General features: G+C 41.8%; 3 protein-coding genes and 2 non-coding genes across 19 annotated transcripts; 4 read left to right on the plus strand and 1 right to left on the minus strand.

Annotated features, from left to right (window-relative positions):
- Positions 1-57,248: 57,248 nt before the first annotated feature.
- On the plus strand, positions 57,249-73,140 carry scn2b (sodium channel, voltage-gated, type II, beta). 2 transcript variants are annotated; one of them, XM_018681151.2, is made up of 6 exons: positions 57,249-57,529; positions 66,045-66,205; positions 66,304-66,520; positions 67,532-67,724; positions 68,381-68,426; positions 68,927-73,140. In XM_018681151.2, exons 1-5 carry the CDS (start codon positions 57,454-57,456, stop codon positions 68,388-68,390), a joined length of 657 nt encoding a protein of 218 aa, XP_018536667.1. In that variant the 5' UTR covers positions 57,249-57,453; the 3' UTR covers positions 68,391-68,426; positions 68,927-73,140. The 2 variants fall into 2 exon arrangements, with proteins under 2 accessions (XP_018536667.1, XP_050921515.1); XM_051065558.1 differs by lacking the exons at positions 68,381-68,426; positions 68,927-73,140 and having other exon boundaries at positions 67,532-67,728.
- On the plus strand, positions 60,019-60,092 carry trnat-agu (transfer RNA threonine (anticodon AGU)). Its single transcript has one exon. It is a non-coding gene; the product is annotated as a tRNA-Thr (tRNA).
- A 5,427-nt stretch (positions 73,141-78,567) lies between the features above and the next one.
- On the plus strand, positions 78,568-95,988 carry scn4ba (sodium channel, voltage-gated, type IV, beta a). Its single transcript, XM_018681149.2, has 5 exons — positions 78,568-79,456; positions 87,165-87,328; positions 87,476-87,695; positions 87,903-88,032; positions 89,234-95,988. Exons 1-5 carry the CDS (start codon positions 79,363-79,365, stop codon positions 89,325-89,327), a joined length of 702 nt encoding a protein of 233 aa, XP_018536665.1. The 5' UTR covers positions 78,568-79,362; the 3' UTR covers positions 89,328-95,988.
- A 931-nt stretch (positions 95,989-96,919) lies between these two features.
- Positions 96,920-96,992, minus strand: trnav-aac (transfer RNA valine (anticodon AAC)). The gene has a single exon. It is a non-coding gene; the product is annotated as a tRNA-Val (tRNA).
- Positions 96,993-103,320: 6,328 nt separating this feature from the next.
- mecom (MDS1 and EVI1 complex locus) lies at positions 103,321-232,978 on the plus strand. 14 transcript variants are annotated; one of them, XM_018681136.2, is made up of 18 exons: positions 103,321-103,802; positions 144,172-144,518; positions 206,306-206,440; positions 213,314-213,416; positions 213,534-213,647; positions 214,193-214,304; positions 214,450-214,597; positions 214,737-214,914; positions 217,970-219,365; positions 219,576-219,666; positions 221,116-221,142; positions 224,988-225,154; positions 225,368-225,445; positions 227,120-227,289; positions 228,333-228,477; positions 230,381-230,626; positions 230,740-230,926; positions 231,031-232,978. In XM_018681136.2, exons 1-18 carry the CDS (start codon positions 103,766-103,768, stop codon positions 231,163-231,165), a joined length of 3,816 nt encoding a protein of 1,271 aa, XP_018536652.1. In that variant the 5' UTR covers positions 103,321-103,765; the 3' UTR covers positions 231,166-232,978. The 14 variants fall into 14 exon arrangements, with proteins under 14 accessions (XP_018536652.1, XP_018536657.1, XP_018536650.1 ...); XM_018681134.2 differs by having other exon boundaries at positions 103,322-103,802; positions 214,734-214,914; XM_018681139.2 differs by having other exon boundaries at positions 103,322-103,802; positions 214,737-214,890.
- The last annotated feature ends 4,745 nt before the right edge of the window (positions 232,979-237,723 follow it).

Below are 237,723 nucleotides of genomic sequence, written 5' to 3' on the forward strand. Positions count from 1 at the left end.
ATTGATCTACAAGGTTTGCTTCTCACACGATGCAACTCCATGGCACATCCTGTACATTTCATTCAAAATATGACCAGTGTGTTTTGTAAGGACGCTTCATTGGTTGCATGAACTTCATCCCAGGGATGTCTCAGTGACCACCAGGCCACACTGCAACTTCTAATTATAAAACTCTCCTGCTGCGCTGCCTTGTGTATAATGACTCACTGCATGAATCCAGCACCGCTGCATTGAAAGCTGAAGCTGGAGTTAAAGCAAGGCCAGCAATAAGTTGTCTCATATCTTAGCTTCCTGTCCCGAGATGCCCTCTGTCTACTTCACTCCCTTATTTTATTTTTCAGAGGCTGTCATCTTTCTCTGCCTCCTCCAAGCTCTTTTCTGTTTAACTCATTTTGCGATGAGCACCAAAGCCCTTCAGTGTGACAAACAACGAGCGTATGCTTACCCGTACTGTATGGAGCGTATTGTGAGTGAACACATGTCCATGCTCTCTCACCGGGGCATGAACAATTCTTCATATTATTGCACCGTGTGCAAAAGCTCCTGCATCTGTGAGCAATCGTGGCCACAAAGCAATCAGTCAGAATAAAGCAGACTCAGTTACTGCTTCCTTTAACAACTTGTCATCTTTATTTTATCCACTTCTTGCTTTAATATTCACAACAGAAACATTATATCCATGTCTCTTCGTTGGCTGAAAAAGATTTGTTTGTGTCTAGTGAGTGCATAGCTCAGTGATTCATCCATTCAGCTGTGCTGAGAATAGAACATCATGCACCGTAATGGTATGGATCTTTGTGTTTTGGATCGCTTTCTTCTGGTCTGTGTTGAGTTCACACAAGGTAATATGACACAACATGGGATAATCTACCTAGGAAAATGTAACAACAATAAAGAGGATGTTTTGACAACAAAAATAACATAAATTGATTAATGGACAATGTCAATGGACACGCTGGCTCTTACTCTTGAGGTTCATCCTGGTTTGACTTGGCATATGTGAACACTTAAGCCTTTTTCCGTCCTCTGCTGATCCTCTCCTCTGCTGCTTTTTCTCACTTCTATCACGGTTCTCTCACTATCTCCCTCCCTAGCCCAAAATTATGTCTCTTCCCCTCTGGATAGTGTTCATTAGTATGATAAATCTCTCAGGCCCTCCTAAATATTCTACTCAGTTTCTAATGAGACACACACAGGCAGGCACACACACCAAAACAAATCTTGGGGCAATGGTGTAAAGATCAAACCTAGTTTGGGAATGGGTAGATAATGCATTCTTTCAAAGTTTCCACAAGGCAGGGCCCCACAGATTTTGTATACAAAACCATATCAGCTCTCATTCTGTAAATGAGACAAGAGTGATGTCAATACAGTGCAAAAACAACAGCAGAGGTCACCTTCAATGCAACTACATAAGACAAAGGACTGTATTCTGTAATATACACACTACAGAACTACAATATAAACATGCATGTCTCAAAGTCCTCAAGACTTTTCTGTTCTGAGTTGTACTCCTCCTCCCAGCGCACTCATTCTGAATGACTGTCAAAGCCCTGCGTGGTGCTGATATGCTTTTCACACAGGTTATAGTAACATCTCCCCTGTGTGTCCCTTCAACAGATTAGCCGATGTCAGACCATACGTCTCCACACAAATTCTCCCACAGCTCCAACATTGCTAAAAGCTCAGGCCAATGAGTCATGTAGGGTTTGTCATCCTGTCATAACCAACTCCTCTTTGTGATGTACAATACCAACTATGCCCCAGTTACATTAAAGTGAATCCAACTCTCATACAAACTGTGTAGCAGCATAAGGCCAGGGCCGTGTTAGTATGAGGAAAGCTGTAGAGGCAAGCCTTGGATCGAGGGTCCTCAGTCTAACATGCAGATGACTAACCTATCTATTTATTTGTCTTCAGTTTACCACCATATGAGTCACTGCACTCAAAAAAAAATCTACTTCAAGCAAGAGGAAAAAAGGACAGGTTTTATCCTCCGAGGGGCACCTGGTCTCATGTATGGTTATATGCAGCCTCTAAGTGACCCTGAGTATTGCAGTTATCTGAGAATACCATAGGTAGGCGCAGGTAATGCTTGTCAGTGTGTGAGTTTCTTCTTCAGTTCCTCCTGCAGTTCTTCAGGGTCACCTCCTAATAAATGACTGAGGCAGAATATCTGTTTCTGTCTCTTCTCCCTCGCTACCTCCCTCTTGCCATCCACCAATACTGGGACTGCACAGGGAGGATGACCCTTACCTGCCACACACGTTCGCACAAAATCTTATAGGTACTCACTCGGTCGCACACATGCCTGTACACACACAATGCCGTTTCTCCTGACACACCCAGAGCTGTCCAGGGACAGATTAGCTGTGACACACTGTTGCCCTGCCACCTCCGACCTTCCAGAAAGTTCTAAGAGAGCAGACCCCTGGCTCACCACTGAAATCCAATTACCCAACCAAGCAGGGAGGCAAGAGAGGGGAGAAGGAGGGGATGGTAGCAAGGGAGGATGGGTAGAGAAATATTAAACTGAAAGTTTGCCATACTGTGGCTCTCCATCAAGCTTGACCCATTTTGATCCTTCTCTCCCCTGTCCTTTACTCACATTTGTTGCACGGCTTTGTTTCCGTGACCATCATTTACACCCCATCTACCTCACCCTACCATTATGTTATTTTTTTAGACTGTATTTGTTTCATGATGCCTGCAGTAAAGGACAAGACACAAAGGAGAAAAAGATGCAGCAGCATGGCTGGGTGCAGTGAGCGCAGCAGAGCAAGCTAATCAGCTTTATATTATTAGATTCAAGCCACTGAAAGTTTCAAGGTAATCTGTGATTGCTAATGGTTTGCACTGAACAAGGGAAGAAAGGGAAAAACACTGTCAAGTTCATGTAAGCTTTAAAAACTTTATATTAGCATTGCATATTAATTAGTATAGTGATTGCTTCTGCAATCTCTGAAATCAGCCTTCTGAAGGTTACAAAAATCTTTTATTTATCTTATCTTCGCACATCTGTATCAATCAATGAATCAGAGTTCAGGTAGCTTTTATCAAAGGTGTGCAGCAAGACTTTGATATAAGCCTTGATGCCAGGGCCCACATATTCCTCCCAAAGGCTCCAGAGAAGCCAAATAATCAGCATTATCAGCAGGAAGATCACTTCGCCTGGGATACAATATCACCTCCAATCCCGCTTATGCTGATGAAGGATCTACTGGTCCTACTTTTAAATTCATGTGCAGCAGTTTAGCAAGTTAACGGATATGGATGTTAAAGCAGGTGGAAAATGAATGGGCCACAGGGTGTGCTTTACTGATAATGGACATGTGTGTGGTTGTGCACACATTTGGAGGTCTGATTCCTCAGGCTAAAGAGCAGAAAGATTCCCTCCATCCCCCTCACCCCCACCACCACCCCCTTTTCATTAAATGAAATGAAATGAAATTTTTTTGTCTTCCACACAGTAAAATCCACTTGGGTGTTTATCGAAGTTGGCATTAGCATCATTAGACTGGAGCTTACCTACCTACTTTGTGGTGCAGTGTAATGACCTGATCAAAACAATAATATCAAGGACCCCAAAATGAAAATGAATAATTTATTTTCTAAGTGTGGTAAAAATAAAGACTCGGAACTTGAGTAATTTTGACATATTATACACCACTGTGTTATTAAAATACCTCTTCCTCTCTGTGTATGTGTGGGTTATGCAAAAAAAAATTTAAGCAACATTTGTTCAATTGTTTTGTGTTGAAGAAGAAAAACCAAGAGTTAAGACAGGAAAATCTATCAGGACAATGAGAGAATACTGACTTGTTCACTCAGCTTCATACATTATGAGGTACCATCCAAGGCAAACTGTAACAAACTCAACCTTGCCATCATTTAACACCATTCATGCTATATTACAATAAAACCATGCAACGGTGATTAGATAAGCATGTAAGACAAAGCTCTCTGGGTTTCCTGACATTTACTTAGTCCACTAAAGATTGATTTAATTTTCCTACCTATTCTGAGTGTGACATTGACAAAATGTGTGATGAAAAACACACATTTAGCTTAGTATTAGGTGAGGTCAAGGCTTCCTCGATTCTATAGAGTTTCAAAATTAATCAAAGTTAAATTATTGTTAATTCAGCCAAACATTTTATTTCCCTTGAAAATTTTTCACCTGAACAATTTTCTTTCTTTTTCTTGTAAACTCATCTTGTAAACTAATCCATCGTTCTGCTACCTGCCTGTTGGTATTTGTCCACATGCTCGTGCACATGCACGTAAGCAGACACAGGTCAGAAAACCTAGACAGGTTTTGTATCCTGAGGACATTATCTGACTTTAATTCCAATCACTTGCATGACTAGCCACATCGACGTGATTCCCTTCAGGACACACACACAAAAGCGCACTCGCGCACACTCACAAACACAACCTAAAGATCAATTAATTAAACTATTAAAGTTTTGAGTGCCTTTTTCCATTTTCTCCGGTAGGTATATGTTTTTTTATTTGCTTCTATTGTTACTTATTCCTTTGTGTGTGTGTGTGTGTGTGTGTGTGTGTGTGTGTGTGTTTTGTCTTCATTCAATCAATATGAATATTGGAGCTTAAATGTGTCCTAACTGCTTTTCATGGCTAGCAGAGACGTGATGAACTGATAAAGTGAGCATGAAATCAGAGGACTTAAGGACAATGGCAGTTGTAAGTAACAAAAGTAAGGCTAGGTGTAAGACTACAGACTTAGAATATGAATATCACGCATCCCAAGCACTATTGTCAAGCATATAGATAAGATTTGAAGATAATTAATTTTCGCTTTTCAAAGACACAATGGCTGAGATGAGAGGAGATCAAAAACAAAAAGAAGAAAGTGTCAACTTCGTAATTAAATCTCTGGAATAAACTCAATATGCACGAAGGAGATGAAATGTGTAAATGAACCAGGATTCAGAGATTTGGCTGTGAAGCTGAGTTTGTTGTAGAATACCACATGACATTTATCATTCTCAGAATAAATATAAAAAAAAGATTTACAAAACTATATCAACATATGTCATGAATACAAAAGCTGCCACTCAAACATCTGGCACCCAAGACAGCATTTTAAATGAGATTAAACTCATCATAATCTAAATAATATGGTAAAAGAGGAACAAAGCCTGTCCTATTTGCTCATGTGTATAATTAGAGACTTGGGAGACACACCGGAAGACAGACCATTTCCTCTCTCTCTCTGTAGAGGCTGAGTGATGAGATTGAGATGTGAGGTATGGGATTGCTTGTGACATCTCCTCGAAACAACACCTGCTACCTCGCTAACACGTTTAGCATAAAGTAATCAAACTTTTCTCATTATCTCAGCAATGCAAGCCAATTAGACATGATACATCAACAACTCTGCAATTATCTACAATTACAACTCATTAGGCTCTGATTTACTTATGTTTTAATTAGCTGGCGCCGCAATTTGCGTCGCAGACAATGTCCTGGTGTTGTTGGTTGCTGTTGTCGCTAATGCGGCTGATGTTGTTTGTTGGATTGTTGCACTTGGCTGAGCATGGTGTTCTCGAGAGGCCATCAATCTCCTCTTCATTGCCTCACTGTTGACTCTCAAACCTCCAGTACACTCACTCATCCACCCGCCTGACTTTTGAATGGGCTGGGCAAGTTGAGTATCTGTTGGTAAGCTTTTATTGATGATACTTTAGAGCGCAGCATTTCTCCAACAAGTTCTTGAGATTTTGAATTGTATAGAAAGTACTGCAGACAACAGAGGTGACTGATCTGTTAGTAAATAAATGTGGGATATATTATCATCCCAAGCAGATTCACTGACATTTACTTCTGAAAATGTAAAATAAATCCACAAAGAGAAATATAGCTTATTTTAGTATATGTGGTGTGTCTAATGGAGTAAGTAGAGCACAGCATATCCCTACATCAGTGGTCAGCGTGTCTCGGAAGCAAACCCATTATGTGGTGGCTTTCCCTTTTCTGGGCCTTTAGCGTCTTTGCATGAATAAGGATGTGACAGAAAGAGTTGAAGGCAGAAAGGAGGGGAGAGAGGTGGACTTAGAAAAGCTCTGAATTTGTTGGAGGGAGGGAATGGACTGGAGGAAGAGGCAAGAAAAGAGAATGGGACTGACGCCACAGATTACCCATTCACTGTTCCCCCATAGTGGTCTGCGAACAAGTAATTTAGTTATTTCACTTTAAGCTCCTTTCATTTCTCCCCAGCAACATTTTAACCATTTTTAGTATCAATTGTCTCTTGCCTTCATGACAGAAACAAACCAAACCAGTTTTCTCCCTCTTGTTTTTGAAGAGGCAATCAGCAAAGTGTCCTTGGTTTGATTAGATTCCAAGCTGCTGTCTTCCTTTCCTCCATTTACACACTTCTTTCTTCTGTTGTCTGAAAGTGCAATAAGGCTTCTCCTTAAACTCTGTGGAGATTACATGAAGTTGAGAATCCTCCAAGAATGCTTGACCCAAATAGTCTACTCTATCTCTTATCACATGTTCGTCTTCACTCCACCATGAACCATTTACCTTCCATCCTGCTTCTCTTTCAGAAATCAAATTATGATCAATTTACCATCCCTGCTTTTGTGTCCATTTGCAGGTGACTGCAGTACTCCCTTAAAAGCTGCATCCTGGTGCTGCACTGTGTGGGACTCCCACTCTAGCACAGGAGGCTGTGGCATAAATCTTGCTCCTCCCTTCTACCAGAATCCATTTTAAAAACCTTTATTTGCTCCTGTTTCTCCACTTTCTTTTGTCATTTAGTCTATTCTCTGCCTCTCTCCTTAAGTCACCTTGATCAGGATTTGAGAACAGCCACATCCAGTACAAAAAACCCCAGTACAGAGACAAGAAGGCAGTAGGCACTCATCTACTCATGCTCTTGCTCATCTACAGGTACTTCAACTTTTACTTTATGTACGACAGAATTTGAAAGTGAATATTTTTCTTTGAAATCTTTCTCTCTAATTGCTGTCTTAAAGCTATATGTCCTTTCAGTACAGAACAATTTTGATCATTGCATTTATTCCCAAAAATCCAGATCATGTCGACTTAAGATAGTTGATGCCATTTACCTTCATCTTCATCTTTGTATGATCAGTCACGATTCTGCTGTACCCCATGTACATCACAGCCAACTTCTATGCATATGTCCCAAGGATATCACTGTCAAACACCAACCCTAAATATAACCAGTTTACTAAAAAAAAGTGGTGAATCTCAACATATGTAGTGCATCACCTGTTTAGGATGATGATGATATTCTAATTGAATTTTTTTCTCACTCTTTGTGTGTGTGGTTGTTTGTAGAACCAGTGTACTCTCCATATTCGTGGACAAATATGCATTCACTATAGCAGCTGCTTTAAGATCAAACCTTTGTGATTTTAACAAAGTTTAACAGTGTTTGCATAGGAATAGGAAAATCTACTGCTCCCATAAAACTGCATCCATATCCATTAAACCCAACACAAACACTTAAACACACACACTAAAATAAAATTTACTTTCTACCTGTTGTCTCTGCTTGTCGCAAAATGTCTGCACTATTCAGTCCTCTATGTCCTGCTGTTATTACAGATATGTTTGAACTAACCGTGACCTCTTGAGTTCCAAAATCTGGCTTCTCTTCAGCTCTTTAGTCCATGCATATGTTTACGTATATATGTGTGAGAGAGAAAGAGAGTTTTGTGCGGTCAGCTCCATCTCTGTGCATTTCAAGGTTAATCTTATTAACTGCCATGGGATAAGAGCATAGACTGCAGAGAGTCATTAAACAAAATTATGAAGAGAGCTTGATTGGAAAGAATATGTGTGCGTGAGAGAGAGAGGGGGAGAGAAAGAGAAACATGAACTGCTTAATTACCGCATCCACGTTATTGTATTATTGTCCTACTTTTATCTGTCTCACCTTGATAATTTTTTCTTTCCTTCTCCTCCTCCCTTTATTGTCTCTCCCATTCTTTCCCCCTACAAATGAGGCAGAGCAGTTAGAGTGACAAGAGGGACAGAGGGAAAGGGAGGAACCAAGGATAAATGTAAACTACAAAGCTAGAATTGACAGGGAGATGCACAACAATTTCCAGTGAAGGAGCCCAACACATGGAGAATAGAAAAAGTAGCCTGCAATAAGACACCAAAGACAGAGACTTGGAGGCCAAAGAAAGCTGATGATCTAAATTAATTGGCAGCGGTACCCCTGCGGATATTCTAAAATGGCAAAAATAAGATTATCCTCAATTTATTCTCACGAAGGCTGGGGAAAAAAAGTCAAACATCTCATCTGTCGGCTCAGTGGGGGAGTGGTGAAAAGCACAATGAAAAAATTACTTCTTATTAGGAATTAATAAAGCAGAGGAGAGCTGAAGATGGCAGCGAGTGACCCTGGACACTCCTGGTTTAAATAATTAGTCAAACACTCTACTCACACTAGAGAGGTATTCTCAAATATTCACTTTGTGTGAGCTCTTGAGTAAGTCGGTATGGTAGTTTAATACTTACTATGTGTATGTGGATGAAGAGGTTAAGCATGTGTGCGTGTGAGTCTGTCAGTTGGGTGTATATTCAGTATATGTGCAATCCAGATTTATTCACGTGTTCAAAGCAGATGTGCTCAGTCTGTTTTCATTTTGTGTGTGTGTGTCTTTGTGTGCACAACCAACGCAAATCTGAAATTGGCAGCAGAATATGCTGTACGAATTAATTAGGCGTGGAGGCGCTAGCATCCTAAAGTGAATAATCAGTAAGGAGGATGAATGGAAGAGACAAACAGGCCTGACGAGCGAGAACAGCCACCGATCCACAGCAGAGGGAACGAAGAGGAAGATTCGTTGGGCGTGTGTTTGATGGATTTAATTCCTACTGATGGACTCCTTAGAAAATTGCTCGATTCAGAAATTAGCATAATGAAGTCAAACTGTCTATGCCAGTTATTTTTTTTTTTTATTTGAGGTCAGTGAAAGACTTACTGTGACTGTTTGTGTTCAAAAGTTCATTACTTTCTGCAGGGGAGATGTTTGCTCCAAAGTCAAACTGCCCGATTTCTTTTCGGTCTGTCCTTATGAATAAGTCATTGTTTCTCTTTCTCCTGCTTCAGATTTTTGCACCACAAAAGCAAGAACTGAACAGGTGAGTACTGCAAGGTGCTGCACTTTCAGAAGGCAGGTGCTCTGTATGTGAGGGGAGTTTCAACAGAATGTGGATATATTTCGTTCTCTAATGGTCAGTTATATGGCCAACGTCACAGTCGTTGAGGAGAAACAGAATCCCTAACAGCAGTGCAGCATCAAGGCCTGTGACTAATGATGAATGTCCTGTCAGGGTGAATTAGAGCCACAGACAGCACCACATACAATCTGCTTGGAAGACTGCCCAGTGTGAGAGAGTGAGTGAGACAGAGGAAGGTGGAGAGAAGAGGAGAAAGGAGAGAGGTGGGAAAGCTACAGTGGAGGGAAGGTTAAAAATACGGAATGAGAGATTTGGGGCTAAAGAGAAAGGCTCAGGTAAGAAAACACCATCAGGAGTGTAGAAGTATCTAAAAGAAAAAGAAACAGTGAGTGATTCAAGAATAATTCACTGATTGTACTAAATTAAACCAAGTAAAAAAAATGCGAAGTAAATGCGAAAAAAATCAATGAAATTACTCTGCAAACAAAAGTTACAGATCATTACAGAGAAACAGCCAATTATGTTATTAACTACATTACTTAAACTAAAGAAAATCAGCTCATTATAAAATACAAAATAAATGATCTTCCTGAAATTACAGAGATACAGGGCGATATAGACAGGCGTATTAATCATCAGTGCTTTCTGAACCACATTAATGAGATTAACTTTCTTTTAAATCTACCATTGATAATTTGCAGCTGATTGCACTTCACTTTAACACATTATAATGTAGATGTAAGCAGATATAAGTGTTTGTTAATGTATTTGTCAACAGCTGTAACTTCCCCACATCTCCAACTACTGGTGAATGGAAATACTGTAAAACACAGTTGTAATGATATAGAATTGAAATATAACTTAAATATCATGCACAGTGCTTATAAAAATTTAAACTGCTATTGGCTACATTTTATTCAGTCCTTTAAATGATGAAACAAAGAGAGGGAGACTAATAGAAGAGGGGGCAAAAAAAGAAAAAGAAAAAAAACAGAATGCACAAGCAGGGGACCTATCATTTTAGAAGCTCTTCACTACCACCTTTACTGTCACTCTCTTCTACGGCAACCAAGGGATGAGTTTCACAGTTTGTGACGCATTTTGTAGAGTGTGACTGATTTATTACCCCAAATGTGCCTGCACTTCTGTCAACATCGCAACAGATCAATACACAAATATACACACACTGGGCTAAGATACTGTACAGTTTATTCATATGGACACATACTGCATGCATATCTATGGGCACTCATTTGTATGGGGTTCGGTTGTGCTAGTTAAACTGTAGTTTATGTGTATTATTTGAAGCATATGTGCACAGATCATGTGTCCACTAAGCATCAGTCACATAAACCTGTTTGCTGTTGATAAACCATTGAGTTACGAAGGCTGTAAATATTTTTACTTTAAGCTTTTACTGCCCAGTGTGGTAACAAAACACCAGAACAGATATACTGTATGACAGATTCAAGACTCTGAGACAGCCTTTCATCAATAGGATATAAAACACACAAAGGCCACCTATTCCCTCTCTCTCTCTCTCTCTCTCTCTCTCTCTCTCTCTGTGTGTGTGCGTGCGTGCGTGTTAAAGAATGAGAGTGAATTAATGCTGTCTGAACTCAACAAATGCAACATCTTGGACCTGTCTGTATCCAGTATCTGCTTATCTACCTGCTTAAATTCAGAGAGAAGAGTTACACAAGAGATCAAATATTTAAATATATTAATAATTTATTGCAGTAATAGAGATTTGTTTGGTTTGTAAATGTAAAATAGAACAAAACATACTGATGACTGTGTTTACACATCCATAAATCACTGTTTAAAGTATCAGGAGCTCCAGTTCTTGAGTTAACAGTTTTTGACTGTGTGTTGTCATCTTGGGTAAGCAAGTTGAGCTGGGATTACTTTACTCTTAAAACATAACTTCATTGTGTGTTTGGAAAAACTGTCAAATCTGTAATATGTCATTGTTTGCTTCCATAACTTCAAAGTTGAGGTATAGCACAAAAAAACAGCATCAATACATCATCCAGATTGCCTCTGGATATATATTTAATCCCCAATTATTTTTTCTGGCTGAGCTTTTCAGTTTTACAGCTTTACTTATGTGAAGCATTTATTACATTTAAGTTCGGTAGCCTAATGATCCTGCAGCATCCTACTAATAACACTCTTGCTTCCATTGGTAAAACATCAATGCTAATTCATTCATTTTTCACAGTTTTCCTCTTGAAACAGTAATTGAATTGACACTCATAGGATTACTTTAGAGAATAATATATTATACCTTAGTTTAATGACATTTTTTCTTCAAGCATATTATCCATTAACTGCATTCAAAGCTTACAAAGAAAGTCCCTCAGAAAATGGTGGAGACATCATGATCACACTCAGAAAATGTCAATGTTAATTGTGCATGATTTTTAAACTTTGCAAGTTTGGTTAAAAATACTGACACTAAGGGCTGAATAAATGTGTGCTTCAAGAATATAAGTGTGACTCAGTACTATTAAGTAATTAACTACTATTTAAATATTGCAGTCAATTTTATCCTTATGCTATAATGTCTCCTAAAGTATTTTAGTTTACAAGTGAGTGAGTCTAGCCGCTGAATGACTCACTGTTCTGCAGTAGACAGCACAGGTAGCTGCAGTGATGCTAGGTGAGCAGGATTAGAGAGAATGGCTCTGGTCAAACAGAGTTTGGAAATGCTGGCTAGATTGACTGAGGTGAGTCAGACTGTGTATTACTGCAGAGCAGAGTGACATGGACACCTCACAATATACATCTTTGACCATGGTGACCATACATAAAAATGGCAGTGGGTGTAGCCTGAAAATGCTTAGAGTAAACTGCCAGCATCCTACATGACAGATATGATGATCCAGCACTGCTTCAAAATGCAGTGTGAAAGAATGAGAACAGGAAGCTGCAGATCACAGTGTATTAAACATATTTTCTGCAATTGAATAAACAATGAATAGAAATAGCATCAGCTCATATGTGAAAAAATACCACAAAAATGCATCAATACATACAGTAGAGACCCAGTACACTTTTTCAGTACGTCTTTCTAAAACTTAAAGGCTTTTTTTCATAAGCATTAGTTGGTATTGACAAGCCTCCTGGATTTAGGAATGAAGACATGGAGGACAGCTATAATATTCTCGCCTTGTGTGCATATTTATGCGCGTGTGTGTATCTGTGTCTGTGTGTGATGAGCTCAGCAGTTGTTGATTCAGCTAAATGTTTGATCCAAAGAACTCTCTCCTCAGACTCGATCATTAATGAGGTATGTGCACACAGACACACGCTCACTTGTGATGTACGAGCTGCTGTGGTATCAGATGGGAAATTGCTCCCTACTTTCCTGCCTGTCAATCATACCACAGAAACAGTAACACCATCTTTAATAGAACAATCTGACGAGATGCCCTCATGCACGTACACACACAAATAATACACACACACACACACACACACACACACACACACACACACACTCCACTCTCATGAAAGCCTCTTACAATATAAAATAAAAGGTCAGGGCTATCATAGTTCAACAGACAGCCCTCTTGTTTCTAACAGGACCTTGTTAGCTTCCTGCCACTTGACTCACCTCACAGCCAGTGCTTCACTGTGAGTGGCCCACTATCGCTCACTTCCTACAGCTAACTCAGCAGGATACATAACAGCAGAGAAAGTTGAAGTTGGGCTTGATACAAAGTAGCATTGACTTATAAGTAACAGAGAGTGTTTGCTTAGAAAAGTTGAACCATTTCACCCTACAACAGATGATTGACTTAGACTGTGGCATGATTGTTGATGCCAGACAGGCTGGTTTGAGTATTTCTGAAACTGCTGATCTCCTGGGATTTTTGTGCGCAACAGTCTCCAGAGTTCACGCACTTGTGAGCAAAACCCTGAGATACTTGAACTCCTGCACTTGGGGCAGCAGCTCCCCGCCAACCCAGAGGGACTTGGAGATGCTAGCTCTCTTTACACTCGGACTGCAAACCGCTGTGGTGCATGCTGAAGGTCACGATGTGATGAAGCCAAACCACATCACAGACACATCATCTACAAAGAGCAGAGAAGCAATTCTGAGGTCCACGAACTGGACACTCTCCTCCTCCCAGCAGTGCCTTGAGATCCTGTACATGAAAATTGCAAACAGAATCTCTAAGGAAGGACAACTCTGACGGAGACCAACACCTACTGGAAACGTGTTTAACTTCCTGCTGAAAATACAGACACAGCTCTCAGCCTGGTTATGTAAGGACCAGACCATAATCAATGTCAGAGTACAATCAATGCAAAGAGAGTTGAATTAAATTCTTTGCATCTGAAAACATAATCATAATTCTTGTTCATTATATGTGTAACTTGTAACTTAATAAAATAGAAAAATAATTCCATTATGTTTCAAGAAAAAATAAAGAGAGGAATACAGAGAGCTGATGGAGCAATAACATCTTTTCTCTCTCAGAAGCCCATAGGTTCCTACTCAACTCTTTTTGTTGAAGAGTTTTTCCAAGCTGCACTGCAACGAAAATTAAAGCTCCGCAGAGGCAATGTAGAAGATAGAGAGGGGTGAGGGAGAGCAGTAGCACGTCTGCTGTAGAGCAGACTCAGACTATGATTATCGGAAATTACAATGTGCCGGAAATTATCGAAAATTATCTGCCGTACAGTACAGTGAACGCATCTCGGTTTTTCTACATGTGCAATGAAAGCATCTGGCCCCTGGATGGCAGTGTTTCAATATCAGCCATTTCCTACAGCGGGTTTTAGTCAGTGATGGAATTGGGGGGGGGAGTAAATAGTTCAAGAAAAAAAGTTGATGCAGAGGGAAGGCAGTTTAATGAAAGATCGGAAAGCGAATACCTGTTTTACATAATGGAGACAAGCCGGTATGTCGTCTTTGCCACGAGGCAGTGGCAGTATCCAAGGAGTGCAATTTACGTCAGCACACGGAGCTAAGTATGCTAACCTTAGCCACCGAGAAAAGAAAGTCCAAGAATTAAAAAGCAATCTACAGTCTCAGCAGTTTGCATGTTTGCAAAAGACGCAGCAAAAAATGATGCAGCGGTGAAAGCCTGTTTTATTGTGGCTGAAGAAATCGCCCGAGCCTCAACGTGTTTTTCAGAAAGTGCATTTTTAAAGCAGTGTATGCTGAAGGTGTGTGAGCAGGTGTGCCCTGTCCAGAGGAAGGATTTTAGCAACGTTAGCTTGTCAAGAAACACTATCACAGACAGAGTCCGGGAAGTAGCAAAACTGGTGACACAGCTGGCTGAAGAAGCGCGCAGTTATCTGGCTTTTTCATCAGCCGCTGATGAAAGCACTGACAATACTGGTACAGCACATCTAGCCATTTTTAAGAGGCCTGAAGGCAGACTTGTCTATCAGCGAGGAGCTCTTGGATGTGGCCGCCATGCACGGGACGACAAAGGAAAGGGACATCTTCAGTGACGTGGAGTAGTCTGTAAGTAAAATGAAATTAACCTGGGAGAAGTTGGTGGGTCTTATTATCGATGGTGTGCCTGCCATGTGTGGTAGAAAATGCAAAAAGCAACTGCCACTTACCTTTCAAAGCTAGTTATTGATTAAGGTATTATGAAAACTAATATTAATTGAATGCAAAGGCATTTGTGTAATATGAGAGAGTAGATATATTTATATAGTCTTACAACTGGCCCTTTGAGGTCAACCACAATGCTGATGTAGCCCAGGATCAAATTGAGTTTGGGAAAAAGAGCAGCAAATAAACGCACATACTTACACTGTTACACATGCACAAACACATACAAAATCCTATTGACACACACTTACAATACATACCCTACCAACAATACTATTTGCTTCCAGAGACAGGCCGCAGTTTCCCTCTCACTACTGCAGCATTAGTAGTGACATGTTGAGGTTTGTACAAAGTTTTGCTGATGAAAAATGGGAACATTTTTTTCACAAGGATTATTATAACTGTATGCTTCATAGTTGCAATGAAAACATGTATAAATATCAGAAACCAATTTCTAGTGTTTCATACAGTTGGCCTAACTGTGGGTGGGATCAATTATATTTTCGATTTAATTAGTTTACAACAGCAATACATCAGGTTGTAATACATTCCTGTGCATGATATTGTAAATTTGATTAATGTACTATTACTAACAATGGTTTAAAAATTCTTTAGAAAGTAGGAAGAGGGGGCAATTTGTGAGTTAATAAGATAAAAAGGAAGTGAAGCAATTAGACGTGTACAATAAAGTGTGTCAGCTTGAAGTACTGTGTAATTGAAGACTTTCACTCGAACAGGAGATAACCACAATAGGAAATGTGAAACCTGTTCTGACAAAATAATTGCTAAACATAAAACCCAAAACAAATTACCCATTATTTTAGGCAGTTATCCGTAACTATTGAATAGCACAGAGGTGATGAGCTATCAGGAGCCTTTTTCTCAGAGGAAAATAACTGCATCATCTGTGTTTGATTTGTCGGCCATCACTGGATGTTTCATTTATTTATTTTAGATGTAAATTGCAAACGTAATCAAGGGTAAATAGTACCTTACCTGATGATGTAGAGGCCTGATACTTACTGTCAATATAACAGCTGCCAGAAAGTGCTTTAAGTCTTTCTCCCTGCATCTGTGCTAGTGTACCTTGCTTGTTTGTACACCAAGGTTTGCTAGGGCTCCTGTGTTTTTGCTGATGAGGATCTTTTTTCTTTTTTTTTCCTCTTAGTAAAGTCAGATGGATCTCATATTCACTACAGGTGAATTCTGCTCTTTTTGTAAGTGCAAAGTGACTATCAGTCTAACTTTAGTAGCAACTATTTGATCTTCTATCTTTGCATTGATTAATTGTGTGCTTGTGTGTCTGTGCTTGCATGCACATTTTTGTGGGTATATATATCTGGCAGAAATGCATCTGTCATGTAATGTGTCAGCAATATTGGATTCACTGTAATTTCATCATTGCCTACAGCACATTATTGTATTCTCCACAATTCTCACATTCTCGTACAATCAACAAAAACAGGATAAAAAGGTTAAACGCACATAAAAAAATAAAAGCAAGACACAAGGTCACATTCAAATGAATCCATCAGTCCAGCCATCCAGGCTCATGAGGGGCAGAAATCTATCCCAGCATGTAACGCGTGAAACCCTTCAGAGCTCACAGGGCTAATGACAGGCAGGCAGACGATACATTCACACCTACATGTAATTTAGAGTTTCCATGTAATCATATCTACATGTTGAACAGAGGGCATACAAAGAGGCACATGGAAACTCTACAAGTAAAGATCCCTGCCAGCTGGCTTTTGTTCAGATACAAGACCTTCCTGCTGTGATGCAATCCACCATGTCATCCAGATTCAGATAAAATGCTACTAGCTATGCATCATCAAACATGCTAGGAGACTGTGCATGGGCTATACTAACTTTTTCCTACTTTTCTGCCCTCAAATGCCTCTACAGAGACTTCTTTGCAGCAGTGTGTGGGTCCCTTTTGTCCTCTGATATGAATATCAGCTCATAACATTCTGTCAAAGTCATCTCTCCACACACACTGCTGTTCATATTCACTCTATAGTCTATATCAAAGAACTAATGGAATTACATAAGGACAGTGGAAAGCCAACACTCCATTTAAGGGAGATAGAAAAACCATTCTCCAGTCAAAGATTATTCATTATTTCTTGTGTGCCATTCAGTCTCTAGTCTGCCAGAAAAGAATACTTTCCCCATAAAAAGAGCGTCCTAGGTCGGAGAACACACAAGGAAATGAAAGAAACAAAGAGGGAAATTTTTTGTGCCAGAGGTTTTGACAGTGCAATTTAATTGTGACTCTGGTGGCACTCAAGGGGAATATAAATGTGATTTTCAAGAAGTCTTTATCATTTTTCTTACTTACTTCAATCTGCACAACTTTTGTCATCTCAAATGTGTCTCTTTATGGTACAACCATACAATGATACCTTCACATCTTAATCTCTCAATTTTTCTTTTTCTTAGTGCCCATTGTTTCTCTCCTAGTGATAATAATAGTAATAGTTCTTTCCTAATACGTGCATTTGTATGTGTGTGTTTGTGTGTCTGAGTGTGTGTAACCAGGCCTGTTTTATGATACATTACTTGACATCATAGTATGTTCCTATCACTTAGATTTCGATTAAAGTGTAAGACTAAATTTAACCAAATTTCAATAGAACCTGAAAATGAAAATGCAATGCAATTTTCCACTACCATCGTGTGTTAATAGCAGGTTCATTTGTTGCACAAATTATCCAGTCAGGTGCCCTTAAACCATTTCAGAACAAGAAGACGCAATGAGATAATGTAATTAAAGTTCCAGTCAAACCTAGAATGGTAGAAAATGTAGAAAACATGGTGGAAATGTGCCAATTCTCTTTATATGTCATTGCTCCATACAGATCTGATGATGATGTCAGTGGACGTTTAAGTCACATGCTTCATGTACATCACACTTCATTTGCCAAGTCTGTTTCTATTTCTTTTTGCTGCACTTTGCTTTTATTGTTACAACAACCTTTCCACCTCATCTAAGTGAAAATGTTTTTGCAAGGTTTGCTTTCTTTTCCTTTTAATTTTCTGTGTTTCCACTCAGGTTCTTTTTGGTGCACAAATTGAAAATGCACATAAAAAAGACGCCTGGATATACACTCATGTCCAGTGATAAGATCAGGGGCAGTGGCACTCACTTCAAACAGTTCCTCCTCCACATTTATACACAAATATTTCAATGAAAGAAGCATGGATACACACTTGAACACACATGTAGTACCTTTGTTTCTTGTCAGCTCTTTTTTCATTTAGTAAAAAAGACCTCTCACCCAGCTGTCACTGACAGACACACATAAGCTACATTCACACACTCTAGTGGCTGTAGTATTTATGAGCAGAGGAAGAAGTTCAGGAAAGCCACAAAGTCTGCATTAGGAAGAGGTTATATACACACAGGAAAGATCACTGTTGTTTGGCCTTGGCTGCAACCTTGGTTGCATGTTTATAAGTGTAACCACACACTATATGTACATTCATCCTAGACACTGAATTCTCTGGAATCAGACTAAGCAAAAAAATTGGAATCAATGAGGTACATTGCTTATACCTGTGTCATTTCCATCCCTTCCATTTTTATCCTCATATTTTCGATCATCAGCATAATCAGCTGATGTCATTAGTATCACCGTTGCCAACTCTGTCACCATGGTAACTTCTAGTTGCCAAGAGGTAGAGATTCAGGGTGCCAGGCATCATGAGATGTTTTTTCACTCACTTCATGATGTCTCTATTAAACATAAGAAGTTGTTTTCTACTAACTCACTAATCTTTATAGCCCATAAACAATGCAATGCAGCTTAGAGCAACACTTACAATTTGTAACATTTGCGATGCAATTACCTATGATACTTTTTCTGATTGTTTAGTTAATTAATATTGTTAAGGTTCTGTGCTTGGTGTGTTAAGAGTTTCAGTCTGGGAACCAGTAAGCAACTTTACTTCTAAATAGTGAAAAAGCTTTTATTAAATGGTGGACACCCCTGTTATCTAACCCAATGCTGTGTCTGCATCCTTAATTTTTTGTAAACAGGAAATTGTGTATTTGAAAGGATGGTCCAAAAAAGCACTTAAATGAATATAGAAGTATTGGGTCAGTGTTGGGTTAATGCTGGGTTTGGCTGAGATTAGAATGTCAGTGAATAACCCCATAACTACAAATGTGTGTCCATGCATCAGGTCATTAGGCTGTATTGGTGTGCAGAAACAGAATATTCAGTGTATGTGTATGTGTTTGAAAATGTGTATGTTCACGTTTGCTAAGAGAAACAAAAGCTAAACAGCTTTTTGAGCTGTCAAGGTTGGAAGCAATGAGCTAAAAACCATGACAAACTCCTAACAGGCATTTCGATAGCAGAGCAATCAATATGGCTGGTTCAAACAGAGAGAACAGGAGTATGACAGTTATATGTTTGTGTGTATGTGCGTCCACAGTGAGACTCAACTGGACTATGGATTTGTCATAGTTATTGCTTCAGTTCACTCCAAGAGCAGCAAGAAACTGAGTAGTGGAATCATTATTTTGACAGTTACAAACACTCCTCGCGTACATGCTCTCGCACACACACACAAACACAAAACCCAGAATATACACAAACAAAGTAACATAAAACACTCTTCAAAATATGCCCCACATGCCTCGTGCATTCCTCACAGTCAAGTTGACATGAGATGAATTCTTTCCTGTGGAGTAAGTATACATCCTACATACAGACACGCACACAAACAAGTGCATACCACGCAATCAACAGTTGAGTTCATCACATACACACACACATACACACACACACCCCAGAGGCCAGAGTTCCTAACCTCGTCACAGTCTGCTAGAGCAGCACATCGATCACTGTCCCCCATGAAGACAATGACAATGAAAGAGGGGGAAAGGAGGACAGGAGAATAAGAAAGGGAGGACAGAGAGGTATACAAACAACGATACAAGATCCTGATATAAATGATGAAATAGATAATAGAAACTAGCTCCAGCTTCTTCAGAATGTTTTGAACATCCCATTTCTATCCTATCAAATGAAGTACAGTAATTTTTTTAGGCATACTGTACTGTAGCACTGACCTACATTTGACAATAATCTCCCTCCCTGGTCATCATGGCATTATTGGGTATTTGATCAAAACTGCACATTGGGGGCGAAAGAAAGAATGGGGTGGCAGGCATGGAAACAAACTTTTTGAGAGGCTCCGCTAAGTGACAAAAAGGAAGAAGGATGAATAGTGGAGAAAAACATAACAGTGTGAGAAAAGACTGGTAAGAGCGAAAAACAGCAAAAGCAGAGGAAGAAAAGGGGGAAATGTGGATGAAAATAGACCTGAGAGAGAAAAAAATAAAAAAAACAGGTTTCCTGGGAGTTATGTCCCAGAGCTGGAGTATTTAAGAAGAGGGCAAAAAGGAAAATGAACAGAGAGTGAAGGCGGAAGAACGCATGGCCTTTGAAAGTGTAGGTGTTCCTAAACCTAAAATTTGGGGACAACTGAGCTACCACCTATTTCCTTTAAATGGTGTTAAAACACCTGCTAGTGCTCAGATGGTTGCTAGTTTCCAGACAGAGTGTACAAAAAGACCTATTTGTTAAAGTTTTGTGACACAGAAATTGGACTTTGAAGTGGTCAGTGGGTATTGAGAAAATGGGAGAGAGCAAAGAGTGTGTGAAGAAGGGAGGGTTAAATAAGTAGAGTGAAAATAGCGGAAACAGGAGTAGAGTAAGGAAAAGAAATCAAGTGGGTTCACAAGGTTCATTCACCAATAGTTGGAGAAAAGTATAAGAGCTCATGTGGAACAGGAGAATGAATCAAGCGGTGAAAGAGAACAGATTGGTCGTAAATGTGGAGACGTAAACTGGATAAAGAAAAGTCAAGTTGGGTGCTTTAAAGGAGAATAAGTTATGAGAGAAAACAAAACGGGGATAGATGCAAATGTGAGGAGCGGTAGTTCAAACTGCTGCAAGCGTGGCAAGAGAAAGAGGAGTCAAAGAAGAGGAGGCAAGAGAAAGAACATGTCCTTGCAGTCACAGATGAATGCATCATCAAATTAGATTATCATTATCACACTCATTAAACTGTCATTATTAGCATCACGAACACAGATGCCACTTTATTTGTCTCCCTTCCGGTTCTACTACATTGTCTCCTGATCACATTATTTCTTTAGGGAACTCAAGTAGATGACCCCCTAGAAGTTAAAGTTCTTGAAGCTTTGAAGCTATTAGTGGCAAATTGTCTTTTTGTAAACTTCTCATCAATAGCTGCTGCAATAACTTGTGACAATGTGACAATGACTTGCAGAAGATTTACCCAAACACAAGGAAGAGTTAAGTGGGAGTTATTTAGGAGTTTTATGAAGTTTAAGGTAACATAGGTAATGTAGGATGTCTGATCCAGAGGTACTGGATGCTGGACAAGATGAATTCCAGTTCTCAGAGCAGAGAAGTAGAAAATAAGCTAGACACAGCTCTTGACCAAAACCCAAGCCTGAGAGCCTGCCTGAGCACTGAACTGAGAGTAACAGGCTTGGGTGAAGAGCTGAGACTAACAGACTCAAGCAGACAATAGAGAGAAATACCCAAGGGTGGAAAACTCAGGTACACATTCTTGAGTAAAGGCTCAGGAGAGAGATAAAGAAGGCTGGGTCACAGGGAACTGCAATGCTAAACCAGTGGTTGCTAGATTGTACTGTTTATTGTACTTAATTTTAAATTCTAGTAGATTTTGCAAAGTTTTCAGTGATAATAAATCTGGTTAGGCTGAATTGTGAGTGTGATGACCCTCTTGCCCTCTGTGGCTGGTTTCTTTGCAGGCACCAGAGGTGGGCATGGCAGAAGGACATTAGCACCTGGGCTCACTAGCAACCGAGGCACACCACAGCCCCTTAAAAACCTTCTCAGAGCTCAGTTCTGGTACTCTACTGATTTTACTGATTACACATGCCACTGTTAAGTTTTCCTCTTGGGTTTATTTTTTAATAAAATTGGATAATTGGCTTTGCTGTGCATGTCTCCCTCTTGTCATGGCAGTGTGACCTGGTTTATGGAAAGTGGGGATTAATTCGTCCAAATTTCATTTGCTTGTGGACATTGTTTGGTGTCCTTATTGATACGGAGTCTGATTTGCAAGTGCATGGTTTTGGCTTACGTGTGTGGTCATGGATATAATTGTAGCAATTTGTTTGGCTTTGTTGTATGTATCTACCTCTTTTGGCCTGGCCATGCAGCCTGGTTTGTGACATGGGAAATATGTATAAAATGAGGCACAATACGGTAATTGGCAATTTTATTGTATTCAGGTGACCATAAGCATTCATAGTCGTAATGTAAAGAAAGCTCAGCACTTTAGAATTTGACACAGTACATTTGTGTGTGCCTTTCATAGGATTTTATGCGAACAACAATACAAAGGCAGTAGATTGGACAGACACGTTAGGTAATAAAACAGCATTCAGCACTGTCCTAGATTTGCAGGCTCTTGGTATTCAAGAAGTTGCTAAGTCTATCCAATATGTTAAGTGAAGTGGGAAGACATTGGACAGAGGAAAACAATCAGGGACTCCATCTGTCAGAATGAGGATCTTCTCCACCTCCACTTACTGTTCTCCAACAGTAGCAAACATGCTAAGTGATCATGGCAGCACTTATGCCCAGAAGGAATGTGTTTCCTTGTTCCGCTGCTTTGACTGTGTTGTAGATGAGGAGTTTGAGTCACTTCAGATTTTCAGGAAGGAGTCCAAGGGGAGCGGCAGCTATAAAATGATCCTGTTCTCCCCACCGGCAGTGGAAGATTAGTTCCTACCCCCTGCCTGAGCAATGGGCCCAGGTTTAGCTCACTCTGCTATTCTAAATCAATTATACTACCTGCTAAATCAGGCTCTTACGCAACAACACACAGGTTTGTCTCTCTCTCTCACAGTCTTTCTAGCTTTATTCCTCCCCTTGTACCCTCTCTCTGTGTGTTCCATGTCAGTGTTGCCATCATTTTGCTTCTTCCCTTCCTTCTCTGCAGTTGCCCTCCTTTTTCTCTCTGGCTGCTAAACAAAAGGCCAAGGTGTAGAGGTGTGGTGCTAGTGCCATCTTTTGACTAAACAGAGGCTGTGATAGTGCCAGTGAGACAAGAGTGTTCTCCACATCTCAAGAGCAGACAAGAGGCTTCAAGAGGCTGCCTGCAACTGTGTCATTTTTTCCACTTTTTTTTCCTTCTTAGATTTACTAATCTTCAGAGAAAAACTTTTCACCCTGGTTTTGGTTTTGTTCTACCGAAAACCAAAAGGATTAAATGACTCAAGAGGATGGGTGTCCATCCTTTTCTTCTGTGTGTGTGCTCTTTCCTTTTATTTCTTTCTCTCCTCTCTTCCTCGTGCTTGCTTTCGCTTCTGCCCCACGCCCCCACCCCCCACCCCACTCCTCCTGGGTTGTTGTGTGCTATGAACTAAAATCTTGTCGTCTTTTGTTGTGCTTTGACATTGAATTTCTCCTCAGAAGATTCAGTGGTCTGCACAGCTGCACATCAGGGGAGACAAAGATACTTTTTCCCCTCACAGCAAATCTCATTGTAAATCAACCTTGATGCAAGCAAAGCAGAATGTTCCACAAACTTTTAACCATAAACATCCACGCAAAACAAACAAACAAAAAAAAAAACACATGCACACACACACACACGTACTGTATAAACAGAGGAGCAGTGACGGTGGTGATAGTAATAGTAATAGTGCATTAAAAATGTTTGCATAAATTCTCCATTCATATTATGCCCACTAGTGCGGGTAATTGAGATTGTGTTGCAACGTATGAGGTGGAATACAACCACTGTTGTCCCTGTTTAGCTCAGTGATCTATATTCATAGAAAATGCTTAGATAACACTCATTTGCTTTAACAAATGCACACAAGGAAGCTCACACACACACACAAACAAACACACCTAAACAAACAAAATTTGTTTTACTTTGCTTGCAGGGGTTTTTCATCCATCTAGAGTAACTCCCAAACCTTAACCTTCACTAACATTTTAAATAGAGATAGACCAATATGGTTTTTTCAGGACCGATACCGATTATTAGTAGTCAAGGAGGCCGATACAATATTTGGAGCAGATATTCATTTGCAGTAAAAGTGAAAATATTGGCGTCAACATTTTGAATAATACAAACTCCAACACTTAACTTTGTTTAAATGCCTTTAAGCATATGTTTATTAAACAGCTTTTCAGATTTTCAACATGTTAAAGGTTTTTTAACATGAGACAATATGACAATAGACATCTTTGTTTTAAAATGCCAACAAAAATTGCAGGGAGCTTCCAGGCTCAGCAGCATGTCTTATAAAGTTAAATGAAAAATTAAACAAATAAATAGCTCCCTGAAGTTTTCTACAGTAAATAAAGTTTTCCAAAATTTCAGTGTAAGTGAATAATTATTTTATCTTTCACTTATCTTAAAGTTCAAACTTTTTTTCCTCTCCCCCATGTGTGAGCACTGTGCATGCACAGCTTTCACTGCTGATTGGCTGTTACCCGTGCCGTGGCTCTCCGTGTAACCAATTAGATGGTGCTGTGGGTGGGACAATGCTGGAGACAGAGTAGTGACTGCAGACAGAGAGGCGCGGCTGCATCAGAGCCAAAATAACCAAGTTTTAAATTGATCTCTTATCGGCTGTCGGATTTTAATGCCGATAATCAGCCTGGCCGATAATCGGTCTATCCCTAATTTTAAACATACAGACAGGCGTAACTACAATATACAGTAGTGATCACACAAGTTACTCTGAATTAATAGCAGTATTATAGATAAAGTATCCATGTCAGTTTATTGATCTGTATTTTTGGTTGTTGGGTTGATTGATGACTACTGATGGCAATGGTTATACAGTTTGTAATCACGTTGCCACTGTACCCATGTCCTTCTTAAGCTTGTTGGCAGGGGCCAAACCTGGAGGAAGTTTCTGGAGCAGTATTGCTTGACTTCGTTTCATTTTCATGTGTCCTTCAGTGTTTCCAGCGTGTTAGAAGAAGCCTGAAATAGATGACACTGGCTGATTACAATTGCAAGAACAATAGAATTCAAGGATAATTTCAAGGATGATAAATGAGGATTGGTGCAGTCATATTCCACTGTTTTGCTCAAAGACACACACAAATGCACTACACACATACACGCATACCCATATGGTTGCACCTAAGTTCTTTTGCATACACATACTTGTAGTTTAGTTTGCATGCAGTTTCATGATTCAGATAGTGTCAGTGTATCCAAAAAAAACTGCAGGCAAACTACATGCAGGTATTGAAGGTGAATACATTAATATATGTATATAACATGTACATACACAAGTAGAGATTCTAGATTGATTGATGGGTTGATAGGTAGATTGCAGGTTGCTGCTGCACTACTGATTTACAGTTTTCACTATGCAACCTGTGTAGACATTGTTAGTGGCTCTGTAAGACTGTCCTAAGGCACATTGGTATTTTGAGCTAAATACTAGTGTCAGCATGCAAACCTGCTTGTATGTTAAATTAAATTAATTAAACATTAAACTGGCCAGTTTTTAAATGCATTACATTAATTCATCATTTCATTAACTAACCTGAAAGAATGCATGGTTACTTTCAAGTGAGCATTCATGTATTATTAATTTACCACATATTTAGAATCAATCACTTATGATAAAGTAAGACAGATTTTATCTCATAGCCACCAAGCACATATGGCTGTCAGATGTTGTACACCTCCAGAACAAATAAATCCTCACTTAAGTCACAATTTATTTCTTAGATTCAAAATAAGACACGAAGACACATTCCTACGGAAATGAAACGCATTCATTCACATCCAGGTTCTTAATTCACTTTTCATGTTGTAGAGAATCATTTAAAGTTAATGAAAAGCAGCATAGGACTATAGTCAAAGTTACTGAGTATATTTGGATGTGTATGCATATAGGGTAGTTAAGACTACTTAGCTTGGTTGTTTGCATAGAACTTTGTTAACATTGTAGCTAAGATGCCCTTCCAAAGCACTCAAAGTGTTTGATTACAGTACGGTCTAAAGTTCAGACCATCAAAGAGGATAATCATCCCTTTCTCTCTGTCCACTTCTCTCCATTTATATATATTATAATGTGGGGACCCATGCTGAAGAGAAAGCTTTAACATTAACTTTTTACATTTAGGCTTTAAGTTTGCACTGAATATAAACCAAATATAACATCAAGGGCCTTAAAAACTCATAAAAGTTTTTTGGCTTATTAAGGGTTATGTAAATCATGATAAGGTCATCTGCAAGAAGTGTAGCCACTTAGAGACTTTCTTTACTGTCTCTTAAATATAAATAGCTCAAGCTTCAAGTCCATATGATAGCCAAGGTAGTTTTCTGAGGATAGTATTGTATCTTCTTTGTTCTTGCTAATGCATCTAGTCTCTTTGACGCCTGAGCCATAGATGTGTCCTCCGGGGTATTAGAAAGAGGGATTGTTTATGCCAGTCCCACATCATATTTATATTCACTGTCCAGTGTATCCTTGAACACTACGTCCTTTAGGTGGTCGTGTGCAGAAAAAACAAATGGGAGGAAACCGTACCTCCTTGGGGCTAACCTGATGCTGCATCAATCCAAGAGCTGCTTATGCCATCGTGATCACCCTTTGTCTCCTCAGTGTGATAAAGCTAGCTCTGTGGTCAGTCAGGGCACAGTTCACTGTCCAGGATATGCTGCATCAATTTAGCATGATCCACTCAATCGAAGACCTTGGACATGTCCACCAGAAGAAAAAAAAAAGTTACCTTTGTTATCTGTGATTCAGTCTCACTAAGCCAGGTATGGATTGCCCTGACCAGGGCTGCTGTCATGCTGTCCAGAGGTAAATAGGCGTACAGATTTTTACTCTGATTGAGGGCACTGGGAATGAGCCTCATCATTATAAATCTCTCCTGAATTTTTCCAAAACAAGAAGTTAGAGAGATGGAACGCCATTCATTTACTGAACCAGGATTCAGAACTTTTGGTGACACGTTCTTCCATTTCTGGTTTTTAGGTGTAGCAAGTAATATTTATTAGATGTGCTATGATAAGAACAATGTCCTCTGCATACTTTGTCTGTGCACAGGCTGAAATGTCCACTTGTTTTTTTTGTGTGTGTGTTTGCTTTAGAATCCAGACATTCAGTAAAATGGGCAGAGTAGAGAAAAATGCTCAATCTCTTCCTTTATTCTTTCTTTGGCAGACTTTTTCTCCTAATCAGTGACTTGTCTGACTAAGCACACAGTTATGAAATATTTCAACTCTAGAATTTGTGTCTTTATTTACAGCAGACTGGTCAGTAATGGCCTGATATGTACCAAAAGAGCCTTCTTTGTTTCATGGGTCACTAAGCAACTGTTTTTGCTTTTTGTGTTTTCACTGTCAGACTCAAAAGTCTACCACTTGGATTTAAAAACAGACACTTAGACACAAGGAAGAGCTGGGGTGGTTGTAGTGGCATAAAAGTCTCAAATATTTGTCAGGATTATGTCCATAACAGCCTATCGTCAGTCTTAGAGTATTTGTCAGATGTCAGGGTGTCCATGGTAGATGAAGAGTCCCTGTCAGTTTTAGAAATAATGGAAACTGTCCTTTTTTTGCTGCGTCTTTGATTTTTTTTTTCCCACTACAACGTAGTATTTCTTTACTGTTTTTATATGGGGCATACTTGCTTTGTGTCATCATTTGTCATATGTTTGGTTCTGAGAATAGCTCACAAAGCCCTCCTATTAACACAAGCACAATCACTGCAGCCATGATGCTGGCTAAGAAGTAAAGGCCAATTATGCTGTTTTTGAACTTGGGTTGAACTTGATTGATAGGAATAAAAACTTTTGGAATCAGCACAGTTTTGAGCAAGAATGGTGTACCCCTCAATCACAAACTGCTGCTGCAATGTAATAATGGGCAATTGTTCATGTTAAAGTACATCCACCTAAGTGCTTGTTTTTGCCATGGACAGGCTCAGATTGTTACAAGAAGTATCCGACATAATTATGGACTGGCTTTCTACAGAAACAGACCTTATCATAGAGGTCAGGTCCTTTTTGTTTGGCCAGTAACATCAGTACATATTGCTACCAGACTCTACTGAAAAAAACTGTTATTTTACAGAGCAGTAGCAGCAGTTGGTTAGTTTGCTATATTGTGTGCTCCTTTTACTTATGTAAGGGATCTAGATGGTTCTTTCACCACTGAAAGTCACACAATAACAATAATAACATAAGGACTATGATACCACAGTGCAATTTCAAAGTCAGTATTTTCAGTGCAGTCACAGTCACAGTTTCTAGTTTGTTAGAGAAAAACTGCACAACCCTGAGTTTTGTTAAACTGGGAGTAAGTGACATTGTTAAGATTCATATTATATTTCTGCAGATTTGAAGCACCAAGTTATTGTGCTATCCCGAGTGATTGACTTGGGTTCCTTAATGGGCCGTCTAACCCTGAAAACACACACACATACACACTCCACGCTACACACGAACAAAAGCAGAGATTAACCGTGTGTTGAGAGCAGCAATCGATCTGTAGACTCTGCCACCTCCCCATTCAGGTCCTCTTCAGACCTCATGGTCAGGGGAGACAATAAACACTTGTATGCACAGACAGGCTCCCTACACATACTGTCACACACAGGTAAACATGTACACCTAAACGATATAAACAGTACCCACACTTAAATAAACAGGTAAATACGCACACCCACTCTGACACTTAGTCAGACATACATGACTGGGTTCCTAGTGGCAGTTGGATTGCTGGGAAGGCTGTGGGTGTGTGAATCAATTACAGCTCTGTCAGAGTTGAGGTAACTGATTAAACTGTTTTTGCTTTAGTTGACTGAAAAACTGCAGACAGGCCAGATAAAATGACTGTCCCGAGGTATATACAGTACATGTACTTGTGCATGTCAGTGCTCAAATCACTGTGCATAATTTCTCCTCTGCATCCATTCTATTGTTCCTCGTTTTACTTTTATATATATATATATATATATATATATATATTTTTTTTTTTTTTTTTTTTTTTTTTTGGGGGGGGCAAACAACTGCTCATTCAGTCCCCAGCTGGTTACAGCACTGACCAGCTGGACAGAAATGGGCAGCAGGCATCAGCATTAGCTTAAATCCTATTTCACCTTGGTTGGCAGCAAAATATGTGGAGGCAGTTCATGATGTGTTGTGCCTTGAAATGTCTGTTTGTATGGCCTTTTTTGCTACTCTTCAATGTTGTCTAGGCTGATGGCTGCCTAAAAGATCTCCAATTACAGGACTGGTGCCCTCCGTGAATGCCTAGCTACTGATACCATTAAATGGTGATGGTAAGCTGTGACTTTTGGCTTATTCAGACAGGATTTTTATTCCACCCCACATCTGACATCCGTCTTTCTGTCAGTGCATGAAGGTGGACTGGTTTCCAAATAGAAAACTGGCTTTTGCTGACAATAATGATAATTTAAAAACAAACATAACATCACGTTGTCATTAGTGCCACTGTTTCCATAGCTGCAGCAAACACATCACCATTATTGTCGTCAATGTGGTCTTTATTTTACTGACTACACTGTGTGGTCATACTCACAGTTGCGTCAGCCATAGTCATCATTACCCTCTCTCTGCCTAAACATTGTTAACTTCACCAGTTTTGTTGTTGTCATTACATCATATTTGCTATGTTTTACATAACCATGATGACTAAGTTTGTGGGTGTGTGTCCTCAAACTTGTCTCCTCTTAAAAGTTCTGCCTCTTTTCTGCCAATGTTTTTTACAGAAACAAGACTGTGATACACACATGTTCCTACATCAGACACAATCCAAACTGAGGCTAAATCTGGCATAAATGAAATCAAAAAAGATTTTGCTTAGATTTTTTAAAAATACTTTTTTTAATGTTATGCAATCAACAAACTCCCTAAAACACATTACAGTGGGAAAAAAATCTACAAGGATTTGTTTCCTGCAGTCAAACAGCAGCTAGCCAGTTTATGTTGTTACATGCAAAAAAGGCCCCTAGTTGACCCATATGTTGTAGGGAAGCCAAGCCCTGATTTTTCTGTGCAGGAGTACATCTGGAAAACAGAATTATTTTTTACACATTTTACAATAATTTTTTTATACTTTCACATGGTCTGCAGAATACAGTGCATAAGATCAAATGAGTGACTGAGGGACACAGATCTGGACCTGTGGCATGAGAAGACTGAGGTGTATTCATTTAAGAGCAACCCTTTAGATTCAGTGGTTCTCTTTACCTGTCATGACCTATGGTTGGCTTTCAGTACTTCAACCTATTTGAGGTTAAAGTGTTAGAGGTTGCACCGCCTTGGCTGCATTTGATGTCATGTTAACCCACAGATTCCTTGTCTTCAGCGTCACTGTTTGGTCATTTACTGGCTGCTGCAGGACTCTTGAATTTGCCTGGAGGATTTCTTGCTGTTGTTTCTCTGTTTTCTTTCTTCAAACTATTTCTGTTTTCACCTTTCCATTTTGAAATGCATAGTTCACAAGCACGTACAGTATACAGTGTATGCTCACAAACACAAGTGCACACGCGCTGATGAGCAAACTGGGACCATGGAATTGGAGCAGTTCCGGTGGGGGCAAAGTTCCCCATCTCCAAGTGTCGACAAAACAAAAACAACACAGACCCAGAGAAAAACAGAACAAGCAGACATGAAAATAGCACTCCGACAACAAATAGGATCGGTTTCATCTGTGTCACCCAGTCAACAGGACAAGTTGGTAAAAAAATACCCCTAGCAGGCTGAGAGCTTAAGGATCTAGGCAGTGAGATGCAACCACAGATAAAGTGTGCCACTTAATTGAGAGGAAGAGCAATGTATCCTCTTTTGGCCTCTTTCTGTTTCTTTTTTCTCCATTTCTCCATCTTTCGTTATCACTCTCACTTGTGGGGGTGTATGTACAGACACAGATGCTCTGTCATGCTCATTCTCTGCATCTACCTTGTCTCTCCGTGTTTGCCTTTGTTTGTCTGCTTTTTGTCTCTCTCTTTCTGCCTCTGTTTCTTTCTCTCTCCCAGTCATGAACTCCAAAGCAGAGGCAAAGCTTTCACAACCAATATCTCAAACAAAAACACATCTTTCTTTTTTCCCCATGCTCTCCTCTCACAGAGTCATGAACCTTTGGAAAGTTTTGTGGGGTTTTTTTCATACTGGGCTGGATCTTGTCACTGTTTGCCTTTTAGTGTAGGTGAGGTTGAAGCACATCAGACTCAACTCGCCATCACTCATATCATGTCTGCACATGAAGGTGAACAAGTGGAGGAGGCTGAGGGTGAGCTACAAAGATAGCAAGAGAGAGGTAGTGTTTGAGTCACAGGGATGTAAAACACAAAGAGAAAGATAGATGAAAGAAAGTGTGTATATATCTGTTTGAGTGTCTTGTTTATTAACTTGAATTTTCCAGCCTCTTCCTCATTCAGTGTCAGTCCTGGGGCTCAACAGTGAGTGATGTGCCCTTCCCACTACTCTCTCTCTCACTCACTCACACACTCACACTGCTGCCTGCGCCTGATTCCATTAGTGCTCTTGGACCCCAGTCATTGTCCCTCCGCTGTCCTCTGAGGCGGCAGCCAAAATCACTGGAGGAAAGCAGCCGCCGCACAACATGTCTCAGACAGATTGTTAATCAGGCAGTGCTGCATGATATTCTGTAGCCGGTTACGTTGTGCTCCCTCGGCAAGTAATCACCTACCTGTGTTATGCTGATGTTGCACAGGGTCAGATGGAAAGAGAGCTGTTTGTCTCTGCGAAAGAGACAGAGACAGTAGAAAGCGAGCTAGAGAGTACAAAGCAAATGAGGGGAAGGAAAGGAAAGGAAACTCAGGGAAAAAGGAGAAGTTCAAGAGAGGGGAGATGAGATGAAGATAAGAGTAGAATGATATCATGTGTATAACAAGCTGTGGCCACATGTATCGCTCCTTATTAAGTGTTCCAATGTCACTGAATCATACTGCCCGTACTTACTTTACAGAGGGCTCAGTTACTCATCTCTGCCTTTAACAAATTTGCAGACAAACACATGCGTATACACACACATTGCATATTGACATGCTCTGTTGCTTTTAGTGCACTGGGCCTTGAGAGACGAGGCAGTGGCAATTAACACCTTACTGACATTTGCTTCTCCAGCTGTGGTGGAGGGAATAAGGGAAATGGGAGGAAAAGAAATGATTGCAATCCATCCATGATCCCCACACCAAACTCATTTCATCAGTGTATTTATCTTACATTCTGAGTATGTTTGTGTGTGTGTCTGTGTGTCTGCGTCTTAATTTTTCTCTAAGCTCTAAATGATCTTTCATGTTTTGTCTGTGCGTTACAAAAGTACTGTGCTTAGCAGAAGTGATTTAAAGACAGTTTGAAAGAGGAAAATAACAGGATTCTGTCTCTCGCACATTCACACTCACAGCAGTCTGTGCAAATAAAGATGCGCATTGTTCCGTGAAGTGCAGCTGATAAATCAATCCTTATGAATTGTCGCACTGAATTTAGACTGTCAATATGGTGCCTGTTAGTGGGCGAGCAGAGAGGCCAAGCCAGGCTGCCCAGGCATCTGCTGCTCTGTCTGTGCTGGAGCCTTCTCTAGCCTGTAAATAACACTTGAGATACACATTCAGTCATACACAAACACACATTTTCTCATGAAGTCCACTGAAGGGTGGTTCACTAATGTGACAACCACTCACCCAGCTACCTCAAATGTGGCGTCCGCTGTCTCGTACGTCAGCCTGATTTCTTGCAAATTCTTGTTCTCTTCTTTGCTGATGCAGGGGGAAAAAATCAATGGAGATTATTGTTGTTTGAGTTGGAAATACGTTTAGTTATTGCTTTCATTAAAAGAATGGTTTTGCTGCCATTCTGTTGCTGTGAAAACAATTCCTCCTTTAACCTAACGAAATGTGTGCATGGCTGGATTCAATCAGCATTAAATAGACAAACAGACTCTGCTGCTTTGTTTAAGATGCACAACTATGATAGAACATTAAGAACCAACCTCAGGGGACAGAATTGCTTTTTTAAAGCACCATGTATAGAATTTTTATGTGATTCTGGCATACTTTATTTTAATTTATTTGAAAAAAATATGTATGCTTGTAGGCAATCGTCCAATACTGAAGTATATAAAAATAAATAATAGATAGTGCAATTCTGTGCATATTCCACATCATCTCCACAGAGAAATCACAATATAATATTCATAAGTCAAATAAGCATATTAAATGTTTTGTTGATGTGCAGGTACGGCAACATAAGTATGAGATATAGAAGCAAAAGGTGTGTATGAGTTGCACTGGATAAAATAACACTGTTGACACCAGCAGAGTTAAAATGGGTCCACTGGACATTAGGGGTTACATAACTACACATACATTAATGAGGATAAGATACAGAAAGAGTTTGAGGTTAAGCAAAAGAAGCAGAAACGTGGGAGTTGTTATCGCAGACTGCACTGAGAATAATAAGAGGACGCAGCTCTGGGCTAATGGACTGGTGCTTATTCCTCTGAGAGCGAGCGAGAAATAAAATATAGGGATGACAGACGCAGAGAGAGAGGAAAAAGAGAGAGATAGGGATGGAATGAGGGGGTCACAGAGAGAGGAAGGCTGACAGACTATACCAGACAGATAGAGGGGGAAAGAGACTGGAGAGGAACTAATAGTGGTTTACTTGGCTATACTACACATCTCACCATGTCACCTCCACTCAATGTCATGGCCTTCTCCGTCTGAGATGCTAATGCACATGTCAACAGATAGACATTTCCACCTCGACCCCGCCGAGCAACCGCTTTAAGCACTCCTCTGTCTGTCATTTCCATCTCTCTGTCACCATGTCCCCAATCTCTCTCCTCCCTTCTTCAGCTGCTTCCAACATACTTATCTGTTCCTCGCTCTAATCTTACTCTATCTCTCTGTCACTCACTGTACTTATAAAGTCTGTCTCTCTTTCTCTCTCTCTCTCCATCTTCTCTCTTTTCTTCCCACCCCTCGCCTGTCTTTCCTGCTAGTTAAGCTGAACTGTGTCTCAGGTCAGCACATGTCGTATATCTCTCCATCATCAAGTCTCGCACATACACTCGTAGAGTTGGTAGTCACCAGTTGACTGAAACAAAATGACAGAAAGGCTGTTATACTTTCATTTATTTATCTCTTTAAAACCTTATGCACTCTGTCTACAGGGTCACACTGTCACTGTTCATAGGCCACGCTCACACACACACACACACACACACACACACACACACACATACATATATACATATGTGCACACAAACAAGAACAAACTTCACATTCTGACTCTCCCTCAGTCCATTCAGTCATGTGCATTTAGCCACATGCAATCTTATTCCCCTTTTCAATTTCTTGTCACTTCACCGCTTAAATCCTCTTTAGCTATTAAGCCACAGATAGCATGCCACATAGACACTATCCCAGTGTAAGGAATTGCATTCATATTGGATAATTCTGCAGTACATGATTCATGTCAAATGCCAGTGTTCAGTGTTTGTGCGGGAACTGGTGAAAGATATTGCAATCTCAGCAACAAACTTAATTCCTTTACTCGCTAATGTTAAATCTTGCTCTGCTTCTATTTCTATCATTTCTTTCTTCCACTTAAGTCGATATTCTAACCAGCTAACCCTGGCCTGGCAGGCCCATCTTGTCACTTTCCAATAGTGAGTGGCTGTGGGATCCATTGTGCCCTGAAGATGTAGCACTGTTCAGAGGGTGTATTATAACCTCTTGTATAGACTTGCATATAGCCCCTTTAATGAGAAATGACATTAGATAACATTAGAATCATGTTCTAATAGCTGCAGAGAAACAAAGCATGTTTTTTGAAGAGAGTTTGGATGCCCATAAGGTGATTTAATGTGAGAAGGATTCCTTTGTTTGTGTTTTTGTTGTTGTTCTTACAACAAAGAACAACGTACTGATCCTATAAATACTAATACTCAAATCAAGACTAGGTATCGGCGGCATTGATACTTTTGGAATTGGTCCACCCATAGAGGATGGGCCTGCGAACCAGTTCAGTCATCCGCTCACATGGGAACCTCTTTTCACTGTAACATATATCCAGTGCACCCTGATTCTGGCAGTGTACTGAAGCGCTCCTCCTTCTTTTGCCTCACACCACTCACCTGGAAGCTACGCTGTCATTTGCTGCTGCCACTGAGCAGATAACATTTCCCAAACCCCACCTCCACCCCATCACCCACCTGTAAGCTCTGATTCTACAGTCCCATAGGGAGTGAGTGATTATCATCACAACCCACTCCCTGCAGTGCTGACCTCAGTTCTTCCTTGTGGGGAATATTGAGGTCAGAGCCTAGACACCCAACGTCAAAGCTAAAGTCCTTAACTTCAGTTAAAGTTTGCACACAAATATTGTTGTAATACTTGTAAATCATGTTTAAATATGTTGGCGCTGAATGTTTGGAAAAGTTGTTTTGGAAAATTATCCAATATCAACATATTGCATGGTGCTAGGAGAAGCTCATTCACACACACAATCAACTTGCATGCCAAATCCACACTCGTACTTAAACACTGAAAGCTCATCGCCCAACACGCATCACAATAGCAAAAATAGACATTCACACAAACACAGACAAGCTCACACTTGGACACCACCTCACTATATGCACAAGATCTACCTTCTCAACATTTCAAGATTTGTGGATTATGACCTTTAAGCAGTGAAGCTAAAAGTCACACACACTGACTATTGTATCAGCCCTGAACACTGCACCCACCTACTGCCTCACACGTCTGACCACTGTCGTAGTGCAACAGGGACCTCTACAGGTCACATGTGGAACAGAGCTTCTCAGCTGACATTGACATTAGATTGAAAGCTGAATTCTTAAAGGCATTCCACTCAGTCACTGTCACTCTCTTCGTCTGTCAGGCAGCCTTTCACTGCCTTATGGCCTCCCGCAGACCCCCAATCAAAAACATCCACATGTATTACACTGAGACACATGCACACACACCTCTCATTTGTAAACATACATTTACAATACAATATATAGATGCAGGAGTGGGTGTGGGGTCAGACAAGAGTTGACATAGTAAATATCAATGGTCAAACCTTGCAGAGAAGGGAAATCAATCTAGGATTGTTGTGTTTAGACAGTTTAGTGAGTTGGCTTTTTTCCTGTTTCACACCCAAGATCAATCAATGACCTATTAATTTGAAACAGAACAGACATACTTCCACACCAAAGTCAAAGTACTTGAAAACCCCCCACTGGGCCACATAATGATCTGTAGCACTTATGTCGATATTAGGGAACTTGTTTTCTCTCACAGCAGTGGAATAAATGGGCAAAAAACATGCATTTTTCATCTGTCAGTATTTGACAGTTGTATGTGCTTTTGCCTCTAGAAAGCAGTTGTTCCCATCCTGGGGGTTAAGACACTCTCAGAGGTTGCAAGATAATTTTGAAGGGTGGTAAAATGATTAATGGAATGGGACGATAAAAAAACATATTCCTACTTCACAAAATACTGTTTATTTTCCTGGCTTTTGTTTTACAGGGTAATTTGTCTCTTGAGGCCTTTAAATATTATTCAAATAACACAATCTTAGAAGGGAAATTACTATTTGGTTGAGCTTCTCACAATCAACCTGTGACAAGTTGACACAAGTTACTTTTTTTAAGGAGTCACAAGCAAAAGAGGTTGGAAAGCCACTGCCGTAATGGATGCAATTAGAATGTACTTGAACTCAGCTGGTTTTGACAAATTATGGTGAATAAAAAGAGACTACATTACTACATGAATAACTCTGCATCAGAAAAAAAGATGCAGTGTCTCCTGACTTTTAAATGAAAACTGTGTGATAATACTCATTTTTCTGTGCCATTAATGTGAAAGTGCTTAGGCTCAGAAATAGAAAAGAAGGCATTCTAATAAGGTACAAAAAAATCCCAGTTTATATTTGTTTGCTTCATCCAACGCTCGCTCTATTGTGGGGTGTGACAAATAAGCCCATGTTCCACAAACACAGCTTTTACCTTTTTGTTATGTGCAAATGTTCAAGAACAACACAAGTAAAGTTTTCAGGCTCGCCCCAACTTTTCAGAGGAGCAACTTATTCATGAGAGGTGTTTGATTAGACTGCACTTGAATAAAAAGACAGGGAAAAGGGCACGATTGTGCTTTTTTTTAATGAAAAGCTCACTTTGATGTTAGAGGCATATGTTGATAACATAATTAGAGCATGGTATTTGGATATCTTTGTGGAGTTTATTACACCGCATCTCCTGCTTGAGTAGATTTTCCTAGACTGCGCGTGACATTTGCCTTCATGGTTCCTTCTCCCCCGTTTTGATCGTTTCACCTCATGAAGAGATATCTTAATTGGAGCTTTTAGTAAACAGACAACACCCACAGTCTGACTTTTTCGCCTTAGTTTGGTGTTGTTGCATCTGAACGTTGGAATATATCAGTTATTTTATACACACTATACAGCATGACATGAACAACCTCTTCTTTTATGTAACTTCTGGACGCTTAAAAGAGATTTGATGATGATTTACATGGTTTAAAAGATTTTTCCAGCTAAGTTACATGGCAAATTGAATGCTTGAATCCTTGTTTCCAAAACGCTCTCCCCCGAAAAATGTGTGCTACTTTAAGAGCAATTAGGAAAGCAGAGAGGCAGTAAGGCTTGCTTTGAGATGGTTACTGTTCAAAATGACAGAAAAAACAGTTCCACCTACATCCTTCAAGGTATTTTTGTTCTTGTTATGAGACATAGAAACACATGGATATAGTTATTACATCAGGGGAAAAGTGTTGGGCTCTGAACCACACATTCAGACACAGTGGCTGAAACTGATTTACCCACTAAATGACGTGGAGCCTCAAGGGGGCAAGTCTGCTGACACAGAGACCTGAGCACCTGCCAACACACATTTTGTCATCAATTACTATTGGCATCTGTGTAGAATGGGGGAAGAACCGATAAGGCAGTGTGGCATGTTGTGCAGTTAGATGCATTGGACTGATATTGATATGTGTCACTGGCCTGGGCAAAGCTGAAGATTTCTGTAGACATGTCCTTCTATGTTTTTTAAGTTTGATGTTTTGCTAAAGATATGGGCATAAATAAGTAATTCATGTGTATGGGGTTGTATGCATGTCTATGTATGTGTGTGTGCCCACGTTACAAGGCCTTGCATCAGTTTTGCGCCTTTGCAGTACTACAAAACAGACTGCTTGAATTTGACTCTCACTCCTATATTTTTCCTGCCTTAAAAATATCTTTCTTTTAGCTTGTGTAGCCCCTACTGCTCTCTGTCTAAAGCACTTTCTCTTACTCTTTTTTTCTCATCTCCCCCAGTCCCACACGTCTCTGCTTCAGTCCTTTCAAAACTTGCTTGTTCCACTGTTCTTGCTTTACTAGTTTGATAAACTGACTCAAAACATCATAATGCCTGAGCTCAGCTATGTGATTCTGTTAAAACAGGCACAAATCTTGAAGAAGCCATTCACAGTCGCCACAGATGTGGCTTGCGCTCAGTTTCAAACACACAACTCCTGTGTGTGACAGATTTTTGTTCTGCTTTAGTGCTTCCAGTTTTTGGTTGGCAAAACTGAGTGACTGACGTACTGCAGATTATATTTATAATCTGAGAAATAATGATCCCTTGTATTCAAGAGTAGTTTAATTTGACAAATGATATCCACACAGAAGTGGCTCAGCTCCAATGATTGGGCAAAAACAAAAAGTACAGATACATAGATACATTTAAGCATGTAATTTATTATATTACACATGCAATTTATGGGTGAAGATCTGGTAAAATGAGTCACACTCTGAATGCAAGGCATGTAATTGTGGAAGACCCAAAGAACAATATAGAAGCATAGGGGGAACACCTATTTGCAGTTAGAGGCACAGATGGGAGAGTCTGAGTTCAAATGAGGGATACCACCACAGCTGAATTTGTTCTTTAGCAGCTGGAAATGTTGCATCAGAATTGCGATAAGAGATAAAAAAAAAATTAATAATAATCCAGTGGAAGGCTGGGCATCCACTGCCTCTTTGTCTTTTTGCCAAAGTTGAGTAGACTCCAAATATGCCTTGTCATTTAGCCATAGTCACGAGATGGCCAATGGCTGTGGCAACACTCTTGTTAAGGTCATCCATCTGGTCATACTGACACAATGATGGGTTTTCAGACCTCACTGGCCCATGGAACTATGAACACTGGCTTCTTTCAGTGCCCTATCTCTGGTTCACATAAAAACAGACTCCACCACTTAAACACCACAGCTCAGTGCCCAGTCCCCGAACTGGGCATGCTCGTATAAAACACATTAAAGAGCAGTAACCAGTAACCAGAAACAAAGTTCTGTTTTGTGCACATCGATTCACCCTTATAATTCAATGGAGATCACCAAAGTTAGATAGTGGAGAACAGTGTGTCATTGCCTCAGCCAAATCAAAAATCAAAGCTTTCTTTCCCAATCCTTTTTCTGATTTTGTTGGTAGCAGTGACTGTGCATTGGAGCTCTCTTCACAATAGAGTCCTCAGAGCAGAAAATGAGATTTGTGTGAAATGCATTCATACTGGCCTGAGAATACAAAAGTTTCAGTCTTTCATTCTTATTTTCATTCTTCCACTGGACAAACCCTGAGACAGCACAATACTGAAAGCGTGAGGTCACTGTGAAAGAACCTGAACTTTTATTACAGACTGTGGTACATTTGCTGTGATTGTATAAAATGCACATGCATATGTGTGCCTGTGGAGGAAAACAAGAATGTGAGTAGTAAGCAATTATGAGGCAGTAACCTCAGCTCCCCGTCTTCAGCGGTCCCAACACAGCAGCAGTGCTTTTATTACCTATCAATATTTCACAGAATCATTTAAAGCCACTCCTGCTCCATTATGCAGTCCTATCTAAGTGTTCAGGTTTCACTCCACTTAGCATGATCAGGTATGTTCTCAATCAGTGACTGAGGTTGCACATGCAGAACAGGAGGATCGGGGAGTCTGGGGTTTCCGGTTATAACGTCATCTTTCTTTCTGGGGAATCCAGTTCTGCTCTCATCTTGCCAGCAGCATGCATTATAGATCAATATGCAATACAGCATAGCCCACAACTGGCTTAGGAAGTACTGTGCTGTCATTACTGTTATCTGTCAGCAGAGTGGATGCCTGTTGAGACTGTAACCAACCAGGTCTATATAGTAAAGGTCCACATTTGTTTTAATTATTGCACAGTTGGTAAAAGACAGCATCATTTACTGACCTTAAGAAACATTTACTCAATTTCAAATGATTCAACAAGAAAAGTATTGAACTGAGTATTCAGTAATGCTTAATACATCTTGGTCAATGGACAAAAGTGTCAGCATGTGCAGGAGGTTCCTTTACATATTACCCTGTTGAGCTTGTGAGCAGGTTTGTGCATGTCTTTGTGAGTCCAGGAAGACAGCAGAGTAGTATAAATCCTGGACATAAAGCAGGGGCCAATCAATGAACCAGCGACACTTATCCCAGTATTTCTTCTCTTTTTCCTCCTCTTTGCAGCTAACATGCTTCCTAAAAGTGTATTTGTTTTGCTTAGACTCTCATCCAGACCATTGCATCATTTGTCTTTCTGCTCCATCTTACTCTTCTTCTGGAAATGTTCTTTCATGGATACCTTCTGTCTGTCGTGACCCTGCTGAGCTTATCCTTCTCTTTCTTCTGCCCACCACTTATCTTCCATCGCCTGTCAGTCCTCCTCACATGACCACCGGCCCCTGCAGTCTTCCTTGATTGCTATCACGTTGTTTTCCAGATGCGGCTCTGATCTTGTCGCTGTCCTCTTTCCAGGCAGCTCCAAGCAGAGTCTTTTATCTCCTCCTGAGCAAGAAGAGTTTCCCTTGGGGAGGAGATTTCCTTTTACCTGTCTTCATTTATCTCCTCCTTTTACCTGTGTTTGATGTTAAATTCATCTTGTTTGCATTCTTTGTTCTCCAAAGCCTTTTTTTTTGACATTTTGTTTAACCAGTCACTGAAGACTCTTACTTTCACTCCTCCTTTTGTTCTTCCTCCCAGTCTCCACCTTCAGAGCTTCATTTTAGGAGACCCAATGTCTTGTCTTAGTCTTAGTTAGGAAGCCTGCTGCTGAGTGTGATTAACAATATAGCCCCATCATAACACTGGATACAATTTTTTTCTGCTGTACATTCACTCAGAATGTTAAATCTAAGATGGCTTTTTATACCTGCTGTCAAAGGGGTGGTCAGCATTCCTCAACACTGACCAACATGTTATGGCCATTTACTCAGTTTCATACCAGGTAGAATACCTACCACACAATTGTGGCACTTTTGAACCTGCACAGCTACACCTTAACAATTTATTACTCTTGTAAGTCTTTACTAATAACACTGCTGTCTGTCAACCATCTGATGTACTTGTCAAAGTGCATTATAGACTTTTTCATGACCATGACTTTCATGACTTTTTCTAGTTTTACTTTATTCCCACGATTGTTTTGTACTGGAAAAACATTTCTTTGCATGAAACACAAGTTGCAAATTTTGTGGAGGCCAGGCTTAAAAGAGAGAGATGCAGAAAGAGAGAGAGAGAGAGAGAGGAATCAATACTTAACCTGGAGGCTGAACAGAAGGCTAGCCTGTTCCTCTTCTAAGTGAGCAGCGCAGCTCATGATGTTACACTCACATCAAACTGTCAAGGAGAGTTTTGAGCTGATGTGCATGTGTGTGTGCGTGTGCGCGCAAAGCGGTGTAATGCTCCTGGTGGATGGACCAGGTGGCCATCCAGGTGTGTGGGAGGAAGTAAGCCTTGGCAGACAGATACGATGGGCACAGTTTTCAAAGAGGACACACAGATACACAAACACACTTACAGTACATGCACACAATATCGGAGCTTATTAATGAGGAGTGCGACCTTTCTAACTACTGTCAGTTTATCAGCAGAGTCTTTAAAGGGTCATCTGGACTACACAACAGTTGTAGTCTTATTCATGTGACCAAGGAACCGGAAACCTTTTGAGGATGAAAAAGAGAGGGAGCATTGCCATAAGGAGCTATCTCAGTAGGCCTACCAGCTGTGTGAAAACAGGAACTTTCAAAAACATATGATGCATGTACTTGGTGTTGGTATGCGTTTTGTGCAGATGCAGTTTATTTTGTAGGTAAAGCATTTTGCTTTACTATTAGTTGAACTTTTAAGCTGACTTTTGGCTTGTCCTGCAACACAACAAGAGTTCCTTAATGGATTACTCTGGTACTTTTGGCCTTATATTCCCATATTTTTGGGTGCAAATGATTGATAGGGACAAGCATTTTTGGAATCAGTGCAGTATTGAGCAAGAATGGTATTCCCAGCCACTGCAAACAGCTATTGTAGTGTAATCCAATGGGCAATAGTCTATGTCAAAGTTTGTCCACTAAAGTGCTTGTTTTTACCACTGACAAGCTGAAATTGTCATTATAAGTGTCTGACATTATGGATAGGATCCCTACAGAGATACACCTTTTTATTAAGGAGGAAGTTTAACCAGAAACATTGCTATATACCGCTACAACACTGACAAAAACAAGAGTTGCAGGAATACCGCTGCCTCGATCATTTAGTTTGTTTGTGTTATTGTGCGACTTTCAGTGGTGTTAGAGACACATTGCTGTCTCATACAGTGCAGTGTTCTCCTTTGAAATGAATGTTTCTGTCAGAAAGCAATGCAGTTATTGTTCAGTGAACACACACACATTTCATGATCTGATGATTTGATAAATAAGCATAATTTGATAAGTTAAAAATAAAGATTTGCCAACTGTGGCTTCCAGCACTCACAAACAAAGGTATATACAAATACACACATACAGACTTACAGTACATGTATGTTTTAAGACAAATGAAAACACGTACAGCACAGAAGGATCATACAACTTGCTCAGAGCAATGAAAGTACACAAAACACTTTCCCTCTGTATCTCTCTCTCTCATGCACTCAACTGAAAATATCTGCAGGGCTTCCTCTTCCACTATCAAACAGTTGTTTGTTCTCATTATCATAACTCATTAATCCTGATCAGACTCAATCCCAGTATCTTTTTCTCTCTCTATTACCCCCCCTCTCTTTCTCATTCTTTCACACACACAAATGCACACACACAGTTACACACATACATTTGTTTGTTCCTCTATTCATAATTCATAGGTTTTGATCAGACAGAATGTTTGATAAGGTTTACAGTCTGGGCTTGCCCAGGCAGAGAGGGAGACAACAAAAATAAACATCATAAATACAGTATATACATGGTAATACCCACTGGATGATGTAGGAGGCAAAGTTAATGTATTGATGCTGCTGAAGAGAGAGAGACTGAATTGTGAGTGAGATGCAGTTGGACCATGGATTGTGATTTTGAAAGAAGGAAAAAATGTGATGTAGGAATACCTCAAAAGGGTTATATAGTCTTTCAAAAAATAACAAAAATTATCAACAGAATGTGGAGACATGACAGCTTTGATGTTATACACTTTATGGATAGGATTCCTACAGAGATAGACCTTTTTATTAAGGAGGAAGTTTAATCAGAAACCAGTATTGTGTTGCAGATATCAGCTGAAGTTAGCATGCCAATCAGCTAGCCTACCCAATCTCGAAATAGCACTTCGTACCTCAAGCTCAAGAGGAAAGTGTCCTGTCTGGCCTCAGTCTAACAGGAGAGGATGAAGAAGTAGTAACTGTGAGTAGGCTGTAAACCTTTGTTTCAGCCATCCTCTCTTAGCGACATCCCTCCACTCTTTCCTCAATACCGCTGCTTTGGCTGCTTTCCCTCGTATTCCTCATCCCTCTCATCCACCTCTCAACTTCTACTCCTGCCACCAGTGCATCTTCCCTGTCTCCCTGACTTTACAGATGAACATTAATTCCTAGTTCATGTGGGTCTGGCAACATATCAACAACTTCCCAATGATGAAGTTAGATTTAACCCTCAATGTGAGGGTGAGGGTTAAAACTTGGCTGTGAGCGGTCAGTTAGCCCTGTCCTAGAGCACACACACAGCGGAGTCTTACATGCACCTGGAACGACAGGTACACAAAATAAAAACGTGTAACATGTATGTCACGACAGTCCACAGGCCCACCAAGGTGGCAGCCTAAGTTTCTGGTAATATGCTGCCCCCTATTTGTTTGGAGTATGAATTTAACAGTAGGTTTATTCTTAGACATAGCCCCTTTAATAATGCCTAAAACAAAGATCAGGCTAAATGTACCATTAAACAACTGACTAACATCAGTAAGAAAGACAGATGACAAAGTAACCCCATAAAACAGAGATTCCTGAAGGTTCTTGTCTGACACACACACACACATACACACACATGCATAAATGCACAGGGAAGGAGTAGCTTTATCTCAATGTCAACTGCTTGCAAATAATTGTTCCTACTAAAAATATGAGACCAGAAGAGGAAAACACATGCTGAGAGAGTGAGAGAGAAGTGCATGTGTGTGAGACAGAGCAAGACAGAGATTGATAGGAAAAGTAAATCTATTCCAAAAATAAAGAGTAATCCAAACTGAGTCTGATGGATAAGTTGGTAAATTGAGTAAACAAACTCATCCCTCTCTTCATAATGAGGTGCTGGGAAATATCTTGTCATACAAAATGGAATCCAAAACAAGTCAGTTTGGTTCAAATGGGGATAATGTTGGATAAATTTGAGCTACAGAGAGAAGGAGCAAGGAAAGGCAGGGGGAAAAAAACAGAATGACAAGAAATCAACCCATTAAATGATGATCCCAACTCAATTTGACAGACTTGTAGACACTGTGGCAAAAAAACAAACCTTTTCTACTCTAGATAATGTACTAGAGAGAGTAATACAGAGACATGAAGAAAAGAAGAATAAAATAAAGGAATAATTAAAAGAAGCAACAAAGGGCAATAGAAAGAGGGAAGACAGTCATAAGGCATTAATTATCTTAGGAGAAATGTGTTATCATAAGTCTTTATTTGGTGAAAGAAGAGATTGGAGAACAGTGGGCCCTTTCTCAGAACAAGAAACTGAGGCAGCTGAATGGAATTCTGCCATCATTATTTTACTTACCTTTTCCTGCTTTTTGTACTGTGACATGTCAGAATGTATTCAGGGGAAAAGGCCTGTGGTGGATGTTGTGTGTTGTCACAAGGATGAATTGTTTGATTTGTTGTTTGGTCTGTCTTTTGTTTTTGTTTTTTTTTTGGTATTTTTCCTACGTTGTGTGTAGGAAGTGTATGTCACCAAATCAAAGAGTAAATAAATAGGGGTAGCAGGCACATTACAGTATACTTTATCATACTGTATGTATACATGTGTATTCTCTCACCACTTTAATAACCAGTTGTGGATGGAAATAAGCATAGACACACCATCTGACACTATTAGGTTGATGAAAGTTGATTGTGTGTAATAAAGTTTCCCCTTTAAAAATAGGAAAAACAGAAATTCACTATTTCTGTCACACACACACAAACTCACTTCCATCAAAAAAAGAAAACAGACAAAAGCAAGGAAAAACAAGTAAATGAGGAAGATAGGCAACGTTTTAATATGCTTTTTTTAAAAATTGTTTTACTTTTTTCACTTATTTTTTGTATGATTTGCCCCTCTCCATCTTCTATTGCCTCCTTCTATTTAACACTAACACACACGCACACTGACACAATTTTAGACTTATACTTGATCCAGTATACAAACAGCAGAAAAAGTTTCATCCCTTCAGTATAAGTAAGGATCGTGATATATGCCAAAGATCATCTGTCATATGGAAATCCATTCCTTGAGAAAATATAGTATAAATGCAAAACAGGGTGCTTTTACTGTGTGGGAAAAAAAAGAATGGTGATGTTTCTTATTATTTATTTATTTCAAGACTGTTCTTTACTGTACTGGCTTTTGAACACAGAAATGCATTACCAGCAGAAAGCTGAGGAAAAATCTGATTTACCCTCATTTACACTGACTGAGTCCCTTTAAGGCGGAGCTGAAAGGGAAGGAGACATGTGGCTGTGGCAGAGAAGAACATATGGCATCTGCTCTAGTGGAAAACCTTAATACGGGGTAGAGTATTGGCACCTGTCGCCTCACTAGCATTAACATGCTGTCAGAGTTGTTCTGGCAGAACAAAAAGTAGAGCACACTCGCCCAGCACTGTTCCCAAGAGTGTTGCAGTGTGTCCCTTCCCACTTGCCATCCATCCTGGACCATGTTATCAGTGCTGTTATAGAAAGGCGAGAACACAAACATGCTGAAGGAGCTCTGTTTATCAGATCCCCAGCCAAAGATCCAGTCATAAGCACTGCTCTTGTTAACTTGGTGAGAAAAAAAGACAGAAAAAAATAGAAAGCTAACTGACTGTGAGGTACCAGAAATGTGGTATAAGTGGAAACATGCTAATATATAACTATTTGTTAAGATTACATACATTTTTTGCATCTGCCCTCTTCATGAAAGGCTGGAATGATACATCACATTCAAAAATACTCATTATGATATCTTTAGTAATAATGCCATAATTCATATCAAGGCACTGTGAGTGTTTTGTTATTAGCTGCTTCTGTGTGTCTAAGATTCTGTCCTTTGTGCCAATTTGTGAAAAATATTGTAATCATTTGGTCACATAGACATTGTATACTGAGTTAACTTATGCAGGCATGCTCAAAATTAATGCATCAAATCATTACAGACTGCTTTTGGCTAATTCAAGACCCAAATTTAGCATATTAAAACAGAGAAAATGCAGTAACCATTTTTTTCTGTTGTGACACTTTAAACTGGTCCTGTCATAGGACGTAAGATTTGAACAGAAATATTTTACATGCCTTGGTTTTTGGACTGATTCATGATATAGACAAACAATAAAATGAACAAAATCTGAGACTGTGCTGCAACTATTTTCTTGCCTGATTTGACTTGGAATGACTGAGAATAATTCTCCCTGAGCAGTTTGACCAGAGTTCTGACCAGAGCAGTAGTGAGGATGTGAGTTTGATTCTTATAAGTTTTTGAAAATTTACAAAGGAAAGACTGTAAAGTGTTAAGATAGAGAGTCAGCTGTCTAACCACATAGTTTAAGCTGTTAGAAAACTGACTGGTAGTAGTGAGGATGCGAGTTTGATTCTTAAGAGACTCTAATTCTTGTTTAACAAAATTTCTTGGGCAAAAGACATTCTGTCTGTTGATGTGCAAAGGAAAGAGTACCGAATATGCCCCAGCCCCACCCCTCCAAAGTACCCTTCACATTAGGCAGTACCCTTCACAGTTGTTCTTCAGTCTTCACATTTGGTATTGGACTTCAAAAGTTCATTGGGTCTTGTAAGAATCAAACTCACAACCTCACATTTGCCAGTAACTCTAACAGCTTAAGCTATTTGGTTAGGCAGTCAAGTTGTCTTTCTTGATGCTTTTCAGTCTTTCCTCCTCACACCAACCTTCAAAAGCTAATTGAATCAGAGAGTGGATTCAAACCCACAATCTCTAGGACCAATGCAACCTCACAGCTGAAAAAAAAAAAAAAATCCTCACGCCATCAACTACCCTTCAAATTAGGAGTGTCTCTCAGATTGCTTTTCAGTCTTGACTCTGGGTGTTGGACAATCACTGACTCTCATAAGAGTTGAACTCACAACCTCTCATCCACCAGTCAGTCTTATAACAGCTTAAGCTATTTGGCTAGACAATCAAGCTGTCTTTCTCCTTTAAAATAGAGGCAAAGTGGGACAGGTGACATAAGCAAATCTGAGACAGATCAAAATATATGAAATGGCACACAAAATAAACAAAAAACAAGGTATGATAAACATCATGTGTCATTGTAATAAGATAAAAGATCATTTGGTGCAAAAGCTAAAAAAAAAATCTATGTGGGTAAAACACAGCAGTAGCATAAACAGAAGAGACCATGCATCCCCTCTAGCTAAGCATTTCCTACAGTGTGGACATTTGGTCACAGAATTAAAATTCTGGTCCATACAGATTATCAGTACCCCGCCATCAGAGGTGGAGAACACAACCTGTTCTGTTTAAAGCAAAAACTAAATTAATTTTTGATCTGGTTACTATGACTCCAGAAGGACTTAAAGAGGAATGTCATCTGTTTCCATGTAAACTGTTATTTATGTTTCTCACATCACTGCTGACATGATCTTTCTCATAATAGTGTCTAGATGGGATTTTTTTTAACATTTGAGTGAAAATAAAAAAATATTAAGAATGACAAAAACTTGCTTCTGAGCATGTTCACCTGGTGAGAAAAAGACAGAAAATGAAAAGAAGAATGTGGAACAATGAGCACCGGTGAGAGGCATTTTTAGGTGAAATTTCGAAGTGTGATGAAGGCTGATAAGGTATTTCACTATTAAATATACATTAATTATCCTTTTTTTAAATATACTTTTGTATTAAAATACAAAAGACAAGTGAAGGCTAGACTCCTGCTTTTTGCTTCTCATTATGCACTTCTCAGGGTTGTAAGCGTGAAACCGAGCATCTCCAAGAGCAGTGCACTTTTTTTAATTACCGTCTGACCCATGCTGGCATGTTGTGTGCATACGTTTTGTTGGATCATTTGTGTGTACATCTGCCTGTATGTTTGTACACCTAAAATGTGTTTATATGCAAGAACACACATCTTTCAAAATTCATCAGGCTTGACTTTAGGCTGTAATTAACAAAGTTATTCAGCCAAAGTAAACCAAAGTCATCATTATCCAGATGATTAAGCCTTCTACTTCTACTTTCATGTTAGGGGAGGAAAGCAATGGAAGGACATCAGCAAGAGAAAGTTTACTCCAAAAACTATATTGTAACAGATGTTGCCCATTCCAGGGCTGCATTCACACCCCTATTTACTGAAGCTTTGCAGTGCATTGTATATTTCTTTGGCTCATTTTGACAAGCCATGCAAATAACAGACATTGTCATCCTTTGGAGCACAGTAGTTCCTGTCACACTATCACCTCCTCATGGCTGCAAAGTTCCACTAGGATTATATCTAACCAGTAGCTAGCAATGAGCTAGCTCAGCAGCAGAATGGCTGCTTAGGTGTTGTGTTGGCTGAAGGCAGTGACAAAGATACAGAAGACCTGATGGCTCATTTAGAAGCACATTTTCTGAATATGGGCAGTGTGAATTTCTCAGTATTTATATAGCAACTAGACCTGCATTAAAAAAAAAAAAAAAAGACTTGGAACTCTCTCTTTCTACTTCATGGGACCCTGAAGGAAAGCCAGATTTTAGCAGTCAATAGCAGTGTGAATGACGGACAGGTGCAGGAGTAAATTGGGAGACATCCAAAGCAGAGATAAGTGATATTATTTGAGTTTTAAATTTATGGTGATGTCAGTGTGATTGGCTGTAAACATAAAATGCTTTAACAGTTTGCTGATGTTGCTTTGCCGTGGACCTTTCAACCCCCCCCAGCAACGGATGAATGACGCTGCTCCCTAGGAGACAAATTGCATCTCTGCTTGTCATTATCACATTAACTCTGCATCAGCTGTCAACAAAGGGCCAGAGTATATGCACACTTGTTCACACACAGACACACACTCATCATTTTTCTTCTCTTTGACTAATCTCCAAACAAAGCTGTGAATGTTAGCCTGTAAAATCCTTTCACTTTGAATTTTGTTGAAAAAAAATCCCTGGAGAAGAATAAAGAAGGACGATGCGGGCAAAGAAAGAGATGAAGAGACGAGCGCTGGCCAGCTCCTGCTGAGACCTCTTTGATAGATGCACAGTTTTTTGAAAAAGGAGTTTGGTTCATTTGCAAATCTCTCCGCACGGGCTGTGGGCATTTTGCGTGTCTTTGTATGCAACTGTATGTGTGTGAATCTGTTTTTTCAGTCATTGTGTATATACTGTATGCGTACAGTACAGGCACACTGACATCCAAAGGCCAGTGCAGAGCTTTCATTGTATCCTGCCTGCATTTTTGTAAGAGATAACAGTTCTTGCTTATTTTGGGTAGTCCTCATTATCTGAATGCTGGAGTCCTCATTGTGTAATCTGTCTTGTATCCTTTAAAGAGTCATTAGATTACCTTGATGTTTTACAATACTCCAAATTAGGCTTACTGGAATCCCAACACTAATAAGATTAAGGCTTCCTTTTCGCTGTTAAAAAAAAGTGCAGAAAATGTGAGATTGTACAGTTCCTCCGCTAAACTGACAAAGCTCAGGGAGTCCTGGTTTTACCCGCTCTGCAAGAGAAAGAAGTAATTAGATCCCTCTTCTTTGGTGCCAGATTTAAACGACTGGAGCAAAAAGGGTGACCTGCATATTTCATCAGAGCTGCTATGCCCTGCTCTACCCAGTATCGAAGAGAAGAGAGGGAGAAGAGAACCAACAGTGTTAATAAGAGAAAGAAAAATAGCCATAAGAGGAGTTATGAAGTTGGAAACAGAAGAATGAAAGAAGCTACTGGGGTTTCACGTGAGCTTTTAGATACTTGTTCTGCCACTTTTGGTCACCTGGTTTGGTGTAAGGATGAAGTATTTGCATGGCTTCATATTTTCAATGGTGTGGGAAAATATTATCATCCCTCAACTTTGATGCCACAAATGTTTGGGATCTGATGTACCTACAGTAGCCTCAGTATAATCTGTAGTTCTTTCCTTGCATATTTTCATGTAATTGTTTTCACTGATTTGTCGCTAAATCAATATGTAAATCTAAGGCAGACTACCGTAGCCTAGCTGGGGGAAAGCCTCCTATTACTGACTTTAAAATATCAAACACATATGCAATTCACATTTCTTAAAAGTTAGGTATTACTTCTTAGGTATTACCTTAGCCTTGTGTAAAGCCAATTAGAACACTTCAAGTCCAATGTGACCAAACACTAGATGCAAATACTCACATTAAATTACAGTACATAAATTACAGGCTTTTCTGTCGAGTTACCCTGTTGCCACAACAAATCCCACTTGTTTAACAAGGTTTAGTTCTATAAATCTGTCACAGGCTGAAAGTCACCCACATTTAAGCCTAGTGATGTCTTGGCACATAACACAGACCTGATATGAATAAACAGCTGGGATTATCTAGGCTTACTGTAAAGACATAGGCTACATAAAATCTAAGTGGTGTGACAGGCCAAGGTTTGATCACAAGGACAAAAAGCACTTAAATAAAGCTGACAAGACACAAGAAAGTCATGGTGGATTCAAAACATACAATAAAAAGATGTAAAAATCATGCAAATAAGAATGATTTGAATTCAGTGTAATAGTTTGTGGATAGTCGTTTACTAATTGTTGCATCGAGACTTGAATGACTAAAAAGTTACTCTTCTGGTATTTACTTATGTGTAAGACAGAACGATCTTTCTCTCTCTCTCTTAGCTCACTCTGTGGCTTTACTGATGTCTGAGCAGACTGCCATAGATGTGTGTGTGTGTGCATGCTTACCACTATGCTATGTTGTTGTAGTTATATTGTGTCTTCTTTGTCTTGAATTTATAGCTGTGTGTTATGTTATAGTCAGGGCTATGAAGTTGCTGTGTTACTACAGACCATCTACACAGACAGAAAAATCACTATAAACAGGTCCCACTAGGCCCATGAATAAATTAAGAATTTGTGATGATGTTTTATTTCACTTAAAAAGCCTCTCCAACCTCACCCAGGTAGGACGGTGCCACAGCTCAGCTGTTAACCGCAATTTGAACTCAGGAAGACACAAAGTCAATAAATCAGCCGCATCTCCTGTGAAGGAGAGTGGCAGCTGTACTTCTTGTCACCTTGACAGATGAATGACACGTCTCCTTGTTATCCCATTGAAGATCTATACTTTTATCATTTCTCTACCTCTGTCTTATCCCCTTTACCTCTGTTCTCATTTGTCTTTATTTCTGTCTCTTGCACCGTGTCTCACTTGTAGACTTTATCTGGCTCTAATGAGTTCTTTCTTCTTGTACTTTTTGGAACTTTTTTTCCCAACTGTCTTTTCTTTCAATTTCCTTCCCCTCCATTCTTCTTTCTCTCTTGCTTTTCTTCTTTGTTTTTTTTTTTTTCCCCTCACAATCTTTTGGTTATTTGAGGACATGGCACAGCATCATGTCTCTGGCCACTGGAGGACTTTTAGAAGTCAACAAGAGAGTGACTGTTGTGGTCTCCTGGGTTCCTACACACACACACAAACACACACTCACAAATTCATTCACACACTAGTGTTAAGTTCTCAAATTCCCCTCAAAGAGCTTCTCTCCCACAAGGCAAGATGCCACAGAGAGAAAAACAAAGAGATGTTTTCTCTTTTTACCCCCCCCCCCTTCCTTCACTTTCTCTCCTCCTCTCACTGTAGTCTTCAGTAGTTCTCTGCAGTGGAGTACAAACATGAATGATCAAAGAGTCTGGGGTGTCAGAGGCGAGGGACAAGACGGACGTGTGTGGAAGACACGATGAGAAAGGGAGGCAGGAAAACAGAGCTGTCAATCAAACATTCTATCAAACTCAGTGGGGCTTGTATTCCAGTGGAACATCAGTGGGCTTACCTGAAGGGCCATCAGTGTACTATGATACCTCTTAATTTGTTGTCATTCCTGGGTTTACTTATGTCTATATTTGGGGGTCTGACAGATTTTCTTTTTTTTTTTTTTTTTCTTTTTTTTGGAGAAGTTATCATGATTAGTGTGAGATGTTCACCTCTGTTCTTTGTATAGGGAATACAAAGTATTAGGAATACTGTAATTTTCTCCATTCTCACTGAACAACAGGATGGACAGGCACATTAAAGGTGCTATATTTCAGTTTTTGCTGCTTAGCTAGTGTTAGCATCAACAGCTTTTTACTTAACAAGAGCTTCAGCCAGTGTTGTGTTTACAAGACAAGAGATTAGGCTACACCCTCTCTACAGTGCTATATCATCTCATGTTGGACTGAGGGCAGACTGGACACTACAGTGACTCATTATCGCAAGTAGTATTATGACACAGGACAGGGCTAGCTAGATGGCATGCTAACTTCAGTAGAAGAAAAGAAGCGATAGAAACAAAAGCAAGAGTTAACAGTGGTGTTTTCCACCACTGGTGACAGCTCTTAGTATACATAGGAATGAATTGACAGCTGTTAAAGTAAATGTCTGCTTGGTCACAGTGGCAAAATCTTACATATGACACCTTTAACACTAAAACTATGATTTGCTCTAGGTCTGTAAATAGCCCACAGTTGACATGCCACATCTCGTTGTGTGTGTTATCACAAGAAAATGTCTTTAAGTCTCCTCTAATGTGACCAATTTAAAGTGAAATGAAAAATACATTCATTAGGGAAAACTACCCCAGACAAAATTTAATTCCACCATTAACTAACTCACTCTGTAAAAAGGAGCATTTTATCTCTGGCTTGAATGCTGATGCTGATGCTTAATAAGCTGAGGAAAAAAGTAAGTTTGTTCTGAAAAAAGTCAAATTAATAATGTTTAAATAATGAGAGTTTTATTCCACATCATTGCTGTGTGAACCATGGAGTCACAACACCCTCTTCTGGATCAAGTGAGAAATACAATCACAGTTGGGCTTTTAAGGCTATGTTCTCTGTGTTCTCTGCATTTGTGGATATTCATCTACATAATATAAAAAACATTTGAAGGAACATCTTATTTACCTTTACGGAGGATTATGTGTATTTTAATCACTATGTTCAGATCTTTAAATAGTTACAACCAGCTAAAACTATCATAGCCTGTTTTACTTGTACAGGGTACAAGGTACAAAATAAATAACACTACTTAATTGTTATTATCCATTTCATGCTAATCTATTATGTAATATAGTCAACTAACTATCACTGGCTTTCTCACTCTTCAGCATCGCTCTTAGTTCTTCTTTCTCAACCTTGCCGAGAGGAAGGCTCTGTGTGGTCAGCATGAAATCTCAATATCTGTGAGTGACCAGTCCCAAAATTTATCTGCCCTGATTCAGGGTGTAACTGAACAGGAAACCCTTCAGCATGACAAGAGCACGTGACTGTGTACAGTCCCACAGACACTGGCTGCTCTACATTGACAGAAAAAAATTATTATATTGAATTAAATTATTGTTAGAAAACAATATGACGATGATAGCTTGTCAATACTGAAGGATTGTGTCTGCATGAAGGACAGGGGTAAAGGGCAAAAGCAGTGGCAGTCATTGCCATCTATACACAATGTCAGCAAATAATTGTGTTTAAATTTAATACAATAAAAAGAGTGGCACAAAAATTCAAGGTGCCTTTACAGAGCAGTGGGTTTTGAATTCAGAGACTACAGTAAAGAGTGTATTGTGGCTTACCTCATATACTTTTTCCAACATCAGGACTGCCTGAAGAATATCATCAAATCAAAGATTTCCAGGTTTAAGATTTGTTCAAACAACCAACAAATTCCAAATAATACCGGTGATAAATTAAGGCAAGTTTTGTGACACTTTTATTTATACAAGTTGTGATATTTCAAAAAGACATGATAGGGTACTGACAATTAGAGTTCAAGGTTAACATTAAATATACCCATATGTTTTTTATCTGTACAGCTCTGCATGTCCAGGCAGACTGCTAACAGAAGCAAACAGTGGAGGTTGTGTCTGGCTTCCATTACTTATACCTTCCCTTTTTTCCAGTGTAGTTTGAGTTATACATTTACTATTGAGTGAACAGGTGGGCAATTTTTTTTCCAGATTTTTTGAATCGTTATTATAAACTAGCAATCAATATAAGATACCATTGGCTGCAAACAATACACATGGTGGTGTTCTTCAAAATCTGGTTAAATTTGTTAATCATTGGCCTTACCTGATTGGAAATGGTTGATTGGCTTGGATGGAATCCTGGTTGGAATATTCCTGGCTTACCTTGGCACATACATAGTTTAGTGTGTGTTAATCTCTAATGGTCTGGAGATGCCCCTTTAACCTCATTCAACCCAACTTTAACTCATTCTGTGCTGTCACTTCACCCAAATCATAAAAATATGTATTCTTTCCACATACCAAAAAACAACTCAAACCACTACATTGAAAAAATAATCTGCTGGTAGGTCAAAATAATCTGTGAATCCTAAAAAGCGGACAAACCATTAGTATGCCAAATTAAACCAATCAGCAAAATAAAACACATCTCTGAAATTTCAGTGTGCTTCTTAATGAAGAATTCAATTAGAAGTTTTTCTGAAGGATTTTAAATTGTGCTGCTTTTTACAGGCAGATACCATTTACCCCACCACCATATCAGAGACCTTATGAGTCTATTACCTTAACAAACCTCTTACCTCTGATTGTCTGTATAAAATCAGCAACAGTCAGTGGGATACACTCTTGTACAATATCCCTGCTGCCTAGCAACAAAGGAGCACTCTTTATAGCAACAGTTCTTCTTTCTGCAGAAAGACAGGGGAGAGAGACAGGAACAGAAATGAACAGAACAGAACAATTGTTGTGTTACTGTATTAATCTGCTTTACTCCAATAAGTGTTGTATTTAAAGTTGTATTTTTATTTCAAATGTTGGTGGTTCAGTTTAATTTTCACTGGTTAGGTTGGTTTTGTAAAGTACAATTGGTGACAAAGGCGCTCACCAGTGAGTGGTGAAATTCAGCACCACGGAGAGTGACACAGTTCTAAGAGACATTCATCACCATGGACAGTGACATACAGTGCAGCCCAACATTACACCACTACTTGTACCATAAACTCTCTACTTACAGTACATTTTAATACTGACTTAAAATAGCAAGATTGGTGTGAGATTTATGCTGATATGCATGGCATTATGAATGCTTTACGTTGTTGCATTCCTCAGCCACATATGGTAACTTTAAACATTACAACAATGCTTGTTATGCTTGTCCGTATGGGAGAGTTGCCTTGTGCAGTATGTTGATACAACAACTGAATATAAAATTGTATATATGAACAAACTGAACATTTTTGTGGAAGGTATCACTATAGATACAGAGGTTGATAAATACAACAGTCTAATCTTATACAGCATCTAAAAAGCAAATCTATAAACTGAATGTTGTAGTTTTTGTACTATTTGTTGGGGGATTATTTGATTGTCCATCCTCTGTCCATATGAACATACTACATACATGTTTAAGCTACTGTATGACCTAGCCTACAGGCCTGCTAATAGATGGTCTACACTGCTGTGACAGTAAATTTAAAAGCTCTCTCCCTGTGGTCAGCAGTGTTGTTATGCTAACCACAGATTGGCAACCAGCCCATCCTCTTCCTCTCCCTCCTCTCTGCTCTGAAAGGCTTAATGTCATCAAACCACTCCCCTAGGTCCCTCTTACTATCCCTACTTTTCCTGCCTTGGCATTTTCTCTAATTCTCTTCTCATCTTTCTCCTGTCCTGACATTGCCTATTTCTCTGAAAGCTTAGATCATCAGTCTGCTCAGAGGAATTATTGAGTCTTCTCCTCTGCCTCTTTCCGGTACTCTGTCTCTCTCTCTAGCCTGTGTCTTTACCTCTAATTTTTCACCAAACGTACGGCACACTTGTTTGGTAGCATCTCCTCTGTGCCTCCAATAAGTCACAGGAGAAAAGAGGGATAGAAAAGGAAGGTTGTGCTTCAATTACCATTTAGTATTTGCCTCCTTTATTTCCCAGTATCCTCTCCTCTTGCCTCCCACCCAGGAAGGATGGATGCAGGAATGGATTAAAGGAGGGAGTTTGGGATGGTCTCTGCTTAATTTCTTGTTTGTCTGCACGGCAGCCTGGTTCCTCTCAGTAGGGTCCCCTCACCCATTCACATATAATATTTTCCAAATGTTGCTTATAGCACAAATGCTCTTTGAAATTTATTCTACAAGGCTCTGGAGCTCCGGTGGATAGAAGGAGGAACACTTGGTTCCCTCATTTTGTGCTTTGATGATAGTAGGGGCGAATGCTATGTGACACATCTCTCCAAAATCCCTCAGAGATATTTTGTGCCTGTGATGGTTTCGGCACATAGAGCTACACTGATAAATCAGCCATTGCAATGTATCTGCCACTTTTAGCTTACTGTAGATATCAGTATCAGTGTACACCATTCAGATGGTGTATATATTTACTGATAGAGAAAAAGAAATTACAGTAACTGCCAAATTAAGCTTTAAGTAATTTAGAAACACAATTACATCCACCAGAGCCTCATGATCCTCCTAACTTGTATGGAAGAAATCTGCAGTACGTTTGTTGTGTTTTTCAACACATTAGTTCAGCTTTCTTACTTTGTCAATTTGTCAATCTGTCCTGATTTTTATCTGTTCCAATTTTTAGCTTAGTTGTTGTTCTTTAGTATATTTATCATTTATTCCGAGTCATTTGTTTAAAACCTCTCTGTGAAGGAGATAGCCTCTTATTTTGGTCTTCCCCGTGCTGCCCTCCCTCCCCACCCGCCAACAGACTGACAACCACGAGACCAACCGTCATAAGGCTAAAGACACTGCCAGCCATGTCCTGCCTCTAAAACAAAAATACAGTTTTTAGCATTTTAACGCACACACCAGGAGCAGACTTGCTGCTCTGTTTCTACGAACTAATTTTTTCTAGTGATATAAGCGTCGGTTTGTTTTTTTGTTTTTTGTTTTTTAACAAGAAGGAGAGAAAATGTCTTCCCCCGCGCAGGAGAGGAGCTCTGGCGTTCAGCTTTTGAGCGCGGCGTTGCTGCTGCTCTCGCTCTCCGGTAAGAAACGAAAACAGTCAAAACCGATCGATGCTCTGTTACATTGATACGCGGATCAACAGTTCGATAGCATTATAGCTCGTCGCACACTACTCTTCCAATAGGCCCTTTTCCCTCATTTCTGAGTGTATGTGTGTGAGAGAGAGTGTGTGTGTGTGTGTGTGTGCTAGCGACGAGGAGAGAGGGGGGCGATAATGGGTGTAATGTGAGATGATGTCGGTTAATTGTTACAGCAGCATTTCGCCCAGCACATCCATTAAAACAAGACTTATTGAGTTTTTCCACTAAGACCTCTAGCTGGACTGGTGTGTGATCAGTTGTGTTAATTCAGGAAGGACTTATTTTCCTCATACGTCTCTATTTAGCTGCTGTTGACAGCTAAATGAGTGCCCAGCTGTATCACAGCCTTTAAACAGGATTATGATGCACTATATAAAAATAAATATTGGATTGGTTTGCACACGGAATGACTGTGTACAGTAGGGCTCTGTGACTCAGTAGGCCTGTAATAAGGTGCTAACAATCTGCTATTGATATTCATAGGCCTTGAATTCAGTAGCAGACTTATAAACCTTCATATGTGGCTATCAGTAATAGGTCTGTGACTATATACACACAAATGCATAAAACAGAGAGCAGATGTGTACAGGATGATATTCAGCCCAGACTGGTCCATGGTAATTCACAGATTACAACAAAAAAAAAAAAAGAAAAAAGATCAAAACTCATTTCCACACTGTGTGACCCACATCCATTCAAACTCACTGCATTATTACACAAGTTCAGAATAATCAAATAGGCCTTAATATACAGCAAGTGTTCTCCAGCAGATCTACTAACAAAAGGCCAATTTAATCATGCATTATACACACCAGTGTTGTGTTGAGCTTGCATAACATACTCCCTTCCTGTTGTAGTTAAATTTTTAAATGCTACAGTAAAGCCATTTCGTGTCAGTTACAAAACTGCAGTATGTATGTGTAACACTAGTAAAACTCAACAAAAAATCTTACCAGCTCTTTAATAAGGGAACTCGGTGAGTGATCATGTCATTTGCCGAAACTGACACCACAACTTTATGCCAACTTACTGAGGAAATAACCAGTATAGGAAACAGAGTTTTACCAAGGTAAATATTCTTTTCAAAGAATGTCCCTCTTCACTGGGACTTGTATCCAAGCCAAGGTGAGGTTAACAGGCAGTTTACACATTGAGGCAGTCACTCAATATTGTGTTTTTGCAGATATAAAAGTAGAAAATAAAATATACATATTTTTTGGAAAATTTCAAATTCATCCAATTTCATTGTCACTTTAAAACCATACTCAAGGAGAATAGTTGTAGTTGTCAGTTTGCTACCATACAAACTAATGAAGTTGGAAAAATGGAGTAGAAGTTTGTCTCCAAATAGTCCTTTTGTCTTCTTGATTCATCAAATGTTGCAGTTCAGAGGTTTGAAAATTACATTGGAGGGCCCACACCAGTGTATTTTTAGATGTTGTCAGCACCTATGCCAACTGAAAATAGATCCCCAAAAGTTTACTGTTGCTGGGGAGCTTGTTGCACAGAGATGATATTAAGCTACAGTTGTCCTTTTATTTCTTCTTTCAACAGGATGTAGCCTGTGATAAAGAAAAATTACAACATTCCTTTCATTCTTATCTATATGTAAGCTGTTTAATTGACCAAATTAAAGAATATTACATAAAATACATCTTACAGAGGCCTATCACTTTGAGATACCCCGCCAAATCAAAAATAAATACTTGTTACGTTCTCAATATCTGCACCCATCAGCTGACTCTTTAATTTTAGATGTCCATATGTCAATATGTTTCCACAATTACAACAGATGTGGTGCCACACCCTAGGCTCCCTCATGAAAACAACGAGGTAACGCTGCACACATGGGGGAATATTATATCAACTGTTTTCCCATAAACACACACAATGGCACTCCTTTCTGAACATTTAATTCAGATGAGAAAGGACTCAGTAATGCAGTTAAAAGTAATACAGTAATGTATTTTCATTTGTTGTGTGCTGGCCTTCAGAACACCACCAACTGTGGTCTAGGTTAACAGCAAAGTCTGGTGTAGTGTAGTATTCTTATAGACTTGTCTATAGACATGTCTGCTGCAGTTTCCTACCAATATTCCTTCTGCCCATTAGTGTTATTACTTTATTCAGCAGCCTTACAGCTACAGTTACTAGAGAAAGACACTGGAGGGCAGCAGCACACCAAGAAGAAAAGGCATGTATGAAATGGACTTCAAACAGACCAAAGTGCAACCCTGCATGGCATTAAAAAGTACAGCAGCACCAAACTACAACAGTTCAGTCAAAACTATAATGTACCAACCTTTATTTTGTTTTCTGAGAGAAAACAAAATTCAAAACTGTTCCTACATTGTAACTGCCATAAATAGTAAGCATATGACTCTGTCCAACAGGGGGGGGGTATTTCTGTTAGGGTGTTTGTAGCTACTGGCGCTGTGGCTTAGTTGGTTAAAGCGCCTGTCTAGTAAACAGGAGATCCTGGGTTCGAATCCCAGCAGTGCCTTTTCTTTTCTTCCCATATTATTTTTGCATAAAATATCTCAACACATCTTTGTTGCAGTCGTTATCATTTGAATTAAAACATGTCATTCAGAAAAATTGAAATTATATCTTGAAAACATTAATCCTCACCTACAGTTTTTTATTCCTGTGGACAGTAACATTCTTAAGATACCCTCCCCAACAGTAGGGCAAGTGGCATCGAAAGAAATACTGGTAAAAAAACAAACAAACAAAAAAAATAAAATAAATTTAACATAATTTTAAAATATTTATACTACCTGACAATAAACCCTTTCAATTAGACTTTCTTTTATCCTCCTGTATCATAGTATACCCCCCTTTCTAAGACAAAATTATAAGCTAAGGTAATTTTTAGCAAATTTGAAAGTGTAGGAGAGCTGCTGATGGAACTGGTGTTTCTCCTCAGATTCCTGTCCAAAAGATGGAGACCCAAGTGAAAGTGTTTGGCAAACAATGAATTGAAACTTAACTGATCTATCACACTGCCACTGGGATTGCTTATAATGTTTAACACTACCACCATCCAAAACTAGAGACCTTACTGGACCCTTATATGCATCTGCTGTATGTTCCGCTCAAACCCTGTAAGTGCTATTTTAACATTTAAAAGGCACTGTATGTTAAAGCAGCCAGACTTTGTGACTCTACTATAAGTAGACACAATTGTCAATAATGCATGCAAGAGTGAAAGACTAGAGGGGAGAGGAGGACAAGGAACAGAAAGTACCTTTCAACTATAACTGAGTCTGGTCAATATTTTCCCTGTGGTTTGGTATTTTCAGTATTGATCATAAATGAGATTTTAAAAGGGGTATGGGCTTATACCATTATTATGCCTACAGAACTGGAGTGAAATAAGGTCAGTATACTAGATAATGCATCCCTGTCCGCACTACTGTGTTTTTTGATGCTGCAGGCTCTGTTAACTTCATCCCTATACTGGTCTAGTCATGACATAATCAGAGAAAAGCTTTTCCATCCCATAGAATTCCTGCAACTCCTCCACGAATCCCTGACAGATGTCATATTTTTGTAGTGAGCTGTATTGACTTCTGACTGCCTCCACTTCTGGCACCTGAGGGTAGAGTGCTGCAGTGTGCAAAATGCAGTGTGACTTTCTCCAAAGCAGGGGGCACTAGAGCTAAGCCCCAAAGAACAAAACTGAATCACAACTAAACAATGTTATACATACAGGAATATGAAGGCATCATGCAGTGGTCAACATAGCATCCACAAAAAAAAAAAAAAAATGTGTGGTAAAGTTAAATATAATTAATGGTTTACCGTAGTGCCACTGTCCTCCTGGTGTTGGGAAGCAAAAGCAAGAACAATGATACACCTGACACAGAAACATCTCTGTGCAGCTTGAGCAATACCGCTTGTCTCCCTTCTTCCCACTTGTAGTCAGATTTGTGGCGACTCATGAAAATACTGAATGGACAATTGTAACACTTGTTTAGGGCATATATGGTGACACAATCAAGTATTCAGATGCCAAGCAGCAGCTGCAGAGGTGGAATCTAAGTGAATAACAAGTAATTGATTGTTCCACCCTTATGGAGGACCACAAGTGCCACAGAAATGGTAATAAAGCATTTCATTACCTAATAATACATTTTGCAGTAGAAATAGGGATTACTACATTTGAAACAAATTAATTTATGAATCTATAAATAAACAGACTAAATTACAAAGTAATTCATTATTTGTTATTTTAATGGGCTATGAAAAGCAATTCTATAAAGAATTTACAAATGAAATATTAAGTTTAATTAAAAAGAGATTTACAAAAACAACATAAAACAGTAAGTGCATCATTTAAAAATACATGGAGAAATTTATAATTAATGATAAACTGTAAAAATCTGTTTGAAAATTGAGTTCAAGGAGAGAAATAAATAACTGGATTCACAAATTAAGAGTCCATATTTCAATCAGGCATTTACATTTTTTTTCCCATTCACATCTCCATTTCCCCACTTTTTTTCCCTCTTCCTGTTAGCTGTTTGATTTGCTTAGTCATTTAGCTTCTCATCAGACCTTCTCCATTTAGCCTTTCTGTGATACTTTGGTCCTTGTGCTGTTAAAATGAGGTAAAATCAGCCATGTAACAAGCTCTCTGATTAGTTAGAGAGTAGCATCAGCCTCATACCCTATCCTTTCCAACACTGCTTAGGTGCCAAGAAAATTCTTTAGCAGCATAAATATATATTCTTATGCCATCCCATGGCTAATTTGCATTGTTTCACCTTCATTTTACAAGCGCAAAGCCCAGAGTGTCATGGAAAGGTTAAATAAAGAGGCTAAATAAGCAAATTGAACAGTTAAAAGGAAATGGAATAGCAAGCCTAAATGCCTGATTAAAATATGAATTCTTAATTGAATTTGTCAATCTAGTTACTTATTTATGAATTCTTGAATATATTTTTAAATGAAGCACTTATGGATTGTTTTATTGTTTTTTTTTTTTGTCAATCCCTTTTTGATTTGAGCTATTTATTAATTAATGAATATTTCATTTGTAAATTCTCTTTATAATTGCTTTTTATTGCCTATTAAAATATCAAACAATGAATTACTGATTATTATTGATAATTTGTTAACAAGATTATCAATGGCTACAATTAGTTATAAATTAATGAAATATATATATAGAATTTACAAGTGCTCCCAGTCAAAGTGGGTTGTACTGTAGAGGCTTTGACAGTCGGACTCTGAAGGATATAAAGGTCAGAGCCCAGAGTCAAAAAATAAAAGTAAAAAAAAAACATCAGGTCTCTCTCTGAAGCAGCAGCCACTGGCTTTAACTAAAGGTGGACATGGAAGGACACTATACAGTGATGCTCAGCACTCTATAGATAATTGTCTCCTTTAAAAACTATTAAGGAGGAGGGTGTCCAGTTGATAACCCTGAAGTGCCAGCCCACTCAAGACCAGCGTTTACATCATCAAGCCACATAGGACCTGCACCTTTTAAACTTTAAATCTAGTCAAAACCATCTTTGAAACCAAAACAACTGAGTAGTGGTACTTTAGGGATTGTACTGCTCAGTCCTAGTAAATGATCATTTTGGAACATCCTCTAAATACTCAGCTGCAGTCTTTTGTGCCCTTAAAGCAGCTTTAAGTCCCTTTTAGGGGAGACCTTCAAAGAATGTTGTGTGTGGGTTTGTCAAGTTGGTCTTCAGTGGATTCTTACTCTCAAAAGCTTTGCCCATGCCAGCCCACAGATGCCTGATTGGATTGGGATCCGGGAGTGGGAGAGCTTAGCTAAGGGCTCCTGTAAAAATGTTAATCATATTTATTGAAACTTTCTTTTACCCATCAGTGAGGCAGGCAGACAGGCTTTATCCTCTTTACACCAGTAACCTTCTTGTAAATTAAAAGTGATATTTTTTTTTACCAATGTACACCTCTACTGTGTCTAGGATTACGTGCACATGTAAAACCTAATGAAAAGGTGGTCACACAGAGTTGGAAAAGAGTAATGGGGAGGGCTGGGAAAGGTGATGTAACAGACCTACCTACGTTTTACCTTTTTTTCCTGCATTGACCTTGTGAGAGGAGGGAACAATGAAGGGAAACAGAAGAGAGAAATGCATGGAGTGCTGGAAAGTGCAGATGGGGAGAATCAAAAAAAAAACATAATTTTGAGGGTAGTAGAAGGGTTGTACAGATGAGGTACTAGCAAAGAGGCGTGAGAGGTGGCAATGGAGGTGAACAAAGATGGGAGAGGAAAGAGGGAGGGGCAGAGAGAGGGAGGAGTCGCATGAAGCTGCTTCACTGCAGTATTTCATGTGTTAGCAAGTCTCTGTCTCTCTCCGTCTCTGCATCTGCCTCTCTTTCTCACTATCGACAGGACTGCTGAGTCAGCAGGTGAAGGAGCCTGTATCAAACTGTTTCTCACACTGTATATCTGTATATGACTTATAGTAGCAAAGGCACATATGTGTGTGTGTCTGCGTGTGTGCGGCAGGGACAGCCATGTCTGCTTGAATGTGTCCATGCTAGCTGTGTGTACAGATAGGTCAGTAAGCAGGGATGACATTGACATAGCTAGCATGCTTAGCTCACGGCTGACAATATACACCTCATGGGAGCATGTGTATGCATTTGTTTGTGTTTATTAAGTAGATAGAGAGCAAAAAGCAGGTGCTGTGCTGCATCATAAGATACCTGACTATGGTGAACTGTGTGCATGGAAAATGGTGTGCTTGTATGTGTGTGTGTAAATTATACATATGGGCGGTGGGTGGGGATGTAGCAAGTGCATGGGCATATGTGTGTGTGTGTGTGTGTGTGTGTGTGGTGCAGAGAGAGGCAGGCCTGTGGAGTGGTGCAGCAGCAGTGGGAAGGGAGCCAGAAACACCCGACTGCAGAGGAGAGAATGGTGCAGAGTCCCATCACACACACACACAGAGGCAGAGATTCTGTCTGGGGAGTGTAAGCCCATGCTGAGATATAATGTTAGAGGGGAGGAGGAAACTTGAAGCAATTAAACAATACTTAAATTTCATTTCAAGTTAAATTTTTTTAACTTTAATTTTGCAATGTTAATATCCATACTAAAGTGACTTAGTGGAGCAGTCTATGCAGCTATCTAACATAGTTTCTAGCTACTACTGCGCAGGTAAGATTTTGTTGGCAAAATGTATCATGATCATGAGATTCTCTTTCAGTTTTCCTGCCACACCTTCTGATGACTAACTGCAGAGATTGTAATTACTCTGAATACACTTGACACAATGAATTAAACATACTCCCATTATCAAGAGAAACATACTCATACTCAAAAACATATCCCCACAATACATAAGTGACATTGCTCTAATTCAGCTGTTCATTCATCTGTTCTATTTGACTGTTTTTAGGACACAATTTGAAGATTATTTAAGCGATACATAAATGCACATACAGTATGAAAATACAGTATCATTATTTAATCCTCGACAGAGTTAAACCTGCTTATAATGAGGGAGCTGGCCTCCACAACACTGATAATCTGTATTATTTCATACATAATTTGGTGCCATTACAACATAACCTTATTCAAGGTGAAAAATATGATTCACTGAAAATCTGTTTCCACAAGGATGTTACCTTCTGAAGTAGCAATAGATAACTGAAATGATGCTTAAGGTCTCAGCAAAAATAGTGCCAATCTTGTGGAAACTTGTGTGTAAGCCTGTAAACATATGCAAATCCATCTATGACATATCGGCTCATGCTGTAGATTCAAACGGACTAAACAAACATGCAGTGAAACACATTTTGTGTGCTTCCCTGGAAACTATATAGCAGGCATATTGCTTGATCTACACTGACTTTTGTAGGACTTCTCCACATTTAAATCTGTTCTGTGAGTTGAGGAATTCACATCAAATGACTCAGCCTGAAAGACAGCATGCTCCAGATGGAGTGCAGAAGAAGAGTCAGCAGTTACATGGAGAAACACTATGTATTGGCAAGTTGAAACTGAGTGGAACTGCACTTTTTGGTTCTCCTCTTTAGGTTGTTTTGCAGTATGTTCAGTTAAACACAAAGCCCTAACATGTGCTAGCTTAGGGTGTGTACGTAATCACAAACCTGTAGATGAGGCTCCCTGAGGTGCTACACTGCACTGTACATGATTTTGACTCGATGTCTTTTAACAAACCCAAGAAAGACCACATTGACTGTTATACCTTTGTCTTGTTATTTTACATAGATGCTAACATTTTGACATGAGCTCTCTTCCCCACCTAAACGTGAAATAAATTTCCTTTTCATTATTTAAATGTACCCTCCTTTTAGATCTCTTTAACAAATATATTTATAAACACAATATACAGATATCGATCATTTCAAATGTGTTTCAACCCTGACTGTACAGACATTTTATTGTTGTTTGTTCTGGCTGTTGTTTGTAATCCATTGTTATTTTTACTTGTAGGCTGTTCAAGCATGGATGTGCTCGTGGCTAATTACATTAATGCACTGAATGGAACAACTGTCAAAATCCCCTGCACATTCACTTCCTGCTACAAGATGGATATTACCAAGTTTTCCATGAACTGGACCTACCAAGAAACACTCAATGATACAGAGGAGATGGTAAAATAGCTAGTTTTTACATGCTTAACAACACCTTAAAACTTGGGGTATCCACATCCTAAATATCTCTCCCTCCCTCTCTTTCTCTCTTTCCATAGTTTATGACTTACTACAAGAAAAAAGGAATGGTGCCTTTGCGTCCAGAGAGGTTTGGAGACAGGGTCACGTTTGCTGGGAACCTGGATAAGAATGATCTGTCGATCACCCTATCAGATGTTCAGGTGTACGATGTGGGGATTTACAATTGCTATGTGAAAAACCCCCCAGACCGTATCCAGGGACATGGTGTCATACAGCTTAATGTCGTCACTGAACGTAAGATACTAACCCTACCTTCTGAAGATACAATGTCATGTAATTGGTCTATGAATCATAACCCTTGCCTTAAAGATACAGTCTCGGTGTTAGTGTAGGGTTTGCACATGCAACTTAATTCAAAACCACAATCCAGAAGTGCCTTTCTGAGGGAGAGTGCTACAGAGAAAAACATAGTACTGGGCGTCTAGTCTTGGGTGAATTTTGCTGTTAAGAGAGATTACTCAGAACTGTAGGAGTGGAACAGTGGGCTTCACTGTTTCACTACTTTTATTTACTATTTCACAGACTTTAGTTATGTGATGACATAACACCATTTGAGTAGACCATTCAATGGCTTTGATTTATCTTGTTCTCTCCATTCTGGGTCTAAATCAGACATGTATACCATTTGCCTTTTTTTTCTGTCAAGCGATAGCAGTTGTTGCTCATGAATAATTTCCATAGTTGCACCAAAATATGTCTGAAATGCTGCATTTTAGGGTTTGCACAACTAACTGTTGATGCTGCTGTTGATAATCACATCGACAGATACAAGCTACAAATAGATTAAATGTATTTGGCTACATTCTGGCAAAAAGAATAGTGTGTAAGTTTGAAAAACTGCAGCAAAAAGAATCCATAATATGGACTTATTAAAAGTGGTGAGGAAGCTAAAACATTTGCTTGTATTTTGGAGAGCACTGATCTCTCTCAACCACCGTACTTTTAGGATAAATACCACTCAGTAATCAAATATAACATACTCTGTTTGACTGTGTGAGTTTCCCAAAGCGTGAGGACCTACTGGTGCTGAGTCAGCTTTTTACTTATTAATGACGAACAAGAGGTTGAACTTAGTCCGTCAGCATCTCTCTCCAACTCACACACACACTCACATATGACACAGGCTAACTCAGCAGCACTTTCTTTCTTTCCACTCTGTTTAATCAGCCCAGTAGAGCTTTTAGCCAGCACTGCACTTGTCTCCATCCTTTGTCTACAAAATATTTAACCCTCTCCTCTCCTCAGTTCCCCCTCCGAGGGATTCAACCATTGCAGTTGCGATTGGGGCGTCAGTGGGCGGAGCATTGGCTCTGCTGATCCTTTCCATGGTAGTAGTGAAATGTCTTCGTCGACACCGGAAACAGGAACTGATTTCGGAGGAGAAGATGGAGGAGGAGGGAAAACTGGAGGCTGAGGGTGTCGCAGAGGAGGGAACCAAGTAAGAAATCTCACCATAACGTCCTTAATCGTCAATCAGAAACTACCACCAGGACCATGATCAAAAAGCAAGTGATATGCCACTCTTGTTGACGTGGCATATGCAAATTATTAATGGTACACCTTTTAGTATGCAGCTGCTGTTCTACTGACTATACAAATATGCAAATCTTACTATGTCACTGCTGTATTAGTGTTATGCCTAGCTCAAACAACATGTCACTGATGCTCCACTGACAGATACTACTTCTTACTTTAAACACTTTAAGGGGGAAAAATGCTATAATCTAGCAAGTAGTTACTTATAGACTACCAACTTTGGAAAAAGTCGATAACAGTATTGTATGGCCTTGTTGTTCAAACTCTGTGAAAGTTCAGCAGTCTATGCTTGCTATGCTAGCTGTAGAGGGCTGTAGAGGTTCCCATGCTAGTTCAGCTACCACAAATGTGTAAATCCTGGTATATCCCAACAGTTTCTGTCCAAAATATAATTTGCATAAAAGAAAAACCAGACAGCTCAGACATAACTGTGTCTATGGCTACACCTCCCATAACTCCCTCTCTCCTTTAATTAGATTACAAACCTCAATCCTTCTCCCTCTATTGACTGAAAGCTAACCTATCATTTTGTTTGTCACCTCTTCTTTTACATTATAGACAACCATAGCTGGGTCATCTGAGTGAACCCCCAGCGCCTCCTCTGGTAAGTACCTGCTCATGTCAACCAATCTGGACTGTTGGTACAGACTGTCATGATCACCTTATCTATTATAGAACTTAGCTTGACCTGGACAGTATGAAAAAAGTCAGGACAAGACAGGACATTGCTATAGTTGCATGTTGCATGGTACATTAAGAATTGCATTTAGCCACAGTAATTAAAATGATGCTGTAGCAAACAGAAGCAGAACCTGGATGTTGTAATCAATAGACTAAAATTGAAATCCTCTGTTTGACAAAAAGGGACTATGGATGTGCAGTGTCCTCAAAAGTGGTTTTAAAAAAAAACTGTGTATGCTAAATGTGTGTGCATGAGTACAAATGTACATGTTGTTCTGTGTGTGTTGTGCCCCAGATCTTTCTACCTGCTGGCTTTATCTCTAGAGAGCTTTATTTTTGGGGGCATCTACCAAGCATTCTACTAGTTTAGGTCAAAATATTGTTTATCTTTCTCTCTTTCTCTCTTTCTCTCTTTTCTTTTAGACACGTGCACCCCCCCCCTCCTGAAGATTTATAGTAACCACTGCTTGAATCATTGTTCACTGATACTTCCACTCCCTCTGCATGTGTGTGTGTGCGCGTATGTTATTGCACCCAAGTGTGCTTCTCTCTCTGTGTGTGTGTGTGTGTGTGTGTGTGTGTAGTGTAGTGTGTGTACTGAATGCATCTATGTGGGTGTGCATTATTCTGTACATCTGTGTGAGATGTGTCTTTTTCCTTGAAATAAGCCAGGGAACACTCTTTCTGGAACATAACCACTAAGCACATATTACTTTATTCATAGCTACAAGTCAATATCAATAGCATTACAAGTCTCATGATGAGCAATGGCATTTTCATAGCACACTATTCAACAGGCTAGGGCTGGGCGGTATGACCTTAAATTTATACCAAGGTACATTTTGAACATGGAATGATAACAATATTGCAGCATCGCACTGTCTAATTTTTGCTCTCATAATTTAACAGAATGTAATTTAAAATTCAGTCCAGGGCTTTTGGACAATTACTATTTATTGCCTGAAGAACTTCATTAATAAACTATTAATAAACTCAACAGTGGTTGTGGAGACAGAGCTTCGTACTTGATGGAACTTAAAAGCCTTTCACACTGCAGAGCAGATGTTGTGTGTGTTATCTGTTGTGTGATGGGAAATTGTGCCATTTGCTCCACTGTCTCACAACAGCTGCAGTCCAACTTTGGGATTTTGTTTTGGGTAAAAAGTTTTGGTTTAACATACTGTGAATCCATTGCCTTAAAGCCACGTCTCTCAACTGTGTGTAGGGGCACCATGCCTTATAGATAGATGCAGATATTGTGTGTGTTATGTCCTTCCACAGCTGGCTTTTGCCAGTTAATGTCTACATGTCTCAGTGGTGTCACTTTGTGTCTGAGCTGGAAAGCAGTCTCTAACATTCCTCAAGTATGCAGAAGTTTTTCTAGCAAAAACAGTTTGTTCTGCATAGTGACTTGTCATAATAGAAAAAGTACAGGTACAGCTAATCACATTAACCCCTGCTCTGTTCTATTCACGTGTCCCAGTAAGTCATGACATTAGCTGTGTTCAAAATTGCTCCCTACTCACTACACAGTGCACTTTATTTACACTTAAACGTTTTCTTTGAGTGTCTGAATTTTGAGTGTATAAAAAAATCCCACAGTGGAACAAAAAAGTAGTGACCATGGCATGCACACTGCTTTCTTCTAACAATCCAGCGATACATTGTGTCTCCATCGGGATTAAATGAAAATTACAGTTACGCAGCATTAGCTCTGTCAGTGGCAACTTTTTATTTACAAGTGTCTTTTTATTTACAGTGAGCCAATATGCACAATTGCAGGGCCCTGACCCCGAAGCAGCTAAATGAAACATTATTAATTTTGCTATTTACACTTGTGCTTTTTCTATTGTGACATGTCATAATGTCTTCTGTGAAAGGGGCAGGTGAAGCAACATGTTTTCCAATAATCTCTTGGTTCTATGTATTTTGTTTGTTGTTATTCACTCATTCTTGCCAACATGCAAAAGTGTTCTTTAAGTGTAAATCGAAATGAACAGCCACACTGGTTAATGTGGTGAGTTACAGTGATGCTTTCAGACCACTTAATGTGTCTTTACATTTAAAATGAATTCTATACTAATGCAAACAGCAAAGCCAAATCTTTACATTTCTACAGTTTGTCATGACAGGTTATACCGTCCACCCCTATGATGGGCACTTGTCCATCCAGCCTGGCCGTGTATAAGAGTAAGACATGTTAGTGCACCTGATTACAGAGGTTGCAATGACAGGCCCAGATTTCAGTTCAGTCCTGCAAGGGTTAAAATTAGTCTCCCTATTAGAGCATACAATACTTACAACATGTGTGACTGCAGTACATTGTACGACCATTTGCATACACTTCATAGGAAAAACAGTGACAGCATTGAGCTTTCCTTCCCTATAGTACAAATAAAGCAGGGATGAGAGGAGTATGTGGCTCAAGATAAAGTGAACTATTGTTGACTACAGAGGTCAAAAACATATCAAAGACAATTTAAAGTGAAAAACTTATATTGCACCCACAATCATGTCATGTATGTGTCAACCTTTATTAATATTTACTGTAGAATTGGATAAAGGTTGCCTAAACAAAGACCTACACACAGATAAGACAGTTATATAATAACCATTTCCATGATCCATATCACACACAGATAAGAGGCCCACTAAAGACAGTAATTTAGCAATACCAAATAATCCTAAATAAAACATAAGATGTTTATATTCATTACTGACAGAGAACAGCTGACTGACAAACATTTGGTTTGGTTAGCGTCTAACTACTAATCGTAGTTATCCACCTTAACAGGTAGAATTTGTTTCTTTGGCAAATGAAGCATGTACAATGTTCTATACTGCTGTGAACGCATGTCAAACAGTGCATATCAAAAACAAAAATGTAATATAATATAGCAAGAAACTTAATTCTGTTCTGTTTGGTTTCCCAGAAAACCACAATAATGTGAGTCAGTCAGAGCATGTTTAAGCTTCCACTCAGACAGGCATCAATATTATAGAATACCTGATTTTTCATTTAGATTTCATTTTGATACACGCATATATATTTGACTTGCATATATAATTTATAGACTATCAGAGGTATTTGGTTGCACTTTGATAAGATTCAACTACTTCCTGTTAAATATAATATAAAACAGGTTTCCATAGAGACTAATCTAAATCTTTTTTTACCCTAATTCCAACTAGAGTCCAGCTGGAAACAGTTTTAGAGATTTTAAAACATTTAAAACATTTTAAACTCACCCATTGCACCTCAATACAACACATTTTTAGCGTCTATTTTAAAGCAGATTAACATATTTAAAAAGTTCTAAAAGATTTAAAATTTATATCCTAGCTCTGTTTCCAAAGTAATGCCTTTACCTCAACAGTGGTGTTTAAAACTGTAGATATTGTTTTGCACATTAACACATTAACACCTATTCGAATATGATCATAATGGAGAGCATGTGAACATAAAGGAAATGAGGAATAAATACAAAGCTTACGACCTGACCTCATCATGATGGTATATTGGAATGTGTGGCTGTTATAATAGAAATCTGGCATGGGGATTGTATAGTTAAAGGGGTAATGTATCAGTTGTGTACTTATTTGATCATTTATTTGGTTGGAGCACATTGAATGTTAAAATATATACATATATATTCTCTTAAAAAGATACTGGATCACTATTTAATGTCAATTTTACATGTTTTAGCATGTGAGCTTTGTTAATCTCTGAATGTCCTATGATGTTGTAAGTATAACAGGCCAGGTATGTCACAAATTATGATGTCTCTGTGCTACCTGTAATTTTTCAAGCTGTTGTGATTAGTGCTTCCAAATCTGGTGGCTGGGACATTTTTACATTGTTTTTTTTTTTTTTTTTTTTTTTTTTTTTTTTTTTTACAAAAAAAAAAACTGTGTACAGGTCTATGTTTAGGCCTAATTTGTCTTTTTATGTTTTTTATCATTTATGATTTTGTAATCTCTGTTTTCCAAAATTACATGTGATGTATTGTGTGATTTCCTGAAATATCAAAAGCACATCTTTGGCCTTCAAAATAATATGATATTCACAAAATTTACGTTAAAGTTAAGCTGAAATGGCCATTTAATACAATCATGCTGTGAAGAACAACAATAAAGTGGTGATTTATCGACATTTTAAAATAGCTGAGAAAATTATTTTAACCACAGAGCTGTTTAGTTGGGAGAGCTCTAATTCTGTCACATTTCCTGGGACACTGCTGTCTGTGTGTGATCATGCATGTTTAAGTTGCAGGATTTGTGTGATTGACCCATAAGGTGATGCCACATTAACATTTGGGGCAAATTTGGTGCAGTTTTTACCAGGAAGATTTTGTTGGCAATAGGAGGTCATATACATTACTGTATATAGTATCAACTCTATTATTCCATCTGAAGCAATTAAACAAAGAAAAACATTAATATCATACACTAGACAGATTTATTATTGTATAATCACTGTTTCCAACCTCTGGCTATGAATTTGCCCTGAATAGTTGCTCTTGTATCACTTTAAATGTTAGTGGACACCAAACTAATGCTTGCACTGTGCTGCCTTTGGAAAAAGCAGCTGTCATTACATTATGTATTTTAAATAAAGATGATTTAGGAAAATGTTTTACAGGATTTCTGTACCTTCTTTTTTATCCAACCATCCATTATCTGTTGTATATCTGCTTATCCTGTTTGCCAGGGTTGGAGCCTATCCCAGTTCGGATCGGTAAAGAAGCAGGGAACACCATTGCATACCACCAGTCTATCACAGGACTGATAACCTCTGCACTGGCAATTTAGAGTTCTCACCTCACCTAACTTAATGTCTTTGCACTGCAGGAGGAAACTGACAAACAGATCGGGAAACATGCAAACTCCACACAGTGGGGCCCCGGCAATATCCTAGCAGGGCCCCCAGCCAGCATGACTCACACCGCTCTTGCCCCACCACTGTACCCCCTTACTTTATTATAAGCTCCTCATATCTTTTGCCTGCCTTACTGTTTCATTTAGTTTAACAATACATCCTCTGTTGCATCATGTGAGCCCAACCTTTGTTTCTTGACAGTGGCAATACCATATATTTTTTTACTTTAGTTTTACTGTAACCGTACGACATACACTGTAAGTATCAGAGTTTTGACTGCACATCGGCTTTATCTTTGATACTACGACAACTCATGTATTGTATCTATGTGAGCATTAACCAGTCTCAAAGTCATTAAGCCAAGCTGTACTCTGATCTCATCAGGGAGGACAACCTGGAGCTGCTCCACCGAGAATCAGTCAGAGATGATTTTGTGAATGTGAAGTATGTATTATCATCTTTTGTGTCTGAACAGGGTTCCAGTTAATTCTGAACTATACACCAGGCCAAGAACAGCCCTGCATTAAAACAATGCAGCAGCTGTGTTGGTGGGGGTGAATTGTTTTAAAACCAATGAGACAATGAAATACAACCCAGAAGGGTCAGTTTGAGTAATTAATCTGAGTCTGAAGCCAAACAGTGTGAGGTAGTTCATTCTATTTAAGAGGATTTTACAACCCTACAAGTCATAGAGGTGAAAATCATTTTATCTTTTATTGCAACCCTTGCAATGTGCAGTATGTTGCAGTAACAGTTGAGCTTGGTTTAAATTTTTGCCAGATGACCATTCATTTATTTTGCCACAGCTCTCTGCCTTTGCACCCTCACTGCGTCAGCCCAGTGGCCTCATTCAAATGAATGAGGGGCCCTGCGTTATTTTACGCAGTGGTGTTGTTTAAATACAGCCTAAGAAATGTTTCATCCATAATCATTCAGCTCACAGACAATTTATTTTGCATAAAACAACATAGATGCTACAGTAAAACAGGCCACTATACAGAATGTCAATTTGAGGCACAGAGTGATAAGATAAATGTTATCCATCTATTTTGAATTATTTAAGTAGTTAGCATAAGTATTTTAAAATTCAATATACTACCCGTAGATTCAGTAGTTTTCATACCATATTCAAGAAACAATCATGGAAGTAATTCTTTAACATTTGCTTTCAAAAATCATGACAAAAAAAGTGTATGAAGTCATTGAAACAATAAATAGTAATAGGATACTTAGAAGACAAAAAGGAAAAAGAATAAGAAGATAGAGAAGAAAATAAGAAGAGATACCAAGCAGTTACAGTTCTAATGCGTGCGCACACACAAATGCACAGCCCACAGACTTTGCAATCTTTTTTAACATGTTCGTAGTTAAACTTTTTCTGCACCTAGCCAACGTCTTCCTAAAGTTATGCCAATGTCATGCAAATCATCACCAGTTTCAAAACACCCAGTGCACAACAACACATAATATGAGGCTGCAAGCCTCCAACACAAAATTTCCAAATTTCCAGTTTTATGTCCCACACGGGTTTCATTACAAATCAGGACTGAAGTCTGGTACTTACAGCTCTAACTTCCAAAGCATACATGAATGTGTGTGTGTGTGTGTGTGTGTGTGTGTGTGTGTGTGTGTGTGTAGATGCATGTCCGTGAATCAGTATGTACTGCAGACCAGCTCTTAACTTTAGACAGGACTCACCTTTTGATGGTCCCTGTTCCCCACTGACAGATGGATGGATGGACGGACAGACATAAAAACAACAGGAGCACAAACCGCGGGGACAAAACAGACAGGAAAAAGAGAGGGAAGGGACGCAAAGACAAGAACAGAGAGTTACAAGCACGCGACAACATTTACAAAGAAAAAAGGTAAAACGAGAGTTATTGTTGGAGAAACGAATAAAGACAGATTGACCGGCTCAGAAGAAGAAAAAGAGGAAGGACAGATGTAAAGGAGAGGTAGAGAGAGGCCCACCCCACTTGTCCTCCTCCACTCAGGATGCTTTCTGAAATCTGCTCACTCACCGGCTGGTGCAAAGAGAGAGAGAGAGAGAGAGAGAGAGAGAGAGAGGAGGGAAAGGAAGGGGGAGGGGGGATAGAACAGGTCGAAGTGTAGGGTGAGAGGAAGGTTAATCAGAGTGGGAGGTGAAAGTGGTGGGTGGGAGAAGATAGAGGTATGAGGAGAGAGGAGGAAGGGGCTGAGAGCTCAGAGTCTCTAAGTAGCTGTGTTCGGACCGGCTCAGCTGTGTGGCTTCACTGCAGCATTTCACTGCCTTAGCCGTCCCAGAAACAGATCCTCCACTCACTCCCTCCCTCCGCCTCTCATCTCACCTCCCTCCTTTGCCTCCTGTCATTTCTCCTTTTCTTGTCCGCCCCCCTCTCAACTGCCCCCCCTCTCATCCCCACCTTCTCCACTTCTCCCCTGTCCACTCTTGCCTCCTTTACAAATCCTTTCTTCTCCTTAAACTTCTCTTTTCTCTCACCCTTCCTGATCCCTAACATTCTCCTCTCCTCTCATCAGTGTAATGTCCTCTTTTGCTCCGCCTTCATTCTATACACAGCATCCAAGGTCACCCTGTCCAGAGGCAGGTGTGTGTGTGTGTGCGTGTGCATGTGCTCACATAGGACTAGGTATTGCTGTGCATATGTAAAGATGCATGTATGTACATATCCGTATATGTTTGCATCTCATTCTCCCCCTCTGTCATATACATATGTGTATTTACCTCTAGTATCTATCTTCTTTATCTCTATGTAGCTTGCTGCATTAAGGTACAGCATGTATCTCACTATCTATCACCACCCCCCACACATACTTGAACTTGGAAATGACACCAAATGCCAAGAGACAGATCACCTGACAACATGTGGATGTATGTGTGTGTATGATTCACGGAGGTCAATCATCCATCATGTCAGTATGGATAGTTACAGAGGGAAAAAGAAAAAAAATGCAGGAAATTATAGTTCATACATCAAATGCATTCTGTTATTATAAGAATAGATTATACTGTTCATTGAGAAAACACAATAATAACTGTATGGCTGTGAGATAACCACAGAATAAGCTACAACCCACAATGTGCCAAAACTCCAGGGAGCGTAAAGTGATGCCAAAACATCACACGTATCTGTGGTGCCAAGTCATCACAGAAATCACAAAAAACGTGTTGTGAGATGCCAAGTCATCACAGAAATGTGTAGTGTCAGTTTAGAAAGGCAATCACTGTAGGTGTTGTAGCAAAAAGAAACACTGGAATACATGCCAAAGTAGCATTTATACATTTTTTTCTTTCACTGAATAGGATGGAATAGAATAAAATAGAATAGAGCCATACATATATAGCCACGCAAGAGAAATAAAAAAAACAAAATAAGACAGAATAAAAACTTTATAGCAGGAAGGTACAGCAGGGCCGAATTTATGTATAGTTGTTAACCCAGGAGAGGATTCAAGTGGTCCAGTACTTGTTGGTGTTTGTACCAGCAACACAAAAAACATTTTTAAACACGCTCTAGCATCTCATTGCTCTGTGCCTGCAGCCAGACAAGCAGGACAAAGTGGCAATGTAGTGGGTGGGCTGAATCTGAAATGATTGTGGTGACTTCGTGTAGGACTACTCTGATGCATGAATACATTTCTGTGAGATGTGGACAGGCCAAGAGTTTAGGTTCAATTATATTCCACAGTATAGTAGGTGGTGGTGAGACTGCACTTGGAGTGTTATCGGTTCACAGATGATGAGGAGTCCCATTTTCTGAGCCTGTGTATGTCTAATGTTGATCAAAAGTAAGGTTATCTACCAATGTCCAACAAGGTATCTGAACTCTTTCATCTATTTAACAGTAACCTCACTGAAGGTTATCAGGGAACATAGAGGCTGGTACACCTTGAAATGAAGTGCACGCAAAAATCCCTTGCTTTTTATATTAAGTTTTACTTGTGCTTTCAACACTGAGTGGAATGGGAAGTTATATTGGGTATACAGAAATGGGATTCTGGTGTGACCCTGTGTGGCTAAGGTATTGGTGATGACACTCTTAACGAGTTGGTCGATTGGTGAGGAAGTCATGAATCCTGTGAACGAGGTCAGGCTGCACATTCAGGCTGTGGACTTTGGTTATCCTTCACTGCCACAGAGCTGTGTTGAAGGTTGAGCTGAGATTGATGACAGGTGTGCTATGATTGTGTAATGTCCCGACAGTGCTATGTTTTGTAACGCAGCGTGAAGGACAAATTACTGCTCCTATGTGACTTGCAGGCAAACTGTAAGGCATTTAAACTAGAGCCAATTTCTTAAGGGGAATCTAAGTCACAGGTCAGCACATTGTATAGATTCTATGAAAAGATGATGTAGGACAGGCTGAGCTTCAATTGTCTGGGCCCTGTGCCCTGTTTGGCTTGCACCTACGGAGCTTCAGAGAGAACTCATGCTCTAAGAAGGAACACAGGGTAGCAAAGTCTGTAGTATCAAAATGGAATCAAGTTGTGAGACAATATATGAAAGTAACAGCTGGTTGCTAGAAACTTAAGCTGCAGCCACAGTTGCTGGGTTTTAGTCAGTTGTACCATGCAAATCATGCTGACATTCCAATTGTTCTACAAAAGGTCTTATGCCAAACACAATGTAAAAATTTGGCCAAAGCCCTATATACATGCATACTACAGACACAGCAGTTTACAAAAGTGCTTACTAAACAATTCAGATGAAAATAAAATAAGCCCTGTGTAAGGTTAACACAAGGATTAGTATTACAGTAGCATTTTCTATAACTCGACAGTGTATCCTTTAATTAAAATAAGCTCCTTCAAACACATGGTTCTACTGCACAACTGAAGAGGGAAAAAGGAAAGAGCTAAGACACAAGTCAATTGATTGATAACTTTACAGTGGACAAGATCAGATCTTGCAAATGCATGAGCCTACCAACACAGAGGTATGGTAGAAGCATGATATGGGAGCAGCAAGAAAGTGGAGCCAGGAGTAAAGGATGCAGTAAAGACAGGGGCATGTGGTATGGGTGAAGCACCCAGCCCATGTCCGACTCGGAGACCCTCTCGAGTAAGGCTGACTCAGCCTTACTGCGCTGGATGCATATGTGTGTGAGTGTGCGTGCGTGTGTCAGCAGTTATCACCCCCCCTTCCCCTCCCCTCCCCTCTCCCACTCCACTCTATCCCCTCCTCTCTCCCACTCTCTCTTCACCTCTACCTCTGCAGTCCCTCTCTCGCTCATTCCACCCTGTGCCGGCTGGGGAGACACGCGCTTTCTGCTTTTCTGCCTGGCTGCTGGCTCTGCTCCAGCATCTCTCTGTGCCTCTTGTGTGCTCTTCTCCCTCCCTTCAGCCTATGTCTCCCCCTGTGGGGCTTGTTGGCCAGCCTGCTTCCCTGGCTGTTGCTGCTGCTGCTGGAGCAGTGGAGCCGTTTGACACTACGCTGCTACGCCGCTATTGCTCTGCCTCACTTCTCCTCTCTGCCTTTCGCCTCACACTCTGCTTTGCTGGATAATCACCACTGAGTCTACCAGAGACAGCGACAGAGAACAGGAAGGGAGGGAGGCAGAGAGAGAGACAGCCTGCACTCTTCATTCAACTGCTGCATTCTTCAGTCTGTCTTTTCCTCTGCTTTCCTGGGCTGCTGGAGTGTAGTGCTGGGAACAACTGGACGGAAGAGAGCTCCCTGAAGGAATTTATCCTCCTCTCTTTGCGCTTCCTCCCTCTGTTCATTCCTGGGACAGAGTGCAGAAGAGGAGAGAAGAGGGAGGGACTGGGAGCAGGACTTCAGACTGCCTCCTTCAGCTGCACGGCTCAGTGTCCCACCTTGTTTCAGAGACACATGAGAGAAACACACACAGACACAGGAATATTTGCATAGATTAGACACAACTTAGGCTAACCAGACTAGCAGACAGGGGGGACAGATTGATAAACACACACACACACACAGACAAGACTACAGACAGACAGACAGACAGGGGGTGTCATGGCGTCAGTGGACAGCGCTGGTTCGAGTGTCTCTGGTAGGCTGAGATCGGGGGATCTACTTCATGCTGGTCTGGCAGTTGCACTGCTGCTCGGTGAGTTATACTTCTCTCTATACCTTTGGCTGTCCTGTTATTCCTCACTCTCCCACTATATCTCTACATTACACAGAACATTGTACTTCTATTCCTTTGTAAAATGCTCCATGCCCGTGGTTGAGTTAATCCCTCTAATTGTCTAAACTTGTTTCTACGCCCTCTTCACCTTCCTCTCCTTTTTCTCCCTTTGTTTTCTGTGTTTTTAATGCCAGTGTGGGTGGGTGGTCCACAGCTGTCACAGTAAATCCATACCTTTTTTCGTAACTCTACACAAACATCTGCTTCAGCTCTCCTGCCTCATCATTCTCTTTCTACACCTGAAGGCTAAAATGTATGTTGATGTCACAACTGATGTTTACTTGTTGCTGTAAAAAGGGCATCAAGGTCAATATCATCCAACCCTCAGCCAATCTGAACTTGGACATGTTAAATATCTGTTTGCTTAGCTAGAGGAGTGACTCTTTATGGACGTGCGTACTTAATCAGGTGCCAGTTGCAAGAGAAAGACAAGTAAAAGGGAAAGAATCAAATACAAACAAACTTTTGGTTCAAGGGTGCATAAAAACATATTTGCTATAGCTACAGTCCATATATGTGTTTGTGCGTATGTGTGGTTGTAGTATTACTGGTAGTGACGTAGTGGTGCAGTGGTGATCTGTGCTTTTGCTCACACACTCCCTGATTTTGTTGTAGTGCCCAATAGTGCCCCCACAAATTTCCTCCTTGGGCTCAGCTGTTTTGAAACTCAACACAGTCACAAAAAAAGATCAATGGGTGCATGTGGGAACCTTGATTTCAGTGCCATCCTTAGGTGAACTATATGGCATTATAATATTTTGGTGATAGTTTAACCTGAAATTAAACAAAATAGGTTTTAGCTCTTTCATTTCTTTTTCTCCTCACCACAAACATGTTGCTGTTACCAGTAAAATTCACAGTTACATTGTCCAACCAAGGCATTAAGGAAAAGGTCATACTCCACATCAAAGCAAATGACTTTAGCTGGATAAATCTCTTAGTATTGCACTTTGGTCAAGGTAATGCCTGAATAAAAGACCACTAAGCTTTTTCAAGACTAACTCCCACCACAGCATTATTTGTCACAATGGCCTCTGTAAGACAAATCTGGCCACAGCTTATCACACACTAAATGCTTGTACATACAACTGTCATGATGAAAAACCTGTTTGCTTTTTAAGGATTGAATGTTAACTTTACAGTAAAACATTTATTCAACAAAGACAGAAAAACATATAAAATGTAGGCATCAGGTCAGGTTTCAAGTGTTGAAAAAGAGCAAAATCCAACACCCTCTCGTCATTTTCCATGTCATTTTACTGGTAACATTTTGACATAATGCTTTATTAAGGATGGGTAAAAATCACTGTGCTGAAATGTCAGTTGAGTTCAGTTGATCATGTTGTGAGATTGGCTACTGAGTGCAACTTTAGACCATGCTGACCTCATATTATAAGCAGTATAAGCTGTCTTTAATGGAAAACTATTAAGGAGGTATGCATCCAAGAAGATGTATGAGAAATTCAAAGGTCAAATGGCCAGTTCAGAATATTAACTCTGATCAACACAAGACCAAATTGACAGTAGGAATAAATAATCTAAATCCCCCAGAATGAAAATGAGTTCCCTCTATCCAATAATGCCTCATTTCTGCATTGAACATTTGACTGTTACTGTTGCTACAAGGTCTGGTAAATTCTGATGCATTTGATCCAGCTTAGGCAAGTTAATGCAATCTCATTTCAGAGGTAAAATGACCATCAAGCCATATAGTAACATGGGCTAAATTTAATTTTAAGCCGTACTGGCCAAATGAGGGCTTGTAGGACCAATGTAGAGCTTTAGATCTGAAACTTTTGATCTAAAAACAATTCAGGCCTCAGTGTTAGTAATTGTGATCCCTGTCTCACTGTTAATCAGTTATCATCACTCGCTCATTTTTCATCTTCTAAAGACCTTTGACTGAACAATTGCTGAGGGCCATGAAAAACTCTATGGCAGCCATCTTGGGGTGTCAGCCAGTTTATCCCTGCTGTCAATCCCCATCTCATTTGTGGCAACACTATCAGTCTCCACTCCCCAACATCATAGTGCTTAACATCAGTCTGCTTTTCATCTGTATTCTGCAATGTTCTATATTCTGTTTGACGGCATATGGTTATTTATCTGGATATACACCTTAAACATCTGTTGAAATTTTATGCCTGCATAGAAACACACAGCTGTTTCTCTTCTTGAATTTTTATTCTTATTCTGTTTTCCCTAGACACCGATAATCTTTGCCAAAACACTGCAGCAATCTCTCTCAACAGACCCTTTGGCAACAGAAATGAAGCCAGGGAAAACATGAGTGAAACAAAGCCCCACTGGAAGCCAGATGTGGAATGAAAGGAAAATACACAGGAAATGGGAGGATACTTATTTATTACTAGATCTTTCGCCTTTTAAACTACTCAACAATAAACTCCTCATTCTAATAATTTATCAGAGATATGATACATGTATGTGAAACATGACAGTAACTTGCTGTCAGGTCCACCTCATCCAAAGAACAACCTTGGAACTATATTATTTATCCTCCAAGGGTCAGTCCTTACTTGCATTAGACATGTAGAGATGTCATTGATATTACAAGCCCTCATTATAACAGATCCTCCACTGAAAACAAAAGATCTGAGATATGCAAACACACAGAACTGTCACTTCAACCCTGACATTACACTACTTTAGTCTTCTCCACTTTCACAAGCCTCAATCTATGGTACCATATGTTAACAGCAGACAAAGTAGGAGTTGTGGTGCAACAAGCAATGAGACAAACAGATGCAGAGCGTAATTTGTTATAACTCAGTAGTTACTAGTAATATTTTGTCAGTAGTTGGCATGTAAATGTGGTAATTATACCACATGCTGCCATGCTTGTTTGTGTGGCTATCGTATTATGTAAGCCTCTATCCGTATGTGTAGGTGCAGTGTAAATGTGACCCCACCCTCTTCACCAACACCATCAGCTCTGTTGATTGAGTTACTTAGCTGCTGTTGTAATTCTCTGCCCTATACTGTCAAACATTCACCTCGGAGAGGACATCTCACTTCCCTTACCTCTCTCTATCCCTCCCTCTGTTCTTCCCTAGTGAGCCCCCTCCATCACTTCCCACACACTGTACCTCCTCCATTACCCCTGCTCCCCCATTCATCTCTCTTCTATTCTCCTCCCCCCTTCTCCTACACCCTTCCCATCACCCCTCCTTCTCTCTCTCTCTCTCTCGCTCTCTCTCTCACTCTCACTCTGTCTTTTTTTCTCTTGTAGAGGTAATAGTGTCCTCGGTCAGTTCTCTATGGGTTCAACTCAGAAATACATTAACCCTTCAATCTCTGGCCTACTTAAAGAAACAACTCACCTTGACAGTCAGCCAAGGACACACACACACACACACACAAACACACACACACACACACACACACACACACACACATTTGCCTTTCCTCCCATCAGTGATTCAGATATTGATGTTTCCCAAATGGGACAAAGAGATATTTGATAGTGGTGCTAAAAATATTGGACATTCCAGCGTATTACTCATGTACACACACAAACACATACAAGTGTACGAGTAGTACAGGCATACAATATATACTGCATGAACAGTTCACACGCACATAACCACACAGATACAAAGACAATCATGCCTATATAACTAGCATAACACTTTACTAGCGTATGTGAATCTGTCTGTTTTGTCAGGATAATCCGTAAAGATTGAAGAAGACTGGAGAAGAGGAAGGGGGCGAAGAGAAAAAAGATAGTAGAGAGGTGTGAAATGAGGGAGGTGTGAAATCTATTTTGGGGGGGGGGGCTCTTCTCAGATATGTAAAAGATCATCATGCTTCCCAGCATGCGTAAGCCATTTAGAAGGGAGATTCTCCCTTCTAAATGGCACTTCCAAACCTTGCTCACTGGCATTCTGCCAGTAATTATGGATAGAGGGCAAAAGATAATTCATTATTGTACTTAGCTCAGAGTTTAAAAGGCAGTCAGAGGATTCCAACCAGCAGCCAGTGACAGGAAACATTTCAACCCCCTGAGCTGTCATTGATTCCTCCACTGCCCACACACACACACACACACACACACACACACACACAAAAACACAAACATACACAGACACGCTCCTAACATCTCTCCTTATTTAGTCGTAGGGTCCCTGAGGAACAAGTTCTGAGAGCAAGTATAAGACAGAAAGATTGAGAAAAAAGGAGGAAGAGAGCGAAAAGTGCCCAGTGCTGCAAAAAAAAGAATAGTGAGAGCCCATTAAAACAGAGTAAAACCAGACACAGAAAAGAAAGAACAAGCAGAACCCAAAAGGCCTGAGCTGCTACTGAAAGTAGAGGAGACAAGTCAAGATGACTACAGAGGCGAGGTAAAAATATCAGACTTTAGAAGACAAGAGGAAGGGTTGAGACTGAGAAGATGTGTGAGCAAATTCAGAAAACTGAAGAAAGAAAAAGTACAGCCAAACACACTGATACACCCTTACTCTTCACACAGCATTCAGAGATTTAACGCTTTACTGCCACATCAACTTGACAGTTACTAGAAAACAGCTTTATGTTTTATGCACACGTTTTTTCTTAGACTATGATACTTCACAGAGCCTTTCGGTTATTTAGAAATGTGAATAGAATCCACGCACAAGTGTTTTCTCTGTTAATCACCACATCATCAACTGGTGAATCAGCAGTGAGTTTGGTGAACAAGCCAGGACTGCATTCACATATTTGGATTTACAGATTTGCATTTGAAATGAAGGAGAAAGGAAGAGGGAGCAACAGTAATGATACAAGTTCTCTACCATTTGCTTGTTAACAATCACACCATATTTATCGTCATCACCCCATGATCGATCAAGACTTTTATGTTGATAGAACAGCGCGCTAAGTTTTTAAACTAGCTCAGTGGGCTCAGTGTCACTCCAAGACATGGGCTCCATGGTTTAGGTCCCAACTCGCAACCATTTTAATTTTTATATATGCATTTTTATTATCCACATTTGCCCTTGGTAATGAGCAATATAACCTCAATTTGCCTATTTTAGACTATCAAATAAAATGGCCAAAAAGAAACCCATGTTCAAATTGAATAACCCTAGCTGATTACAGTGTGTCACCTAATTTGCAACAGTAAACAGTGATTTAATCCAAACTGACCAGATGGATTCCACTGTGTCAGTGTTTTGCTAATACTGATATCTTCACAGAACCAGAAAGCAGGTGGTACAAAATTCTGATATAGATGTAAGTCCTTCTCAAACACATAGGCATACATGCACTCTAACGCTGTTTGCACCATGTCCAAGTGCAATGTGATCCTGAGCAGGTCAGTGTGGAGGAGCACATTTATAAATAGGCCCCAAGTGTGTGTGAGACACCAGAGCAACAATCTGGGAATTACAGCAGCTGTCACTGCAAAACTAACATAACTCACCCAGCAAGACCAAATACCAATACAAGATGAGCTGTCTGTTTTGGAAATGAAAGACGTACTAAGTGTTTTCTGCTTTGCATAACAATATCACAGGACGGTAATAATAATAATAAACTAGATTTATGTTTTGTTTTGATTTAAGAGCATTTCTGTCTTGCTGTCCATGGGCAACTTTCATTTAAAATGGATTAGTTAGTGTTGGCTTGTTTGTCATTCTCAGTCAGTCATCAGTTACCCAAGTCTTATACACAGTCTCATCACCTTGCTCAGTGTGCAGAAAGGAATAGTGAATGCACTCACATAGATCAATAAATAGCAAAGATTTACCAGAGGTGTGGGAGTGAAACCAAGTCAAATGACTCAGAAATTTGATGACTTCAGAAAATAAATAAATAAATAAAGCAAGCGTCCACTATCTCTCTCAAGTTGTTCAAGTTGTGACCAGTAGAGGGCAGAAACTCATGTTTCTAGCATTGAGTGTATAATATTTACAGTTGGTGATTACCCCCCACCCCCACACACAAAATCCAGTGACATCGTGTCCTCAGCAAAGTTTTCCACATTTTCCCTCTGCTTGACCAGTCTTCGACAATCACTGGCAGTGTGCACAGTACAAAAGGGCATGAGCTGGCAGGGGGAAGTGAACTAGTCTAATAGGACTGTTGTTTGGCTCTGAATGAGATACTTGGTTTCCTGGAAGCACAATAAAAAATGAGGTCATCATATTTTGCATAAGTAGAGAGGCTCTGTGCTCTCCCCAAAACCCACAGAAGAAGAAACTTAACTGGTGCCAGCAGCATCAGAGTCAGAGTAGGAAACAACCTGTTTTGCTGCATGAAGTGGAGATTTTAAAAGGAAGAACCATCAACTGTCAGCTTGAGCTTCTTAATTTTAGTGGCACTGGATTTGTTTTGTCATGAAAACAGCATACATTTGATTTTATTGACTCTTTATAACTCTCAGCTTTTGTTTTGTACTTATACTCAACTGCCTCTGGGCTATCTGCAGTATGTATAACTATGAAACAAGTCTGGAAAAGTAATAAATACAGCTTCAGTAGAGTATTCATGGTTTACGTAAATTCAATGTATACTGTTGAGATTTTGAAATTGCATTCAATTTTAGATTCTATTTGATATTTTCTCTTCAGGGGGGGGGGGAAGTTTGATATGGGCCACTTTTACCTGCAGTCTGAGAGCAGCCTCACAGTAATAAGAGATAAGTGGGCAGCAGAATAAACATTTCTGACCATGACAGAAGAATGAGACATTCCTAGCTTTTCTCTTTTGTTATAATGCTGCAAATATGCCGACGCCATTGATCAGATGAATGTGTTTCATTATTCAGAGGCCACAGCAAATCACACTATTGTGTACATAGCCAAAAAACATGGTCTGGTATAAAATACATTTTTGCTTAATTATTCATTATATAAGCTTTGGAGAAAAGGGACAGTCAATTTTCAAAACGCATAGAAATCTTGCAAAGACGGCAACATCATCAGCCATGAAATGAGTTTGTTTCAACTCAAGAAATTCAAACATCAATGTCATTTTGAAAATCCAAAACAACTGATGACATCATGTCTTATTTAGTTAATATCATACAGTACTTGAAATTATATCATGCAGTTGTATTGACCCCTCTCCACAATCACTGGTGCTGTGTAATTACTGTGACACTGTACAAAAGCACACAAGTTAGGGGGAAGTGAACTATTCTAACAGAAGTGTTGTTTGACTTAGAATGAGAGGCTGGGTTTCCTGTTAGCAGAGTAAAACCTTTCCCCGACCTCAAACTAGAAGAAACTTAACTTGTGCCAGCAGCATCAGAGTCAGAGTATGAAACAACCTGTTACGTTGCATCGAGTGGAGATTTTAAATAAATTCTGTAACATTTGATTTGTTTTTAAAACAGCATACATTTGATTTCATGCAACACTGATGGCAACAAAATCATCCGTTAATGGCAACTCTGTCACTTACCAAGACTTCAGTGTCTCTAACTTTTAAAAACAGATACAAATATGGTAAAGATGGCTACATCATCGGCCATAAACTGAATTTGAACACTGAAGTCATTAAGGAAATCCAAAAAACTGATACCATCATCTCTTATTTAGTTTAAATTATATTTTTAAATAAATGGATATATAGCTGAGGTGTTTATTGTGTTCACCATTTCCTTTCTTTATTGGTTCAGGTGTATGGAGTGTTGGTGGACTAGAGGTTTCAACAGGTAAAGTGTCTTCAATTGAAGCAATGAATGGCTCCACAGTTCTGCTGCCCTGCACCTACTCCTCCTGTATCGGCATCAAAAATCTCTACTTCAACTGGCACTATAATGACAATGGGACCATGTTTAAGGTATGCACATGTACACACATGCTCTCTCTCACACACACACACACACACACACTTAATAAACAATGTGGATGAACTTTGAATTCATTTTAGCACTGAAATAATTAGTCCTAACAACCTGTCCCTGTATGTACAAATGTGTGCCTGTAGTTATGTGAAGCGGCGATCCCTATGGAGGGTGTGGAGCCCAGAGTCAATGTGTACCATGAACGTGTGGAGTTTGTCGGCTCCTCAAAGAGCAACAACATCTCCATCCTGCTGTGGAACATCACCTTTGAAGATCAAGGAGACTATATCTGTTTCGCCAGAAACCCAAAAGAGAAGAACCGCAACCACAGTGCTACCTTCACTCTTATAGTGGTGGACCAAAGTATGTGACAAACACACACACCTATATACACTGGCACACAAAATGACAACTTTATCTATCTCAAGATTATGATGGTGCTTATGCCCTTAGACAGACAAAGAAGCTTGTTGTTTCTACTGCTAGTGTCTTATCTCACTTTTCTTAACTCTGTCTCTGCATTGTTTACATCACCTCCCTGTCCATCTTTCCGTCTCTTCCTCTTTTCAGTGAAGGAGGTTGACAATACTTTGACAGTCATCATTGTTTCAGTGCTGGGTGGAGTCATTGGCTTAGTTATCATTGTCATGGTGATAAAGGCCTTGGTTGTCCACTTCCTGCTGAAGGATGACGAAAAGAAGTGAGTAAATCACTTACTATGGTAATAAGGACATCAAGGGTAAATTAAGAAAAGTATTGAATATACTTGATTATAGATGGTAACAGGCTACTGGCTTCCTGTATATGGTAATCCATTACTTTATTGTTTTTTTCATTTCGGAAATGGTGATAATTTAATGTCTTTACCTGTGTTTCTATGTAGACTAACTGAACTGATGACAGTAATTAAGTTAGACTGACACTAGACAGTGTGGACTGCAATAATGCCACTATTAAACTATAATATGACTATTATAGAAAACAATCGTTTTTAAAGCTGTATGCATGGGTTGGTTATAAAATAAGTACACTCATGGTTGCACTTATATTCTATGAAGCATTGCTCAAATAATGACTAAAATAGGACCCTTCACATTTTGTTACATCGGTTCCCTTCCTGTTTTAAACCTCAAACTCTTCTGTCTGTCACATTGTGACATTGACTATTAACGTATACAGAAACTCTGTGCCTTAAGCTGTTATTTTATGAGATTGTGTGCATAAACTCAGACATTGTCAAGCAGTTGCTACAAGTACTGCAAGTGCTATGAAAACTCTCAATGCAAAACAGATCAATGAAGAGTTTAAAATGATCATCAATAATGTGACAAGAAACAGAATAATCTAAATGTCTTGATTTGTCTTGATGGGTATTTCAGATTTAAAATGACAACTTAATTGGGTTAATATGAGACTGTTGTTTTAAAAAAGGGGCATTAGCCACTACTTAACAATAAATGTGACAAGTAGTAACTCACATAGCTGCAGGCCAATCAATGAAATAATGTTGAGCTAAAATAGACAGAAAAAAGAGAAATGGTAGTACTGTTGAGTTGCAAAGCATAAACTACATCTAATAATTAAATATTATACATATCTATTATAGGATACATTTACACAAAATGTTATTAATAATGGTGAGAATTGCAAGAAGCATCAAGTTCTCAGGCTTTACATGAGTTTTGGGCTTTCAGTTAACTTCTTTGACATGTTTTTCAATAAAACCTTAATTACATATTTCCAATTTGTGTCCAACACAAGATTATTATTTGGGGCTATGAGGGTTAAGCTATGTAAAATCCCTGTAGCATATAGCCATAGCTATATATAGCCCTTATCACTCTTATGTTCCTCCTACTCAAGGTGTACATCTTAACCTTTGGTTTCTCTGTCCCCTGTAGTAAAGAGTGCCTGGTGAGCTCCTCAGGGAATGACAATACAGAAAATGGACTTTCAGGAGCCAAAGCTGACAACAAAGGGACACCAAAGGCATGAGCAAAATGCAAAGTATGTCTGTATGTTTGTATATATGTTAGACAAATGTACACGCTCAGAGAAAATGCTGTTATCAGTGGACTGTTTTATCTTACTAGTGGCTAACTAATACAACATGTAAATGTCTCTTTTAAATCATGCTTGAGATTTGGGAAGTGTGAAATGTGCATAGGCCTGGATCACTCCCTCACTTACATGGCAGCCCATTTGTTACACAGTGTATAGCCTCTGTTATCAAATTCTGCTCTGTATCTTACTGAACCTCACACTTTCTCCACACATCAGCCTCAAGTAGATTTGACATATAACTATTACATTATGTTAGAGGAAGTTATTTTTTTAATGGAACGACTTTGAGGGTTCAACTGCCACTCCAAAATACAATTACCAGTCTCAGTTCACAAGCTACAGTATGTTTGATTCTCCATTTAGAAGTCATGGGGCTAGTGTAATCCACAACTCTGAGTCAAACTTGGACCCAAACACACCTGACCAGTGGGAACACACACACTTTGATATCACAATGAATTGCCATAATCTATAAACTGCCATAATGTCAACTGGAGAACAGCACAAAACTGCTGAAATGCTTTTTTCTAACCCTCACACAACACACATATCCACCAGTAAACACAAACCAGAGGACCATTCATCAAGAAAATCTATTCATTACTTTTTACAGTGTTTACCAGCAGTGTTTGGTCATAACCAAATAAAATACTATAATAGATATAACATAATTAATATACATTTACCTACTTTCTTACTATTCTTGTGATTAACTAGCAGACCATATGCTGGTTTTCTAGAGGTCTTTAAAGCTATTTTTCCTGACCATTTTGTCCTGATCTAACCATTGACCCTAATCTCTGCCATGCCAGCCTGAACTTTAACGTTCATGTTTACTGCTGGGCCCAGGTTTGACACACTGTTGGGGTGTGCCTGGTTCATTAATACGGACAGCACATTTTGATCAGCTGCTGGCTAGCTGAGTCTGACAACTGGGCTTTCTTTAGTGACTTGAGGATCCAGTTCTGCACAGGTTTTATTGTTTTGCTTTAGACGAAACACAGGTGCCTGTTCTGCTTCTGCTCCCCCTGCTGGTGGGAGGATAAAAACACAGAAAATGTATTTAAAAAAAAAAAACAACCAACCCTCACCCTCACCCTCATCAAAGACAATCCCCAGACTATCCAGCTCCCTATAGAAAGGAATGAACTTAATCATGCTGCTTCTGACTAATAACCAATGCATTTTTAGCATGTGCGCATTTTATATAATGTCATATAAGTATATGTTGTCTAGTATCACAGTACAGGAACATTTCTGTGTGTCTCTGTATGGTCCCATTTAACCCTTCACATCAACCTCAACTGACTGAAGCTCTGTCAATGCCCAATAAGCACCTCCAAAAACACTGCTACAACTACTCTTACCCCTTTAACCAGGTCAGGGTGATTGAACGGTGACTTCTTTTAGAATAATGGCCCACAGGTATTTGTGGCGAAGTGTCTCTAAATTTTAGTTATAAAAATGAAACACTGCTAAAAAAAGTTTGAGATGTTGGCATTATCCTCAATGGCACGTCAGTGGGATATAGTGTAAGTGGGGAGAGCAACATACGTATGCAGTTCTCCAGATACCAATTTACTTTCCACACATATAGGCAGACTCTTAACTGACCACCCTCCAAAGCAAACTCGCTCAGTTAACTGTTATAAAACACTTTAACAATACAGTACACATCTTTAATTATGCTGAAGAGTCCAAACAAGTTTATTGATACAGCCTCAGTAATACAGGTAGCACAGCATTGGAACAGATCACTGAAAAAGAATGTAAAGACTCTGTCAGGGAATATCTGTTAAATATATATGTTGTCCAAAAAGAATATTTTAGTTCATTGCAAAAAGAATATCCAGTGTTTAGTGTTATTATAAAATGAATGTGTGAATATCCCAGTAGGCCAGTAGTTCATTTTTCTGTAATTTTATAACCAGCCAATACTTTCAGTGTTTCACTCAGTTCAGAGTTCAGATTAGCCAACTATTATTTGCTATGACTATATATAAAAATGTAGGGAAATGAAGATTATCAGATGTTTGTTGTGAGATTTTAATAGTACTGGTGTCTTAGTACTTAAAGAATGTTCAAGAGTTTGGTGGGAACTGAGAGTTGTTGGGAGTAAATTAACACAATGAAAATATATATATATATATGTATATATATATACAAATACAAACATATACTAATTTAATTGAATATGCTTAAACATTTTAATTAACATTTAATAAGTAATCACTTTCTGTTTTAGAAAAACAGAAAAAGTCAACAAAGTCTTACTTCTCTACTTCACCCTATGATAAGTCAACAGAGATTAACTCAGTGCTAAGATGCCCGTTGGAAACTAGAGCCCCTCTACGCGACTGAGTATGAGAGGTCACTTCTGTCAAGCTGGCAGTCATGACCTGCCACACCCGCGTACATAGCTTGAATAGCTATGACAGCTGAAAGCTGCTCACACACACACACACACATGCACATACATCACACGCCTACAAATGTACTCACATACTAAGAGCCACTTTGATACCAGAGAGTAGTACACTGGCCTTGCATACAAACAATACAGCACTTTACCACTGTTCAGAGTGGCTGCACAAAACAGGAAATCATGGGAAAGACTTCACAGTCATTGTTCTTTTTTTAATATACAGTATTACAAGATTTAACAAAAAACGTTTCATTTTTCACATTGTGATTGTCATGTTTGATTGAGCACTCTGACAACTGCATTGTGTAAAAATGTTTTTTAGCACTGTCTGACTACATGTTGTCTCACGGGAACAGAGCTCTATGGCAAGATTTATCTTATTTTTCTAGTCGTTCACTTCTGTCAGCCTGCTGCTCTCTAATACTAGAGTGCATTTCCCTTCTTGCTTTCAATGGAAGCAATAAGACAGACATCAGATTATGCAATAAACCGTTAAAAGGCACTTTATAGATGTGTCTGGACTGGCTGTAATGGCAACTCTGTCTGTCCAAGGCACTGTTCATTGTACAGATGAATCTACACTGTACTAGTGTATCTCAGTTGGACTAATGTATTGGCATGAGGTTCATATATCTACATTAGACAGATTTAACTGCATTGGATCAATCTATATTAGATCCCTTTTACACTTGGCATAAAATTCCCTGAGCAAATGGAAGATAGATCAAGAACAGCTACATCATAAAACGCCTATGACCTCTGCCTTTTTTGACGTAAAACCCATGTCTGCAATGGAATGTTCATACATCCTAATATGAAAATACCTGAGTTTTGTGACCAGAGATTTTTTTTTTTAATCTAACACAAATTATCTGGGAAGTTTATGAAAACACAACAGTCCTAATGTTCTTATGTACATATTGGCTAATATACACCAAGTTGTTTCATGAAACTTGTATTTAGACTGAATTATGTTATAGCATGGTTTAACCATACCACATCACAGCACAGTAAATACAGTGTGATTGCCACCTAGTGGTAAATCCTGCCTATATCAAATTGTCTAAAAAGATCTACAACACATACATGCAGTTACTACACTTTGATTCAGACTATAAAGGCTGCATAATGGAAACACAGTATCAATTACAGCTAAAGCTAATAATAATTTTATGTAACTTAGTGTTACACATCTATATTTAATAGTTTGATAGGTTCCAAAGACCCTGACTGAAATGTGACTTCTATTCACCACCTATAAAATGTCATGCAAAGGAACCAATGCCATGTTTAGTATAACAGAGACAATTGTTGCAACCATGCTAAACATAATTATGTTCTCAACACATTTGTTATTTTCTTCTTTGGATTGGGTCATGGGTGGCAATCTAATGCGATGGACTGAGTGGGACTTTTGGTTGTCACAAATAGACGAGAGACGAGAGATATATGAAACATGGAAGAATGCAGTTTAAATTGGAATGCTGCTTAATGGACAATTGAAATACTGTATTTTAATTGGAATTTTATTGCTGAGTATAAATGGGATCAAGGCTGATCTATGTTCATAGAATTGAGGTAGTGACTGATTTGTAATGTACTAGTGTGAGTACTGTAATAGCTGCTAACATTGTAACTGTAACTGTGCAGTGTTAGAAGTGATACGGTATCCTTGTTGTGTTGTAAAACTGTGAATGTTATGGATATAAGGAAGCACTACACACACACACACACACATATTTGCTTCCTCATATAACCAGTCATGTGCAATTCCCTCTGTAAGAGGGTATATATGCACATCCAAAGTCTTCCTGTAGGGAAAAGCAATACTGTGGAGGTGATCTGTCTGTTGTGTGTACTTTTCTTCCCCCATACCTTTAACCCAGACAAAGCATAACAAGTAGGTGGTTTCATGTAGGGATTGTGATGCATAACATGTATATCTGTGGCCACAGTTCACATTGTTTGGTCCCCCCTTTTATTTCTGTGATCCCTGATTTTTATGTTTCCTGGAGTGAAGCCCATTACCCTGCCTTACAGTTCCTGGAGATTCTTTCTTATCCCTGACTTATCTCTTTGGATTTATTGTACAAGTAAAACTACTGACATAGGGAAAAACCTCCATATCAAAATCCCCCCAGCAAACCAGACACAGGCACATGAGGAGGGTGTAAGGGTGATGTTCTGTTTTAATGAAGGCCAGGTACAGTACGTGTGTGATAAATAAGATATAATGTTACCTGATTTAATGTATGACTGCGGTCTAGATCTAGTTGTGGAACAGCTGCCTTCATAACCCCATCACATTGCACTACGTTATGAAATCAACAAATGCATTGGCTGTTTTAACATTTCAAAACATGATTTTCGTTTTCTCCTTGGTACATTCTGACCTGCATGACTTTCTACAAGAAATATATGCCCTGATCCTTACATGAGTCTTGATGTCAACCGACTGCTTGCAGTGATTGTTGCGGTACTGAGTCTGCGTTGTACAGTGTGGGATGCTCCTCTGCAGTGGTGCAATACACAGCACAGTAAATACGGTATGACTGCCACCTAGTGGTGAATGCCTAACACATCAAATTATCTTCTCTCTGGCAGAAGTTGATAAGACATGAAAGAAAACATGTGCTTATTGCATTTTGATTCAGACTATAAGCATAATGAAAAAACTGTGTCAGTCACAAATAATGCTAAATTTATAATTTTATTTAACTGAGGGATAAAATCATTGCAACAGTTTTCACAGTTGAAAAAATGTATGATCATAAATATCACTGAAACTGTTGCCAATCGCTTTACATAGCGCTACTACTTAGATTGTTTATAAATACGTAACTTAATCCCTGTGCCCATTTGGCATTTTGTCTGCATTTAATAATGGGTGAGTTGTAATGTATAAGTTTACACAAAATCTCTTAGGAAAAGGATACATGAAACAATTTGTACAAACATGAATCCATCAAATTGCTCCCAGTTGACAGCTATAATGAGCATTTAATAGTTACAGCTAGTCTTAGTGTTAGTATCACATTATTCATGAAAATAGCAAAGTGTTGGGAGTTCTGATTAACCACTATGATTCCTTATAGAGTTAGTATTGCTCTTACTGCCAGAGCGGCTGAAACTCATACTGCCAATCCAAGAGTCTCATGTCTGCTGTTGTTACAACACTATTACAGTGACACAAAACTCACTTTGTATACTTACACTATATAAACATACTGTATTACTGTCTTCCGCTGTATTAATGGCATTTCAGTACTGAATTGTATATGATATTGCTCTACACTACTTATTTGTTTCTAGTGGTTGAAACTCACACTGCCAAGCCAAGAGTCTGACGTCTGTTCTCTGCTTCCCACATTCCACACAGATCAAAATATCAACCACTGATCTAATGTCGGTCTAGTTCAGCAAAAAAAAAAAGAAAAAAAAGTTTTACTAAAATCCTGATCATAGGGGATGATAAATAAATGAGATGAAATACGAGCAATATGTTCTTATTTTGGCACAAAAACGACTTTTTCCATTTTAAGAATTTTGAGTGAACAAAATGAATAGAAATGATTGTTAGCAATCCCAAACTATGATGCATATTGTGATATATTTACAAGCCTGGCAAACTGCCTCCTATAACTCTTGAAACAGATTATCTTATAGACCAAGGCTAGCTAGCTAGAGATTTGAATTATAAGCACAGGCTGACACTGACCTCTCCACATTTCCTCACTGCAGTCATGCATTTTGAACAATTTCAGCAACATTTTTTACACATCCAGCTACTGCAAATGTAATTCTATCTTAATCCAAATAACAAACTCATATCTACACATCTTTATCTTAAGCTATCTAACTCCACTAATGGTTCACAGATGATAGTACTTCATAACAAGTCGAAATCTTGCAGCAACTTCCTATATTTTGCTTACATCAGCACAGTTCATTCAACATACACACACACACACACACACACACACACACCCACACAAAGCAAATCTGTAATCCCAGGATTCCTGGGATCAAACTTTTCTCTGAATGTTCAGCTGTTTGTCTGTGTTTGTGACCATGTTGCTCATGCTCCCTTCATGACTATGCACCTCAAACTTTTGACTTGTTAAAAAAATACATATAGAAAATAAAATGTTGATTGAAATTCCCAGAGTGCTGTTGAGTCTCATTGTGTCTTTATCTAACTTTAGAGAATGTTCCTTCATCGATCCACTTTCAAAGGTGGTATAAAGAATTCAGTCACTTGTGTGAACTGTCAGATATAATTCTCTTTTTGTGTGTGTTATGATGTACATTATGATGTATTGGTAAATACATTCAGCATATTACTGTAAGAAATAAGCTACAGAAACAGGCAAAGAAGGATAGGAATTGGTTCATGTCACTACTATATTGAGTATTAATGAATACTTGTACCATAATGGGACAATAAAGCAAAAATACGATTGTTTTTTTTTTCTTCACACATAGCTTTTAAAGTGAAGTGAGTGAAGTTAGTCTGGTATATTACTTGAATGTTTTTTAATTCCTGAAAAAAAATATTCATTGTAGTAGCTTATAGCAGTGCAAATGTCAGAATTGTCAACTGTTGTTGACAATGTTGTTCCAACACTGTATTCACTCACCACTTACATCAAGCAAGATCAACACATTTCTTTCCACCTAGAACTATATGGTTGAATCTGTTCTTCCAGAGACCACATCCAAACATCCAAATGCTCAAGAACACTTTGTTCTCCGTTGCCTCCAAGTATGTCTGTTAAGTGCCAGAGAAGATGTTACAACTGCACAAACTACAAACCAGAAAGTGTTTCTGTTGTGAGCAAAAGCTGCAAGGCCCTGTCAGTCTCATTCGAAAGATCACTGTGGTATAGGCCTAAATTAAGGACCCCGTGTTTTTTACATTAGTGTTAGCTTGCTCGACACTGCCATCTTGTGGAGATTTAACAAAAGTGTGCCATGTTGATATCTGCCAATGGAGTCTGTTCACTATGGACAGCAGTGCAGACGATATACAGTGATTTCAGTCTGCACATGGCTTACACATTTAACGCGGCATTCTCTAACAAAAAACGAAAATGGCTGTTCCCGCCCGGTTTCGAACCGAGGACCTTTCGCGTGTTAGGCGAACGTGATAACCACTACACTACGGGAACTGGCTGCCCCTCTCTGTTCATGTATACAGATTTTCAAATTTTCAATTTTTTCGAATTGTAACAGGTTTCCTGATATCTGTGTTACATTTTCGGATTGCGTTCTGCAGTTGGTAGCACTAACACGAGCCACTTTTATGTTATGAATTGAAGGGCAACTCAACAATGTTAGAAATGTATTGTTACCGTATACTTAAATGTCTGCAGTACAGTATAATTGCTGTTGACGTCAAGCACAAACCATGCCTCAAACATAACTTTAATAAACACATGTGCACTGGTCATGTTTTTGAACGTTCACCCCGTTGTAATTAACATACTACATGAGGCGTGGTTACATTTAGAGAAACAACTCGTCATAAAGTCACAGTTGTTACAGGGGTTCGCCGCTGGCATGGGGCGGTACTCGAACCCGTGCTTACGGTGTCTTAAAGGCTACTGTATAAACAGCAATTTACAATATGGTAGCTCTTGGATCTTAGCTCTCTAATTTCTCCTCAGGGACTTTCCCACAAATTCCTGATGTCTTGTTTTACAAGACGGAAGTAGAAAAGTAAAGAGTGACCTCAAATATCCTACCTGCAGACTCGTTACTCCACACTCTTGCTATGAATGGTTCTTTGCCTTATTCCGGTTTAGTCCTGATTTAGTCCCAGATATACTTCTAGTTTTGGTTTAGTCCCAGCTATCTCAGATAGTCTCAGATCTATCATATTAATGACAGCCTTTCATTCTTCACCGCTTTTAACTCGTGAGTTGTTAACTTGAGTAACTGGATGCTAGCAAATGCAGATTAGACTAATTTTACAACTATTTCAAATTGACTGATCTGTCACAAACACAGTAGCCTATGGAGATTAAGAAATGCGCCACATCTACAAAAAAGTGACGCCCCCTGTAGGTCAAGTGGGGTGGCGTTAGGGCATCTAGTGGAGGAGGTCGTGGCCTCTGTGACGTTGGTCCATAGTCGTTTGTGATTGGAGGAATTGAACCCAAACCCGTTAACGTAAGACAGGTGCGCCAGCTTTACTGAAGAATTCTGGTAGCCGAGCTGTAACAGCAAAATGGCGCATTTCACCGAGTGCATAGTTGATAGAGTAAAAAAAGAAAAACTCGTATCAGTCCTCAGATTTAAGCTAGCTAGAAAAAATATCCTGCGCCCAAATGTGTTGTCTGGAGGTAAAGACGTTGTGTCCCGCTGCCAAGAAAACTGTAACTACCATACCTGTTCCGGGGTATGTATGTGTTTGATGAGGCTATTTATGCGTAGATTAGGCTGTATACAAATAATTGAAAATGATAAGTAAGTAATCGGTGACAGACAAAGACCTACCTAAAGGTGTTTGGTAGTTTGTGTCTGAAGCTTAGCTTACAGAGTGTTTTCAAATGTAGTCAGTGACCCACATTAGCTAAGTAGGCTACTCGGTCCTGTCCTATGCTTGTTCTTTTGCTTAGAGGCCTGTTCATGAATCCCACTAGACATACTTTTTTGACAATGAAACTTAACCAATGTGGTACACCTCATATGTTGGCTTTTGGTATTGATGATTTTACTCTGTGCCTACATTTATACAAATATAGTGTCACTCGTCTCTGGAGAATATGGCGTTCTCTGCTGCATTCCCTCCCGATGACACTTTGATTCTTCCGCTGTCCTGTCGAGGTTTCTACAAATAGGTAAGTAAAACAAGTTACCAACCCAGTTGATTGCAGATATCTCTGAGGGCTTCAGTGGCAGAGACTGTAAACAGTCAGCTGCAGGCACTGCCGTAGGTTATTGACCAGTTTTCTCTCTAAGCATCCCATCCATCTGTATGTTCTTTTAATTGCCCTGCAACCGGGAACCTGACAAGGATCCCACTGTCTGCTGTTACTGGAAACAGATATAAATAAACTTGATTGACTGTCCCATTGATTACTTGTCACATCTCTCTGTTGACGATACCGGTGCAAAAGGGGAACATCAGTTGAAATTGATGGGGATGAGTTTCTATCTTGAGTTGTGTGTGTATGTCTGTGGGTAAGACCCTCTCATCAAGCAGTCCTCAGAGATAAATACGTCTGTGGCCAACACCAGCCCTATCAATACTACTTCCACAAATTGTCTCCAGGGCGCATCGTAATCTGTCTCCCATGCTGGATACTGAGTCCAGAAGCGGTTGTTAAAATGCACTTTACTTCAGTACAAGCCAGGCCAGCTCATTAATCTATCACGTTACCCTCTGCTTTTGAATGGATTCACTTGATCCACACCAAGCCTTCAAATGATAAAACCCACAATTACTTAAATATATTTTTCCAATATTGCACATAATGTCGTGACATGGGGCTATACAGTGTGGCTGCAGGATTTCCAAGAATATTTATCAAATGTTTTGTTTTGATAGGGTCACAAGAGCAGATATTTGGTTATTGCATGACTACATGCTCACTAGTCATTCAACCATTTCCTCACAGTATTTGTCAAACATTTCTAGATGGTGTCCGCTAGAGGGCGGAATAGTATAAGGATTTTCAACAACAAGGCAGGCCGTCTTCTCATATTGACTCTGCCTCATGCAATAAGTAGAATAAGCATTAATACAGGACCATATCGCAGTTTGTGGTCGGGGTGATTCATGTTTGTGGATGTTAATAATTTTGATTATTTTGAAACATGCAACCAAAATTAAGTTTAAATAGTTTTGTGACTTTAATTTGGTAAATTATAGGCATTTTACGTTCTGTTATTCAGTCGACTACAAATAACAGAAAATATATCCTGTCAGGATAGTCCACATAGCCAGTATTTTGGGTAGAATACAGTGATCCTTTTTAAAATTCTCTTACATTAATCCTGATATTGTACGACCACATTTCTGTTCAACAACTGCATCGGTAAATTTTGAAAAAAATATGTGTTCCTCAAAAAAATTAGTGTAACATCGTTCTTATGTGACAGCATAGAAATATAAGCCCTCGTAGAATTGTGTTCGCCTAGAGTAAATATAGGATAACAGCACGCAAAATTATACCAAAACTTTTTAAATAACAGGAGATTTCATCAGCCATGTAGGCTGGACCTGATTCGCACGTTGTGTCAAGCTTTTATATGTGCATGGTCGAAATCTTGTGTAGCCTATATTAAATCAATCTGTTTTGTTATACCAACGTCTTTTTTCGGTTTGTTTTTTGAGCAGGCATTTAAAGCAGGATTTTATCCAATATGTCGTTGATTTCGCCCTCATTTTTTGATTCACGTGCTGTCAAAAACGCAACACAAACGCAAATCTAACGACATTACATTTGGATGTTGAATCAAATTGGTTGTCATAAACACCTCCTCTTTTAATCTTGCAGTCGCATATTGTCTGCTTTAAAATTATTATTATTTTAACTGGGAATATTATCAACTCTTTGCCCAGTTAAGACAAATTATTTTTTCCATCAGAGTATTTTTTATTGTATTATTCATTGGAAGCTACTGCGTTTGATTGGGTCGATAATTCTCCACACAGGGGCAGCATGCACTGGGCCAGATAAATCTTTGCTGGTTCTCACACGACACACTGTAACAAAAAATTAACAAAGCAGGAAACCTTTGCAGTATCATATTTTCCAGATCGGACTGATCATTGGTAGTAAGAAAAAAGCATTGACTGAACACATGTTCTTAACATTTGTCTAAAATGCTGGAGGCCCATGATATGTTGGAAAACAGTGATGGCCTCCAGTTTTGAAATTTGTCATTCAGTAAATTTATATTAGTCTGTTTTTGCCTATCCAAATGTTATTATTATTTATGTTAATATTTTATTATTCTTATTATTATTATTATTGCTAGTAATAAGACAATAATGATAAGAAAATGTGTATGCTCATAATAATTTAGTATTATTATTATTGTTATGTAGGCCTACTACCTTTATGAGATTTTTTAATTAAATATACCTGAGTTTATGTCTGTTGTTTTTAATAACCAAGTTAATATCCTGGAATATCAATATCCAATTTTACATCTTTTATTTTGTTTCCAGGCGCAGGTTTGGTGGGACAAAGCAGTGATAAATATCCCTGTTGATCACTTGATTGATTACCTTGCTCAAAGGTCACGCGGGCGCTGGTAATTTCCTTGCGCCGGAGGCTCCCTTTTCACTTTAGGTCTGCCTCGACAGCCCCGATACAGATCATGTTATTCTTTTAACCCCTTAACTGCTGAATACGCTACTACTGTAATACAGTAACATCTAAACCTTTTTTCTTAGAGTGAAGATTCCCCACGTTAGATATAGATACAATAGCTACAGAATGAGACTCGTTTGTTAACTGCTGTTTGTTTGTGAATTCAACGCCAAGTGCAAAAGTGGGGCAGTCTTTTAGTTTATACTTGCAACTGTGGGGGTCTCGAACCCAATTAATTTCTAATAATTACAACCCACGGGGCTGTGGGAATCCGTGCGCCGCTCCGCCCTGCCACCGGGTTCAGCGTATCATAATAAAATATGTATTGAGAAAGTGCTTCAGAAAGGAGAAGAGACGAGGGAAGAGAAGAGTGAGTTATTGCGGTGAATGAAAACTGTTTCCATTTAGGCTAATTGAGCGCGCCGCCTGGAGCCCTCTCTCTCTCCCTCTCTCCCTCCCTCTCACTCTCACTCACTCACTCTCCGTGTGTGTTTATGCGTGCGCGCGGCGCGCCATCCTCTCAGGCACGGTGTATAGGCGCAACTCACTTAATAGCACCATTTATGTCATTACAGTAGAGGTAGAGTGAGGTACAACCACAATAAAGTATCAGTATTAACCCCTCTTACCTCGGCCGTTTAAACAAGGAACAGAGGTCCAAGGATGTCCCACTAAAGTTTAGTTTAGTCGAGTTCTTGGACACAAAAATCAACATTTGATAAGAAAATGTGAATAAGTCGAACGAAATACTTTTTGGGGCTGCAGTTTGCCCAGTTGTGTATAGATCACATATATTTTTTATTTACCACTTTGCACTGAAACTTTCTTTTCTCTCAGAGGTGGTTGAAATCATGCAGTAATACACTTCAGATCAGTGTGGTCTGTATGGTTTCCTAATTGCTCACAGTGCACAGAGACGGGGAGAGAGTTAATCCGCATTGAAACTGGCTTTGCCACATTACCGTATGGCATGGTTTGGTTTTGGTCAGCCCTTATAGTTGATCTTTTTCCCCGCGTGACATTGCATGATGTCAGGACTTCAATCAGTTTCTACACACTTTAGAATCGATAACTCGAGTTCACAACCCATTTAAGAGTTCATCTGCAAGGTCAGGATGATCTCATGCGGATCTAATTAATTGCCAGTTACTTTAATTATACGCTGTCTTTATTTAGGGACATATAGGCCTTTATGATATCATTGCGTGGACTTATGTGTGGATACAATTTTACTCTTTCTTTTTTCATAACTTTCAGCAATAAAACGAATGGTAACAAATCATGTTTTGCTGTTTTTGTATCTGACTGGTACTCTATTTTGCTGATATGTGACTCAGTATCTAAATATGCCTCTATAAAATATTTATGTGATAACAGCGGACATGCAGTGATTTTATTGACTTTTAGTGCCTGGATGGCATGCATTTATGAGTGTGGCCTTTTTCCTTAAAATCCAGAGCGAAAAAAAGTTGATTCAAACATTATTCCACCCGCTGAGATGAAGGTTTGGACAAAAGTCCATTTTCTTTTTTTTTCTTGATAGAGCCTTTCTCCTTTCCAAGTTAAATCAAGTAAAAACATCCTTTTCGAGCCTTAAGCAATTACCAAGTGATGAAATTTACGCACTGCTACAGAGACGTCTCAAACAGGCATTAATACTGAGCACTTAACATATTAATAATTGTCAGCACAAAGACAGAGAGAGAAAAAAAACCCCGGGCACTCTCATATTAGAGCTGTCAGTCGGGTGCCCAAGCGCAAGAGGGGGTGGGGGTGGGGGTGGGGGTTTCATTCATTTTCCGGTGCTCGGTATAATGGTCAAAACACAATTAAAATATATAAAATCTTTAATGACCACATTCAGCATTGGTAATTTAAGTGAACATTGATTAATGTGACCTCATTTAAAGAGAAAAGGTGCGCAGCTAGGATTGAGAATAAGGATCGTTATAATTAATGTCCTCGGTACTCTGTAGATCCGGGGTGCTGACTGCGCTGCAAAAAATATTCATCCTGACAAAGCATTGCATTTAGTGCTCAGTCTCAGAAACTTTTTATCTCCTTCTTTAAAACTGATACCTGCTGCTTAAGGAAGTTAAACTTGGTAAAAGATTTTTCTTCGGGCGGACTGTTTTTGTTGCCTTATTTTAAGTTACGTAGGCTTTTGTTTCATGATAAGCTGAAACAAGTCAAAACTGCACTGGAGGCATCTCAATTACCAAGTTTTCTCACGTGTTAAACAAACAAGAACACACGACTGAATCTGAGGCTGCAACAGCAACGTTTGGACATTTTTTGCAGTGTGCCCCCGCTTCTCCCACTCAAGTGATCCTTTTGAAAAGTTGACACACGGAGGGAGATGTCCGCGATTCCCCCATCTTAACCAGATCAGGTTCATATCAAAGTGATAAATCGTCCCAAACTTTTTTCTGGCACTTGCTGCCGGCAGATTTTTCGGGGCTGTGCGCATGTGCGAAGGTGTCCAGACTGACAATGCTGGAGAGATAGCGCGTTTGGATTGAGAAACCCAGAGAAAAAGGACAGAGAAAAAACAAAAAGGAGGAAAAAAGATCCAAGAAAAAATCCAAACAAACCCACGCCGAGAGACTGGCACCATGAGGTCCAAAGGCAGGGCACGGAAACTGGCCACGAGTAGGTGCAACATCCCTTTCTTTTTCCTTTTGAAACATGCCATCTTATACCTATATACTGTCGCTGTTATCACTGCGTCTACTAATAGTTTCTGTGTAACGATTTCATTTCCGACAGAAAAACATAATCCTCACTTTCACCTGTTAAGAGTGGCAAAATGAAGATATTGCCGCGAGGAAGAAAAAAATTAAACGCTGTCACGAGAGGAGTGTAAACTTTAAAGTTGAGGGAAGCGATGGAGGAACTTTTCTGTCTTCGTCCGCTCCACTATATTGGAATTGCTCGTTGCATGTAGTGGGCGCTGTAGTGTAATGTGGTGTATTGGAGGTTAAAATCCCATGTCCTGTGTATCGGCAGTTGTATTGCAATTTGCTGCACAATGCTGCTGCTGCTGCTGCTGCTGCGGGCTGCTGGTCTCTTCAGTTTTTTGCGGGGAACAACTTGGGGGTAAAACAAAACAGGTTGATGGAGAAAACGAGGATTTAGGCAGGCTTGGTAAATGTTTCAGTGAGAGGGGATCTTGTTTGTTACTCTGTTTGTTTATGTGAGTCGTGCAGTTCATTCCGAGCTCTTATTAATGCATAATGTGTGATGATTGTATAGGAACGGGAAAAAAACTAATTCAGACATTGATGTTTTAATTCTTTTCATGCTCGACGAGTTTATACACTTTAGACTTTAACTGTTATTTGTTTATTGCAGGACGCAGCTTCTCACTCACTCTCACTTAGCAAAATTCACTTAGGATAAAATAATAACAGAAAATATTCAGGCAGTTTGATTAAATTAAGCATAATATCGAAACACTTGTCATTAAATCGATTTAATTACTTGGACGCAATCAACTGTACGAATTAATGCAAGGAGATGATTGATAAAGCTATTCATCCATTGATTTGCTACAATAAATTATCAAGAATTATATTCTTTTTTCCTACATCTGTTTCAATCAAGTTCTAGTCCGCATGTTGTGGTTATATTTTTCATTAGTGCTGTGATTTCATTACTGTGTTGTGTTGCTTTTCATTCAGTTTTGACCCTATAACGCTGATTTTTAACTGTAGAGGTCCTAACTGTAAAATGCATTCCATTAAGCTGCAGTTATATCGCAGGATCTTTTTTTTTCTTCAAGGAGAAATTAGGTAGAGAGGTCAAAAGCAGAAAGGCAACAGGCCTGTAATATTTTAGTGTTTGCAGAGATGTTATTTAAAGAACGTTATGGTTTTCATAGAGTTTCAGTCAGTTCAGTGATCAGTGTAGACCTGTATTTTTGCTTCAAAATAAAGCTTAATAGACTTAACAAAACAATGTGTTGTAATAGCTGCAGCATGTCTAAAATGACATGAGCAGTTGATCGCAGTAAGCAGCAGGTTATGGAGAAGTTGTTACAGGAGGTCAGTTAAAAGCAAGTTATTAATTACGTCACAGAAATATAGCAGCTATAATACAGACATCCTGATGACGTTTAATAATTATGTCAATATATGAATGTATAAACACTTTATTGTGATTCTATTGGTTGCGTAGAAAATATTGTGGCATGGAATAAGGAAATAGTTGCACACGCAAATACGCACACACACACACACACTGTCGTCATCGTCATCATCAACAACAGGAAAGAAAACACTTGTTTTTCTTTGCGGCGGCCCTCCAGGTCTCTCTTTACTGTGAAACACAAAACTTTATTTCAGAGGAGCGTTTTTATTACCGTGTATAGAAACACACACAGAGGAGAACAAGCAACAACTGCAACAACTTTTATTTGCAAACCATTAAAGTCATTCTTAGAATATAGGACGGATTATTCATCCTGTATTTAAGGATGATTATTCTCGAGATGGAAGACGAAGATTTCTGCCTCTTAAGTCAGAATAGGGGAATGTTCTGCATGGGTCCCCGGAGGAGCGGGCCCGGGCTCTGGCCCCCAGCCAGGTCTGCACAGTGTCAACAGTGAATATTTAAATTCCCAGACCCCTCATAAGGGCTCTGCTGGTAAATGCGTTCAGTGTGTGCCTCCCGCCTGTCCGGAGAAGTCGTGTTAAAACGGGCATGTACGGGGGCCTCCTTGCAGAACAGTCGTGTGATTTAAAAAAAAAAAAAAAAAAAAAGTGGGGGTGTATGTAATAGAGGAGGTGATGGAGAGGTGGTAAACGTAAGAGTGATTGATGGAGGCTAACTGATTAGTCCGCACGTCCAGATGTAATGCGGTGCGCCACAAAACTGGCTTTTGCTTCCCAACTAAGTATAGCCAAGGCGTGCAGGCCGCACCCCGTGGTGAATTGTGGGCTCCGGAAAGATGGAGGAGGGGGGCTTTGATGATCCAAACTATAGCTTGGCGTAGGCCTAATTAAAGATCCACTTAGCATATTTGCGTCCCAATAAAAACCCTTTTTGATTATAATGTGTTTAGAGGGTTTTGATAATTTGTTAGGAATAATTTCAATAACGATTAATCTCCCACGACCCACTTAGAGTAACACTGATTTACAGACCTCTAGCATCTTAATTTTGGGAAAATGTAGACTTAAAGGAAAAGTTCCACGAAAAATATTTGGAAGCTTAACAAGTGGCAATGGAGCATTCAAATCCAGTTTGTGTCCCAAGGCACACACTCGTGCATTAGATAATCGTTTTTCACATTTACCACAATATTTTGTCAGTCATCACTCACTGATCCGCCTGTCTCCACACGTGGAGTTCTAGGCTATCACCTTTTAGACGTGTTATCTTTCTAATTGACTCCCCTGATTGATGCGCGAGAAGTTGTGCGTGCGTGAGTGAGTGAGTGGGTGCGTGCGTGCGTGTGAGTGAAAATGTGTGAGAGAACGAGGGAGAGGAAGAGAGAGGCCTCGCTCGCGCCTCGGTGTCTTGCAGTCTGTCAGCGCCTCTCCTCTCCGGAGCTGAGAAGTGCGTCGTCCTCCCCACATTGTGTAATGGACCATGCATCTCGCGTTTGTCTGGCGGAGCTCATTAAAACGGTTAATAGATCGGCCCATTTAAAAGGTGAGAAGGAGCGGGCCGGCGCGAGGAAAGTGAAATAGAGACCCCATTAAACAGCCCTTGTTGTCCCGGAGTGGAGCTCTTTGCCTGCGCTCCGCTTGATGCCAAGCTCCGTATACGAATGCCCCATATCTCCCTCAGTAATGGACTGGGTCAGGAATCATTGGGGCCCACGACAGAGGTTACTCCTCTCTGTTCTCTTGGCTCATGTTAATGGTCTGATGCAAATGAATAACAACACAGCCAGTTAATCTAATGTTTTTTTTCTTGCATCAAGTGACAGTCAAATATTCACAAACAAGTCTAAAAATGAGTTGGTTTGAATTTGAAACAATGGGAATTACTTCACATCTCTGGCAACGTAACCATTTTAAAGATTTTTCTTATTTATTTTTAAGGCTTCAGTGCAAGATTCAATAACTTGCTCCTGACTTTTTTGAGTTTATGTGTTGATTTAGAAGAAAGGTTGAGGGTGAAATGCTCACTTTAACTGGCACTTGTACTGTAGGACACACAATGCTTGTTGTGTGAATAGGTGTAAAAGGTTTCTGTCAGTACCTTTAGAGCAGTTACATTTTTCTATTTCACTGTCATGGCTGTGTAACAATTATGTGATCTGTCTGCAGAAGGGTAAACATGAACAAGCATATTTATAAACATGCAGTTATTGTAGCTTATAATAGCAAGGTTGCTGAATGCTTGTCAAACCAGGTGTAAAGCATATCACAGACACATGCTCAAAGACGCACATGCAGCCTTTGTGGGTGTATTAGCTACGATCTGAGGTACATCCACGTGTGTGTGTGTGTGTGTCAGTGGGTTTCAGGGTGGCGGGGGCAGGTTCACTATGACCCAGGCCCTCTCATCTATCAACGCCCCCATCTGTCTGACATGTTGTCCACTTTCCTCTTCTCTTACTATGGGAGAAGGGTCTCTCTCTCTCTCTCCTTCCCAGAAAATGGCTCTTTTGGAAGGTCTCTGATGTTAATGAGTCGTCCAGGACTCTGTCTCATGGCTGTAAACACAGAGCTGACGAGGTTAGTGGTTTGTTTATGCACTGTTGTCACCCGCTTGAAGGATGGCCCCTGTCCCAAGCAACTAGGGAGCTTCCAGACCCTGTCATGGGTCCCCTCTCAGGCCCTGACACGGCGGCCCTGCCCCATGGGGCTTCTCTCCCCCGTCTCTACTCCCTCTTTTCCAACTGCGCTCCCTGCTCTCTCAATCTCAGTTCAGTATGTATGTGAGGAATTTCATAATGCAAAAAAGCACACAGACAAGCATTAGATTTTAAATGCTACTCTGGTGGCAGGTGAAAAAAATGAGTGTGTAGTTGTGCTGTTATTGCGCTGTTGCACTTATGGGTGAGGCAGTGGTGTTTGTATGTTGATGGTGGTGTGTGTATGTGTGTGTGTTGTTGTTGCGGGGGCGTGGGGGTGGGGGGTGGTATGGTGCAGCGATCCAGACAGGGCAGTGTGGGAACACCGAGGGATGGAGGGAGGGAGGGAGGGTGCTAGGCGGGAGTGTGCAGCAACATGTCAAGCCTGGGAACCGCTGTGTGTTTACCACAGGGAAACCGTACCAACACAGAACAATGAGAGAGCCTTACCCCTTCTAAATAATAAAAAAAGGCATTTCTGCTTTCTTCTCCCCCCCTAAAGGTCATGGAGTTAGAGATAGGGAGTCCACACAAAAGCCTCCAGTCTGTCGGCAGTCTGGTCTGGCCCAGTACGGTGCCAAGGCTGAGGTCATTATCAACAGAGCAGTCCCAAGCTAAGCATATTTTTATAGATTGTGCTTGTGTGTCTGTGTGTGTATGTGTGCGTGTTTGCTAGAAAGGGAGGTGATTGCGTGGATGTGCTTATTTGGTCTGATTGTGTGTACGTGCGTGCTTTAGTGCATATACACAAAACAAAGGCGCTCTGCAGAGTATACGGCGCAGTTGTCAGATGAGTGACACGCCGCCATTTTCTCATCACAGATTGGTCTGAAATAAATGGCATTTTGCTGAGTTGAAAAGTTTACCCAGACATCAAACTGATTTGTGTGTCGTTATGATGTCTGCAGAGTTATAATGTCAACAGATTGCTGATGGTGCGGTTCGCTGGGGCTATTAATGAGGCAGTGTGAAGTTAGCACTCCTTGGCATGCTTTAAGGGGAGATGTCTGTTAGCTAATTAAAGAAACTCAATCATTTTATACTCCAATCAATTACCTGGAGCAGGTGGTAGAAACAGGGCCCGACACTCTGGCCTCATGTCTCACATCAGCTAAGTCACTTTACTACATTGTTGAGTGCTTTTATGGGGAGGAAGACTAAACAAGAGGCTTAATGTGACTTTATGCTGGCTGCCAATCTTTGTGTGCTACACTTTACTCTAGACTGCAGACATGATGTTATTTCTGAATGTTAGTTTACAGGCTGCAGTATGATCATTTAACTTTTCAAATATCTCACCCCCAGTAACCCCACAATAAGTGGGGTTAAGTGGGTAAAGTGAATGGATTTATCAATTCCATCCCAGTTGCCTGTATTTTAATGAGCCTTTTAACTCAATTTGGATATCAACAAAGTTCTTTTGACTTGATGATAAATATCTTTGTACTGGTAGGTATGATAAAGTCGCATGTGTGGACATTGCTTTTTAATCACTCTCCTGGAGGGTTGACGGCGAGAACAGTTAGTATTTTTTCACTCTTACACACTGGAGTGAGCACATAGTTATAAACAGGAATTACCCAACAATCGCTTTGTGAACGTGGTGATAACAGTGTGTTCCAGCACTGCTTGGGGATCTCCCTGGGTGGAGCAGGCTGGCCCACAAGGGATGGAAGGAGGGAGGGAGGGAGGCACAGCCATTTCTGATCTAACAGGGACAAAACGGGGCATCAGGTAATGCCGTTGTAGCTGCGGAAGCAGGACAAGACAGAACAGGGTGGATATAGTCAGGGTACATTTATGTTTTATGTGCTATGTGTTTTCCTGTCACCTTTTATCTCTGCTACAATAGCCCCACCCCCCTCCACTCTCCACCCGAAGCTCATTAAGTGGTGACCTCTCACCCCCACAGATAGGGAGAGATGAGGGGAGGAGATGTGATCAAAACTCGGGCCTTCCTGATGAAGTCTGCACTGCACCACATTCACCTGATTGGATGTGATAGCAGCAGTCTTACCTGGGTTGCAGTTTTTAGTGGGAGACAAAAGTCATGACGAGCTGTGAATTCAGGCAAGATACTCATAGTCACAGTAAAGATGAACTTTTGAGACTCAAAAAAATCTATACACTGCAGTTTTTTGGGTGGTAGTTGTCACAGCATTCCCTTTTTTGTTAATCCTTTTTGCACCAAAGACTCTCTAATTAAAAAAGTATTTAATTAATATTTTTATGCATTGTGAACCACATTTTCTTATTGTATTGTCTCTCACAGCTCTGAGAGAGACAGTGAGTTCTATGGACCCAATTTTTGGGAGGTGGATCATCTTTCCACCATTAGTGAGGCATGCACCATCAATGTTCACCTCACTGTTCCACTCCCAATCCCATGTTTGAGAAAAGGAAACACCACGTCCCTGTCCTCAGAGAACTGTCTTGATGACTTCCCCCCGCGTATGTGTGTCTGTATAAGCCGTGCACTTTCTGCGTGCACACGTGTGTTGTTGGTCAGCCAGGGTCGCAGCAGAGGAAAGAATGTGGCCGTGGAAAGGAATGCTGGGCTGATTAGCACTGCTTACCTGTAAGTGAACTGGACGTGCCGGCGCGTGATGAGACCGAGGAAACAAGGGAACAATAGGACAGTAGAGATTCCTTTCCACGCTGCATTCCAGCGATCCTGCAGCCGGGGCCCCCCGCTCAGAGCTTTGATGAACCCTTCTCGTGGCTTCCTGGGATTGTCGCTCCTCCACAAACACAAAAACATAAAGCGGCCGGTGAGCGGGGCCAGGGAAGAGAGAGCACGGCCCTCCTCAGGATGTCCTGTTTTGATTAGCGTTAGCATCCTAAAAGCTCCGTAGAAATATTATTCTAACACGGAGAAGAGCTTAGTGGTGACACATCCACTTCTTTCCACTCTGTGACCTCCAGGGTCAGATACACTACAATGAGCCAGGAATCAAAGAGGTGCTCCTCACCCAGTGATATGACTGAGGAAACCATGTGAGGAAAACAAGGCGATAAAACGATAGGGAGAGATTTCAGGGCCTGTCAACAGGTGGATGTTTGTCAAGCCAGTGCTTTTCTATGTGGATGACAAGAGGGTAGTTCCCAGTAATGGGCAGATATTCCTCCTCAAATTTCACCAATTTTGCTTTCTCTAAGAATTTTAAGAGCCAAAAATATCAAAGTAGGCGAACACTAATATGTTTGTGATTATAAGTTGGAACACCTTAGTAACTACAAACAACTAACAGCCTCTACTGTCTGTTAACTTAAGCCGTTATTCACAAGTCATTCCTTTATGAGACACAGGGTTAGAGAATAACTGTTTAAAACAATTACGTAAAAGAGCCCAACAGACTAAAATAGCTTTTATTCTCCTACCACTACCTACCATTATTTCAGTTGGCTGATATTCCAGATTAACTGACAATATTTTCCTTTGAATAAATACTGTAGTTCAGTATTTTGAGCCCCAGCTCTAACACACAGTGTCCTCTCTCAGCAGCCCACACTACATCTCTCCTGTCTCCTGTGGAATCAGAGAGCAGTGAAGCATTGCCTCATGGTTTGTTGTTCTGCTGTTGCTTGAGGGCTTTAGTTTGACAGGAGGGCACCACTTTGTTCACCTCAGTGTCCAGAAGGGACCCCTAGGGGCCTCTGGGCCTGGACGGCTCTGTCAGGGCTGTGGCAGGACTGGGGCAATGGGGGGCCCCGCTGCTCAATGGGTCAGTGGACAAGCTAATCGATTTTATCTCCGTTTCACACACCACGCCAAACCCCTATTGGCCTGATATTCACATGTTCACTGTTCAGAGGATTATGCTCCTTCCATCTTCTGTCTGTCTTTTTTTTTCCTTCAGTTTCTTTTTCTTTCTCTCCCACCACATTTCTTGTGTTTCTCATTTGTCTTTCTTCTATAGTGTTTCGTCTACCATCTCTCTTGTGCCTTATCTCTCTCCCTCTCTCCTTCCCTCACCCCATGTCTCCTTCTACCCCCTGTTTTTGGAGGGAGCATTTTAAATTTAGCCTCCATGCCCGTCTCCATGTTGGCGCTCCCCTTGAGGGAGGCCGGTGGGCAGGCGGAGGAGCCCTTGTTTTCTCGGCCATTCCTCTGGATGAAGCGTTGGAACAAGGGAATGAAAGCTTTGGGAAAGGTCTGGAAACTTCCCATTCATCAGTGTAAGGAGATACTGCGCTGACAGTTAGCAGACGGCCAGCCAAGTACAACACGGGACAGCCGCGTGGGCCTGCAGCGCTCGGCTCAACAGACAGACAGAGCGAGAGCAGACCATACACCCCACTCATCTCTGTTTGAGGAACTAACATATGTTAGCATTTTAGGCATTTTTTCAGATTCTTCTGCACAAAGTGACTCAAGTGCGAACAGTAGAGTAAGTGAATGATTACGGGTGCAATCATAACTAATATAGTAATAAAGAAGAGCAGGGGGCAACAAAGTTATAGCACTGCAGACAAATGATGATCACATGCTGTCACTTAAGTAGTGGAGCAAACTGTGGTTAGGCAGTTATTTTCTGATTAGACAGAATTGACAACTTTTTTTTTTAACTTAAGTGCGTTTAAAGTTTTATATTTGACCTCTTTATACTTTCTTCTGTCCCTCTGACGCACCCTCTCACTTCCCATCAGCCACTGCAGCAGGGCAGTATGCATGCACACCCTTAGAGCAGTAATTCATGAAAGTAAAGATTTATATGCAACATGAATACATATACTTTTGAATATTTATCCATCCTTGCGACAAATTTTGACACAACATAATCAGATACAAGTGCAGACTTGCAGCTGTATAGTGAGCTAAGATGGGACAGAGGATTGGCAGGGCAGTGCAGGGTGGGACGTTGCAGGTGTGAGCCTGTGTCTCTCTGTCCAGCCATTAATCGCTGCCATCTGACAGTTCAATCTACGAGGGGCTGAGCAGAGCAGCCGGCTGGTTACCAGGGCAGGTCATTACTGAGCACGGAGGCAGCCAGTCGCATCAGCGATCAATGACAAAGGCAGTAGAGGAGCAGAGAGCAAAAAAGTGAGAGAGAAGTGGAGGAAGGTAGGGTTGAGGGAGATAGGGGGTGAGAGAGGCAATGGAGATGTAAGGATGAAGGGAGAGGTATGGCAGGATAAAGGCAGTTATGCTGCTGAAGGTCAGTTTCTTGGTTGTGGAGTGGATGACAAACAGGCTGTCAGCCACCAAGAAATGGAGATATTCATCCGATGCTGCACAACTAAAAATATGGCCTCTTGCACGTGCACGCACATAAATGTGCACAGACACAGTCATTGCCATAGCAGCTTGATTGAGAATGCAGCAGGGGAATTTAGTGTGAGCCATTGTTTTATGAATTCCATATACAAGGTGTTGGCAGTCTGCGCCGCCCTTTTAGTGGTCAGTTCGGGCTGCGCTGTAGTAAAAGTAATGACTGGCTGTGAATTTAAAAAAAAAAAAAAAATCAGTTCATGAAAACGCCACAACTCCCCTGTGGCTCCGCCTCTGCTGCCCACCACGTTACCACGGGAACAGCTGCCATGGCAAGGTCCGTCCAGTGGTGTTTACCCAGCCCCAAGAAGTCAAACACAGTCTCCCTCTAACAGAATGAATTCCATACACTTTACGACATTTATCATACTTCATAACCCAGCGAATGTCATTTCACCCCCTCATTCGTGTTTTTCCCCAGACTTTTTTTGTTGTTGTTTTTAATGTTGATGAGGGGATTAATTGACATTGTGGGGGACAGTATTTGGCCAGGGCTCTGATAAAACAACCGGGAGATCTCTCTTTCTCCCCAGAGGCCTAGAATAGCAGAACTGATCGTTTATCCTGCACTATCTCTCAGCAGATCCACTGGCCTTCTCTCCCAGTTACAGATTCTCACACACACATACACGCAGACACACACACAGACCATCCCAGTGTGGACACCACTGAGTGATGATGAGTCATTATAGAGAGGGTGCCCTTTGACCTCCTCCAGTCTTTATGGATCACTCTCTGGCAGAATCATATTCCCTAGTGCCAAGTTCCTGTCCATCTGCCTGCCTGTCTGTCAGACAGTCAGGCCCCTTAGTCTCTCTCTTTCTCTCTCTCCCATACTCTTTCATTTTCTCTCTCCCCTGAGTTTCACACACCAGTTCATCCCAGACATCTCCGTCTCTGTTTATTTTAATAACAAACAGGAAAAATATCTCCTTTTCCCATTACCAAATGTTTAAATCTGATAGTTTTCGTGTATTCCACAGTGAGAATAATGGACCTAAGTGTTGATTTGTTCAAAGATCATTTTTAGATGAACTTGAGAAAGGCTTCAAAAGTTGTCTGTTATCCAGTCGTGTGGTAGTTTAGGAGATTAATTGCATCTATTCATCCTAGCCTACCATGTACTTCAGTGTTGAGATTGGCATGCAGCATCACTTCAGTTGAATCCACAGTAATCCAATACATCTCTTTGCATGTAAGTGTTTTCCCCACATCTATTTCCTCACTTGCATGCGATCATGGTAATTTGTGCACAGAGGAGCAGAGCAGCAAGGGAAAGCAGAGGAAAGGAGTCAGTTTGGATTTCTACACATCCTCTTCTCTTATTCGATGTTACTTTGTTAATCCAATACTGCCACTATGCCAAGGGTATTCTGTGTGGATCAGGCTGCTAATATGTTTGTTGTGGGCGCTAGCATTTGATCCCTCTCCCGACAAATGCAATTTGTTTGGCTTGATTTGATCAGTTGCAGCAGCATATTTCCGTGCAGGCGGGTGCATGTAAACCTTCCATACAAAAGGAGTTAAAATGTTTTTGTGTCTGCGAGAGAGAGGGGGAAACTCTATTACAGGTGTCCTGGACCACGGGGCCCTGCTGTCTCTGATGAAATGCTCTTTGGGTGTTAATGTAATTCTGATTTCGCCCAGCCTGGAGACTAGCCACCTCTGGGGTTTTAAAACTGGCTCTGAAAGGCAGAAAACAAAGTCTGGATATAAACCGTACAATTACAATGGTGGAAACTTTGAAGGGCACTTCCTGATGTAACGTAGTAATCTCCCTTGGGATACCAGAGAATGATGCTGTATAATTTTGGTAATGTTTTTGTGGAATAAGCAATGTTGTATGTATGCACAGTGCATGCAACTAAAGTAGTGCTGTACACAGACAATGATATATTGTGCATTGTATGCCCTTGACATTAAATATACTGTATAACATAACAGCAGGCAGACATAAGCATTTGTAAGATGACAGCCAATGAAAAAAGGAATACATGGTTGTTTGACTGAGGTATAAGGCTTTCTGCTAAAAGTAGAGTCAGAGATCCGTAAGGCCAGCAGGCTTCTGTTCCTTTATGGCAATAACATGCCTGATTTGACAACTACTAGAAACTGTTACAGTGGATGGTGCCAAAATCCACCACAGACAAAGCCAGGCCTTCATCCCACAGAGTAGCAGCAATAACATAAGAAAGAAAACGCCTTGCTTACAAGTAAAGTTGATCCAATTACCAACCATCTATACTTTCTGTGATTAACTGCCACTGTATTGCATAAACTTGGTTTGTGGTTTGATAGTTCGAACTCACATTAAAGGCAAAATTTATACGTCACTGAAAATACGACTGCCCTGCCAAACAAGTGATCCATTTCAGCCCCTTAAGAGCTCAGAGACATAGGGTACATGCTAGCTGTCACATCGTCAGCTAGCCCAGGGCCCCACGGATCAAATACAGGTATGATTTATGTCTGCTGTCTTAGCCTTCACACCGCATGTTCTCCTGCATTGGAGATGTTGGTCAAACCCAACTGCAGTAGTAATTTGTCTCCTTACATGTGTAGGAGGTGAGGGGCGAAGGTCAGTGAAATGAAAATGACCAGACCTGACTTAATTGTTGTATCTATTTGCAGTTTGAGACAGGATGTCTGTCTGAACGTCTATCTGTCTATTTGTCCATTTGTCTCGCTTCTGTCTTGGCGCCATGTTTTGTGTCAGTGGGTCGAGACCCTCTGGCTGCAGTCAGCCATTATAGGCACTGATCTGATTCAGCAGGATCACAAGAGTTCACTGAGATCTCTTTGGGTCAGATAGCATCATTATCACAACACACTGTCTGATGGGCAAGTTTTCTCTGGTTTCTTCAGCTCTTTAATGGTCCTCCTGCCTACCCATACAAAAAACCCCTAGAAAATCGATTTGTTTTAGCATTAATTATTATCAAGTTTTAGCTGTGTTCTCTTCCAAATATACTTTTTCATATATTATGTTTCAACACTCCAATTTTCTTGACAGCTTGGCACATCTGACAGGGTTAAGCCAGTAAATTGTGGAGAGAAATGCTTCCTGTGCGTAATTACATTTATCATGTATAATTAGGAAGTTCTGCTCTGTCTACACATGATGACCCTTGACCTTGAGTGTGACAGTTGTAGGCTGGTGTTGCCAGACACCCAAATGTGCTGTCCAGGTCGAGCTACTCCACAAAGTCTGGTTTCTGTTGCCAGATTGAGTACCTGGGATTGGCTTTCTTTCTACACCTTTTGATTTGAGAAACTTCTGTGTGATTCCTTTTTTCTCAGAGAAGATGTGTCATTTGTAGGAGGATGTGAAGATAAACGGGCGACACTAAAATAGCATTTTATTCAGATGTAGAGCAGTCCTTTGCAGAATTTGTTTTACTTGGCATAGTTATGAAAGAGTCATGTTTGACCATTCACACTTGATTGGTGGACTGCAGCTATAGTTTAACACACCATTGTCAGGCCATGCCATACATACAGGGCTGAGTATAATTCTGTGTTTATAGGGTTATTGCTTTAGAGGCAGCTGCTATGCTCATTTTACATTGGAGATAAATGTGAGATGGTGAGAATAAAATGGATTTGATTATAGCAGCAATTTCCAAACATCTTTACAATGGAAACTACTAAAGGGAATATATGTCTGCACCAGTATCCAGTATTTACTACAGTAGATTTACTACCGTAAATGAGTCTAGTTAACTTGGGTACGCTCTTTCATACCAAAGCAAAGCAGTGTCAGGAGTGAAAAACCCTTGCTCTCTAAACAAGTATTTCTCTATTATTTGTTGATTCTGTGTGAAACACAACTATACAGCTATACTTTGCTAATTATTTAAGCCCCTCTCTAGATCTCTGGCTTTCTTTTTCCCTTTGTTTCCTTCCCTTTATCTTCCTCTCCTCCTGTCCATTGCTCTGTCATTTGTTCTTCCTTTTCCTTTGCGCTTGTACCCTTTTTGTGTTATAATTCCCACCTATTATTTCTGTCCCGGGCCCTCATTAGTCATGTCGCTGTCAGCCGCCAGCTGCAGACACATACACACACACATACACACAACCGCACGTATTCTTGCACATGCACAGGTATGGAAGTCATCAAGGCAAGGTCAAAGGTCTGCCTCATTACCCAGCTCCAGTGAAAACTTTTGGTGTGTTTTATGCACTGGTATCAAAAAGCAGGAGGAGGGAAATGAGGGGAGGAAGAATGGGGAACACATAGAGCATTCATTTCTGTGTAGAAACGGCAAAAGGCAAGATAATGAAGAGGACTGATGTGATTTTTAAGAAGACATAAGAGAAGATAGAATGAGGAGAGAAAACTCTTCTTTATCTGTGTATAAGTTGCCATCCACTCCTTTCCATACCTGTAAACCAGATCAATGTGTCCCAGTTACAAGATGGGAAATTGTGGTTAGGTGGAGGGTTTAGGGGGGTTTAACTGAGTCCTGAGGATGAAGGCCTGCTAGTCTCACACTGCCATCGGCACTGATGCTGCTGGCGGCATACATGACTGGTGTTTCCTGACGTTAAACACAACATCTCTAAATAAAGTCATTAGGGGCAGTCCAACAGAAGCCCATTCATTCGTTCATTCATCCTCTTCGGTTCACACACACACACACACACACACACACACACACACACATACACCCTCTCACTCTTTCTCTCTCTCAAACACAAGCACACTCTCATATACAGTACAGAGACTTCAAGCCTGCATGGGACATGATATGCTGACATGTGACAGAAAGCAAAGCAGGAATGTATGTGCATGTTCAAGTTCAGCCTGGGAGGTCAGAAAGGTGTCTGTGTGTTTGTGTGTGGGTGTGTGCCCGTGTGTGTGTGTGTGTGTGTGTGCTGGGGGCGTCAGCTGGGAGCAGTCAGGGGGACACTGGTGATGCAGACTGACGGGGGACATAAACACTCAATAGTATGCTGAAGGGGCCCATTGTCTCAATGGCCGCCATGCCAGGCTCTCTGTGTAATGGAACGATCTGTCTCTGTATGTTTGTCTAATTGCCCAATCTGTCTCTCTGACCGTCTGTCTGTCTTCTGATATGTCTATCTCACTATTTGGCTTTGCCTCTCTTGCCCTCTTTGACGTTGCTCCCTTTCTTGTCTATATTTACACTTAACATTTTAGGCACGAAGCAGATCTTCTAATCCCAAATGTCTGCTAGATGATCTGCCAATTCCCAAATAGCCGTGTCTGTTTCTTGTATGTGCGTGCTGTTAACATGTGTTTCTCCATATCTCCTTGTCAAGTCATGTAAGTATTTAGGATGCGCAGTCACACATCGGATGTCTCAACACACCTTACATTAGAAGAGAATTATATACAATATGTGCATATAATAAGCAGACACACAAAAAGGAAATACAACAGTTTGCATAAATGAGAAGACTTGTTGTCTTTGTGTCTCAAAAAGAACAAAACTTTGGATTTTTGGTTACAAGAAGTCCCATAGTTAGTGGCAGGTGAAACTGTTAACAAGCCCAGTGGTGCAGAACATGCATGGGAGTTATTAGTTGTGGGATTTCAGAGCTGTGGCTGAGCCCAGAAAGGAGGTAAAGGTGTGTGGAGGATATGAGATCTTTGGGGTTGAGGTGCCGGTACTGTGATGAGGTGTGTGAGATTAATGGGAGTAAAGTTTTAGGAGGGGGGGCAAGTAAGGGTGAGGTGCTGAGGATATGCTGAAGGGCTGTTAAAGATTTGTGTCTGTGTTTCTGTGCAGATGTAGTTTTGCGTTTCTGTACGTGAGCAAAAGCCTGCACACACATTTGCACTGGCTCGCTGCTGATTGGAATAGTCGTAATTCAAATTTTTAGCGATGTTCTCACCTGAATTCAGGCTTGAGATCCTTAACCCGACGCCCCATAACATCAACTAAAAACCCCACCGTGTAATATGAAAAATGTATGGTTGTCAAATCTAAAACTAAGCTGTTTTATTCATTCCGCAGTCAGATTTCATTCAATAGCAGAAACATGTGTGTATAAAAGAGAGAGACGGAGAGACAGAAAGTATTAGAACATCTGAATTGAGGGGTTTACAGGGAAGTATGGAGGTGTTTAAAGAAGGCCAAAGTTCATCCATGTCTCTGGGCTGTTTTATGTGTTTGCTGCCACTCTCCATCTCAACACTGAGCTGCTAGAGCACCTTCTGTATTTTACTAGTTAAATACTTTTAAAATAGAAATTCAGCTTACCACACATTAATATCTAATATCAAATATTTAAAGCATGTGCAGTATTTATAATTTACATTTTTAGACAATTAAATCATTTAAAAAGTGACCACAACCTAAATTAAATAGCGCAGTTTGTGTTTTATATACTAAAAAATACTTCCAGGTGCTGTTTCAGCAACTTATACACTTTGACTAAGACTCGTTTTTCTTTCTCTTTTCATTTTTTTCCTCACACAGTTACCAGCTAGAGTTACTGGCACTGCCATGTTTAGAAACAGAGAGGTATACAGAGGGCTAAACTGTAGTAATAATCCAATTAGAATAATAAGTAGCCCAGTGATTGACACTTCAGTCAAACACTGAAAGGGTTTTACGGCCATGTCTCTTGCAAGGACGTGTCTCCGTACGTTGGCCTCCTATTCTCTCACACACACACACACACACACACACACACACACACATACATACAGATGTCTACTTGAGTGGCTTGAGCTTAGCTTCCCTCTCTCAGTAGTACGCAGTGTCTGTTTATTGTAGATGAGGTGTCGATGTTTATATTCTCCACGGAGCAAAACAAACCAGTCTGAAGTGTGAGGTGGTTCTAAAATAATCCTCCCAGTTCTTTGGCACATTGACACCCATGTCGTCCCTGCCTGTATTATTTGTTCATTTTGGCCCTGGAAATTTACCTCTTTACTTCTACTACTACTTCTACTCTTTATTCTAAAGGCCTAAAAACAGCTTTTCTGGATAGCTGACTGGATAATAATATTAGTACCTTACAGTATCATGTTGTATCTCTAAATACTCTTGTTATCTGACAATTGATTTTTTTTCTCCTGTTGAAATATGTGTAACAAATTTAAAGTCAGTATAGAAGATATACAGTAAAGAGTGTGACAACTGCACTACCACAACATCTATATCTTTAAAAACAATCATAAGGAAAGCTGACACATTGCTGATATATTGCACACTATGTGTAAAAGTTGTGAGATTAAAAAAACACTTTATTATAAACCTCTTGTTGTTTTGAACTATATTTTCTGATATTCCAGTTGTGTTCTCTGGTAAGGCAGTAGCTGCTGACGTGCATCACACTACCTAGCCATTCAATTATCCTGGTAAATCAAATTTATCTAGGAATCACCATCCGCTGTATCAATTTCATAGAAGGTTGACATCAATTATATGATGCTTTGCGTCATTAAAGCACATCAGGGCCCAGAAGGTCACAGAGGCTACAATGTATCATGAAATCAAAACAAATGATTTCGTGTGGATATCTTTTCACACTGTCTAGCTTCTTTTTCCTCAGTTGCCCGTGCATTAGCGTTTGTATAAATACATCATAGAAACACACACAATGGCCGAGGAGGGATGGATGTCAGTGGTCAGGGCAGATAAGAATGACAAAGCTCTACACTAAGCCACGTCACCACCGGGCCTCTCACCTGCCTGTCTGTCACACAGAGGCACTCAACCATCACCGAGTGATTGTTTGTGCCCGTGTGTGTGTGTGTGTGTGTGTGTGTGTGTGTGTGTGTGTGTGTGTGTGTGTGTGTGTGTGTGTGCCCGTGTGTGTGTGTGTGTGTGATTGATGCGCTTTGCCTTCCGTCAACTTTGCCCCCCCCTCCATCCCTCCCACCTCACTCCCCTCTTGTCACACCTCAGTCTGGACTGTCAAGGAAACACGAGGCCTTGGGAGATAGCAGCGCGCTCTCCTGGCCCGGCCCTCGGCCCGCTCTGTCTCTTTTTCTCTTCCTTGTGCCAGTCACCTACTGCTGTGGGAAAAGCAGAGGAGATGAGGCCTTAAAAAACAGATCATTGTCCGCCTTCTAGATTAAAGCCAGAGAATGTGAGCATTGTCCACTGAATGGCTAAACCTTCCTGCTGTCACTCAAATGCTGCTCTGAGCGCTACTTCATGTCTAAGAGGCTTATCTGCACTGAAAGGCCCCTAGCTGCTCTGGGGAGAGAGGACGTAATGAAGCGTATTTTTTTTTTTTTTTTTTTCCTCTGTAGGGAGAAACCTGCTGCTGGGGGGCGGTGGTGGTGGTGGTGGTGGTGGGTAGTCAGGGGATTCAGGGGGTGGACGTGGCCAGTAGGACAGCTGCAACACCAGACCCCTCTACCCCACCCCTCGCCCCAACCGCTCCCACTCCTTCTAACTGCCCCTCTCAAGAGAATTGTCATTTATCTAGTCCCACATGAGAGGGAGCGCCGTATATGCGGCATACGGGCCTGAACCCAGTGCGAGCAGGATTTGACGGGGGGGGGCATTATGTGGGGACGTGCCCGAGGACCTGCCTGTTGTCCGCGTTCAGCCGTCTGTAGGGATGATCAGCAGGCCACTGATGTGGTCCTCTCTTTGTGTTCCCCTGTTTGAAAAGGGGAAAGTTTAAGTGCTGCTCGCATTCAGGGCTGAGGGCCGGCCAGGCTGAGAGGGTTAGCTAAGCTCTGAGGCCTCTGTCTGTGTGTGTGTGTGTGTGTGTGTGTGTGTGTGTGTGTGTGTGTGTGCGTGTGCGCGCACGTGTGCCTGCATGCGTGTGCGTGTGTGCCCATTATATCATAGTTTGTATAAGACAACCTGTACATTTCTTTGTCAGGATCATATCTGTAATATGTGTAGGTTTATGTTTCTACTGTGCTAATATCCTCACCTTTTTAAATTTTGTAACATCTTACAGTATTTTGTGAGATCTATGATGATTTCTAACAAGTGTATCCAAAATGCAAAACTTTTAACTTAAGTTATTTATTTTTAACAAGAAGGTCTGTTTTGTTTTATCTTAAGTTACTGTTCAACAGCATAAAGAAGTGGCATTTGTTTACTGGAATGCTCTTTGTTTAGATGATTCAATCTGCTCAATCTGGTGCTGAACCCTCAGCCTTGTCAGTTGTAGTGCCATACCCCACTTGTTGAGTTATGTTATCTGACATGATCTCTGCCACTGCTGTGGCATGGCACGCGTGGGTTTCCCCCAGTGGTTCCACATACTATTTTGTGGATGATTTACAGAGGCCATCAGACCCTGAGCCCTGCTGTCCTGCGGCTGTGCTAGTCTGTGTCACGACGGACACACCTGCATCCTCAGCAGCCTCCTCTGAGCCATAAGCTCTGTCTACTTCCTGTCTGCAGAAGCACTACTTCATTGACACAGGCCCTGTAACATACGGGTACAGTGCTGGGCTTCTGACATACACAGTATGTAAAAATGTGTTTGAATTGAAAGTGTTTTGAAAACTGAAATCTGTTGAATTTTTTTCTGCATATGTAACCTCCAAAACTGAGTTATCTTCTTCTTCTTCTTCTTCTTCTTCTTCTTCTTCTTCTTCTTCTTCTTCTTTCTCAACTGTGCAAATTTGACTTTTTTCTCTAGTGTTGACTAGGTTAGAGAAGGGATGACAGAATGATTCACTTTACAAGCACAGGGATGATGTTAGCTCTCTATTCTCCCATCACACCACGAGCCATGCATGCACTCTCTTAATGCGACCTCTGACCTGGGTATCTTGTGGGGTTAGGGCTGCTTGCGTCTATTCTGCACTGTGTCGGGAGGTCGAGTGGGCTGGAAAAACTCGGAGCAGACCAGAGGGGCTGGAAGGGGATGGGAGGGGGATGTTAAGTGGTGTGGCCCAGCTGTGATGGGTGGCCCAATGGTCCATTTAGAGCTCCAACTCCATGCTGGGAGATGGTACATCCCAACAAGCTGAGGGGACTCCATGGTACCAGTGTGCTCTTGGCTCTGTCAAAATAGTCAAAATATGAATGTCAAATTGTAGGAACATCATTTCTGCAGCATGTTAAAATGGAAGCTGCAGGTGTCCTGTGGTGTCATTTATTTGTGGCTTCAATAGCTTCAGAGTATGGACTAAAGGAGAGGCACAACAACTGTGTGACTGAGGTTTAAATTTAAAGAGCAGTTTCATTTTGACTACTCTGATGACCATGCTGCAGATATCCTTTAGTAAATAAAATGCGATCTGTGGCGCAACAAAGTAACAGTATTCAAATAATGTCCTTTATCTCACAAAATGTTTTGTCTGTCTCAAGAGGATGAAAATCGGATTCCTGAGAATTTGAATGTTAAATAGAAAATGATTCATGGGAATGATCGCTACATATCAATGATTCACATAATACAATGTGTCCATGCACCCAAGAGTGATAGGTGCCACATTGTGCAGGAGATGGAGAGTGGATTTGAAGGTTCTTTTTCAGTAAACATTTAAAAGAGTGGAGAAGTGAACAAAAGCGTTAAGAAGGAGCTGTTTTGTTGCCCCTTTTTTCACCTAAATAGGCGGTCTGTCCGACCGAGGCCTTGGCTTCAAAGTATTATCCCACACATGCAATTACCATTTCTATCAACTGGGGAGAAAGATTATGCTTTTTGGGTGTTCTTCTGCGTTTCTTCCAGTGGATTCACTTGGTGAATGTGACACGTTTTGTGTCTCCCACCCCCTATTGAATTTAAAAGTTCTCTATTCTCTGAGTGAGCTGAGGAGAGTCCTACACGCGGGCTGAATAGACACTAAATCTTTCAAGGTTAGGACTTAACCTTCTCCCACTCTAATTCATCTTCAAACTTTAGTCTGAAACCAATCAATATCAGATGATTGGTAAACAATGTGCAGTGTCTGATAGGCAGGTACCAAGGGCCCTCAATGGGATTGCAAATGCTTTGTGCGTCCCGAGTCGCTTTTGCTCTAAAGCACTGTCACAAAAAGTGAAATTACCATTCGCTTGGAATGATGCCATTCATCTTTGTCAGAGCGCCAAGCTCAGCACGCAAGCCGCTCCCCTCAAATTAATTCCTTGTTTTGCATCAGCTGAATTTGCCCAAATCCAGGAGGATGGCTCCGGCTACACCTCGGCTGCATTCTTTAATGTGGCAATTCCAGCTGATTTTACTATGCACAGGGCCCCATGGCTTTATTTACTGCCTAATTCACAAAGAAAAGGAAATAGATATGAAAATAAGTTGGGGAAAATAAGATAAATCTGGTTGTGAAATTTCAGAGGCTGTGCATGTTCCAACCAGGAGAGTTAGAGTAACGTAATATGCATAGCTAGTTCCTAAGAGCCCAGTGTGATACTATTGTCGATTTGTCATTTCATGTTGCAAGAGCTCCTGTACAAAGGTAATGTCTTCCCAGAGGCTCTTACCCACGTAATATAAAGGGAAAACATTGCGGAATGAATGTCTGAGGGATTCATTTGTTATCCTGCATAAGATATTCAACAATATGTCAGGACAGTTAAAGTATAATTTAGAAAGAAAACATTGTAAACAAAACAGAGTCATTTATTTTCCTTTTTTGTCAACATTTTGATGTGTAGCCCTCAAGTAAAATGTGCATCGCTGCAAATCACTCTACATTTCATGAAAGAATATCCCTAGTTGTCCCCACTAACACATTTAACATACAATTATTTGATAAGATAAGTCTCTTAAAAGAGTGGAATTCAATTTTTGTAATGTGCAGGGAAGAGAACTAGTTGAGACATTTCCACTAGGGGGCTGTGACTTGGTTTGTTTGTTCTTTCCCTCTCTTCTGTGCTTCACTGAAGTCACTCCTGCTTGCCGGGTAACCCAGCCCTGCCATCATGGGCCCGCCAGCATTTTCGTGGTCACATCTTTGTTGTTCCCTCTCTCCAGCTCATGTCGATGTTATCCCAGTGTTGTTTCATGGTGCGGAGCCCACAGTGACAGCAGTGATGAGATTTTAAAGAGCGGGTTGTCCTCTCCTTTCACCGTCCTCTCCCTGTCGGACTTAAATGCTAAAAATGGTTCCGAGGCTAATTTATGGTTGTGGTGACTGTGGCCGCTGATTTGTGATCCCCTATGTTTGTGTTTATGGAACATGGGCTTATTTTCTTCATCTTATCTGCCGGCAGATGGACAGCATGGTTTGACAGGGTTTATTTAGATGTTTGCTTTTTCCGGCACAAAGTATGATGGAGTGCAATTACCAGGAATGTCTACTGAAGCCCGGGGGTCAAAGGCCTTTTCCTGTCTCCCTCCCTGGCATGAGTGGACCAATGTCTCTGTACCCAATTCCATATATATATACGTTACACAGACATCTGTGTAATTTCTAAGCACAGCAAAGTGAGGTGCCCATTTCATATGTACATTTTAAGAATCTGAAGGAGCTCATGTTTGGAGGAATGATCAGGGATGGTAACATAGGAAGAGGAGAGAAGAGAAGCTGCTAGAGATAAGTGGGTCAGGCCTGAGAGACTGTTCTTCACCTCAGACACCTGCACCCCTCCACAGAGCCCTCATCAAGGACTCACTTTGTCCCCAGGCTACACCATTGTCAGCTGAAGGGCACTCCAGACTTTGCTCTGAATACCTCCCTGTGCTACTCCAAGTGGACTCAGCCCAGCTCTCCCCAAGAGACGGACAAAACAGCAGATTCCAAAGCGCTGGCCCCTTGGCATTCCCCTGCCTTTGGGAGATAAAGAGGGAACTTCAGCCTGATTCACTCCTCCGCTCTTCATCCCTCTCCATGGTCCCACAAAAACTAGGAGATGAGGAGGAGGAGAAGAGGAGACTTGCAGAGGGGTGGTCTCAGGGTCACAGAGTTATTAGTGAGGAGCAGGAGTGGTGCTCCTTTCCCCCTTTGGTCCTCCTCCTCTGTGGTCACTGAGAAATGACTTCCATTGGGCTTAGTGGGGAGTGTGGGTGGAGAGGGAAGTGGAGGAATTATTCCCTTCTGTCTGTCTGTCTGGACTATATTTAACCTGCCTGACAAGATGGATGTTTCCAAGGGAGTTCTCCCCTCAGCATAAATGAAGCCATTATACTCTCCTCTCTTGTCCTCTCCTAAGCTTTTCATTAGAAACTGAGGGTTTATGATGAAATGTCAGGAGGACATTCAGAGTCATGCTGAAATAAAACCTGAGCACAAATGCAGACATGCTGGGTCACCGCAGGCTCTGGTATGAATGTGTACATTAATACTGCTAATTTTACTGCTTATTTTACATGAGACAAGTTTATATCCGCACACTCACACACCCAGTCCTATAGTGGATGTCAGTGGGCCTCAGAGTTTTTTTATGCAGCCCAACAAACACACTCACTTAGCACACACATGTACAGCCGGGCTCACACACTGGCATTTATACATGCGCACAGATGCAGACTCCCGCTGTAGTTCTGGTGTGGCCAGCCGGTGCAGGCCGTACGTAGGACTGGCGTGGAGGAGTTGGAAGTGATTAGGGAGAAATATGCCTGTCTCCCTGTAATGTCAGTAATAGGCAGCAGCACATCAAAGTCCAGGCCTGTCAGAATGATCCGGATCAAACCGGCCCCCATCTGGAAGCCATAACAGACTTTTCACTCATTTAAACACTCTTAAAACACACTGAACAGACATGGAGCTCCCGTCTCTGCTCACCACTCACCGCCACTCATATCAGCACCCTCTGCCCTTTGCATCTGTGTGTGTGTGTGTGTATATGTGTGTGTGTGTGTCATTACTCTCTCACTCCCTGCATATTGTCCGCCTCTGAATGTATTTTCACATTTAATGTTAAGCCCATATGTTTCACATTTGTGTATTAGGCTACTAATTTGGGATGATGAATGTTTTCAGTCACACTTTAAGCCTTGTTTCTGTAGAACTGAGAAGAAATAACATCTACGGTGTGCCTGCGATTCTGACAGTTAAAGTGATATCTATACATTGGCTAATGTGCAGGCAGATAGTTTTAAAGCAGCATAAACATCTGCTAACCATGAAATCAGAGATAATATTATTCTTTCTGCAGGGGTTAAAAATTGGAATCAAACACAGGCCTGTTTTTCTGCTTTGGCTTTAAGTCCAGATAAGTATCTTGTCTGCGCGATAATGACGCTGTGCATTCTGAGACAATGATACAGAGTGCTTCCCTGTTGCCTGCTTGCTCACACCGTGTTGACTGGACTCCTGGACATATATTATCTTTCCAAACACAAGTCGGACACGGCTCTAAGTGTATTTTAATTGGCTTTGAGCCGCCTTCCTAAAGCAAACAGCTCGTGGTGTAGTTGGTGGTGCGGTGCGCTTGGTGACTGACGGGTGGCCTGCAGTCAGGGTGGGGTGGAGTCCGATTGCCTGTCTGTCCACTCTGCCGACAATCAGCGCAATAGAGGACTCCATTGTGATTTTGTGTGTGTGTGTGTGTGTGTGTGTGTGTGTGTGTGTGTGTGTGTTTGTGTGTGCACGTGCACGCAAGTGTTTGTTTAATCTGACTGCATGCATGTCTGCGCATATGAACACATCTCACTTTCTGTGTGTGAGTGAGGCTTACAGTGAATGTCACTCTAGGGTGTTTCACATTAAAGCTGCGCACACTCGCTACTGTTAAAAATCTTAACGCCTGGCAGATAGTATCTTGAGTTAAAGTGCAAGTGATTTAATACTAACAATTAAAGTAGGCATGTCAGCGGGCAGCCCAGGCTCCTGCTGCGGCCGGACAGGGAGTGGGCCCTCTCTCATATCTCCACCAGACAGGGAGACAGGGGGGCCTCAGGCTCTACAAACCACTGATGCTGCTAATGCACGCTACTTTTCGTTCCCAACTTTTGGAGACATAGTCTTTTGCTTTCTTTCATTTCCTTTTTTTTCTTTGTAAAAATACATCATCCATGTATCAGAAGTTCCAGTTCCCACTGACAAAAGATGCAATGTTTCTTTTGTCTTCTTTTCTTTTTAAACACATATTTTATTATTTCCTTGTGCTTTGACTGGTTCGAAAGATTGACACAGGGGTTGACACTGTTATGTCTGTTGTTGATGTTGGCTATAAAGTCCAAAACAAGACTTCTGTTGGATTCATGAACTGGGGGCCAGTAGAAAATGGAGCAGAGTGGTTTGGAGAAAAGAGAGACGGGATGGCAAGCTAAAGAAAAAAATTTTCAGAGTCTGAGCTCAGCATATGGAAAAAAGCCCTAAAAAACGATTCATTTTACAAGAACCAAGGATCTCACTCCTAACATAGCCAACTCTTCTCTCATAAAATCTATAGACATCCATTATAAAACACCCAGGCCCTTATGAGCTGCTTTGCCCGAACCCAGCAACGGGGCTGTCTGCCTCCAAATCCCCTCTGGAAGTGTTTGAAAAACAAAGCGAGGCTTCACTTCAACCTCATTAACTAGTTATAATAAACAAAACAATGTGTTTTTAATGGATGGCGAGTCCCGTCTCCCCCTTCCCCTTTTCCAGCTCTGGTCCAGAGTGACTGGCCAGTGGTGGGTTTCCCATGACTGCAGCTTGTGGTGTCACGATGATGGATGGGCAAGGTTGGTGGGGGCTGCCTCTTACCCTTCTCCTCTGGGACGTCCCATGGACTGACAGGCACATTGTGGCATACGACCCGTACTGACACACTGCTCTGCCCGCTGGCACAGCCACAGAGAGCCCCAGAAAATGCCCTCTTTCCCACTTTCACATTCAGCATGTTTCACCTCGCACACATGTAGACACAGAGAAATGCATGCAGAAGTGTACACACGAAGACACAGTTTAGTAGTGCAGATTTTGTAGCTTTTGGGTTAGTGTGTGGAGCATCCACCTGAGTACCTGAGGACCCCTGCTGGCTCTCAGTAGGGGAGACATTTGCTTCCTGATGAGTAAACAGCAACAGAAGCTCACCAGCCACAACACACGCTCCCTAATGCTGTTACAAAAGCTTAGGAGTGCCTCTCTCTCTCTCTCTCTCTCTCTCCTCTCCTCTCTCCTCTCTCTCTCTCTCTCTCTGTGTGTGTGACTCAGTCACACACACGCCACACCACACAGAGCGCCCCTGGAATAAAATTCTTCTGGCTAGTGTAAAACAATCCAATAACAGCCAGCACCTCTCAAAATAAAACAATAGCTCAGCTCATGCTGGTGTTGTAAAACAGCTCAGCCTATTACATGCACCTATGTGTAACTATACTGTAAATTTGCCCTTTGGGTAATAGCACATTTTTCCTTCATTTGGTGATTTTGGGATTATAATAATAGTGATCGCTGTGTGCGTGAATCTGGCGAAGTTAGTTCAGGCGTGTGCGCTAGCATTTTCCACGCTTAATCTTACACTGCGGTTTATGCACGTACATGCCTCTGGTTCAGGTTGTGCTGCCAGAGTGCTAGTGTTGCCAAGTGAGCTACATCCTTTCTGAGTATTCATATTTTTTTTTCCCAGGGGTAGTCAGGTTGAATGTTTCATTGGGCCAAAGGTCATTTGAATAGAAGGATAAGGCATAAGACTCAGACAGACAGAGTGTGAGGGTGTGAGTGACCGTGACCCCTGCGACACTGCTCGACGTGTTTGTAAACAGGATGTCATTAACACTGGGAACCGGCCAGGCTCACAATGACTTTTGTCTCCCTCAGTGTGTGTGTGTGTGTGTGTTTCTAGAGATGGGGGAGGAGTGAGGGCGGAGGCCAGAGAGAGAGAGAAAGAGAGGGAGAGAAAAAGAGAGGGTGGGTTGTGGAGGGGTGAAGTTGATAAAATTTCAAATAAAACACTTCACATACTTCCACTGATAAATCAGCACCCTCACAGTTTTCTCAGAACTGCCCTTGTACTTTTCTGTCTAAACAACATCCAGGTTAACTTTGTCACATCAGATAAGCACTGGCTAATGTGATGAAATTTATGGCTTGGCGTGGCTGCTGTACTAATACAGCGGTGGATTGTGTGAAGCCGTACTAAGTGCACTCAACTGTCAGCTCTTATTGTGGTGTCAGTCCTTCCTTCTAATTAGTGTCCTCAGCAGGCAGGAAGTGGGCCTGGGCTGGACTAATCTGTCAGTGAGGCCAGACCATCCTCGCCCCAGCAACTGTTTCCTTAGATAAACCCAGAGCCCTTTATCTAAAAGAGTTGCGACACTCAGGGGGTCTGGGAAGCCCCTAGTGATTCTGTTATTACTTCTTGGATCTAAATTTTACATATTTAATCCAAAACTGGATTAAATCTAATGTATAGCATATTTCACTTTTTTTCTAAGAAGCAATAACAGTGAGTAGGGATTTGTGTGAAATGTGCAACCACTTCTTCAGACAGTGTGTTCATATCACGGTACTGATCGCTGCGGTGACAGGTGTTGATTGAGCATGAGAGGGAGGAAATGTAGCGAAGGACACTTCCTGGCAGACAGTTTTATCAGTAAGGGAGCGAAGGGGTCAGAGAAAGGGTGGATGAGGTTATCACACTCTGGTAGTCATGTACTGTATGCGACTGATGCAGCGAGAGCTTTTGTAGGCCTGGCAGCAGCCCAGAGTTGCTGACCAAGGTAACTGTCTCTTTCATATAAACATCGTGTGAGTTATAGCCACATGTTGGGACTATCAAGTGCAGAAGCTGTTTTTTTTTCCTACTTGGTTTATACTCTGCTGCTGTGGTTCAACAGGTCATGAAATAGGTGGAAGGGCTCTCTCCAGTATGTCCAAAAGGACCTGAGGTTGTTTGTGTATTGTCTAAGGGCGCTGACACATCCTGGAGAGATATCTCATGCTTGTACAGATTGCAAGGCTGTCGTTCAGTGACTAATGTGTGAAGAAAACAGCAGGCTCGAGAAGCAAGGCATATAATTTAAGGATTTTTCTGGCTCATCATCACACTAGTCACGAAACAAAGTTGAGTAACAGGCTCAGGCAGGAAAAGAGAAAGTGGGAGAAGAGGAAAGGAAGAGTGATGGGGTTGCTTTTCCTTCCCCACTCCCTCATTTATACCCTCCTTCCCTCCCTTTCTCCATCCTTCTCTCCCTCCTTTCCTCTTTTCCTTCTCTCACCACCAGCGGGGTCCAATTCCTCCACTTGAGCGCTCAGGGCCAGCAGTGGGCTGATTAGACCCGCACCCCCAGCCGCGCTTTGCTGAGGACTCTGCAGCGGGACGACTTCAAATGCACCTCGCTCCTGCCACCCCAAATAAAACCTGACTGGTCCTAATGGACACGTTTTAATCTCCCTGGGTTATTTGAAGATTTCTCCAGCCCGCTGCTGGCCACAGCAGAAACAAATTCCTCTGGCTTTGTTGATTAAACCGCAGCCTCTCCACCATTGCTTATCGTCCAGCAACGAGCCGCTCTTTTTAATTAAAAGTGAGACACCACAAGTGTGCAATTAACAGCTGGTAATTATAGAGCTCTTCAGAAGTGCAACACTCCACCTTCATTTCAATTATATAATGGACAAGTGGCTTTTTGATCTCCAAATTAGTGAACTCTTGTAATATTTGTTTTGTGGCAGATTTGGAGGGTTAATAGTGGCCTGTGGTGGCCTCCCTCTTCCATGATTGATGTAAGAGCAGAAAAAGGGATATTAAAAACTGGAACAGTCCATCAGGAAATGCAAATCACACCTTCATGTTAATGAGCAGGCAATGGGCCGGGCTGGCCAGCCGTGGCGTTTCATGTGGGAAAAACAAGCGCCCACTCTGCCGCAAACTGATTAGTACATTTGAATTTGAAAGTTTAATTAAGTGCTTCTAATACAGATCGTTTTGGAGAGTGACACATAACATTAAATTGTTTGATACTTAATTTAGCCGCCTTTTGATTGCAAAGCAAGCACAGGGAAATTTGCAGCGCAAGTGTGGAGGCATTGAGCGCTATCCCAAAGGAGGCAGAAGCTATGGACTTCATTTAAAACCTTTAACTGATAACTGATGAAAATGTATTTAATGACCAATGCACTCTTTGAGTGTATAAAGCGGAACACTTGTTCAGTTTTAATTACAATTGATTTCCATCTATGTACATGGCTTTGGCATTGTTAGTTTAGAGTTAGCATTCTTTCACTTTACACAGTCCATCAGTATGAAAAAAAGTGGACCTTGATTGATTTTTGGCTGCACGAGTGCATGCGGCAGGTTAAAATGAGGCGATTATTAATTGGCTGCAACACTTTAAAGTCTGTGGGGGATGCTTTCCATTCTGGCCCTTTTTACTGGATTGTCAATGTATCAAGAGGCTCAAAAGAAGTTTAATCTTTCTGCCGTTGTGATTTGTAATTGCTTTATTTCCCTAGTCAATACAGTTCTTATAGAAATGTTTTTCTTTTACAGTGGAGGTATAAATACACCTGCATTGCAGTTAGTCATGTGCCTGTTGCCTAGATTTAATGGTAAGTTTTTGAAATGTATTCACTGTGTTTCTGCAGTTTTATAGACCATCATTCTGAAATTAACTCAGCATTTCTTTTACATAAATCCATTAAGATGTGAAACATAATTCTACATAATTAATCAGTCAGTCAGTGAAACTGTCAAATATAGAGAAATAGAGTGTCAGAAATATGAGAACCATATTTTGGTGAATTTAAGTCCAGCATACCAAGGATTAGAACCCACTTGTAGATACAATACCATATCAAATGCATTAGTCTATGAGATCTCCTGATAATCTGTTTTACTTTATGCTTAACATGTTCATGTTCAGGCAATCTGTCATTAATTCCACAGTTATGCCACTCCAAATATGTACAAAACAGGAAAACCAGAGAGAAAGAAAAAGCATGAAGTCAACAGTCTCAAGTCACTCAAGCACTTTGGAATTCTGCATTGGTGAATATTGGCAGCTCATTGCGAAATAAACACCAAGTATTTAAATTCAAACCAGGTCATTATGGATGGTTCTTAAACAAAATGTCAGTCATTAGGGGAAGCCATGTGGCTCTGCTTAGAGTCCCTGTTTGTTTGAATTAGGAAGAAGAAATGGGGGGATTTCTGTGATCCTTCTCATCTGTCTGAATGACACACTGAGCACTCGTTACAGGGCTGCATTTCCCATCTGCCCCACTGAGCGCGGAGTAGAATTGGTGATGTGTGTGTGTGTGTGTGTGTGTGTGTGTGTGTGTGTGTCTGCCTGCATGCTTGTGTGTGTGATCTCAGCCTAATCTGAGTTGCTGTTACTGTCATGTTCCTCTCTGTCCCTGATTGTCCTTCTGTATTCCCACCTCAATCTCACTGTTATTTGGCAGCTGTCACTCTCCATTTATGTCCAACCCGTGCCCTCCTCCACACACACAGACACACACACAATAACAGTCACTCACATTCTCTTACAGGCATAAAATGCAAGTAAGAATAAAACAGCTGGCTGGTTAAAATTATGTTAAAATATTACAACATTGAAGTGGTAGGTTTCTCTGCAGTTCAGCTGAATGCCCCTCTCAGTCTTGACAATGACCCACACTGTTTACGTTCTGACTCCCATGTAGAGTTGTGCAGTGTTTTACACAAAGAGACAACAATCCCCCATACAACAGCGCAATCCCACTGTATTGTCCAGTTAAATCACCTCCTAAATAGAGGGAAATTGACATCCATAACAAATAACATAAACAGCTTCAGTGCTCCAAGGGGGATTTTGTTGCTTGGGGCGCAGGGCTGAATGTTAGCCTTCCAACAATCATTAAACAAACATCCTCTCCAGGACCTTTCCATGCCCGGGTCTGTTCCACATGTCGCACTGTGGTTTGGAAAGACTCTGTAGCTGCGGACATTATTGTATGTAACAAGTTCTGTAACAAAGTTAAGGTGGAATTGGCCTGCTGCTGTGGTAGTGCTCGAGGCAAGCAGACCCTGAGAGTGGAAAAGCAACCCTCAGACAAAATCCATTCATATCTGAAAATATTAAATGGAAGATGTCAGGTTGGTAGTAGGTGGTCAGCTTGTCACATTAAAAATACCCCCGCTTTCCAATAGTTAGTTTTTCTTTCTTTGCCATACACAGACCTTTCTCCTGATTGAATTCAGCTTTTCAAATGAGTATCAGGCCTGCTGTCTTGAATCTGCATCAGACATTATTTTTCAGAGTTTGTATTTGCTCATGCATCCGAATACTTCTGGAGGGGGGGGTTTGAATTCATGTGGCCCATTGTGCATGTGAAACAATGCCTGTATTGATAACCTTTGACTTGCCACCGTAGTGCCACGACAGCAAAACAGTTTCGAGAGGCTGCCAGAGGTGAGAGAAAAGATTCATTAAATGGAGCTGGCTTTTTAGAGGCCTAGAGGTTCATCCACAAAAAGAAGCTTGTTAAAGGAGATGGAGAAGCTATGCAGGCTTAGTAGTGCCATGATTACAAACTAGATATTTAAGTTATCACATGCAGAGATGACATATATTGTCATGGAAGTATACATTCCTCTGTTGCTTTAGTATCTGTGTGTTTGTGTTGTGCCTGTGTGTGTTGTCACCCGTGTGTGTGTGTGTGTGTGTGTGTGTGTGTGTGTGTGTGAGGTGTCCAAGTGATGAGTATGAGTTTGTCAGATACCTCAGCCCCAAGTTGAGGGCCATTTGTCATTGGTGGGATTCATTATACATGTCCCTAACCCCCCTCAGCTGTGCAGTGTGATCACCACTGACCCCCTGTGACAACCACAGCACCTTCATTATGTCACCGCGGCCACCCTGTCACTACAGCAACTCTCTAACTGTCTGGGTGACACCCCTGGGTGGGACTCCAATCTCTCATCTAGAGGCCTGCCTGTCTCTGAGCTTGTCACCGGACGTGTGTGTGTGTGTGTGTGTGTGTGTGTGTGTGTGTTTAGACATTGGTTTGTGTTTTCTATTGTATTTTTATTATATTATTTCTCAATAACTTTCTCAGTAACTCAGTGTGTAATTTCAAACACTTAGATGGCTTTGTTGGTCAGTTCAGGTTAGTTTTCTGTGACTAACACATTTTCTGGCTGAATTATCCTAATCTATTCACCCACCTGGTTCCCTAACTAGGTACAAACAACATTTTTCTATTCCAGCTTTTACACCATCTCATCTATTATCCCTTAACAATAATTTCAGGCACATAAACTGACCCTTAAATTAATGAACTCATTTCCCAGTAGGTGTTAGGTGTAGTAGATTTATATTTTTTGTAATCCATTCCTGTGCCATATTATCATATTCTTCTTCCCAATGGGATCATTTCAGATAACACGCTGGACACTGTTTTACTATTACCTCTCCCCCTATTTTCTAATCAGCAATTATTCAATTATGTCCCATTACTTGGAGGGTGTTGCCAATGTCGCTGCCCTGGGCGTTTAGCCCCTGCTCTCTGTCAGGGGTAGACCCCGAGGGCCCTGCAGAACGCCTGTGATTAGTGTTGCGTCTGCAGAGAGGTGACAGAATCCCTCTTCAAATATTTTGTCTTCATTTTACGGCTCTGAGATGCAATTATGGAGCAGCAGTTCATTACGGCAGCACGCGGCGCTTCATGTTTTATGCATGCTGCCTCATTTAGGGCCTTTATTAACGAGCCAGGTCTGACCAGACTGCTTTACTGCAGGCTGTGCTATGACCACCACCACTTGTGTTTGTGTAGGTGTGTGTGTGTGTGCTTGGCAATATGAGTAAGCAAGAGTGAGGGAGTGAGTAAGAATGAAGGCTAGATGAAAAATAAAAAAAAAGAGAAAAATGTGATTGAGAGAAAACTGAAGCAGAGAGTGTGTGTGGTCAGTGTAGTGGTCACTTCACCACCGTGCCCTCTTTATCCCGGCAGCCGGCCTCATAACGTGGCTCTATAGTGTTGAGACGGGCGCAGGCTGGCTTGGCTTTAAGGCAGTAGATTGAAGAGGTGGGGGCAGCAGGGGTGACTAACTGCACCTCCCTCAGCAGAAGAAACTCCATCTGCATCCAACATTGAGACAGATGAGGCCAATTTGGCTCCTTAAATTTCTGGGCTGTGATGGATGTGGGGTGGCTGTGCACACTGAGAGGTTTGTAGAAGGGTGCGAAGGGAACGGGGGAGAGATGGGGAGACAGGTGAGGAAAGGGAGAGAGAGTGAGATATCCCATGTAAGAAAGAAAGAGAGAACGAGGGTGAAGGAGACTCACCTCTGAGCATGAGCGGTTTGAATTTATTACTTAAACTGATTTATTTATTGGCATTGCTGCTTTACCTTTTAATGTACAAAACAGATAGAGAAAGTTGGGAAAGAGATCATGACATGGTAGAAAAGTTTAAAGCTTAATGTTAATACTGTATGATAACTTGAGAGTGCATTGAACAGACATGAGTTATGTAGGTCATATGAGGTAGATATTGTAAAGTATCCTATGTGATCCAATCGCCTGACTGGACAAATTAAGCCACAGGTCTAACAACAAACAGCAGTATATATTTTTGCCTGATGCCAATATACACTATGTGTTGACACTGGTTTTCCAGGTTTCAACTGAGGCAGAGCTAAAGCTAATGTGCCGTAGCCGGAAATCTGTGTAGCCAAAAATTGTCTTTGATGGAAAATTTTCAGTTGGGAGGGTGGCCAACGGCATAACGCACTCAATGCCCACCAGGCTTTTTCTTTTCTGTAGCATTCAGTGTTTGCATAGTGCACAATGCAAACATGGGTTACTGATTCATTGATATACAGTACGGCTTCATGCGTTTGATTTCAATCAGGTGTGCCTGATTATTCATGTCAAACACTTGAATGTGCTCAAGCTCGGTTGCATGACTCACAAAATAACATTTTTTATGTTACAAATACAAATTTCAAGTAGTCAGGTTGTATTTGCCTACAGTTTTGCCCAGCTTTAAGTGACTGATGGCCTTCTCACTGCAGACCAGAGCTCCCATCTGCACTGCAGATCCGCCCCCTTTGATAAGAACTACCATCCTCGGGCCTACATAAATATTTTATCAAGTATAATGGAAATTGTCAAATCAATCTAATTGTGTAATACATTATGAAGACATCAAACTTAAACAAAGCACATATGCTATCATTTCTTTTAACGACTGGGCCAGTCTGGGCCGGGGTTGAGCTGGCGGTTTGGTACCCAGGGGGCCCTCCACAGGGCTGTGTGGAGGGAGGGGGAGCTGGCAGCAACCACTCTGGATATACGTCTCTCCCCGCTCTGCCCAGACCTGCCTTGCTCACATTTCATCAAAGGAATCAATTTCTCAAATGTGCACAACTGTGAGCCATAATTATATTAGGGCTCAATGGCAGTTAGCCATGACATGAAAGAGGGAGAGAGAAAAGAGAGGGAGAGAGAATGCTCATCTATGAATGTTTGCGCTGACATGTTTTGTTACTAGTATAACTTTGTGATAAAACATTTGGTTTTACTTTTAACTTTAAAAGCAGCTTTCCACACAGTGTCTTTTTTTAATGATTGTCAAATTTATATTCCAGATTGATGTGTTGCCTTTCAGTGGTACTCTGTATTGAGTCGCTGTTTTTGTTTTTTTCTTTGGCGCGGGAGAGGGATATTGCTGTTGCTGCTGTCTGGAAAGATAGAGGGATGGGGGTGGAGGAACATGGAGATAGATGAAAGGAATGGCACAGGTAACCAGAACAAACAAATCAAAAGCTTAGGATGTGTGACATGTTGCGGGGGTGCTGGGTTGGGATTGAATCAGAGGCGAAGACAGAAGGGATGATGGGACTAATGACCTTTGTCAACACATGTCACAGTCATGTCAAAGAAGGAAACAGCTAAATCCGTAGTTTGAAAGGCAGGTGTATATGCAGATGATACACACTGACTCAAGTCAGTGATAAGCACATGTAAGAACTAAGATTTTTCTGCTCAAAGCACAAACTTACTTATAGAATACCTCTTTTCCCTAATTATCAATAGTAAAGTTGCTATATTGTTTCTTATGGTACCAACTTGATTTCACACTCTTGAAGTATTGTCCTAGCTTATCAGCTTTCCCCTCCTCTCCCTCCTCCTCTTGCCTCTCTCATCTTCTATTCCCCCGTCATTCTGTTTTTTCTCCCACACTTTCCTCTCATCTTCTCTATCGTGGGGTCAGCATGTGATTCAGAGGGCCCTCCCTCTAAGCCCCCCAGGCTGATGTATGGCTTGTGGAAACAATGTGAGTGCCGGGTTGTTATTCTGTTTGCTTTACATTTGACAGGCCTGAGTTAGCGTCCGACTGGGATCCTATCTCATTAGGCCAAATGCGGGGCTAAAACTATCATAAAAATCATTTGGCAACTGGCATCTCACTTAGGAACACCTGTCAACATACAGGCGGGAGATAAACTCTGCAAATTAGAGTCAGGACTGAGATTGAATCAGGGAGGGGGGCAGAGATGGAGGGAGGAGGGGTGAGAGAAAGACATGCCCATATGCTCCATGTTGTTAGAGACTTAATGATATAAAGTGGTTGGGTTGATGTGGAGGCTTCCTCGCTGATGATATTGATTGTGGTTTTAGGACGTAAACTGTGTGTGTACGTTTGTGTGTTGCACATCCATCTCTGTGTTCATCAGGACTTTATTCATTTGCATTTCATTAAAAATAAATGTGGTTTGTTAATCCTTCATATTGATTAGCCCAAACAACTGCAGTAGTGGAGTCAAAGCAGTCTGTCTTTTAATACAAATGTATCACATAAAGACAAATTTTTCAGTAATGTACTGAAGTGTGTGTGTGTTTGTGTGTGTGTGTGTTACTCAATGGCTTACAATTGAATCAGAGCAAGTCTCTGCTCACACTAACATACTTATTTTTCTTCCTCTATGCAAACACATATTCTCTCTCCCTCTCTCTCCCTCGCACACCCATCTCTCTTTCCCCCGTATCTTCCCCTCCTCACCCTGTCCAAACATACATCTTTATCAAGCGGCTGTTGTCAGACAACATTAGATAATTAATAGGCCATTTGTCAGGCCTGTGAGAAACATGTTAAAATCCCCGAGCAGCTCCCCAGATAAATCCTGCCGCGCACACAGACGCCTTTGTTGTGTCAGCCTGCCATCGGAGCTGCAGATTTACCATTAAAGGACCCTCATTATTAATCACAACTAATGCTAATTAATTAGGTGTCTATGTGTGTGTATGTGTACGTGTGAGTGTGTATGTGTGCACACAGAGGGACCAGCTCTAAGTTTCAGTTTGTTGCGCAATGTTAATTGGTAACTCTGCCCAGGGCCCTTAATGGAGTGTTTTCCATTTGGAGCGGGGAGTAGTTGACTAACACAAGGGCGAAAAAACATAGACAATGCTCTCATTAATTAAGACTCTGTTAAGAGCTCTGCTCATGTTACTCTGTGGTTTGTGTGTGTGCTTAAACAGTGTGCAATCTGGCTGTCTGTTTCTAAGCGTACGCATGTGGGGATTGGTGAACTTGTATTACTTGTTCTCGCTCTTAATTCTAAGGGTAGTTAGTGCAGTTTCTGAGCGCTGCACAATTTCATTAAAGGATGAAGTGCAAGATTTTCTAGGCCTAAATAAGCAACAGACAGATACTAACATGAAAGTAGATTAAAACCTTCTATAACTACTTTTATCTTTTAAAAACAGTGTTAATTTAGGTAGCAAGGGTCATTCATCCATAACCTTTGCTGTTCTATGAAGATAATCTTTTGCTCTAATTGAGTATGTCTGCTTTAACAGATGTTTTATAGTTCGAAAATGGGAAGACAACAACACTCACAAACGTCCAATTTATTTGGAAATTTCACTTTACAATTCTTTTTCATTCAAGAAAAACATATTGAACAATAAATTATGGACAATTGGCCAAAATTTTATGTATAGACCTACCTAAGGCTATGAATGTTTGTGGCTTGTATCAGTCAGTTCCACAGTCACCCCAATGGACCCGCGCACCAAAAGACTCCCCAAAAGCGGCGCTAAGGCCTCCATTAAGCACAAAGACAGAGTTAATTAGGAAGCTTATTGCCTCTCCTGAGGGCATGGGGCTCCAAACACTCTCCTATACACCCTGCTGAGGGAATCTAGGCACAAACTGATGCACTGTAATTAACAGTGCTTAACAAATCAACAGCAGCCATTTTCTGATTGGCAGTAGCTGTGTAAAATTAACCAAATGAAAGATAATTATTTTTATTTTCTTTTGAATTGAGTCACAATGAGTTGTCTCCCCCCAGATGTCTATGCCTACATCTCCCTGAGGATACCCTCATTTTTCAGGCAACTGGCTCAATATACAATAACAGCAATCATGCCATGGTCCCCTCTCTCAACCTCTCCCACATATTCTGAATTCTCCAAACAATACCTAAGTTTGTTTCGCAATCATGCAGTGACACAGTGATAAAAGTTATACTTCTACTTATGGTTCCTGTATTTTCAGTGGATATCTACTGCTAGGTTTTACATTTGTCACGGAGTCATTTCTCTCTATGTTCTCTGCTTTGAGACTGGGACAGCACAAACACATATTCATGAGTTTCCTGGTGTAGAGATGGAAGTAGAAAGCAGAGGAATGATGAAGAGTGCAGTTTCAGAATTTGGATGATGACTAATGGAGGGGATCATGTGTGATTATGTTTGACCTGCAGTACAAGGGTAAGCCCCCCCCCGTGCCATTTGTCTGTTATCACAGGCAACAAATGATGTCTAGAGATAAGCATGAGGGCTGGTCCTCATAAGGTTAGGAGTTCATTTCCATATTTCATGATCTGAGACCTCATCAGTCAACTGTTAGACCGCTCGATCTGGCTAGATGAAGTGATCTGTGAATTGGGTCTTGGCTAAGTAGATGAATAATGCTCTCACCTTACACCTCACAGTATTACAGCCTGTCTAGCATTATGCACTATAAGCAGAGATACTGTAGTGGAACATAAACATAAATAAATCTGAAATTCTGTTTACCAAACTTATTGCTTATGAAATAGTACCTTTATTTTTTGCTTTTTGCGAGCATGCCAATTTCTGTATTTTTACCATTCATGACTACATTGCAAATGATTTTAAATATTTTCTTTTATTTTAGATTTTAAATTATTAAAATATTAATATCACTTAAAACTAGCAGGATATAGAAGTAGAGTTTATCTGATTTCTGTCATAAACAATTATAGGAAGAGGACAAAGAATAAAATGAGGAAAATGTATCAAAAGATAGCGATGGAGTGAGAGCAAGGAAGACAGCGGTACAGACAAAAATGAGAGGGGAGGGGTTGACTGTGTCTACAGGTAGGTTATTTCTCTCTGTAAACATATGTATCCATTTGTCCCGTGGGTGCGTCCCCTTGGCGTCCCGTTGGCAGTGGCTGGGTCACACCTCCATTAGGGGCTTTGTCACAGTGATTAATAGCTCTTTCTATCATCTTTAATTCACTCCCTGATGATGGCGGCCCTGCTCGCTGCTCGGGGTAATCGTGTGATGTATGAGTTCACCCAACACCTCGTGGCAGAGGTGAAAATCATTCCACCCATGCAGATAGCAGGCCTGGGAACAAATGTTTTCCCTCCTAATAAAAATTAATGAATTTGGCGTTAAGCGCAAGCATTTGAATTCATGGGATATAAGCATGCGTGTGTGTCTTGTGTCATAGTGTGTTTTTCTATGTTAATAGCTGATTTTGATGGGCAGATAATATTGTTTTCCTTATTATTTTGCACTAAATCTTGTGTGTTGTCTTTTAGATACATTAGCATGAAAGTTTTGTGCTTTTTTTTTTTTAGACACTTGCTTCCTTGCACTATCGCATTGTACCATCTATGTTATTAATGTCGTTAAAGTCTTGATGCTGCTCCCAGCTGGAGTTCCCCTTCTCAACCCAGAATTCTTTCAGAGCTCCCTCTTTGATGAAGGGCGTCAGCTTGCAATGATGAAGTAATGTCCATCGCTGAACAAACAAACAGGACTGTTTAAGTAGGAAGAGACACACTAAAATGCACACACACAAACATTCCATCTGATCATCTGTGTGCAGTGTCCCCTCTGCCCTACACGTCTAAGCAGAGCTATGGTCTTTGACTCATCAATCATCTGCACATGAAACCACAATTTTTAAAACTCTGAACATAGCATATTTGCTTTCAGCTAACGTTTACCTTACAGAAACATATATGTTTATGAGCTGAAATGCTCTCGTTGAGTCCAGTGGACCGGGGGAATTTCTGGTCTAAATCAAATATAAACTTGGAGACCAGTGTGTGTGGGGGGGGGGGGGGTGTCAGAGGGGAAACAGCAATGGAGGGATATGGTTACCTTTAAAAGCTCTTGTCCCTCGACCATATGGCAAGCTTCACATCCAGGACCGTAACCGCGTTACACAGCCCCTGTGCTGAAAATCATTACATTGACTCCCACAGCCACATTGGGTTTCATGCCCGACCCGGCCCAGCAGAGTTTTTAAAAGATTTTCCCCTCAAACACGCTGGGCCCACACAGTGTGCGTGTCAAACACAATAGATGCGCAGACACTATGATCAGGTATTGCTGCAAGGAATGACTATGAGAAATATTTAAGTTGTAGATCTGGTTCAACAAATACACACACACTGGGCTGCATAACACAGAAAACACAGCCATGTATCTGTAAAAGACAGCTCATACACTGTGTGTTCCTGCATATATTTCTTTCCCCACAGCAAACACACATTTTGACGGGAATTATGATTCTCAACTGGCAGAGGAAAACAGCTCATGTGCTACTTATGCAGTAGTTGACAGTTTTGCATTCCTTTTCACCAGACATTGTGTCTCGACCTTGCCAAAGTGGAAGCTGCACATTTAAGGATATTTACATATAATGCACTCGGCTTATCTTGTGCTTTAGGTGACATGTCAAAATTTTGTAGCAGCTTTAAAGGAGAGAGCACATGAAACAAAATGATTTTGTCCACATCTTTAGTTAATCTTTCAAGTTAGTTTATGACCACCTGTGGCCAATCACGGTGACCCGTTCAGTCAATCAGAAGTACGGTTACTTCATGGCCAGTGAACAAGAAGTGTGTGTGTGTATCTTTGTGGATCAAAGGTTCCACGGCTGACAGCGCAGCGGTACAGTGTCACACAGGCAGCCCTTCAGGAATGTTCCTCAGCCCAGGGATGGGTTGTGGAGCCTCATTAGCAGAGCCCCCTCTCCCCTCAGCCTGTCAGCCTGTGTTAGGCACAGCCCACCACAGATGCACGCTGGGGGAGCGGTAGCTTCCTGTGGATCATATCCGGCTTTTAGTGTCTATTTGTCTCACCGTGTGACACCTGGCTGGTAGTCTGTCATTCTAGCTAGCATCTTCATTAGCTTGTTGTGACCTGTGTGCTTGTCTGTATGTGAGCCTGTCTTTGCATGTAAAAGTATCTGTTTTTCTGGTTTCTATGCTTCTGTGCCTTTTAGAGACAAACATTTTAAACTCTTGAAACCTCAATGCTTTGCTCTACCTGCACACTGTGTCAACACTGCAAATGAGTCAATCTCTCTTCCACCATTAAGCTCCACCAGCCACGTGTGCCACTCTGAAGAAGCCCAGTGTGGGTTCAAGGGTCGTACCTCTATGTCCTGTTTCACTCTATTCACAATTAACCCCAATGTGCTTCCCTCTGTTTTCACTGTACAGTGGAGAAAGAGTTCAGGAAAAGGAAATATAAAACAGTCAGAGCAGTACAATGCTGAGCAGACCCTACTTACCCACCTTGGCATCAGCTCAACCAAATGGCAAACATGCCATTTTGCTGCTGTAAGGTTTCAAAGCCTGTTTTTAACATTAACATTTTATTTTGAATTATGATTTGAATTTAAATGTGTCTATGTGTCTCTCAGTCAAAACAGAATCAAGATTTTTTTACATGATACTCCCAAATTTGTTGTTTATTTTAATTGATCAAGTCACTAAATGTACACTTTGTGTGTTTTACTCATTTGTTCTTCATGGATGAAGACAGGAGGCATCTTCTGAGTTTTTGTCAGTGTGATTATTTTCCTGACCAGAAACATAACCAGTTGCTTGTGTTAATTTGTGGCCATCAAACAATCACCCTCACGTAGAGACTCTTTCTGTTTCTTTCACAGGTGACGGTGATGATGAGTTTGCTCTTTACTCTTCCGACATCTTGGATGACGTGTGCGGCTCCGATGGTGATCCCACACCTTCTTCGGCTCTGGCAGAGGATCCGGCGTCCCCACTGCTCTCCGATGACGAGGCTTCACCCCGGGACCCGTTGTCATTCCAACATCCAAGCATGTTTTTATCCCAAGAAGATTTGACCGTTCCCCTGGACTTTGAACTGCGACAGTCAGCAGTTCCAGGCGGAGGCCTGGGCATCTGGAGCCGCAGGAAGGTAAACATCGGGGAGCGTTTTGGACCATATGAAGGAGAGCACAGGCCTTGTCTCCGAGACCCCGCTCAAGGCTGGGAGGTAGGAACATAATATAGAAGTTCATGTTCATGGTGTTAACATGTTCTGAAATTATTGCTTTGCAGAGTCAGTACCTTCACACACATAGATGCTGACAGATGTTAATGTTTCCTTAAGTGTGCTGCAGTTGAGTATCAAGAATTCAGAAAAGAGTTCATTCGCACAGTGGCCACCATATTTTTCAATGGTTTGGGGATATATTTCATGGCAGCTAGGGTAAAGAAATTTGTAACAGAGCAGCTCACGCTTTCGTTCAATTATAAACATCAACATTGCAGTCACAAGGTTTTCCTGCACCAGTAGTAGCACACTTTCTGACAAGGGGGGTTTTCCTTGGCCAATATACACTGTAGCATTCACATCAGTCCTCTTTTTATTTCCTCCCATGTCGTCATGTTCACATTTAGCCCAGTGACCACAAAGCTGTTGTTGTCGTTTGTTGCCCAGTGATGTAATGTTAGCTCAGTGCCACTGAAAGAAAAGGGAGTCGAGGTTGTGCTCTTAACTCAATTAAAACGAAAAGCCATAAATCCCTTCTTCATCCTGGTTAGGGACCCAGTGCGGCCATTGGCAAATCACATATTGGTCAGCCGGCACAAAAAATCGAAGACAGGGTCACAGGACAAGGTCAAAGGTTAGATGTGGTCTCTGTCAGTGTCAGGCTAGTTGGGTTTTATAGAGCAGGAGGAAGGGACTGGCAGAGTATCAGCCTCATTTAGTCTCCCAAAATAGATCCTCTCTAATTTGGATGTGAGGATTTAGTCCTTCATATTCAGGCCTTTGTCCCTTTGTAGAACAGAACCAAGCTCATTAAGAATCGCTGACCATGGAGTTCATAAAGTGAAAAGTCACAGGTTTAAATGTGTTCATGTTTAAATAAAAAGGCGATTCAATACAGCATTCATTCTCTTACCAGAGTCTCCCTAACCCCAAGTCCATTTTAATGCTGCACTTTAAAGCTGACTGAGAACGTGTTGGTAAAGTATCAACATTTGGCTCATATAAATAGTTTTGGATTTGGACTGGTGCTTGTTGGGTTTGCATCATAGAGCATTACTCTAGCCCATCAGCTCTGACTCCGTGGTTTTGGCTCAGACCAAACCAAAATAAATTTCTTCTTTTTTTTCACTCTGGACTACATTTCTCCAGGAAACAACTTCTCCCTCATTATCAACTGCCGGGTGAGACGCAATATATAAATGTTCCTTAAATTGAAGTGAGAGGAAAAACTCTTCATTTTTGACCATTTTCATAACACAGTATCTAAATAGAAAGTCTCTGTCCCTCTCAAAGAGATTTACAGCTGGTTGAACAAGCTCTCTTGGTTATTCTTTTTTCCCAGGGAAGGAAATAAAGGAAAAAGAGGTTTCATGAATTTTAATCCAGTGGTAATTTATGGGGAGCTTGAATAATAATATGTATTTAAAAAGCTGAGGAGCTGGGATGTGAGTGTGTATGTGTGTGTGTCTGGGGGCAGGCAGTGCGGGGGGGTTGAGGGGAAAGATGGGATCCTGGCGAGGCAGCACTGTATCACAATGTTTAATTACCACCCTGACAGCAAGCCATAACTCTTTCCATTAAGTAAATAAGTTGTAAAGAATTTATGATGAAATGCCACATTATTCAGAATGGATATTCAGTGATGACATCCCTCTGCATTAAATATGGTAAACGCCATTAAGCCCTCCTGACCCCCCCCCTCCCATGCCCACCCGTTTACCATCCCTCACCCCTCCCACTACAACCCCCCAAACCCCCACCCACCCCCGCCTGCAAACCGTCAATATGCCAATAAGCCCGCGGAGGGTCTGTAAAAATAAAATTGATTTGGTAAATGTGAGTTAAGATAGATATGTTTGCTTTCATCATCAATTCCGTGCGGCGCGGCGAGGTGATGTCACCGACCGGGGAACGATAAAGTGGCGCTCCCATCTGGAGAATTTGATGGAGGGCCCTGAGCGGCTCAGGCCAGTGGTGACAGACTGGGGGAAGTTTGTCACCAGGGAGGCCACCGCTCCTCAGCGCCATCACCATAAATTTGGGGGCTTTATTCATAAAGGGGAAGAGTGAGTTACAGCGTCCATGATGCTTTATGAATACAGGAATGGTGACTTATGGGAAAGATAGCTTCGGTAAATAAGGGGTAGAAAGGCAGCAGTGAGGGGTCTGTCAGGCTGCGACGCTCACCTACACTGTCGTATGCAGAACTGAAGTGCTGACTGTGCCAGCAGTCATGTGCCCACTGTGTGTATCTGTGTGTATATCTGAGTATTTGTGGACATGTATTTGTATGCAGTCCAGTAAGTTTATAATTTATATGTGAGGGAACCGTTTTTCTTCGTGAATGTAATTATTTAAGTCCGATGTGTCAGTATAAAATACTTACATCAGTCATCAGAGTTCTGCCTTATCTAAAGAAGGGCTTTCTGCAGAGATTTACTTTGATTTCAAGAAAAATCAAGTGAAGTAAGTGAAAGTAAGTTTAAACTAGATTTGATTTATTAACATTAGGGAATTTATGTCATCTCGTGTATTTAACATAGAAGATCGATTGATATCTAATAAAAAGAGAACAAGAGTTTCAACTGAATCCAACTGGTTTGAAATGTATATGGAAATTGAATGGGTTGGTGAGGACTCCCAAGTCTCATTGGGATCCACCAGAACAAAGCTGATGACGCATTTTATTACCAAAGATAAGTACATGGTTTTGACTTAAGTTACTGTAACAGCTTAGAAGAGTTTTGAATAAGACAGGGTTAAGAACTCAATTTGTTTCCCCAAAATTTATTCAGCAATTTCAATGTAATAAAATGGAAAAACCACAAAATATTGCATTCTATTTTTCATGTGACAGAGTAAGGATGAGGTGGCCTGCACTTGCCCACAGTATTTACATGTATTTCTCCATGGCTTTGCTTGAAAATACTCGTAATGCCTGGATGCCCTCCAGTCCATATTCTGCTGTCTCTCTCTCTGAGTCGCTGGGCACATTGAAATTCAAACTCCATTTGTGTCTGTCCTCTTCTCAGCAGCAGCAACAATAAGACAGAGAGTTAGAGTCCGGGAGAGAGTTATCCAGCACTCAATGAGCCTTTGGGCTCACCCAAACTCGCAGCCCCACGGGATTATGGGTCCTGGGCTTAGAAAACCGGGTGCCTCCTGCTGTAGCAGCGATGGGCGGAGCAGGTTAGGGGTGCGAGAAGGGGTGGGATGGTGAGTGGGGCGGGACAGGGGTGCTTAGGGCTTTTGTGCACCTCTTGAGTGAGAGGCGGAGGTGGAGGCGATAGTGGTGGTGGTGGCAGTGGAGGTGGCGGGGTGGTGGTGAAGGAGATTAGCAGTGATGGTGAATGGGAATAGAGGATTAGGTGGCTGGGCAGGGCCTTTCCTGGCTCTGCCTGTCTCCTGAACCTCCTGGTCATGAGAGGATGGGAGGATGGGAGGATGGAGGGAGGAGAGGCAGATGCCCGATCAGGAGGAGCCCCATCCTTTTAACTGTTGTCAACTGAAAATGTTGCATTTCAATGAGAAATAAATAAAGTGATGTTTTTTTTATTAGTGTTGGATAAAAAATGTTCGATTTCAGATTCCAGAAGACATTTTATGATTAAACATTAGCCTGTAGAGCCTGTGGTTATGGTGCAAGCACATGATGGCTCATATTTACTAAACAGTGGAAACAGCAAAAAAATCAGGGCAAGTTTTCAGGTCATTTTTCAAGTGTAGTTGGTTGGTGCTCTTGTAGTTTGCACAGACAGTATGAACTCTACGAAAGGTCAATTCTGGAATCAGGGTTTTGTGTGTCTGTGTGTCACATGTGTATCCACATACGCTCTTGTGTATGTGCATGCGTGCATGTGTGCATAAGACCGAGTGTGAGAGTGTGGACGGAGGGCGTTTCGAGAGGGCGTATTTTTTTGTGCACGGATAAGCCGCTGTCCTGAATGAATGCAGATGTCTCTGGCTGGCTGTCCGCCTGTCCCCTGTGCACTGACGGCCTGTCACCTCTCTCTGTCACAGGGAGAAAGAGCCACTCTCAGTCCCGGCTAAAAGCCCCTTAATCCCCGAGCCCCTGCCACATCCCATCCACTGTCAGTGGAGATGGCCCTGCCCACAGCAGCGCTTAGAAAGGCAGGCGCTGGGGATGAACCTCTCTGTCACTCACGCACCTCTCAATGGACACACATCTTCACATTTTCACACACATACATACACACATATAGTTTTTAGAAATCCAAAGTGAAAAAGTCCTGCGGCTGTGAGGGCGATGTGAATGGCGGTTGTCAATGCATTGTGCTGCATGAACACAACGGCTGCACTGACATCATTGTGGGACCTGTTCTCTCTCTTGAGAAGAGCACTAACTGGCTGCTGAGACACTGTGTGTAATAATGAAGGAGCAGTTCACAGCATACACTTGGGTCTCGTTGGCACTTAATGAATTGTAAATGAAGACAATAAAGACCACTAAAATCTGTTGTGTGAGACCGGATAGTGTGAGGAGGGAAATGTGTCACCGTGTAGACAGAGTGTTCTGAACAAGTGACTTGTTTTTGTGTCTTATGAGAGCTGTGCTGCTGAGGAAACACCTATCCTTTAATTATACCCTCTTTGATTGTAATTACAGCTACGCTCCCGTGTGTAAGACCAGTAGTTGAGACAAATAGTTGATAGACCTCAGGGTAAGATAAGTGCTGGGGGTTGAGGGGATGAAAATAAATATGGAGGTGGGGAGAATGGTTGTGCTGGATTTGAGCTAAGACCATGGCTTAGTATATGATCTCATTCCTCCTCTTAGTGTAGTTTTTTAACCATCATCATTATCTTCTCCTGTTAACCAAATATTTTAGTAGCCCAATTTATTTGTCACATCAACATAGTCATCCTAAATTGCAAAAATACAGCTGAACTTCCTCATGAAATTAAATATATTGTTACCTCTTTATATCATATTATGTTATTAAGTATGTGTGCATTTCTAAGACCCAAGCCCATCAGCTATTTTTGATTGACAGTAATGCTCTATTTTTATAGTCATGTTTAACAGTTTAAAACTTAACTTAGTTTTCTAACAATTTAATCAAGTCACCCATTGAATTGAATTGGCACCAATCCTGGTGAGTAAACATCATGTGCATTTAACCTGCAGACTTACCAAAACACCCCTGGCCTCTCACTTGCTTCACATGGCACTGTGTGTGTGCAGCCTCCCCTCTGTTAAGACAGCCTCAGTTATGTCTTCAGCCGTGTGTGTCTGTGTCTGCTTTTGTCTCTGCTGGTGTCTGTGAGGGAGATGAGCTCCCCAGCCAGTGTAACTGGAGCTTGATTGTCTTGGACGGGAGTGATGTCCATTCAAAACCTCCCAAGACAAAACAAGCTGGGGGTCCATCTCCCTGCCTCTCAGTTGATTGGTAATCCCTTTCTTTGGGTTAATCTGTCGTTTGTTGGTACTGGTTGAGGCTAGTGTGTGTGTGTGTGTGTGTGTGTGTGTGTGTGTGTTTGGGGGGGTGTTATTGACGTTCTAATCTCATGTGAGAAGAGCTAGGAGATGAGGCACATTCAAGAGTGTAAAATAGAGAAAGTGTGAGAGGATTCTCATACATGAGTGCAGGGTCAGTCAAATCCCTCACTTTGTGTAGAAGCTACTCCTCTCCCCCAGTTTAAGAGGATGAAAAAAAAGTATACAAATTTCTGATTTCCCTCTCATTCCCTAGCACTGACAACCCCCCCACCACCACCTCCTCCTCCTCCTCCCTTTTTCTCTGTCTGAGTTCCCAGCAGGGAGGGGAAGCTAGGTTAACTAACTGAACAAAGTCAGAGTGAATTGCAGGAGGACAAAGGCAGGCGTGAGTGGGGGCTATGCCAGTCGGAAGGTGTAGCCAGCAGCACAATACCAGGTGAAGGAGGCTCTCATTAGGGGTCCATCCAAGCAGGGCAAAGGTCATGGGCCTTATTAGATCTGAAGTGAATGGAAGGACTTATTTGATTGAAGAAGGGGGTTGGGAAAATAGAGGGATGAGGAAGGAGTTCACCTGTTTGAAAAGCTCAGGGGGGGGGCATGTTTGGCCCTCCATTATATGCGACCTGTCGGGATGCAGACAAAAATCTGACTAGCTGATTGTGGGAGTCACAACACACACGTAACACACCCTGAGCAGAAGAAAGGGAAGCTGATTTGTTCGAGAACACGCAGGGTGAACCCAGTAACACAATGACAAACGTCTAGACAGCCACAGATATAATAGAATTTATATGTAGGTGCATTGACTCATCGGCGCGATATAAATGCGACTGCCTTGTAACACACATTTACACCATCTATCTTCAGCTGTTATGGCAGTCTGAATGCTCTGAGGTAGACGTACACTGCAAGACTTTGGGAGCAAGGAAACTGCAAAGTCGCTGTCAAAGCCATTATTTCTAAGACATTTCTGTTATTGAATGATTTTACAGAGGAAAGTAAAAGGACAAATGAGAAGAGAGGATGACATGAAGCAAAGTTTACTAGCTTGAATTAAATTCTCCACAAGAATGAGATATTTATGTGGTCTACCAAACATCTGCCTATTAATTGACAACTCTATAAGCAATAAATGTGGTAAAAGCAGTGAAGTAACATTAGGAAAGGAGTGAGGGAATGTACAAGAGCTATTGACTCCACCCAGGTTAGGCATTCAAATCAAACGCACCTCGTCAACTGTCTACACAGCTCCCCAAGGCAAAAAAAAAAAAGTACTATTATTCACTCACACACACACTACTTAGCTATAGCTGCATACTCACAGTTACCCACAAATCTACACCAACACAGTAAACCCCCTAGATTTACACACACACACACACACACACACACACACACACACACACACACAAAATGTGCCCCCTGCACTCTGCACAGATAGAAGTGAAAATGAGGGGACCCCTAAACAGCGTTCAGGAAACCGAGGTGATGAATTCCGTGTGCGGGGCCACAGAGCCAGGCTCATAGATACCTTATCTAGGGGGATTGATAGGGGAAGGGCCTTCCTTTAAAACACACAACTGATTGTTTCCAAATGTCTTCCCAATGGGGAGGGTGAGAGAGAGGGAGAGACAGCGACTCCGGGGCAGAGCTTGCAAGCTTTTTATTGGTCCAGTCCGGGGAAACAGAGAGGGGAACAGCACCTCTGTCCTGGCTTTCCTGCCCCAAGTTGCCGCTAGTGCTTAACTACCAGTCAGATCACATTACCCAGGCAGTAAATCTAAGTACCGGTTAACGCAAATAATCAAAAGCTAATACTGCTCTACGAAACCACTTTCTCTGTGTCTGTGGTCAGAGCTATGCAAACAGGCACAAGCCAAGGCCCTTGGTCCTCATAGCCTCTGCCAGACTCTACCTCACTCTCTCACGGCTATTATAACCTACACACAGTCACAATCTCCATATACTTATGTATCCATGTCTGTGTCCATGAGTGTGTGTGTCGTGTGTTCAGTCACATGTTTAAATCGCTCTTCTGTCTCTGTGCTGCAGTTCAAAGGGTAATGGGACAGTGCGGTCTAGACTGAGAGCTTATTACTGGGTTAAGTGCTAAAAAACGCAGGCCGGGCCATATTCAGCACGGTAACACCGTAGCCCTCTTCCAATTACTCCATATTGCTGCTCCAATTAGAGTGGAGCAGGTCCAAAACCAGAACTGAGAGCTGCCAGGTTCACAGAGAGAGAAAGCAGAGGCCCCGGGTGGCAGTAATGAGGTCTTAACCCCGACTTTGCTCTATTATGTCATAATGCTTTAATTCGAGCCATATGATAGGCTGCTGTGCACTCTTATGTTATTGGAAAGTCAATATTTGTGAGCTGGCCCTGTCTGTTCACCTCAGATGTGGCCTGGGAGTAAGTGCAAAAAGCCAAAGATTTCTGAGGAGCAAATCATTGACAGAAGAGAAGACCACATCAGGTTGCTCAGGGTGGGAGTATGTTGCGTACACTGCTCGCTAACACCAACTATTAAAAGATAAGAGAAATAAAAATGTGGTGTCTATCTTGGCTGATATAAAGCACTGTAATAGTTTTAGCAATAGTCTGTGGAAAGGTGATAAACCTAGCACTCCCTTAGTACTACCAGTATAAGCAGTATTGCAATGCACTTTAGTCACACAGCATCTGTGATATCCGCTTTACCAATGTAGAAAGCAAGATAGTGTATTTTCTTTAGTACTATCCTTAAATACAATTCAGAGGCATTTGTAATTTACTTGCACGTTTTATTTTTATGTTTCTTTAAATTTCTACTCATGCACACAGTCAGATTAATATTTCACATTTAAACTTATGATCAGTTTATAAAATATAATGCATTGTTTTGAATAAAGCTAAACTACCCATTGGAGGTGGATAAATTTAGCTCCACCTCAAATCCTGCTCATACTTTAACATTTCAATAATCATAATCAATAATCATTTAATATATAAAAATATAATGCCCTTAAAGGGGCTTTATCTTTTTACATTGTGGTATAACTATATTTGCATAAGTTCTGAATATGTCTCCTCCTCCCTTGCAGTTTACATTGTTCTATGTCCTTGCCCATACACCTGAGACCAGCTGCTCATGACACCATCACTTTGCAATCAAAAGCAGTTTTTTTTTTCTTTTTTTTTTGGGGGGGGGGGGCTACTGTTGCACCAAGCACCAATTAAGTAACAGTGTATTTGTTAATAGTTTGTACAGTGCTTGAAGGTCACATTTTAAATTAGTGTGGGTCTTGTATTTAATGGGGTTAATTACCATGGTAATAACCCAGGACCACATCCTGGTCAATAATTGTTTTGTAATTGGTTTCAGGTTGCATAATAATGATACAGTCCATCAATTTGTGTCATTGCATAATTACAATAGGGGGTGTTTAATCATATTCAGAATAAACATGCATTCCTTTTAAATAATGAGAACTATGTGGTAGATGCTGTCTTTGCTCTACCTGCTTGTACAACCACAGAGTAACAAGATCAGAATAATATGTAACTTTAATGAAAGGAGTTGAGTAATGGTACATATTGGCTACAAAATATTATAACTACTCCTCTACAAATGTTCTTTCAGTGTGTCTTGATACTGCACTATAGGCTACATATGCTGCAAATCAGGCTTCATTTGTGTTCTGCAGAGTTACATTTCTTGTTTACACTCAGAGTGACTCCAGGAATGTTATTCTAACTACATTACAGCAGCTTTTGCAGGGTATCTTTTTCATACCCAGCATTGTTCATTGTTTGAAGACGTAAATTGAGCAATAAAAAGGGAATGCTTATTGGATATATTGGATTAGACATCGAGCGTACTGTATGCGCATGTGTTTTGTATTATGTTTTTCTAAACTTGAGCATGGGGCAGGGGATTGAGCTCTACACATAGCAGTCACCCTTAAATCCACAGATAAATGCAGCTCACTCATCCGAAGATGGTGGGGAACAGATAGTGTTTCTCTCCTTGGTGAGAGGGGTGACTGGGATGAAAAAAAGAGAGTTAAAACGTGGTTATGCATAGCGACCGAGGGGGTAGTCTGTGAGCAGATAGGATAGGCAAAACTAGACAACTAGACAGGGTGAAAACAAGAGTGATAGATGAGGCAGAGGAAAAAGAAAGACAGATAAAGGGGAGAGAAGAGTACAACAGAGAGAGAAAATCAGTCAGAGTGAATGAAAGAGAGGCAGAATGAGCTGAGGAGGTGGAGAGAGAACTCGATGTCCTGTCTCTGGTACGTGCCGAGGGAGACAGATTTCCCGGTGGAGTGTTCCCAAGTGTCCCCCTGCAGTCTGTAATAGGATTTTCCAGGCTACAGCAGGTAGTCTGTGAGGGAACTTTGTTCGTGGGCGCTCACAGATAAGGGTTAATGCAGCCCAAAGGTTCCTCCACTAAACAGGGCGCTCTGGGAGCCTGTCGCTCCCTCCTCGTCGGCTTGCGTTGTCAGCACCAATCCGTCACAAAGGATTTCTTCCTGCAAAACTCAGTGGCCATTTCTGACATCTCCAACAAACTAATTGTTGTCTCCAGTCCTGGCAAGCCCTGTGAAGTCCTAACGAGTTAGCGTCTTCTGCACAGATGAGAAAAAGTCTTGCAAAATCAAATTCTCAGCCGAATTACGCTTTGTCATCAGCCCAGGAGAGGAGAGGAGAGGAGAGGAGAGGATGCCAAGACAGACTAGGCCAGAGTCTCTTAAAACAGGGTTTGTGTCATCCGTATTCTCTCCTCCAATTGTTCTCTTTCCCCAGGCTGTTTTATGACTGCTTCCCTTCCCTCCAAGCCACTTTATGACAGGCATTGTAATGTCTTTAGAGTTCTGGGCAGCCTCTGATTGGGCCATGCAGTGCTTCTCTCTGGCCCTGAGTGACAGTGGGACTGGGTCCAACCGCCACCCAGGACACAGAGCCATAAATCATCCTGCTGGCACGGGGCTCTACTTCCTGAACAGCTACCAGTTCCTGCAGGGGACAAAAAAGCCTTTGTGGGCTTTAGGCAGCAAGAACTTCTCTCTTTGAGGATTCTGAGGTTTACGAGCGATGCTGAGAAAGATTGTGGGGGGAAAGAGAGAGAGAGAGAGTTTACACACATACTCTTTCTCTCTCTCTTATTAAGTAAGTTTAATAAGGCTATGACTAAGCTACGGCTAATAGCTACTGAATGTGAACACCTGTTGAACAGCAGGCCTTGATCAGATCAGCCACTGTTTGTTTATGCCCGTCACCATGGAAACTTCCCATTGACGTTACTTCACTAAGATACAGTCATCAGCCTTCAGTTTCTGCAGGAGCCCAACTTGGCGATTTCATCACTGTTAATGGGAAGAATCAGACTGCCAGAGCTGCAGCGGCCCTCGCCAAAGGTGGCCTCCCTCCATCCCTCCCCTCCCTCCTTTACATTCCTCATTTCCACCAGTCTCCGTCCTCCCTGTGTGTTTGGATGGCTCCACCTCACTGTCAGGCTGTGAGGGACGGCTGTTTTCCTTGCAGGCCAGATCAAGACAGGAGATTGGCCCCAGGGGGCCCGAGGATGTGAAGCTTCTGACACGTCCCGTAAATCTATGGTGTCCCATCTCCACTGCTCGATCTGCACACAGCAATGAGAACACCAATGAGGCGTGAGGATGAACATTCCTCAGGCCGTTCTCACACACAATAATACTTTGCTGCCCCTCTGAGCTGTCCACCTCAGCAAAAAATCTGTCTTTCCATCCCCTTGGCGAAAAAAGTCTACAAACCCAACACTTTTAAACATAAAAGTTTTCACAGGAGGGCTGCTTGCTTCATGTATAGCTTTGTATTTTTGTTAAATGATGAATATGAAACAGTGTGTTATTCTAGTGTCTACGAGAGGCAGTTATAAACTGTCTTTGTTGATATACTTAATTCCCATAATCCTCTGCCATGTCTGTCTCAATCCAACAGCATGGTGCTGGCAGAGCTCTGCAAACATAAGCAGACTAACTCATACACACACTCATATCCTTACACATCCTTACACACATCTAGACAACATATTACTCCCATGTGTGAAGCTGTGTGTGTTTGTGTTGGGGGGTTATTCATTTTAAGCCTTTTTAACTCTTCTTGTATAAATGTAAAATTTTACTAAGAAAACAACTTTTTCTAGGACCACTAAATCAGAGTACTTCAAATGAGAATTCCTCCTAACACAAGTATCTGCTGTGAAATCATTTATTATCTGTTTTATGTTTCATCTTGTTAAATGCTTTCATGTGTGTGTTCTGATGCAATTTGAGGAACCCAGACAGACAGACAGTCATACAAATACATTAAGAGAAGGGTTCACTGACCAACCAGTGAGCAAACAGCAGACAGACTGGGCCCCGGCCAGCCCATGTGGCCCCTTTTCTCCTCACCCAGCCAGCCACGTTAGCCACGTTAGCCAGATTTTTCACCCAAATGGAAATGCAGCCTGTCACTTCCACGCAGCCTCCAACCGCTCTGTCTGTCCAATCCGTCACAGCGCGCCGGCGGCCGCGCAAATAGGCCTGCCACTCTCACTGTCATCCGAGTAACGGATGTCCCATCGTTACCACAGGGTGGGACCAGGCAGCACTCAGGTCCACTTCCACTCCTCCTTATTTTTCCTCCATCCTCCTCCTCCTCCTTTTCCTCTCACCACCTCATCCCAGTGATGAGCCTTTTGGACCTCTCTCGGAGTTCATGGTGTATGTGTGTCTGTGGGCGCTCTGTGAGCACAGGCATGTGTGTATTTTTTTCTGTGTGCGATGAATGCTTCCCCCCAATCTCCCACCCCATGCCCCAGTCTCCCATCAAGACTCAAAAGCAGTGGTATAATAGGAGCAGGGGTGGGGTGAAATAAATTGTGTCCTGGACTGGTAACCTAACAGCCATCATAAATAATGTAGACCTATTTGAAGGGGAAGATGGGGCATTAGAAGCTATTTACACTGCAGGAGCCATGCTATCGATCAGCATGGGACGTCCCATAGATAAGAATGGGATGATGTCATGGTTATTTATGGTGATTCCCGATGGTAAGGCTACAAAAGGGATTTCGGGTCGACAGCATCATCAGTTTTTTTGGGGTGCTGGGGGAGGTGTGGGAGGGTATGATGCATTCTATCATCAGTGGAACAATCAGCAGGGTGGTTGTGGGAGGTGAGGTGCAGCGGGCGCATGCCTCTAACACACATATACCAACACACACATTCAAGCATGGACCCACACATATAGACATACATGGACATATGGACATAGGCAATTTTATCTGCACACACAAATATTAAACATACATACAAACACCCACACAATGCAAAGATAAATGCCACCGGTGTGATTAGGGTCTATAAAGAGTGGTGAGAGGAGATGGCTCAGAGGAGATACAGTACATCTCTGTCTCCCTGCCCCACATTCAGCAGCGTAACATATATAGAGAGCGCAATAAAACACTGGGTCTCCACTGGTGTGCTGTGAAGTGAGCCAAAGGCCATATTCAATACGAGTCTGAGACAGAATTACCATTCAGGGATCACCGGTCGGGTCACATAAGTACATGAACCTCAGTTGTGTTAGATGAGAATTTAGGAACTGTGAGATATGGAGACTGGCTAAGGTGCACCTTGGGATTTGACTAGATGTCATACATACTGTAGAGGGAGAAGAAATAATGGGAGGACATCTTGAAAAAGAACTCTGAGGTACCTTAATTACAAATCCAGCCGTTGGTCAGCCATCACAGAGGCCCGGCGGTCAGCACTGTGGCATGTGAATATTTGAAGCAACATGAGACGGCTCATAGAGCTGCACTGACGCCAAATCATCAGCTCAAACTACTCAATTTTAAAACTATTTCATTATTTAAAGTGACAAAACATAATGGCTCTAATGGCACCTTATGCTAAAGTCAAACTTCAACAGTGAAGAGGAATAGTGGTCAAATCTACTGTAAACATGTAGGTGTATGAGGCACTGAGCTTTATGTTTGAATGGAAATTTTCCAAATTTTTAAATGTATTTATTCTTGTTGGTATGCCTTGTGTTTATTTATTATGTCATACAGGCTTAATACTAAATAGAATTTAAAGTTCTGCATGTATTTTTCTATACAACAATAAAGTATAAAACATGTTTGTTAGACTGCAGAAATTTATATATTTTCCAATGTGCAGTATAATGAGAAATATTCTTGATACTTCTATATAAGATATGATTTAAAAATAACTGTTGCCATTTCAGTTATTAATAACAAAAATCCTACAGTTTACACTGACCACATAGAAACACAAGTGGACTAGCAATTGTGTGCATACTTTTGCTTTTAATGGTGCTGTGATACCAATGTTGTGATGCAGCAAACACACACACAGTACATCAACAAGCACACTTCACTCTGCCATAAGCTTTAAAAAATGGTTAAAAAGAGGGAGAGCGAGAAGGGTAGAACTACAGAAAGAGAGACTCCCAGAGCTGAGGGAGGTGTGGTGGGGCAATGGAAAGAGGAGAACAGGAGGGGAGTAAAAGCTGGCACGACTCCACAGTGTTTTCTGTCGCTGGCCCCTCAGAGCAGGAACATTATTGTGAATATTAGTTCAGAACTTCTGGCACCCATCCAGACACCGGCCTCTGCCTGTGCAGGAGGGGGGTTAGCAGCAGGGTTCGAGCTCCATCATACACACACACACCAATACTGCCATTAACCACCACCACCCCACCACCCCCATCTCCTCAGCACACTCAAGACTAGAAAGGCTCCACAACAACAAGATGTGTGGAGCCTAAAGTCCTGCCCAGCCCTGATAACAAGTCCCAGCTTTTTAAAAATAAGCAAACACATGTGGCTGTTTGATGTCCCCCTTATCTCTGGTAACTTTAAATTCTCAGAGAGTTTCTCCAGTGAGATCAAATTCAGTAATTAATCTGTGAGCTTTTTTATGAATTATTATTGAGCAAAACTTTTGCTCAAACTCAAAAGCTCACTGCTGTGTCTGTGCACCAATGGAGTTTTCTGGCACACTTCTTTCATGCTGCTAATGAGAAAGTGGCAGTGAACCCTTGAAAAGTCTGCTGAGCTCCGTAAGGACTTGTTTTGTTTAGAAACATTCAAGTTGTGTGGTTATTCTTGGATAACGGTGAGGACGTATATGGTGATTTGTGTGTGTTGTAATAGAGCTCAAAGCTATTCGCAGTTGTCTTCTTGCTTCTTGGGCTTGAGGGCCAGAACAGACAAAGAAAAAAAAAGTCTGTCCGTCATTTGAGTATCATCAATGGGGTGAAGACCTTGAGCTTCGGAGGGAGGGAAAATGATGGAGACACAAAATGACAGATACTAAGAGGCATAATTATAACCAGGATGATTCTTCAGGAGATGCCGTTGAACAGGCATATAGCAGGCTGGCACAGAGTTGAAATAACAGAGAAAACACAAAGAGAGAAAAAAAAAGTAGGAGTTGGGTGCAGTGGAAAGAACACCTCCCATCCAGGGGAGGAGGAGGGTGCAGGATCTATTCAAGGGGAACAAGGAGATACAATGCAACAGGGTCAATGCTGGGTCAGCAAAGTCCATGAACTGCAGGGTACAAGTGGTGGCAGGCAGGAGTGAGACCGCAGAGGACCGACAGGTGAGCTGTTAGCATTAGCCATTAGCATTTTTAATGCCAGAGGAATGTGATGCAAAAAGGTGCTCATTCAAGGGTGCCAACATATATGAGTATAACTGCACTTAACAAAACCAATACAAAGTGTATTTGTGCGTGTATGTGCTTGCACACACTTGTGTACTTAAGGGAGTGAGTTTTTGGGGTGAAGACATTCAAAGGTATTGTTAAGAGCTTTTTGACAAAGCCATCACAGAGGGCATGTATCTATAAGTATCTCTTTGACCTTTCACCCATGACCTCCCCAGCCAGCCAGGACAACAAAGGGATCACAGAGGCATTACCACGGAAACAATACCAGTGGGTCAGTGAGGGGACAGATGGTATATACATAGTGTATGTGTTGCAGTATTTTTACACTTAAATAATCATGTGAATGTGCACACAAACCTGCATGCATAAATGAGTGTTTTCAGGTATAGACTGCATGCTTTTACTCCATTAACCATTACTCCAGTGTCTAGTTGTTGCCCTTAGCAGTGCATTCATTATGAGAGGGCACATTGAGGTCCCAACTGCAGTTTTACCCTATAAAAAAAACAAGCACCCCCCCTCATCACCAAACAAGCCCAATGAGGATGAGTCGACGGGCTCCCTAGGTCTCTATCCCAGCCTGCCTTGGGGGGAGGAAGGGGAGGAGGGAAGTCAGGGTTTTGTCTCTCACCCCCCTTTTGTTAGAGCACCCCACCACCACCCCCCATAATAAATCTGGATCTGGTAAATAGCCCATGAATAAAGGGAGATTTTATCCTCAGTGGCACAGGGAAGATTTAGTGGGCAGAGGCAGCGTCGCCTCTCTTCTGAACAACTACAAAGTGGTCACTCAGCGAGCCTTAAGAGGCATAAAAAGCCCGCGGTAGTTCATTAAATCTCCAGCATGAAGATGGGACTGCTGTGGCTGTGATTTACGGCAGTCAGGTGCATATATCGGGCGGTGGCACTCAGCCCCACCTCTCATTCTCTGTCTGTCCCAATGAGGAAATAACTAAGCATGCTGCGCTATTTATTGGCCGCATAGTTGGAGAGACACAGAGAGAGACAGGGACACTGGGAGGAAAGAGAAAGGGTTGGAACTAGAGAAAGGGAGGGAGACAAGAATGGTGTGTTCCCAATCCTTGTTCCTCTTTGTCATGCTCTGAATAGGAGCAAGAAATGATACCTGCGTCTTTCACAATGATCATGGGCCATTTTTAGTGTGGTTCCAGGTGGATGTGTTTGATTTCATCAAGAATCAATGGAGGGTACCAAGGGTAAAGGAGAGCCGGAGGTCAGTTCATGACAGTTAAGCTAGTAACCCTAACTGGCTGTTCAGTTCAGGGGAGACGTGGAAAAGTGTTTCTGATTACTTGTGCTACTTTCACTGTCATGATTTTAAATAGTTTTTAACAATTTATTTTAATGACTTTTGGTATTAAATATTTCTTGTAATAAAATACATTAACACCATGAAGGATTTTTACTATGTAATCACCCTTTGAATATGGACTAAACACTTCCTGGAAACATTTTCGCCCTAACTTATCACCATTACAATAATATCCGACACTGCATGTTATACACATCTCTAATCTTTGCCTCCTTCACTGACTTCACTCTGACCTTGCTGTAATCACTTCACCTCATTATTTTCCAGATTAAATAACAAGTCGTACTCTGTCACCTTGAGGCATTTGCTGCTGAGCCACTTAAGATGGGGAACATTAAATATTTGTTTCCAGATTCTTCTGTGCTTTCAGCCAGTGATAGGGCCTTCACTTACTCAGCATTGCGTTTGTCCTGTTCAAACATTCACACTCAGATACAGAGTGCAGTGTGTATCATCATAATCTAAGTCACAAAAGTTTTTTTGTGCAGGCTGGGCACTGACAGTGCTTTCAGTCTCGCCCTGGAGATCACAATAAAATGCCATCTTATCATCTCCAAAAATTCTCTTTCATAGTTTTTCCACATAGTTTTCATGACAGCATATTTACTTCTACCAAGCAAACTTTTACTGTTTACATTCTCGCCCTTCTCTCATTCTTGCATTTGATTCAGAAGGTCATGTTCTTGTGGACAATCTGCAAAGCAAATCTGTTAATCTCTTCACTGAAGGACAGCATAAGGGCAGATAAATGCCATTTACCACGGGAGTACCGCAGTATGACTCCCCAAATAGGATGATTTAGACTTGTATTAATCAAATTCAGAAATGTCAAGTTTCCCTTCCCTTTATGGAGTTCCTCTCTTTTTCTCTGTCATTCCTCTTCTCCTCTCCTCCTCTCTTTACCCTTCATCCACCTCTTTCCCTCTCTGATGTCGGTATAAAGATGTAGGGCCCGATCAGTGGAAGCTGATGTCCTAATAGAGAAGTAATGAGAATAGATCTGCTGGCTGCCTGGCTGTCTGCGTGCCCCAGCGTGCCGCTGTGTTCAACCACTTATGAAAGACACGAGGGGGAGAGTGCGATGTGCCCTGGCCCTTAGCGCAAAGATAATATTCACTGTTTTATCCACCTCTGCCTGACAAATGACTGTCATTAATCAGCAGCCAGAAAGTCCGCCCTGTGTGTGTGTGTGTGTGTGTGTGTGTGTGTGTGTGTGTGTGTGTGTGTGTGTGTGTGTGTGTGTGTGTGTGTGTGTGGTGTGTGTGTGTGTGTGTGTGTGTGTTGGGGGGGGGTGTTAAAGAAAAGGAGGATAGAGGTGAATACAGAGCATGTGCCTCTCTTGATATTTGTGCAAGGAAGAAATGCAAACATGCACACACTGACACATACACACCTTAAAGATCTCGCTACAGATAAAGATAAAGGACATTCTCTTATTGGTCCCTGGGTTTGTTGCCTCCTAGAAAGATTTAGTTCACCTTCAAGCTGGGTATTGTGATGTGTGTACTACAATAGAATAGAACTGAATCAGAGAGAAAGAATTCAGAGGGAAAAAAAGAAAAATTGAGCATTTAGAGGGATCTAGAGAAAGTGAAAGAGGGACAAGTGGAAGGATAAATAAATGTGGAGGTTAACAGGCACAAAGGGCCGGTGTGAGGGCCAGTTGTTGGCCCTCTCAGTAGATGAGGTGGCAAAGAGAGAGAGAGAGAGAGGGCCCGAGGAGGGCCTTTGTGTGAATGAATACGTCTCACCCTCCAGTGTTATGATGGTGAGTCATTAATCACAATCCTGACAAAATACACAGTGACCAAGAATCACACACTTGGCAGCCAAGCGTACACACACGCATACACACAAAAGTGCACACAAGCACATTCTACACAAGGACGTACAAGCCCCGGCCCTAACTCATACAAAATGTGTGTGTCTGTGCACATGCTTGTGTGTGAGTTTGTATTGCTCTCTAATTCACCTGTCCTGCTTAGAGACATACTTCACATCTCCTGTGGACCACAGCAGTGATTGCCAGATAACAACTAGTACAAACATGAGGCAGAGTAAATACAAAGAGCTGCTAGAAAAGGCCCAAACTCTAGCTTAGAGGAAATGTGCTCATTCTGATTTATTTTCCATTTATTTTTACCAAAATGGCAAAGACTTCTTTATGTTACTGCTATGAAACATCTCACCTATACAGAGTAACAAGCTACATAAAATTCTTTACTGAATCAAATTGCTGTAAGGGAGGTCTAAGTAGCTTGCTATGATAGGACTTGGCAGCCAAGAGCTGAGAGCTATTGGCCTACAGCACTGGTATCCTACACAGAGGCTCCACTCTCTGAGTTGGCTCCTGGCCCTGGTCCTTCCCTCTGGCCTCAGTCTGGCCTCGGTCTGGGCCTGCTTGTCCCCGGCCCTGCCAAACCTCCACCACATCCCCTAGGAGCATCACTGCATCTCTGATCTGCGCCACTCTGCTCCACTTTGCCAAGTACACACTCCAGCTGCCCAACCAAATCCAGGCATGACCTGACAGGCACACTGCCCTGACTGTGAGCAGAGCCACCTCGCTAACACCAAACACAACCTTACCTCCCCCTGTGACCTTCTTTTTCTTCTTACATTTCAAGGCCTGATGCTCATATTTTTATTCATCTGTATCTAGCGCTCTTTTCTGTTTGACTGTGCTGCACACACATACATTTAATCCAGAGTCATTTGACACTGGCAGCCCTCTCATGTGCGCTGATGCCAATAACAGAACAAATGACTTTATGTTGTGTTGCATGTTGTCATAGTGAACTCTCTTACACTCCTCATTTACAACTCTCTCAGACTCTTTTTTTTCTTAGTGTCCCAGTAAGTGAAGAGAGCTCTTTCATTTGCTTGTTTCCCAGCTGAGGCAGAGGTCCCACCTTTCCCATATTTCGTTTTCCTTTTTTTCTTCCTTCCCTCCAGAAACAAAATTATATCTGAATGAATGGTGCTAAATATTTTTTTGTCCCTCTTGTTTTAAATGAATCTTTTCTCATTGCTATTGTGGGCCTTTATCCTAGTTAAACCATTCTTCAGTTGTCATACAACTCACTTATGCCATCATAGAGTCCGTGTGATTTTTTTTCAGCTATTTGTGACTTATTCTAGGCTTGTTTAGTTTGTCTGCTGTACAGAGAATTCAGTCCTTTACTATTTTAGGATGTTTTCAGAACTTGCAGATGATGTTATGTATGAGACAGTCATAATTGTCTGTCATCTTAGTTTTGTTGGCCATAAATCAAACCCTGCATCTCAGTTAGGCTCTAGCAAATTGAACCACTCCAGCCAGTTAAGTTGTTTTTGAAGCACCTCCCTCCACATCTTTCTTTCTCCCTCTTTCCTGTCATCCTTTGAGATCACAGTAAGCCTGGAGTGGGTAAGCCCCGACAGGGATATGCCCACCAGGGAGCAGCCTGCTGTTGGAGCAGTGCCGTGGCAGCTAAGCTGTTTAGCTTTAGGAGACCGCTAAGTTACTGTGGTCACTCACAGGAGGGATCCCGGTCCCTGCTCATAGTGAAGCAGCATATAGAAGAGGCCATTCAAAGTGAGAGAGGAAGAAAGAGAGGGCAAATAGAGGTGGAAAAAGGGGAACATCAGCGATAAGTGGGAGCAGAATTTGAGAGGGATACTGCTCTATACACCAGCAGTTTACTGTTGTCTATGAGCAGTGTGAACCGATGTGTAATTCATCCTATGCTGACCCATACCTGGTGGTTTCCAGTGACCTGCCACTGTATGTGACTTTACGTCTGACTCTGCCTGCTGCTTCTCTAACCCCTCCACATCTCTGTTTGCGGGCTGACTGTCTACCTCTCACCTCTTGTTTTGTGAGTGCCATGTTTGTGTCCGTCTGTCAGCCAGTGTCCTGAGAAGAATGCGCGGCCTCCACATATGAGAGCGTTTAACAAGGCTGTAGCCGTCGTGTTTAATAGTTCTGGTGATGATAATTGTGGGCTGCGTGATGGCTCGTTAAAGCCACTGCAGTAAGAGTGGATTTCAGGGCTGTAATTGCAGCTCGTTAGAATAATGCCAATCAGGAGCTTTGGCCCGGCTCAACGCCCATGTGGATTCACTGTGGCCCCGAGTTCCTGAGGGCCTTCATGCAGGCCCTCTGTTGTACAGCAGCAGCAGCATCTTCTATTAAACAAAACCATACACTAGACACATTTTATGCAGCATGATGTTTTGATTTTATTCTCTCATATGGACTTCATAAGAACCTTTTTTTTGAGGTTTTAGTAATATTTAGTATTATTTTCACTTGCTGTTTTTATTTCCCAGTTGTCAGGAGATTCTCAGAATTTTGCTTCATTCGCCCACTTAGCAAAATACCTCAATTTCTATTAACTCTTAAACAGTCAAAGAGGAGACTTTATATATTTGTTTGATTTACTCTCAGTTTGCTTTACTTAACAGTTTCAACTAAATGAAAAGCATGTATTCCTTTCATTCTGAGACAAACAGACCACATTCTTTGATAGATTTAAATATCTTCTGCTCTAAAAAATGATGAAAATTGCTTCCTCGTTTATTGTCAAATAAAATTTGCATTTGGGCTGGCATTGTTTTGCCCAGTGTGTCATGCTTTAGAGTTTGAGTCAGAGCCAGGTTTAGCCAGGCCTGGAAGTGGAGGCTCTGATGTGGCCTCTGTCCCTGCGCGGGGGTGCACATAGCTGCACATGGCTAGTGTATAATTTAAGATTTCTGGTGAGCTAAATAGCACTCTAGCTCAATAGCCATCAATATGGCCGCTTGTAAAAATGTGTCTGGGACCAGTTGGAGGCTGGCTGGCTTGTTAGGTGCTGGGAATGTTTGAGGCAGGTGGTGGAGGGCCAAGGCCAAGGTCCATATGGATCTGATCACAGAACAGTAGTGGCAGCTTATGGGGTTTTCTTGCTTTATTCCAGCACATGGTGTCTCTCTAGTTCCGTCAGTCAGTAGCCCTGTTCCTGTGCATGTCTTGATGTGTCTTTTTGTCTGTCTTTTGTGTTATGTCTCACTGTGTGTGTGTGTGTGTGTGTGTGTGTGTGTGTATGTGTCTGTCTGTCTGTCTGTCTGTTCTCTCCATGTTCTCATCACATAACTTTAAACTTTCTTTTTAGATACTTAACTTTCAGGTTTACTTTCTATTTAATGTCCATATCAAACTGTCATTTTGTCAGTTTCATTTGCGTTACACAACTTTAATAAGTTGTTTTCAGACTTGTGTTTAATGTTGAGGAGTACATCTGCAGCTTCATGGAGAAGCATCTAAAGTAAAGAATGAGATTGTCTTGCTTTCCAGACCGCCTGACTTTTAATCACAATGTCATGTTTTCAAATGAACTAAATGAATCCCTTCTCCCCTCTTTGTCTCTAACCTCAAATATTTACTGTTGGCGTTGTCTGTTGGCGGCGGGTGAGGGAGGGTTGGAGGAGCGCAGAACTCTGCAGTGTGCCTTGGCCAGAGAGGCAAAATGTGGGCCTAGCTCAACCCAGCCCTGAGGCCCCGAGTGTGTAGCCGAGCTGCTTAATTGAGATCTCAACGTGACATTGAGCGCTTGTAAATTACAATGTGCTAGCCAGACAAGCTAGAGGAGCCTTCATCTCAGCAGCAGCCCCACAAACATATGGTATGTGTGTTTGTGCGTGTGTCTGTGTGCGTCTTCCCGCTTGTCTGTCTGTGTAGTTGGCTGGTCTTGCTCTTGTAAGTGCTGTTTTTGCGTCATTATTACCTCTGTATTCCTTGATATGGATATAAAAAAGTTACTTAAATATCAGAACTAGTTTGAGTTATTGCAGTCATTTCAGGTTCCGCCCTCTTTCTTAAACAACCAATCCACTCTTTTTTGCTACACCCTCAGCAACGTCATCAAATCACTCCACCTTTTTTCTGGTGTGGCTCCTCCCCTTTACAGGCCTTTGTTAACACCCACTAGATGATTTCATATTAGCATGGCTTTGCAACTTTAATTAACTGGGCAGGCTTGTATCACATGTTTGAAGTGCATATCTGCGTTTAACTTCCAAAGACTTGCAGAGATCACCAGGTGCAATCTTTGTAATATTTATTGCCCTATTAACCGTTACAATAATATAGCAGAATTAAGTCATTAATTGAGTTATTAATGGAAGAAAATAACCCAAAAATAAATAAACAAGGTAATCACAGACAGATTGAGGGTGGTAATTATGAGTAGTCTTTAAGTTACTGTGTTTTTGCATTGTACCTAGTACAAAAACACACACACACACACACACACACACACTTTGACAGACTTACCTGGTTGCAGGAGTAGTGCGCGCACACACACACACTCACACACACAGGCACACATGCATGCATACAGACTTGTCAGTCAAGGAGTGTGACTGTTTATATTTAGAAGTTGTAATGAGTGTGATGTCATTTCTCCACGCTCTTGAGAACAATCTGGCAATCTGGATACTGTCAATCACTCTGTGCCTGCGGGCGTTAGCAGACTGAGGTGAGTGCTTGTGCATGTGTGTGTCTGTAGAGAAAGAGGGGGGTAAGTTTGGAGAATGTGTGTGTGTGTGTGTTAGTTTAGTTTGGAGGTTTTGATGAGCAACTCTTTAACAAAGACCCAACATATGAGCTGCACATGGTGCCTTATTTGAGGAATGGGCTTCATCATTCTCACCTCATCACCGTAGCGACTGTGCTGTCGCACACGCCTTAACACACACCCACATGTACCCACTCTCAAACACGCACACCCTCACACGTCCACACTGCACACATGTATATAGGTCTGCCCTGTCATTCATACACACAGCTGCTGCACACTCACAACACAGACACACTGGCTTACCCGCAAACACCCGCAGTGCCCCTCTCCCTCAACGACCGCTGGAAAAGATGGAAATTTGTTTACTTTTTACATTTTTCCCATGCTGTAGCAGACAGGAAATGTGTGAAGGAGTCTTAATGTGTCCTAATGACAATGACCCACTGTATGCGTGAAAATGGTGTGATTTTTCTCTTTGTCTGAGAATTATTAAGTAACTCAGCACGGTAGGGAAAAGGGGGAAATTGGAGACACTATTCATTTTGTCTGGCAATGATAAACTTTGCACGTGTGCATCTTTTGTTTGAAACACTCTCAAAGAACAGTGTCCCATTTAGTCTCAACCCATGCCCATTAGCATAATATAACAGTAATTACTGATGACTTTCCTAGAAGTTGCTTTGTGGAGCTCGGGGTAGGACAGAGGGAGGAAGACTGTTGGTGGGGCAGGCAAAGCCAGCAAGACAAGCAGGAGACTACAAAGTGACCAGCCAAGCGACCGCCACTGTGTCTGCGTCCTTGCTCTTTTTGTCAAGTGCATGTTAATGTATTAATGAAATGCAAAAGAGGAGGGGGGGGGGCATCCATATAAACGGCTAATTAAAATAATGAGGAAGGAAAAAGCATGTAGTGCAGTGTCACTATTGATTAATTCATTCATAAAGAACGGGCGGGCACAGCGGGCGTAGCCCCCTGACAGCCCCTCCACTTCACAGTGTTCCCAGAACTGCTCAAAGAAAAGGAGGCTGGCGGGAAACAGAGGCAGACAGACAGGTACATTGTACAGTACTCAACTGTCAATAAAGTGCTTTATTCACCTACCCAGTGAGGCCAAGAAACTAACAATGGATTTTAAACCTAATAGGTCAAAGATGTTGCAGGCATAGGTACCCAGATGATATGAGTCTGAAGTCAAATTGAAATAAGCACCAACAAACAAAAGCACAACTTTTGGAAATATCTGTGTCTGATTACAATGGACCTAATATTTTTCAGGCATTTGTAGTTTAGTCCTACAAACCTAGAATCAGGATCAGTATCATACGCCCGAGCAACATCCTTGAAACGCAAGCAAATTTTAGCGATTTTTTGCCTTTTCTTTTTCACTTGCTGCCTGGTGGGTGCACGTATGTGCAGGTATGTGCACTTATTTAACGTTCAAGCATTTCCATTACTGCCTTCCTCTTAAGGTGACTTTGAATGTCGAGCGTCTGTTTGAGTGATTTTTATCAGGTCATTTGTATGTATCCTCGTTCTTTGAGTTCTCTTGCAGACAGATTAGATTCTGATTGCTCTCTGCGTTCCCTGCGTCATGTCCCTGCTCTGAACAATGTCGCATCTTACTTCCTTATTTGACTCTCAAACATGTGAACGGCGCTAATGTTCTCTGCCCGTATCGGTTCACTTTGTTGTTATTTAATGCCTTTTCTCATGCTTCTCCAATAACAGTTTGTTGTGTATGGTTGTGCAGTGCATTTGGCATCACGCATGATGTCTTCCTATGTATTCATAAACTTTGTAAAGACACAGGAAACAGGTCTGTAGTCAGAAATCACTGTATATTTGAACACATATGGACACAAGTCTACTTTTTTAGATTTGCAGTCTGAAATATTTCATATTTCCATTTCCTTCTCTGCACGTCTCATTCCCTGAATCTTTCTTTGTGTGTCAGTCTGTGTGTAGGCAGCAGCAGGGCAGCTTGAGTGCAGACAGACGTTCCCTGCTCCCTGCAGAATCAAGGCCCATCAATCATGTTAACATGTTAATTAGTGGGATTTATTTTATTCAGCAGAAATAACAGTGAGGATCCCATTACAGAGACTGGCCTGAGGGCAAACTGTGTGTGTGTGTGTTAATGTGTGTGTCCGCATGTGTATATGTGAAGGTGTGAATGTATGAGTCAGGGGGAGGTCCTCTGGGAAAGACCCCCTTCTCTTCTTGTGTAACACCCAACCTCTCTCAATGGTTCACTGTGAGAAATAACGATAAAGCTGTGATCAATCAAAAAAATTAAGTCAATCAATTTTTTAGAAAATCAAACATCATGTATTGTGATTTGTGTGGTCATTACACAACATACTACAGTACATTTCCAATACGTCAAGCTCACTGATCCACTGATAAAAAGCTGAACGGAAATGCAAATCACAGACTCCATTTTATTGAGTGAAGTGTTAGCAGCAACATTCGTATGTGTGAAGTGGAGGCCTGCCCAGATACAACTAAAGATTTACACTCCACTGCTCACTTTCAGAGTCCAAATAAGATTAGGAAATAATACCTGGCGTTCGAGTTACTCCACCTGACAGTCTATGATAGGTTTCGTGTTGCATGAATAGCAGAGGCAGGGACTGTATTACAGCCTGACTGAGATGCATAAACTGGCTGTGCATTTGCTTGAGCTTGTTCTCTGTGTCTATACAGGGGTGAAGGTGATGCCAGTAAATGTCATATTATGTTGATAGAAGGATAAGTACCTGTAGACATAGACATGCAGGCTGTCTGTGTGTGTGTGTTTTATAGTCATGGATAATCAACTAGGAGAGCTCATCGTCTTGTTTTTTCTCACCTGTGTGCTACTCATCTGTTCACTGAATTGACAAAAGTACTGAGTAAATATACTGTAGATTAAACCTCTTAGCACTGATTTTACAATGGGGCAATTTAGATAAGGAGAAGCAGGTGACTCATAGAGGCACAGTTAAGGTGTGAGACACTCTAGATATACATTATACGAAAGGTGCTGCAGCTCCCTCATAGTTTTTATTTTCAATGTTCTTCTCTTCCTCGATCAGCATTCTGACAAATTAAAGACACACCCACAACTCAGATAGTGTACAAAATAAAATAGTTTTGCATGTAAGCACATGTAGGTTTTTTTTTTTTTTTTTTAATATTTATGCATCACACTTAATTCTGATTGCCCAAAGCTGATTTTCAAAGTGCTCTGTTACATAAAGTCTTTTGACTGACTGGGTTTAATGTAATAATGAGGTTAGAAATATATTTTGAAGCAAATAGCAAGTGACTGTTAACTGTTACTCCAGGGATAAATTAGTTTTAGTTTGTTTCTGCTTTAGCAGATAAGACAGATAAACAGGAAAGCTGAGAGTAAGAGGCCAGTCACAATGTGTTAAAACATGTTACACAGCTGTTGAAGACACCAGGATACCTCTTAACAGCCTTTTTCCCTTCATTTAGATATATGACTATGCGCTTTTTTTCAATCAGTGCTCCATCAGTGAGGCAGGGCGTGTGCCACTGACACATAAAAAGGAAGGTGAGAGGCAGGAGAGGGAAACAGGAGCTGGGAATCTGATCCACCTTGTCTTTATCTGGCTCAGTAAAACAACACCACGCTCCATAGCAATTCAGCCGGCTGCGGACTTGCACGTGTGTGCTTCTGTGTGTTCCTTATAGTGAGAGCATGTACGAGCGTAAAAGTGTTTCCCCATATGTATATTTCCATACTCGCCTGTGTTCATTTATGGGCATGAAAGTGTGGCTATATAAACAGTTCTGCTTGTTGCCATTTTTGTTTTCATGCCTAAGTATTTTTGTGTGAGCGTGTTTGTGTGTGCCTTTGTGTGTGTATATGTGTGTGAGAGGCTGTTTGATTGTTTCACCACCTGTGCCCGCCATGTCCACAGATTAGTGCCTCCCACCCTGACACTCAAATCAAACACAGCTCAAGTTTCTCAGCTGTCTTTTGTGTCGAGCGTGTTAAGCGATTTTTAAAGTGGCCCTATCCGGTTTCTCCTCCGGGCTGAGGGGGCAAACTCTCACTCCCTCTCTCTATCACTAACTTTCTCCCAGAATTTTTTTTTTCCTTTCCTTTGGTCAATTCCAGCTTTTCTTTCCCTTTTTCTCTAAATGTGAAGAATTTAAATTGGGAAATAGTGAAGAAAAAAACAGAGATTGTGACCAATTTACAGAGATTTGTCCAAAATTTAAGAATGAATTCCAATTAAAAGTGGCTTTATCGAGAGCTTCAAAGGGCCCAAGGCGATACATTTGCCTGTCTGTCTTCTGTCCTGTTCATTCCACAGATGAGTGGAGAGCTCATATCTCACTCCTCATTCAGCATTTTACTGGCATCCTATTTGCATAGCTGAGAACGGTGGACGGGGACGGGGGGATGTGTATGGGGTGGCTAACGAAGTGGCCTGGAGAGTGCATGGATGGATACTTGCCAAGCAACCCCCCCCAAGCACCCACCGCTTACTCCCAGCCACCACCACCCCCAACCCACAGCACATCGATGAGTGCACCCACTCTAAAAGCTCACAAATTTTGCTCCCTGCGACAATGGTTAGGTCAGCCTAGATAAAGAACGTCCATTAGAGGCAATCGAGCCGGGGGACAGAGAGACAGAGACAGACAGGAGGGCAGAAAAGGAGGGGAAGGAGTGGGAGGGCTTTGACAAATACCAAAGGTGACCATAACTCTGCTTGTCTTCCTGAGAAATTTTTGCTTTGTTTTTTTTCCTCAGAACCCGTTAAGTGTGTTTGAGTCAAATGGGTTTTAATTAGCAGTTCCTAAGTGGCGACGCTCATTAGGAAGCTCATTAGCATATTGTCCGGGTGTTTTCATGGGGATGACGGTGCCGCTCTCTGGGGCTCGCTCTGTCTTTTTTACCACAGCGGTAGGGTGGGTGTTTATGTAGGAGAGAGTAAATAAAAAATAAGAGATGGAGAGAAAGATAGACAAATCAAGAGAGAAAAAAATCTGCCACTTCTTCAAACCGCATTACACTTACAACTCATGTCTACCTTTTTATTCCTGTCCCCCATGTTTGTTCTGTCACAATCCTTTCTCCTCTTCTTTTTTTTCTTCTATCTCTGCCATCCCTCCTTCCTTCATCCCCAGTTTCCCTCTCTCCCTCACTTTAAGTGGTTAGCTTGTGGTTATGTGGTGATGGAAGTTGATGGCTGGCGGTCGGTGGCTGTTCTGTAGGGGTTCTGGAGGAATCCATCTGTGACCGAGTGCTCGTGGTTTGGTCTGACGGTGCAGGCCGGCCTGCTGCAGTGGCATTAAGGGAGCAGAGCTCAGGAGGGACGGGGGGACGGGGTCATCATAAGACATCAGCCCAGGTCCTCATGGCTACTGTAATTTTGTTGTAACACCATGTGCAGAAGAATTTGCCTGGAAATTATGTGGTATCAATTTTCTGATATCAATGATGACCAAAAAGGAAACAAAGTTCACGGTCAAAAGTTATAAAAATTAGTTTAATTCTGCACACTCACCCAGAATTCACCAAAGAAGAAAATATATTTTGCATACACTTTTTCATTCCTTCATTTCTTAGCTGCTTCATTTTGTTTTGTTGATAGTATACAAGAGAGCATAGGTTTTTCAGTGGATTTTTCTCAACACATGCCTTACATTTTGCATATCATTTCAAGTTAAAATAGAATAGTAAAATTAAATATCTTAGAAGAAGAATAAAAGGAAAACTTGGGATGCTTTTCTTGGTTGTAATTTAGTGTCCATGTATTGATGGAGTTTCCTGTGGTTCCCTAGTGGTCATGTTTTCATTAAATGAGCTGTGAGGTCAGTGACCTCGCCTTGACAAAAGCTTTGACCTCATTCTCAGGGCTAATGACCAATAGTATCGACAGATGTATCAGCACATGTCGATACGTTTAACAGAAACATTACAGTTTGGACATAAAGATATACACCAACGCTGAGAGGAGACTCTCAGCACAATCCCACTGTCAAATGTAAGTGCTCACACATCCTGTGGACATTTTTCGCTTCACACTACATTCATGCACAAACACACCTGCCCAACCTCTCTCTGACTCACTTCTGCACACACATAAATACACAAACATACACTGAGTAAGATAAGTAGTACCAGAGGAATATATTTGTTGTGATTTGAATTGCGTATGTGAGTACTGTGAGAGATCAATAGCTCTATATAGAATGGCGGGGTATGTCAATGCCATAGCGACGAGGACTGAGTAATGAGAAAGGGGTCTAATGGCAAAGGGGCGGGGGGGGGCACAGTGTGTTCCCCTTCCTATCACCCATACCTTATCCCCTGCCTCCTTCGTTTCTTCCTAAGAAATCTCTTTTAACCACTCAATCCCTCAATCCTTACTTCCTACTGTCCTGGCCATCCTCCTCTTCTCCCTTCCTTGTACCTTGCATCCCTTTCCTCCCCTTCTTCTGTCCCTCCCTTCATACTGACATCACTCCTCTCCCTGTGTGGTAATGTGTAATGTTCTAAAGTTGGCCCGGTCCGCGGCAGACTGCTGCCGATACAGACTGATTAGCTATAAATCTGGCTGCAGTGACCAGTTACCTCATAGGGGTCAGACAGACAGAAAGACAGACATGAGAGGAGATTGAGTGAGCAAGTGTATTTGTGTTAGCCATGTGTGTGGATATACCGCAGAGGTAGAACCGTCTGACTTACCAAGCCTTATTAATACAGCGATGACTGATAACGCTCACTTTCAATCCATCTAGCTCCCAGTTTAAATATTAAGCCATAACCAAAAGCCAGGGCGGTGACCCGAGCTTTTCCAAGGATCTGTTGTCAAGCCTGTTTGAATGGGAAACACTTGATGAAACGCTCATAGTCCTTTTGACTAATCCCACAGGAATGTGTGTTTGTATGTGTGTGGGTGTGCATGTTTTCCCCTGCTCCTTTGTCACCTGCTTCCGCAGAATAAGATCTCTCAACATTGTTAACTCAAGCATATTGTTTTTTAGGTCAAACCAACATTACCGTACCAATTAATGTGAATCTAATCTGTAAGATAGTCAGGTGATATGCAGTTCATAATTAAACTTTTACATTACTGTATGACAGGATCACAAGAATATGGAAATGATGAATGAATTCTTAAATGTGTTGGCTGCTATCTCTTGATAAATTTAATTGTTAAAACTCAAATTGAATGGCATTATAAAGTAGATACCTTTGTTTGGACTCCTGTTTAAAAAATGTCAGGCTCTGGTAGCTCGCCACTGGTGTTTGTTTTAATGACACAAGATAGGTTAAGTGATATATCAATCAACCAAGGCATATTGGCTGGATTAATCAATAATCCTGTCCTCTGAACCGTTCCTCATATTCATTACAATTTGCAATTTTAAAATATCTCTTGATTGACACATCTTTGGACTGTGGGAGGAAAGTGGAGCACCCGGAGGAAAACCCCTGTGAAAGTGGGGAGAGCGTCCAAACTCCACACAGAGAGGGCCAGCATTCAAATTATGTGCAATTGTGGATTGACCCATATGGAAGATTTCCCTAAGCAGCTCTGCAAATTCACAAGAAGGTGCAGATACGTGCAAAACGCGCAACATATTTCAGCAACTTGTTGACAGTGGTGCTCATTATATTTGGCTCCCGGCTCTTCATTTCAAAACGTTATAGATTTGCTTTTTGTTGACAGAAGGGAGGTGGTGATGAGGACTATGAGCAGACAGTTTGACCTTGGCACTCTGACTCTGGATTTGCTCCGGTGAGCCCAGAGAATGGCCCGAAGCTGCTCCCACAAAGTGTTCACCACATGTCAGTTAGACGGCCCAGGATTCTGCATTAATCTGTGCTTTTATCAGATCTTCATTTATATTCAACAATCCTCCTGCTTATTCTGCTAATATTTGGTGTGTGGGCACTTGTCTGCACAAGTGTTTTCATGTGTGTATATTGCTCTACATTCAGGGTTAGAGGATCGATGCCAGGATTGTGCATGGAGGCTCTGAGAAGGGGTGGAAGAAGATGGCGCTATACTCTTAAACCTTAAACCTTCATTGCCAAATCTTACAACTTCCTGTTAACTCACACCTTCAAACATTGTTATTAGGTGGTGATTAATTGTCTCACAGTGTTCATAAACTTGACCCATTTTTTTTACGTTAAAGTTGAGTCACTTTCAATGTAAGACACTTTTCAAATTCAGTAAAAAGGGTGCAGAGCAGTACAGCTACAGCTGTTGCAAAAAAAGAACGGTGTGTGTGATTCTGGCCTACAATAGCTACTAAAGAATATCATATTTCATTACATTGTAAGCAAATGCAACAGTAAGGCCAGACCAATGCAAAATCATAGCCTGTGTATTAATAACAGTTTGAAACCTTGCGGTAAAGTGACAATGCATGAGGAGCGCCTGTCTCAGGGAATGCAGTCTTGCACGAGACTTGCGGGTTGGAAGCATGTCTGGACTGTGAGAGCATGCTGTTCCACTCAGCACAGACAAGCCCCTCTTCACCCAGTGTGTCTCCATGTCTGTTTCTTTTTCAAATTGCATTAATATTAACACATGATAATCAAGGTCCAGAGACAGACAGAGAGGCCTTTTCTCTCTCTCTCTCTCTCACTCACACTCACTCTTTCCCTCTGTATGTCTCTGTCTCTCTCTTCCTGTGACAATCTAAACCAGATGCCACGGGTCACGGAGTTAAGGAAGAGGGTGATGGTGGTAGTGATGTGTGTACGTGTATGTGTCAGTGTGTCAGTGTCCAGATATGTGTGTCTGTGCATGTGTGATTTGGAGGGGATCAAAAGTCAGGACAGGGGGGGAAGGAGGGAGAGAGGAGAGGAGGGGAGTGAGGGTAGGGACGTGCCAAGCCAGGAGTCAATCGTCGGGGGTTGGAGTTGGAGGGGGGGCACGGGTCATTAATTTGCTGTCCTTTGTTTTGTCAGTTTGTTTTCATGAGGCCCTGGTCAGGCCGAAAGTAAAAGCAGTCAGCCTGAAAATTGTCTGCCTGCTCTGCAGCATGTTCTCCCCTCAGGGCTGACCAAGCCACCCCTGGGATGAGGAGAGGGGGGGTGCTGGGACAAGGAAGAAGGTGGAGAGGGTGGGAAAGGGAGGGGTGGGGGGTGGGGGGTACAGGGGTCGACCCCACTTCCCTCTCACACCAGCCACTTCAGCCAAGATTGATCACAGATTACAGATAGCAATCCTGCCCACTCCAGCGACTCCTCCGTCTTTCACTTTGCCGCTCATGTCTCTGCTTTACTTTGCCTTTAGACAGGCGATTGGCCTGAGATAAGACCTCAACCCACCAATTAATATCAGGAAATGAGTGCAAGCAGTAAAGCACTAATCAATGCACACTCATGAACACACAAAGTTCTTTAGCTCACTCAGCCAAGGAAACAGTGCTTTTAGCTGTCTTTGTACTGCAAAGTCATCTCATAGATTTTTTAGGGCTTGAGAAAACATGTTGTTGCTTTTTATGATGCATTTCGGACACTAATTACCTCAATATAGGTAATATATGTTTTCTTACATCAGCTAATACGTTAAACTACCACCTCCTGATTATATAATTTCTAGATTTGCAGCTCACACAACTAATTAATTGTGCTGCTGAAAAATTACTTCTCTTCATATAAAAGTTGGCACCCATAGTAGTCATAATCATTGACCCCATGAATAGGTGAATTTCTCCAATATCAGTAATGCATGTGCACCTTTATTGTAGTAGGATAATACAGTTTTATCTCATTCATTTGATCTTAGACTCACTTTGTCAGTTTTTGATACATAAATTTATCTTTGTACACTACATTAGTTTTGCATGTTTGAAATCGAATGTACATGAAAGCAACAATTTCCATCAACATTATCTCAAACATTTCCCTTCATATTGGCTCAAACAGACTGGAGATCAGATTAGCACCCTGGTACCTCTGTAGCAGCAGCAGTACCTACAAACCACATATTGCACCATACAGTATAATGCATTATTAAAACCAACGACATAATCACTGCATTTGTGAAAACATATGTGAAAAGAAATACCACATGCACTTAAGTATCCCAGTCTTGATGAAGAAAGAAAGAAAGTTCAGTTCTGCCACTTGCATTGATGCAAATATACAGTTTTTGACAAAGCTGCAGTGTTGAAGTGCTTAATTTGTTTGTTACAGTAATTTAAAATCAAATGCAGGCTCTTTGTGTGTGCGCTTTTCGGTGTGTGTATGTGTGAGAGTGAGTGAGTGACTGGCCCACTGCACGCTGAACCAATAAAACTGAAAATCTGTGGAGTAAAACACTTTCCTTCTCTGGTTACACCCCCCATGGTTTTCTGCTGCGTGCTGGAATGCCCACCTCTGCACCCCAGGGTCCACCTAGGTTTCCCACAATGCACTGCTCGGTGGGGCCAATTCCCCCGACACTCCGTCAGGGTAAAAGAGAGAGAGGGAGAAGTTGAAAGGAGAGAGGAGAGAAGAGGTCAGGAGTAAAAGAGGGAGCGAAGGAGGCGAGACAGAAGCAGAAAGAATGAGATGTAGAGATTTAGAAGGTGTTGGCACTGCTCACGTTCTGCCAAAGTGGGACTGAAGGTCGCGGGGCAGGTACACTCAACTGGGTAGTAAGTGTGTGGATGATGTGGATGGAGGAGGGGAGCCAGGGTCGGTCGACGAAAGTTTGGGCAAATGTGACTCCCAGTCACCTTTCCAACCACACACACACACAACTAGTACAACCGCAAACCCACATTAGTCTGAAAGTGAGTCAGTGACTACAGAACTATGAAGTGTGTGTAGAAGAGCAGCATGCGCACATGCGTGTACTGTACGTGTGTGGTAAGTGTGTATGAAACGCCTCAAGGCTCAGGTTTGAAGGCCTTGTTTAATGCAGCCTCATGGCTACAGAAGCTACTCTGTGTGTGTGTGTGTGTGTGTGTGTGTGTGTGTGTGTGCGTGCATGGGTGTTGTGGGGGGGGTTAGCAGATTGTGGATGGAGGATATTAAGAGAAAGAGGGGCGGGTGCAGAGGGGCATATTTCACTGCGGCACCCCTGCTGAGTGCTGTGTACCCACATTGTTATGAGTGCACAGATCTTTTAGGCCTGTAAAAATACCAGTGCTCCACTCAGCAGCAGCGTACAAAGGAGAGCCCTCGCGCTTTGTTACCTTCTCTTAAAAATGCCAAGTGACATCAGCCTCCCTTCCTTCTTTCTCTCCTCACTCTCTCTTCGGTTTCCCCCTCCCCACACTTCTCCTTCCCACTCTCACCTCTCTCTCTCTCTTTCTCTCTCTCGGTTTCTATCTCTTTTAAAGTGTGTGTAATGGTGTTGTAATTTCTCTGTCTGTCTGTGCTCCGGGAGGCCCAGTGCAGCCAGATGACTATGAGCCGACTAAAGTTTCACAACATGTAATTAGGGCCTAAGTAGCGAGGTCAGTGCTGCTTGGCCCTGCAGCCGGCCCTCTCACCCCTCCTGCCCTGTCCTGCTGCAGCTATCTCTCTCTTTCTCTCTCTCTCTCTCCCTCTCTCCCTCTCTCTCTTTCACTCCCTCTCTTTCCCTCCCCTCTCAATCTTTCTTTCCATTCACTTTTTAATTATGCCTCCTTTTTTCTTCCCTGCTCCTTCTTGTCCTCCTCTCCATGCTTCTTTCTGTCAGATCATTTTCTCCTTCCTTCCCCTTTTCCCTCCTTCTTCCTCCCCTCAAATGAGGCACCCCACTCCAGCTGTTTCACATATCCACACCATCTCATTTAGATAAAGCCTGCCATCTTCCAAAAAAGAATGGAAATGATGTGACAGCCTCTTTATAGAAACTTTTAATTTAATTGTAGTTTCTTCTCTTATAAATGGTTAATTGAAATGCCGGAGGGTTGCCTGGCTTGAAAGTCAATAAAAAGTCCTCAGAATAGAAGTTTATAGGAGTTGTCTATGTACATAATTAAACCCTTCAGGCGCTTTAGAAAAAAAATCTGTAAAATAAATGGTTATGCAAGACCAGCCTGCTGAGAGAGGGGATCGAGAGAGACGGAGGGAGACAGATAAAGAGAGAACAAGAGACAGAGGCTATTAGGACAGTGGAGCACACAAATCAGTGGCCCTACCGACACCTCAGGGATGCCTTCACGGTGGCTGACAAGAGCAATACTCCACAGCGCTCTGCCTCCCCGAAAAAACAACAAGGGAGGAAGGAGAAAGCACCCATTGACATTTTTTAAGCAAAGGATGAAAAAAAAACTTGAGGAGGGGGCCTTTTTTTTGAGAAGCTGCTTTTGAATTCTAGTTAGAGTTGTTGGCTTTATTTGGTGAGTTAGTTCATATTTTAATAAGTCAGAATGTAATATATAAGAATGTACACTAAGTGCAAAAAAATGCTCCTCAGCATGCTGTCACTTGTTGCTGAAAGTGTGGATCTCCAAGGTTAATTGGTTAAAACAGTGTACACTACCAAGGCAGTGGGGTACAGAGAGTGGTTTAGGGTTATACACACACATGTACACATCTAAAAACACAACTTATAGTTTTATGGTTACAGCATACTTCAGGGAACAAGGGAACCCGTTAAGACACTGCTGGGCTGTTGGGCAGACACAGGGAGGTCCTGACGATCACAACTTTGTTTGCGTGTGCTCACAAGCCTATATTTCATTCCACATGGGTTTTATGACTTCTTTGTGTGTCTCTTTTAATGACACACATATATCCACCACATGTATTTTATACCCACACATCTGTCTGTTTTTTATGCTACCGTCGACCATGTGTATTTTTGCACACATGCAATATGCAAATGTATCATTTTTGGATATGCATGTGCGTATGGGGGAAGGGGGGTAGTGGTTGCACATCTGTATGTGTGTTCTACTTACACATCTGTTTGTGTGTGTGTGTGAGTCTTGTGTCGGCTGCACTGGCCAGAGAGGTGGCCCGGCTTTTCCTGACTGATGATAAATGACAGCGCCAGGAGCAGATAACCCTCCAGGAGTTTTCGCTCTGGAGAACAGCGGTGGAGAACATTCTGAAACTCCCCGCTGACCTGACACACACTGCAGCCTCTGTCCTGTTTGTTTTCTCTGCCTGGCGCTCTCTCTCTCTCCCTCTCCTTCTCTCTTTCTAACATCTCCGCAATTGCTCCCTCTCCCTCTCCCCCTCTCTCTGCTCTGGTCAGTGATAGAGGAAGGGCCCAGAGCGACCTGCTCACTGTGGGCAGCACACCGTTCTTGGCGCCAGCCAGTCGCAGGAGCCCCCCTCGCTAGAGATTTGGGGCGGGGGGGCTGCTTCTGCTGCCTCTCTTTCGCCACTGTCTTGTACAGAGGGGAGAGGAAAAACCTAAAAAGAGGGGCTGATCTGTTATCAGGTTGAGGTGGCGTGGGTCGTGCCAGAGCTCCTGTCGTCCAGCTGTACATTGGGGTCTTTGTTCAGAGATGTGCCATTTGGGTGTGTGTGTATGGTTACAGCAGATTGGTGTTTTTTTTTTTTTATTGGAAGATGTGGGTGGATGAGTGGATGCATGCACAGTAGCCTGAAGCTGGAGACCAACAACGATCCCATCGCTTGTTAAATCAAATGCTTAAATACATCTATTGGGGAATGAGGAGGAGTGTGGAGGGCTGCAGGCCGGGTCATAAAGGAGGGTTGAAGAGTGGGAGATGGATGAGAGGAGGGGGAAGAAGAGGAGGAAGAGGAGGGGAGGTGGGCTGCTTTTACAGCCGGGCAGCAGCAGCAGGCTCTGTTTAATATGAAGTAAAGAACAGATCCAACTGCGTCATTAACTCTCAATTACAGCCATGAGGCTAGCAGGCCGGGCTGAGCCGAGCTGGGCACTGTGTAATGTGTGTGTGTGTGTGTGTGTGAGTGTGTGCAGGGACAGTTAGAAGCACACAAGTGCATTGTGATGGAGAACATACTGCCTGGATTGGTGTTAAATCTGAATACACACAGACATAGCAAGTATATAAAATTCTGCTTTATGTGTGTTTGTGCACAGTAAATATGTGCCATGTTTGTGTGTATAAATGCTTTTAAATATATGACGCCATATTTTTTAATGTTCTCTTGATGTTACAGCTGTGGTTGGTTATATAAATTATCAAGCAGGAGAGGCAAGTTCTTCATAAAGCATTCTGCACTACTTTAAAATCTCAGAAATCTCATGTTTAACTCAGTACAATACAATATTTCCAGAGGCAAATTAGATGCACTACAGCTAACACCTCTATCAGAATTAATTGGAAAATTTAAGGGTTACATTTCAGACTTTTAAAATTGCCATTAAGCTCTGCAACTGTCAGCCGGGCTACTGGCAGAAGACAGAAGTCATAGGAAGTGCTGAGTGGATGAGGAGACAATTGTAAAATCTATAAATCTGAGACAGCCTGAATAAAGTGGAAATGGATTTCCCACACGCAATAAAGGCAAATGCGAGAGGGGAGAAACACAGCTGTAACCTGTTAGGATCATTTTGCTTAATTAAATGTTTCTATTAAAACAAAAAGCAGATTATGTTTCCTCAGAAAGGCTGTCATTTAAAAAGCTGAAGCAGAAACGCTCACACTTAACTACTCATTTCTCTCTCTCTCTATCTCTGTGTCTCTCTCTCCCCCTCTTTCCTTCCTCTGCCTTCCCTTTCTTGTAGATGAGTAAATGTTATAAAACTAGCTGATCCAGATGAGGCCCATTGCCCACATGGGACTGAGATATGTGTCTGTGTGTGTGTCTGTGTGTGTGTTTGGTTTTATATAAAGACTTTTCCACTTTGCAATAAACTCAGTGACAGCATGTCCAGATCTACAGACGCAAACAGCCACCAGTGAGAGTTACTTTCTCATTTATTAGAGGAGCACAGAAGGGGCCTCATCTTGGCTTCTGATTAAATGCTTTTTCAGGTTTTTGTTGTTTTTGAAAGCTGCGTGCTGATAGACAGGTACATGGACAGACAGACAGCTGGTCAGATAAGCAGATACACAAATAGACAAAATGACAGGAAAGACATTTACAGAACAGATAAACAAGATAAATACACAGACAGACCAAATTTGTTGGGATTTCAAAACAGTTGCTCATCAAGGGTATTTTTGGATTATCTTTGCATGTACTGTAAACCATCTAATTCAGCCAAGGATAGATGTATACACTACAAAGTGGATTTTAAAAGTCTTTCCTGAATTGTCTGGTCTTTGGGATGCCACAATGACAGTCTTGTTTTATTGGTTTTCTTTGAGGACATTCACATTCGGACTGGCTCTCTGTCAGTGTTTTGGGTTACACGGAGTTCTTCTTGGCACCCAAAAGAGAGGTTGGACCTGACTCACATTATGCTCTCCTCTGGCGTGCCAGGAAGGGTTACAACGCGGGCAGTTTTTGGCTTGGCAGAGCGCAGCTTGGCTTGGCGCTGCTCAGATTGGCGTTTCCATCAATACTGAATTTTAATGAATGGCAGCTACATGAGCAGTGCTCATCAGTGGCTACAGTGATGATGATCTTTGAGCAGATGAAAAAGTCCACAGGAAAAACTGCTCATAGTTTGATACTGAGTCAGAGACGGAGAGGGAGAAGAAGAAAAAGAACGCAAAAAAATGTGGTGCATGAATAAAAGTCTCTTTGATGAATACAGCACACCAGTTATTAAAGGTGCATCCCACAAACCTGCTGAATCCAAGTACAGCAGCTGCCATGACCATTATCAGTTAGTGACAACGGACGCTCTCTCAGTACAATGACTGAAGTATTCGGTGTCTCATGTTTTCCCATTTTCACGCTGTCCTTCAGAGCTTCCCTCTATTCCCTCTATTGTAGTGCTCCCCTGTCTCATCCTCCTCTCTCATCCTCCCACTGTGTTTGTGTGAAGAAGCTTGTTCCCCCGCTGGGCCAGGGTGTGCGGATGCCAGGCTGAAAGGCCCCAGGGGAGAGCGCTTTTTGAACCCCTCTTGTCCCCCTGGTTTGATGCAGTAGATCTCTCTGTTGTTGGGTGTCTTTGTCAGGCACCCCAGGAGGTCCATTACTTCAGACCCCTCCAACGACAATCTTAGAGCCTCCCGCCCTCCTTAAAATCCCCCCATCCTCTGAGTGCTGTTATCCTGTCCTCCAGCACTAAGTGTCCCCAAGTATCTTCTGTTTGTGATCAGAGAGAACTGTCATGCATTCTTATACTCAGCCATATCAGAGCAAATACCTGGGAAGCATGAACCAGTCACTGAAAAAGAACAGTTAGAGTGAGTATCTTATTTAAGACGTTAGAGTAACTGAAGTAGAGAGATCATAAAAAAAAAAAAAATCCCCTAAATCATCAGAACAAATGGATCTCAGATCTCTGCCTCAACTCTTTCACTTTCGTTCTTAAAGGAACCGAGCTGTAACATGGACAGAATGCACAAAGAGAAAAAATAAACAGGCTAGGCATTACTTTGTAATTCGCCACTCTAGCATTTCAAAATGATAGCATCCACTTTTATTCCAAACAGGGCAGCTATTCCAAGAGCAGCGTGTATGCCCGAGGCCATGTGTGTGTGTGGAGGTTTCAGAGGGACCACGCAGGCCTGAGACCCGGGGCGGCAGTGGAGTGGTGTGGTGTGCTGTGCAGGGCTGCTCCCTCAGTATTTACTGGGGGATCTGACTGTTTGGTTTGGTGATTTAGGATGTTCTCTGGGTCACAGGGCATAATTATACACAGAGGCCAGGGTCAGCTATGGATTGCCTTTCTGCCAGCACTTCTCAGTTTACCCATGACGCCAGGCCCCGAGCCCTACCCCCTCAGTCACACCTCCCACAGTATCACTGACCATCCTGATGATCTGATCCGACCATTGTTAATATCTCCATCTCATTTTAAGGAAATTTACTCATAAACATCACAAATTAACATTTTCATAATATATTTAGTAGTAGTTTTAATTTTAGGTTTAGTTGTCTAACTTCTTGTTTAGCAATATACACAATAACTGACTAATAATATAAAATCAGAAGGCATGGGCCACAAATGACAGAAGACAATATAATCAAAGTGTGCCACTGGTCATAACAGTTCACAGGATTACCCATTCCTCCTCCACATCCCTATCAACATCTGCACTGATGTCTCTTGGATTAGAAATACATAAGCATTGTGTGATGATGGTGATGATTGAGATAATGTTGGAGGACAGAAATCAGTATAAATAAAATTCAGTATAAATAAAAGTGGACATTAAACACGGTTGAGAGTAAGGTCTCTTGACATCTTGAAATCTCTGCACTGTGGATGACATTTCTTTCCTGGGCAATCCAGTGTAAGACCATTTAAAATTATTATAGGAAAACATGGAGTTCTGTTGAACTGTATTTCTATTTCTTGAATTAATTTACACTTTGCACGCAATGCAAGTTGTTACAGTGTATCACAACAGGAATGACCTGATGAAGAATTTACCACCCTCTGCCTCTAAATTTCAGTCATGCACCATGGCTCTTTTTTCATGCCATTCCTCAGGAGTTGTGGGTCTTCCCCTGCGTGACCACTGACAGGCCTTTACGGTAAAGAGCTGGAGAAGCTGAAAGGCCGTGTGTGTGCGAGAACACCCTGACTCCCCTGCTCTCCTCGTGTGAATACATTAATTCATTTACCACTTCGAGGTCGCCAAACCCAAATATTTGCCTCTGCACATATTTAATATTTATGATGACGAAAGCAAATATTGCCCGGTGGATTGAGTGACACGGAGAGGTCAAGCTCTGGGCTTGGCCGAAGGGGGCAGGAGGGAATGTTATTGGTGTATGTGTGTCTGCTTGTGTGTCTGTATATGTACTCTCCTGAGAGAGCCAGTCCACATCATAGGAGCAGTGCATGCTGCTCTGTTTGTCCTTAAACACACATGCAAATATGACACGGTTCAGCAAACAATTTACATGAATTTGTGTATTATGAATTCATGAGCTTAAATCTCAACTTGTCTTCTAAGAAGGACAGCTGTGTTGATGAAAGGGTGTTAAAATGCAAGTGTGGGTTTAGACGAACGGGAAGTATGTGGCCTTTGGTTATGTGCCTGTTCCTAGGTTTACATGTTTTTACATATACATCTGTGCGAGTGTGAGTCTACATCTTTGCATGCATGTACGTGCTACGCTTTTGTGAGTGTGCTCCGGTGGGGTGATCCATTAGGGGGGACAGTTTTACGAGCTGGTCTCAGATCTGGATCTGCTCAGATGAGATCCTGTTTCCTTTGGACTGATCTCCTTCACCACTGATTCCGGCTCAAGAGCTGCATGACTAAATGGTGCATACCTAATCTCTTTTGAACTGCAACCCAATAGAAGCAGCTTTAAATTGTAATATCAAGTTTGCTGACAAGCTCTACTTTCAGATTAAGTTGCATGTAGCTTTTGTACATTTATAGCCCTTTGCCTCAGAGAGTCTACGAGTTAAACAGGATGGTGAGAAATAAAGACATCAGGTGGCTCTTACATGTTTGTCTGTCCACAAAGGGCTCTCATTTCCTAAAAATGACCACACATGCATCTGTATGTGTAAAAGTGTGTGATGTTAAATCGACATCAACACACACACCAAGTCTGTTGATCTGCATCCCACCCACCATTCAAGCAACCTCGCCATGACCTCTGAGACTGAGAGGGTTTGAGGAAGCAAAGAGATCTCTTATACACACAGATCACCTCTTCACCTCCCTGCCCCTATCTCCCCACATTTCTGCCTTTTATCCTTTCTTTCGAATGAGCTATCTCTCTTTTTGCCCTTCCTCCTTTCACCTCTGATAAGTTATTGTGCAAGTTTGTGGAATGTACACAGGCCAGGGATCTCGATGAAGTGTCATTGTTCTGTTTGTTGAAAGGCACGTCGCTCTCTTTCTTCTTCTCCTTCGGATATGAGCATGGGAAGAAAAGGCCTTCATGGCAGAGTGATAAAGAGTCTCTCAATGAAAGAGACACGAAAAAATGAGGAAAGAAAGGGAGAAAATCCTGAGACAATATTTGACAGTGATTCACCTACAGTTCACACCACCAAGGAGAGATACGGACTTAGTGACCTAGTCAGGGGGAAAGCAGGTGTGAGATCCCTTGCCAAAATTATGTCTGTGCATGTGTATACAGTATGTGTGTGTGAAAGAGATAGCGAGATCTCATACATTTTTAAATATTTAGTCAGTCAGTGATAATTCCAATTCACTTACCTCACTTGCCTCACATGTGCAATTTGAGCGCAAATGTAAAAGACTTACATGACAAAAGCAGAGGAAAAAAAGGAAAACAACGGCACACTTTCCACACGCCACTGACAGTAAGTTATTCACAAGGAGGAAAAGTCATCCCAACCAGCCAATTATAGTCTCTCTGCAGCCACTGTGACAACCCAGGGGACCAATAGCTAAGAGTGATGGAGAAAGAGACAGCGAATGACAGAGTCCAGCTGAGACTCCAAGGACTCATCATATCAAAGCCTTCTTCATGTTGGTGAAAATGGATGGACAGATGAACAAGTGGGTGGGTGGATGGGTTGATGGATGGACGCCAAGGAAACGGCAGGCAGAAAGCAAAGGAGGAGCAGGACAGTGTTAGAGAGTGTTGCCAAACTTGGTTACAGGTACAAGAAATATGAAATACCTAAATAGGTACTGTGTTATTTTAGGTATATTCCTTTTACTTACTGAATTTGCACAAACAAAAAGAAGAAACATTTTCCCATATCACAAACACTTTTCTCATAAATAAATAACCTGAAACTTCTTTTAAAAATCTATTATATTAATCAAATCTATAACAGAGTCTTTTCCTCTGGAACCAAAATGGTAAGAATAGAAAATATTTTTACTATGAAGAATGCTTAGCCCCTTGCATCCTGTTTATTTCCATTCAAAGTGTACTAAGAAAAAATATAATCATTGAATTCAGTCAAGAGAATTTGGGACTTTCCAATGCTCAGCTAACAGTTTTTTGGCAGTAATCTAACCAGCAGGTACGTTGTTGTTGAGCTGATAATGTCCAAAAAAGTAAATTAAGAGAAAATGCCAGGACAGTCCTGGAACAGACATTACAAAGTACATATGTGGACATTGGAATACAAATGGATAGATGGATAGGAAGAAATTTCAATAAGGAATTTTTTTCTGGTAGTTGATTAAACTCTATGTAAAGTCAAGATTTTAGACATATTGTTTAAGTTGTTACAGATGGTTTGCCAGTCACTATTTCTGTTAGCAAAATTAAGATTGCCAGTCACTGTCTGGTGAATAGGCTGTTATAAGGTCCAGTGGTTGATTTTAAGTACAGTAAGAGCATATTGCTGGTATTTTTATTGTTAAAGAATTTAGCAAACTGGTTGTAACACCAGGCTGCCAGTTTTGGTGGGAACAGAAGATACTTGCTGTACCCCAGAGTACATTTAGAAGGCACCAAACCCCACGGTGCTTCTCAGGATGAAGGCTGATGAAAAGCATGTCTTTGGACGTGTCTAGTGGGCAATTGTAAAAAGACAAGTGGAGTTACTTTGTGTAAATTAGTAGAATAAAGTAATTGTTGTGAAAGGGAGAGGGTCAAGGCCATGTTCATGGTGGTGTGGTGAAAGCAAGAGCCTGTGTGGGAATGACCTCACTGGGGCAGCTGGCAGCACTCCCTCTCTTCTTTTGTCAACTCCAAGCATTTGATGCCATTGAAACAGAGCGAGGCAGAGAGATTGAGAGAGCAAAGGCGAGTGCTAGTGTGAAGGTGCAGAGCAGCGTGATGCAATGTGAGATAGCAGCTGAGTGAGCGCTCTCTGTATGTAAGTGTGTGTGTGTACTTGTGCATGCATGCAGTGTTTAGAGAAACGACTGAATTTCCTCTAATCGCACCAGCCGGTCTATTATACCTCTCTCTCTCCATTATTAGCTCTCACTCATCCCTCATCCTCCTCATCATCTGTCCATCCTTCTAGCTCTTTCTTTCTGTTTGCCAGAAAGCAGAGGAGGGGGGGGTGGCAGTGGTGGTGGCATGGGGCGGGGGACTAAGGTGATGTTTTGAAGGCTTTTGCAAGTTCCACACCTGTGAGTGTAAGGACAGTTTGTAACCTTATCTCCTTTGCTTTGTGTGACTCCCTTTTCTTTGGCACTGGATATGAACAAATTGAGCATTGTGTTTAGGCAGGGGCCAGGAGGATTTCGAAGGAAGGAAGCCAGCGAGTCCAGGCTCTGCACAGCAGTAGCCTGAGACGGGAGATCAGGAGTGATTCCATGTGTAAGATTCCTTCCTTCTCACGGACAGTGCTAATGAAGTGTGTGCACCCTTTGTTAGACAGGCTCCTCACGCAGGGCCCAGCGCTCTTACAGACACTCCAGACATTACTGCATTCTCACAAACATCTTTGCAATGTATTTTTAGTGTCCTTAGGGTTACAGCAAGCAGTTACTGCACTGAAAGTATGCCAGCAAGTTTCAGAGTTTGTTGAAATATGTGATCTAGCATTCTCATAGGTTTTACAGTAAAAAAAAAGATGAATCATCATCATTATTAAATACAATGCTACCCTCTCTATTAAAATTTACTTTAAAATGTCCTTTAAAGGCATTATTGTAGATTTTGTTGATAGAAGTTACACAGAGACAGAAAAGAGACATAGAAGGAACCACAGCACAGGGAATGAATCACATTTGATGCTGTGACATGGTAGGGAGTACACTGGTGGCTTTTTTAGCCCACAAACAACCAGTTTACCTCTTACAACTACAAGTTTTCAAGGACAATTTTACATGTCTCTCTCGGTTATCACGGAATTCCTGAATTTACGCTATACAAATGTGAGTACAGTCCTCAGTGTGCGTACATCAGAGGGGTTCGTCTTCATGGAGCTATCGGAGTCCATATCCGTTGTCACGCTCTCTCGTCTCCGCTCTGTTGAATGCAGATGAGGGGGGAAATTAGCCAGTGTGGGAATATCAGACAAGACAGATACCCGTGTCACCATGCATCGTAATAGAAAGACTCCTGTTTCCAATTATAGCCAGCTGTAATGATAACACGATGTGAGCAGCAAGACAATAGTACAACTGCCTGTCTGCTGAGTCCCGGTCTGGTGCCTGAGAGGGGGAGAGAGGAGGGAGAAAAGACGGGAGGACGTGATGAGCTGAGTAGTGAAAGAGGAGGCATGAGGAGGGGCAGAGATAAACTGTAGGAGTAAAGCAGTAAATGAAGACAGTTAACAGGAGGGAAGGAATTTTGTGGGTATTTTTAGGATTCATCTTTTCCAAGGATGTTCACACACTGTCATGTGGGAAGATGTAGGGGCGCAAACCACGAAAAAATAAACACATGGGTCCAAATGATAGCTTAAAGTATTTATAATGTACTGTTGCTATATCTTGCTAGACAGAACTTGGACAGATCACGTCGATAAATCAGGCACTCCAGCTGTTGCTTTTTGTTTTCTTATTTCAAATGTACTCTGTTAACCTCTACTTCTATTATTACCGCTGCCAAAGTCTTCATCATGGTGCTCCTTGGGGCTGGAGAAGCTACCGAGAAACTTCCAGGACCACAACTTGTGCTCCCTCAACCTATTTTACTCCCACTCCACACTCTATCTGTCTTGCTCACCCTAGCGTGACCCAAACATGCGGCCAGTGAATGCAGTGTGTTTTCTATGGACATACAGGGAAGGTATGGAGGCTCCAAACCAAACCTCAACCATGCCAGGCCTATGAGGGAAGGAGGGGCCCCTTTTTGAGGAAGTCATCACAGAGTCCAAATAACAGGGCCGTCCCCGCCTGGGGCCTGCTGTCAGGCCAATGATCGATGGTCTAAGTCTCAGATGCCTGCCCCAACTGGCCAGTGGTGAACAAAGAGGGGCAAATATAGAGACAGAGAAGGGGTCATCCCTGCCATGGAGGGAATGACACTCAGCCAGGGAGAAGGATGGAGGGAGGAAGAAAGCGAAGGAGGGAGGGAGGTAGTGTAAACCCCAGCATGTTGATTGCTAGTCTCTTCTTTGATTCAAAAAACAGACATGTCGTGCTGTTTTATTTCGTTTGTAACGTGTCCAGAAATCGTCGGCATTGAGACAGCGCTACATTTTAGTGATTGCAGCTCCCGCAGCTGTGGCCACAGGAATGCAGCCTGCCTTCTTTGCCCTCTTCCTCTCCTCTCCGTCTCCCCGTCTATCTCTCATTCAAGTCTTCTCTCGTTTCCTCACCTCTGTGCCTACTCCTCGTTCTCTCTCTCACTCTGCCCCAAGGCGATGAGTCCAGCTCTTCTGGGAAATCTCTGATTAACACTGAGCCCTTTTTTTTTCTTTCGAAGAAGTCTGTCTCTTTTTCCTCCTTTTCCTCTTCTCTCCTCTTTCTAGCATTCAACACACTCCTGAGGTTTAGCCAGCATCAGTCAGACCTCAGGAGGGGGCTCTACTTGGCTCAAGAGGAGGACCCAAGACAGACCCTCTGTTGTACCAAAAATGGGTGGTGATGACACACATTATCCACCTTCAGCAAGTTTCGATTAAATAGATTCTGGCCACAAACTTTCAGTGTGAGACTAATTACAGTGTGATTTTCCTGATTTTTCTTTTTAATACTTAACAGACTAAAAGATCCAGCAAGGGGTTTTTACCTGAGCTTTCTCATTGGCCAGTTCTCTGACAAATAAATCTCAATGGCCAAGATCCCCCTTGAACAATACTCTATCTGTGAATGGGAGAAAAAAAAAACAGTCCTGACTGTTAGCCAATCATCTATCCTAAGCAACCAAGCTGAGCTGAAAGCAGACAGCTTATTTTTAAGAGCTTTCACAATAGCCACTTTCCCACAACTGCGCCAAGTGGGGCTTACAAGAAGTAGGGCCAACTCCAGATGTTTATAATAGGAAATAGACAGTGTTATTTGGCTATTTGAATCATTTGACCAGCTTATAAATTGTTCTTCTAGCAGACAAATCATGAAGAGCATCAGTGAAATGTCGTTAAGGGAGAAATTGGGATGATGTTTGTAACTGGGTTCAGGACGGGCCGTGCTTGGTCCTGGAGTGGGAAGGAGGCCATTGTGAGAGCAGAAGAGCTGTGCTGCCTTCGAGGCCCTGACACACAAGCACTTATTGTTGTCTCCCCTCTCCATATAAGTCAAACTAAGCTGACTGAATGTACTTGACCCTTCACCCACTCCCTCTTTTCTCTCACACTCCTCCACTCTTCCTCTTCTCCACTTCTCTCCTCCTCTGCGTGTGGTCTTGCTTTAACCACCTGTCTCCATTTCTGTTGGATTGTCCCATATCTAGACTAATATATAATTGAATTTGGTTTCATGTACTTGAGCCAACTCAAGTGTGTTTCTCTCCAAGACTCCAGAATTAATTTAGCTGTTGTTTAGGCCTGTGAGATAGTTACCAGCCTCTTGACACCCCTCATCTGATCATGAATGCAACCCCCTTTTCCCATCACCTGTTATGGGTCTTTACTCTACTATACTGGCCCAGACTAACTCATCCTTATAGAGTTGTGAGTATAGGTGAGGAAGGGCTGTAAAGAACTAAACCAGGCAGGGTTTGGTCTGGGAAACCAGATGCTGGAGGACAGGACAAAATACATAGCTATAGCTTCACATAGTTACTGTAGTAAAAAAAAAAAGGACTTATAAAACTTTGACAGGACTCTGAATTATAGAAGGCATTTCAAAGAGTATACACTGTGCTAAAATAGTGGACAAGCTAAAACATTTCATATAATTTATTTGGACTTCTGCTGTTCATTTCAGTTCAGCTTTATTCAGTGTCATTAAATTAAATTGAATCAATTTAATACATTCAAATCAATCCTAAATTACTCTGTTCTCCTCAGCTGAATTCAACCAAACTAAGCTCAGGTCATATTTTAATTGAGTTCTTGCCAGCAGGGATTAAAAACATACAACAAATCAACATGTTATAGAAAAACTACCCATGCAGTCAAGCATCAAGAAAATGGCATTTGATAAGCCCAAAGAGGGAGTCGGCTGAAAAAACAAATCACTCATCAGTGTAAAGTACATAATGATAAATGAATCAATCACTGGTTCTTTTACTCTTCAGTTTAGACACTCTGAAGTGGCACCTTAATGACTTTAGCTTTAATTGTTCTCTGGAGGGGTGACCAGGGCAGCCAATAATGGCAGCTGCTTTCCTCACCATGTGCCTGACAAAGATTTCAATCAGCTGTGCCCTGCTCATGCCAGTAACCATACAGATTATTTTCACTGTGTTTTACTTGCTATTTTTACATACAGTAAGTTGCCAAGTCAGGCTGCATTACAATAACTACAAAATGGACGGATCCAGTAAAACTTGAAAAAAAATGTAGTTGTAATTTTGCCAGATAACAGATACCTCAGCTCACACAGCACTGTTTCACACATGATGAGTGACACAGTGTGTGTGTGTGTGTGTGTGTGTGTGTGTGTGTGTGTGTGTGTGTGCGTGCGTGCGTGCACACGCTCTGGGCAAGTGTGCGTGGGTAACTCTGTTCAAACCTGTCATGGTGTCTGTATGTGGAGTATGACTATTTTGTTTTAGTGGGTCATCTTCTTTCTCTCAGAGGTCCAGACAGAGCTAATTAGCAGGGAGGAAATGAGTCAAGTCCCTGCTGTAGTGTGGATGATGTTTAAGGAAATGACCATAGATGTCCAATTGAAGAAGAGGAATGACTGAATCTGGGAGCATACGTGTGTGTGTGTGATCCATGTATGGTTAAATGGAAACTTCCATTCCCCGCACAGAATTATGATATAATTTCAACAGAGTTGACTGTTGTCATGAGTCAGTCTGAACTTAGGTTTGAAGTGAGTCAGTGAAATATGTGATGCCCACAAGAACCAACAGGACAACTGAGAAAAATGTGATGTGTGGCTGCGGGGGATGATAGACCACACCTGCAATTTGTACTGTACTGCACCACTGAGACTGTACATTGTAAGAAAAGACAGTTCTTTTCTACTATTGAAGCAGTTCCTCCACCTGAGGTCAGAGGCCTGAATTATTGTCAAAACTACTTCTTTGCAATCAATGCTTAAGCCTAAAACAATTACATGCTGTGCTGTATGTGTTACGAGAGGTTCTGTAATTGTTGAAAATGTATTATTGATATTATAATGACATACGTTACAAGCCAGTTTTTGTGTTGTGTTCTTAGTTGTAGAACATATTTTTTTATTCTTAGCTTTCAGCGTACTCAAAGATAATATTTGTTTTTCCTGAAAGAGCTTGGAGTTCAGCTCCACAGCTACACGGCTGTTTCGCCCCCATTGTTTCCCGTCCTCACCCATGCCAGCTGCTTACATTGTGTCCACCAGCAGCTATGCAGGTGGGCAGCATTAGTGAGCTGAAGGAGTAATGCTGATCAGATGAGATATGTAGTAGGATTGTGCATGCATCAGTGTGTGAGCATGTGTGTGTTTGCGTTATTCCTAATGTGAAGCTGATCATTTGGTCTGCTGCTTTAAAACAAAAGGGCTCTGGTCCAGTTTACTCCCATGGGGGGAGGCTACCTTTGGCCAGGAGAGAAGGAGAGAGAGAATGAAACCACGTAGCTTGTTGGGCTCTCCGACGCTCACTCCTGCACACTACTTTATGGGAGGGTCAAGGTAGTTAACTAGTGGCAGGCGTTCAGATGGGTTCTGCTCTGACTTCAAACAGGGAACATTATGGCCGTGCGCGCTCACAGGATATTGCACTGTAAGGCCACTGAACACGGCTGGGTTAGAGAGGGGAGGCTTTGTATCGAGGCCATTAGAGCCCTAAACCAATACTAATGAAGCCGTTTCCTGTACAAACGGAGCGGCTCAGGGGAAACTGGCTCTAGCTTTTAATAAGGCCTTCTCCAATCCCAGTTAAGATGCTGGAATTTTTTATCTAGGTACTGAGTGGGTTACTACTGGTTCCAAGCAGAACCTCCCTTTGGAAAAGTTAATTACGCATGATTAATGGAGCGTTTTCCTTCCAATGATATCTGTGACAGCACAAAGCTGTCGTAAGGCTTGTCAGGCCCAATTCGAGCTGAATAAGTATTTATGTGATCGCATGTGATGGGCCTCCTCTCACCAGCACCAGCCCTCATCAATCAAGCCCTGCTGCTCGCAGTAGTGGGAAATTGGTCTATCAGCGCGGCTGCCTCCACCCCCCCCTGCTGCCGCCACCACCACCGCCACCTCCCTCCCTCCCCATTCAATCAGGCCTGGGGCTACAATGCTTCTTTAGCTCTTACTTCTGACCAACGCAGGGGTCATGGGGAGGAAAGTGGGAGCCAGAGCTGAGCCCATCCATTACAGCTCTTGTTTCTCTCGGTGGCAGCCGGACGACGGGATTCTATTAAGAGCTCCGTCTATTCAGCACTGAGATTACACCAGGGCCCTCTCTCCGAGCACACCTCACCACCAACCCCCGAGCCCTCACCAAAACCCTATACCCACCCTGGGGGCCTTATAGCCCCAGCACCACCACCGCCGCCGCCACCACCAGCCCTCTGCAGCTCAGTCATGCATCCCCCCTTGTTTTTTTTTTGTTTTTTTTTTTGTTTTTTTTTTTTACACTTCCCAGTAGTAGTGTTGTTTTTTTCAGCCACCAGAATGACAATAATCACTGAGAAAAAGACAGAAAGAGAGAATGAGACTGAAAGGCAGAACGAGAAGCTTGAAGAAGAATGAAAGCAGACACTCTAACCTGAACCTGTTCCTGGTTGGGATGTGAACACACACACTGTCAGCCTGCCTGGACAGCATTTGGACTTGTAAGCACTACCACACATACACAAAGGCGGCAAATGAACACACACACACTCCAAAGCCATAGTCTCCCTCTCAAACAGAAGACCTAGAGCTTCAGCACCTGGCTACAAGACCGGGGCCATCTCCACCACAGTATAAACACACTTAGATGGGTAACATCACAAACACGACTCTTGCCGCAGTTACGCCATAAACACCCGCCGACACCAGATCAAGCCGCCACTCCTCCGATGTTTAAGAAGCTCGTTTGTCTCCTGCCGGCCTGAAGAGACTCTTCATTTACTTAATATGTGTTAGCACTTGAGAGAGAGAAAGAGAGGGGAGTGCTGCTAGGGTCGCGCCCCCTGCTTGGATGGATGGGGGTCTTCCTGTCAAGGAGAAGGAGAGAGACAGCGCTCCTGTCAAACAAACAGAAATTTAATACGTTGCCTTCTATCAGGATGTCCACAGTGTGTACATACTCTCTTGGGCTTGATTATGAATAACCCCCTCTGTCTTATAAACAAGTGGAGTGAAGACATTCATCAGGGATAGAGAGGTAAGGGTGTGAAGAAGGTGGAATGTTCTCTCCTCCAACGAGAGCCTGCTGTGGTGTCTCTCTGTGCGGAGGGGATGATGGAGGAGAGGAGAGGAGAGGGTGGATCAGAGATTAGAGGAAACAGGGAAGGAAGTAAAAAGAGGATTGAGGACTGAGGAAGAGAAGAAAGAAGAGTATGATTAAAGAATAGAAAGCAAAGGAGACGAGACAAAGGAGGAACAGAAAATAGGGGAAACGAAGAGAGGGCAGAGGCCTGTCCTTGGCAGGGAGAGGGCACTCAGGGTGGGGCTGTGTGAGGTTTACGCTCCCAGTGCTTTGCTGCATGGCTTGGAGTTGGCAGCCAGCGTGCGGGTTAACAGGATCGGAATGCTTCTTCAGGGGCAGCATAATCAGCACCAACTTCCTCTGATTCAGAAACCATAGGCCTCGTTCTCCGCCTCTTTTGTTTCAGCAGGGCTCTGCTGACAGCGCGGAGGAAGCAGCCGTCTGACAGTCAGTGGAGATGTTGAATGTGTATAAACACTGTATCCAGGGAGGGAGGGAGAGAGAGAAACTGACAAACTTCAGTGCAGCTAATGTGTCCGTGCGTTGATGGGCACTCGTGCCATCTGTGCGCATAGATGCACACACTTGTTTGTGTGTCTTGGCGGTGTTTTGCACCCACATTGCCGGCCTCTCCCAGTGGAAAACACGCAAGACGTGAGTGAAAGAGGTTGTGTGAGGGATACTCTGCACACTAGCTCTGTACTCTGTCAGGCCAGTCATCTCCAGCTGCCCGCCTGAGACTTTTGTCTTTGTTAAATGTTGTGTGACAATGAGATTTTCCAAAGTGCCATCTAGATAAAGAAGTGGATTGAAAGGGGGGGGGGCACTCCGATAAGAGCCGAGATGGTCTGGTCATAGTCCAGCAGCCCTTCATCACTGCTGCAGCCCCAGATATATCTCCTCTCTGTCTATGAAGCACTCACATGCACACCTTCATCACTTTGTCTCTCTCTCTCGCCTTCACAAACTAATACACACACTCAACAACTACACCCAATCTCAATACACACAAACACACCCCTATTCCATCACCGTGGCTCTAGATCCTCAATCGATCCTCACAGCACCCCAGCCCCCAGCAGACACCTGCAAGTGATTGATCCCCAAATCAGTCCCTCACAACCCCAGTGCCGTAAAAACCATAACAACCCATCATAAAAGCTGATTTATCTTCACCTAGCCCTGGGCCTCACGGTTAGAATATTAACCCAAAAGTGTATGACACCAGAATGATTGGTTTGGAATTGAATAAACCTGGGGAGTATTGACGCACATGTCTGATTGTTCATATCAAGTCTGACTACTGAAATGTGCCAAGTGAGATTGCATTATCTCAGGACAGGGCCTGGTGCAGACATACACCCCTACATGGAGAACTTTTGTTGTTTGCATCTCCTCTTTAAACTCTCTATTTAGAAGCCTCCATACATGAGGGCTGAGTCTGTTGTGATGTCTTTAGATTTCTCTGTTAGATGGATTAATGATCATGTATAAGATTTTATTAATAACTATCAAAAATAGGTATCAGACTTGGAAAATGTCCTTAAATTTGTCAATTTTCTGACAATGTTTTCAGCCATATCACCTTGCTCCAGCATGCACAGCATTTAGTATGGTAATTAGTAGAAGGATAAATATTAATATTAAAAAATATTAAGTTACACAGCTCATATAGAGTGGTAAAAGTTCTGTTGTAAGTAGAAGTAAAACAAAAATACCAGATGGTAATATGTCATTTTTTTCTTGTTTTGTTGAGTGTTTATGTGTTTTCGTGTGTGTCCGTGCATTACTCCATGTGTGTGTTCCTGTAAGGAAACAGTGCCCAAGCCACATTTTAATGAGAGCGTTGGTCTGGATGCCAGAAGCATGGTGTACTGGCAGCAGCATCAGCATGTGCCCTGTACTCAGCAATGAAACAAGCTTGGGGGTTAAATATAATCCCAGCCTAACTCAGGGGCCTCTTTGATGCTACTGAAAGCCAGTGAAGCCTTTAATGGGAGCCACTCTGTGTCCCTGCGTTATGTGTGAGCTGCTCAGCTTTCCTTCACTTTGGGGTTGCAGCTACTGATTTGTTGTTTTTTGAGTTAATTCTGACTTTAATCATGCCCACATACATTGAGCTGACCTGAGCTGGGTAACAAATTCCTCTGTGCGTGTGTGTGTGGTGGTGGTGGTGGTAGTGGGGGCTTCTGTGTGCGTGCATGACGGACACACTGAACACACTTTCACAATCTGCTTATGCTTTGCACTTACTCAAGAACATTTTCTCACTTTCTCACATTGCAGTTTTGACCACTTGTAAATTTTGGATAAGAAATATCCATTAGTCCCACTTGTCATGTTTCTCTATGTTTTTTCCCCTTAGTACAACAACATGAGCCTTTTTCTCTGCTTTGCAAAAAAAAGGAAAATACCCAATAAAAGTAAATACACAAAAGGGTCTGTGTATCTGCGAGCCATCAACTGTTGGGTGTCTGTTTCTCCACCTGCCTTGCCATCGGGGGAACTGGTCTTTTTCACCACTTTTATTGATCTGCCTAAGAAATTTTAACTGGTTTCCAGTTGTTGCTTTTTCAAGCTTGAGTCAATTGTGAATATAATACTGTTTTTTAACATCACATCAGTAGTCTTTGCTCTAAAATTCTGTCTTTTCTATTGTGGTTGTACAGGCATATTTAACTGACATGGCAGCATTTCCTCCTGTCACACTGAGCAAGTATAACGTCTGATATCCGCCAACATTAAAATATTAGCCTTCCAATTAGACACGCTATATGAAAAGCAGATTGTCGCAGTGCTACAGCAGAGCCCTGACTTTAAACGTGAGAAGAGAGCTCAATAAATGTAATGAATGTGTGACACTTGAACATCTGAAGTGCCGTGTTCAGTTCCATACTGCTTTACCTCTTGTACATAAAAAGCTCTTTTAAAGATGATATCTATGAGCGTTTTAGAGCCAATTTGTTCACCCTGCGGCGACCAGCAACATGCTCTAATTACCTCCCTCCCCCCTTTCTCCGCTGGTATGGAGTGGGGTGGAGAGGGTTGTTTAAGTTTCCAGCCTGTCCCATGCATATAGGAGCTGTGTGCCCGCTGAATTTATGCTTGAAAAACGTGACCTTTGACTTTTGTGCAGCTTTATCGCACCCCGTAGCCCACATACAGTGTGGCCCTGTATGCTGAGGCTCTGTTAAGGAAGTGTCTGCGATTACCACAGCCTGTACTACTTTCTGTACATCGCTTCCACCTCCAACCCCCCATCCTCACCTCTCTCCCCCCCTTCACCCCTCTCAAAGACGCCCAACTCTTGCTGCAGCCACGTTCCAAGCACTGCTCCTCCAAACAACAGCACACGTCGGGCTGCTTAATATCAGTTATCTTTAAATGAATTTCAAAATGTTGCATAATATCTGCTCCCCATTTCTACATTCACACCTTCCTCCCTGATGCTCAAATAACAGTAGCTTTCACTTTGTCCTGATATCCTTGCTGTCACTGTTGATTTTAGCACGCGAAACAATATATTCTATTCACACTGAACTATTAAACATTACATTTATTCTAACTGAATATCCATGGTAGAGATATGATAGCGAGTGTATTTGTTGGCTGTGCACATGCCCCCTTTAATCCAGCACTTCTGCCTCTATGTCTACAACACGAATTACAGCCTAGATTTGGGTAATAATTTTTGGGAAGTGCTGTTTTGATGTTTTTTTTTTGTGATGAAAAGAATTTCAAATTTTAAATTTTTACCTCTATTTTCTCTTTCCCTTTATTGACTTGCAGCTTAGCCTAACAAATACATTTAATGATGGAAAAAGCACAGCATCTCTTAGTAAGAGGCCTCTCTCTCACACCCTCCTCCTCTGAACTGGTAAATGAGATTAGATAGTTTCTGTCTTCTCATAAATCCTCTCAATCAAGCATCATGTCCTGTGATGTCCAGCCTTGTTCCAATATTGACACTTGTCTTTATAAAACTGATATAAAACATGCCCTCATAGATACAAATTGAACAACCTAAAAGAAAAGCGTTTTTTAGGTTATAAATAGACTAAATCATTTGTATGCACTGCTTTTTCCGAGCTGTCACTGCAACGAGCTGTCAGAGACAGGGACAGACAGTGCCAAAACAAAATGACCCGGTGCTAATTCAGCAGAACACGCTGGGCTTGTTCCTCGCAGGCCACAGAATTTGTCAAGAAATCATCCCTCTCTCTTTCTCTCTCTGTCGGAATGCCTGGCTGACCCCCGGCAAAGGAAAATAATCCAAAGTAATTAGAAGTGAGCTAGTCTGGTCCTGAGAGCCCCCGGACGGCCGGGTAAACATGATGGCGGAGGGGGCCGGGAGGGGCCAGCAGAAGTGGGGGGGTGGCTGACCTTGTCCACATAAAGCAGTGATTTATGAAGTGCAGGGCACAGCAGCAGGGCTTCTGTCTTCTCCTGCAGAACCAAATTACTGAGGTGGAGATTAACACGCCGCTCACAACGGGCCTACTTCCAGACCCAAGGAAATTTTTTATTTACATTTTCCCCTTTCATTTCCTCTGCTCTGTTTCAATGGTAATTGGGCTATATGGACACCACGTCTATCCTTTAATATAGGGACTTAAAGCTGCACACTTGTTGTATTGTGCACTAATCTCGGCTGGCGGACGTGGTAATTAAAAGGAAAAGTTGCAGAGTGTTGTGCAAACTGTAGGCTAACTGTTCGTTTGAGCGCTAAATGAGTTTTTACCACTTGATTGAATCGCCCCACATTTAAGAAAAATAAAATGCGCAGGGGGCCGTGTGTATACAGAGTCATGATGGAGACTTAATGCAGCTTTTCGCCGGTGTCAATGGGAGGTCTCGCCGTGAATGGTGGAACTATTTCATGTGGATTTGGCTGCGATATTTTTCTTTCTCTCCTCTCTTTGCTGTTTTTTTTTCTTTCCGCTCTCCTGGAGGATGTGCTGGAATGCACCACACAGGCCTACACAGTGTTTCCATGTGGCCCCTCGGCTGCAGCGGTAGGCTCTGCAGCTCGGCTGCTTGGCTGGAGTCAGTTTGCAACCCACACGGGAATCCCCCCTCTTCTCCAGCCTGTCCCATCTGACTTCACATGGCTCTAGATTGAGCAGGGGGAAAAAAATCCAAATCACTTTTAACACCAGAAAATATTGCTGCAAAAGTTATTCAAAGGGTAAAAAATAACAAGCTGAACCTCAGATCAAGTAAAATATGAAGCTATTTGATCATAAAAATTCTCTACATGCATGTATGAATTGGTTTTTGCGTGACTGAACTCCTAAAACAAACAAGAAAGGCGCAGGCAAAATAAGCACGGGCCCATTTAAGCAATTGAACCTCCTTTCAAGAATTTCACAGCACTTTAAAGCCCCAGCACTAAACATCATCCGGATGCTGTATGTTTTTAAGCGTCTCTTAAACAAGTATGAAATGCTGTGTGGTATGATATAGTCGGGGCTAACATACCCTGAAGCCTGCGTGTGTTTGGTTTGTAATTTGTTGATAAACAGCTTTTCCACGCCGCTGTTTAGTATGTCAAAATCATTATGACAAAGGCATGGCATAATTCAGATAAAACAGATCTGTTTCATCTCAGCACATCAGAATAGTGTTTATGGCGGATTGCCTCGAATAAATATAAATTAGAGCCAGTGCCTCGCAAATCATTCTCCCGGTTTATTAACAAATGAACAAGTGTTTTAAATCCACCTCCATCGGTCTTTTCTGTGGTAGATTCAGGAGCTTTATGGCCTCTCGTTCAGGTGATTATATATTCAGGCCCTTGCAGCTGAATCTTTCATGTCCCATCTAGCAATTTGACGCCTTAATGTAGATGTTTTGTGCTGCAATTCATGACCCCCACCCCCCCACCCCTACATCTTATAATAAGTCACAGAGCTGACTGATAGAGCACACTGTTACAAACACAGATATAAGCTTCAGTGCTTTCAGCATGAAGTCAAATTCACGGCTCAGAAATAAAGAAACAACACGTGATCCACAGAGGAAAGAGTGATTTTCTTTCTATTTTCTTTATTGGACTGTGGGAGACAAACCTGTGCCAAAGCATCCTAAAAACTAAAACTTACAAAACTGCTTGTGTCGATTATATTTCTGGAGATAAAACAGTGCAGCTGTCGATGTCTCATTATTGTCATAAACAGACATATAAGTCATCGGATTAAACTTAAAAATGCAGAATGTTATTACTATATGAAATATTTGATGATTAAATAATAATAATTTAGAGACTTAGTTTGATAAACCTCACTCTGCTGCAGCGACAAATACATCCCCATAATTATATTTAATTGTCATATTGTCATCTAAAATGTTCAACTGTGCATTCAGATTTGTTCATGTAAAAAAAATAAAATAAAAAGTTCATTTCAGTTGAGCACGCCATCTCCTGACAGGGGAAAGAAGTGCAACATTTCTTCTTGTGGTCATGCTCAGGGGTCCCGCCACTATTACCCCAATTTACCCTCGGTGATACCACAAACCCCGCGTGTTTATATCCTACTTTTTTCAGACATTTCCTCCTTTTCAGACCCCTCTCTCTATCAAGATCCTCGATCAGAGCCGGAGAAGCCGTGAAGCAATCACTTTCCCAGATTACTTGTATTTAATACACAATGCATCATAAAACAAATCCCTCATCCTGACAGGAAGAAAATAGAACAGCTCATTCGACTTGAGCTTTCCCAATTTATGGCTAAATTAAAAAGGGTTCCAACAATGGACAAGTCGAGGAGAGGCAGGAAATCAATGACCGGGCGGACCGGGGTCCCTCCTCGGTTCTCAAGGAGCGCGAGACGATGGGAATCGGTGGCGGGGTCCTGCCTTATTTACACATGATTTTTCCTGTCCTTCCTGCGCGTTTGCTCCACGATTTCGTAAAACAATGGGCATTATCTGGGATGGAAGGTCAATGTCACAGCGCAAGGCGTTATCCATCATCATCTGCTCTCATCAGCCAAAGTCCTGTCCTCTCTGGCTTTATGAGCTGCCTAATAAACTCCGTTCACTGACAACGGGGACGTTTCTTTATTATTCCATACCCTTGTACTCGATTAGTCGCAGGATCAGCTTCAGCTATTTATCTTCGAAAAATTGAAATAAAACGCTCAAGAAATAAAAGGAAGGCAGCATTTTCTGGCTCTAAAGCAGGTGCACGCGCAGAGGCCCGTGCAGTGAGGAAAGTACATTTTTATTTTCAAGTCAGATTCAAACAGCACAAACTTAAGCTCTGTCTCTGTCTAGTGATCCGCTTTTCTTTGATAAAAGTCGTGTTATGATCATTTAAGAAATCATTCACAATTTGCATATTGTGTGTGTGTGTGTGTGTGTGTGTGTGTGTCTTATGGTGAAGAAAGGGATTTTGGGAGAACAACTCACACCTATTTAACAACCTGCACCATTTTTTGTTCACGTCAGAGAAAAGCAGGTGATTAGGTCAGTGTTTCCCAAAATGTGGCACAGGGACTTCCAATGGTCCTTATGGAGTTTCCTGGAGGTCCCCAGGAGGAACACTTAAGTCTAGTTGTTACATTACTCTCCCCCACTCAGACACAATTAGAGAGTTAGATGTTTTTATTATAGTTCCCACTCAGTCTATTGCTCTGTTCTCGCTTCTTATTACAAATGCAACTAAAGGGTGCATCATTACCACTCAAAACAGAACAAAAGGGTAGACACAAGTCTTCTCAGTTCGGATCTTCGGGTTAATAATGTCATAAAATGGTCCATGAACAGGCGCGGCATGTTGTGAGAAAGGTTTGGGAACACGTGGATAATAATGCGCCAGTTTGATGCTTATGTTGGTTCATTAAAATGTGCTGCCAGTGCGTGTGTGTTTGTGTGCGCGCAGTTCATCCCTTCAGAAGCCCCATCCCGACCTCTCCCTGACCCCGCTCACCCTCTCCAACCCCGGACCCCTGTCACTTTAAAATTTACTACGGAGAGGGATCGCTTCCGACCGGGGACATGGGGGCAAAGACGGTCCCGTCGCTTTGAGTCGCGGGCTGCAGGGGATGGACGCGCTGGATCCTTCTTTATGAGACAAAAGCGTCAAAGAGAAACAACATCACATCATCTGTTACCGGGACGCGTGAAGTAAAAAGGGGGGCGATACTTGAAATCAAACCCCCACCACCACCACCCAACCGCGAATCTCTCCGCTATCATATAGACGACACATCCCGACTGGCTGAGGAGGAGGTGGAGGGGGGGGGAGGAAAAGTGAAAAGTTGAATGGCTACTAGAGGACACCTGGGTGCGTCAGGACAGGAGGGGTGACAAGAGAGAAGCGGACGAGCCAAGCGAAGCGCACACACAGTGAAAAGTTGGGAGCAAGTTGATGCACCGGAGGGGGATTTAGTTCCGACCCCGCCATGTCTGTAGGACAGTGAGAGGAGATCTACCGAGTCAGCGGTGTCTTTGAGACAATATAGTGAGAGAGGATTTACTTTCCAGCCCCCCCACCCACACACACACACACAGACAGACACACCGCGCGGTGTCTGAGGGACAGTAAAGTGAGCGCGCACCGGCGGAGGAGTCGACTCGTCCTGCGGATTGGAGACGCGAAGAGACACCGAAAACCAGCAAAACACACTGGTGCTTTTTTTTAACCATGCCAAAAAAACTGAAGACCGCGGCACAGCAAAAACGATTCGTAGTTTTATTGTTTATTTGACAGTCGTGTTCTGATCGTTCACAGTTCTTTTTTTAAAAACCGGAGTTTTCATCACTTTTTCTCAAACGCGGTTTTTATCCCAAGAGATTTTTCACACTCGCTCGCTGGTGCAGAAGAGTTTCAACGGTAAGAGGAATCAACCCGTGTGAGAAAAGAGAAAACATTTGTTTTATTAAGCGATTTGCATTTAGAGCAAACAGTAAAACTAATGTTCATTGTTAATTTCTTTGTGAACTAAGTGTGTCGGTTAAATTCATAAAAAAGACTTGAGGTTAGTTTTGCAGGGTAAATGAGTAGATCAGGCGTTAGCTCGGACAAAGAGCTTTCTACAACCTAAATATTTATTCAGTGGCAGGTTATACAAAGGCAGAAAGACAGATTTGTGACCCTGAGCGAGATTCCGTTTTAGATCCCATGCAATCGGTCTTCATAATTCTTATCACTCGCGGTTTCCTGCGATTGATTTGTTTCCCAGTAAAGTTTACAGCCGCTGTATAATAAATATCAACATATTAAAACAACATCGTACCGTTTACGGTTCGTCGGGAGAAATGCTGTATAAATATTTTGTCAACGATAGAAGTTCACTCATGTCATGATTTGCATAATAATTCAGTTCATTGTATTTATTGTTATTTTGTTCGTTATGTTTGAAGTGTGTTGATGTTGTGAATGAGAGCAATACAATAGTCTTCTTCTAGTCTTCTAGTCTTCCTCTATTATTATTATTATCATTATTATTGTTGTTGTTATTATTGTGTTTACTCTGAATTTTTCTAATACCTCATAAGAACAGATATTGCCAGTCTAGTTTTCTTTATTTATTCGTTAAACCTACATTTTCAGAAACGAATTCAAACGTCAATTGCAGTGATTTTAAAATCCACAATCATGGAGCAGCATGTTTTAACTTTTTTTTAATAACGCAAAATAATCCAAGATTGATCAACCAGAATTGAAAGCTTTTAATTTATTTGTTGCATTACATATTTCTGCAGTCATGTTTTAAAAAATGTCTAATCCCATTAATGAATTTATTGATATTCTGTGTGGCTTTACAGCCTTATTTTGGTGCTGATTTATTGCTGTCACTTAGAATCATGAAAAACATATTAATATAATTGACATTTTTTTTATTACAGCAATAGAAATGGGACAATTCCTTGAGAGCATTCTCAAGGGTAAAAACATAATAAATGCCACAGATATATAATACATTTTATTTAGTTCTTTTATTTAGTTTTCTTAGATTTTTATTTCTGTTTAGATATTTATTTATTTTCTTTAAATTGTTATTTTGTGGTTTTAAAAGAGTTACAGGAATTTCCTTATAAATTAATGTTGAAGTAATAATTATTTTAAATATATATGTATACACATATACATTGCTTGCCAACAGTCACAAACATACACAATTCCTTTTATGTTGCAAAGGAATTTTTAGATGATTAACATTGCTTTTTCCTGTCCTCCACCTAATCTGTGTGTGTGTGTGTGTGTGTGTGTGTGTGTGTGTGTGTGTGTGTGTGTGTGTGTGTGTGTGCGCGTGCACCACAGACCAACTCCTAACATTTGAGTCTTATTTCTCTGTGGGAGGTATGTGGTTAGTCAGTGTTTGGACACAGTAACCTGGACTGATACTGATCAAAGTCTGATCTCTCTCTCTCTCTCTCTCTCTCTCTCTCTCTCTCTCTCTCTCTCTCTCTCTCTCTCTCTACCTCTCTCTACCTCTCTCTGCAGATCTTGGACGGGTCAGGCCATGTAAAATTTTGCGTGGATGCCAGCAAGCCAGATATCGGGAGCTGGCTGAAGCACATCCAGTTTGCCCCTGCGGCCAAGCAGCATAACCTGACAGCGTGCCAGATAGATGATCAGGTACGTTGAGACCCTCACAGTCCGCCTGGCAGAACAACCTCAGCAAAACACAAGTTGAATACGATCTGAAGAAAAAACAGAGAGCAAGAGAGAAAAAAAAACGTGGATGACTTGATTTTGAACTCCCAAATGGTGATGTGTCCTCTTCTGAATCTTGCTGTCTGGCAGGATGAATCAAGTGCAACTGAGAATCATTCAGATCTTTGAGCCTACACTCTGCTTTATTTTAAACTCAGCTCTGAAGCCAGAAGGCTTCTCTGTATTTTCCGATGGCTGTCCTGTCTGCGTGCTGTTGTGTTAAAAGGTGTTATTGTGATCTAAGTCAGATAGTCCCATGAGCGGCTGGCCCACCCTGCCTTCATTTCACACGCACACTCGCACACATACACAGCTCTCCCCTGTGCAGTGACTCCTTGCTATCTGTGTGTGTTTTCTTTCTGTAATTGTGTGCTGGCTTCTGCCGTGCAAGGACCACAGGGCAGGATCAGAGGCGGCCCGCTGAGATGATAGTTCCACACACTTCCCAGTCACGCTTGCGATATAAACTCTTAGATATGTCAGGAATGTCACAGTCCTTTTGCTGCTCACCTGGCTGTGCAGAGAGGTGCGTGCTGTAGACATGTGGGCCCGTTCACCTCAGTAATCCCACAGCCAGGCGCTCCTCCTACACAGAAACACACAGTGGGGTAAAGAGGCTAAACTTTATTTGACATGTGTGTGGAGCATACCACGGCTTGACCCGAATGAAAAACATAATCTAGCTTGCATGTTTGTCATCACTTCTCACCGGTGGTCTTGTTGAGTGTCACCCGTTGAAATATCAGCAAAGAAGCACATGTCAGGAGAGTATTTAATAACATGATCCAGAATGTAGTGGCCATATAAATTGTAGATACAGACATTTTCATACAGATAAATTATGTTTTCAGTTTGATTGGCCATTAAATAATTCTGAAATCTTTTAGTTAACAAATCTCCTGCTCTTACTTCATGCATCTATGTTCCTCTCATCCTTCCTGTGCTCTCACTAAAGTTGAGAGAGCATATATCCCAGGCTCTTTTCATAGAGTGAATGGGAAAGAAGAAGAGAAGCTTCCCTAGAAGTACTTTACCCACTCTCTTTTAAGAGAGACAGAGAGACAAACAAGCAGAGAGAGCTTTCCTGAGCTGCCCTCTCCTCGAGGTGTGACTCCCTGTCAACACTGTGGTTCTGCTCGGGTGGCTGTGTAAGGCTCCGACAGGTCACAGACATGGCTATGATGAGGTGATTGTTAAGTATTACACACTGTCACAACATGGCACAATGTGGCGTCTTTAAGCCTTCCGGCCAACATTTGGTGTTTTTGAAAACACGCTGTAGTGTCTCACAATGGCTGTCTGTTTGTGTAAAATGAATAGACTAAGTGGGGTGGTCTTGTAAACCCGCTGTCAGTTTTTGGTAGCGTGTGTGTGTGTGTGTGTGTGTGCGCGTGTGCGCGCTTTTGAAGGGCTTTTTGTCTCCATGTGTGCGCAGACGTTTATGTGCACTGACTTGCTGTTAGTGTGTGAAGTGTTTCATTGTGTCTCTCGAGTGTGTGTACACACCTGTAATTGCCTGTATTTCTACATATATCCATGTGTGAATTTAAGTGTGTGTGTGTGTGTGTGTGTGTGTGTGTGTGTGTGTGAGAGTACACGCTGCAGGACTGTGAATTGTTCATTGCGGTTCAGATGACTCCCCATGCTCCTCATTCCGAGCTGGAAATGTTAAAACACACAGTACCTGATTCCAACAGGTTTTTACTGCCACAGAGAAGTGCTGAGTCTAAACCCAATCTGAAACCACATATTACACACTCGCCGCACTACGTGTACCATCACCAGATTTCCACAGATGGGCATGACCGAACAAACCCGGGGCTTTTTACACGTTCTGTTAAATCTTCCCTCAGAACCAAATCTAAATCTTCTCACACCATGTCATCAGCAGAGACGATTTGTTATATGATTTATTTTAAAACGGTGTCATACAACGGCTGCAATTTCCAGGTGTGCTGGTCATTATTTAGCCCTGGTTCTTTTCAAGCACCAATTTAGCCCTGCCAGTGTGAGAGTAAAACCGGCCTCTTATTTCTGACCCAGTTCTGTTTATCATAAAACTTTATGACCAATCTCAGGAGGGTGAGGGAAAGAGAGGAATGAATGAGTGAGGAGAGAGAGGGAGAGAAAAAAAGCCTGTTTTGTCTTACTGGAGGAACTGTTGGGGATATCACTTCTCCTTTTCTCCTTTGTTTCTCTCTCTCAGTTTAGTTTTTTGTCAGATCTACTACTTTGGTATTAACAGTCTCTGTTGTGAAAGCATCTGCAGAAACACTGAATGTTATAGATTATATTTATTTCTAGCATGAGCTGCAAATTTTAGGATTTTAACAGAATTTAACAAGAACCTTTCTGTTTTATTGCTTTATACATTTGACACTGCAGAGTGGAAAGCAACAGGAAAGACTGGAGAGGAAGGAGATGACAGGTGTCGCAGTTTGTGAGTCACACTGAAATCTGTAGTTAATTCAATATGCTATAACTCACAGGTTTGAATTCAGTCCTTTACAAATAAAAACAACTCTCTAAAAAGAACCGAATATTATAAGTTTGGTTTTTTATTAGGTCTTTAATTAAAAACTCTTGAATATTTTCATTTGTAATTATTAAATCTTTTAACTGTGGCCTGCAGCCTGCTGTTTTTGTTTAATGTTAGCCTTTGACCACTCATGCCACAGTGCTCAAGCTCTGACATTCCCATTTGTCTGTAGCAACGCAGGCTGAGCATTATACTTGCATAGATCCCTCCATGATCAGCATGTTTTGTCGTTAAGATAATTAGGGCAATTAGTGTTTAGCCCCACCCCACCCCCCCCTCCACTGCACTCCTCACTCCACTGATTTGGTTGAAAGGTAAATGGATTAAAAGTGTAATTAACATCATCCAACGAGGCCCTGAAGAGCCTTTCATAAGACAGTGCGGAGGGATATGAGCGTTAATCTCATTCGCTCTATTGATTCTTGCTCAGCATTGAGAGGAATGAAGTGGCTGAGGGGCATATTAGCAAAACTCTGACAGTCATTCACTATGTAAATACACTAAAGGTGCACTCTTGGGGAATTGATTGTAACAGTTTGAAGCTTATTCAGTTGCTTGTACAAGAATTAATGGTTTTAAAAAAGAAGTTTAGAATTTGAAGTAAAAACCCTGAAAAAATCTGATTTGTATTTTCCCTTCTGATCCATTTTACACATGATTACATGCTACCCACTGAGACTTTGGAAGAGTAAAACACCCAGAAACTCATTTTCTGCACACAGTGTTTACACCTGACATGGCTGATACATCCTTTATGAGATAGCAGAATGTTTTCTTCTACTCCATAAGGTCACTTTCCCACAGCCAACTCAATCTAACATGAAGAGGACCATGTTGGCTTCCTTACATGTTCATCCAATTTGCTGGAGCCAGCTGCACATTATGTGCTCATACTCTTTATTGCTATCTAAGTCACGAAATGGTTTTGTTTAAAAGCCAAGCGACAGTGACTGCCAAACACACTGTACATGTTGCATGACCCTGAGAGCTACAGGCAGGTCACAGCACATGTGGATATGCACTGTAGCTGTTATGCTACTGCTGAGCAAGCACAAGTAAACAATGTAGCAGGTATTATTGTTAAAATTGAGTGTATTTTGTGATTTCCTGAGTTAGAAATGAAGCATTTTTTAAAAACGTATTATATCTGATGATGTTTAACGTTTTTAAAATAATTGCAGTATAAACCTTAATTGTGGGTCTGTGGCATCTTTCTTTTCTGTAGTTTTTAGATGTTAAAGTGGCTTGAGATCTTAAGTGTTTGCACTAAGAGCAGCACCGAGACTGAGAGTTCATTGTGGCAGGACAGCGTCAGTGAATGGCATACCTGCCGAATGAGCTCTGTGTGAACGACGAGTCGGCCAACAGGGTGTGACCGAGGGAAAATTTGACTGTGTTTACTCTGCTAATGACTAATGGTGTCAAGGTAACAAAGTACTACGATTATAGCCTCTGATCCTCTCATGGTTATAACCTTTGACAGAGAGAGTAAGTGAGGCAGAGAGTGAGATAAGTAGCGACTCATAACATGAACAGACATAGGGAGAACCATATTACTAAGCTGTTTTTGTTTGCACTAAGAGTCAGAAATGGCCTTGATGCTGAGTGAGTGTGAACTCAGACACCCTGGCTATCTAATCTACAGAATAACCTGTTATTTTAAGCCACTGTGTGCATGTGCATGTGGGGGTGTGTGCATTTGTTAGCATGTCCATGACATGCTAAGGATGACCCCTAGGATCAACCATAGTGTGAGTCGCTGCCTGTTTGTTTGTGTGTGTGTCTTCACTGTTTATCTGTAGCAACCCTTAGGATAAGAGGTGGAGCTGTTGGGGGAATTCCCCCTCATATTCGTAATCACCCTCCTGTGCCTGCTCATGCACTTACGCTACCCCAAAATTACATCTTCTTGTGCAGAGAGTGCAGAGGAACAGAGCTACAGATGTTTATTGATCCCTAAAAGGGAGCAGTCAAAGGTCAGACTCAGAGCCAGAAGGGTTCTTGCTGATGGTCTCACCCTAAGTTTTCTCCCACGTACAAAAATTATAGACTCATAGTTGCATTTTACCTTGAACTTGTACTCTTGTATTTATGAACAAAATGGCTTTGACAGCGTCCATTAATTTTTATGTTCCGAGGCCTCAGTCCACGCCCTGGTAGCTTTCCAAAGAGCCTCCCTCCTCAGTCTCGGTATCAGTCTCTCAGAGCGGAATCCCCACAGACTCACATGTCTGTTTGAACTGCTGTCCGATTGTCTCTAAATCACAATATTTTTGTGGCCTTACAGAGGTGACAGGACACAGGAAAGAGTGCGTCTGTTTGTGTATGTATGTGTGCATGTATGCTTTATGAAGGTCCGTGAATGTTTGCTCATTTGTGTGTCTGTGCTGTAGACAGAGGTTAAAGTGGGAAATGTCAGAGATTAAAGCTCCTGTGGAGGCCCTCACAGTCCAGTTCCCTTTATTCTTTCTTTGAGACAATGCGGGTGCAACGCTGCTGCTGCTGACAACGACTGTATTTCTCTTCATCCAGACAACAAAACAGAAAAAAGTTGGCAGATTTGTCCTTACGGACCTTCTGTAGATGAAGGCAAATGAAAACAGGAATATTTTTTGGATTAAATTTGGTGGTTAATATGTAATATGTCTCTCCTGGTCTGGATAACTGTAATGAGTCTGGCTCAGCCCTGTAATGGGAGTCAGACTTATAGTGCCTGCCACCATCCCACTGACTTTCTTGGCAGCTTCAATTGTTTTAATGCCTGAATTTAAATCATACTTTTATGCTACCACAAAACTACATCAGTTGCTGTGCACCAATCACTCCTCAGTTATTGACATGCAAGAGCTCTGCCTTGACCAGCCCCAGCATTTTCTTTTCTTTTTCTTTTTTTACACACTTGAGCTCCCTTTACCCCAGTGACTCGCAGTCTATGAACTTCCTGTGCTTCAGTGAATCACAAAAAAATCAGTAGTGTCATATTTAGTATTATATCATTTGCCAGAAGCTAGAACAATGACATGAACAATTATAGAATAGTCGACAGAATACATCATGATCTTTATTGTGACCAAGATATTTATCGTGGAGCCAATGTGACTAGTGTTCTAGTAGTGCTAGCCAGGAATTCCCTCCATGAGTGGTGTACCTGTGACCCATGCCTTCCCAGAACCCCCCCTCCCTGCTTCCTATTGCATTTCTAATAAATTCCCCCATCATCATTGTCACGTCTATGCGGCAGAGGAAGGTAATATGTTAAACCTGCAAAGCATGCCAAAAATAACGCCATGTCTGATTGTTTCACAGAGAAAGGCTATTGTGTGTCCATGGGAAGCGCCACAATCCCAGGGTCTTTCAGCTGATTCTTTAAAATGACTGACCCCTTCTCCCTCCAAATACATTCACATGTTTAGCAGGGGCATGCTTTCATAATCTGTGTGTATTGTAGATGAAATTAAATCTAATCTTTTGGCTGTTTATGTAGAAATGCTCATGTTTTAAAAATAAGGGGGTATAGGGGAGTTGAGCTGTATTAAATGATCACCTAGAAGTGGTGTTAGTTCTTAATTGATCTCACTATTGGTTTCATCCATCACTTAAATACTCAATTAGCAGAATGCATTTTTTAAACGGACTTGCTTGTTTTCGCAGTTTATCACCATACTTGCTCTCCACACTTTTCTTGGCCACTTCCTGACCACTACAAGTATTACTGGAGAGTCCATTTTGCATACATGTGTGCACAGTATTTATGTGACAGTATATTTATTCTGCAGTATGGTTGTTTGTACTCATTGTGTTTCCATGAAGATGGATGTCTTACATGATGATTAATTACAAGTTATGAGTGTGTGTATGTGCGCTGTGGTGGTGGTACAAGTATAACAATCATGTACACAATTGCATTGCTGATTTGTGTGTGTGTGTGTGTGTGTGTGTGTGTGTGTGTGTGTGTGTGTGTGTGTGTGTGTGTGTGAATTTGTATATTTATACAGTACCAAGAGCTACCCCAAGTGACCTCTGCTGGTTTAAAAAATTGGTAGCTTCGCCCACATTGCAACACAGTTATGGACAATGTGAGGGAAAAATGCAGTCAAAATAAAAGCAGCATGTCTTTATAGGACACCAAAAATGGCAAATTCAGCACAGAGAAATATGTTGATCTGTACACTTTTGTTTGACCTGTGTAATTAAACTGTAATATAAAAGCAAACTTTAAGTCATAACCCTTGTGTGTGTGCATGTGTGCGTTGCAGATCTTCTACAAAGTCACCAGAGAGATTTTCCCCGGTGAGGAGCTGCTACTTTTCATGAAGGCTGAAGAGTATTCATGTGACACCATGGCTCCTGACATTCACGGTCCGCACCACAAACACACACACAAATACACATTTCTATACATTGTCAAGATCTGTGCAACACATACACCTCACTTCATATCACACTATGTTAATTTTTCTCCCTCCCATCCTGCAGAGGAGAGGCAGTATCGCTGTGAGGACTGTGACCAGCACTTTGAGTCCCGTAACCAGCTGCTGGACCACCAGAAGCAGCCATGTGGGATGCCCCCCTCCTCCTTCCTTAACCCAGGTTTGACTTTTATTTTTAAGTAGGAGGGCTATTTTCATTCCATTGTAAACAGTGGAGTAGTGACGAGTGACAGAAGGTTGTGTAGCTGGACTGGGAGAACATGACACCAATGATGTAAGCCTCTGAAAATGATATCACAATAAAATACTGTGGAAAGAAGAGTCGACAAACTGGCATAAATTGTGTTTTGTCTTATCCAAGCTCAGAGTAATGCTGCAAAGCATATATGCATCCTGCAACCTCAGACCCTGACACTGTATGTTATATGTAGTAAAAAGAGATTCAGATGGAATATATGTTTCTTTAAGACCGCAAACAAACCTCATGACGGCACAACTCTCCAAATGTTTTTACACCCAATCACATCATTCATATATCACTGACATTTTTAAGTTAACTTGCAGTCCCTGCATGAATTTTGAAATACATCTAATTTACAAGGTAAACTTAAAAATTATAACATTAGATTTTTTTTCTGCACAGTCTTCCAGTAAATGATACATTTAAACAGTCTTGCTTTGCTTTATTTTTTCTAATGTATCTAGGAGGTGACAGTGACCTAAAGGCCCAGGAACCTCAAGACTTGCGACCCCTCCACATGTCCCATGGTCTACACGAGTGTAAGGAGTGTGACCAAGTCTTCCCTGATGTCCAGAGGTAAGTGAATCATTGACACACTTAACACATAATTTATTTTGGGAGATTTTTTGCTCACTTTCGTCTCCATAGCTTCATGCAGAGAGCAAATTGTCCTTGAACTGACAAATCGTCATTGTTGCTTTATTTTCTGTGTTTTCTGCAGTCTGGAGGCCCACGTTCTGTCCCACTCTGAGGAGAGGGAATACAAGTGCGACCAGTGCCCCAAGGCCTTCAACTGGAAATCAAACCTGATCCGACATCAGATGTCGCATGACAGTGGCAAGCACTACGAATGTGAAAACTGCTCAAAGGTAAAGTGATGACTATTTAAGGGGGTTACTTAATCTATGTCTGTTTCTTTTAAATTGCATATTATTGTTTATTATTTTCATGTATGTAGAAGCGGATAGTAACTCCCCCGTGTGTCTGTGTGGTTCCTTCCCCCAGCAGGTGTTCACAGACCCCAGTAACCTGCAGAGGCACATCCGCTCACAGCACGTCGGGGCACGGGCCCACGCCTGCTCCGACTGTGGCAAGACGTTTGCTACGTCTTCGGGCCTCAAGCAGCATAAGCACATCCACAGCAGTGTCAAGCCCTTCATGTGTAAGTCACTAAGACCCTACCTATGTAAGTCTCCTCAGTACGTTATAATAACAATAATAATGATAATAACAATAACAATATGCTTGTGACTTTTAATAGAAAAACTGTTATGTTTTTGCAAAAACACATTTTTGTCCTTCCTCAGCTAATCTTCAAGAGTCAGTCATGTAATGTTCTACAGGAATTGCACGTGGGATTATATAGTAGTGGTGTTAAGAATGGCAGCACCATTTCTTTTAAGACAAAAGTCATCCAGTTATATCTGCATCAGCATTCTCACACAGTGCTGATACGGTGGTAACAGCATTTAAACTAGCATGTAATTTGAACCAATCCCATTTGGTCTAACCTTACCTCTCACAGTGACCCTTCCTGACCGACTGTTGACGCTACAGCTAACAGACGTTTTGTTTCTCAGTTTCTCTCTCTCCCACACACACACTTTCTGTCTCCGCTCCTCAGTAAACGCTAACTCCTGCAAGACCCAAACACATTTTGACCTCTCACACTTTCACCACCTCACACCACAGATCTCATCTCCTTCCCCTAAAGCATTATGACCTTCACCCCCCACCCCCCACCCCCCCTCGCTGACCCTGGCGCACCAGCGCACACACATCCACGCTCACGCACACGCTTATTACACACTCTGTCCTTCTTCTCCTCAAGTAAACACACACATATACACGTATATATGTAGGCCGTAGTGACTGCATCTCCTCTGCAGACCTCTGACTCCCCTCTCTCTCCTCTCTCCCTCCACCACATCCACCATTCCTCACAAATAGCAACCACATGTACAGCCCTCTTCCTTGTGCTCCCTCTGAATAGGAGTCCATTTGCTGTAATCAGCAGAAAATATGCAGGTTTAAAAACAACTAATGTGCTGTGTAAAAAAGACAGAGCAGCCTGCAACATGATGGCTGCCTGGGAGAAACCATGTGTGTGTCCAAAGTGTTTGTTTGTGCGAGTGCTCTTGAAGGGCGCGTACGTGTTTTGGACAATGTTGTACTGTGCGCACGCAAGATTCTGTTTGTATGTTGGTGCACGCAATATGTCTAGATTGTGTGTGTTTATGTGTCTCAGAGATTCTCTGTAAAAGTGGAGCACTCAGTCCTGCTGGGTTATTAATTCAGATGCTCAGCTAGCCACTACTTAGCCACCGCTCTGTTCTCAGGACTGCGTTTATAATATTTTGTTTCAGTTTATTAAGAGCTGACGAATGCACGTGTGTAGTGAATCAGATCACACACTCAGAGTGTCATGCGTGTGTGTTGTTAGTCTGTAAATGTCACAACTACATGATTTACAGTGCAGAGCTTTTTCTTGTAGTTTGCTCAGGCCATGTGGCTATACTTGTAAAAACACACACAAAGACAGAGCAATAGAAGCAGCTACACCCCAAACATACACTGAGTGGACAGTTTTAATAACTGCTTATGTTCTGTTAGAAATTGTTAATTCTTTGTGTTGATGAAACAGTTTTTCCACCATAAATGTCTACAACTTCAGTTCAGTTAGAGTAAGTCAGACCAGTAGAGAAGCATTCATATCCGATATCCATATATTCATATCCATGTCCGAATTTCTTCACCATGTTGCAAGACATATGTGCAGCTTCCAGAGAAGAAACATCACGTGCAAAATCAAAGGAATCAGGCTCTCCTCATTTTTTTTTCCAGATGTTTTCAAAATGTTTTCAACTACCGTTCTGCAGTGATTGTGTCCACCAAAGCCAAGCCACAAGTACACTTCATTTCAATTTAGTTTTCTGGGTCTATTCATTAAAATTGACTTTTTTACAAGATTACATTCACTCTTGGCTTGAACATTCCCATTTGGCTTTCCTCAGGGGTGTTTATTTAAATCTGTTTCCACAATACTTTTTCCTGCTCTTCCTCTCCATCTCCTTAAATTGCTTCTTGTGCACCTTGAGGTTGGAAGGCATCCAAAGTATGCAGAAGTGTAATCACATTGTGAGCCTAACCACTTCCTTGTCCTCGTTTTGAAGATCTAATAACAACGTGAGCAGAATCAATCATCCAGAGCTGCTTCTAACTGCTTACTAAAGTTATTGGTTGGTGTCTTTTTGAAAAAAGAGGGACATCTTCCTCTTTTTCATAAACTGCATTCTTGACTTTTACTACAACAGCAAGAGAGAAGAGCATGGGAAAACAATAAGTACCCCCCTGTAAATTTGAACCAGTCATCCTTTAGTAGTAGATAATGTTGACACAGTAATAATGGCAACAGATAATGTCAGCCGGTGAGGTTTTGTTTTGTGGTCGGGTGTTGTCACTGTATGTCTCCCAGGGTCAGACAGAGTCACAGACAGGCATACAGGGGCTGACTGTGGGAAGGTCACTTAGCGCAGGACGACAGGGACCCAGCTATGGGGACAAGGTGAGGGGGCTGAGGGGGTGACGGCGGAGGCCCGGAGGGGGAAGAGGGAAGAGGGGCAGTAGAGGACGTGAGACCTGTCCCTGGGAACCGGACTGCAGGATAGGATTCATTCAACTCCGCTTCCTTCACAAACTTAAAATAGAGCCATTGTACTGCATGCGGCTGAGAATGTGTGTGTGTGTGTGTGTGTGTGTGTGTGTGTGTGTGTGTGTGTGTGTATCTTCATGTCTGCATGCTTGTGTGTCTGTGTGTGTGGTTCAGTTTCTCTGTGCTATGTGAATATTTTGTTGATGTGCCTGCATGTCTATGTGTGTCTGTGTGTGATTGTTTATGGACTCCCTGGGAGCGTCCCTGGGAGGACAATGGGCCTGGAGATGCCTGGGAATTCAGTTTGATGTGCAGGTGATGAGTGGCAGCAACTGACTCACACCATCAACCAAACAGATTCACTTACAATGCCAGGATCTGGACACACCTTACTTCTTATTTTGCTGGAAAACTATTGTCAGAGTATTGATGGGAACACAAGCATATCATTCATACTGTATTTCCTCTGCCTTAGCTTCAGCCAGCCTGAAGCATGTTAACAAGAGATGTCATGTCATGTGATGTTATTTTGTGTGTGTGTGGGTGTGTGTATTGCATACTCATATGTTCTATATTTGTCTCCATGCAGGTGAGGTATGCCACAAGTCCTACACCCAGTTCTCTAACCTGTGCCGCCACAAACGCATGCATGCTGACTGCCGCACACAGATCAAATGCAAGGACTGTGGGCAGATGTTCAGCACCACGTCCTCCCTCAACAAGCACCGGCGCTTCTGTGAAGGGAAGAACCATTTCACAGCAGGGGGATTGTTTGCCCAGGGTATGCCACTCCCTGGTGCCCCAGGCTTGGACAAATCAGCTCTGGCGATGGGCCACAGCAGTGCCGGACTGGCTGATTACTTTGGGGCCAGTCGCCACCATGGCGGGCTTACCTTCCCTGCTGCCCCAGCCTTTCCTTTCAGCTTCCCTGGTCTCTTCCCCTCTGGACTCTACCACCGGCCACCGCTCATTCCTGCCACCACCTCTCCCGTCAGACAACCAACCCATGCACCTGTTGCAGGACCTGGCGCAGAGCTAAGTAAGAGTCCACTGCTGCCTCCAAGCCCTGGCACTCAAGAGTCCCGAGAGCTCCTCAAAGCTCTCCGTAAAGATGGCGGTTCACCTGGCAGTCAGATGCCACTCTCAGAGCTTCACACTAAGAGCTCCTCATCCTCCACAAAGCAGCGAAACAAGCAGAGTGACCAGTCCGAGAGCAGCGACCTGGACGATGTGAGCACGCCCAGCGGAAGTGACCTGGAGAGCACATCGGGCTCCGAGCTGGAGAGTGACATGGACAGTGAGAGGGAGAGGGGGGCTGCTCGAGAAAATGGCAAAGGCCCCAAGAGGAAGGCTAGTGAGGGAGGCCCCCAGAGCCCCAGCCTGACAGGCAGCAGTGCTGCCAAAGACTTTCCAGGCCCTTCCCTCATTCCATCCTCGCTGGACGAGCACACAGCTGTAACAGGGGCTGTGAATGACTCAATTAAGGCCATTGCCTCCATTGCTGAGAAGTACTTTGGCTCCACAGGGCTGGCTGGCCTGCAGGACAAGAAGGTCGGGTCTCTGCCCTATCCCTCCATGTTCCCACTGCCTTTCTTCCCAGCTTTCTCTCCTTCAGTTTACCCTTTCCCAGACAGGGACCTCAGACCTCCAGGCCTAAAGGGCGAGCCTCAATCTCCAGCAGATGACTGTAAGAAGGCTCAGGGCAAATCTTCATCTGAGTCACCATTTGACCTCACTACCAAGCGAAAGGAGGAAAAGTCAGCCCCGTTCACTCCCTCCAAATCAGAAGCCTCCCACTCTGGTGGTCAGGATCAGCCACTAGACCTGAGCCTAGGGCCCAGGGGCCGTGGCCGCAATCCAAGAGAGGAAGAGACAAAGAAGAACCTCAGTTACGAAGAGGAGAAGGGAGTGGTGGAGATTCCAAAAGCAGACACCTCCTTACAGCATGCCAGGCCCACACCTTTCTTCATGGACCCCATTTACAGGTATTGTTATTCCCAGTATCTTACTTAGCCCTAAATCAAGTTACTACTGCAATTTTACACAATGTGTGAATAGTACAAGAAAGATTTCATTCTTCTGGTGTCATTTACTAGCATGTAATTGCCAATTGTAACTTTTTGTTATACTGAATGTAAGTGTACCAATAGTTGCTGCTGTGCATGCTTTAAGAGCTGATAGAAATCTACTATTAGCAGGGTTGAGAAGAGGAGAATGAGCGATCCGTTTGAGACTCTGAAAGACAAGTACATGCGGCCAGCTCCAGGCTTCCTCTTCCATCCACAGGTGGGTTCTGTTTGGGTCATTGGTGGGAACTGGGACAACTTGGGACTTTTACAGGAAATATTTTTTTAAAAAGTTGCCACTGTACATTTTTATCAGTCCACTGGTCTAAGTTTATTTAGTTTTAAAGCTTATCTTACATTCTCATGTTGAATCTAGATAGACAGCAACATCCCTAATCTGTATGCATAGTTTTTGGTTATTTCTTCCCTTTTGAGTTCACAGTGGCTGTGATTTGATGATTCATATCATCTTATCTGGGCAACATCACTGTCAGAAATTCACCGCTAGCTATAGCTACAGACATCACAGCAGCATGGTGTTAAACCAGTCAAGATATATTATGACTCTTTCTATGAGGAGCTCTTATTCACACTGGTTGTCACAGACTGACCAAACTGGATTAATGAGGATTAGTATGTGGCTCCAGCCTTATCCAAGCTACTGCCTGTTAAGCCCCATTGTTGGCTATCTGAAACAGATGTGGCAGAAAGAAAGGGCACCCTGTGACACGTCTTCCCATAATGTGTCTTTGATTACAATATAAAAAATGATATGCTCTTAAAGAAATGATTTCTGCCCCTGGGCTCTCCGTGCCAGTATTTCCAGTGTGAGACTCTGTGTATATGTGCGTGCGTGCACGCGGGTGTATGTGTGTCTATGACGTGTTGCGTTGACGTTCATTTGTTCAACCTTCCCCTGCGGGTGAGAACGGTCCTTCGGAAAGTGAAAACACCACTTTCTCAAGCATATGATTTTTTTTCCCTCTTTTCTGGCCGTTTCAGGTCTGGTTTTTACAGGCTGTTTCATTTGTCTGATTTATGTCCCCTGTCCAGGCTGCTGCATGGGCCCAGGCTGCAGCAGCCACATGGCCGTCCAACACGCCTTAATGAGGTGTCCTATCAGTAGAAACACTAACAGAGTGCTTAGACCATCTTTATGACTTTATGATGTCTGGACACACAAATCATTCCCAGAAACACTAGACCTGGGTAGGTCTAAGCCAGACCAGGCAAGGGGCCCTTCTGTATACTTTTGAGGGGGTTTGTTTTCAGTCACCTGACTCACTATTGAGCTATATATCAAAAAAAAAAAGAGGTTGCAAAGCTTAGGGGACTGGAACTTTTTTCAACCTTTAGTGATTCAGCCTTTTATTTCCTGGCAGGAAATTTTACTGCTAAGCAATACTGGCTTAGATTACATACTGGAATTGTATTTGTAGCCTGCTATAATGAGCTTATTGAACACCAGGAAGTGTTGGGAACTATTAGAGCCTCCTATAATTCCAGCACCATAACTCCATAGATAGGCAGCACATTGCTCATTCAAATTTAATCACAGCGAGACCCATCATCCCTTCTATACCCATATGTGTCCAATCAAAAGCTGTTGATTCATGCGCCACTTCCTGGTTCTGACTGCTTTCTCTTTTCCTTCTGTTCCGCCCCTCAGTTTCGTTTGCCAGATCAGAGAACTTGGGTAAGTTCCTCTTTAACCTACAGTACTGTCATGTGTCTGTACCTCTACCAAACAGACCCCATCCCCTAATTAATGCATGGGCTGCATAACAGTTTATGACTGACATCACCCAGCATTCGCATGGCTTTAGCCAATCACCATCACAAACTGACTGGACTGTGTGTCCATTTCTGTGTTATTTGTGAGAAGTTTCATTTGAGTGTTTATATTAAACATCATATTATAGTATATTGTAGTGATTCACCTTGAGTATTTGAGCCTTGATTTTTGGTTTGTTTACATCTTTACATCTAGACGTATCCCCTCTCTGATTCACATGAAAGGGTTTAAGTGGGGATTTCCAGCCGAGCTACACCCTGTCTATCCACCAGCTCTGAATATATGTTTGCTTATTTGGAGAGTGAAGTAGGGCTCTTGCAAATGGGCATGGGGGAGATGAGTGGAAGGTGGAGCGGAGGGTGGTGTTAAGGGGGGCTGCTTTACATCAACGCAAGGGTAACAGTCTCTTTGGGACACTGGCAAGGGGGGGTGCTGGGGTTAGTTCCTCCTTCCAAACATCTGGTTCCCGATTAAGATCAACAATTGAGAATGCATCTCACTAATTAAGGCCCTCACAGCATCACTGACATCTGAAGATAGCCAATCAACTGCTGGTCCCAGAGCGACGCTACAGCAACAAGCAAGTTCACAGACGCTCACACACACTGCCCGAGGGGGGAAGGACAAGGGGGTTTCGGGAGGTGTGTGTGTTTGGATGTGCGTGTGTGGGTGGGTGGGTTTTAGGGGGGGTCTCTTACACAAAGGAGTAGAGGAGGTTATAAAACCTTTGAAAAATCACTTTAGAGCAAAATGTGGAGCTGTTTATCCTCCTGTCCTTTAAGTAGAACATTTCACACACATGGCATTGTCAGACAGTGGCCTAATGAACCTGACTCACCATCCATAAAAACAGTTCAATAGCTGAAGGTTTTTGAAGTGCAATCTGTGGCAAACTAATGGTTACTAGTTTCAATCATTAATGCATCTAATCCATTGGATTGACTATGTGAATCATCTACTGTTTGACTGCAAACAAAGCATTTGACTGGCCTGGAAAAACTGTCAGAACACTTTTGATTATTTTTGGTGCAACACAATAAAAGAAAAAATGCAACACTGAGTTCGAAAATAGTTATAAACTAGGAATGTATATATGTATATGTGTATAGTAATTACATATGTAGTAATTATTGTCATGTACAAAGGTCAGTTGTTAACTTTTTGAGAAAAACATGTTAACTCTTGCATTTCCCAAAGAACAAGAACTGAATGTTGCACAGTATTCAGTGGCACTTCATTCCACTTCATTCAGCCCGACAAATACCAATATCTTTTTTATAACTATGCCTTTAATTTATAGGATACAGAGGCGAAGGTTGAGAGGTGTGAGATTAAACTCCTAATAGAGTGCAGCAGCACAAGTGGGTTGAGGTGGGATCAGAATTGCCCAGTAGATGGAGCTGGGATGGAGTAGTTTCAGCTCTAGAAAGTGTCTTATCGGACAGGCTCGATACTGCCGACAGCTTTAGGGGCCCTAATGTTCCCGAGAGTTATGACTTCTCATTGAGCAAGGCAGACAAACTGAGCATTCACTCCAGTGCCTGAAAAGAGCCCAATGAAATACACAGTGCACATTCAAAAGAAATATGAAAGCATTTCACCTCCCTCTTCCCGGCAACCCCTTTGCCTATCTTTCAATCCATTCCCTCCTTCCTCTCTCTCTGTTCTCTCTCTCTCTGTCTTTCCGTCGCCTTTGATTCACGGCATGCAGCATTGGCATATTCATAATCAAACGGACCTGACACTCCACATCCTCCCTCAGTGGGAACGTCGACGGCTGCGGCAGGAACTTTACACTCAGCCGTCACTCCTAATCAGCCGCTCCCAACACCAGGCTCTGCCACCATCCATCAGCCCTTCTCTCTCTGGACTCTTTCTTTCTTTCTTTTTCTCTTTCTTTCTTTCTTACTTTCTTTCTTTTTCGTCCCCTCTTCTCCCCTGTCGTCTAGTCCTTTATCATGCTTCTTCTCCGATTCTCTTCCTCTCTTTCTTTCCCCTCAGTCTGCTCCGTCTTGGCGTGAAGCCTGAGAGTGACAGGGGGTGAAAGCAGGAGATGGAATGTCAGAGTCGGAGCAGGGCTCTGGTGGAGGACCCGAATCACCATTGATTTGTTGGCTTATTGAAATTAGAATAAGAAACAGGCTGAAAATTCAATACACGCAAAATAATGCAAATGTCTGTGGCCCCTTTAAAAAACGAAGGCAAAAAAACCTCCTGTGTGTGTGTGTGTGAGATGGGCTGACAGGCCCTGCGGCCTACTGGGACCCCCCACCACCCCCACCCCTCCCTCTTCCTCCTCCCTCTAGTTCTCCCTTCACTCCCACTCCAGCCCCCCGCTCCTCCCCCATCCCGCCCCTCTCAGCACAGCGATATCATTATTACCCGTGTCTGGCCCTTGATCAGTAATGTCAACATCTTTCATATTGACGAATGTGCTGTCTGCCCACATTGTGCACAGAATGGTTTACAGCCCAGCAGTGGACATGAATCACTCCTCTGCCACACACACACACTCACACACACATACACACACACACAGACGCACACACACATAGGGACATGTATCTGACAACACACAGATACACACTAAGCTCGTACAATTACGCTCACATACAATACCCATGCCTGTAAGTACACACATTTTGCGCACACACTCTCACACCTACAAATGTATTACAAATACATTCCTCTCTCTCACACACATACATATATTTTCTCTTTCACATACATCGATGGTAATTAATCAACTATGGCCACCATGCAGCACATAGTTCCTCATTCATATACATACACACACATGCACACAGAGGCCAACTGACAAGTACACATATCTCTTCTGAGAGAATCTAATGAAAGCAAACATTCAGCTTCATTAGCAGATTGGCTGCAGTCCTTAATCCTGTATGTATCTTTTTGTGTTAATGTATCTACAGTACATGTAAATGTGTGTTTGTAAGAGTACAGAGAGTTGCTTGAAATAGACATAAAAAGTTTCACACCTGCTTTGCGCTGACCATGACCAGGAGAGTACTGTTTTTTCGTTTCATCAGAAGGTTATGAATCAGTATCACATGTACTTGTCATACACACATACCAGGGATTTGACCTTGTGATGCATGAATCATTAATGAACGTCATAATAAGAATTCACCCTGTACCTGTTTCACTTCATTTCACCTGGTGTGATGCCTGTAAACAAGGCTCGTCAATCAAACTAGATACGAACAAATCTGTATAGAATGTATTAATTATATCTTCAGTAAATCAGAATCAGATCTACCCGTATGAAATGTAAAGACATCTACTGCAAATGTAAAAATGTATGGTTGCTGTAATTCTTTCAGTGTTTAGAGCATGTGCCCATACCGGTATATTGGGCTAAATTATTCATTTTACTTTTTGCATTTTACAACATCCTGCAATCAGAAACAAAAACATGTGCAATGATTTGCTGCAGCATAATTGCATGAATATCTCCAGTATCAAAGTTGTGAAAATAATCAGAGTTATTTTGAACAAGTAAAAAAATTTTAATTAAAAATAGGTGAAATCTCACAGCTTGAGATAATGTTTGTTTCCAGAAATCAATTTGGTCTAGGATTTTTTCAGAACTGATAAATTTCCATTTAAACATCAGTTTCCTTGCTTTGCATGTTAGACTTTGCAGCACTAAAGGAGCATTGAGTATGTTTTTCAAGCACAAGTCTAACCCCTCACTCTGTCTTTCCTCTCCTCTGTCTCCTCAGATGTCGGCCATCGAGAACATGGCAGAGAAGCTGGAGACATTTGGCTCCTTGAAGCCAGAGTCTGGTGACCTGCTGCGCTCTGTCCCCTCCATGTTTGACTTCAGAGCCCCACCCTCTGCACTTCCCGAGACGCTGCTGCGCAAGGGCAAGGAGCGCTACACATGCAGGTAACTACACATGTATTTTCTTATTTTTTAACTTTCATAATGGTCAAAAATTTCTTCTTTTTTTTCCTTTTGTGGGTATTTTTACTTTTTATGTGCTCATGTGTCAAAGTTCTTGTTCCTGTGTTTTTTGAATATTAAATTATACACTTTTTAGATCACTACAGTAACACAGGTAAACCATACTTAATTTCTAAAATTATTATTCTTTTATAGATATTGTGGGAAAATATTTCCACGCTCTGCCAACCTGACACGCCACCTCAGGACTCACACAGGAGAGCAACCGTATAGGTAAGACTATACAAGTCTGAAAGAGCCACTGTTCTCACACACACTATCTCTTGGAGCTGCGTGCTATGTTGAAGTGATGTGTGGGTGTTTAGTTTTGGCTTGTGTCAGTCCAACAGAAACATGTCAGATGAGTATCATCCTCCTCTCTCACCCTCTGCCAGCATCCTCCCACTATCCTCCTGATTCCCTGGAAAACACACAATACAACATTATATGGGGAAATGATCATTTAGTCATGAGTCAGATTTGCACAATAGCACATTAACTCCCCCATGAATAAGTACTTTTCTCTCCCCACAAATATGAGCAAAAGCACCAAACACGCTTTCGCACAACGCACTGTGTTCTCAAGCAGACAGAAACACCAAGACACTCAGATCATTTGTCAACAGCAGCAAGGATGTTTTCCCAGGGAACTGCTGTCTACAGTTAGAACAGAGTTTATGTATGTTTTCTTATGCCGTAAAAGCCTGGAATAATTATCCTCCTGCTAAATAATTTGCCTGATGAATAATGGTGTCCGTCGCCTGGGTGACGGGTGGAGGGGGTGGGGTGGGGGGAGTTTGAAGCTGGGCTGGTAAAAGAGCAGAGCAGAGGGGAAGGGAGGAAGTTCGGTAGAAAAATTGGGGAGATGAGGAGCACGGGCAGATGTCCAGGCCCGGCAGCTGTGGTCATTTCTCTTGTGCACATGAGGCCAGACTCGTAGTCATCTGTAAGCCCACTGGCTACTTGCCGCACCAAGTGAGGCTTTCTTGCCAACTAAAAAGGTTATCACAAGATTAAGTCCTTTTTTTCAGGAATCATGGTAATAATAATAATAGTAATCATAGCAATTTTGTTTACTGTTAGGGAAACTTTGGTCATCGTTAACAAAGTCTCCCTCTTCAGCCTCTATACCTCATCAGCGCTGCTGCTGAGTTTTCCAGGTGCTGCTGAGGTAGAAGTAACAATGCAGCAGCAGTTCAGCACACATGTAAAAATTAATCTTGCACATTTACTACATTTGGATAATGAGTAAGCCCTGGCTAGCACCGCTCGGCTTTGTAGTTACTAAGGTAGAGGAATGTTGGCCCAAAGCTTGGAGGAGGCCTGCTGACCACAGGGGAGAGAGAAAGACAGACGCAGGCCTCTACTGCCCCAGCCTGATAGCCTGCACTCCACACGCTGGCATGCCATTAAAGATCACTGCTGTTTATTGTAATTTTTTGTGGAGATAACCGGGGGGTTCCTGAGGGACAGCCAATCGAGCGAGCTAATTCCACCAGAAGAAAAGATGTAATCTTCTCGTATAATTTTGCATGAAGAAACTTGGCAAGAGGCTCTAATTTTACAGGGGTAGAACCAAATCTGTTGCGTGCTTATTTTGTGAGAGAAGAATGCAATTTTATTGCGCTGGCTGGAGATAAGAGGCAGAGCTGTTTCACCTTAAACAAGCTCCTCCATCATGTCTGGGACTGTGGGACTGCTGGGACTGTCTGTGTGTGTGTGGTGTGTGTCCTATATTATGTATCTCATTATGTTTCCCACAGAACAAACCATCGGCCCCTGATTCATTATGCTGTACAGTTGTACTTTCTGTATGTTGTACTGTATGACTAGCAGCTTGTGTGTATTTCTCTGTTTTTGTCATTTAATAATTGTTGTGAAACTGAAATGTCTCCTCTTGTCCTGCAGGTGTAAATACTGCGACCGCTCCTTCAGCATCTCTTCCAACCTGCAACGTCACATTCGTAACATCCACAACAAGGAGAAACCCTTCAAGTGCCACTTGTGCGACCGTTGCTTCGGTCAGCAGACCAACCTGGACCGTCACCTCAAGAAGCATGAGAATGGCAACCTGTCAGGTGAGAGGGGAAAAAGTGTACATATGTCTCTGGTTTGTAGATTGTGGAGATATTAATAGAAAATATTATTATTGAAGTTTTCTCCTCTGTTTCAAGCTTTCTTTTTCCATATTTCATCAGAGAAAAAAGCTGGTTTGCTGATTCGTAAGATTTATAAATACATCTGCTGATTAATATAAATCATAATTTACTCTCAATTGGAAACTATTTTAGAAGCTGAAAAATGTAAGAATATAAATCTGTCATCGACCTCCACAGCACCGCAGAAATTATTATTATTTTTTTTAATTATTTATTTTTTTGAATGAGTTGCTTTCGTCAGCAGCTCAGCTTATGGGTTTGATAGGTTGCATCACAGTGACTCTGAATCAGCAGAGCAAGCAGTGACACCTGGCCAGTAGCCGACAGCAACAAACTATGTATCCCCAGCCTTCAGCACATTCTGAGAATGAACCAAGCCTCTGTAGATGTCAGTGCAAACGTGGTATTTTGTGATAAAGACAACAGATTGAAAATGTTAAGCAGCAAAGGCTTTTTTTCCCATAGTTAGGGTAATAAAACCATTGCCTCTTAAACCTCATGGACGCTTTGGCAGGTCCAGCATTACAAATGCATTTTGTGTGGCCAAACATTGTCATATCTTACATAACTTTATTTTAAATTGTCGTCCAGATCTCAAGGTCTCCAAAGGTACCAAATATTTCATGGAGAATTCAGTGGAAATGTGTATAACATGATGCACAATCCAGTTTTTCCCTATGATGTAATGCAGCCACCATTACATCAGTGGGGAAAAAATGGAATTGAATATTTCACTCACTTCATTAAAGCATTGTAAAAAAAAAAAAAAAAAAAAAAAAAAAACACTGCTACAGTGTGAAGAGAGTGTGTTTCTATTTAAAGAGTCTTATGTGTAATTTAACAGCAGCAGACAAACATGGGTTTATGGCATAATTTTATTAAAATTTTTAACAATAAAAAAACATTTTGAAATGTTTCATGGCTTCATAATAAACTATCAAAACACACTTTTCTTTCTGTAGGCACTGCGATGTCATCTCCTCAGTCTGAACTGGACAGTAGCAGCGCCATATTGGATGACAAAGAAGACTCTTATTTCAACGAAATAAGAAATTTCATTGGCAACACTGGCCAGAACCAGACATCCCCAGACCCCTCCGAGGAAGGGTAAGCAAAGTTTCATGTGTTAAGGTCTTCCTTTTTCTCTTTTCCTTTTTTTCCTCCCTGAACTCTTACAGTAATTGTGGCTTTATTAGCATTGTTAGACTTAAAAAGGACTCCAAAGGCTTGAATAAGAATGAATAATGGGTCAGCTGCTATCAGCCCATTTTAGACTTGCATTTTCATACCACCCAGTCAGCCTTCGTTAATAATCACATCATGTTCAGGGGTCTGGAGTAGAGAGCAATCATCTCTGATGACATTTAAGATAAACACGGGTTTTGGAGACGTGCACGAGGTCTTTGTATCAGTTGCCTTTTGGCCACACGTACGAACAGATATCTGCATGCATGCAACTTTGCCTGAGCATTATGCAAATAAATTCTTGGAGCTGTGATCAGGTCAGATAGCAGTTGAGAGGTCTGCTCAGGTCTCCGAGTTTGTTTTCACGTGCCTCACGTTGGTGTGATCACACGGCAGATTATAAGGCCAGATAGAGATCTCACAGACTGGTGTATGATTGTGCAGAAGGCCTGTGAGAGCAGGGCCAGGCAGTAGAGCGTCAGAGGGACGGGGAGAGAGGCGGGAGGCTGGGGGGGAGTACAGCACATCTGGAACCAACATGTCTGCCTACAGGAAGAGGGTAGAGGGGGTGGGGTCAAAGGGTCAGCCCGTGTTTCCTTTCAAAGTGCTTCTCTACTGACTACTTCTGATAGATACTTTATCCTCAGCAAATTACCACGTTTGAAAGCGTAATTAGCGAATCTGTTTTCTTAATCACAGAGCTCTCGCTCTCTCTTCTGGAGCTAGTCCCTCTTCTCAGCCCTGCAAGCTCAACACAGCACGAATACCACCTCGTCAGCCTCTAACTCCCTGTCCCAGCGGGAGCTCTGTCGAAAGCACAATATTATCAGCTGCCGATAAAGAAGAAAAGTTGATGTAGATCCTGTGCTAAAATATAATCAGCGATAATTCCCTCCTCTGGAGTCACTGCACGCTCAAATGCATCCCTTTCAATTCCAGTGCAGGTATCCTGTTTATAGGCATCCTGTAATTATGTGGCAATGTGCTTGATGTGTTTTGTTTCCTATCTGTCTGCTTCTCTGCGTCCATTTCTCAGTCCTCATCTCTGACTCCTTTGTGTGAGAAATGGCATTTTTGGGAGCTGACGAAAGACGTCCCAGAGTGTAATTAGTGAATCAGTCTTAATGTGGTTCCAGATGATTTACCAAATGGTGGTTTCCTGTGGCGCTGAGACAGAGGGACAGATTAAGACTCAGGCAGTTTGGATAGCTGGCCCTCTCTCCCTCCGCGGGGATAAAGGAATGGGCCGGTTGGCAACGCTCTCATAACTCTCTCACCAAATGGGGCTGTCAGCTAAATATTTTGCCTATTAGATGAATACGAGATAGCAGAGAAAATAAACAAGGAGAGAGGCAGAGCACTCCACTTAAGTACTGCAACGATCAACCTAGTGCTGCTGTGCCCAAAGGGGCCCCAGAGCCTCGATGACAAACGGGATTCCGGCTCTGCTCTATCCCAGCTGCCATGTCCTGCCTCAGATCCATCCTCTCTCTGCTCTTTATTCCATGCACTCTTTTGTTTTTGTATATGTAGAGAAAGAATTCACACAAGAAGATAAAAGCCAGCACCCATTATGTGTACTAAAGCAATATATTGTTTTCACTGCAGTGTCACATTCCTGATGTTACTAAATAAGGAAGCACCAGATTTCGATTCTCAATTCAAATCTCAGTATCTTCACTACTCTTTCTTCTCTCAAACATAAAAAGAGTGTATTTATAAACTGTACTATTAACAAGGTAAATGTCACTGTGATTTTTTCTTCCTTAAAACGTCTACTACTTTATTAAGCTGTATTGGTCTAATTAATGCTCCTGGTCTGCAGGTTAAATGGTGGTCCATTTGAAGAGGAGAAGCCACTTATGGCCAGCCATGGATCACGTGACCTGGAAGACGAGGAAGTGGAGGAGCTTGGTGCTGATGAAGAAGAAGGGGAAGAGCCTAGCAACACCTCTGGGAAACCAGAAGGCGAGGTGCCTCCGAGCAACCTTAGTGATGACATCATACAGGACGAAATGGACTTCACTGGGCCAAACGACTTGAACCTCAACTGCAAAACCTCTCCTAGGGGGTAAATTCAATACAGAGGCACACAGCTAAAATATAATTTTATATTGTGTAAATGATGCAGTAGTCAAAAGTATCTTGAAAATACCTCATTTTAATTTTCTGCTTGACCCACAGGTATAAGGATGAGGAGGAGCAGAGCGGCTACTCAGCCTTGGATCATATTCGTCACTTTTCAGACATGCGCAAGCTGGAGGAAAGCGAACTGAGTGATGGAGATGGAGAGGAGGACGATGGATCATTTGGCTCCCCCTCTCTGACCGAGGCAGTCAAACAGCCACTTTTTAGGAAATCGAAGTCTCAGGTAACAGAAGCATTGACAGTTCATATGCATGTTTACCTGCACAGTATACATATTTGCATTTAAGCATGGTGGTTAAAAATAATCAACCTCACTCTCTCTCTCAGGCGTATGCCATGATGCTGTCTCTGGCTGAAAAGGACTCTCTCCACCCAGCTACCCACACCCCGGCCACCATGTGGCACAGTCTGGCACGGGCTGCTGCTGAATCCAGCGCCATCCAATCCCTCAGCCATGTATGATGACACCCCTTTGCGCTTTCCCATTCACCTCTCAACCCCCAACCCTGACCTATGGCACTGGGAGCCCATTACAGGGGGCTATCTGTGGGGGGGCCCCTGACCGTCCACAGAGTGACTGTTGAGCAGAACCACAGCCCATCTGACTGCTGAGCGGAGCGCCTTACACACAAATCGGGGTTACTGTCCATGCAGAACCCAGCCCCAGCCCCAGCCCGAGAAAACCTCCAACAGATAGAGAGCAAAATGTCCCTCTGAGACTTAAAATTGATTTCTTACATTAACACCAACCAGGAAGTGGTGAAAATAATAATGCTAAAATAATAATAGCTGTATTTATTCTGCTGAATTTCTATGTTTTGCACAGCAAAGGCAGCTGGTGGACATGGAAGATAGATGTGCTGATGTATTTGCTAGACTGCATTTATCGCCCAGCACATACAAAGCAAGGAGAACATTTCATGAGGGAGAGTTTGGTTGTGTCTCTAAGACAGCCAGTTTCAGCTTCACTGTGCGTAAAGCATAAGATCCCTCTCATCTGACAAAATGTATCTTTAAAATGTATTACAAGAATTCCCTTTAACCCCTAGAGAGCCACAGATGTTTCTCATAAATACATGTACTTGATGATAAAAAATGAAGGGTGGGGTTAGCAGCCTCAGTTCAGATGAAAACCGCTCCATGTAAGGACAGCGCTAACAGCGCTTTAATATCACTGAAGTCATTGAAGAAGAAATTTTTAAAAAGTAATTGTTAAACTGAAATCAGGCCAGTTTCCCATCTGCGTTTTCATAACTGTGTGTGTCTGCACAATCACAGCACTGTACACAAGTGTCTACCAACTGTTCTCCACTGCACTCCATCCCGCCCACCTGCGCTATCTGTGAAAGGATATAAATAGATTGTCTTTTTAGTGGAAGAGAAGAAAACACTTTTTTTTTTTTACTGAGATAAGTAGCCAGTGCTGAAGTTAATTGTTGTTCTGTAAAGGGCATATGTCTTTTTCAAAATCCTTGAATCCATCCTAGTCAGCCAACAATACCACTAAATAGCCTGAATGCTAGTTGTTAGCTACTCCATGCTCGTGTGTCTTTCATTTTTAGACAATCATGATTTTGTTTTGTTTTGTTTTTTTTGTTTCATTTTTTGTTTTTGTTTTTTTGTTGGTGTTGTTGTTGTTATTTGCTGTTGTATGTTGAGAATTGTATTTATTTCTTGGCAAACTGTAGTTTGTTTACTGAATAGCACTGCTCTTAGCCCAGGTGATGGGGAGATTCCTCACCGGGCTATCCCAGAGTTCAAAGGGGTTTGTAGATTACATTTGAGTGCCGGATAGTATTAAACATACAATTCACTCCTTATTCTTCTAATGAAACCGGTCGATGAATAGATATTACTTAGGGTTTTTTTTTCTATGACAATTTAATGATTCAATTGTAAAAAATGAAAAAACATAAAGAATGAATAAAAAAAAAAAGCCAGGTATAATTTCTTCATAAGCGCATGATTGGTCTGGTAAGATCTGTATCTGACATTTTCTACGGTTGTCTGCAAGCTTGTGTGACGTTCGGTTCATGTTAATCCCTTGTGCCAAACTTATGATAAATAACAGATTACTTTCATTTATTCTCCCGTTTTGAGGGACCAGATTTTTTTGTTTGTTTTTTGTCGTTGTTTTGTTTATAATCGATTTTAAAAAGTAATCAGCAAGTTGAGGTACTTTGTTTTAATGCTTTCTACAATGTAACTGTTATGCATTTCAATTCAATACTGTGGGAGGAACAACTAAGAAATAAAGGATTACAATGTGGATTGACATGTCTTCCGTTTTCTCGTTGTTTCTCCTTAAACATTTTACTCACCCTTTGTCTCTCCTTTTTCCTCACACCTGCAGGCTCTATATAGTCCTTATGGCTGCCCATCATTTTGGTCCAAACAGAGATTTATACTAGGAGACATGAGTCAGAAAACCACCTGGCGCTTTCTTCTGGCGCTCCCATGGCCTCCAAGAGCGAGGGAGAGCCTGAACTCTGGTCCTCTTTTTTTTTCTCCAGGCTTTGGCTCGCATAGAGAGAGGGAAGCAGAGAAAAGGCTGGAGAGGGCTTGAATGTGGTAGTGGGAGCGGAGGCAGGAATGTGTCCTCTTTATTTGTGTCCGTTTGTGGGGCATGATGGATGAGGTGGGTAGATGTGATGACCTGGCTCATCGCTCAAATGCTCAATAAGAGTCCCATCCTGCAGCAGGCCTCCCCATCCGGCACCCCCCTCTGTCACTGCTGCCAGCCGACGTGGGCGGACATTGTGGCTGGGAGGGCTGGAGGTTCAGCGGCTCCATTGTCCGGCTAGTAGCTTGGGTGGGGGGTTGGAGAATTGGGCATGACAGTGAAGATGGCTGGCGCTGACACTCCACATTTACAGTGCTCTTGGCACCCTAATGGATGGGGTGTTTTCTTAGGGCCTGTCGTCAGCCCTCAGGGCTCCGTGGGGCGTCCAGCTTTGATGAGGTCACAGGGGGTCACGCAGTGTTGATGAGGTCAGCATGGGTCGTCCAGCTTTGATGAGGTCAGCTGCAGTGATGGTAGTGATGGCGCAGTCCAGGGCCATAATGGAGTGGCAGTGATAATGGTCCTGTGTATGAGTTTGGCCACCTGTGCTATTGTTGACTAATTTAAGCCTTTATCATTATGTGAGCTTGTCAGAAGTCATGACACAGCATCACTTTTCTCTAAGATTTGTGTTTGCTAATCCAGTAGCAACAGTTCTTAAACCTGCTCTGACTGATTATTTGGCCACTTGGGGACAGTGGAAACAAATTGTGAATAAAACACTATCATCACCTCTTACTTTGATATGGTGAACTTGTTAGCATAGAGTTGCCTATTCACAAACCAAGTATAGAACAACATTAGCGTTTATTTGTCCTGTTTCCGCCTGGCTTTTGGCAAATTGAATTCACTCTCCTTAGTAGTTTTGTTTTTAGTATCCGCTAACTCCTGATGGAAATATTTGGCTTTTTAGTTGCTAAATGCTCCTCTACAGTCACCAGCCAGTGACATGTCACATGTCTCTCTGTTGGTTGGTGCTGAGCAAATAGCATACAGTTTTTTTAGAGCTACTTTGCTGAAAACAGCTGCCTGTTATAGCCAAGTATGATTCTATGAGAGCGGTAGAAAAACAGTAAAGTTACAGGCCGCAAAAACCTAAACAATGACCTGAAAGACTCTATAAAACTAGCGGGGGAGAATTGCACAGTAGGGTGTAAATTCTCTGTTGTTTTGTTAGTACACAGCCAGCTCCTTTCATATTGCACATAGCCATTTGTTCCATGTTACAAAATTATTGATTATTGCATCTGTAACCATTGTTTCTGTAGTGTATGTCCCTGTTTCATCATGTTGATGTCATTTGTGCCAGAGGCCAGATACCACACGGTAAAATCACTGAAGGAACATGTCTTAACTTTATTTCAGATAATCTATAAATAACTGGAACAAATACAGAGAAAATTCTAATCAGGCTGCATTATAGTGCAGAGGGATTATGTAAAGGGAAAGATGCATCATTCTGCAGGTGCAATAAAACTAGCTAGGAGCAACTGTTCAAGTAGCTTTTACCAAACAGGAATTATACCTTGACTACATCTGGGAACTGACTTTGGCAGCGGGACTTTGCCACCACCCCTCACTGACCACACCCCCACTGCAATTGAAATTGCCCATGTAATTACATCACCTACATAAAGAACTTCCCCCAGACAAAAGTCCAAAGGCACTGCCTCTTGAAAGAACACCAAAATATTATGAATAGACAGCAGTGTGTATAATGTCATTGTGTGTGGGCAGTGAAGTGGTGTGAGGAGGGCACCCGGGTGAGTTTGGCAGCTTAATATTTAACTGTTGTGCATGCGCTGGTTTGATCAGTGTTGATTAGCGCATGCCAATGTCACCCATGTATCCTCTCACACTTAATCAACACGTTGGGACGAGTTATTGCCGTCATTAACCCACAGCTTCTCATAAAGGGCTCAGTGTGTATTGAAGTGTGGCTGGCAGGGCCTGGGATGAGTGTGTGTGTGTGTGTGTAAGTAAGTGTGTTTAAAGAGCTAAGGAAGTCAGACAGAAGAGTGTGCATTAGTCAGTGCAATCTGTTTTAGTTAAATGCAGTGTGTGCGTGTGTCAAGGGGGCTGGACCCCCAAGCTACTGTGTCCCTATCGTGTGTGTATGTGGTTGGGTGGGCACACTGTGGGCAGCGCTTGGTGGGGCTTGGAGCCACTCAGCTAATGGGGCAGCTGGCACAGCCTCAGAATCCATCAGGCCTCATTACAGCTCCTGTTCAGCCACTGTCCACTTTTTCTTTCCTCCCCTCCTTCTTTCTCTCCTCACCCCAGACCCTCCCTTCCTTTCCTTTCCTCTGCCACCCGTCCACGCAGCCAACCCTGTGTGGCATATAACTGCCCCGCTCCCCTCACTGGAACATACATCATGCCCCAAGAGAGAGAGGCCATCACAGCTGGCAGCTCTCACGCTGATTGACTTGGCACTTGTGCTGACTCAGACGCCAGGGGAAACATTTTCGGAGAGGGAGGCATGGATGGGTGTGGGAGTGTAGCCTTCAAGGAGGGATGGGGGGTAGAGGGGGTTGGTATGGAGTGGTACTTGCTAACAGTTGGCAGAAGTGGGCAGTGTGTTTCCGTGTGTTTCTGTGTGTGTGTGTGTGTGTGTGTGTGTGTGTGTGTGTGTGTGTGTGTGTGTGTGTGTTTGGGTGGGGAGACTCCACAAATCATCACATCAAGTTTTTGTTGTGTTTGCAATAATGGTAGCACCTCCTTTGTCTATGTCCTCCAATGTGTGTGTGTGTGTGTGTGTGTGTGTGTGTGTGTGCAGAGCAAACGATTGCAGGCCGCTCAGGCTCTCTTCTTTTCTTCCCCTTCCTCTTCTTCAAACTGCTGCTTATCTTCTTGTCTTTTCTCCACCCCTGCCTTCTCCCTCTTTACAAAGCACCAGAGCTTATGGTTGTGGTTTCATTACACTGTTTGTTTTTCTCCCTGGAGGCTACAGGTCATTAGTGTTATTGATGGACACTCAGCACAGTCCCGGGGAACAGACCAGGACTGAGCAGAGCAGTCGTGCACATGGTTTTAATATGACGAGTCTAATCAGGACAGGCGTGGTGGCAGAACCACTTGGAGTGTGCTTTTGAAACCATCTCATTCTTTGCTCATGGAGTAGATAAGAAAGTTTGAGGAGTATATTTAGTATATTAAGGTTGTGCTTGTGCTGGGGTAACCTATAAATATATGCATCAGTATCAGACTATTTAAATGTATGTACTTTGTTATGTTAATTGCATTCTACCATAAGCCAGGGTCATTATCCCTCTGGATCCAGAGAGAAATATTCCCAAGTTTCATTCTCTTTTCCACTTTGAGTGCCATCCAGTGGTGGAAATAGCAATGTACACCTACCTACAACCACACATTTAGATTTGAACACTTCACCATCAATAAATAATTAAATTCAACTATAGTTTTATAGTTTAAAAAAAGTATTTTTCCTTAAAGACACATGCAACTTTTGTTCAGCCCTACCAGTGGTTGGACAAGCTGACACATCAAAACCAAAGATACCCTCCTTACACCCCATCAGATTCCAGAGTGTGGGAGAGTTCGTTGATACGCATCTTTTTGCAGCCACAACATTTAACATTTATTTTTCCAGGCAACAACCAAACAAATGGTGCAGGACGTGTTGAAATGATTTCCCCCCTCGTTCTTTTATCAGAGCCGACAGCTTTGTCAGCTGGAGTTCAAAAACGCCTCGGCCTTCTGGGAGATCTGGTTCAACGCAGAGGGCCAGGAATTATCTCTGGGACGTGAAGCTATGGCAGTAAAGTGATAGAATCTCTTTTGCAAAGAGTGGCGTATGCTTAATTACAGCGAAAAAGTACCCATGATGCGATCTTACCTTTTACGGGCTATTTCATCGCCAGTTTCCTGCACCCTTCTCTCTCTGCCTCAGTCCTGATAAGCCAGTGTGCATACAACAGAAGGCTGTTTTATTCCAACAAAAGCCAAAAGCACAATAATAATCTTTTTTCATGCACTTGTAATGAAACAAAAGTGGCTTTCAAAATCCTGAGATCATTTTAAGTGAAGTGAAATCATGTCTGAATCAGCTTCATTTCCTTTGAGTACCTCAAATTAAAAAAAACTGCAGCAGTGTGGTCAGCTACTTCTTGATCTTACCATTTTGATGTCTCTTGGCATGCCATCTCCTCGTTTGCGGCGCCACTCTCTGCCATCTTTCTGGCACCCGGCATTATTTGTGTGGAAGGCTGATCCAGTAAATTCAGTGGCCACCCAGAGCTGAGTGGATGGATGGCCTCTCTGGGCCTGTTTGACTGGAAACAGGTGTGTGTCATCTGAAGATGAAGGCCCGGCCGATAAACATTATTGGAGAACATCTGCTGCTTGTCACAACACAGGGCGAGCTGGAACGGCCCCCCATCCATCAGCCACACCAGAGAGTGGGTGGTGGGGGGCTCCATCCTCCGCTAGTGGGC

The sequence above is a fragment of the Lates calcarifer genome, linkage group LG21 (assembly GCF_001640805.2).
Source record: "Lates calcarifer isolate ASB-BC8 linkage group LG21, TLL_Latcal_v3, whole genome shotgun sequence".
Lineage (NCBI taxonomy): Eukaryota > Metazoa > Chordata > Actinopteri > Centropomidae > Lates > Lates calcarifer.

Coding starts and splice junctions, on each gene's coding strand:
- scn2b (XM_018681151.2), top strand. CDS start 57,454: ATGTCTTCCCCCGCGCAGGAGAGGAGCTCTGGCGTTCAGCTTTTGAGC. Junction 66,206..66,303: donor TCAATGATACAGAGGAGATG/GTAAAATAGCTA, acceptor CTCTTTCCATAG/TTTATGACTTACTACAAGAA. Junction 66,521..67,531: donor GCTTAATGTCGTCACTGAAC/GTAAGATACTAA, acceptor TCCTCTCCTCAG/TTCCCCCTCCGAGGGATTCA.
- scn4ba (XM_018681149.2), top strand. CDS start 79,363: ATGGCGTCAGTGGACAGCGCTGGTTCGAGTGTCTCTGGTAGGCTGAGA. Junction 79,457..87,164: donor GGCAGTTGCACTGCTGCTCG/GTGAGTTATACT, acceptor TTATTGGTTCAG/GTGTATGGAGTGTTGGTGGA. Junction 87,696..87,902: donor TCTTATAGTGGTGGACCAAA/GTATGTGACAAA, acceptor TCCTCTTTTCAG/TGAAGGAGGTTGACAATACT.
- mecom (XM_018681134.2), top strand. CDS start 103,766: ATGAGGTCCAAAGGCAGGGCACGGAAACTGGCCACGA. Junction 144,519..206,305: donor ACCCCGCTCAAGGCTGGGAG/GTAGGAACATAA, acceptor CTCTCTCTGCAG/ATCTTGGACGGGTCAGGCCA. Junction 206,441..213,313: donor CGTGCCAGATAGATGATCAG/GTACGTTGAGAC, acceptor TGTGCGTTGCAG/ATCTTCTACAAAGTCACCAG.